General features: G+C 45.6%; 1 protein-coding gene across 1 annotated transcript; it reads left to right on the plus strand.

Annotated features, from left to right (window-relative positions):
- Positions 1–74,209: 74,209 nt before the first annotated feature.
- GALR3 (galanin receptor 3) lies at positions 74,210–220,201 on the plus strand. The gene is made up of 3 exons (XM_078684123.1): positions 74,210–74,650; positions 90,386–90,764; positions 215,780–220,201. The coding sequence occupies exons 2-3, from the start codon at positions 90,418–90,420 to the stop codon at positions 216,606–216,608; spliced, it is 1,176 nt and encodes a 391-aa protein (XP_078540249.1). The 5' UTR covers positions 74,210–74,650; positions 90,386–90,417; the 3' UTR covers positions 216,609–220,201.
- The last annotated feature ends 68,157 nt before the right edge of the window (positions 220,202–288,358 follow it).

Consider the following 288,358-nt stretch of genomic DNA (forward strand, 5'->3'; position numbering starts at 1 on the left):
GTGTGTGGCTGCACGCGTGTACACTGATTGCTGGTATTTGTTTTAATTACCTATGGGGGGCACATGTGTCCTGATTGCATAGTACACACTACTATTGTGTGCCTACTTTCGTCATAGCTGCCAGCAAGCCTTCCTCCTTTCATCTGTGTTGTTCTTATGTGTGCAATTCTTGTGGCGGCATGTAGGGGTTAGGTGGATTGTCTATACATGTGCTGATCTTGTATATGAACTTGTTTGCGTGAAGAGTGAAAAATGTGTTTCTACACACATGCGTGCCCTACTGGCATCAGTATTGTGGTGGTTGTATATGTATGTTGTAGTGGGCTAAGAGCGCGCAAGTGTAGCCATGTGTTTGTTTCTGTTTACACGTGCATAGTCTGTAAGCATTATACCTCTGTGTTGGTTATGTAGAGATCAGAATGAGTGAATGCGCATGCGTGTGAGAGGCACCCTGTCTGCACATATGTATTTATAGTGTGAACACAAGCGTGTATGTGTTGAATCCGAATAAATGGTCAGTGCACATGTGAGAGAAAGAAAGACATTGAAAATATTTGCACCAGTCTGAAGACGATCGCATATTAAATCGCCAGAGTACACTAAGGAATTCATCATTCCATGTCTGCATGTGTCAGTTACAAATTAACCACTGACTAATAGAATACAAGGCACGGGCTCGCTGCGTTTCTGTGGCTTACTATTGCGACTGGTAAAACAAGCATTTGCAATGTAATCAGTCCGATTGCATTGCAAATGCTTAAGTTTAAAACTGAGCGCCGTGCCGCTTCACGGACATCACGCTCGGTTTCTTTATATATTTCTTAACTTCAACACTGAGCGTGGTGTCCTTGAAGCGGGCGCTGCACTCAGTGCTAAAGTTAAGAAATATATAAATAAACTGAGCGTGGTGTCCGTGAAGCGGCGCCGCGCTCAGTTTCAAAGTTAAAGTTAAACAACTGAATGGCAATCCTCAATGAGGTTCAACAAGATCAGCGGAAAGGAAACGAGCCTGGCTACAATCTGAGGTGCCAAAAGAATGACGAGCTATAAAATGCGCAAGGTTTCCTAAACATCGAGCTGTTGCACCGAGATCATACACTTGAAAATACAAGAGCAAAGACAGGAGAGAAGAGCTGATACTTGGAGATGTGAAAAGAAAGGTAGAGAGGAACTGGAGTAGAGGGGATGATGAACAGACAGTGAGAGACAGGGAGACAAAACGACAGAAAAAAAGATACATGTGAGGAGTGATGAGGGAAAGTAGGGTAAAAAGGTAAATGCGTGACAATAGCGAAGACGTGAAATGAGAGAGAACGGGTGTAGCAAAGACCGGAGAGAGAAGCAAAGACAGGAGAGAAGAGCTGATACTTGGAGATGTGAAAAGAAAGGTAGAGAGGAACTGGAGTAGAGGGGATGATGAACAGACAGTGAGAGACAGGGAGACAAAACGACAGAAAAAAAGATACATGTGAGGAGTGATTAGGGAAAGTAGGGTAAAAAAGGTAAATGCGTGACAATAGCGAAGACGTGAAAAAATGAGAGAGAACGGGTGTGTGAACAGGAAGAGCGGCCGGGAAACTGAAAGTACGGCCGGCCAGCCATGATTAATTAGGGGAGGAGAAGCCGCAGAGCGCACGCTGGGCAAAGCCCTTTGATGTGCTGTGCGGCCATTAAAACAAAAATGCAATTAGGAGGGAGGGAGGCTGATGCGCGTGCTTGTTTGGTCACGTGATTCACGTGAACTTAAAGAAAACCGCAGCAAGAAGCCCTTGGTTTGACGAGGATCTTGAGGACATGAATTCTCGCTCCGCTCAATGCGCTTGCGCGCATTGATAGGTCGCGAGACCTAAAAAGAAACTCCCATCTCAGTCCCAGAGGCTGGAGGAATGGAGGCGCAGACGTAGTGCAGTGTTCAGATCATTTTGTAGGTACGTGGATGCTTTAAGTATGCATGCACTCCTGCAAAAATGATGCAGCCCTGCTGCCACATAATTAATGTTTTTTTGTATTTGTTAATCGGGTGCGGTAGCGAGTCTGAGAGTGCACCAACATGGTCGGGGAAGACCAGCAACACAGAGGAAAGCAGTACACGAACAAGAGCAGCATGTGGAGTGGTAAGTGTATACAGGCACATGCGCGAGAGGTGAAAATGAGCACAGGTTGTGTCCACAATGACACAGGTGAGAGTGCAGCAGGGGGCACTAAAGCTCACGGCGAGAGTTGGGGGGGAGGGACTCGGTGAAGAGATAGAGAGGCACTGGGAGGGGAGGGAAGCACATTAGGAAGAGAGCCTGAAAACACCTGCAGTCTTCAACAAAAAGAGAAAGTAGCCTAGACAACTCAAGCAGTGGAAGGACACAAGCACTTGAGCCATGCTCCAGCAGAGGGTCAAACACAAGAAGAGGAAGTGAAACTGGCAATCGCTGACCCAAGAGGCTCAAACAAATGAGCAGCCAATGGGAAGTGATGGGCGTGCTCTAAGCCCACTGTAAGCTAGCAAGGTGGTCTACAGGTGGTGGTGAGTGATACTGAAGTGGTGAGTGATGCTGTGATGGTGCTGAGACACACTTAGGTAGTGGTGCTGCGCTGGTGCTTGGGAGGTGCTGAGTTAGGCTGAGCTGGTGCTGAGATGATGCCGTGCTGGTGGTAAAGTGTTGCTGCAATGCTGTTGAGGTAGTGCTGCACTGGTGATGACCTGGTGCTGTGCTGATGCTGTGGTGGGACTGCACTGGTGAGGAGGTGGTGCACCACTGTGCTGATGCTGAAGTGGTGCTGAGCTGGTTCTGAGGTTGTGCTGAGCTGGTGTCATGTGGTGCCAACAGATGTTGAGGTGGTGCTCTGCTGGTGCTGAGGTGGGCCTAAGATGGTGCTATGCTGTTGATGAGGTGGTGCTTCAGTGGTGCTGTACTATTGTTGATTTGGGGCTGAAGTAGTGCTGTGCGTATGCTGAGGTGGTCTTGAGGTGGTGCTACGTCGATGCTGCACCAGTACTGAGTTGGTGCTGCACTGGTACTGATGTTGAGCAGAAGTGGTGCTGTGCTGGTGCTAAGGTACTGCTGCGATGATGCACTGGTGCTGAAGTGGTGCTGGTTGATGCTGAGGTGGTGCTCAGGTGGTGGTGCCGCTGAGTGATGCTGAGGTGGTGCTCAGGTGATAGTGTGCTGGTAGAGAGGTGGTGCTCAGGTGGCGCTGAGCGTTACTGAGTGACACTGAGGTAGTGCTGAGTGATGCTGAGACCTGCTGAGTTGGTGGTGCTGTGCTTGTGTTGAAGTAGTGCTGCGCTTGTGTTGAAGTGGTGCTGCGCTGTGGCTATGCCAGTGGTGCACTGATACGGAGGGGGTGCTCTGGTATTGCTGAGGAGATGCTGCCTTGGTAATAAGGTAGTGCTGAGTGAAGCTATGGTGGCACTGAGTGATGCTGATGCTGTGGTGGTGCTGCACTGATGCTGAGGGTGCTGCGCTGATGCTGGCAGTGAGGTGGTGCTGTACTGGTGCTGAGGTTTTGCACAGAAGGTGCTGCACTGGTGGGGGTGTACTGATGCAGAGGTGGTGCTAAAATGGTGCTGTGGTAGTTCTCATGGATGCTGAGGAGATGCTGCACTAGTGTGGAGGTGGCGCTGAGTTAAGCTGTAGTGGCACTTAGTGATGCTGAGAAGGTGATGTTGAGGTGGTGCTATGCTGATGTTTAGGGTGCTGCAGTGATGCTGGGATGGTGCTGTAATGGTGCAGAGGTGGTGGTGCTGAGGTGATGCTCAGATGGATCTGCACTGATGCTGTGCTGGTGCTCAGATGGTGCAGCACTGATGCCCTGGTGCTGAGACCGTGCTCTGCTGGTGCTGAGGTGTTGCTGTGATGATGCTGATGTGGTGCTTTGGTGCTCTGGGGGTGCTGAGTAATGCTCAGGTGGTGTTGACTGGTGCTGAAGTGGTGCTGAGTGATGCTGACTGGTGATAAAGTGCTGAGATGGTGCTGTGCTGGTGTGAAGTTGATGCTGAGGTGGGTGCTGCACAGGTGTGCTGTTGCTGAGGTGGTGCTGCACTGATGCTGTGCTGGTGTTGAGTGATGATGAGGTGGTGCTAGTGTGGTGCTGTTCTGGTGCTGAGTTTTGCTGTGGTGGTGTGGAGTGATAGCTGATATGGTGCTGTACTGATGCTCAGTGATGTTGAAGTGGTGCTTAGGTGGAGATGTGCTGAGTGATGCTGAGATGGTGCTCCAACCTCTGAACATGTGTACAGGTCATCTATGAAGTTACTTTGTAAAGAGCTCATAAACCTGTCCCTTTTAACGAGGATGTGCCTCTGAGTCTGAGTGAGGCACATCAGCCCAGATAGCCACCCCAGCACCGACTGTCTGGGACAAAAAAAGAAATTATGTTGCACCCCTTACGCCTCACCTGCGACAAGCACTGCAGTGGACGCCAGATATGGGCAATGATGTCAACATGCACAGTACACTCAAAGCATCTGAATGCACAGCCTGCAGATATTAGACTGGGGACAAGACACATCGGGAATAGACTGAGAGGAAGATTGTGGCACAAGATGTGGAATTGTTGGAGAATGAAGCAGAGAAAGAATATTGAACAAGGGGCCCCTGAAGCACAATGGGTTTTCGCACCCACTTTAAGTGCCATGTTACGTGTTTGGTATTGAAGGGTTTTCAGATTTTTGGACTGCACCTCCTGTAATACAGATAGCACACGGGTCAGAGTCAGAATGGGAGTGGGAATGGATGGGAAGGGTGGGTAACACAATCAGTCAAGGGAAGGTCTCTACTGTTGATGTCTTAGAAGGAAGGCGGCACCAGACTGTCAAAGGGGTGTAAATCTGGTGATAGGTGCACCATGAAAATGGGCTAAAGCTATTTCCACTGTGTGTTTGGTTAGATTATGTGGGGTGGTGCCACCGGGGTCTTCCCCATGTAACATACCTCTGAATATAAATGTTACATGTCCTATTTCAATCAAGGGGAAAATGCTGAGACTAGTACGTATTTGGGACCATATACTAAAAACAGGAAGGGGACACATTTGGCATTTGCATAATTTCTTCGCACCTAGGGTTCTTCCTCGTCACAGAATGTTCTCTGACTCTAGATAGTCCCCCTTGTGTAATACTGATCACAAGGATGCGCATTTTAAGCTTTCTCGATTTCATTGTACATTGTGCCATGCAACAAGGAGCCCACTTTTGCCTCCGCGCCCACGCTACGCTGCCATTATATTCACAGGGGCAGATGAGCTCTCAGGATCCACACTACCAGTGTGCCACCTAGGAAGGTATGCTTAGGCACATATCACTGCAGCACTGTCCACAGCATAGGTTAATGTGCTTATTCCTTTGCTACAGCACCATTTTTAGGTCTCTCCTAGGCACCACATGTGCTGTCACTTCGAGACATGTTGTAATTAGATATGCGTTTGGAGGACCCCCCCATCTTTTTAATTGGTTCCTCTTTCTGTCCTTTGGAAATGATGGCTTTTGTATGGCGAATACGCCTAGGAGTCCCTCCTGTTGGACTTTTGTATCCTCTCTTGAGGACTGTCCCTGTTACACGTGCTCCTACTCATCAGTTTACTTAGATTGCTACAAGAGCACTCTTTTTTTTTTGTTGGCCTGCCTCTGCTCAAGTGTTCCGTTTACTTCACTTGAGCAGCTTCATTTGCCTGCCCACTTAATATACCTGTGCTGTCCACCCCTCCCCCACCCACAACACTGCTTGCCTGCCCCCACCACCCCTCTGACATTTCTTTTTTTTTTTTTATGTTTACGTTAAAATTAGTACATTTTAGCATGGGCAGGGGGGAGATTAAGTGATATGCCCAGATTCATATGATGTTGAGCAGAAGCGGAGGCTCCAACACGGATCACCAGCTCCCTAGATGGCAGCTCTGACTGCTGTGCCACATCCTCTCACTCTGGAGGATCCATGTTGGAGTCTCCCTTTGTTCACCTCAAAGGTGCTGCTGTTACTACAGAGGACTTGTTTTTATGCATTTTGACTGCTTTCTAGGAACAGTTGCCTGCTTTAAGAAAAGAGGCCAACAACATATGTAACCCATCCCAGGCTCAAATGCTATATCTCTTCGCTTGAGGCATGTAGCAAAAATTTGTGCAAGTGCGAAGGCCCACGAGAGACGGTATAGTAATGCATACCTGCCAGGATAGCCCTTCTTCTATATCATTGTGGGTACAATTCACTTCTCAAGTCCTTTACATCTTCGGCCATATTAAAAAAGGAATGTTTCATTGGCAATGAGACTGCACATAAGAAAGAGCTCTCAATCTAAGAGCAGGTTTGACCTTAACACAGGAGAAGCTACTGCTGAGTATCAAGGTAGGTTTTTACAATATTGCATTTTAAAGTATTAAAGAATTTATAAAACACGCATCACTCACTTTTCCTGCTTGGATTCAAGCTTTGCTATTGCTACTGGAGTGGTTCTGTTTTCTAGAAATTGATGGAGAACCTGGCTGTGTTTGCGGCAACCGTCTTCTTAACGGAGTGACCGCTGTAAGATGGTCGTCACATCGTACTATGACTCAAACATGGGCGGCGGAGTGTACTTCTTTCCTTCTGAAGCCGCCAGCTCATCCACGTGTCATGTGATGAAAACACCCTCCTTTCTTGCTGAAACACAAGAGAAAAGACCAGGAGCAGGAAATGACAATGACCATCCACAGTCTCACCATGCCTTGTTATGAAGACAGGGTATCACAAAGAACAAAACACTCATTCATTTGTATGTGATCCAGCGCTCTTTTTGAAAAACTGTCTCAAAAACGCTACCTATCATCTCAATACTCACCATTAATCATAAAACACATATAAAGGCCCATAATACCAATGAGACAATTTTGAGCAACTGAATCAGGTGGTCTGATTAACTAAACTACTCGCATATTATTTCATCATTATATACAACTACAGTTTATCTATTTTCACCATGGTGTAAAACATTTATTATTTATTAATCAGATCACTAAGGCGATTGGATCAACTGATGGAAACGAGCCCATGAATAAACAAGACCAGCTTGTCTTTTCAAATCTAATTTTATTAACTTTATTTTTCATAAAGAAAATAGCATTTACGTTTTAGAATCTTTATTTTATAAGCAATTAAGAAAGCAGCATTTTAATAAGGAAATGAATTAATAAACTGACATTTTCAAAGCAAGCTCAGAAACATGAAATATTAGCAGAATAGCAGTTTCCATTCCCTAAATCTATTTCCCTGTCTATTTCTCACTTCACCTAGAAAGGAAAAATCATTTAAAGTCTGCTGTCCTTACGTGCGCCAAAAGTCCAACAGCATGTCACGTCATTCAGGAATCGGAAAGTACGAGTTTTTTCCCTGCTCTTAGTGTCAGGTTTTATACCTTTCTTTCTAGCTAAACTTTCTACATTTTACATTCTTTTAAGCATATCCGAGCTTTTCATTGGCTGTCCTGTGTCAGTCCATGATAAAATACATTAGGTCTTCTCCGATTCTTGACCAAGTCCAGGCTTCAAATAAGCCCTATTGTCTTTCACTTCCACATCTTTCAGCTTCCTCAAGAAAGTAACTTTTCCTCGAGTTTTGAATATCTACTTCCTAACCTTGGCAGACACTTTAAGTTCCTGTCCTTGAGCCTTTTCTCCATGAGCACGTTCAACTCAACCAAAGAACTGCTTTTTCAATTAACGATGACAGTGCAGTAAAATCTTCACAGCTACGCATGTGCAAAGACTTCACTCTGGACAAGCTTTTGCGTCTGCAGCTCTGTCAGCCATGTTTTCTGAACCACCTTTAGGCCTCACTTTGGAAACTATTATTAAACAAACACAAGACATCAATTAATTAAAGAATTAAAACCCATTCTGTTACCCACCCCCTTTACTTAATTAATCCTGTTAATTATGTTACCTAGCAAAAAACACAATCAGGCAGCATTATAATTACTTTTCCTTTAGGGACTGCACAAACTCCATGAGCTTTCGTCACAGAAAAGACATAACATAAGCACGCAAAATAAGCACATGCCATTAGTTAAACAGCCGCATTTAATACTGACAAAGACAATAGACAAGGTTAGTTTATTATTTTTTCTTTGCGTTTGCAACATAAAGCACATTAGTTTATCCCGCGTGTATTGATGAATGTATTCTTAAACTAAGTTGATTAGTAATTTCACCACAAGCTTATTAATTTAATTACTGTTATGGGAGATTAACTTCACAAGTTTGAACAAAATCTTGTGCTTCACCTTGCTTCATCAACTGCCTCATCTGGTGATTTCTAAATCACCAAATAATACCCAAAATGTTTTAATTTTCAACCTTTGAACATGTTTTGGACTTTCTTAATATTAGTATTTCTAAACTTTAGATTCATCTGTTTTTCTGCATTTCTCATATTGAGTTCTCCGAAACTCTTCTAATTCTATTTCTTTTTCTTTTCTTAGTTTGCAAATTCTTTTCTTTTCCATTACATGTTTTCTTCTTTTGTGTATCATGCAACTAATTTTTAACAAAAGTATCACTACAGCTATGACTATTAAAGGAAAAACTATTTTACCTATAATTGAATTACCAATCTCTTGAAACCAGTGTTTAATTGTTGCAAATCTTTTACTTAAACATTCTGAAAAACTTTCGTCTTCTAAAGGTTCAACTTCATTATGTAATTCAGTAATATTTTTTATATACATTTCTATATTCTGACTTTTGTCAGGTATGTAAGTACAACAATGTTGAACATGCAAAATTCCACAGACTCCACCCTCTTTTGCCAGCAAAATGTCAAGAGCAAGACGATTTTGCATCACCATAGTTCTCATAGCAATAAGCTCTGTATTCACTAATTGAAATCCACTTGCAGTATCTGTTGACAATCTATCAACAATTGTGGACATTTTTCTGATTTTGTTTGCAATTCAGGGTTATTCCTACCATAGGTATTAATGCACCAAATATGTCTCCCATTATTTCTGAAAAGCTTTCCCTTCTAAATCTATTCAGGTGATTGCCAATTTCAAATGAACCCTTTGCATTTCTATCTACATGAAAAAAAATTGGAAAAACTAAACCTACATAACATGTCCCATACCAATGGTCTGGTAGATTGTAATAAGCCTTATTCCCACAAACAAAATACATTCCAGGAAAAATTGGATCTTTGGCTCCTTTAAATCCCCAACCCCCTATAATATGATAAGTGTCTTCACATTGACTTGCACCTACAAAATAATTATCAAACAAAGTATTATCTCTTCTTATACAAAATTTTCCACTAACAGGTTTATCTGTGTGAATTGCAACATTTTCATTTCTACCATTAAGCTTTTCATCTTCCAAAATTTAGACTTAATATGTTTCATCATCTCATTTCGCTTGTAAATTGCCCTTCTCTCTTCCACCATATTTAAGAACGTCTTCTCTTCTGTTCTCAATTTACATGTTAAATTATTTCTAAAAGCGTACTCATAAGTGAGTTCACTAGTGACTAGGAAAAATTCCCTCATCTGTTTAGCATATTTCACTTTATTCAAGCTATCTTCAACTTTTAAATTTGCAAAAATCTCATCAAAATCTGAATAATAATATTCCAAACGTCCAGTTTGATAAAACAAACTAGCTATTACACTACATGTTATACCATAAGTAAGAGGAAGCATATTATACGTAACACCTTCAGACACAGAAGTAGGTAACTTCACACAAATGTAGCAATCTTTTGCGTCCATCACCTTAACATATTCAGATAAAAGTCTTGAAAAGGTATTACTAGAAAAATCTCCCACATATCTATCTTGATGAATCTCTGGTTTATGTACAATAATTTTATCAGTCTTATCAACTTTATCATGAGTAACCACAACTTTACTAGTCATGTTAGTTTTATACATCTCTTTATCTATTCCAAAAGGAAAAATGACAGCTAAAATTAACCAAACTAAAATTATCAAGATTACACATACTGAAGACAATTTACAACATCTTTTGAAAATTGAGCATCTCGAATTAGTATTAGTAGAAGGCATCTTTACTTTCAAACAAGAGCCTTAAAAAAATGAAAAATGAAAAATTACTAAATATACTCCCCTCTTTTTTTTTCCTAACCGCTTTTCTTCGACCTTATGTCATACATCAATGTGTTTTCTAGCTAACACAATTTCTTCGACCTTGTGTCACCTAACACAATTTCTTCAACCTTGTGTCACCTAATGAACAAAATCAATCATTATCACTTGCATCATCTAAATTTCCTTGACTACTATTTACTTCTATTACTGGTGGAATTATAATATAGGTCCACTCAGGTGATTTGTATTTCTGATTTGGCTTTATTACTCTTTTTGCTCTGCTGTTTATCACTTCTATTTTCTTTCCAGCTTGTTTTTTCTTATTTGAGTCTTCTTCCTTTTGACTCGTGATCTCATTCACCTGCTCTTTTGCTTTATTCACTAATTAAAATTTTAGGCCTTCGTTTTCATTTGGCCAATTATCTCCTTTTCTTGTTAATTTCCTTTTCTGTTCTGCTAAATTATACTCCACTCTCCAAGCTCTTTTCCTTGATCTTTTCACTTTTGATTCATCTCCACTATCATCTGTTTCACTTTCTGTGTTATCAGCTGATTCATTAATAATCAGTTTTATTGTATCAGATTCTTCTTTAGATTAAGGTACTTCTTAACTCGGCAGTTTCACTCTGTTAGGAACAACATCCTTATAGCTGGTACTTGGAATTTCTTCTTCTCCTTCTTCCTTAATTACTTCCAACTCTCCAGTTTCAGAATTTTCGTTCCTTCTTCCAGAGCTTCCAATCTGCTTTTCAATACTCTCCTGATCTTGAATCACTTCTTGTTCAGTTTCCTTTTCTGCTTCTTGATCTAGCAGATCTTCATCATTTTCATTTTCTTCAGAATCTTGTATCACAATTTCTTCATTTTCTTCATTCAATGCTTCATTCACATTTGAATTTTCCAGATGTCGACTTTCTTGTCGATCTTCAGGATCTGGATTTCTTTCAGGTTCTTCTTCTGAATCTGAATCAGCTGTTGTTTCACCTTCGTCAGGATTATCAGGTGCTGGCACACGTATGGTGTGGCTAGCATGAATCCATCTCTTCAATCCCCTACACTTTACTGCATTTGTTGTGACTAATATCACCTGTCTTGCCTTCTGCCACCTTGGTACTAGGCAATTTCTTCTTCGATGTACCTTTGTCCTTACCCAGTCTCCTGGTAACAGATCATGAGCTTGTTCTTTCTCTTTTGTAATTACTTCAGTTCCCACCTGATGGAACACAGAAGTCCCCACATCAGATAGATTTTTGCAGTAATCCATAATGACGCTATCATTAATGCTCAACAGTTTATCAACTGGAACAAATGCTTGCCTCATAACCCTGCCCATTAGTATCTCATGTGGACTCAAACCTGTTTTTCTATCTGGAATGCTTCTCAAAGACATCAAAACAAGTGGAAGTGCATCTGTCCACTTCATTCCTGTTGCTAAGCACATCTTTGCTATTCTGTTTTTTATTGTACCATTCACTTGCTCAACAACACCTGATGTTTCTGGACTGTAAGCACAATGTAATTATTGCTTTATATCCAGTGCTTCACAAATCAATTTTAGCAATCTGTTTTCAAAATGTGTGCCACGATCTGTCTCGATCGTCACTGGAAAACCATACCTTGGTATGATTTCTTTCAAAAGAAATTTTGCCACAGTAATTGAATCATTGTGGCATGTTGGGAATGCTTCTACCCATCTCGAAAACAAACAGATTATCACCAAGACATATCTGAGTTTGTTGTGAGGTGGCATGTCAATGAAGTCAAGCTGTATTCTGGTAAATGGACCACCGTCCCGACCTATGGTTCCCATGCTCACAACAGTTTTCCTGTTTGGATTGATCTGTTGACAGATAAGACACCTTTGACAAAAGTCCCCTGCAATTATTCTGAATTTTGGATTGTACCATATTTGTCTGAATAATCTAATCATTGAATCTCTACCAATATGTCCTGGTCCATGGTACATGCGTGCCATGTCAGAAATCATACTATCTGGCATTACTGGTCTGTCATCTATGTAAACCCAAACCTCATCATCTTCTCTCTGTCTGCATCCTGCTTTTAACCATGTGTTTTTCTCCTCATCATTTGCCTCATCTTGCAACTGTTTTACTCCCTGCCAAGTCTCAACTACAGATGTTAGCATAAGTGAGTTCAAAACATGTTCATTTTCTTTTTCCCGATTAATAGACACATTATGTTTTGCACAGAATTTTGCTATTGAGTCAGCATATGAGTTTCCTTTTGTTATGTAATCCTCACCTTTTTTATGTGCTGTGCACTTTACTGCTTCAATTTTTTCTGGTAGCTGAATTCCATCAATCAATCTTTTAATCAATTGAGCATTTCTTATTGGTGATCCCGCAGAAGTTAAATAACCTCTTTGAGACCAGAGCTGGCCATAGTCATGGACTACACCATAACCATATTGACTATCAGTCACTATGGTAATTTTTAACTCTTTTCCCAATTCAAAGGCACGAATCAAAGCACTTAATTCTGCTACTTGAGCTGAACGAATTCCTTTGAGACAGGAAGCTTCAATTACATCTGCAACTGTACATACTGAATATGCTGCACTCAGAACACCTTCATCTGTTCTTAAGCATGAACCATCAACAAATTAAACATAATCTGATTCAGCTAATGGGACATCTTTTATGTCTTGTCTTGGTTTAGTGCAATATTCTAATACATCCAGACATTCATGATCAACCTCATCCCTGATCTCTGTTTCGGTAGTGTCAGGTAATAACGTGGAAGGATTTAAATTGACACATCTCGCAATTGAAACATTGTCCGAGCCAAGGATAACCTTTTCATATTTTGTTAGCCTATTATTTGTCAAATGTTGTGTTCTGCTTCTAGTGAGGAGAATTTCAACTGAATGTGGTACATATATTTTTACAGGAAATCCCATTATTATTCCTTCACTTTGTTCCAAACTTACACTTGTTGCAGCTACTGCTTTTAAGCAACCTGGTAATGCTTTTGCAACAGGGTCAAGAACAGCTGGGAAATATGCTATTGGCTTTCTCAGTCTTCCATGTCTTTGAATCAGAACTGATAATGCACATCCTTCTCTTTCAATGCAATACAGCTCAAATTCTTTTTCATAATCAGGCATTCCTAATGCTGGAGCTTCACACAAACTTTTCTTTAACTGTTCAAAAGCTTCTAATTCAGTTTTTGTTAGGCTAATCGGGTCTTTTATGTCTGCTTTTGTCTGTCTCTGCAGTGGCTTTGCGATTACTGAAAACCCACTAATCCATTGGCGACAATAACCTACCATTCCTAGAAACATTCTAACCTGTCTCTGTGTTTTTGGAAGTTGCATTGCTTGAATCATTTTTATTCTTTTGGTTGTCACTTGTCTGACTCCCTTTGCAATTCTGTGACCAAGATATTTTACTTCTTGTTTGCAAAACTGTAATTTTGCAGGAGATACTTTATGTCCCTCATCTGCCAAATGATTTAAAAGAGTAATGGTATCTGTTACACAATTATCTCTTGTTTTTGCGGCCACAAGGAGGTCATCCATATACTACACTAACGTAGATTTTCCAGGTAAATCTAAATTTTCTAATGATTTGTTTAGGAATTGATTAAAAGTAGATGGACTTTCAGTGTACCCTTGAGGGATTCGACACCATGCTAGAATATGCTCTTTGAACCGGAACGCAAACATTTGTTGGCTTTCTGGATGCAATGGAACATAAAGAATGCATTACACAAATCAATAACCTTATACCATTCTGCATCATGCGGAATCTGATATAAAATTACCGCTGGATTTGTTACAACTGGGCAACATGGAACAACAATTTTATTAACCTTTCTCAGGTCTTGAACAATTCTGAAAGTTCCATTTGGCTTTTTAATTCCCATAATTGGTGAATTACATGGACTCAATTTCTTTTAGAACACCTTGTTTTATGAATTTGTCTATTACAGGTGTAACACCTTCAATCACTTCTGCTTTCATTTTATACTGAGGAATGTTTGGATAATCTGCTCCTTGTTTTACTGATATTTTTACTGGATCTACATTTTTCATCAAACCCATTTCATCTCCAGTGAAACCCCACATTTTTACATTCACTGTGTCTTTTAATTCTTCAGGTAGATTATTCTTATCAAACACAGGAAATAATTTACTTTCTTCTGCCTCAACCATTGACATTGTTAATTTGTAAAGCCCATCTTCTTCTGGAGTTTGAAGCTCTATACCATCCGGTGAGCAATATATTGCACCATTCATTTTACACAAGATATCCCTTCCTAATAGATTTACAGGACTGCTATCACAAACTACAAATCTACACATGTCTTTAAATTGACCTATTTCAACTTCAACTGGTTCAGTTAAATCTATTTTTATTTGTTGATTAGCTACACCTACTACTTGGATTTTATCTCCAGAGAGAGGAAGGTTTTCTATTTCCACTGATCTAACAGTAGAACGGGTAGCACCTGTATCCACTAGGAAAGTAATTTCTACATCATTCACTTTACCATCTACAAATAGACCAGATTGATCTACCTCAAGAGTGGCTCCAAGCACACACTCCTCCTCCTCTCTCAGGCACCATCAGAAGTATTCTTCAGATTCACTCCCTCCATCTTCTTTCAACCAATATTGTTGAGACGCATTCGACACATTCACTCTTGGCGATCTGTTTACCTGTTCACCTCTGCTGAATCCTGTTTCTGCACTGTATCTCTGCACATTTACACAGTTTGGAAATGGCGATTGTGGTAACTGACTTTGCTGAATCACTACCTGTCGCTGTAGCTGTTGCTGCTGATTTATCTCATTCTGCATCTGTGGATTTAATGATGCATTTTTAAAATAAATTATGGGCGGATTCTTACATTCACGCTTCCAGTGTCCAATTTCGCCACAATTAAAACATGGGAGTTTCTGTTTTAGCTCTTCTATATTTCCCATCAATTTTGGTTTATTATAATTATTTTTAAATTTCCCTTGATTCTGATCAACATTTTTATTTCCTAAAGTTGCTATTTGTTGTTCAGCCACTTTTACCTGTGCCCACATAGCCTTTTCTTTTAACTTCTTTTGTTTAGCATCTATTTCATCACTACAGTATTTTGCTTTTCTCAAGATATCATCTACTGTGTGTGATTGCCAACCAACTATTCCAGTTCTTACCATTTCACCAATTTCAGGTCTCAAGCCATATACAAATCTGTATATAAAATGGCTCATGTCTTTTTCACTTAAATGTTCATAACCACTGTATTGTTTAAATACCTGCAGTAATCTTTCATAAAATGAATGTACTGATTCCTTTGGCTCTTGGGTTGTTCTATCTATTTTAACCCAATCTATCTCTTTTTGGGGAATCTTGTTTTTCAAAAACACAATTACCTGTTCGTACTTTCTCATTACCTCTAGTGAAGGAGCACCTGTTACTTTATCTCAAGGGTATTCTTCTCTAGGCCAATTTATAGTAGTTTTACATTCTGTCCAAAGATCTGATGGGACAACTATGTCAAAGAATCCATCAAGATCAATCCACAAAACTTTTGAAACTTTCACAAATCTGTCTACCTGTCGATACCATTCTACAGGTTTTTCTCTTAATCGAGGAAAATCATTTGTAAACAGTAAAATGTCCTGTCTTGTCCATGGGACATGCACATACCCTCCTCCCGGTATTTCTCTCATTGGAAACTCATTTACTACTTTTTCCTTTTCTCTGACAGGAAAAGCTAAACTTGTTCTGTCTTCATCTCTTTTCTTTGCCCATTTCGTTCTCCATTTACTTAATTCACCCCATTTTCTCAAAATCACAATCAAGTCTTTTATATGAGTTATTCTTCCTGTGATATTCATATTTTCAATATCTTTTTCAGAGAAATCCACCCTATACGTTTTCTGCAAATTCTTCTGCTTACTTAAATCTACTTCTAATTCAAAAGCAATATCCTCTAATTGATCATATTTGTTTTTCGTTTTCCATGTTATGCTTTTCAAATAAATAATAATTCATCATCCTGATATGCCTTCAATTTGTCAGTTCCAATCGTTCCAATTATTAATTCCTCTAAATCTGCTTTCAATTTTGGAACATCAAGTAATTTACATTCTGGGGTTTGTGTTAAATCTATTTTACTCAGACTCTTTTCCGGAGTTCCAGAGTCAGATTCTGCACCAGATGGAGTTTTACATGACAAACTTTGATTAAATGTTAAATCAGGCATCATTATTTTCTCTCAATGTATTTCAGACAAGTCTGAATAAAATTTTTCAGTCACTTTCTGTATTTCTGAATTTAATGGAACAGTTAAAGCTGAATGCCTAATTTCTTTTTGATCAAATACTGGAAGAACAGGTCCAATCGTTACAGGTACTGTTACTGCTTCCATGCTTTTAGTTAACTGCTGTATTAATTCATTCTTAGAACGAATATATTCTGAGGTATTTGGTAATTCCTCATACCTTTCTGTTCTTTTTCCATTTCTTGGGGTTTCATTTCTTTGAACTGGGGTTTCAGTATAATTTCTATTTTCTCCTGATATATTTGAATTACGTCTTGTTTCTACTCTTTCAGGTGTTTTTCTATAATTCGAATTTGTTTTAGGAGATGTCTCATCAATTATTTCTCTTGAAGGGGCACTTGGAGAAGTCCATGAACAAACTGGTTGATAAGGTGGCGGTTTTCTAGTATAAATTTCTTCTAATACCGCATCCTCTGAATCACTTTCTTCACTATTTTTCTTTTTCTTTTGGGCTCTCTTTTGTCTAGTTACCTCATCAATTAGTCTCTCTGGGTACAAGCCTTCACACATGTCTGCACTTCTCCATTGACGCATTCTATCCTCATGTGTTTCTCTATCAAGACCTAAACCTGTTCCTCTTAATATTCCTCTACTCTCTCGTTCTAATTCCAACATTTCATCCTCCCATTCAACTAAAGCTTCAAATTGAGTAGGTCTAGGCTTTGGTACAAGTTTCATCATTTTTTCCTCTTAAATTTTTCAAAACTGCTATATTAAATGATCCATCTTCCGGCCATGCTAATACACCATCATTTTCAGTATATTTCATCCAATTCTCAATCCAAAGACAAGTATGATAACCATATTCACCCAACATATAAGCTACAGGTGTTTTGTACTTATGAAGTAATCTTCCACCCCGCGTTAACATTTTCTTGTCAGGTTTAATTTTGTTTTTCAATCTCTGAAAACATGAAAGCTTCTTTTTCTCCTTTATGTAATAGTAATCCATGTTTTTTAAACAATTTCCCTTACTTCGGAAAAGATCTTAACAACTTCCTTATTATTCCGCAACACCAACCAATCCGTGCGCGAAACTTACCAACAAACCAATCAAGTTAAGCTTGTCACTATTTTGCTTAACCAATAGAATTACTGTTTTTCAGGATGAGCCAATCAGCTGTAAGCTTGCCTTAGTCACATGAACCAATCTGTGCCCGAATACTGTGACGTATGTTAGCCAATCACAGCGCGACACTTGTGACGTATGCTACCGCTGCAGCTGCTCTGTCCCTCACTCCACTCCTTAAACTGACACCTCCTTTACAAATTTTTTCACAGCGCTATATTTACAAATCTTTCAATTGAATTCAGTTAATAACTCCACAAAAACAAACCATTTGTCTGTTTCACTAAAATAAAGTGATAGCTTGCCCAAACATTCAAGTATTTTCCTTTCACGTGAAATAGACGACACTATTTTCACAGAATATTTAAATTCGTTGATAAAGTAAGGCTACTTTACCCTTCTAGCAGGTAATAACGAACTCGTTTCCCTCTAAATGCACATACAGAGATATTTTACACCTCCTTAGAGACAATTCAGAGTTTCACTCGATTGTACATTACAAATTCATTTACGCACATTCATACCGAAAAATCCCTAACCATTCATACATAAATCTTTAGTAGGACTTTAACCCACTAATAGAAATCCTCACTCGCCAGTAAGATAGACGACGCTTCCTTACCCTTCACTCAAGCTTAGTTAAATTCTACTACTCTTTTCACAGTGACTTTTAAAACAGGACAGAAGTCCCTATACTCGAAAGCTACGATTTCATAGACATTCCTCACTATGCATTCTACCTTACACACCTAAAATCCCTAAACTTGTGCTGTACGACCACAACACTTGTGATATACGGCGAAACCACTATTTTGAAACAGAACAAATGCACTGTGTAACTTCACCTGTCCCACTTCTCATGCCGGTACAAACCAGGAATTTTCACACTGTTGGAAAAAACCTTTCGATTACATTAACAACTGAAGAAACTGAACATGTTTTAGACATCAATCCTATGTATTACCATGTAACATGCTTGTTACCATAGAAACCATCCTCTGCTACCTAGTAATTTGATCCAGCGCTCTGTTTGAAAAACTGTCTCAAAAACGCTACCTATCATCTCAATACTCACCATTAATCATAAAACACATATAAAGGCCCATAATACCAATGAGACAATTTTGAGCAACTGAATCAGGTGGTCTGATTAACTAAACCACTCACATATTATTTCATCATTATATACAACTGCAGTTTATCTATTTTCACCATGGTTTAAAACATTTATTATTTATTAATCAGATCACTAAGGCGATAGGATCAACTGATGGAAACTAGACCATGAATAAACAAGACCAGCTTGTCTTTTCAAATCTAATTTTATTAACTTTATTTTTCATAAAGAAAAAAGCATTTACGTTGTTGAAAATTAGTACGTTTTGGTGAACATTATCTGCGCCATCTTGCCTCTTCCCCTGATGCCACACTTTTGTTGTGCGCGCCCGCCATTTTTTTTAAGATGCCCCGATCAGAACGAACCCTTTTGCATGCCGCTGGCCCCTGACATAGCCCTTCGCCTTCACTAAGCCTGCACGCTGACCACCCCCTGCTTGCACCTGCCTTGAGTCATAAACCCCTCTTCGGCGCTGCTCTGCCCCAGGCCCTCATCCTGTTCCCAGCGCGACACCTCCCTGCTTCCCTTTCATGATCTCCGGCCCTTAGATGCAAACCCCCTTTTTTCCCCGTGTGCCCGTTTTGTCTTCCCCGTTCCCAGGCCGACACCCAGCTCTGCCGATACCATTCCTTGCCCCTCCCCGTACAATAGAAAGCTTCCCCCATCAAAGGATCCCCGGGTTGATCAAAGCCCCCACTCCATGAGATCCGATCAAACCCCCCACATTCCGTGAATCGGCGGAATACCCAGCTGCGCGATACTCATCACCTGTTGTGACTAGGGTGGGGACTTCTACTGTAGATATGTGTGGGAACGGGCCCAAAAGGGGGATCCCGGGAATGTCTTTCCGTATATCAAAGCTTTGTCATATGTATGTAAACTGTAATAAAAACCACAAACACTGTACATAAGGGGCCAGGCCTCAAACGTAAGTTAGAGCACCTCAGAACGATACCTTCTGTCCGTTTCGTTGTGTTCTCCTCCGGAGAAAATAAAAACCTTGTTTCCTGCTTTCCAGTCTCCAGCGCCTGCCTCTTCATTGATTAAATAACTAGAGGGTCACAGAGGCAATACCGCCGGGCAAATATCGATTGTCCCCGACCCGACTCAGGTTTTTACAATTGGCGTCCCAAGCGTGGGGCCCATCAGCGACTCGTGGATCCAGTGGGAGAGGTCCCGACGACAGAGTGAACGACTGCAACGATCGGGAGAGCTCTTGCCCAATAGACCCTCGTCTGGCAGCCGATCATCCGAACTTCACTAGTTCCGAACAGACCTCTCTCGAGTGATCTACGGTCCTGACTGGGGACCATCAGGAGTGCCGTGAGAAATACGAGAAAAAGAGGACGATCGGGCGCTGGATTCGGAAGACAAGAAACTGTCCACATGGTCCGGGTAAGGTCGTGTAATCACGACAAGTTGCGAAACAATTGCTTGATTGTTTGATTGTTTAAAAATACTAGTATTGCTCTTTATTTATTTGGAGATTCACTGTCTACAAACGGAGAAACAACGGGCTCTCTCTTTGCAAGCAGTGGAGGATAGGTAGGGCAGCAGCCGTGCTTATTTTTTCTCCCCCACTCAATAATTACTTGAAACTGAACTGTTGTTCGCAAAACTATTGTTTCCTGGAGATTCCCTGTCTGCAAACAGGGAAGAGACCACCCTTTTCGCAGATAGTGAAAAGGGTAGGTAACGCAGATCTTTGCGGACCTACTCATTCTCCCCATTGTTATTTATTGGTCTTTTTTGTTATTTTTGATCCATGAGGTATTCACTGCCTGCAAACAACGTTGAATAGAAATATTCTGTCCAGTCTTTGCACCTAGTGATAAGATAGGCAGTGCTGACTTTTTAGTCCCTCGTTACGAGCCGTCATGTCTGTCTTCTCCCCACTGATTAATAGCCTGTTTAGCCCGGACCGTGTATTAGAGGTGGACCATATAGCTCCACTAGAAGGCACCCCTAATAAGGACATGTTCATAAACTATGGATTAGTCACCATAGCCTATAATAAATTGTGGCACAGGTATACCGAAGAGAGTCAAGACAAACAGTGGCCACTGGCAGGATCCTTTGACCTTGATAAAATAGAAACGTTAGAAATAGCCCTTCGAAATAATAAGACAACGCCAATTATGCTCGACAGTCTCGGTATGTGGCGCAGAGAGGCTATGCAACGACAGAGAAAAGACGAGGACAAACCAAGTAGAGAAATATACCGACAGGACAACCCCAGGACATCGCTACCCACAACTTATCCCCCGACACTATGCAAAAGACGACCAGACTTAGGGCCAGACCAATGCGCTTTTTGTAGGTATGTCGGACACTGGAAAGCCCAATGCCCGACTCTACTGAGCGTGAGTAAAGGCAAAGGGCCGACAGGAACGACAGACCGGCAGTACGAGAAAAAGCGCGAGACAAAGAAGAACCCGACTTACATAGACAGACCAGACAGAACCACCACGTTTGATTATGCCCGATGGCACAGATTTCGCCAGGACAATTTCAGCGGCATGCTCAAGTTCTCCTAGGTCGGGCAACGTCAAGACGGGAACCCAGCCTCGTTTCAAATTCACAGACGGAAAGAGATAATTATGACCAATAACTGTTTTATATTCGTCTTGAGTCTTTGTATGTCGTACTTGTACTGTCCCCCGTCTGAGTTTGTGTGTATGTAATGTACAAATCTGCGTCATCCCTCTACACGTGTTTCCGTGTTACTCAACCTCTGTTAGCAGAAACTTAGCATAAAAGCAACCTGGAAAGAAAGAAATGGTAAAACAAAATCCGTAGACCATTAATGAACTTGAACTTTTAATTTAGCACAACAAACAAGGAATAATAACGGTAAACTGTAGAAAATGAAAGTCAAACAGAACATTCGCCCCCCCCCCCCATTCTGGAACCTTCCAAAGTAGGGCAGGGTTACGGCTACGCCCAACCAACGACAACCCATATAAGGCGGGCCCGGCCGCCAACTCTTGGTCAGGAAATCTTAACGTATGGGGGAGCCGGAGGAGAGGCAGGAGCCAGCAGCCGGGGCAGTTGTAGGTAGTCCCGCCACATGTCTCTTCAGCCAGCCGCAACGGGCCTGGATAGACTTAAGTAGTCCCGCCACATGTCCAGAGAAGAACGAGGCACCTCTTCCTTTTCTCTTCCGTAACAGCCGCAGCAGCTCTGGACGGCGGGATGTCCTGCACGTACCTCCACAACAATTTGTCCAAGTTGGGCTGGGAGGGAGAGGCGACGCGGACGAGCCTCTCCCACCTCCACCGATAGGAGGTCTCCCAGCCCCCGGCCCGACGCCGAACACCCCCAGTCAGGCGATGGTGCCAATACTTCCACAGCACCGAACACACCATGGTGGCACCCCAGTACTTGCGCAGCACCGAACGTGCAATGGTGACCATATTTTCGGAACACCGAACCTGCAATGACTGCACTGATACTCGTGCCGCGCCGAATGCGCGCCACAGGTGGCCATACTCCCACAGCACTGAGCACAGGACTTGGGGAACACCGGATGTGGAGAGACCTTCATGCGGGGCGATGAAAAAGAACGGCATGGAGTGCACCGGGAGAAGGAGACGATGCGGACGAGTCTCCCTCGCCCCCCCCAGGTGGGGGGCATCACAGCTGCACCCCAGCTGAACGTCCCGCTTTCACACAACAGGGACCTCTTCCTTTCACTCCGAAGGATCTCTCCCACTCTTGCAAACTCGACGAGAGTGGCCCCTGTAGGGCCTCAAAATGGCGTCTGGGTCCGCTGGAAGGCGGGCCCCGGCCACTAGAGTAACTTTGACCAGCAATATAACTCGAACATTTGCCCCCTGGAGCACGAGCCCCCATCTCCGACAGCATCTCCGCAGCCTTGAAGATCCTACAAAGGTCCCCGGCGGAACCTTCGGCCTTTGCAGGCTTCCGGTAAGGGACGGCTGCCTTGGTCGCCAACGAAACAAACATGACATTGCCACTCCTTCTGTTAGCATGAATTCTAGAACTGCCGAAAAGGACTCTGGTCCAAACTGCCAGTAATGGGAAACATTTCCCCTGATGCTGCTTCCGGACTGAGCCGGCCCCGCCCAAAATGGCGCTGGTATCAATCGGAACTTACGAACACCTCGTGGTGTTCCTTCACACTAATATAAACTTGATGTTCTGAGATTTTATATGATCCTTTGTACACTTGGCTAGAAAAGACAAGGAGAACTCACTCGACGAACAGTATGAAAGGATCCCCGTTACAAATGTTGATTACAAATGTACAATGTATTATATTTTTATAACTGATGTAAACCTCATTTACGACGCACACGTACGGTATGCATATAGGAAATCTGATTACCACTATTATGATTATGCTTCTAAATTATGAAAATAAATGCCCCCGAACCCCCAGCCAATTAATAGACGTTTTAGTCTCTTACAAATGAATGAGTAAAACTTTCCGATGTTTTTTTATTGCTACAAACGACACACCCCACTGTACGCACTTTAGCCATTGCCACGACCGGCCAAATACGACCGCACCCTCATAATCCTCATGCTGAAATGATTTTGCAAAATAAAGTTTTTGAAACTATGGACGGGTATTGCATGCTTTATTTTAAAAATGTGGGATCGGTGGGAAAGTTCTTTTCTGTGCACCCTACTCTGCTCTCTCTTTAAGGTTAAGAGAAGATGGTTGCCCAGCCCTGGAGGACGGATCGGATCGACAACACGACACTCCGCCTTCAAAGTACGCGACTGACTCATGAACTCTCGCGTAGAGGAAGACCTTGACTTCCAAGGATGGGTAAAACGAACAGTGTAAATGAGGGAATGTAAAAGGAGGGTGAAATGAAATAATGTAAATGTGATAAAGTACAACGTTCCAAAGTATCAGGGAACGGAGCTGACCCAAGAACCGAAGAACCTTAGAACGCCACAGCGTTGAAAGAGGTTTTAGGATCCCGATAGTGAGATACATCCTTTGACTAGATACCTCGCACTAAGCACCTCTGGTTTCCTTTTTACGTTCCCCCGCACACGACCTATATGGACACACTACCCCCCTCGACTCCAGAAACCATATCCCCGGGGACCCTGCCCCGAGGAGGAAAGACGAGTAAGAGGTAAGTAAAGAACTTATGAATCCATGTATTTGAATATGCGCGAATGCTGTCTCCCCCACCCCCCTTTTTTTCCTCCCTCTGCAGGTTACATCAGAGATTACAGCCGAGGTGTGGCGAAGATCTGAAGCCTTGCCATGTCTAATACACGAAGCGGACTAGCGCCGCAAGGTGGTGTCTAAGCACGCCTGCAAACTACTCACGTATCGAACAAACCCGGAAAATTAGCACAACCTGATAAAAAGTGATCACCCTTAAACCAGACCGGACGAATGAACCCATGACACGTATGATGCGAAACTATGAGGGAATGTGTGTGTGTGACTGAGGCGTCGACCCAACTGGTCGAAGGACCGAGAATGCGAGAAGTGCGACAAAAGGGTACCTCCTTTCTTCTTTCCTTTTTCTCAAGGCACGTCCCCTCTACCCTGTCTAATGCTCAAACTGCATGATTACAAGATTCTAACGCAGACCCGTGAATGCCCTTTACTGTGTAATGCACTAAATAGCCTTTCTTGAATACACTGCCACCCTCTCTGTTGCACGTGTACTATTTAGCCTGCTGTTGCACTCTCTCTCTCTCTCTCTCTCACTCTCTCTCTCTCTCTCTCTCTCTCTCTCTCCCTCTCTCTCTCTCTCTCTCTCTCTCTCTCTCTCTCTCTCTCTCTCTCTCTCTCTCTCTCTCTCTCTCTCTCTCTCCCTCTATTTTTGCACTCCCACTCTTCCGAGTGATTAGCCCCGAAATTGGCAGAATGCCACCCCTAGCACACCACCTAATTGGCTTCAAATACCGTCAGTATTTGCACAAAAACTTGTCTTTAATACAATCACCCTGAGGCCGCGTCATTACCTCTCCTTTTCCGCTAGAAGTCAATGAACCGAGGTTGGGCCGCAAGGGAAAGGACAGGTAAGACGACAGAGGTTCCCTAATCTGGCCCGAAATAAGGGAACTACATGTCAACGGCTCCTATGGTATAAAACAAGGACCTCAGAATACGCGACCCTCCCCTCCCCGAATTGTCGCAATACCCAAACCGGAAAAATGATCACCCCTGTTACCTCCCCTGTATCAGCCGCCCAAAAACTGGAATTATGAAACTACCCCTCATTTCCGGTTGTGAGAGATGGGTCGATTTATGCCCTCACCACAAGTTTCCTATGTCCCTGGTTGTTCCCCATAAAACCCCTGTCCTTCCTAATTAAGTAATCGGGCTGTAAAAGGTTACGTAGGATCCAGAGTGATGTTTTACAAAGTTAACAGACTAGTCTAAGGTAAAGAAATCATCGAAATGAACCCCGTAGTAGTTGAAAGGCAGGATGCATCGATAGAAGGGAAATGTTTAGCCATGTTCGTCTCTCAGCAAAATACCTGTGTAGTACCATGTTGACGACTCACAGTACCCTTTGTAAATATAAAACTCTAGAGAACGGCATATCTTTGCCAGGTTCGTCTCACGAAGGTGGGTCACTATCAGATGAACTGTCGTGACTGTAATAAATAATTGTAAAGGAAAGTCATAGTAAATCCAACAGGCCCGTCACCGGTCATTCATATGCCAGTTGTGAACACTAATATAACGGGCATTTTTTCATTCTTTGCCTGGAGCTGGGAGAGAAATAGACTTTTTGATTATCTTCATCTGCAAATTCTCTAAAGACTGTCTTTTCCAACTTGTTTAAGGGTACTGCTGTTGGAGGAGAGAAGGACCGGATGTGGGAGCACGAGGCCTGACTGCAGACTAAGGAACACCTGCGACATTAGCCAAGGCGAGACCACGACAGAAAAGAGCTGCCGGACGAGGCACTGTTTTCGACAACATGAGAAGAAAGGGTCGACCTGAGGCCCCTGCTCGATGTCCAGTGTCTGTCGACAAGTCCCCGCTCTCTGAATTCGGTCACACGCCCGCCTATTTGAAGTCTCTCGTTCCCCTAGTTTGTTCCTAATTTGGCCTTGCTCCATCCCCCTTTTCCTCTGACCTACCCTATGGACTGTTTTGTACACTCTTCTTCCATCTGAACTTTCTGACAAACACCTCAAAGGACACAGGGCGAAAAGGACCTTTCCGACCAGAAACGCGAGGAAAGGGTCGTGCCCTGCAACGCAGAACTTAGAACAGAGCTGGACTTGTAGCTCCACCGCCGGTGCTCAACAGCGCCAACGAAAGGCAACAAAGAATGATGAGAACTCGTTAAACTTCGAACATTTGACATCCCCAATCGCCGTTTCTGCTAGACCTCATTTCTCTCCCAGCCGCCATTATATTGATCATGCTCCAATCCGAACCTGATATATATGTAATAACCTGCCAGTATGAAATATGCTTGCTGCTCTCGCTACAGAATCGTTTTTGTATTGCATTCCTATGACTTTCCTGCTGAACAAATTGATCAAAGTTTATCAAATAGGCCCACCTCCTAAAAACTAGAAATGTTAAAATGTATTGCTTACAACTCTTTTCATCTAAGGTTCCTACCGTTTTCTTTCTCATGCCCACCACAATAGAACCGAGTAGAAAATGAACCAGCAAGATGTCTTGAATATGTTAAAGGGAGGACTGTTGAAAATTAGTACGTTTTGGTGAACATTATCTGCGCCATCTTGCCTCTTCCCCTGATGCCACACTTTTGTCGTGCGCGCCCGCCATTTTTTTTAAGATGCCCCGATCAGAACGAACCCTTTTGCATGCCGCTGGCCCCTGACATAGCCCTTCGCCTTCACTAAGCCTGCACGCTGACCACCCCCTGCTTGCACCTGCCTTGAGTCATAAACCCCTCTTCGGCGCTGCTCTGCCCCAGGCCCTCATCCTGTTCCCAGCGCGACACCTCCCTGCTTCCCTTTCATGATCTCCGGCCCTTAGATGCAAACCCCCTTTTTTCCCCGTGTGCCCGTTTTGTCTTCCCCGTTCCCAGGCCGACACCCAGCTCTGCCGATACCATTCCTTGCCCCTCCCCGTACAATAGAAAGCTTCCCCCATCAAAGGATCCCCGGGTTGATCAAAGCCCCCACTCCATGAGATCCGATCAAACCCCCCACATTCCGTGAATCGGCGGAATACCCAGCTGCGCGATACTCATCACCTGTTGTGACTAGGGTGGGGACTTCTACTGTAGATATGTGTGGGAACGGGCCCAAAAGGGGGATCCCGGGAATGTCTTTCCGTATATCAAAGCTTTGTCATATGTATGTAAACTGTAATAAAAACCACAAACACTGTATATAAGGGGCCAGGCCTCAAACGTAAGTTAGAGCACCTCAGAACGATACCTTCTGTCCGTTTCGTTGTGTTCTCCTCCGGAGAAAATAAAAACCTTGTTTCCTGCTTTCCAGTCTCCAGCGCCTGCCTCTTCATTGATTAAATAACTAGAGGGTCACAGAGGCAATACCGCCGGGCAAATATCGATTGTCCCCGACCCGACTCAGGTTTTTACAACGTTTTAGAATCTTTATTTTATAAGCAATTAAGAAAGCAGCATTTTAATAAGGAAATGAATTAATAAACTGAAATTTTCAAAGCAAGCTCAGAAACATGAAATATTAGCAGAATAGCAGTTTCCATTACCTAAATCTATTTCCCTGTCTATTTCTCACTTCACCTAGAAAGGAAAAATCATTTAAAGTCTGCTGTCCTTACGTGCGCCAAAAGTCCAACAGCATGTCACGTCATTCAGGAATCGGAAAGTAAGAGTTTTTTTCCCTGCTCTTAGTGTCAGGTTTTATACCTTTCTTTCTAGCTAAACTTTCTACATTTTACATTCTTTTAAGCAAATCTGAGCTTTTCATTGGCTGTCCTGTGTCAGTCCATGATAAAATACATTAGGTCATCTCCGATTCTTGACCAAGTCTAGGCTTCACATAAGCCTTATTGTCTTTCACTTCCACATCTTTCAGCTTCCTCAAGAAAGTAACTTTTCCTCGAGTTTTGAACATCTACTTCCTAACCTTGGCAGACAAAGTTCCTGTCATTGAGCCTTTTCTCCATGAGCACGTTCAACTCAACCAAAGAACTGCTTTTTCAATTAACGATGACAGTGCAGTAAAATCTTCACAGCTACGCATGTGCAAAGACTTCACTCTGGACAAGCTTTTGCGTCTGCAGCTCTGTCAGCCATGTTTTCTGAACCACCTTTAGGCCTCACTTTGGAAACTATTATTAAACAAACACAATTAATTAAAGAATTAAAACCCATTCTGTTACCCACCCCCTTTACTAATTAACCCTGTTAATTATGTTACCTAGCAAAAAGCACAATCAGGCAGCATTATAATTACTTTTCCTTTAGGAACTGCACAAACTCCATGAGCTTTCGTCACAGAAAAGACATAACATAAGCACACGAAATAAGCACATGCCATTAGTTAAACAGCCGCATTTAATACTGACAAAGACAATAGACAAGGTTAGTTTATTATTTTTTCTTTGCGTTTGCAACATAAAGCACATTAGTTTATCCCGCGTGTATTGATGAATGTATTCTTAAACTAAGTTGTTAGTAATTTCACTACAAGCTTATTAATTTAATTACTGTTATGGGAGATTAACTTCACAAGTTTGAACACAATCTTGTTCTTCACCTTGCTTCATCATATGCTATTTTATAATAATGAATATTGCACTCTTTGCCAATTATTATTAACACCAAACTGGTTTACAGGTCATACACTGAATAGAAATGTGTTACAAACCCTCAGAATTGATTGTTAAAGTGTGTATTCACAAATTATCATAAATTCTTTCCTGACGTCTTTCCAAACGTTATGCCACCTATGTACCGAACTGCATGGGGGTCCCTTACAACATGGTTGCCTTATGTAGACGAGTACATTCACATTCCATTACGTGGTCATTCTTGCCCTGCGTCTGTTTCCACGTTAACGGCATAAACTAATGAAAACTGCTTCCTGCCCCGGGGCTGCCGATAGTTCTCTGAAGTTGAGAAGTTGATGCGTCACTTCCCTGATGGCAATGGAGCAGTAATGTATTCAAAGCTCTCAGAGTGGTAACCTGACAGCATAAAAACTGCTCTGAGTTCAGCCTCCAGGCTGTGGTGCCAACCAGTCCTATTCACATCTGTTTTTATGCTGTCAGTTTACCACTCTGAGAGCTTTGAATACGTTACTGCTGATCCGATGCCATCGGGGAAGTGACGCATCAACCTCAGAGGACTATCGCTTTCCTTTCAACTGGTATAGATTCTTTCATTTATCTTCTCACATATAAGCAACCGTTGCCATATAAATTCCCAATGGGAATTTGGGCCTTCTATAGGAAGAAAAGGGGGGTGGGGGAGGAAGGAAATAGGGTTCTATCCCGATGTGAAGGTCTCCCTCTGCTTTGTCTTTTGTCGATGGGGAATCCAAAGATATTGGAGTAGACGCCTCACTCACTTATTGTGACATGCTTCATCTTAGGCGTCTATCCACACCCGGGTAAGATAGTGCTGCCCTGGCAGGCGCCTATGATGAAGCATGTCACGATAAGTGAGTGACGCAGCCTCTGCAATATCTTTGGATACCCCATTAACAAAAGACAAAGCGGAGGGAGACCTTCACATCCGGATAGAACCCTATTACCCCCCCTTTTTTCCTATAAAAGGCCCAAATTCCCATCAAATTTATATGGCAGCGGTTGCTTATATGTATTGTATTGTAATTGCATTTATATAGCGCTTACTACCCCTGACGAGGCGTCAAAGCGCTTTTTTTTCGGCGGGTAGCACGCTACTCCGGGACCCATAGAGGATTAGTGTTGAATTAGTATAGTGAAACATGCAAGTACATTTTAAGTGGTGGATAGGTTAGTCAGTTATTTGGATTTGGAATGATAGCAGAAGGATAGAGTAGGACAAAGGTTTGTATTTATTTATCGCTCGCTTGTTGACGCATGCTATTCGGGGAGCCTATAAAGGATTAGTGGTGAATTAATATGGTGAAATATGAGGTAATTTCAGTGGTGGATATTAGTCTGTTACTTGGAGTGAGAAGGATAGCGGATGGATAAAAGGGTAAGAAAGATTTGCATTCATATAGCACTTGTTAGCCCTGATGGATGTTGAAGCGCTTTTCTGGCGAGTAGCACGCCACTCCGGAACCCATAAAGGATTAGTGTTGAAAATTAGTATAGTATAAATATGAAGTAATTTGAGTAGTAGATATGTTATTCAGTTATTTGGGCAGTATATTCGTATAGTTGAATATGGAATATGGAATTTGAGAAGTGAACATGTTAGTCTGTTCATTTTGATTGAAAAAGGATAGTGGAGGGATAAAAGAGAGAAGGATTTATTTTTAAGTCTTAGCAGTGGAAGAGGCTTTTGGATGAGTAAAAAGGGGTTTTGGAGGGAAGGAGTCAGAGGGGAGAGTGCTGTGTTGCTTTTGTGGTGTAACATTGTTGTGAGGTAGACTTGGGGAAGCAAAGTTGTGAGGTGTGGCATATTTTTTGCGTATGTTAAAGGCGGAAGGTGTATTAGTCAGGGAGGTGGTGCAGCATGTGAGTCATGTCGTAATGTTCTAAATTGTCCAATCGATGAGAGGCGGTTAGAAGAGAGGTGCTGTATTGCTGTATCTGTGTTAGGTGTGGTGGAAGAGTGAAAGCTTGGGATTGGAGTTTGTTCCTTTGTGTGCTTTGAAAGGTGGGTATATGTATGTATTTTGTGATGGTAAGTATTATGAGGTGCTGCGCTCTGAAGATCTTGTTGTGCTGGTGTGTGTGATATGTTTTGCTTTTGAGGTGTGGTGAAAAGGGGTGCTGATGTATATGTTTCATGCACCTGATTTGGTTGTGTAGTATTGTTTGTGAGAGGACGCGTGATAACAGATCGGAGCGGATGTGAGTCTGGGTCTAACCTCCGCCAGCTACAATCTTTTTAAAAAAACGCTTTTACCTTTATTTTAACATTTTAAGAATTGTGTTGTAAAAATTGATTGCTAATTTGCACACCACTTGTGAGATCACTTCTCTCACCTGCACTTCCTGCCGGGCCCTGCCGCCTGCACCCCGGTCCACCACGGGTTATCCCGATTGTTGTGGAGGGTGCAGGCTGACACAGGCAGCAGGAACTCTTCGGTTGCAGTTGGGGGCGGAGTTCCGCGATTAGGTCGGGCTCGCTGCCTATATCTGCTGAACCACATCTCCACGCACTTGGACGCGTGATAACAGATCGGAGCGGATGTGAGTCTGGGTCTAACCTCCGCCAGCCACAATCTTTTTAAAAAAACGCTTTTACCTTTATTTTAACATTTTAAGAATTGTGTTGTAAAAATTGATTGCTAATTTGCACACCACTTGTGAGATCGCTTCTCTCACCTGCACTTCCTGCCGTGTCCTGCCGCCTGCACCCCGGTCCACCACGGGTTATCCCGGTTGTTGTGGAGGGTGCAGGCTGACACAGGTAGCAGTAAATTTTTGGTTGCAGTTGGGGCGGAGTTCCGCGACTAGGTCGGGCTCGCTGCCTATATCTCCCTATGTGCTACCCGTCTGCGCCCGTCCGCGACCGACCGGGGCCAGGGGCCATGCACTCTGCCCAATCCCCCCGGTATTACTCCCGATCTAAACTGCTGTTACTACGGGCACGCCAGGCCATATCCCCACACACCAGCAATACTCTGAGGGAAAATGGACTTTATGTACCTAAAGTTACGGTTAGACACGCCATCACCCCCCCACCTGACCTTCCTCCACGGACTATAATCCACAGACCTGCTTCTCTCTCACTCTCTCTTGTGTAAAAGATTCTTTCATTTATCGCACAGTAGCAATTAACTGTTTGGAAACATTACCCATATATTATTTAGCTTACATCAGAAGAATACATTATAAATCATAGAATAACTGTTTTTGGATACCGGAGAGGGTAATACAGACCTTTCTAATTGCAATAAAAAAAGGTCCAGGGATACTGCTTGTAGAAAAACAAGCTGCAGTTCTGTGTTGCATTTTGCTTTCTATACCATTTTGTCCCCTCCCCTCTCACATACCCTTTCCTCTCCCTGTCATCAGCTGTACGTTCTGGAATGTTGCCAGACGACAGCTGATGACTGCAGTGGCCAGATGCTCCACCCAGATCTCTTCACTGACCTTCATGCATGTGTTGGATATTGATATAATAAACTATCAGCTTCAACTAACTACGAGTGGATGTGCACCTTTACAGTTTAGCAATGAGGATGGGATACGAACCCACGTGTGCAAAGCACAGTGTTGTACCACATGTGGCCTGTTGATGTTCTAGCTCGTGTTTAGCAGCGTATGTAGAAACAAATTGCTGTAGTTAACGTTGAGTTGGTTTTAATGTCTTGGAGACATTACATAGCTTGCCCAGCAATGTTAAATGCGTGCATTCCACAAAAACAAAAGTCAAAAACACACTCAATTACAGCGCCAATAGCTGTAACTTTCACCTGTGCGAGACCAATTGCATTGCAAATGCTTGTTTTGACCTGGCTTCCGCTGGATACACACAATAAAAGAGTGATGCAGTGCACACAAGGACAATGAGCTTGATCTGCCCCTGATAGTCATATCTTTGGTGCATGCATGCATATTACAGAGCAACGTTTCCAGAGGAGTAGGAACATGCCTCTCCCTGAGACATGTTAAAGTATGATTTAGTTTTTAGGTCTCGCCTGGCGTTAGCAGCGCACATGCGCTGCTCTCGCCATGCGAGGGCTTCTTGGAATCGATACGATTCCAGAAGTCGTGTCGCTGCTCCCCCTACAATTTTGATTGGTGCTCGTCGTTTTGCGTCATGGATGATGCAAAACACAGTGTAATGATTGCACCATAGGCAATCATTACACTGAGGGTTGCCACCCTGTCCACTTTTGGCCCCGCCCACCGGGATTCGATCTTTTACTTGCGGCGGGAGACAGTATCTCTTAATTAGCCACTAACTAAGCACTTCTTTTTCGTATTACCACGTTTGCCTTCAACAATGGCTGACGCACTTTTAATTTCTAGACAAACAGATTTTGCTCCACTTGTGAACATGTCTTTTTTGTCCACTTCTTAAAATGGCAACATCAGCTATAGTGTGAAACCAGTTTGCTCCTTATACTGTATTCGTGTGAATTTTCTGAATTTCACAAGCCAGTGGACTGGCACATTTTTTGTACCAGTCCAAAGTTTCTGGGATATGACTCCGGTTGATTGTGCTGCAAATCACGTAGCTGACTGAGTTAGAGAGCTCCAACTTGAGACCATCGCTTCTCAAGCCTCCTGAGGCCCGAAGTGCCGGAAGTGTACGGGCAACGCGCTGCTTTCATTTTACTTCACTTTCTGGACTTATTTGGATGGGTTTAAAGGAATGGAAGCCAACGCCATCTGGACTTGTGTAAAGAAGTAAGCGTGAGATGGCTGCATTGAGGGAGGTAGGAGGGAGATCCCACTGTTATGGCTGTGACAGGCAGGCATGGAGGGAGCAAAGTTTTAAAGCGCAGTAGAAGTGCAGAGCACTCACAGCTGATGGGCGCTTCACCCATTCCCATTCTGCGCTGTCTGGAGTCACTTACTAACATTGCGCTATGAAGCTATTCTTCTTTGCGTGTTTTCGAGTGGTGTTATTAGCCTAGAATGCACCGATGAGGCTGATTTGCTTAGGGGCCCTAAATCATTTTGCGCACGCCCGTTCTGTAGCATGTGAAGGACACAGCAGTTGTGTGAAGACTTTCTGCGCGCCCGAATAAATGTTCTATTTCCCCTGCTTGTTTAACACCCTCATTAAAATACCTCGGTGAAGTGTGCATTACAACATATTTACATTCAGGGTAAGATTGCTGCTGAGACCATAGGCACTTGTAGGCAGTGTGACTTGCTCAGTAGGCCACCCGGAATAAGTAGGACTGCGTACTTGGAGGGGTCCTTACACAAATTAGCTCTGCACAAAACGTGTCACGTAATTTTTCGCTATTTTGCTGCTTGTGCTTTATGGAATGGGACAAACAGATTTTGCTCCACTTGTGAACATGTCTTTTTTGTCTACTTAAAATGGCAACATCATATTCTGAAACCAGTTTGCTCCTTATACTGTATTCGTGTGAATTTTCAGCATTTCACAAGCCAGTGGACTGGCACGTTTTTTGTACCAGTCCAAAGTTTCTGGGCTATGACTCTGGTTGATTGTGCTGCAAATCACGTAGCTGACTGTGTAAGACTGAGTTTGGGAGCCCCGACTTGAGACCATTGCTTCTCTAGTCTCCTGCCCATGCATCACCCCACTGTTAAGCCAGAAGGCACCTCTCACAGAATGCTAAGCTCCTGGTTAGTGATTGCCAGTTACATTTGCTAAATCACAGGCCGTTCACTATCATGTGGTGCGAAATCATATTAGCTGTACCCTTGACGAATCTATCAGAGGGGAGTAATGTTTACGCTTTGCAGTGAGTAGTGGGTCGTAAGGTCCCTCAACAATAACAATCTTACACCTGGCCCCAAATAAGGCTGGTGTAAGTTTCGGCCTGCAGAAGCCAGAGGCACCTGTCCTATGCAAACAGTGTTGTCTTTCCAGCAGCTCACTTCCTGGCCGACTAGCCTGCTGAGAGCATGCCAAAATGTACCGCGAGAGAGCATGGATTAATTATCTACATAAGACTGACTCATACAAATTGCCTTGATGTAGACTGGCCTGATAAGTTATTCATCGACATGATCATTCTCCCAGCCCAAATAAAACAAGCATTAAAAATGCAATAGGTCTCTCCTTTCATGAAGTTAAAGCCATTTGCTTTGCTATACAATATCATTAGCAAAGCCAATGGCTTTAACTTAATCAAAGGCGAGACCTATTGCATTTTCAATGCTTGTTCTTTTAGCTGGTTAAACAATCTGAATAAACTTGAATGCTGTAAGAAGCAGAGAGGCAGGTTTGATTATTTACAAAAGTTGAATATGTACTGAACGGTTTAGCAGAAAGGAAGTGTAGGTATGTAGCCAGTGCACTACCTTCCCCTGGAGTACTCAGTGAGAAAGCACGAAGCGCTCTTGTTTTTGTGGTCATATACAAAACCTTCCTAAAAAATGCTACTGCAACTCTTGTGAACAAACGCTGTGGAGGCAAACTGGGTGGATTTATGACATATGGGTTTTCATTAACGCCTAAAATGGATACAGTTCACATTAATTTAGTTAAGACTGCTTGAGCCAATATCAAGTTTTTGTTGAACCCACTGGTTTGCTTCGCTGTAACCATTTTTTCTGCCTCTCATCCTCTCTATTCTTCCCTAATTCCTTCCCCACCTTAATTTAGTCTTCTTTTCCTCATTCCTCATTTTTCCCAGACCCATTCTTGCCCGACCATGGGGCTGTCCGGGGTGAAATGATAAATGCTGCAAACGCACACCAACAGTTCAGAGAGGACGTGGCACCAGAGGGGTCCTGTTACTGTGCGAGGGGGGTGGAGGGAAGCCGCTTTTCCAGCTCAGGGAGATGAGCGCGAGGGGGACAACCAGTGAACGCAGGAGCAGCGTTTGGCCATCTACCAGGGCTTGAGAGGAGTGAGTAAGGAGTGCAACAGTGGGTCAGTGATGGGAAGGCCAGAACAGGGGATGGATACTGTAACAAGGAGCCGGAAGAGGGCATGAGCGTGGTAGAGGGGTGGTGTGACCTGCCGGCAAACGCAGTGGAAAGGAAGACCCTGGTCAGGAGAAAAGGGGTTGTCAGTGGCACCCTTGGGAAAACAGCATCTGACGTTTCATCTCGGTCTTTAAATGTGCAGTAAATGTGACCAGATAACAAGACTTACAGACCTGTTTAAAACTGGGATCAGTAAACCACAAGCCTTGTCCCAAGTGCATCAGATTAGAAAGAAAAGGAGTTCCTGAACAGATGTTAAAATAGTTACCATACTATTTATATAGTACTTAGTCCCTACTCTCTGGGAGTGGCAAACACATGCAAGAGGCATGACAAATGAATGGCATGGACAAATGAGGAGAAACAATAGGAGAGCGACAATTGAGCCATCAAATGGGAAGCCTGTGGGCAGGCTGAAGCCCATAAAGTAGATACACCATGTCTTTTTTTTTTATTTCTTGATTGATTATTAATAGTTATAGCTCCCTCCCCAACATAGCCACACAAAGGACTTTGCGCAGTGTCCCAGTACATGTTACATACAATATAAGATGCTATGTTCATGTCCATTAGGTGTGCATTTTACAATGTCAATTAACCTTTCTGTCACCTTCACGGATTTCTATCAGTGATAGCTAACCTGACCATCGGTAGTCCAGGCTCTGTAGGCGGTCATGTTTTGGCCCCCGCAGACGTCTATGTGGGGGGGGGGGCGTGCCAGGGCCGGGTGTGGTCTTCCCGTCTGTCTCAGCCTGCCTAAGATAAGTCATGAAAGGTTCCCATGTATCTTTAGGTCATGTAGCTAGGGGCATCATGTCCCAATATGCTGCCAGCAGCTCCTGTCAGTGTGAAATGTCTGCAATACAGGCCTGCTTTGTCGGAACCGGCTGTCTCCACCAGTGCATCGCCACCCTACATTTAGGTAGCAGTATCTCAGTAAGACACCGACATCCCACAGGGACCTCCTCCACGAAGTCCAGCAGGTAATCAATAGGGTCTGGCAGAAGTACAGTTCCAGTGATATTACTCACCGCATCGCACACAGTCACCCAGAAGGTCTCTACCCTGGGGCAGGACCATGCTAGATGCAAAAAAAGTGGCCTCCGGCCCATGGCAGCGCAAGCATTGCGAGTTTGTTGTTAGTCCGATTCTGTGAAGTTGAGTTGGTGTACAATATGTTCTGTGTAGGTAATTAAAGTGTATCAGTTGCAGTCTGTATTTGGGAGACAGTTTCTCAATTTGGGCACAGCAATACTGCCATTGTCCCTTCGAAATTTCAGAGTGCAGGTCCCCTTCCCATGCCATCTGGGCCCTCGAGGTGGCAATCGCAGTTGCTATCTGTGTCAATATGTACAGCCAGGTTATAAGTTTGCTTGGTGAAGCAGTTGTTTGTATGTATTCTAACACTGCATACACGGGAGGAGGAGTTTGGAATGAGTTGTGAATAGCACTGCAGTGTGCTCTGATTTGATAGTATAACAGTGTGTCCGAATATCTCGAGGGCTCCGTGCCCATGGAGGCAAAGCTGGGCGCAAACTCACCTCTGGGTATAAGTCTGTGATTTTTTTGATTCCGCATGTCTGGACACTCCTTTGTCCTGCAGGGGCGGGAGTAAAGGGTTGTCTAACAATTAAGCAGTAGGCGTGTATAGTACCGGCAGGCCAGCTCTCCTGCGGAGACCGTCTCACGCCCAGCGCACATTCTCCACTCTGCTGATTTTGTCTTTGGGGGCTCTGTAACGTTGGAACATCACTGTTTTCAGTGGCAGCGGCAGTGTTTTATCATGTGCTATCGCTAAGTGTGGCTGGAACGGGATAGGGTGGAGCTGGAAATGCAAAAATTGCGCTTGAGTGCATAGCGCGTATATCTGCATGTCTGGTGCACTTATGCCACCACGTCTGGGCGGCAGTATCTACCTTTCGTAAGATGCTCTTGGCTGCTTGCCAGCCCATGTGAGCGTAACCAGGTTAGACCGTAATTGCTTAAAAAAACTGAGCTGTAAGGGGGATCGGTATGTTTACAAAGAAGTACAATAGTGCCCACACCGCCAGCGCTCGCCCCGCGTTGCACATTATCCACTTACATACCAAAGGAAACTCATGAGACATATTTGTGGGAAAGCAGTGCTGCAGGTTTATTTCGTACAACACAGGTAGCAGTTAAGGTGGGTCATCTTACAGGCGATCCAATGCGGCAGCCCCTCGCTGACCCGCATGCCTAAGGAGCCATCTTGCACGGCGAGACGATGCTCTGACGGTGCAGTAAATTACCATTTCGTTATACGCCCGCCCCCCTGTCAGGGCGGAGCGATGAGGCACACCCCTGGTCGGTTCAGGCCCCCCGACCGCCCGAAGGACTAACGGGGCGCCGACGCTGTTTCCTGGAACCCCCTTCGGCTCCAGGTGCTTGGCTCAGGCACCCTTACTGTGCCAGGCAGAGGTATCTAGACTGTATCCTTCTGCCGCAGAGGTACCCTTACTGTCCATCTGCTTCCAGATCGCCCTGTGACTCCGCCTGCAAAACAAAACATGACCATTAAAAATTCACAACTTTTACCCCGCCGCTCTGCAGCTGGGTCAGGGTTCAGGGTGGGATCAGCGCAGAGCCTAAGGAATCCTGGCGGGAAAGAGAGGCCGAGCATAGTTGCTGCGCCTCTTTATAACATAGGGGACGCCCCCATCTCCCAGGTGACCCCTCCCTATTGGCTGCTTGCGTAGGAGGTAGGCTCAGGGAGGGGTGATGCGCAAAGGGCTCTGCTCGCCCGTCGTGTGGGACTAGGGCGCTGCCCGCCCATGCTCCCTTGCGTGTCGCGCGTTCAACGGCATAGTGCCCACACCGCCAGCGCTCGCCCCGCGTTGCACATTATCCACTTACATACCAAAGGAAACTCATGAGACATATTTGTGGGAAAGCAGTGCTGCAGGTTTATTTCGTACAACACAGGTAGCAGTTAAGGTGGGTCATCTTACAGGCGATCCAATGCGGCAGCCCCTCGCTGACCCGCATGCCTAAGGAGCCATCTTGCACGGCGAGACGATGCTCTGACGGTGCAGTAAATTACCATTTCGTTATACGCCCGCCCCCCCTGTCAGGGCGGAGCGATGAGGCACACCCCCGGTCGGTTCAGGCCCCCCGACCGCCCGAAGGACTAACGGGGCCCCAACGCTGTTTCCTGGAACCCCCTTCGGCTCCAGGTGCTTGGCTCAGGCACCCTTACTGTGCCAGGCAGAGGTATCTAGACTGTATCCTTCTGCCGCAGAGGTACCCTTACTGTCCATCTGCTTCCAGATCGCCCTGTACTCCGCCATAGCTCTGGAGGAGGCCCCCGTCGATGACAGAGCCCCCCACCCACCTAGCTACTTTCGGTCGCTGCTTAGAGCCTCAAATTGCTCTATTACATAATGGATATGGAAAACCAGTGATATTAGCCCCAGGAACCAAAGTGATGGGAGAGTTACCCGTCGTCAGACCGTTATCTTGCTGTACGAGCACAGCATAGCCGTAAATATGACTGTCATATTAGTACCCTTTTCTGAATTTCTGCTTAGTGAGCAACGTATGCTGTTTTCGGCCAGTGACTATTTGCATTACTGTATCTGATGCTGGAGACCTATCACCTTTGCGTGTTTGGGTAGCTCTTAACCTGCACTCCCTTCGCCTGCCCAAATTAATAGGCGTACTGTCAACTCCAGGGGTATACGTATTTACGGTCACCCCGGTTCGAAATTTCACACTCAGAATTCACTTCCTCGCTCTGTTCCAGAAGTCATTTCTTTGCTCGCCTGGAGTCTAGTTACTTAACTCTTTCTCACTCTGTAACATGAAAGGAGGTTACTTCAATTTAACCTATTTGGAAACCCGTGATATTGGTACCAGGAAGCAAAAGTGATGGGAATGTGAAAGTTACCCTGCCGCAGCATCGTTTCTCACTCTGTAACATGAAAGGAGGTTACTTCAAATTAATCTATTTGGAAACCCGTGATATTGGTACCAGGAAGCAACAGTGATGGGAATGTGAAAGTTACCCTGCCGCAGCATCGTTTTCTTGCTGTGTGAGCACAGCATCATTAGTAATTATGACACTGTAGTTACGTCAAATTGTCCAACCAGTTTTCCGTTGTACATATGGTATAATTGCTAAAGGCCTTTCCAAGTTTTGATGTACAGAAAATCACTTTCTGGCTCTTTCCATAGGTCGTTTCCTTGTTTGCCTGGGTCTAAACACTTAACTTTTCCTCACTTTGTGACTTAGGCTGTTGTTTAAAATGTCATATTTGTTCACCTTTCTTACTTTTTCCGCTTACTGAGCAATGCGTTTGCTGTTTTCATCCGGACTTAGTCTACGGGGGATCTGTGCTTAGTACTCTTACGTAACTTGCGCACGTCACTTTTCTCTTGTAACACACTGTCCGCTACTTCGCAGCTGTTGTTTGCCTTTGCTACTTGCACAAGTGCCACCATTGCCCCCCTAACGGTGTTGTCTTGCCGGAGTGTCTATCATATATTGCAGTATTTCACCTCTAATTGTATGCTGTTTCTCTTGTAACCTGCGAAGCGCTCGCACGCCCCCGGGCCAAGTCTGCGATGTATAAAACGCATAAATAAATTAACTGAATCAAGTTGACCTCAAGCAATGAAGGAATGCCCCCTCCGGATGACGTGTTTGCTGCGAGTATATGCTATGGACATGCTACTGGCAGTTGGAGAATACTTGCTCCCATAAGCTTCTTGGCGCATAAAGCGCCTGCCCACGATCACCCGTGAAATCATTCCAGGGATTGTTTACCGGGGCACCTCCCAACTCCCTTTTAAATGAGAGTATCACTCTATGATTTGCCAATTGTTATCAGTCCCTGCCCCATGAATAACTGTTGCATATACTTTGTGGGGGAGCGCATTCCTTACGCAAAATTAATAATAACCTCCCCCATCCCTAGTACACTAGCTATCAGATCAGTAGCACAAAAAGGTTGCATGGTCTGGCTTCTGTTTTATTGCTGTTAACGTTGCCAACCTCCGTGGAACCCCGTGATCGCCTGCTCCGAACCTTGTTAATAATAAAGCCTGGCTACACGGGCTGCAGCATCGTGCTTTAGTCTATGAAACCGCGTGAACTTCTACCCCCAGGCGTCGGCACGCCCCGCAATAAGACCCGTTATATTACAAAAGGACGTGTTTAGCTCCAGCTCCAAATGAAGTTAAATAGGCTGGTAGCGAGCTGTGTAATACATAAGGCGCATGCTCAGCTTGGGCGTTGGCGTTAACTTAAATAACAGAAGTTTGACCTCGAGGCTTGGAGCCTGTCACTATGAGCCTACTTCGAATCTTATTCGGCTCGTATCCCCTCCTAAAAGCCAGAAGCCGGACTTGTCCTTCTATCCCTTCTCGTTTTAATTAACCGTTCGAAATTTGTCCTGAAAGATATTGTTCTGATACAAATTACAGGTATACATCAGAGGAGTTCTAAGCCCACTATTCTCAATGTCATTAAATTAATTATTGAGCACCACCACTCGGCCCTATTAAACCATTGAGTATTCCCGTACCCTACAAAATTCCACACATGTTAGGCCGCCGGTACTGGCTGTAAAAGAGCCGCTCTCGGCGTGCCCATGGCGCTCGGGCAACATTCCATCCAGTCCCCGTTTCGCACGCGCAGACGGGGCCCCAGAACTACAAATCCCAGAATGCACGACACAATGGAGGGGAAACCCCAGTCGGGGCCCCAGATGGAGGAAAAAACCGAATCGAGGGGAAAACCGGCCGAATATGGCGCCAACCCAGCCCATCGCTAAAACTGCCAAATATTAGATTGTTATTTGTGGCAGGCTCCTACCAAAGTGTAAGTGACAATGTAGACTTAAGTGAGACACTCGTACTCGGCAAAGGATCCGGATCTAAACCCATAGAACAAAGCTGCAAAGATTCGGTACCCGAGCGTAACCAAACCAAGACAACGATGGAACACAATCTCAAACGGCCGTGCAATCGCGGCGTTACTATTAAATTTATAATAGCACACAGCCATATCCCACCGCCCGATTAGCCGCCAAGTGCCCCGAAGATAAAAGTGAATATGTCAGCAAAATGGTTACTGGTCATGCAACCTACCTACCGGATTAGAACACCAAATAGTTGCTCGCCAACTTTCTGCCCTACGACATGAAAACCAATACATTCGCCACAACCATACCCGTCATGAACCTCACATGAGGGGCGGTCAAGGTGACGCGGCACCATGTCGCCAGACCTAACCCGTGTTCGATTCCCGTACATAACTGGGAGGATGGGCAAGTCCGCGTTTAAGGAGTGTTCCCGGGTGCACACAATTCCTTTATGCCTATAATAGAAGAAGTTTCTCCTATTGCCACTGGTGTCCCTGTGGGTGACAGAGGCCGCCACCATCTGTACCGCAGACGGTCGACAGCGGTGATGGCAGGTAGCGGTCGGCCGCGTGCTCGGTGCCGTTCCCGAAGAAACAGCCTAATATTACCATCCAGAGGTGGGAGCCCCCGGACCCCAGCTGCGCGTCTCTGTGCCCCATGTGGGCCTCGAGAAGTGGCACTTGCCGAGGCCCCAGCCACCTCTCAATCAAGGCCCCCCCCATTCCTTTCCTTTGCTACCGACACTCCGAGAAATACGAGACCCAGATGTGACGCTTCACTCTTCCCGAGACCCAAATGTCCCGCACTCATGCTCTGGCCGTCGGCATACATACCCTGATTCGGATGGTGAATGCATTTAAACACATCAGGAGTCTAACTGGACGTCTGCAATCGCCAATGCCAGGACGTTCTTGAGACACTCGAGTACATGTAGAGAAGACACACAACACTGTAGCGCGACCTGCTGCGAAAAGCGTGGCTGCAGGAGGGAGAAAAACACATTCATGGCACCTTGTAAACCGCAATGGCGCTCGGGGAGCACTAACGCAGCGGCACACCGAATCTCCGCTCTGTGGGGGGGGGCCTCGAAACGCTGGCCAACGATCCAGAAACCACTCTTCATTCAAGGAGTTCTGAAAATGCAGTACTTTTCCAAACGGCAGGGTTTGAAGAGACAATAGAACAACTCGCTATTTCGATTTACCGCCGACCCGCTTGCGTTTGAAAGATTACCGAATCAGCTGTATGCTACAAGCATGTGCTCCAAGCATGTATAGCTGGAATACATGCAGCTAGTGTGAAGTTGTTGGATAAACAAACCAACAAGAAAAGTATAGTAAAGTACATCGAGAGCCCTTTGTGTTCTGTGCAATTGCATAGCGCTACACCGCTAAGTTGTAGGCCGTCCGAACTCTGAGAATTGTTGCCAGTTTTATGTATGTTTAACGTTATTAATGCAAACAACGGAGGCAGAAAGAACGTGCACAGCGTGTCCGAGAGGATGAATGCAGCAATGGGCGCACCATTAATGCTTGTAAGGGGTGTGTGTGTGTGTTGGCGGGGCATCTGGGAATCTGCAGACTCATTGTCCTGCGGACTTGCCGCGAAGGGTGCCCACAGTTATGTTGAGAATTGTCTTCTGAAGGAGCAATGGCTTGATCTAGCAATGAGCTCCATTATTATCTGGGGAAGCCTTCTCTGAGGAGGCGTCATGTACAGTGTGACTCTGGGCAATAATAGCTCGCTTACTCTCCCCGACGGCCCCCGGCGCCGGGACACCTCTCCGGAGGCAGAGCTCTACACATGCTGGTATTTCCGGCACCTCACATCAGCGTTTCGAGGAGGGACGTCCCGAAAGTGCAGCATCATTGCCGTGAGCAGCGGCACGCAGAAAACACAATCTGTCGCATTTGTGACCCATCCATTAACTTGCATCAATTGCTGCCCAAAAGTACATCTATCCCTTTCAAAACAAGAAGCAACGAAGAATGCCGCCGACCGCATCTGTGTCAAGGTGCGAGCAACCAAATGCCACAAGAGTTCGAACTTCACGAGCGCCAAAGTTGCACGAACAAACGTGGGCCGGCCCGGGGCCACCTGCGGAGAGGGGCAACTCTCCCGGCATGGCATCCGCGCTCGTGTGTGATACACAAGATGGCCCCCCCACTGATGAACTGAGGCTATAGCCTCCTCCTACCATCAGCCCCGGCATGCACTCTGCCGCAGGGAACCCACCATTGCCCCGCAACATACATCCCGGCCCTGATAGTCATCCCATTCAACGGGAGACGGCACCCGATCGCGACTCAGGGCACCCGCTGAAATCGGGCCTAGGGGGGAGAGGGGGACTCCCGAGTCCCATTGCTCGCAATTTGCCAGCAGACGAGACCACGCTCGTCCCAACAATGGAACCCCGTGGCAACAGAACATCCAGCAAATACAACTGCCTTCTGAAGGTTGCCGGAGTTCCTAATTCTCGTATGGGGTCACCGTCGGAGGCCAAGTTTTGACCTTCGACTAGTGTCGGGGGCTGCATGCGAGTCGGGCGTAGCATCCAACGTTTTCTCCATATTTATATCTGCGTGACCGTGCTAATCTGAGCTACATTCCCTTAAGCCGCCATTCTCAAGAAAAGCGTGGCGCGATCAACCCTCTTACAAAGGAGTCCGCTTAGCGGTGGCTCGACGCAATACACGAGCAGAATCGGGCTCCCAGCCCCCCTTGGCTCGAGGAGCCCGCAAGTCTCCCGCTGCTCATCGCGTGGCTGGTCGCACCCCGGGCATTGAGCCGCGGGCCACTAATAAAACATGCGTCCACACCTTCCTAATAATTTAAAGAGCACGTCACGACCCCATAATGCCATGTGCATACAAAATGAACAGAGGTAATTTCCTGGTGAGGAAGCCGCTACCTATCACTGAGAGCGCTATTCATACCTGATATAATTAGCACCAGTATGCCATGTTGAGAACAGAGACCTCCGAGATATTAAATTAAGATAAATCGTGCCACAACGAATGTAAGGCTAATGGCAGAACCGAACCACGCATGGGGCAGGATTTCCAGCAGTGAATGAGAGAGCAGAACACGAAGACTTGGAAGCCTCATCATCAGCGCCCTCGCGTTATTAGCATCACGCGCTAAACAATGGGGTTGGTGAAGGGGGGTTTTGCTCCGCCGCGTCGAGGCACAAAGGCAAACACGCGGCCGGGCCAGTTTTTCACAACGCTGTCCGTTGCTGGGTGGGGGGTTGAAAAGCATACATTGGCCCATACGGGTAGGGTAACCAAGCTCCGGGGCGGCACTGCGGGTGAGCACCCGATCTCCGGGCAGCCCCTTTTACCCTCCACTGCCGCCCCAGCCCCCACTATCCGCCCAGCCCAAGCCCGCCCGCACGTAATGTTCATCCCGGCCACTTCTCCCCCCCCCCCGTGGTATCATACCACAGGGCCCCTGTGCAACCTGGTCATGCCCAGGGACGGGGACAGGGGGAGAGGCAAGAAAGTGGCACATACCTCAGTACGACGACGACCCAGGCGCAGCGCAGAGCCTAAGGAATCCTGGCGGGAAAGAGAAGCCGAGCATAGTTGCTGCGCCTCTTTATAACATAGGGGACGCCCCCATCTCCCAGGTGACCCCTCCCTATTAGCTGCTTGCGTAGGAGGTAGGCTCAGGGAGGGGTGATGCGCAAAGGGCTCTGCTCGCCCGTCGTGTGGGACTAGGGCGAGGCCCGCCCATGCTCCCCTGCGTGTCGCGCGTTCAGCGGCAGAACTTCGACAGTATGGCCTTCTTAGTGATGGCTATGCAGCCTGCCAGTGACAGGGGAAGTTTGATCCACTGTTGAACTCGGGTTTCCAACCAGTCCCTAGCGCAGCTGTAGTTCGCTTTCCATAATTCCTCTGGGTCCCTACTTAGCCATATGCCCAAATATATGACTGTTTCCATTTCCCATTTCAGGGGATGTTCAGTTGCATAGGGTTTTGTGGCGTCTGTCAATGGAAAGAGGATCGACTTGAACCAGTTGATCTGGATGCCCGAGTATCTGCTGTGGCGGATCACCCCGCGTATTAGTGGTTCCAAGATTGCTTTTGGGTCGCCACATATGTGGCCACAATGTTGGGGTACATGGATACAACAAGACCACGGGTGGCGAAGACGATGACCCGATCGTCTCGATGTTGCCTCAGACTGTCTGCCAGCGTCTCCATGGCTATAGCAAATAGGAGTGGGGTTAAAGGGCATCCCTGTCTGGTGTCACGAGTAATGTTTATCGGTTCATAGACACCACCATTTAGCCTAATTCGCACCGTTGGGAGGGTAAAGAAAAAGTCGGATTTTCCAGGTAAAATCGTAGCTTAGCCCCAGCTGGCCAAGCAGCGGAAAGAGGAAGGGCCACTCAAGAGTGTCAAATGCTTTGGTGGTGTCCTGTAAGGCAGTCACCGCCGGTATATCTGGGTGTATATGATGCCTAGTCACTAATATAGTACAGAGATTGTGCGATGTGGCAAGGCCGGTGATGAAGCCCGACTGATCCAGGCGGACAATCAATGATAAAAGGGGCAACCGGCAGTTTGCCTGCACTTTCGCATAAATCTTATTGTCAATATTTATTAAGGATAGGGGTGGTATGAGTCACATATTTAAGCAGGTTTTTCTGGCTTTAGGATGGTCACTCGCCGCTGCCTCTCAACGAGGTTGGAGTTTGTCCCACCATCAGCGACTCATGGTACATTTCTATAAGATGCGGGATGAGTAAGAAGGCATATTCCTATTCATAGAAAGCCGGTGTCAATCCATCGAGTCCGGGCGCCTTGTCTGCCGGCAGACCTGCAATGACATGGGCAATCTCTTCTGGCGTGATCAGAGCATCTAAGTAATCTCTATGCCCTTGGTCCAGCCACAAAAGCTGGTTGCAGTAAAATTAACACCCACTGTGACACCGGTTCATCTTCTGTTCCAGTAGTATACAACTGGGCATAAAAAGAGGACATTACCGCCGGTAGTTTCGACGGAGACAAGGTCAACTGGGAGTCAGCCCCCATTTATTCGGTGACATATGTTGAAGCATGGAGTTTGCCCAGCATTCCAGCTAACATTTTCCCCGGGCGGTCCCCCTCTCCATACCGTCGTGCTCGGGCCTCTTTACTTAGGTAGTGCATTTCCCAGTTGGCCTTCTCTCCGTAGGTTGTATCGCATCGCTCTAATATCAGCTAATATGGTGGAGCCGGGGTTTCTGAAATTATCCTAGTCTAGATCTCGGATTTCCTCCTCCAGCCTGTACAGAGTGCCTCACAGGGACCATAGCACTCTGGATAAGTGTGCAATGCAGACGCCGCGTGTCACCACCTAGAACGCCTCCCACAACATGGAAGGCGACTCAAAGGACCCAGTGTTCTGCGCCAAATAGTCTGTGATTGCTGTGCGGATATCCTCTTTGAAGGATGCGTCAGGCAATGCGTTCGAAGGGAGCCGCAATGTAACAAGGCTCATGGGACTTGGAGTGTTAGCAGCACCAGTGCATGATCAGAGAGCGTGTGTGATTGCTGTAGTCCCTGCAAGCGCATCTCTAGAAATGAGCCAGTGGTCAATGCATGACTTCGAGCAATGTTAAGAGGAGAAGCATGTTCCTTCCCGCACAGTCAGGTGACTGTGTCACCACACATCAGTGAGTAGGTTATCCGATATTCATGCGTAGAGAGCTCCAGCTGCCTGCGGGTTTAATTGCCACACCCCAGAATGGTCTAGTGTTTCCTCCAACACTACTTTAAAGTCTCCGCCCCCACAGAACCACCTGTGGGCCATAGTTTGCCGTCTGTCTCAATACTTTCAGAAAGAAATCTGAGTTGTCTATATTTGGCCCGTATACTGCTATCAATGTCATTGGTTGTTTATATAATGTGCCGGCCACAATTGTATATTTGCCTTCTTGGTCAATTTAAGAGTGTGTGTGATTGCCATTTTACCCCTTACCTGATCAGCAGCAAAACTCCGGCTATAGTTTGAGTACACTGAGGAGTGTGTCTTGCCCAACCAGCGAGCCCGCAGTCTAGTAAGGGTGCCAGCAGTCAGATGTGTCTTCTGCAGCAGGCATATATCGACTTTATGCCATGCCAGGTATGCGTGCATCAAACTGGACTTATAGTAATCATTTAAGCCTCTAATATGCCAGGTCAGACAATTGACACTAGCCATCACAGCAAGGCACAAATATGCTTGTTAATGTTAGTCTGATCGTATGTCCAGGAGCCTTTGACATCAGTGTCTTGTATGCATCTAATAAATGTACAGTAGGAATGGACATTTTGAGGGTAAATCTCACAATCTGTGTGTTGTCCAGATAGTCGACCTTGAGTGACCCCTCATCCCTCCACAACATCTACCAACATTAGAATTAGCATTGTGGACATACACCCACCCACTCCAACCCCCCAGTCAGGTTGAGATAACCTTATCTCCCACTTCCCCAAACCCAAGCACCAGATCATCACAGTGAAATTTTGAATTATTCCATTTGGCCATGGGTTATCCGGTGGACAACCCTGTCACAAGGACCAGGGTGGCCGAGCGAAGGATACAGCCAATAAGAAGTCACTTGCAATATGTTGGTACTGTCCATTTCTTATTGTTCATTGTATCACAAGTGTAGCTGCTTCAATACCCTAGTCTCTTTCCTCCCAGTCTAAGGGCAATCCTTTGGGGTGTAGTGTCTAATGCAATCAGTCGTTATTTCTAGTGCGACCTTCCTCAGACGAGCGGGGGAATTAGACGAGGCACGTCCTTTTCGCTGATTTGCTTGGCTAGTTTCAACACAGCTACTGGGTCTGTAAAGACTTTTGTTTTGCTTTTCCTGCAAGAGTCTGAGCTTGGCAGGATACAGAAGGGCGTACTTCACTCCGAGTAGCTGGAGCGCTGGTTTGGCTGGCAGGAACTCCAGCCTTGCAACTTGCACCGCCAAAGTGAAATCTGGGTAAAAAAAGAAAGGATATTTCCCTGGTGGCGCATCTCCCCTCGCTCCCTTGCGCGACTGAGGATTATCACTCGGTCTCGTTAGTTCAAGAGGCAGGCTTTTATAGGACTCCAGGCAGTGGTCTCGGCCTGAGAGTTCGGTATGCTCTCTCTACAATGAAGATAGCGGATAAATCACTACCAAACAGCTCACGCAGCAGTTCCTCAATGTAGTCTTCCATCTTAGAGATAGCTGTGAATTCCGGAATTCCGGTAATACGGAGATTTTTCCCGCGAGAGTGTGATTCCAAGTCCTCATTTTTAGCCTTTATTACCTCAAGTATTTTGTCCATTCTTAGCAGCTTCTGTTTGTCGTCTGCCCATTGATCCTCGGTGTCCACCCTTTTCCGAGTACACGTCGCTCACACATAAGCGATCCACACGCCTGACATTCCCTTATCCTTTCCATCCGTAGGCCGACATCCCCCCCCCACCTCCACACTCTGTCCTGATGAAGATCCCAAGTGACTACCGAAGGGAACACATCGTGCGTTGAAACATCGACGACAAAATAAGGCACAGATTAACCAAGGTCCTGCATACCAAAAGGAGCATCATTAGCTACCAGGGCCATTGGTCCTATATCTGGCCACTCAATCCTTTCCTTTTCCCTTGTACAAAAATCCCTAAACCACCCTGTATATACTGCACCATTGTTTATCACTAACCACATATGTCACGTGATCACTTTGTATATGTAAATATCTCACCTTTATCTACTGCAGAAGTGAATACTCATGAATTATTTAATTATTATAAACTTAACAGTAGATACATTCATACTGTGCTATAGTCATTATTCTGAACTGAACTTCTGTGTTTAGGCGTGTGTGCAATCCATGCCCAGAATTTTCTTTGAGCTTATTCCGTATGCAACACTTAGTGCGCTAATAAGCAACCTATGAGAACCCGACAGAACCATTTTTTGTTTATGATTATATACCCAGGTTCTGAAGGACAGAGGGTCACCCCGTTTTGCTATTTGTTCACACCTCAGATACAGCATGTCTCGGAGAGACAGCTCAAACTCTGTCTAGCCGAGACCCAAAAACAAAAACTTCTTTATTAAGCTATGATCCCAGACATATGGTAGTGTGCTGACTTAAGCAGGACACCACCCCAGTGATGGCATCCAATTGTAGTGAGTCACAATTCATGGCATTCCTAGTCATTAATGATGAGGTAAGTCAGATTATGGAAAAGTGTAAATTCTATGTTAGCATAAGCGGCAGCCATTTTGTCTGTCGCGTCCATTTAGTTTCTGTTATGTTCATTTTACTCTGCTGTTTGCCTTTTCAACCAGCCTGTGTCCTTAACTTTAGCTGACCTCTCTGACATGGTCAATTTGATGTATATGCTGGGGGGATGCAGCTGCTATTCCACCTGGTCTTAGATGTTATCAATTGATTGCTTATTGCTGCCATAAACATTCCTTACTCTCCCTCATCTCCTGACCCCCTGACCACCTGGTAACCCATCTGCTATTGTTTGCCTGTAGCTATTTCCGTGTTGAAACCTGTTCCCTCCAGTTTTCCTTCCCATGCGATTACACTGCAACAAACTGTATATAAGGGTGATGGTTTTTGTATTCAATGTACTTCCTCCCACAACACTCTAGGGTGTTGTTCGGATGCAGTCCTGCTCATGAGCATTTAATAAACTTGGTTTGTTTTACTTCACTCCAGTGCGATCTCTCTTTTGTTAGTCTTCAGACCCATAGACGAGAGGGTGACCCTGCACCCGTGTGCCCTCATGGGGGTACATTACCACAATGGGGCCCCAACAGAGACGCGGGAAGATCGAATTTATCACTGAGGACGCGCACTGTATTAGAAGACTTTCGTCTTTGCAGCCAACGTAAACTTTCCGGTTTTCTTGACTTGACCCTCCGGCTGGTGGCCGGTCTCGACTGGGGCTTCTTTGGCGAATTTGCAGTGACCATTAGGTTGACCAGAGATCAGCAGTGATGCAGCACTCTTGATGGTTTGGTTTTGGTATTCATTCTTTGCAAAGACTGAAGGCAGGTATTGTGGGGATTTTTCTCCTTCTGAAACTTGTTTGGATAAGTAATATTTTACATATACTTGTAAAAGCATGCTGGCTTTGAGCACACTTCGTAAGTGGTGCTGCTGTTGTAGTACTAGGACTGTTTTGGAACAAAGTCAGCCAGCTCCCCCAGAAGGGACCCCGAATAGAGATATGTATATAAAATATGGTATTTGTCCCATAATGTATGTCATTGTAGAACAAATACACGAAGAAAGAGCCCGATCTACAGTGGTCAGTAAATGGATCATTTGATTTTAAGAAGGTTCAGTATGTGGAGCAGTGTTTGTTCAAAAGGAAGAGTAGAAAGGATATGTTTGATTTTTTGCGTATGTAGGATAAGGAAGTGCGAGAGAGAGAGAGGAAAGCGGACGCTATAGCAAAGAAAGAGCAGCGGAAAACGATATATCAGAAATTTGTTGAATTGAGAGATAGAGAGATGCAGGAAGAAATAGAAAAAAACGATAGGGAACGTCGATTGCAGGTAAATAGACAGTACCCTTTTAGATGTCCTGTTTATCCAATACTTAACCCCTTCGATGCTCATGACGGAACCCAGCTGTCATGAGCCAAGGGTAGCCTGTGCGCATGACGGTTGGGTTCCGTCACGACCACGCACGCGATTGGAATGTCCAGCACCGGGCTGGAATCCTGCCGCAGGCAAGGTGTTAATAAGCCTTATGCTGATTCTATCTTATTAGAGCGACCCCCAACCTCATATAAATCTCCTGATCCGAGTTCCCCTGAGGGAGGTACTGCAGATGAGGAAATATTTCCCTCAAAAGAGGTGGACAAAGATAAGCAACTCATACGACAGACTCGCTCCACTCTGTCTAGCGAAGATAAATTGAACGGCAGTGCTAGAGAAGAAACTCGGCTGAAAACCACAGCGACGGTCCTCACAACTATGGTTCAGGCTTGGGAAGACGCAAAACAGTTAGATTTTGTAGTAAAATTCTGTTGGGATGTCTTATATAATTGGCAATATATCTCTGATGAAGTAGGCCCAAAAGACTTGAATGCAGATTATAAGCAGTTAGGAGATGGGACTTGCCCTTACAAAAACATACCTGATACAATTAGACGAGCAGTAAACTACGGAATGACACATTGAAGCTACAAATGGAAAAAGAATTAGCTAAACAGCAGCATAAAAGTGTAGATATAGAAAAGTCTCAGACAGAGAATGCAGATGACCCAATCAATGCGAATAATCCAAGTAGTAGTACGCTTGCTATGAAACAATGCGTGAAGCCGCACCTCTGTATGTTCCCCTGAAGGGTGCGGGACCAAATATGTTTATGTTTGGCATTTATAAAGCGCGGCTTATACCCGAGGGTTCTGTGATGCAAAGGGATGTTTCATTTATAACTGGGTCTAAACTCCTTGGAGTCGAGCAGATGCTATGGCCCTTAAGACTGCCTTGCCTGAACGCCGGAAAAACGCTTCTGCCTTCTTTAGGAGGTGGAGGGAGCCATCAGCTCTTGCACTATGACCTTAGCGGATATAGATATGCTCTTTGGGCGTATTAAGCCCCCTGATATGTGGAGAACGATACGTAAAATTGATGACGCTACGGCATTTGTTGACACTTAGGAAAAATTAGCAGAAATAGATGTGGATAGGTTGCCTGCCCAAAAGCCCAACAGGGGATATTAGACCTCCCTAAGATATTGAAACTAAATTAAAAAGTCTTATACACCGTAAGAAAATAAATTTGGTTATGTTCACATCCTGTAAACAGAAAAAGGATGAGTCCGTTTATGATTTCTTTTCAAGATGTGAGGAGACATTTCATGATTTTAGTGGCCACTCATTGGCTGACGAGACAGGTAAACACCTGTTTGTCGACAAATTTGTTGCTGATATGTTACCTGAAATATCTAGTCGCCTCAAGGCCAATGAAAGTTATTGGAACACGTCCTCCCCAATTTCCCTTTCGACAATGGCACAATATTATGAACAATAGGAACAAGAAGCGAAAGGAAGGGAGATTAAAAAGTTTAAAGATTTGAAAACAAAAGTTATGATGGCTCAAGTGTATGGTCCACCATTTAGGGGAGGTGTAAGAGGCGGACGTGCAGTGCATACACCCGAAGCTCCTTCGGGCAAATTTGTCTCCTAATCAGTGTGCCTATTGTAAAGAGACTGAGCACTGGCGTTCTGAGTGCCCCAGTTTGCAAGGTCAACAATCCCAGCTGGGAAGGGGAAGTATGAGAGGGCGCCCAGGGAATGGAGGAAGCAGGGGAGGTGCAGGAGCTCGCCCCCGGTTTGAGGCAGTTGAACTGGGACCGAACTACCCTAATACCTTTGACAAACAACACCAGTACCAAATGACTGATTACTCTGCTGATACGCCTACAGATTCTGATTATGCATAGGGATGCCTAGGACAGGGTGTGGGACCGGTTGAGGTGCCAGTAGATCAAATGGGTCCCCATATTGACGCAAATGTCTTGGGATCTACTGGTCAATTTCTAGTTGATACAGGGGCTACCCGTAGTGCCCTGTCTAAAAAATTGGTTCCTAGGATTCCTCTGTCTGGCACATTGATAACATCGATTGGGTTTGACGGAATACCTAGCCCACTTTCACAGCCACTTGAATTCGGACTAGATAAATTCACTGCAACATGTCCATTCTTGCTCTCTCCTAACACTCCTGATAATATTGTAGGTATCGATATGCGAAAATATTTTCCTGCTACAATACGCTGTACCCCAGAAGGTGCAAGTGTTAACTTTAATGGCAACTATTCAATTATTGATAGATCTTGCCTTATCAATGAGGACACCGCTCTGGCGTCCCTACCTTGTACTTTGTGGGCTAGATCGGACACTGATGTGGGCCAAATGGTTATTCCACATGTACGAATTCAAGTGAGGGAGGGTGCCTCGTTGACCCCAAAATAAGGTATCTCGAGAGGGTGAGGAAGCACTAGCAGGTATTGTCCAGGATTTTATTAAAGTGGGTGTAGTGGAAGAGGTACCCTATAATACCTGCAATAGCCCTATCCTTTCTGTTTTGAAAAAGGACACTGATACTAAGATTTACAGACTCATTATTGATTTGCAGGAGGTCAATAAAATAGTGGGGCCCCAATATCCAGTAGTTTCTGACATAACTACCCTCCTCACTATGGTCTCTCCCACTGCCACCACATTCTCAGTAATTGATTTGAAGCACGCGTTCTTTTCAATACCCATTCACCCGGACAGCCATTATCTATTTGTATTCACACTGAAAAGCAGATGCTTCCAGTTCTGTTGAGCTCCACAAGGCTATACAGAAAGTCCTAGTATTTACAGTCAAGCATTAAAGAGACAACTTGATTCCTTTACTGTACCAAAAGGGGTGGCCCTCATTCAGTAGGTCGATGACGTTCTGCTAGCTGCAGATATTCCTGAGCAATGTGAAGAAGGTACTTTGTTACTGTTATCGTTTCTTGCATCACATAATCACAAAGTCTCTAGAAAGAAATTGCAATATTGTAGAAGGCAGGTTACCTACTTTGGTCACCTCCTGTCTAAGGAGGGATATGCGCTCACACCAGATTGCATTCGGACCATTCTAGATACTCCTGTGCCCCGCACTCAAAAGGAAGTCCGTGCATTGATTGGCCTTCTTTTTGTAGGCAGTGGATCCCCAGTTTTTCACACATTGTTACACCTTCGTTATCCCTTTTGACCAAAGACACCCGATGCCCCTCCCATGGACTGCTGAATGCCAGAGCGCCTTCCAACAGTTACGCCAAGCCCTCTGTTCTGCACCAGTATTAGGTACTCCAGACTACACTAAAACTTTCACACATTATGTACGTGAAAGGGAAGGTTGTGCCCTCTCAGTCTTAGCACAGATACACGGTGATAAGCAACGCCCGTGTGCATATTTTTCAGCTGTCCTTGGTCCAGTCACTCGCGCGCTGCCTGGATGTTTCCGAGCGGTGGCAGCAACGGCTGTATCCATACACCAGATTGAAGGAATAGTTTTATCACACAAACTGCTTGTGTTAGTACCCCATTCAGTTGATGCTTTACTAAACCAAACAAAGGCGCAGCATTTGATTAGTGCTCGTCTGACAGGATATGAATTGACACTTTTGGCCCCCCATATCACACTAAAAAGATGCTTGACACTAAATCTGGCCACATTATTGCCATTTCCATTCACTCAGTCTCAATCACAAGAGTCGCATGACTGCATATTTTTCACTGAAGAGCAAACAAAACGTTGCGTCAACCTGCAAGACACTCCCTTCTCTATTACAGACGGGGAGTTATGGGTTGATGGGTCTTGTTTGAAATTGCCCGATGGCACTACATCTGCTGCCTATGCTAGTACGACACTCAAGACAAATGGATACATGGGAGAGCAAAGAATTGCCACAAACAATGCAGGAGGCAGTAATAGTGGTAGTGCCCAAACCCGGGAAGAACCCGACATCACCAGCCTCGTTTCGACTTCTCTATGCTAAATGTCGACCTCAAGCTCATAAGCCATGTCTTAGCAAAGAGATTATTGCCATATCTCCCCCAGCTCATACACGAAGACCAGTCAGGGTTTATACCCCGCAGGAACACCCTTAGGAATATCCGCAGGATTGCGTATATCATGTAGTCCTTAGAACTGAGAAAAAGAAAGCGATCTGGCCTTTTAGGACATTGAGCAAGCCTTCAACTCCGTGAGGTGGGAATATATTTGGCAAGTATTACATAAACTGGGTCTGGGCCCCCGATTAATTGAGTGTGTAAAACTACATTATACAAACCCAATGGCCAGGGTGCGCACTGGGAGATACGTATCGGAAAGCATTAAACTCCATACAGAAACGCAAAAGGGATGCCGGCTCTCCCCGCTGTTATTCGCCGTAGCAATAGATCCACCTGTAGTCCATTTAAGACTAGCATTGAAAGGACCGGGCATAACAATCAGTGAGTTATAACACGTGGTCTCACTCTACGCAGATGACACCCTGGTATATTTGAGCAGGCCGACAATCTCTACACCGGTGTTAATGAGAGAGCTAGAAAAGTTCGTGGAGGCTTCTGGACTCCGAATAAGTAAGTCTAAATCCCAGTTATACCTGGTAGGTGGATTAGGCGGACTTGCACCATCACACAGCTAAAGCTCCCTTGGACAAAAGGCAGTGTCTGATATCTGGGCATACATATCACAAGAGAGTAAGGCCGATTCTATGAATTGAATATGGGACGGATAGTAAGGGGGTTGCAGGGGAGCATCCGGTTTTGGAATATGCTGAAATTGTCCTAGATGGGCAAAGTAGCCTTGATATCAATGGTGGTATTGCCAAGATGCCTCTGTCATGCAGGGGTCTTTTTATGAAATACCATGCAGAATATTCCAGGAACTAGACGCCCTGTTGATACGGTTACACTGGAATGGAAAGTGCTGCAGGGGCGGGACTAGATGTAATTAAGCGGCCGGGGGACTGGAGATACCAGACTTGGAGTTATACTACCTGTCAATGCAACTACAACATGCAATACAATGGTTAGACACAGATCCTGCTTGGCAGAGAACCTTCTTCTCAGGAACCTGAGGGAGGCAACAATTGGGGACCCTGTTCATGAAAGGCAGGGGGATACACAAATCGCTCCTTCCACTAATACGGCTAATGGCAAGGATATGGGAAAGGGTGGTACTAACCGTAATAAAAGAAACACCCTTTGCACCACAATTAGACATTTTGATTATGCCACAATTTGCCAGAGTGTCGCAGACAAAGGCGGTTGAAAAAAAGGAAAGAAGGGGGCTGTTTAATGTCGTCGGATTTATACCCTGAGGGCAGGTTTATAACATACCAGGACGCAACAGAAACATTTATGCTGGGTGAGGGGCAATTCATACAGTATGCAAATCTGGCAGCCACGGTCCAACAGCTATGGTCAACATTCCTGGAGGCTTCAGAACACACACATACACGACCCACATTGATTACAGTGGCAGGTGGGCAGAAATGTGTAACCCACCTCTATAGATCATTGAGGGCAGACAAACAAGGTAAACCAATTAGGGTGGATGAGAGGTGGCAGACGGCTAGCGAGGAGCCACTGCCCCGGAAAACTGGGCACACATACACGGGAAGTCTGTAAAGTATAAATATGTGCCTGGTTTAAACAGATATAATATTATACAAATTATGTGTTTATCCCCTAGGTGGCTGCATGCCATAAACACAACACGAGACCCAAAGTATCCCAAATGCTGATGCCCCGAGGCAGATTTTGTACATATGGTTTGACATTGCCCCACAATAAAAGGGTATTGGACAGAGGTAATAGAGCAACTTAACAAAGTGCTGAGATGGAAAGTTTTATTAGAAATGAGGAGTTGTCTCCTGAGACTGTTACCTAGAGACCCAAAACTTAAAACCAGTAGACGTTTCTTCATAGTGGGACTAACGGTGGCCAAAAGGCGAATAGCAATACACTGGCTAACCCCATGAAGCCCAACTATGGATACATGGGTGGCGGATCTTAAGGAATGGGCAACAGCAGAGGAGGAACACATGCGGAAAAGGAGGAGGGACGAGAAACTACCAGAGGTTTTGCTGGCCTAGGGAATGATGATACAAGAGCTGATAGGACCAGCCCAAAACACACAACAAGACCCCGATGGGGGAGAGGGACAGTAAACGGAGGACGGCCTGAGGGTAAATGAACAAACAAGCAATACTCTGAATAGTATTGAATGAAGGGAATGTAATCTAAGTAGTAATAGAATAATGTTACCTGGAATCGACACCTAATGTACCACATGGAATAACTGATAGCTCAAAGTTGGCTCAGGAGATAGGGGGAGTTAGAGGTTAAGTTCATATTCTCAGAAGTACACGAGGCTTTGCATGGGAAGTCGAAGGGAATGTAATGCAACGTTGATGTAAAGCTGTAATAAGGACAATAACAAATCTATTCTACATGCTTTAAATGTGAAGAGACTAATGACTGTTCAATAAAATGAATAAAGAAAGTTAAAGAATAGAAATGCCTCCAGATGCGTCAATACAGTGGGATGAAATTATGTGGCTGTTTTTGCTCAGTTAGTGATACAGTGAGAAGGAAGACAACCAATCTCCAGTAGCTCTCTGCCTCTTACAGTGCTACGGTGAGACAGAAGAATGGAAATGCCTCCAGGCACTCTTTATACCTTGCAGTGATACAGCAAGCTAAGAGAATGGAAAAGCCTGTGGACGGTTTTTATCCCAAGCAGTGATTCAGCAGCAGGAGAGGAGGATGGAAATGTTTTATCCTGCACAGTGCCACCTTGGTATGGTGCTTGTGTGAGCGCTGTATCCCTTCCAGTGCTACAATGAAATGGAAGAAAAGAAATACCTGGTTGTTCTTTATCCTATGCAGTGATATAGTGAGACATAACCATAGAGACTTCAGTGTATGGTCTTTATCCATTTCCTTGATACTGTGAGGCTGATCAATAGAAATGTCTACAGATGTCTCCCGTGCAGAGATAGGGCAAGGCGGAAGGATAGAAATGCCTAGAGATGCTCTTTGTCACATGCAGCGAAGCAGTGAGATGGCAGAATCGAAATGCCCTTTATCCTGTGCAATAACTGTCATGATGAATACAGGGGTCCCAGGGGAATTTTGTAATTCCACCACAGCCCACTGAAGTGTATTTTTTCAGGGTTAGGGTTTGTTTTCTTTTTTAGGTTGAGCCTAGGCAGAGTGCATCCGCTGTCTGCAAGACCTCCTGTAAGCAGTATAGCAAATGTAATCCCGCCTGCTGTTTGTCTTTGGTCAACTGCTGCACTGCTCTTCTTTTCTAGCTTCTTTATTGGTGGGTTCTCCCTATACATAACTTCATTTTATCACAAGGAACACTGACGAGCTACAGTTTTGTTATGCTGTAAGTGTTCATTTATTATGTTTAAGAACTACTTCTTTTATTTTGTGGTCTGCCACTACGTCGCTTAGCACGGCACCCGGTTTCATGTTTTTAGGTCTCGCCTGAGACAGCGCATGCGCTGTCTCTTCGAGACATTTAGTAAGTGGATTTTAAAAGTGCAACCAGAAGCTTTTGCTGGCCTACAGCTTGCGTTCACGAGCTCGTGCCCGTGCACAGCTGCCATCTGTGTTTTTATTGCTGTCATCAAGCTCCTCTGCCCGCACTACCCCCTCCCTTTTCCCCCTCCCTCCTTTTTCAGCTTCATTTGTGTCTTCTAGCTGTGAATCATGCTCCTCTGCTCGCACTCCCCCTCCCTTCTCCCCCTCCTCCTCCTCATCAGTTTCATTTGTGTCTTCTATCACTGTGAATGCTCCTGCTTCCACCAGGCACACACACCATCAGTCGACAGTGCACGCTTCCACCAGGCAAACATCACCAGCCGTCAGTGCATGCTTCCACAAGGCACACACACCACCAGCCGTCAGTGCACGCTTCCACCAGGCACACACCACTAGCCGTCAGTGCACGATTTCACCAGGCACACACACCACCAGCCGTCCGTGCTCGCTTCCACCAGACACACACACCACCAGCCATCAGTGCACGCTTCCACCAGGCACACACACCACCAGCCGTCAGTGCACACTTCCACCAGGCACACACCACCAGCCGTCAGTGCACGCTTTCACCAGGCACACGCACCGCCAGCTGCAAGTGCACGCTTTCACCAGGCACACACACCACCAGCTGTCTGTGTACGCTTCCACCAGGCACACACACCACCAGCCGTCAGTGCACGCTTCTACCAGGCACACACACCACCAGCTGTCAATGCACGCTTCCACCAGGCACACACACCACCAGCCGTTAGTGCACGCTTCCACCAGGCATACACAACAACAGCTGTCAGTGCACTCTTCCACCAAGCATACCCACCACCAGCCGTCAGTGCGCGCTTCCACCAGGCACACACACCACGAGCCGTCAGTGCACGCTTCCACCAGGCATACACACCACCAGCTGTCAGTGCACTCTTCCACCAGGCATACCCACCACCAGCCGTCAGTGCGCGCTTCCACCAGGCACACACACCACGAGCCGTCAGTGCGCGATTCCACCAGGCACACACGGATGTATGACGTTACAACACATGCTTTTACCACGCATGCTGTTACAATGCAAGTATTACAACGTAAACCTTTACAACGCATAGCGCTTTGGGGTGCTGGATAGTGAATAGTTTAATTTACTATTCCAACTCCAGTCCCCGTGGACACTAAGGAAGGTGTTGGATAGTAAATTAAATCTATTCCCTATCCTAGAGGGCCCCCCAGCGCAATGCATTGTAAATGCGTTGTAATGGTTTCGTTGTAAAGGATGTTTCCTGGCACACACACCACCAGCCGTCAGTGCACGCTTCCACCAGGCACACACATCACCAGCCGTCAGTGCACGGTTCCACCAGGTGTGGATTTGGGGGTCTTTTGGCAGACCACCAAAGGTGTCAGGGTCACCCTATAGTCCACGGGGGTCCGGAATACAAACTGAGACCAACACTGGAGCCAGAGAGAAAGGATATTTATTACAGTCTCATGAGATGGAGAGGGCATCAACAACAGACACCCATTGCTGTCTGAGGAGGCAGTCTGTTAGAATGGTCTCACTTCACGTATTATATACTCTTTATCCTGCCCCAGGCATGTAAGGGAGTTGTATCAGTTAACTTTGATTGCATTCCTAAACAAATAGTCAATCTGGAGAATCAGCAGGTGAGTAGCCTTTGGTTTTTTTTTGCAGGATATTGGCAAAACATTATAATTACATAGTATACATAGGTCACTCTGGTTAATTGGTACTGCAGGGCATGGCATATTTACATGTCAAACAAAAGGGTAATCTGATAAGCACAGGTAACGGTGAGGACCCCGCAGGGTGTAAGCGAAAGGCATGTTTATTACAATTGAGTCCATAAATATTTGTCGTTTGGACTACTGCAGGGCAAAAGGTGAGAGGTATGATTACACAGCAAACAGAGATAAGTCTGATTAGGCCTGTTGAAGGACGCCTGCAGGGCGTAGTGTGCAGGGTGAGGATGATAAACATCTGAGAAATTCCATGTCCGACTGGCTGAGCATGGACTGGTCAGTTAGTGGCAGGCCAAAGCATGAACAGAGTGTCCGTGCAGGAATGCAACAGGTCAAAAGGTGGAGCTCCAGCGTGTTTGTGACACAGAAAGAAAGTCAGTCATGAAGGTTAAAGCACAAAATGGTGGAGTGAATGGCAAGATAGCAGACCCACTTTTCCACGGTCCCTCCTTTTGCCATAGGCGAAGATCAGTGCAAGAGGTACTAGGATAATCATTAGGACCTTCCATCCCCATGTCAGTAGGAGTTGCCATATCCAAGAACTAAGAGACCATGAGCCTGTATCTTGATGGAGGTCGGAGGCTATTTGATGGAGTGTGGAAATAGCCTTGTAGACAGATGATGAATGATCCGGAACATACACGCAACAGCTGGCGCCAATGATGCGACATACTACTCCGCGGTCAGCTAGGATGACATCAAGCACCATGCCGTTCTGAAGAGCGAGGAGGCGTACCGCTTGGAGCTCCGCAGTGTTGTTGGCCAGAATACCAGCTGTGATGTTGACGGTAGCTTCCATGACTTTGGTGAGGTGGCGAATGGCTCCACTGTTTGCCATTGGTCCCCAGAAGGAAAGGATGCCCTTCATGGCATCCAGGAATTGTTGAGAGGTTGTGTCTGTTTGTTCGGCCATGTTGTCGCTGCGGCGCGCGCGATGATGAAGAGGAGGAGCAATGTAGATAGGGGGAAGGAGGAAAGCTATGTAACATGTGCCTCCCCAGTTCTCATGAAGCCAAGTGTATGCCTTTGTTCCGCACACAAAGTAGGTGTTTGGGGAGGCAACCAGGGGCGGTGGAGATGTCGTATTCAGAGTCATTGTCATGGCACAAGAGCTGTCCCCGATGTACTCAGTTCCCAAGCCTCTGATACACATTAGTCCAGAAATGCGAACAACAGCTAGCGGTGGGGTCCGCTTGGCGAGTGTCCTTGCTTTGAAGCTGGAGAAGCGTGATCTACTGGTAGTCGCATACCAGCATTTCCTCCTTCTCGTCCTTAGACATGCTTGTAGAACTGTTCTTTGGGCAAACAGCATTGTCTGTCTTTTTCTGCCAGAACTCATCTTGCAATTGTTGGAGAGTGATGTCGGCAAGGCCGCTGGACCGATGGGCGCCCATGATGAGCGACATCCAGGCAGCACAAGAGGCATGTATTGAGTAAGAGTAAGGTAGGAAGGGTATGTTATTCTCCGTGGAGTGAGGCAGGAGACCATAGACCCAACAGTTCATTTTATTCAATACCTCATTGTGTTGATTCAACATTTGGATGAAGGTGTTGTTCCAAAACTCTTGTCACCTATTTTTGAGATCAAGGGACAAGGAGACATGGGAGTGTTCAGGAGGCGTGGCATCAGTGGGCAATACGGTATCCTTGGCTGGTGTGACTTCCTCTATTATCCAGAGAGGATGGCGAAGATGATAGTGAGGAGGAGAACTGTCGTCAAAACTATTGACCTGTTATTATGGAGTTTGTTGCATAGCGCTATCTTCTTAATGGAAAGTTTCATTGTTTCATTGTTGGTCATAATCAGTCTTCTTTTGGGGCCCTACAGCTGTTGGAGAGTGAAGGTGAGCCCTACGCGTCGCCGGTAGATGGTGGTTGCTTCTCCTGGCTAGGCTTCTCAGTACCCCGCTACCCTGGAACACCAATCCACCCTTCCAGATAATACTGCCGCCCTGCAACTTTTGGCTCACCTCCCCAGCCTGGTCGCTGGTGCCCCAGAGGCCGTACGTGGGCGGAGATTGTATCTTTCTTTAGTTGGCACGGTGTTATCTTTTAACAATTCCAGTTCTGGTTCTGGGAGACCACACACAGGGGGGTCGTACGTCAAAACTTCCTTGTAGGTGGACAAGGTGGGATCGGTTTGAGTGATGCTGGGGACCCTCCGGCAGTGAATGGCATGGATCCAGGATTTCTTGCCTTCCACTCGTAGGGCCGTTCTGGTGGTCAGCAGGACTAGGAGCGGTCCTTTCCACCGGGGTTCCAGCGTCTTTTTGCGGGCAAAGTTCTTCACCAGCACATAATCACCGGGCAGGATGGCGTGTCCCGGCCCAGTAGATCGATCAGGCAATGTTTCCTGGACCTGCTGATGAATGGAAGACAAAGTGCGTGTAAGTACGGACAAATAATCACTCAATAGTTCACAAGGGGAATCACAGTGTGGTAGGCGGGGGGTGCGCCCCAAATGTTCATTGGGCGTCCAAAGTCCATCTCATATGGAGTCAATGAGGTGCGGGAATGCGGGACAGATCTTATTGATAGAAGGGCCAGTGGTAGCGCATCTGGCCATTTTAATACTGTAGTTTCTACTATTTTGGCTAGTTTGGATTTGATCGTGGCATTGTATCTTTCCACTAGGCCTGCTGATTGGGGGTGGAAGACGGCATGCTTTTTTTGTTGAACCCCTAATCCTGAAAGTATATGCTTGACTATTTCTCCAATGAAGTGACTCCCACTGTCACTCCATAGGACCCTGCAAAGGCCGTAGCGGGGAAAGAATTCCTTCAGCAATATCTTGGCGGTGGTTAGGGCAGTGTTGTCTCTGACCGGGTAAGCCTCCAACCATTTGCTGAATGCGCAAACAACCACTAAAACATACTTAAGGTTGTTGCATTGTTCCATTTGGATATAATCCATCTGCAGGACTTCAAACGGTGATTTAGGGATGGCATATCCTGCTCGTGGTACTCGAGTCCCTTTACCTACATTGTAGTGGAGACAAACCAAACACTGTTGGACCAGCCTGGAGGCAGCAGACCGGAGTTGGTTGTTATCCCACACTTCCTGTAATATTTTAGTCATGGTGGCAGCATTGGTGTGTGATGGCAAATGAGTCATGTTCAACAATAGGAGGAGATAAGCATTTGGTAATTTCCAAAGTTTTGCATCTTTGGTTTGCCAACAGTTTTCTTCATCAAGCATTCCCTCCTTCTCCCAATTTTGAAGTTCTTCAGAGGTGGCAGTGGACTGGATGTCCCTGATCATGCCATTTCTCTAATGGGACTTTACTATGTACCTGGGGGGTATGTATTCTTTCCTGTGCAGTAGCCCGGGCTGTCTCATCAGCCAAAGCATTTCCTAACCCTATTTCGTCTGTGACCTTCTTGTGTGCGTTGCATTTAACAATAGCTAATGTTCTGGGTAGTGTCAAGGCTTGGATCAATGCAGTGACTAAGTCACCATGCTGAATGGGCGTACCATGTGATGTTAAGAACCCTCTTTCCTTCCAAAGATACCAAAACTGTGGGCTACCCCGAAGGCGTACTGGCTGTCGGTATAAATGGTGACAGCGAGATCCTTGCTAAGGATACAAGCGCGGGTGAGAGCTATAAGTTCTGCGGCCTGGGCCAATTTCTGAGGTATTCGTGCAGTCTCAACAATGGTGTTGGTAGTGGTGAAGGCATAGGCAGCAGATGTGGTACCGTTTGATAGTTTAATACAAGTCCCGTCCTCCCACAATTGCCCATCCTGTTCTGTGAGAGTGGTGTCTTTTAAGTCTACCGGTCCCTTAGTCTGTTCTTCTGTTCGAAAAAGGCAGTCATGTGGTATGTCTGGGATGTCAGAATCTGGTGTGGGCAGGAGTGTGGCAGGGTTCAGGGTCGCACATCTCTTTAGCGTGATATGGGGTGCTAGCAGCGTACGTTTGTATCCTGTTGGTCGTGCACTAGTGAGGTGTTGTGTCTTTGTCTGATTCAGTAATATGTCGACTGCGTGTGGAACTAATACCGTCAATCTAGATCCCAACACAATCCCTTTACCTTGTCGGATAGAGACGGCCGCTGCTGCAACTGCTCTAAGGCAGGAGGGCAGACCTCTGGCCACAGGGTCTAGGGTGGCTGAAAAGTAAGCACATGTGCGTTGTTTGGTGCCGTGAATTTGGGTCAGGACTGAAAGAGCACATCCTGAGCGCTCATGGGTGTAGAGGCAGAAGGGTTTAGAGTAGTCAGGTGTGCCCAATACTGGTGAAGAGCAAAGAGCATGGCGTAAGTCTTGAAAGGCTTGGTCGTGTTCATGTGTCCAAGGAAGAGGTGTGGGTGTATCTTTCATAAGCAAAGCAAGGAGTGGCTTAACTATGAGGGAAACATTTGGTATTCATTGGCGACAAAAGATAGTGAGTCCAATTAGTGCACGAACATCTCTTTGGGTGGTGGGAGAGGAAAGGTGTAGTATTGTTTGGATGCGGTCAGGTGTGAGAGCACGTCCCACCTTAGACAGCAGATGGCCGAGGTAGGTCACCTGCTGTCTACAATATTGTAGCTTATTCTTTGACACCTTAAGGCCCTGTGATGCCAAAAAGCGTAGTGTAGTAAGAGGCAGTGCGAGCCAGGGCCGGGGTGTCTGCAGCCAACAGAATGTCATCGACATATTGGATGAGAACAGCGCCGGGTGGTAACTGTATCTGGTCGAGCTGTTGTTTAAGGGCCTGGCTGTAGATACTAGGGCTTTCAGTATACCCTTGAGGAGCCCGACAGAATCTGTATGATCTGTTATTTTATGGTGAAACCAAAAAGATAGCGTGAATCAGGATGTATTGGCATGGAGAAGAAGGCATTTTTTAGGTCAATAACTGTAAAGGTGGTAGCAGTTGAGGGGATCATTGTCAATATAGTTGTTATGTCAGAGACCACAGGATATTGTGGGACCACTATTTTGTTAATTGCACGGAGGTCAATGACAAAACTGTATATTTTCTCAGAGGTGGACGTACGTTTCAAAGCTGGAAGGATGGGACTATTGCAAATGTTAGACTGAACTTCCTCAACTACCCCAGCTACAATCATATCCTGTACTATAGTCATGAGAGCCTTTTCGCCGTCTGCAGAAATGTTATACTGAGGGAGGCGGGAAAGAGGTGCATTCTGTTTTACTGTTATGCGGACAGGCTCCATCACAATCTCCCCTACGTTATTGTCCGTGATAGCCCACAGGGTGTCAGGTAACTGGGACAAATCCTGCTGTTCAGAATCATTGAGACAATAAAGGTGGGATTCATAACCAAGGGGGCAATCATTATCAAACAGTATGACTCGGACATTCTGAGGAGAACAGCGAATGGTGGTTCTGAAGTGCTTTGGAGGGTGGGACTCTTCCTCTACTCAATCACCTTCCCCGACCCATTGTATTTTGCTGTAAAAAAGGACAATCTGCGCGCCAGTGGCCTGTTTCCTTACAATACGCACATTGGTCCTGGGACAGTTGGCGTGGGGGTGGGTGTATTCCAGTAGGTGTGGTCATATAATTATACTGTGGACCTCTACCGTTTCCTCCCTCTCTAATGCTTATTTGGGAGAGCATTACTTTTTCTTTGAGTTCTTTTCTTTTATTATCTTTTTCCTCTTCTATCTTATTCTGTAGACGTTCATAATATTGGGCCATAGTCAAGATCTGTGTGGGTGTTGCAGCCGGCGACGTGCTTTTGCTACTCTGTAACTTTGTGGAGATGGGTGGCAACAATCCTTTGACAAAAGTCTGAACTAGTAAGTGTCGACCTGTCTCAGTCGTCGCGTCCTGTCCACTATAGTCAATAAACACCTGGCTGAGGCGGGAGAAGTAGTCAGATGTAGTTTCCTCAGATTTTTGTTTACAAGCAGTGATAGCTGTCCAATCTACCTTCCTAGCTGGAATTGTGGCCTTCAATCTTTTTACTATATTACCTGGCAGCTCCTAAATAGCCTCTGCAGGCCTTTCACCTGGTTTTCTATCCCTATCCATTGTCGTCAAATCTTCCCACTTATCCTTCAACAAGGCCTCATCATCCACTTCACGTATTATATACTCTTTATCCTGCCCCAGGCATGTAAGGGAGTTATATCAGTTAACTTTTATTGCATTCCTAAACAAATAGTCAATCTGGAGAATCAGCAGGTGAGTAGCCTTTTTTTTTTTTTTTTTGCAGGATATTGGCAAAGCATTATAATTACATAGTATACATAGGTCACTCTGGTTAATTGGTACTGCAGGGCATGGCATGATTACATGTCAAACAAAAGGTTAATCTGATAAGCACATGTAACGGTGAGGACCCCGCAGGGTGTAGGCGAAAGGCATGTTTATTACAATTGAGTCCATAAATTTTTGTCTTTGGACTACTGCAGGGCAAAAGGTGAGAGGTATGATTACACAGCAAACAGAGATAAGTCTAATTAGGCCTGTTGAAGGACGCCCTGCAGGGCGTAGTGTGCAGGGTGAGGACGATAAACATCTGAGAAATTCCATGTCCGACTGGCTGAGCATGGGCTGGTCAGTTAGTGGCAGGCCAAAGCATGAACGGAGTGTCAGAGAAGGAATGTAACAGGTCATAAGGTGGCGCTCCAGCCTGTTCTTGACACAGAAAGAAAGTCAGTCATGAAGGTTAAAGCACAAAATGGTGGAGTGAATGGCAAGATAGCAGACCCACTTTTCCACACCGGCACACACACCACCAGCCGTCAGTGCACTCTTTGACCGGGCACACACACCACCAGCCGTCAGTGCACGCTTCCACCAGGCACACACACCACCAGCCGTCAATGCACGTTTCCACCAGGCACACACATTACCAGCCGTCAGTGCACACTTTCACCAGGCACACACACTTCCAGCCGTCACGCACTACCAGCTGTCGGTGCACGCTTTAACCAGGCACACACACCACCAGCTGCCAGTGCACGCTTCCACCAGGCACACACACCACCAGCTGTCAGTGCACGCTTCCACCAGGCACACACACCACCAGCCCTCAGTGCACGCTTCCACCAGGCACACACACCAAAGCCGTCAATGCTCGCTTCCACCGGGCGCACACACCACCAGCCGTCAGTGCACGCTTCCACCAGGCACACACACCACCAGCCGTCACTGCACGCTTCTACCAGGCACACACACCACCAGCTGTCAGTGCACGCTTCCACCAGGCACACACACCACCAGCCGGCAGTGCACGCTTTCAATGGGCACACACACCACCAGCCGTCAGTGCACACTTCCACCAGCCACACACACCACCAGCCGTCACACACTACCAGCCGTCAGTGCATGCTTCCACCAGGCACACACCACCAGCCGTCAGTGCACGCTTTCACCAGGTTTTATATTTTAGCAGGGCGCCCGGTTTAATTCTTTCTTTCCTTCCTCTGCTCCGGAGTTCGTTTGCTGGCATTCTGCATTTGAGTTGTAACAGCAATGATTACCGTCTTGCTTTGCTAGTTTCTTAATAAGCATTGTCTCCCAATTCCCCTATAGAACTGGTGATCAAGTGGCATTTTTTAAGACAACCGCTGTTATAACCTACGTGCTATCTGCATTTTATCGTCAGATATGGGTTAATTTGTGTGATATGCACTTATCTTATAAACCACTTGGCTACGCTCCTGTTCGATACCCTCTTCTCCAGCATTTCTTTAATCAAAGTAATGTTAATTCTAATCATGTGATTTACCACGTTCCATCAGTCATGTATGTCTTCTCTTGTCGTGGCATTCACCTCGACCTTGTTCAAGTTTCTTGTAGATTAGATAGCAGTCCTGCAGACTTCCCACACTCACACATGGAAAAGAGAGCACATAAAGCAGGGGTACAAGCTTAACAGACTCGGCATAAAGACTGCAGCTGAAACGCCCCTCCGCCATATGATACACATAGCTAAGCCGAAGTGGACACTTTCTCACACACAGAACAGGAAGCCGCAGAGCATGCTTTCCTCACCCACAGAACAGGGGCAGCACATAGGTTACTCATCACACAGAACAGGCACAGCAGTGTCTGCAGACATGAAAGCGTCATTCGTGGAGTAATGACAGTGCTGGCAAGCAGCAGGGCAAGCGTCACCCACAAACCAAACAGGAAAAAAAAGCTTTGCACACAGAATCTGAAAGCAAACAGAGCAGTTATGACTGCGCAATGTGTTGCTATGCAGACTAAGTACTCCTTGCTCGCCTGCATTTGGGTTTCTGTGTTTTCAGGCAGGGGGCATGAAAGAATGGCCATGCAGAGAAACACCTGAACTCCACTGCAGTCACACTGTTCATCAAGCTTTGTTATAGGAAAGCTATCACTTGAATAATACTAAGAAGTGCTAAAATAATGAAGTAGCTGAGCTGTAGTAAATAAATGCAGCATGGTAGGTAGGTGCCTCTCAATCGTTTATGCTGCATTTACCACAGGGGCATAGAAGAGCATGAGATTTCATTATTCACTGATAGTGCGGCTTCCTAATAATGGTGTTGCCATGAATGCACTATGCAGACGCCTCCCTTTCCAATGAGTGAGAGGGCACCCTGTTTTACACTGCCCATCAGTACAGGCACAATTTTTATTTTAAAGCAATTTTGGACATTGCAGTGTGTCAAAAAGCATAGAACAAGTATTCTCTGCAAAGTGTCTATAATGGTCCTGATCACCAGTCACCCCTTTCTGTCCACTGCCTCTATGCTCTCTTGCATGCTCTTTTTCTTTCTAATCTTTTTCTCTATTTTCCATCTCTCCCTTTATCGTTCTCTCTAGTCCTCTCCCCAGTTTCTCCTGTCTCTCTCTCTAATGCACTAATGCGTAGAATCACACACATGTATAAACACGTTTGACTCCACAAAAATAGGAAAGGTACCCCGTTAGTAAGAAAGGAACAGGGGCTCAAAGTAAATTCACTAATAGAAAGACTCCCGTTCCTTGGCCCACATTCACTGACTCATATCTTCCATTCCACGTGAATTCTATTAGAGAGGCAAAACCTTTATAACCAGTTAACATGTAGATATTGTATCAAAACACCGACCCCTGTATTATGTAAAAAGTCAGATTTATTACACATTTGTTCGTATATTCAAAATTGTAGCATAGTATATAGAGTACCGAATTGTGCTGAATAAAAAAAAAGAGGATTCTTAAATATATAAGAAAAAAACCTGGAACAATGTTTTGCTATCAAAATACAACCAATACATTTCAATTCGACACGTGTTCTGATAATTCTTTAGCACAGTACTAAAAATTCACAAATAGTTAAACAAGCATTTGCAATGCAATCGGTCTTTCCTTTGGGACCTTATACGTATTTAGCTATGTAGCACATTAGCCTGGGTGCTGAAACATTTACTGTTCTTTAACTTGGAGGGAAAGTAAGCACCAAACTGTGTGACACACCAGGTATGGGAACACATGGAGAGAAATATTGCCTTTCTGAGGGAAATGGTATAGTCCAAAGCTCTGTTTTTAATCTAAAATAAGGCCTTCAGTGATCATAGCACTGAAAATACAAGATTTGAAATAAATATTATTGTCCACGGGTGCTTGTGGAAGACAACTTCTATGGACTGGAATCTAGAGAATGCTTAAGTGATTCTTGTATTTTACTGACCTCTGCTGGTTGTTTTCTATCAAGAAAGTTAAATAGAGGCAGTTGCCAGAAATCAAAGAAAGCCTCTCAGCAGAAAGCAAATCTGGTATTTTACTGACCTCTGTTGGTCGTTTTCTATCAAGACAGTTAAATAGAGGCAGTTGAAAAGAGAATAAAGCCCCTAAGCGTAAGCAGACAAGTCCTACGGCTGATCTCCAGAGCCCACAAAGTACATACACATATAAATATATAATAAATATATACTAAGGCATATACAAGGGGTCTCAAATGCTCGACCTAAAAAATGACAATAAAAAGTCTCAAATATTCAATGTCAAATGTCATCCAAACTATAACTCAAAATTGTCGATGCCGCGTTTCAATGGTTTTATTTATTCTCTCCACCTTCTTCAGGACAATCAATTATAATAAAAACACGGATGTATCTATGTATTCGGGTGGAAAGTTTTTTTCTTCTCTGAACTTTTTCTGGTTTATGGTACCTTATTTATTTCTTTAACTGCTCTTTTCGTATTCCAATCTTCAATATTTTGTTCATGGGGATGAATTAAATGATATTTGGTAGACCTGTCCGTGGTTTATCCGCCCACCTCAGTTATTAATGCTGTGGTGGAAAAGTGTTTATTATTTCTTCATTTGGAATAGAAGTATGCAAGGAGCTTTTATTATTTAGGTCACTGTATCAGAGGTATAACGTTCGATATCCTTCCTCGTGATCTTCAATTTTCACTGAAGGATCCTCTCTCGTGATCCAGGTTTTTCAAATTCGGAAATGTTTCCTTAACCACGCATAGTAGTTTTTAGGGCTCGGGGAGAGGGAACGTTTTTAGAGCTTAGGGGGGTCAGCAACGTTTTTAGGGCTCAGACAGGGTTGGGTAGTTTTTAGGACTGGTGGAGGGGGTTGGTGTTCAGGAGGGAGGGTGTAGTTTTAGGTCTCAGGGCCGGGGGCTCGGGTGCCATTTTAGGGCTCAGAGCAGGGATTGGGATACTTTTTAGGACTGGGGGGGGGGGGGCAGGGAAGTTTATAGTGCTGGGGGGAGGGGGTGGTCTTAGGTCTCAGGGCAGGGGTTTGGGGGCATTTTAGGGCTCAGAGAAAGGGACAGGGATCAGGGTACTTACATTTACCTAAAAAATGTCTTAACCATGCTTATGTCTTTGCCATACATGCCTTATATAATAAATATATACTTAGCATTTACAAGGGGTCTCGAAAGCTCGACTTAAAAAATGACAATAAAAAGTCTCAAATATTCCATGTCAAATTTCATCCAAACTATAACTCAAAATTGTCGATGCGGTGTTTCAGTGGTTTTATTTATTCGCTCTACCTTCTTCCGGACAATCAATTATAATAAAAACACGGATGTATCTATATATTCGGGGGGAAAGTTTTTTTCTTCTCTAAACTTTTTCTGGTTTAATCCTCATTTGGGTACCTTATTTATTTCTTTAACTGCTTTTTTCGTATTCCAATCTCCAATATTTTGTTCATGGGGATGAATTAAATGATATTTGGTAGACCTGTCCGTGGTTTATCCGCCCACCTCAGTTATTAATGCTGTGGTGGAAAAGCTTTTATTATTTCTTTATTTGGAGTAGAAGTATGCAAGGAGCCTTTATTATTTAGGTCACTGTATCAGAGGTATAACGTTCGATATCCTTCCTCGTGATCTTCAATTTTCACAGAAGGATCCTCTCTCGTGATCCAGGTTTTTCAAATACGGAAATTTTTCCTTAAGCACTCATAGTAGTTTTTAGGGCTCGGGGGAAGGAACGTTTTTAGAGCTTAGGGGGTCAGCAACATTTCTAGGGCTCAGAGGGGGTTGGGTAGTTTGTAGGACTGGTGGAGGGGGTTGGTGTTCAGAAGGGAGGGGGTAGTTTTAGGTCTTAGGGCCGGGGGTTTGGCCGTCATTTTAGGGCTCAGGGCAGGGATAGGGGTACTTTTTAGGACTTGGGGGTGGGGGGGGCATGGAAGTTTTTAGTGCTGGGGGGAGGGGTGGTCTTAGGTCTCAGGGCAGGTGTTTGGGGGGCAGCTTAGGGCTCAGAGCAGGGGACAGGGATCAGGGTACTTACATTTACCTGAAAAGTCTTCACCATGCTAATTAATGTCTTTGCCATACATGCCTTTATAATGCATATGTCATTGTAAAGGCATGCATAGTAAAGGCGTATGCGTGGTTCAGACTTGTGTGGTTCAGACCAGGTGGAATCAACATGAGTGGTAATTGCATGCGTGGTTCCATCACACAACCACTGGTTAGCTTGTGCAGCAATGCAGTGAAATGAGAGGATAGAAGTGCCCGGAAACGATCTTTCGCCCGTGCAGTGATACAGTCTGACAGCAGGATAGAAATGTCCAGAGATGCTTTTTATCCAGTGCAGTGATACAGTCTAACAGGAGGATAGAAATGTCCAGAGATGCTTTTTATCCAGTGCAGTGATAGTCTGACAGGAGGATAGAAATGTCCAGAGATGCCCTTTATCCAGTGCAGTGATACAGTCTGACAGGAGGATAGAAATGTCCAGAGATGCTCTTTATCCAGTGCAGTGATACAGTCTGACAGGAGGATAGAAATGTCCAGAGATGCTTTTTATCCAGTGCAGTGATACAGTCTGACAGGAGGATAGAAATGTCCAGGGATGCTCTTTATCCAGTGCAGTGATACAGTCTGACAGGAGGATAGAAATGTCCAGAGATGCTTTTTATCCAGTGCAGTGATACAGTCTGACAGGAGGATAGAAATGTCCAGGGATGCTCTTTATCCAGTGCAGTGATACAGTCTGACAGGAGGATAGAAATGTCCAGAGATGCTTTTTATCCAGTGCAGTGATACAGTCTAACAGGAGGATAGAAATGTCCAGAGATGCTTTGTATCCAGTGCAGTGATACAGTCTGACAGGAGGATAGAAATGTCCAGAGATGCTTTTTATCCAGTGCAGTGATACAGTCTAACAGGAGGATAGAAATGTCCAGAGATGCTTTTTATCCAGTGCAGTGATACAGTCTGACAGGAGGATAGAAATGTGTGAAGATGCTCTTTAGCTTTTCCAGTGATACAATCAGACTGAAGGTTAGAAATGACCGGAGGTGTTGTTTAGTCCGTGCAGTAATGCAGTGAGATGGAAGGGATAGGCACGACCAGGGGGCTCTCTAGCCCGTGCACTGATATAACCAGACAGGCGGATAGAAATGCCCAGAGGGGCTCTTTAACCCATGCAGTAAGATGGATGGATAGAAGTCCCTGGAGATGCTGCTTATTGCGTATAGTGATACAGTGAGAAGGAAAAATAGTGCCTGGAGAAGCTCATTATTCCATGCATCGATGCTGTGAGGTTGGTTAGTAATGTCCAGAGAGACTCTTTATCCCGTGCAGTGAAATAGTAAGACATAAGAATAGAAATACCTCGAGAATCAATGTGTCACTTGCAGTGATTCAGTGAGAGGATGGAAATGCCTGTGGAACTTATTTATCCTGAACAGCGAAATAGATTGGAAATGCCCTGGACTGTTATGTACCTGTACATTGATACAGTGAGATGCAAAGATTGAAATGCCTGTGGAGCTCTTTATGTGTGAGATGAGATTAACTAAAATCACCCTGTGGTATTCAGAAACCTTTGCAGTGATACGTTCTGATGGGGGGGTAGAAATGCCCGGATATGCGTATGCCCATATCTCGTGCAGCAATGCCTTGAGGTGGGGTGGAGGTTTCCCTTTATTATTTGTATTCTTTTCAGCCATACAGTGAGAGAACTGAAATACTCTTTATCCCGTGCAGTGATACAGTGAGAGTTTGAGAGAATGCAAATGCCTGGAGCTGCTCTTTATTTTATGCAGTGATGCAGTGAGCTGGAGAGGCTCTGTCTTCCGTGCAGTGGTCAGTGAGATGCAAGGATAGAGGTGCGTTGATAAATGCTTTGCATCCCGACAAGTGAATGCAGTGAGGCGCAAGAACAGACATGCCTTAAGACGCTTTGCATCCCGTGAGCAGTGATGTTCTGAGGCTGTGTGGTCCGTGCAGTGAGACTCGAGGATGGACATGCTCCGAGAGGCTTTGTATGCTGCGCAGTGAGACGCAAAGGTACCCCTGCCTTGAAATGCTCTGTTTCCCGTGCAGTGAGACGCAAGAACAGACGTTTTTGTATCCCACGTAGTGATACAGTGATTCTGTCCACTCCGTGCAGTGAGACTCAAGGATAGACATGCTTTGAAAGGCTCTGTATCCCATGCAGTGGTGCAGTGAGACGCAAGGATAGACCTGCCTCGAGACGCTGTGTATCCTGTGCAGTGAGACAAAAGAACAGGCATCCCTTGGGATGTTCTGCATCCCGTGCAGTGATGACAGTGACTCCCGAAGTCCCTTGGGATACCCCGCATTCCTCCTCCACAGTCCTCGGCACTGTTAGTTTTCCCGCCCCGGTGTGTTTCGCGCCCTCCGGGACTCTAATGAGGATTACTGGGGTGTCATGTGTGAGCGAGCCAGGGGCTGCAGATGTGATAAACTCCGCGCAGTGTGGGGGCGGGGGGCGAAAATTATCGCACGGAGGGAGTGCGGGAGACCTGGAAAGAGGGAGGGCTAGAAAGGAATGAGAGAGGGAGGCCAGGGGCATGTATATCAGTAACGCAGAGTGTCTGCGCAATTAGAGATGGAGGTTCGGAGGCGGAGGTCTCGCGCCCTCCGAGCGGGAGACGAGAGGGAATGGGGCATTCGCCTGAAGGCATGCACGGAAACGCCTGGCGCGCGGACCTAGCTCGAGAGCAGCGGAGCGCTGAACCGGAGCGCGTGCAACACCTCGCGCTGCCAACGAGGCGGGGAGCTCCCCCGCGTGACGGAGCGCGCGCGCCCCCTGGTCCCCGGAGCGCCTGAGTGCTGCACCTGCTACCGGCCGCTGCTCCCGCCTCGCGCCTCCTGGGGCGCACGGCTCGCGCCGCTCAAGTTCCCGCCTTCACCCACAGGTGCCTCACGGCCCAGTGCCTTGCCTCTTGGCGCCTCGTCTCGTAGGGTCCCTCAGATGGACGATGTCGCCGCTCCCCTTCCCGTGTCCCCAAAACACCTGAAGATCTGGTTCCCGACCAGGTAGGGACAAGGGCGACCCTAGGTCTGGCGCATTCCAAGATAATGTGTGTGCGTCGGTATGTGTTTCTGGATTTGCATAGTGCTTTCATGTGAGCTTATGTGCGAAGGTTGTATGCGGTGTGTGCCAGTGTGTATTGTACATGGACGTAGTGTGTATATATGTGTATGAGATGTGTGCATTAATTTTCATGGTGTGATATTATATATGGAGCATATGTATATGTATGGACTGTCGGTGTGTAGCGTATGCATAACTGTACAGCATGTTACTTTGTGTGTATGTGGGATCAGTGTTTAAGTGTCTGGGCGTAGCTTCCCTTGGTGCAGCAGGTGCAGTAGCACCGGGGCCCACCTAATCCGCATCATTGTATTTTGCAGTTCAGAAGGCAGCCAACCAGCAAAATTGCCGGAAGCAGTGAATCCGCTGTCACATAATCTAGACATAGTAGACAGCTGGCCCAATCTCAACCCGGATGAACCTGGAGGTACAGATTTCCTCCCAGGTGTAATTCCTGTTCAAGGATCGATACTTTTGTGTCTTCCAGTAGTCTAGAGCAAGAGCTCCCTCGAATGCGAACAGACAGTTGGAACCTGTTCGATCATCTTATGATAATAATAGATCCTAGAGGTCTGGAAGCGCAGTATTGGAACGCGATGAACACTTGGCCCTTCAGGCTTTGTCGAACACATTCGAACTACAGATACGGAATAATTTAAAGTAAATGTGGTTACACCTTTTCTTTTTTCAGTCTGGGATTTATTGAAGGTCTTCTTACAGGGAAGCAGTACAGAATTTACAATGCTGCAAGGGCATGGTGAGGAACAAGAGAGAGAACAATGTTTCTGTTTGTCTCCAAAATGTGTTTCTGTGCATAGTCAGTGCCTGGTCAACCATCACAGTCTTTGTGTGTTGTCATTGTGTGCTTTGCTGTGTGGTAAGTGCGCATTGTTGCTTTGCTTGTATTTAGAGTGTGTTTTGTGCGTGCTTCTCACTTTAACCCATATTTTTAGGACTGGAGTTAGCCAAGATCTTTGTTTTTAATACAAATATGCAAATAATATTCACACTTGCAGGGGCTTTCAGTCAGCCCTCTTCATCCATTGGTCAGCTGTAATGTTATTCATATTTTGCTCTGTCCAATACAACAAGGGACACTGAGTCATTCTACTTCAACAATTTGTTTAACTGACTGTGAGTGAGAGCATTCTGCTCTTGCCCAAACCGGACATCCGCATAAATACTCTCCTTCATCCCAGGACGTACTAGTGCAGTGATTGTGTACATATACAACAAAAAGTGTATATTTCGGATGTAGACAATTGTTGTTTTACTTTAGCGTGGCACCAGATGTTCCCTCCAACACTGCTACCAGGATATTTGTGAGGCAAGTCTTCCTACAAAAAAACTTCACGAACCAAATAATCATTGGCAAAGTCAAAGGTTAGCAGCCAACAGAGACATATTGGCTTTTCAATGCTTGTTTGGTGCAGTCAGCACATATTTCTGTGTGAGATCAATATATATTTTTTTGCATGTGTATGCATGTATCTGCAGGTGGTTGGTGTGGTTAGCAGTGAGGGCAGTGTCTGCCTGTGAGCATATGTGTACGTCTATTAGCGCATATGTGTACGTCTCTATGTTCAATCAGTCATTTTCTGTGGTCAATTTGTTTGTGTGGGAGTCGGTTGATCAATTATGTTTTGTGTTTTTCAGTGGTTAATAGGAGCTCTATATGTGGCCACTGTGAGTCGTCAATACCTGTTTCTGCATGATAGTGGTTTATGATCATTTTGTGTTTCTTTTTATGTATAAGAGAGGGAGTCTGGCAGTCTGTATTTCTTTGTGTGCTAGTGTAAGAGCATTTTGTACTTCTGTGTGTGGAGATGAGAGGGAAGTGTGTGTTGCAGTGTGTTGTTCTTGGTAATGAGAATGTGTTTGTGTTTTGTCTGGGTGTGTGTGGGTGTTTTGGGGTGGGTGGGGTTCAAACGAGGTACTTCCAGCCCCGCCCCCTCCTCACACTGTGACATTGCTCTTCAAGTTGGCAGGTATGCTTTGCACCGAGTTCCAGGGATCTGGGAAGGTATTGCTAGATGCGAGGACATCCATTGGGAGTTTTGTTGTATCTTGATGCAGGGGTATTTGCCTACCCGGCAGCATGCCCTACATTTACGCAGCGATGAGATTGCTGCCGAGGAACCAGCGATTCGACAGCAAAACTCCATACCATGGCTCACTTCAAGCTACCAGGCTCGCTGCTGCGCCTGCAGGGGGAATGGGCAGAGCACCATCGTGGCAAGGCCCAATCTAAGAGGTATCCTTTATGTGCTCGGCTGACTCATGCGGATTACGATCCGCAGCACAAAAGCACAGGTCGAAAATCCCTGCAGTGAGAAAAAAATGACATTTCTCGAATGACCTTATTCTGTGCTGATGATTGTCGGCCTTCATTTTTGGGGATCTAGAATTATTTTTGTCTTCAGATTTTGACTAGGAACATGAGAAAGAAAGGAGGAGCAAGACGGGTAGGAAAAAAGTGTTAAAGGGAGAAAGCCGGGATGAATAAGCATTATTAAAGCCAATAGGTCTGGTTTTAACCTGGTAACCTAAGCAAATGAAGACATGCACACATGCTCTTTGCTCGTGTTGTATGTATGAATGCTGATGAGCACATACAATTCAGGGATATCGGCTTTGCCATTTCTGGCAATAAAAGTGGAAAAGGGATGTTTTCTCGATAATATGCATATAGCAGATAAAGAACTGTATGTGACAAACACTGTGATGTTTGGAAGTACTTTTCACATGTAAAATGGTCCCTGACGCTTTCCAGTACAAGCACTTTAGAGAAAGTGTCAGGATACACAAAACCGCCAACAACATGAAGTGAGAAAGAAGTCTGTCTCCAGGTGGCGCCATCGGCCATTCTGTGCATATTTTAAAGAATTGGTAAGAATAGGTCAAACAGACACCGGCACTGTGAAGCCCCACCTAAAAAAGAACCTGCAAGTGTGAGGTAAAGACAGGAAGACTTGGGTGGTGGAAGACAGACGCATGATGCAGAATCAAGGACAGAGCGCCTTGGTATTTAGTAGCCCCAGTATTTGACAGGGCAGTCTGCGGCTCGTAAACTTTTTTTTGCTTCCCCGAATATTTTTCCAATAAATTAAAACAGTGGTTTGCTCAATGTTGGATCAAGACAATTGCCTATAAGGGCTTGGGACATGATCTTGAATATGTCTCAAAGAATGATTTGGGTCTTTGATGACTTGAAATGCAAATCATTATTTACTTTTCCTTAGAAGGAGGGTGAAGTCGTGTGTTTATTAGGTGTGTAGTAACTGCCTTTTTGGGTATTGTCAATTTTTGTGTTGAAAATATGCGTTTTTGTGTGCTGCCATTGTGTAATTCGCAGGTGCTCAGCATATGTGTTTTTGCCTGGTCAACGTGAATTATATGAACATTTTATGATTTTGGGTGTGTGTTTAGTTGTTGATCTTGTTTGGTTAGTGTGTATATTTGAATGGTAATTGTGTGTGACGTCAGGGGGCTGTGAGCATTTTATTACCTTCTTATGTATTTTCATTTGGTACTTGTGTGTGGGGTGATTGTGTTTGTGCGAGTGGTTTGTTGTGACCTTCTGTCTTAGCTCAGTTAATCCTTGCGCCTGCGGTGTGTTCCTGGGTATGTTCATTGTGTGTTTCTGTTTTTTTTCATGTTAATCTTTTTCTGTTTCATTCTGCGTGTTTTTCGGAGTGGTTTATTATGAGCTTCAGCGTGTGTTTCTGTGTCCGTTGTTAATCTGTTTTTGGTCAGTGTGTGCTTCTGTATATGATTTGTTAGTCCTATATGTGTGTGGTGTGTTTATGTGCCTTTATTCTGTGTCTTTTTCTGTCATCAATTATTGTGAGCTACCATGTATACTTAATCTTCTCTGTGTTTGTCTTCCCTATCGTTAGGTGCATGTTTAGTGTGTGAATCTGTAATTTGTAATTTTTTTTAACCTTTGTGGGTGCTTTTAGTCCTTTTGTGTATCTGTGTGCATGTTCATTCTGATTGTGTGTCTGTTGTAAATCTTTCTCATTTTTGTGTTAATTTGTGTTGGTATGAAGGCTTTTTGTGAGCTTCTGAGCATAGTCAGTTCTTTGTTTGCGTATTCTGTGTGTTTCTGTGCGTGTTCAGTGAATATTGTTTTTCTTCAGTGTCTGTAACCATTAGTGGTTTATTTAAAGCTTCTATGTCTGCTTAATCATCTCCATGCATATTCAGTGTGTGTATTTGTCTGTGTCTAATCTGTTTCAGTTATATTTGATGGCTATTTCAGTGAGAGGTGTATTGTGTGGTTCTATGTGCACTTGGTTAGTCCTCTGTGTGTGTGTTGTATATTCCTGTACATGTCTTTTTTATGAGTTTGTATATGTGCTGTTATGTTTGTTATCGATTATTAAGGAGAGAGAGAGGACTGGGTAGCCAATCCAAATCCCCAAAGTATTTATATGTAATCAAAAATAGACTGGCCTAACAAGGTTTAGTATAGGACTCAAACCTGTATGTATAGGGGAACAGAATATGTTCCTTCATGAAGCCCTCACCCACCAACCTAGTTGGTGGCATGCTTCATCAGTCAGTCAAAGCTTTTATTTCGGGTGAGAACCATAAAAAGACAATTTACAATTTCATAGTCTAATTTAAAAAGAGAATTAAAACTATTTAAAAATAAAATCACGTAAAAAACTGTATCATAAAATGTACAAAAAGCTAAAAACAATACAAAACAGTACACCCATCTCATAATAACAGACATAGAATAAAAGATAGGGCCCCATACAGTGAGTACCTTTACCATGATCAGGGAGAAAGCCCTTAGCTATTGGGTAGTGGTTTTAGACTTCCTTTTAGAATTGCACATCTAGTATACCACATGCATATAAGAAACCTTGATGTTGCAAACACGGCCAAGGCCGTGGTGTCCGTTCTTAGGATTCTCAGCACTACCCTAAAGTCTCTAAGACCCCTGGACCTGCAGAACTGAACTATCCATTTGGCCCTCGCACCGCGGTACGAGGGGCAGAAGAGCAGAACGTGCTGATCTGTCTCCTTTGCAGCCCCGCACCCGGGGCAAGTGCTCACTGATTGTATGCTCCCAGTCCACTTATGGGTGAGACCCCTAAGCGGGAGTGAGCCATGCCTAAATTGGATGTACAGCTTCTTGGCCAGCGAGGGCTGGATATAGTCCAAGAATTTCTCGAATCCTGGGAGTGCCTTGAAGTCAAGAAAGTGCTCTGTCAGCCTGCCCATAGAAGGATTTGTAAATACACTGGCGTGGTGATGTTGGTTTAGGGCCAGATTCAAAGATTTTTTAGAAATCTGGGTGCATGCCGCCTCAGGAGACGTCCACAGATCCCCCATTCCAAGTGCTAGAGTAAGATGTTTGATATAACTCAGCCATGGGATCTTTCCCGCTCCACTTACAGACAAAAGATCACGCAAGTCCTCTCTGAAACTCTCTAGTTCTGGAGTTGACCATAGCCTTCTCCAGTATAGGAGTGGACGGTTCGAGATAATATCCTGTATAGGGACTAATCCCAAGTCGAACCTTAGGGGGGTTAGGGGAGTACTACTGGGGAGTCGCAGGATCCATCTGATGAAGCTGTTCTCCGTAAGGGAAAGTGAGGGAGCGCTGGCATGCCCCCAGAGGTCCGCCTCATAGATCGCACCCCACGTGCCTTCACTTTATATATCTCAACCGGCAGACCCACTAATTTCTGGGATGTATTGTTAAAAACTTTTAAAATGCCACCCGAGGATTGTGATAATTTCAGGTTCACCCTGGCTACGTGTGAGGACCAGTCCATCTTATCATTAAGGGTAACCCCCAGATAGTCAAATGTTGACACTCGGTCCTGATTCAGTCCATCCATGTAAGGATGGGGGCAATTTGATTTTTTTTGAAGATTGTACACCATGTACTTGGTTTTGGAGACATTAATTTCCAAATCCCTCGTCCTGCAGAAACCACAAAAAGCCTCCAATGTTCGCTGGATACCCCCGAAAGATTTTGATAATAGGAGGGTATCATCAGCGAACATTAGTGCCGGTATCTTCCGTCCTGCCAGGCAGGGGGAGTCCAAGTCCATAGCCCCTGCCAGATGTGCGATCAACCCATTAAGATATAGGGAAAAGAGCGTAGGGGCTAGAACGCACCCCTGTCTCACGCCTTTGTCAACAGGGAACGGGGCCGTCAGCTCCCCACCTTTTCCAAACATTTTTATTTTTTATTTTTTTATTTTGCGTGTTTGTAGAGCGCTAGAATAGACTCCCAGGGGAGTATCTCCGCGCTTTATGACTGTCGAACCTACAGGAGAACAAGTTACATAACTGCAATCCAATTCTGAGACTGTAAAGTTAGCCCTGGAACAGGAACGTCTTCAGCTTTTTCCTGAAGGCCAGATGATTTTCAAGCTGCCTAAGCTGGAGAGGGAGGCCATTCCAAATCTTCGGTCCCCTTACCGACAGAGCCCTACCCCCTTGCCTTGCCCGCTTGATCCTAGGAATCATAAGAAGCAATTGATCACTGGACCGTAGAGCACGGGAAGGGACATACGGCACAAACTTGTCTGCCAGATAAGAGGGACCCAAACCATGAAGTCCCTTATGTATCGTACAACATATCTTAAAGGTGACTCTCTGACGAATGGAGAGCCAGTGAAGCCTAGCAAGAAGTGGTTTTGATGGTGTTCTGGGAGGAGCATTTACCACCAGCCTAGCTGCAGTGTTCTGCACAACCTGCAACCTGTCCAGATCCTCCTCATTAGCTGACAACAAGAGACCATTACAATAGTCGAGACGACTGATAACCAGCGCCTGGACCAGGGTCTTTCTAATGGTGTCTGGAAGCAGTGGGAAGACTCTGCGCAGTAGTCCTATAGTTCGAAAACAGGACCCCACAATGTTGGTAACATGCTGCTTCAGGCTGAGTTCTTGTTCCAGACAGACCCCTAGGTTCTTGACTATCTGCTTGGGCTCAGGGACTGGGCCAAGATCTAAAGGCCACCAGTCAGGAGCCCAGCAGATTTTAGCCTCCCCAAAGAGCATAACCTCTGTCTTTGAAACGTTGCACTGCAACTTGTTCAAAGACATCCATTGGGAAACTGCTCTCATCCCCTCAGAGAAAGAATGTAATACCTCTGGAGTTAGATGGTCAAAGGGAAAGAGCAGCTGAGTATCGTCAGCATATGACACTGGGCAAAAACCAAAGGCTCTCAGGATATTCGCCAGGGGGGCCACATAGATGTTGAATAATGTAGGGCTCAAACAAGAGCCCTGTGGCACCCCCTTAGTAATCCTGGTCTCCCTGGATCGAAAGTCTCCCATGGTGACACATTGGGTTCGATCCAGAAGAAAGCTCTTTAGCCAAGCCAATGCCATGCCCCCTAGTCCAGTCTCAGTCAGGCGCTCGACCAAAATTTCATGTGAGATGGTATCAAAAGCTGCCGATAGATCCAGCAGCACCAGGACAGCTGATGTTCCTTTGTCCTGGAGCATGCGCAGATCATCGGTAATTGACAGCAATGCTGTTTCCGTGCTGAATTTTGGTCTAAAGCCCGACTGAGATGGATCTAGTGCACCAGTGTGTTCCAGGTGATTAGACAAGTGCTTGTTGACATGCTTTTCTATGAGCTTTCCCAGGAATGGTAAAAGGGAAATGGGTCTCAGATTAGTCATGTCAGCCCACGCAATAGCGGTATTCTTGCGAATGGGTCGCACTTGGGCTCTCTTCCACTCTAAAGGGACACAGCCTGTGTCTAAAGAGAGGTTGACCAAACTTTGGATTTCTGGTGCCAATATGCTCCTCACTGCGATCACCACTCTCGGTGGAAGCTGATCCATAGGGCTCCCACTTTTTATAGTTGTAATGAGTCCCTCCACTTCAGCCACAGTGATGTTAGGAAAATTAGTGAAGGTGGAGGCGAGAACCTTTTTACTCGCTGGGACCACAGTGGGAAAGATCACATGTCCAATGGATGCTATAGAGACATGAATCTTTTCGTAGATGGTTTCGATCTTGTTCGTGAGGAAGCAGGCAGTGTCGTCACAAAGTTGTTGAGATGAAGTGTCAACACTCTCACATGCTGCCGGCTTCAGGAAGGAGTTCAATATCTGGTAGAGAGTCCTCGGCGCATTTCCTGCCGCCTCTAATTGTGAGGTGATATGTTGTTTACGGGCTGTTCGAATAGCTTTATGATATGATTTTAGCGCCGTCTGATACTCCCCTTTATCTGACTCCAAATGAGATGTACGCCAGATTTTCTCTAGTTTCCTAGTCCTACGTTTCATGGACCTTAAGTCCTCTGAAAACCACACCTCCTGATTTTTCGTCGGGCGGGTCTTAAAGGTTTTCATAGGAGCTATATGCTCAATGGCAATGGTTACAGCCTTTTCATAATTTTCTAGTGCCACGTCGATATCGTTCGTTGTGGCATAATCTTGAATAGAGAAGGCATCCCTCAAAGATTCTTTAGTTATCTTGTGCCATTGTCTCCGTTTCATGGGAATCTGAGTGGATCTTTTAGGAATAGGTCCTATCTCAGGAATAGAGAATTCAATCGTAAAATGGTCAGTCCATACATTTACGATAGGGTCAGAGCACTCAATTCCAGGGAACCTGGACAAGATGAGGTCCAGAGTATGTCCAGCCCTATGGGTAGGTCCTGTATTACGGAGCAGGAATCCCAATGAAAAAAGATCATTTAAAAAGTCCTGGATTTCTTTTTCCTCCTTTAACTCTGCATGTATATTAAAATCACCCAATAGTAAGAAGTCTTTATCTCCATTAACATGGGGGGCCAATAATTCCAATAACATATTGGAAAAATTGTTCATGGGTCCAGGAGGCCGATAGATCAGAGCGCCATTCACAAAACATTTTGGCGAGGTACAGATTTTAAAAACCAGCATCTCGATCTTTGCAGAGCAATATTGCTCGAGAATGGAGACCATAATGCTATCCTTGTGCACAATGGCTAGGCCACCTCCCAGATAATTTTATATCCCTCCGGTATTCCCAAAGTAATAGTAGGTGCAGTGTGGGGCTTTAGCCAAGTTTCAGTGAAGAAACATAAGTCAGGTTCTGCCTCTGAGATGAGATCCCAGATCTGCATGTGATGTTTAGGCAGTGATCTGACATTACACAGCAAACATTTATTACGGGAACCTATATTAGTAAGAACCTGGGGGACGGGCACAGCAAATAACTCCGTCCGAGGCGGAGCATCCATGCTCTGAAAGTGACACTTATTACAGGAAAAGGGTCCTACCAGGAATTGACCCTTGTAACACACAGAATCACCGAGCAAAGAAGTGTGTACATGGTGAAGTGCGGCAGCCGAATATGTAATATTATGCATATGAATAACAGTTGTAAGTGCAGGGGCAACCAACCTGAGGCCAAGCCCCTAGCCCCGTCCTGTCACAGACTGGCACAGACTGGCTTCTCTTTGGCGCCTCTTCGGCGCGTCAAAGGCGCTCCCGCTGCGCGTCACCGCTGCGCTACAAACCCGAGTCTATGTAGGTTAGGAGGGTTGGGAGACTAGACCCACACCCTGCAAAAATGGCCGCCCGTCGTGGAACGACCAGGAAGTGCCAGCGCTATTCCTCCCTCCACATCAATCAGCTATGAAAGCTGCGGTGGACCGGGGAGACAGCGCGCCTCCAATGTCAGTGCAAAATACAAAAACTCGCCGTTTTAAAAAACGTACTTAAAGTGCAAATATATAAAATATTAAAACCAGCGTTTTTTTACAAACGAGTCTTGAGCACACCGGTAATACCACAGTGTTACTATTCACAGTATCCAAATTAAAATATTTCAGCACAGAACAGAGCTTCACACAACACGCTCCCACCACAATGACCCTGGCATAATTACCCACGTGCATTCGTCTAAAAAGATCGCACAAGTAGGTCGGGGCACCCAGCTCCAAAAGCAGGGCCCAAAGCTTGTGCCTATTAACTAAGTCGAATGCGGACCTAAGGTCCACAAAAATCAAAAACAAACTACCTGCCCCTAAAACAACAGTCCTCCAGTATATAAGCTGGAGCCTGAACAGTTGGTCGATCGTAGATACTCCTGCCCGAAATCCTGCCTGCAGGGAGCTTAGGATGTGGTTTTCATCCATCCAATTCTGCAACCTGGACATAGGACTCGAGCGAAGATCTTCTGCAATACGTCGATCAAACTGATGGGTCGGTAGTTTGCAGGATCGAGGGGGGAAGCCTTTTTGTAAATAGGGATAATTTCCGCACCCAACCATGTACGGGGAATATCCAAACCCTGCATAATGGCGTTGAACAAGGCACACATGTAAGGCGCCCAGACCCTTTGTTCAGACCGGTAAAGGTCGCCAGGGATTCTGTCCAGACCTGGAGCTTTCCCGGCGGCCAGGCTTTTTAGCGCTGCGTTTACTTCCAGCAATGTGCACGGGTAGTTAACTTGGGTTATACCCCTCGAGGGCTCAGGAGCCAATGGTCTTGTTAATTCCATTACAGCTACTGGCTCAATTGAGGGAGAAAGCGAGTATAAGGGTTTAAAGTGGGCAAGCCACGTGTCCTCACTGAGGCTAGGTGATATAGCTGGCTTCTCTGTCACCAATCCCCCCTGGACCAGATTCCAGAAGGATCTGTAGTCCAGGGTAGCGAGGGCCCTGCTCACCTTATCCCACCTATCCGCCTCCCATTCAGACTTGGCCTCTGTAACTAGAGTTTTATAGTTTAGTCTGGCCTTCCTAATCCGACTGCATGACCCCATTTTAACCTCCTTTACTAGGATAGTTTTCGCCTCCCTGCAGTTTTTGTTGTACCAGTGTTGTTCGTTCTTCCGGGCCACAGGCCTACTCGGCTTGGAGGTGTAAAAGTATCCTACCAGTGCAGAAAGAAGTTCATTATGAATACGCTGGAGGGCCAGAAGGCTCGATGGGTCTAGATTGGACCCTGTCAAGTCACTAGTCGCCAATAGGGCCCCAGCTACATGGTTGTAGATCTCAGCTAACGTGTCCGAGGCTAATGCCACCTTCGCCCAACCAATTCGTCTACCTCCCGCCTTTTGTAGGTAGTTCTCATTTTGGGAGGATTCCGCTGTCATCTGTGTATTGTCTGCCCCTAGATGGATGTTCAGTTCCAACGTTAAGAAGTTGTGGTCACTCTCGACCCGGGGGATTACCCTAAACGTTTTTACTTTTACCCAATATTCTACGTTAACCAGAATATAATCTATTGTGGTGCTTCTGTCTAGTCTATTAAAAGTGTGAGCACCCGGTATATCTGGTAACAATCTACCATTACATGCCCTAAGGGAATTAGATACAACCAAGTTATTGATTGCAAGGGCTAATGGGGATAAGCGCTTAGTTGGATACATATGGCATTCGGGAATTAACCAAGTCTCGTCCTCATCAGTCGTGACCGAGGGGATCCCCCAGAGTGGCTCAAAATGAGAATTAAAATCTGCACCTATCACCTTGTTATAGGAGGGGGGGGGAAGATGAAAGTAGTGCCTCCAGGGCCTCTAGAGTTGATAGTCCTAGTTTGAGTGGGGTCGGGCGTAAATAAATATTAATCACGGCCACCACCGAGGCATCCTTGAGTGTAAGAAGGATACATAGGATGTCCAAGCTATGTGTGTCAACTATCTTGACCGAGCACCCCAAGTGTACTGCTACCCAAGTACATAATCCTCCTGATGGTCTTCCCCTGGGACCCTGCACTGCCGGTGTGTGATAGGACGCGAATCCTACCCTACGTGGGGCGGACAAGAGCCAAGTTTCCTGGAATAGGCATATATCATAGCCATCCATCAGGTCTCCCCACTCCGGGATCGACAATTTTCCCCCCAGGCCTGCGACGTTCCAGGACCCAATCAAAGAAGAGCTGTGGGATCCCTGGTCAGTGGGAGATTCAGGTGTGAGTCGGGGGATAAAGTTAAACCCCCCTGACAAACACCCGGGTCCCGACCACCCCCAATGAACATTCAGGCTCGTTGGTGGGCATGGGGATAAAGAACTGACCTCTATGGGGCACTGGCTTAGATCCCCAGACCCTATTTTGTTACTAGAGCCTCCCTCACTCAACCTCTCCAAGGGGTAGTTGGCCATAATATTGTCGTCCCCTTGTGGTATTAGTCAGTCAACGTAGCTCAGGGCCCTATATCTATTGGCCACTGGCACATTATACTCCAAACCATAACCACCTGAATGAGAAGAGGGTTGCGCCATGGTCTGTGGGTAGAAATACCCCAAGTGGTGAGTGCGAATTTTGCTCGTGTTTTCCAGCCCGCCATTGCCTAGGATGTGTTTGACCACCTCAGTGTCCCTAAAATTAATGATTACACAGCCACCTCCTATGTCCTTGTGTCTAGTACCCAGCCAGCTAACTCTGCATGCAAATAGAATCTCCCCCTGCCCCGGACCTACTATTGGTCTATGTCAATTTAGCCAAAATATGATTTTATTTTTTAGCTCTAAGTAGGATTCGGTGGAACTTGCTTCCAGGGGTGGAACTCCCGTAAGCACCACCACGTAAGGTATAGCCTCAGGCGGAAGCTGAGGGGGGGGGGGAGCAGATTTTCATGAGCTCTCTACCTGCCGTTTCTGTGGGGCTGGGGGCACGGGTTTACCATCCGCACATGGCCGTATCACAGGTGCTGCCAAGGGTGGGGCTGGTGAAGATGTTGATGGAACATTGGCTTTAGGTGCCTTAGATGAACAAAGGGTACCTACAGATCTATTTGGTTGTTTTTCTGCACAACTACATGGGCCATAACATGTGATTGTTTAGTTGTTTGTGTGGAGGTACCGCCCACCAAACCCGTGGCCGCAGAAGTGCCTGGGGTAGATGCTATGCCCTCTCCCATGTCGTGGTTCCCCTGTGGGCTAGCTCGCTGCGACTTCCCTGGGCATTTGTTAGTAACAAGAGAAAGAATTCTATCTAATCTTGATGATAAGGGTTTTACATAGGAACTAATTACTTGTTCTATGTAAGCCTGCAAATCAGTCATCAAGTGTGTGACCCAAAGAGGTGGAGCAGAAGAGGTGCGAGAGAAAGCTGGCTCAGACTGTGCTCTCATGGGGGAATATGTTTTCTTCCTCTTCGTATATTTTCTTGTCGTTTTAGGTTTTTACCTTTTGGGGCTAGACACAGAGACATTGGATTCTGTTGGGTGGGAAGCCAATGGGGAAAGTGGATCAGAGACAATCACCTCCGGTATAATCTGGGCACACAGTAGCTCAAAGAAGGAAGGCATTTGATAAGCAGTCGACTCAAATGGATTGGCAATTGTCCTAGATGCGTCATCTTCCACCCGTGGAAGGACTAATGCAGGGGTTAAAGATAGGCGCCTTTCCCTATCTTCGATCACCGTTGCCACAGCCCCTATGGTTTTCTGGAGCATTAGATCAATTGCTGTTAGGGTCGGAAGTGGTTGAGTCGTGGCAGCTTGTTGCCTGGTTCTAGGACGTGAAAGGGAAGGGTTAGTGTGTTTCCCCATGTTGGGCATGCCCTAAAGTAAAATATCTCAAACACCTATTTACTCCACAAGGGATACAAGGTAAGGTAAGAGGGGGTGTAACCTAAGTAATATCTGGTTAAAATTAAAGCTTGACTGTTTAGGACAGAGCCCAGTATTAACGGGACCCAATAGTACAACAAATAGTGTACAATTACAATAATAACAATTTTAAGACAAAACTTCAAGTAGATGACCAGATGGTCAAATGGCTATAAGTCTTACAGTTTTTAGGATGAAGTGTCAAGGGGGTGGCCCAGCCCTGCCTCGTCCTGCCCCGGATGGCCACAGATTGCCCGCCCTTTGCCCGGTCTTAGCCTGGCGCACTCCTGCGCGCGTCCCGCGAGGCGGGAGATGTTCTGCGCTGTTATAGCGCCTGCAGGCGCAGCAGGAGCGTCACGGGAGGGCCAGTGTGCCGGGGGTGCTGGGGGATGTAGTCCCTCAGGTGTGGTCTGGTCCCGCTGAAGCCGTTTCCCTCACGGCAGAGATTGACTGGTTGCTGGCCGTTCCCCTCACGGCAGGAATGTCACTGAAGGTTGGCCGTTTCCCTCACGGCAGGTAAGGCTGGTGAAAGTGCCTGGAAGTGCCCCCTCGCCCCGCTCGTCGCTCTGCGCTGTTATAGCGCCTGCGGGCGCAGCAGGAGCGTCACGGGAGCGCCGGTGTGCCGGGGCTGCTGGGGGATGTACTCCCTCAGGTGCGGTCTGGTCCCGCTGAAGCCGTTCCCCTCACGGCAGAGATGGACTGGTTGCTGGCCGTTGCCCTCACGGCGGGAATGTCACTGAAGGTTGGCCGTTTCCCTCACGGCAGGTACGGCTGGTGAAAGTGCCGCTGACCAAATCAGAATGAGTAGGTGTTTGCTGGGAAAAGGCTAGTCCACGGCAGACTGGTGATTCAAAAATGCAAAAGCTAAAGGCTCAAAACGTGCTCTGCATGTCCGGTAGTACCGTAGCTGTTCTCCGTAGCATGCTTCATCATCTGGCCCACCTATTGACACCAAATGTGTCCCGGGTGTGCTTCAATGCCTGTGTTACAGCGGAGCTGGTACATTACTGAGAGTGCAGTGGTGGTGGAGTGATACGTGAACAGGTTAAAAAGTATTTAGCTGTCCCAGGGCCCATGAGGGGCTATCTTTAAAAATGTGGGCCTCTGGTAGCGTCTAAATCAAGGCAATGGATGTAGGTGGAGTGGTGATTATGAATTACTGCATCCGGTGGTAGGTCTACAGGTTTCAGCCAGGCCTTTTCTTAAACTGGCTGTCCTCAGGACCCCCCAAAAAACTGTGAAGGTGGACACTACACTAATAGTGAGTGTGTGGTTTAAAATGTGTTGCACGCGCTAAGATGCCATACGTGTGGGAGGGGGGATTCCCTCTCCAAGCATAAGCTAGTGTTTTGTAGCAAATGCCCCTATAGAGAAGTCCGGCAGAGGTATGAACCGGTTTTGGCGGTCATGACCCATTCAAAACCTGTTCGTCTGCGGCGGCTCTCCATAGGTTTTGAATGCCCTCTGTGAATGTTTGCAATAGTAATGTTCACTGAGGAGAAAATCAAGAACCTGCAGAGAAATACCGCTCTCCAGTGTCATCTGTGGAACATTTCTGTCCCAACAGAGGTGATTCTGCTTTTCATAGTCTTTGTTGTTGGTTTTCGGGGAGCATTTTGTTTTGAATCTCTGTGTGCACCAAGTTTTTTTTTTTTCTGTTTTAAGTGTGATTTGTTTGTTTTCATGCATCTGCTATCTGTGTTTAGTGTCTGTTTTTAACCATGTTCTTTTCTTTTGTGCTTATGTTTGTGCTCATTGTTTAGAATAGGGTTCAAGAACAGCCATAAGCATCTTTCTTTCTGAGGTAATTGTGAAGTTAATTAAAGGGCAGAAACCGATATTCTATGGGGTTCAGTATGGTGTTAATGAGATGGAGGCTAGAGATGTCCGCTCCTTGCTGATCAGCATGAGGTTAGTTTGGGGTTAATGAATCGGCAGAGACAGTCTCACATTGGGGGTCAGAGTGGGGTTCATTAACTGGCAGAGGCTGCCCATACCAGAGGTTCAAAGTGGGGTTAATGAAAGGATTTGGTCAACTTCTGTGTTGTGCTAGGGGTCATACAATAGGTTTCTCGCTGTGAATTCAGCAGCGGTGGGGTTTGCAATGTATTTTACTCATCGCTCTCCTTCTTCACAGGCCTAGGAAGACTCCTCCCATCTGATGGCGAGATGGGAGGCGGATGGAACACCACTCAGCCTCATGATGTGCAGCCCGGTGGCATCATTGTTCCAGTCGTCTTCTCACTCATCTTCCTGCTGGGCACAGTGGGAAATGGGCTAGTGCTAGCCGTGCTGTTGCGCAATGGCCAGATGAAGTACAACACCACCAACCTCTTCATCCTGAACCTGGGCGTGGCCGACCTGTGCTTCATCATTTGCTGCGTGCCCTTCCAAGCCACCATCTACACACTTGATGGCTGGCTCTTCGGTGCCTTCCTCTGCAAGGCTGTGCACTTCTTCATCTACCTCACAATGTACGCCAGTAGCTTCACTCTGGCTGCCGTGTCTGTGGACAGGTGAGCGCTATCATAGTTGTTGGAAATTAGCTTTATGGCACTTGAGCTACACCTCACCTGAATATGGCCAACAAAGCTGAAACATGTCTTAGGCTGCTTGTGTTGCCATGTAGTAGAGCAGTGGCCTAGTGGTTTGAGCCGCGCTTCTACTTTTGTGTTGGAGCCAAGACTGATTAGCATATGACTGGTCTGAGTCTGTAATAGCACAAACTAAAAAATAATGGAATGGAATGATAGGGGTTCTCATTTTACAGACAAGCTACCAGATTAGGAAATAGATTGCGCAGAGTAATTCTCAGGGATTGATACACTTTTTTTTCAGTATTTCCATCTATCACGTACAGCCCACAAAATGTTAGAAATAAAATTACAAGCCCCAGAATGCAGTCTGCTGTTGGATGAAAAGTCAGTAGTATCTGTTGACACAGAGACAGTTAGGAATTGTGCCATACATTCCAGCTTACTAATTGAAAATATTTTCTGCTAAATCTGCTTAGCTGGCAAATTAATTTTCAGACATATCTTGTACTATCAGGAAGAACCTTCCAGGTGACTCCAGAAGCATCTTGGTGCTTGGTTTTACTCTTTAGTGCATTCATTTGATATTTTATTTAAACTACTAGAATTTGCCTTGTTTTCTGAGGGACGGATACAACGTAATCCCTAGAAAAACATATTGCTGTCCTGTAGCCAGTAAAAATCATGTGTAGCTGTTGAACTAGAATTTCTGCCAGAATTCTTTGCTGCTCCCAATTACCACCCCCTATTGTTTTCGATTCCCTTTGATTGTCTTTATTCCGCCCGTTGCTGCCACTCATCTGGCCACGGGCATCCTCAGAGCCTTCTACTCAAAAAGTCAAAAGAAGACCTGTTAGTCAACACTACTGCGAAACGAAGGCAGAGATCCCCCTCCCACTGGATTTGCCTCTAACCTGCTGACCAACTCAGACCAGGCACCACTCCTCCTGGGATTGGGCATCTTTGAGCAAGAAACACCACTGTAGTCCTTGTTGTGGGGTATTTGACCCGCTCCGGTCTGGTTCTCTAATTAGAAAAAAGTGTGTTTAATGAGGGTGGACGAAGCGTAATCCCGGTTATTTTTCCAGAATGTATGGCAGCAATTTTAACCACAGCTCTACCTGTTCCTCCTCTCCCCCACTCTCCTTTTTTCTCAGCCCCTTTAAAACAAGTACACAGGAGCGATTCCTCCACTAGGGCGGAGGAGCGTCGCCCCATTGCATTCTCACAGTGTGAGAAAGCCAAAACATAAAATGGTAATAACTAAAAGTTATTACCATTTTATGTTTTCTTTGCGCATTGCAGGTGGGCGGGGCTGCTCTGCTCTTTGAGCAGGGCAGGCGAGGAGTGGTTTGCCTACTCCGAAGGGTGCAAAGACTATTTGCTCGGCCCTCTCGGGCCGCCCAAACCAGACATGCGCACTCTGCCCTTCTCCATGCCTGCATGGAGAACATGGCCACCTCATTAATTTTATTTTTGTTGTTGTTTTTTTTTATTTCCCTGTGATGCCCCCCCCCCCCCCCCCCCCCCCCCCCCCCGGCGAAACCCGCCGCAAATCCCCCCTGTGACCCCTCGCAATGATCAAGGTCGGCCGCTACTGCAAGTATATCCTATATTAATAGGGCCAAATGTTCCCAGGCTCAGAAAGCACACTAGAAAAAAAGGATATGCACATACAGATGCTAGTTGAGGCAGTGGCCTAATAAAATCTTAATTACCACCACAGCTAAATACACAAAGGGTTCCCCCAGCCAGAGACTTATTAAAGCCTGGGCAAGGTGGGTCATTGTCGATGGCCCCCACCTCCCAAGGGCCCCCTGGGAAAGTGTACTTTCTATCTCACTTATGTGTATTTTCGTATCTTAACCTTTAACACATAATTCAATATTGTTAAGCAACATACGGCTTGAATGAGCAAAATATGGGGGAAATAAAGTTCAAAGTTACTCCAAACAGGGGCTTCTTGAAATTTTATTGCCAGAGTCCACCAAAACCTTAAGATGACACTTTCCCCAGCACACTGTATGCCATCCATGTCCTCAGTGGCATAGCTAGACCATGTGTCGCCCGTGGCGGTCCCTGCGTTTGTCGCACGTAGGCGTGGCTTGTAAGAGCGGGAGGTGCTGGCAATTCCTGCGGCAGCCGCAGGTAAGAGCGCTGGGGGGAGGGTTGCAGCAGATAAGAGAGGGGAGGCCTTCCCCCCCAAAAACTTGTGCCGACTCTGGCGGACTCCCCCCACCCCCCGCTGCGCCACTGCTTGTCCTCAGCCTCCACTGAGCTAACCCCCTGCACATCTTTCTTATTTGCCTATCTTAGTTTGTTTCTAATATCACCCCATTCCTGTCTCATTTTTAAGTACCTGATTTTGTCCCTTCCCACCAGTCTGTTTCTTCTATCAGGTATATTTCCCCTCCATTTTTTATACCACTTTCCTCTGTGTCACCTGTCTCCCTCTTTTTAACTCAACTTCCTCTTTCTCAGTCGGGACGTCTTTTTTATCACTTCTATCTCACATTTCCAGGATCCAGCTGCAGTCCTTTTTCTGTCTTTCTTGCATCTTTCTCACCAGCCACCTCTTTATCACTCTCTATCTGTTCTTTCTCTCTATAAGGTGTCTGTTTCTTAACTGTGTCGTTATCACGTCATTCTCTCAGCTGTCTCTTTCTCGCTCAGCTGTGCCCTTCTCAGCCATCTGTGTATAGCCTCTCTCACCAACCTGCCTGGCTCTCTCATTTGTATTTTTCTCACATGCCTGTCTCTGTAGCACATTTTCTCTCTCAGCTCTTTCTTACTGGTCTCTGTCATCTCTCTGTTATTTTATGTGTATGTGAGGAGTGTATAACTCACCCGGGACGCTAATAAAATGGAGCTGTGCTGGCCGTGTCTGGGGTCTAGGTAAAGAGCCATGTCTTCAGTTTCTTGTGGAACTCAAGAAGAGAGATGGAGGCTGTGATGTGTAGGAGGAGGTCAATCCAAGCTTTAAGAGTAAAGTATGAGAATGCTTGACTGCCGGCTCCAGCTTTGCATATGCGGGGAATGTGTACGAGCAGGAGCGGAGGTTTCCGATCTCACATCCATTGACCTCTTCTCAGCTGCCTATTAGTAACCAGTCTCTTTCATAGTATCTCTTGCAGCTGTGTACCCCTTTCTTTCATATGTCTCCATTTCACCTCCGTGTCCCTTTATGTTTGGTTTCCTCCTAGTCTCTCACTCCTAATTCTTTATCTCCCTCTCACACAAACACACCCATATCTCCCTCTATCTCTCACTTGTCTCCTACTACTGCTATATTTGTCTTTTTCTATGTCATCTCATTTTTAGGTCTCAGCGCTAGACGGCGCACATGCGCTGTCTCTAACAGAGAAATGCTGTATCTACACCGTGGGCTTATAGCCCGCCCATAAGCTTCCCATTTCCTGTCACCATTGTCGCTCCATTTTTTGTCCTCCCCACTTGTCATGGACATTCACATGTCTTGATTTTTCCGGTGTTTAGCCCTCCCTGAGTTCACTGCCCAACTACATATAAACATACACAGCGTGCATTGGTTCAGGACTACTTTTGTATTTTTCGGGACGGTGGTCTCAGTTCCAATGCCCTAAGGTGACTAAATTTAGGCTTTTAGTAAAGAAAAGTGGCCTTTATCCCAAACAATTACAGAAACTGGCTAAGGTAATTCTAGAATGAGATTGTCTAGTCTACGACTTTTTTTTAAGTTGACGGTTCCTGAAAGTTATGCAGGAACATACACTCCACATTGGATAATGTTGATGTCTCACAGGCAGAGTCATGCAAAAATGTCTTCTTTGCCATCTAAGAATTCTTAGTTGCGACGTGGCGTGGGGTGGCGACGAGTCCATCAAAAGGCACAGTAACAAAGAAGACTTGTCATGGATAGCTGCCTCCCATACATTTGCCATTCCTTTAAAACAAAACTGACGAGATTCATTTGAATATGTTAAGCTTTCAGTATAAAACCGGCCCCAACATTTCCAAACAGGCCAGCCTCTTTAAAAAGTCACTAGAGTTAGAAGAAAGTCAGCCATATGACTTGGGTTGTTTTTTTCATCATCAGCCGTAACCCAGAGAAATAAATTTACGAGGCGCAGAAAAGGGTGAAAGGAGGGAGAACAAGATAGGAACCAGTGAAAACCTGCACGAGTAAGACAGTCGGGAAGTGTAGGGTCACATGCAGGGACACATTTACCATGTTCGCATCTAAGCCCATGGTTGCCTTCCTAGGTTACTGACTGTGCACATTTCTACTTTTGTTGACCCACTTCTTATTCATCAAAGCGTGCCCGTACCAAAGCAGTACAGGGAGAGTTGGTGCCTGGAGAAATTTCTAGCACAGTTGCACCAAGCAATCCATTGTTTTGGGGTAGAGGAGGTGGCGTAGCGGGCAGACCTGCAGACGTTTGAGCTGAAGAACCACATTCGAGTCTCTGCATTAACTCAATGTCCTGTGATTCTGGGGAAATCACTTAATGTCCCCATGCCTACCAAAAATGAATGTGTCCATGTTTAGTGTAACTGATGCTCATGTAAAGTGTCCCAATACCTGCATGTCAAGTTTGTGCTATATAAAACTGCAAAAGCAATCTAGAAGAAAATTATGCATGGATGTGTGGAATGGGTGCCAGACTGGACTTTAGCCGATTAAGAATGCGAACTGGCTCAGTGTTCTGTTTGTACTCAAGGTTCTCAATCCTAAATTAACAATCTAATTGAGGTTTGAAACTGATTGATCTAAAAAAGAAATGCCACTGCAAGTACTAGTTTGTTTCACAGTTTCCGGGTACCTAAGCAGACGTGATAGGAAAAGTTCCAAATCATTGGGATAAAAAATGAAGTGATGGTGTCTGACATTTAAACCATAATGTAATGCACACGATGATACAATATCTAAATTCAATAAGTAAAACACTTTTAGTTGTGTGCTATTCATAAATTGCTCTGCCTATGCAAGCTAACTGTTAGAACCTCGCCTTGTGCCAGAGGTTTGCCTCCTGTGGTGTGGATACATTGTGGTGCCCCTCATCATCGGGGGTTGGTGTCTAAATGCCCATAGTGTGATTAACCAGCAGGACCAAGATTTATGATTGTTGGCCCAATCTTTTTTGCGGAGTAGCAATTGTAGGAGGGTAGGATAAGTTACTTACCTGTAATCCTAGTTCTCTTCCAGGGGTATACTCATCAAAGTCATAAGCACTGAATAGTCCCGCCCACGTGCGGGACCCCGGAGCAATAGCCAATAATATGCATATATCTACATATATATATAAATACATATAAATACGCATAAAATAACCATATATATATATATATATAGATAATATGCATATACATATGCAGCCCAATATACACCATACTAGGCTCAAAAACTGCCATTATTGTGGGATGATTCTGGTATTCGTCCACAGGGTATGGGATGGGCTTGCTACTCTATTCAGTGCTTATGACTATTGATGAGTATCCCCTGGAAGAGAAGGATACGTTTCTTACCTGTAATCCTAGTTCTCTTCCAAGGGTATACTCATCTAAGTCATAGGCAACCCACCCTCCTCCCACCCTCCTCCCCGGGCGAATACCAGAACTGTCTATTTTATGTGTTACCCATGCGATTATCACACTGTATACGCCGTCCAAAAGAACTGACCTAACTGTCACCTGTGGTGCATGATGGGAGCCTGGAGGCTCACAGAGGTCTTAAAGGCACGGCGCCAGATTTTTCTGTTGTTACTATGCTGCCTATCTAGGCTAAAGCTGCCTCTATGATCCTGCCTGTTTTACCTTTGAAAATAAAGGTTGTGTGTTTCAAAGAAAACCAGGGCAGTGTTTTCTTCTTTGCATTATCATATAATGTAATTTATATGTCTTTATTTAGCAAATGTAAAGATTTTACAGGCAATAATGGCAGTTTTTGAGCCTAGTATGGTGTATATTGGGCTGCATATGTATATGTATATAAATATTATCTATATATATATGGTTATTTTATGCGTATTTATATATATATGTAGATATATGCATATTATTGGCTATTGCTCCGGGGTCCCGCACATGGGCGGGACTATTCAGTGCTTATGACTATTGATGAGTATCCCCTGGAAGAGAACTTGCCGTGTCATACTCATCCCATGTGACAGATATTCTTCCACACATTGTAAGGTCAAGGTTACCATAGAGCCGAAATGAATTCAATGGGCTTGTGGTTCCCTATTGCCTGTGACAGATATTCTTCCACACATTGTAAGGTCAAGGTTACCATAGAGCCGAAATGAATTCAATGGGCTTGTGGTTCCCTATTGCCTTTGTTCCAGACTACGTGAGACTCTCTCGCCTTCTAACAAAAATCAGGATGTGTAATTTAATTCAAACAAATGTCTGGAAGCACCAGCAACTCAAATAGCACTACTGCAGGGAATTCAACCACTCAATAGTCGAAAATTTGCTCTTACCTCCTTTTTAGGTCTCTGCTCTAGATAGCATGCATGTGCTGTCTTGAGCTGAGAAATGCTGTATCTAGATCGTGGGCTTACAGCCCACCCATAGGCTTCCCATATGCTGGATCCATCGTCGCTCCATTTTTCGTCCTCTCCATTTGTCAAGGGGATGCATACGTCATGCCTCATCCGGTGTTTAGCCCTCCCCGAGTTCACAGCCCAACTACATTTAAACATACACAGCAGACATTGTTTCAGGACTACTTTTTTCTTTTGCGGGACAGGGTTCTCACTTCCAACTATGCCCTATAAAATATAACACGCTACCCATGTACACAAGCACTTTAGCGAAATACACATGGTGAGAAAGCGCTATATAAATGTTGCTATGTAATAGACAACCTAGTCTGCAGGTTGGAGCTCTCTGGATGGTTATGATGACCATAAGTGCGTCTTTGTACTCCATTCTGCAGTGTGGTGATGCACAGAGGCATCAGAACAGAATGACTCTGCAACATTATGCTGTGCAACTTTTTTAATTAGCTTTGTATTTCATAGTGTGCACGCTGTAGCTCTCTTTTAACTTTTAACTCGTTCCGCACTATTGGGCATTTCTTACCTTTGTGTGCTCTCGCACTTGTCCCTATTCCACCGTGGCTGTGTGCCGTTTGCGTAGAGAGCTTTTCTTTTACTTTCTGCCCTGCCCTGCTGGTGAGACACTTCCGGGGGCGGAGGGGGAGGTCTAGTTTTGCCACTCTCTCCTTCATTTAATCTCAATGGGACAGCGGATGCGCCGCTGGTGCGGCGAAGGTATGCCTAAGGCAAGCCCGTCTGAGCCCAGACGTCGCCAGACATGCTGCCGGTCCGCTTGGCGAAAAGCAAACCTACTCTCATGGAGACCTACTAGCTATGAGGAAACTGGTCAGCTTATGCGATCATCCCCCATGTAGTTTGCTTGAAGGCCCATTCTGTTGTAGTACTTGTGGGTTCAGTTCTTGGATGATTACATCCTCTCCTTCTTTCTTCTCCCCCCACCCCAGCACATCATTAAACTCCTCAGCCCCCGTTCCTTAGCAAAGCATTATGAGGAGTTTTATGATCTGTTGCAGGACGAGTCACCTGACGTTCTCTTTCTAACGGAGACCTGGCTCTCAGTTGATATGGTGGCTGAGCCAGGTCTGGGAGCTTCAGCATTGTGACTCTCAACAGAGAAACAAGAGGAGGTGGTATTGCAATCCTACTACACCTGTGCCTTCATGACAGAGGTCTTGGTTGACTGTATGTGCACACGTTTGGGATTTCCCTCAATGCCAGTTTCACAGTATCCAGGTTACTGGTCTACTGCCCGCCGGGGCCTTCTAAAGAGTTCCGGGTGGCACTGACTGATGCAGTAAGTTCTCTGGCTCTGATATCTGCCAACTTCAGCATTATTGGTGACTTGAACCTACATTTGGATAATATACATGACTCTGAAATGGGTAATTTTCTAGCAGTGAGGGAAATCAAAAATCCCATCTCAGGGGTTTGCACTAACACCTGATCCTTTAAAGCAGCATGAAAAAATTGGCACAGAATCTGTAATCAAGAGAAACATATTTATTAAATTACAACAAGTGAGGCCATGTCACACAGAAGCCGCAGCACTCTGTATGAGATGGTCTGAGGACTGAAGGCCACAGTATCTCTTATATACCCTCACAGGGGCTAAAAAGGGCAGTACAAGTGCACATAAGAAGAGTTACACACATAGATGGTCATACAGAAAATGCACAGTCGACAAGTAGGAGGAGCTAACAGTTTTGCCAATGCTAGCAAGCACATCCTGACAGTTACAGAATATTAGCAGCTGCAAGCACAACTGAGCATGTGCAAAGTAGAAGGAAGAGGCTAAATATACCGAGCAGAGAACAGCAAGATAGGACTGAGTACATGGTGAGCACATGGCCATCTAAAATGGCTGCCAAATACAAAATGGATTCCATAAAAAGACAAGATAGTCTCTAAATACAGGATGTCTTCTGCTAATGCTTAATCTAATCGCTGCTAAATTACGACAGACGACCCTTTCAGCATTAGCTGAAGACATTCCCATGATCCAGTAAGAACATAGAAAATATTTGTACATTCAATTTCACAATTTATCAATATCCTAATTTATTGCTAGAGGAGCATTTTCCAGTCTAAACATTTCACTAAGGGTATCAGCAGAAATCCAAGAAAAACGGGCATTGGATCATAATAAACATACAGACAGTAGGGGAAAGCAATGGCCACTATTATAAACAGAATTATCATTTTTCTTGGCCTAAGCTAAAGCAAATCCTAAAATCATCTAGTAGACATTTTCAGGGCTCCTATGCATTTCAGTGACTATTCATTTTAAATTTCAGAATAGCTAACAGCTCATATCTAATAAAAACATTTTCCAATTGACTGTTACATTTTCCTTTTATGATGGCTAGAACATCAAGCATATCTGGGACCAGGAGGACCACACAGGGCCATAGGAATTAGGACCAAGAGCTGCAAAGGGCTGCTCTTCAAAAATGGGACAACTAAAGGGATACATTATTGACAAAAAAAGGAAGTCCTTGGGGAAATTGAAGCCGTTGTACAACCAACCAGAGGGGGAGTCTTCTCCCTGTGTCCGTTTGAGCCTCACAGGCAGGCTCTTGTTGTTTCCACGGTGGAGCTGCACAACTCGCAACTCAAGAATCACAGTCCAGTTTCAAGGAAAAAAGTCTCTTCTTTCAGGATAGGGCAGTCACCCAACAGGCAAATGCTCTTAGCGATCCTGTCCAGTGTCTCAAACAGTGCACCACTTCTCTTCACTTCAATCTAACAGGCACCAGAGACACAGCACTTGAACCCTAATCTCAAGTCCTTCCCTAACTCCTGTATTGCTCTGCTGGCGCACTGCTCATTCGTTGGGGCTACACATTTGCATCCAGTGTACCCAGGTATCTCTTGACCAACAAACAAAGGTGCAAACTTGTATTCACTTTAGGACCAGAAATCAGAGGCCTGATTCTAGGATCTCTGAAGCAACCCTTGTTTCAGAAGGGGTCACCTCAAGCAAAACCTCCTTGCCATTCTGGTCGGTCTGTGACTCTCAGCTAGGCATGATCCACGATTTCTCCTTTCTTATTTGTGACCCCGTCTTTCGCTCAAAACAGTGGCAGGGGTACACACTTAATCACAGGGCTTCCGCCTTCACTGAGGTCCTAGTTGCCAGCAATGCTTGTGCTGGTTACCTTTACTTTGGTTTCAAGCTGCACTGGTGCTGACGCTGACTCCCCAGGCTGAATCTGATGTCCGGGCCCCTCTGGTAGTGGTTTATACAGCAGCAAATATCTATTGGTGGACAGAACAAATTGTCTTTAGACAAGGCACAGAAACAGTCTATCAACAGAGTGTTAGAAAATACTTCCTAGTCTTGGGATGCCCCATATATTAGCAAGGCACCCAAGAACCACTTCCATCTATCTATGTGAGAGTAAAGAAAAACACAGGCTGGACCTATTGGCAAGTATACAAAAAACAATTCATTGCAGGGGATTTGCAAGCAGGTGGCCTGCAATCTTCAAAGGAGTGGCCATACACCATGGGACTATAGTGATCTAAAACAAAATACTGTAATTGTCATAGAGTACAAAGACAAAAGGTAGTAGGTAAAACAGCACCTCTAGCCTCTTCAATTGGGTTTCCATGTGAGAGCATACCCTCATCCATCTAAAGGTAGACAACTACATACAAATTCTGTTTGAGTGGATGTTTTCACACATAGTGACATTGTCTAAGGGGGTAAACACATTTTTCTCTCAATGATTACACATGGGTGTTCCTAAATTCCTTATCTAGAACACCTCAAAAAGAGAAATCACATAATACAGATTATCAGGGACATGTAGACTAATTGTGCGTCAGGTGGACTATACAATACAAAAGCTAATAGCAATGTAGAAACAACAGACAAGAACTAGAGGTCTGGTATTTCTATGATTAGGACACATCTGATCCCACCAAAAATTAAAGCAGCAGGGAAAAAGAACTAAAACCAAATTAGAATAGGCATTTGAATTTGTCATACTAAATACTCGTGAAAGTATCTCCTATTGAGGTGGACAACTGATCTTACTATAATCTATCACTACCCTAACAGTCAGACTAGAAAACATCAGAGTAGGCCTGAAGAAATTTTGAAAACCAGTTTGGTCATACAAAAGGGAATTACACATATTATAGAGGAACCTGATACATCACTGTAGTCTGGAAATGTAAACCTCTAAATGGTGAAAGAAAAACGAAAAAGAAAATAGGACTAGAACACAGCTAAAATCCCCAAAAACTAGGCACAATGTGACATCAATCAGGGGAGAAGCAGCAAAAGAAAAATCTATAGGAAGGACAAAAATTGACTTGGGTGATAATCAAGTTTGGGACATAATGCCAAGAGCATGGGTGATACAAAAAGTCAAAAATAGTACACATATTATAACTCTACCGCTGGCCACTACACCATCTACGGTAATCTCAGCTAGTGATCCCATTCCTTCCTTTCTCGGGGAAAATGAAACCTGGTTTCCTTTTAAGACAGAACATCATTTAACTAATACTATATAGAAATTAGGTCACCTTGCATAAGAGTCACAGATCTATAATTGCTTCCTTAGGTCCAATCAAGGAAATATAAATGTGAGGCTGCCTTTTCCTTAAGGGAAAAGAGCAGTAACGACTTAAGGTGGCACACTTTGCTGTATATATTATAACCACATAGGCATTCACTTGGTGAAGTGCTGCCTGTTCTTGCTCACAATATAACAATATCATATATCATAATTTAGTATCAGCAAGTTTTACCACTTAACAAGTGTTAACCACTGTTGCTCAAAGGATATACATAGTCATGTCATCCCTTCACAACACAGCAAAACTTACAAAAGCACCAACATGGATCACAAACATACATAATATAGGACATGTCATGCCAAGCCATCAGATATACTTTGCTGTATACCTAAGCACAGAAAAACACAATAGCATGCAACACCATTTCATGCACTTTCTGCACAATAAACACTCCAATAACATAAAAAAAACATTCGGGCCCATTTTAATTTTGTCAGACTTATACCTAAATAACACCTTCTTTTAATCCATCCTCACCCCTTTTGACAGCAGATCAAGCAGTCAGTGAAGATCAGCTTGTCAAATAGAACTTACTGTGTCGCGTCAGACACACAGGAAAAGCAGGGAAAATCCATAGAAGAAATGCAAAAAACATGAAAATGCACAAATAATTCATTTCAAAGAAGTCATAAAAACACATCATTGTTTCATCATACAGCCAATACTTCACATAACACGCAAAATCTCAAGTGGAACCACCCAGCTTTTGTAAATGTACAAAATCTCTTAAGCAATAACTCTTTCACAGCCTCTGCGTGTCCCTTACACCAACCCCCCAGTTTAGGCCCTGCTGTTTATAAAAAGCCGTGTCAGGAATGCACTCTTCAAATGTCGACGGGAATGGCTCCTTTGCGTGACGCTTTTCCAAGCAATCACTTCACCATTTGTTGTCACATACTCCTAAGCCCCCACCACACTGACCTAAAGGTCAAAGTCTGGCTGGAGCACCAAGCTTTCTTGTAACCTCCCTGTGAAACTGACAAAGACAATAAGTCTCTGCAAGTCCGTGCAATAATCAACCCTATTTAAAAAAAGACATTTTAAATATATTACTTCTTTTAGAGAACTACAATGTATTTATTCTCAGAGCATTAACACATTTACTGTGAATAATTCATGGAACATAACACACCATACCAGCTTCAGAATAAATGTGTGTCACTGTGCCATGCAATGTTACACATTTTATCAACCTTAAATGAATGAATGGCTCAGTAGGCCCGCTGAAGTCAAAACTTTCAACCCTGATATTAAACATAAGCCTCTGTGCTGGGCACATTGACTCACTAAGCTATGAAAAAGCAAACGTGCACATTTGTATTATACTTGAATGTATGCATTCACTGAAGCCTAAGGCACTATAAAACTAGTTTAAATGGCAAGAAAGCCTTTTAAAATGGTCTATTTAACTCAATATCGTTTTTGCAATTTGAGGTACTTAAAAATAAATAACCTATACTTGTGTTACATATTAATCATCCTCAAAATGTTCTTTACAGATTGCAGAAATCGGACTGAGACATATCTCATGTAAATCTTTAAAAAAAAATGACTTCTTACGCCTGCGCCAAGTGAAGGTCCCATACATAAATGTCCTCATTATGCAGTACTGCACAACTTAAATTAAATTATAATGCTAGGAGGTCACAATATGAGTATTAAGCTTTATGAATATCAAAAAACGATTTTAAAAAGCACTTATTTTTTTTTCAAAATATTTTTTTATGTCATAATTAAAAAATTACTCTCCATATTTCGTTTTTGTAATAATCCTATATTTAAAACCAAGCTGCATCCCTATTCTAAATCTGCCCCTTGCTTATGTTTTTAGAGCACCTATTCACAAGCCTAAGTACATAAGCTCAATTTTAAATATACGACAACTTCGCGCCACTTTTGTTTGAAAAGGACAATGATTTTAGCAACAGAGCCAGACATGTGCTGACGAGAAAAATGCTAAAAGAGAAGGAAAACCGAAATTGAAATGTCTGTCTGTGATACAAATAATTAACCTTATTTTTGTAAACCTTGCTTCCAAAATAACACTCTGAGATGCAAAGTTGCACGTTTAACTAAGGAAGAAGTCCTGGCTAAATAAACGAGGCCTGCGAAAATAACAGCTGTGTCCTTGACGGCAGGCCCTACCCAGTGTTAAATTTCCCGGAGGCAGCCTTACTAAAAACAGACATTCCCAGCTTTGAAATGCGTGTTTAAGAATACACATTTTAAGTTCAGAAAAACTCACTCCAGCTAAACTGTTTTGCCTGTAAGCATCTTAATGCAATGTATATTAAGTAAACACGCTATGAGTGTGTTGTCTACAAAAACACACAATTTCATTTTTCTGCTATAGGCCTTTAATATTCCTAGTGAATAAGAATTTTTAGTTTCATCCCTTAAACATTTAACAGTTGTACATATGCGCTATTCCTTACCCTATAACTTTAAAGAGCAACATATAGTTATGTTAGCACATCACATAGGTCACTCCTGAATTTCTATCGAATTTTTCCCTAATATTAATTAATCTAACATTATGTTTAACAGACTGAAAACATCAAAAATAACCACAAAAATACATATGAGCTCAGTTCAGACATAAACAGAAAGGGGTAAAACAGAAAAGACACACAATACAGCGCGCTTTAGCCATGTTTCGTAAATAGCGACGACGCAATGTACAAGCAAAAGTTACATGAATGGGAAAAAACCCCACAAATCAGCTAGACATTTAAACACACCTTTTAAACCATGGGTCAACACTAAAGCCAGAAACAAAAGACAGCCCGCAGACTGCATCCAAACCACCTATGTAAATCCCAGTTGTAAGTCATATTTACAAGGAGAAACCCTATTCTCAACAGTATTCTAAAAACTGAAGTAGAAATACTTTCAATTCACTAATTCAGGCTGGCAGAACACCAAAAACCGCTCTGCATATCTTCATACATAAAATTGCAGAGAACAAAGGATCCTCATGTGTATTATGGGCATATTTAAATTTCCTGGGGAAAAATTTCACCAAGGAAGAAATATGTTTTCATACCTAAAACCTATTTTAAGTTTTCCCTCTAGGGGAAGCCGGCTAATTCAATTCATATCTCACTATGGTACCTCTCATAAAACTACACATTTTACATGTGAGTTTGGAACAGGCATGCAAACAAACATAATGCAAAATATGCATTATCATAATCTAAAATGGCACTTAATTATTGCGCCGCTCATAACCATAAATGGAGAAACATCTCCACATTACCTGCCTACATGTGTTGCAACGCATATATCACATAATCCATATCATAAATATGATCGATCATCCATACATATCCATATCCATATCCATAAGCCACAGCAAGCGTATCCTAAAACTGCCTTGCGAGTCACTGGCTACCATAAGCTCACAGTAATTACCATACAATGGTTCTTACCAAGCACGAGCGTCCAGATTCTATCTGCCAAGTTTTGAATGACCTAACAGTCTTTTCTTTTAAAATATTCACGCCAGAAATGTTCTCAGTCAGGGGTGCCATCATGTGGAGGATCAAAAATCAGGAAGGTCAGAAGTAGACTGGGCTACAGAGACTAAGAACCCCCAGAATTGGTACCTCCTTTAGTAGAATCCTGCCTTGTCTTCCTCAGTAAACTTCTGACTCCTGATAAGTTCACTCCTTCAGATAGTCACCGCTCTGATGAGCCCCAAGTTGGCGCGCCAAATGAGGGAAATCAAAAATCCCATCTCAGGGGTTTGCACTAACACCTGATCCTTTAAAGCAGCATGAAAAAATTGGCACAGAATCTGTAATCAAGAGAAACATATTTATTAAATTACAACAAGTGAGGCCATGTCACACAGAAGCCGCAGCACTCTGTATGAGATGGTCTGAGGACTGAAGGCCACAGTATCTCTTATATACCCTCACAGGGGCTAAAAAGGGCAGTACAAGTGCACATAAGAAGAGTTACACACATAGATGGTCATACAGAAAATGCACAGTCGACAAGTAGGAGGAGCTAACAGTTTTGCCAATGCTAGCAAGCACATCCTGACAGTTACAGAATATTAGCAGCTGCAAGCACAACTGAGCATGTGCAAAGTAGAAGGAAGAGGCTAAATATACCGAGCAGAGAACAGCAAGATAGGACTGAGTACATGGTGAGCACATGGCCATCTAAAATGGCTGCCAAATACAAAATGGATTCCATAAAAAGACAAGATAGTCTCTAAATACAGGATGTCTTCTGCTAATGCTTAATCTAATCGCTGCTAAATTACGACAGCAGGTCTTGCCGCCCTTCAGCGGATTCAACTTGTTCCAGGCCGTACCCATCTTGCAGGCCACTTGCTTGACCCAGTTTTTTCTAATCTTCCTGCTCTCACAGTGAATACCCCCACCCCGATGAGCTGGTCCGATCACTATCTGGTTTCAGTGATACTCTCTGGGGTAGAGCCCTTTCAGAGGGTGGTCCAGAAGTTGATACTTAAACGTCCTTGGCACGAACTGGACATAGATCAATTTCATGCTCTCCTCTCTACGCACACCCTCAGCATGCCGGATGACCCTGATGCAGCCGATAAAGCTCTATTTGACTGGATTCTGCGGCTTCTTGATATACTCATCCCTGTGAAGTGGTCCAAAAGTCGCAAAAGTAAATCCAGCCCATGGTATAATGGTAAGTTTGCTACTATCCGGAAAGCATGCAAAAGGTTTGAACGGGCAGGGAGACAGGATGATGACTCGGCCCTGAATGGGCATTATCAAGCAGCCGTCAAGAACTAAAAGGGCCATCTAGAAGGAAACGGTGGCCTACTTTGCTGATGAAATCAGAAGCAGCAGCAATCCCGCTAAAAGTATTTTTTCAATACTTAAAGATCTCAAAGCGACAGGGTCTCCTACAGGGCCTCAGATTTCGTCTGACCAGCAATGTGAGGATATGGCCACCTTCTTTATTAAGAAGGTGGATAACATCGATAGGACCTTCCCCCCCCTAAATCGATCAGATCAGGTCCTGTTCATAGACCCCTCTCCACCTCCACACTCTGTCTTCCCTTCGATCTCCCATGATTAGATGCGTATGTTATGTAGTAGGGTCAAATCAGGTTCTCCTGCAGATCCTCTTAAGCCTGAGTAATTTCTCAAATCTTTGTCTTCACTCTTTATACCTCTGTGTCAGCTGATCAATCTGTCTCTTTCCATGGCGGCTGTCCCCAGGGCTTGGAAACAAGCCATGGTGGTCCCTCTGTTAAAAAAAACCACATAGGACGCTGCCAAACGGGAGAACTTTCGCCCCATCTCTCTCCTGCTATGGTTGTCCAAGATCACTGGGGCTTACGTTAACTCCATTCTGACAGGACACTTGGAAAACAACAGCACGTTTGACTCCTCTCAGAATGGTTTTCGCCAGGGTCACAGCATGGAGACTGCTCTCCTAGCTGTGACTGTACACCTGAGGGAGCCCTTAGATGCCGGACATACCTTGGCGCTGATACTATTAGATCTCAATGCCACATTCGACATGGTAATCAGATCCTGTTGCAACGGTTGGAGGAGGCTGGCATCGAGGGCCTGGCCCTGGAATGTTTCGCCTCTTTTCTATCAGAGAGAACCTTCCAGGTCGCGGCTCCCCTGTTACATGCTATCAAACAAGGGGTTCCACAGGGCTCAGCATTGAGCCCTATTCTATTTAACTTGTATGTCCAACCTGTAGCAGCAGTGGCCAGGAGTGTAGGACTAACGGTGGTATCATATTGCGATGATACTCAGTTGGTAGTAGCACTCTCAGATGACTTCATGCAGGAGGCTCTTAAGTTCAGGAGCGATCTTGCTGCCGTCGCAGAGTGGATGACTGCCAACTGCCTCCAGCTTAATGCTAGCAAATCCGAGGTTCTGCTAGTAGGGAGAGATCCTGAGATGTGGCGTGAGAGCTGGTGGCTGGCGACCTTGGGTTGCGCACCCGCCTCCAAACAGGCGGTTGAAAACCTGGGCGTATGGGTTGACTCAGCCCTCAGTTTCCAGGTCCAAACCAAAAAAGTTGCTGGGACCTGCTTTGGACTCCTGCGAGGGCTCAAACCACTGTTGTTGTTTTTTATCCCACAGTCCGTCAAGTCACCATCCAGGCTTCCATATGTGTAAGAACAAGACACAAATTCCTAAATCAGGGAAAATAACTACAATGTAAATATAACAATATAGGAAAGTTGAACATATTCGTGGACCTAAATATTACATGTCATGAAAGTATACATGCAACCTCTATTCCATGGTATCAAAATTATTTTTTATTATTTTTTCAAATCAATTATACTGAATATACACATTAAAAAGGGAGTGAAAACATATAATCTTCTGTTCAAATTTACACTGTGATCTGGCAGTAAAGATACAAAAATCAATTCTTATATTGACCCAAAATCAAGTACATTTCGCACAGTGTCAATAGTAGATGTCTTCGAAATGAAATTATTTACAATAGTTCAATTTGTACACAGAGAAAATGATCACTTCATTATATACAATGGACATTCATTTCTGGCATGGCTCTTGGAAATCTGTGTCCTCCAGGCTTCCATCATGTCTAGGCTGCACTATGCCAGTTCTCTCTACCTGGGGGTTGATAAGGCAGAAATCCTTCATCTGCATAGGGTTCAAAACGCAGCTGCTAGAACTCTACTTGGCCTCCCTGGAACTTGCACTACGACCAACGCCATCCGCCGACTACATTGGCTGGTGGTGGCAGGGCGTATTGAGTTCAAGTCCCTCTTCATTGCCTTCAAAATCATAAACTTCTCCTCCCCAGGTATCCTGGTGAACCTGCTTTCACCTTATGCACCTACTCGCCTACTATGAGGCCAGCATCTGGCGGTTGTCCCTCGGGTGAGGAAGATGCATGCAGGAGGATGCTCTTTCCGCACCTTGGCTGCAAAACTGTGGCATTCCTGCACACATCCGTAGCATTGACCACTATCTGGCATTCCGCTAGGCCATTAAAACTCACTGTTTCCCTTTGTTTTAGGCCTTGTCTTCTGATAGTGGCCTCCCACCCTCCGTCTGTTAGTGCTGGGATGCCCCTTTGCTGGGGCACCTGCGCGCTATACAAAACCTGTAACATAACATAACTTTAAGAACTTAAATGAGGGGCTGCAGTTTTTTGGGGGGGTCTAGGGAAAGACCCTCATCCCACTTATTACCTTAGGACAACAACTCACTTCACCACCTCCACTTTCAAGGAGAGGCACCCCCCCTGCTCTGGTGATGACAAACTTCACCTCCCCTACTGTTGCCCACAAGCATCCCTTCTATGAATGTCAACTGGATGCCCTCATTACCTGTGGCGGCTGCTGCCTATGTAAAGTGGTAGGGCGGGGATGGGTAATAAAAAAAGATATATAAAAAACGTACCTGCTGCTCGGCTCCACTTCCGCTGATGCTGCTGGTTGCCTCGTAGCTCCTCAGAAGTGGATGTGCCTCAAAGCCCAGACTCACCAACCAATCCAGACGCTGCTCTCATGCTATGAGTAACTAATAACAATATAGGGCTGGCTCTAATCAGTAAGGCTGAGCCTAATGAAGCAACAACAAAAAGAGAATTGCCAATACTGATATGTCTTTTTGAGAACAATTAAATGCACCAAAGTACAGACGCCAGTTCAATACTTGGGGTGGCTATAGAATAGCTGTTTTATTTCAAAAATTATTCAAGGGTGGCACTAGTTTGAATTTTCTTGTGCTTTTACAGGTTTTTTGCACACATATAAGATTGGGACACCAAAAAACAATATCAAATTAATACACCATGTCAACATTATACAAGCATGTCACATTCATACCACTTTCATTCAAACATTTAAAAAAAGACAAGGGGGGATGAAAAGGGGGAACATTAAATGAAAGGGAGAGATAACAAACAAGGGTCAACTATACAATTCAAATACAGGGTAGGAAAATCACAATTGCAATATATACACCATTAGCATTTCATTTTTAGATTTTCTTGTAGTCACACTAATAATTCACAATTGGTAGGTGTACGTGAACCTACAAGTGCCTATTACTTTAGGCACAAGAGTAGCAAAAGTTGACCCTACAGGGTCTACGCGTTTCGAATCCTAACTAGTTCAAAGGATTCTCGTCAGGACCATTGGGCGCTCTGTAAAGAAGACAGAAAGAAACCGTATCTAAGTGTCTGGTTCAATTTCTTGAGATCACGAGTAAATAACAACAACCTCTCAAGTGCTACAACACCACAAAATCCACAGACAGCTTACCTAACAACTGCACCGCCAGAGGTTATTTAAAGGGGTGGTGGCTCCTACACATAGTAAAGAATAAAAGAGTGAAAGAAAAGGAGTATTAGTGATTGTACTACTTCTTTTGGCCCTGCCTAGATTATGAGCCTCTACTAGTCGAAAAAAGTACCTCAATTGGTGGAAAACGGATCTCCACGGGGGGGGAAAGAGTCGGTGTGTTCAATAAAATGTAGGTCGATTCGGTGACCCTGTGGGATCAAAAATGTGAATTTAGAAAGCGGGCTACAGAGCTGGAGATCAGCCTGATAATCACACATCCTCACCGATCGAACAACTAACTCTTACTGGGCGAAGATCTGAGTAGTCACCCTGGGGGTGAGCCGGCAGGCTCGGCTCGACACGTTGGCGTCTGGGGGCGGATCGGTCCTTCAGCTATCTGAAAGAAGAGGAGGGAGTTCGGCCGTTAAATACCGTCTTTTGGTGTCCGCTAGACTGCCGTGCGGGGCCGGGGTAGGTCTAGTGGAAGCGGCCGGTCTTACCGTCAGAGGACCGGCGCCATGGAGAATTGCTGCATCAGTGGCTGCTGAAGGCTGAGTGCGCATGCGTGTCTCTCAGCGTGCTGGGTAATGTAGTTTCCAAGACACGGACTAGGCCTCGTCACTGTCTGGAGTTGTGGGCGGGGGTTCCTAAGTGGAGGCTGTCAATAGGTCAATGAACCCTCGCAGCAATGAGCTGGGTAATGACTTCAACACAGATTCGTCGAAAGGGGTCTGTACAGTTGTAGAATGAAATCGGCAGGGTGCGCCTGCGTGTCCCTCTGCGTGTAGGGTAGTGTAGTTTCCAGGACGCAGTGTCCGGATATACAATTTATAAAAAAGTGGGTTAATCGGTTTGGGTTGTCACACAATACACGTGAGCCCTTGCGAGGAAGAATGGTATCAGGAAAATTAATATTAAGTGTTGGCCAAAATGGTACATAGGGGGAGTCTTAACCTAAGGAACACCCGGGCGGGGTGTATGACTCAGGCACAGGTGCCAATGCGCGGGTCATCACTAGAGCTTATAAATCTCGGACAATTCGTTTAGGCCTGACACAGCCGTGTCAAATTTGACAATAAGGAGGGCTTCTCTCCTGGAAAGTTTCAAGTCCCAGTCACCTCCGCGGGGATCTTTTTCCACTTTGGATATGACTGTCCATCTCAAGTCATAGATTAGATGTTGACATCTGTTCCAATGGATCACCAATGGCGCTGTTTCCACTTTCTGTTTGATCCTGGATTTGTGTTGTGAAATCCTTTGGCGGATTTCCTGATTAGTCTTGCCAATATAGAGGAGTCCACAGGGGCATTTTATTCCGTAAATTACGTATTTCGATTTGCAATTGCTGAATGTTTCATGCTTCCAAGAGATGCCATTGTGTTGGAAGAGTGTGCCTTCCACAGTCAGGTTACAGCAGAGGCAGGTCCCACATTTGTGGTGTCCTGTTATGGGGGGCAGGCCCATAAGTTGTCTTAGAGTAGGTTGTGACTCTTTTGAAATTGCTGCTCGAACGACTTAGTTGGCAATACATTTTTCTTTTTTTAAGGCAAACAGCGGGCAGTCCTGTAAGCTCTCGTGTAAGTCCTTCACTAGATGCCAGTTCTGGCCAATAATTTTTTTGAGTTTGTTCGCATTAGGGCAGAAAGTGGTCACACATACTTGACGTTTTAATTCAGGTTTCCTTTTACGTTCAAGAAGGCTCTCTCTCGGAGTCCATCTTGCCCTTTTCATTGAATTGCGCACGAGTTTTTTAGGGTATCCTCGTTCACATAGCTTTTTTACAAGGTTACCAGCATGCAGGTTGTAATCATCATTGTAGGAGCAATTCCTACGTACGCGTAAAAATTGGCCGTAGGGCAGGTTTTCTTTTAGGCTCCTGGGATGGTTACTGGAGAATAATAGCGCCTTATTTCTATCAGTAGGTTTGGTAAATAGTGACGTTGCCAATTTCCCTTCTGCAGGGAACACTTCCACATCCAAGAAAGGTATTCTCTTGTCGGATTGGGCCATACTGAACTGTATATCAGTGGTTCTTGCATTCAACCAGTTGTGAAATAATGCCAATTTTTCGCTGCCTCCTGACCAGATCATGAACACGTCATCGATGAACCTGAGCCATGTATCGATGTACTCAGAGAATGGATTATTGTTATATACGAAAGTGTCCTCATATAATGACATGAACAAAACTGCCAATTCTGGAGCGAAAGGACAGCCCATGGCTACTCCTTTAGTTTGAAAAAAGAAATCTTTCCCAAAACAAAAATAGTTCTTTTTGAGGGCAAAAGAGGCCAGATCAAGTAAAAATTGTGTTGGGACTTGGATTGGTCTAGGTCTTGAGTCAAGAAAGTGGGAAAGCACTGCCACTGCTTCATCCTGGGGTATTTGCGTGTACAGGGACGTCACGTCCATTGTAACTAGTAGGTCTTTTCCGGGGGTAAATTTGATTGTTTCCAGTTTTGTAATAAAATCCGTGGTGTCTTGTATGTAGGAGGTCACGTTGACCATGAACTGCTTTAAAAAACAGTCCACGTATTTCGCAATTGGCTCCAATAAAGAATCACAGCCCGCCACAATAGGTCTACCGGGCGGGTTGGTTTGATTTTTATGTACCTTAGGCAGGATGTAGAACAGTGGCACTTTCGGATGTTTATTCTGTAGATAGTCATATTCCTTAGGTCCAAGGAAACCTTGTTCATAACCTTCTTTGATCAGAGAGAAAAGTTGATTTTGTAACTCGACTGTGGGATCTCTTTCAATTTTCCGGTAGCAAGCTTGGTCTTTAAGCTGCCTCATGACCTCTGCTGTATACTCGGCGGTGTCCCAGACGTCAATAGATCCTGCTTTGTCGGATTGTTTTATTGTCACGGTAGGATCATCTCGTAAGGAGTTTAGGGCATTCATTTCATCCTTTGAAGTATTGAATTTAACAAATTTGTTTTGTTTTTCTATTGCAGAGATGGCGGATAATACCGTTTTTTCAAATAAGATAATTTCCTTGGGAATCTTATTGCCAGGAGGGCAGAAGGTCGATTTTTTTCGTAGTCCAGTTATTTCAGGTGTCATAATTGTGGGACTTGTCAGCGAAAAACAGAGTCAACCTCAATTTGCGACAGAATTCTATAAATTCCGTTTTCATCCTCACAAAGTCTGTGCGCCTTGATGGTACAAATGAAAGTCCTTTCGCCAGAACGTTATTTTCTGCCTCATTTAGGGTTCTTTGGGATAAATTGAAGATGGGAGAGACCGCTAGTTCTTGTAATGCTGACGGCGGGTCGTCATTTCCCAAGGTTGTGTGTATCGTGTTTTGCTATGAGAGCAGCGCCATGATTGGTCTGAGCAGACTCATTTGCCTCTCAGAGAGTGCCTGTGAGTCTGTGCTGTTTCTCCAACTCGGCTGTGTAACATTGCTGGGTTAGAAAAGCATAAGTGCGCATGTCTGTTTGGCCAGCCTAAGACGGCCGGTCAAACAGACATGCGCACAGACATGCGCACTTACAAGTGCACACTACTCCTCCTCCCTGTCATGCCAGGCACCCCGCTATACTTATTGCGCCACTCGGGACTGTTATAAATAAAATGATTATAACTTTGTGTTATTATCATTTTATATATCCTCTGCTGGCTCTGGGCAGTGGGGCGACACTTCTCCGCCATTACATAGGAACCGCCCCTGCTCATTACTCTCAACCGGATAGACTTCACCAGCTACTCTTTATACTTGTCCCCATCACAGTCAGCTGCAGCCATCCCTCCTGCAGAACACCTGTGCATTGACACAGAAGTAGGACTACAGGGATGAACAGCCTGACATCCCTTCTGCATGTACTACATAAGCTGCTCTAGCTTTGATGACTGCTGAAACGCGTTCTAATACCGCCCCCATCTTGGAGATTGCTTTCAAGAATGCTGCAGATAACTATTTACTATTGTTGTCATACAATGCCTAAAGCTGGACAAAATCTTCAACAATTGATATATTATTTTTCTGTTACTACGTATTTCATTGATAATGGTAACCCTAGGAGGAAATACAGTATGAGAGAAGTCTTAATTTGCAAAATGCACGCAAAAGTACTCATTCCATAGACTGGATTTCTGTGTGGACTTCCATAGAAAATATGTTTGTATTTAATCTCATGCGACCTATACCACTGACAATAGCTCGGAGCTCCGCCATTGCCGAAACCCATGCTCTTTGTGCCAATGCTTGTTTATTTTTCTATATCATCTCATCCTTCATGAAAGCGAAACACAGAGGCACTTTTTACTGGTGCTTTCTTCAACAGCAACCACATTCTGCAGGCGGGCCCTATCATTTTTGCCACCCGCTGGTTGCGGGACTGGGTGCAGGTTTGAGTTAGGCCCCTGGGTTGATGTCAGGGGGCATAAAGTAAGATTACACTGCTAAAGAAGCACAACTTGCTTTAGTTCAATGCATACTTTTAAACTACCAGTTGGGTTCTGTAGAACATTACAGAAAACGTGGTACGTAAAAATGTGGTAATGGTGAAGAGGCCAACAGAGATAAAACCAGACCTCAATAATTCAATAATTTTGAGGGATAAACAAACACATTTTGTCCTTTTCTAATAAATGTGGTCATAGCTAAAGCAATACAGATGCAAACGTGCATTACTAGAGGCTCATTATTTAACTGCCTTGGGTGTATTACTGTACACTTAATTATAATTAAGTTTAAGTAATTGATTACAGGTTTTACTATAGCGTAAATAAAACTCGCCCTGCAGAGGAGATTTTCATTCAGAAGAAGACCATGTACCCCTTTTCAAAATGTCCAATTCTAAATAATAGAAACACTGCACACATTTCATATTACAAAGTTAGGACCAAACAAGCATTGGCAAATTAAATAAGCCTGATTTGTAACAGGAACATATTTTTCTGTCTGTGGTATGTTTAGGCACTCAATAAGTCATAACTGTACTGTCACTCAACTTGCACTCATACATGCATTCATCCACCCACTGACTCATTCTGCATTCACCTACTTATCCATCCACATTAAAACAGACACATAAGATCAACCACCATATGGATGATAAAAGAATAAAACAGAAAAACTAAAAACATGCCGCCCGTAAACGTGGCAGGCATATGCTTGCAATAAAAAATTAGTGATCCTAGACCAATCAATCAGAAGATTATTAAATACAAGGTGATGATTATTGACCCCACAATATGTTAGCTCACAAACGTATAAGTGCAGCACAACAATTTTTATTGTTACAATGTATTTATTTGAAAAATTAGGACTAAGGTTAAACAAACCTTAGAGGGTCATAAAACGGTAAGGAGAGATGAATTCAAAGAACGAGTAGAAAGGTGTGCTCGAACATTAGAAGGAGTCCAGAGGACTCTGAGTTTGTCAAACAGAAGATGAGAAGCATAGATCTACACAACTGTACAGAAACTGATATTAGATATACAGCTCAATGCAACCTGGCCATATTAAAAACAATCATTTGTTAAATTATATTTATAGAATGCGAAATAAATTGTTCTAAGCAGGGACAAGGGTAGTGGATAGGATGGTCCAGGTGCGCGAAGGGGATAGCGTCAACGTTTCAATCCGACTTATCGGCAGGAGTGGGAAATTAATGCCTCAGCCATGCGGATCTTCCTCAGGACAGGGGAAGGGGTGAAGTGACCCTTATCAAAATAATTGTAACCATTTACACCCAGGTCCGTGGTCTATTTTGGGTTACTGTGTTCTTACTGCGCACTACTTGTATTAAACAACTTTAAGGGTAAGTTTACACGTGCTCCTCAGGTAAACTCCCTGCTCTGGAGTTCAAACATGTATAAATAAAAGGGTGCATCCACACTGTCAGTATGGGTGTCTCCTGGGGCACAGAAAAGCGCGATAATTCTGCTACTAATTCAATCAGTAGAAACAGGCGGTTAAAGCTTCAAAGTATTTTACTCATACTTCATTAAATGTTCAAATTACGTTTTTTCAGTTCCAAAGTTCCACATCTGTATTCATGGTCAAATGCAAATTAAATACATGTCATTCCATAGTTTGACCGCATAAATTCAAATATTCCAATGCATTTCGGCATAATTATGCCTTCATCAGGGAAATCTACAAGAGAAAAAAATACATTCTAATATTCCACTTCTAGGATTCAAGCTATAACATGTACATGTTCCTATTAACTGCATGCGTGCGGGCGGAATTCCGCCCGCACGCTGGGTTTTTCGTAATCGCACTTTACGTGACGAGCTGGGCTCGTCATGAGCGTGCGAGGAGGCTACGCCATGACGAGCCCAGCTCGTCATGAGCGTCGAAGGGGTTAATGGTTCATTAATGCTATCAGTCTTAATATTGCAGTATTCTCAAAATAAGGTCACTAATTAGTGATGAAAAACTTAGGGAAAGGTCGACTAAATAAATAGTTTAAATAAATTAAGCCAACATAATCAGTGTTAAAGCTGGTGAGATTCTAACTCATAGTGAAAACATGTGGTCAATAGCCCATAACGATGGTTAAATAATACGGCTTCTCTAACGTGGGGTGCGATATATGTAATGGTTTACTCGCGTTTAAAGTGTTGGTCTGCTACGCGATGCTAGGCTGCCATTACCCTTTCCCGCATGGGGAAATGTTCAATTCCCAACCCGCCTGGTGGGGTACCCTGCGCACTACATTAGCATGAAATTAGGATTCTGGTCTACTACGCGGTTTAAAACTACCGTTAGCCGTGGTGGTTCATAAGCGCTTACCGCATGGGCGAATTATAATATATAACACGTCTGGCGGGATGCCGTGCGTGTTCTCCTCAGTGAAATCGAATGCTCCGGCGAGGAAACCCTCGTCGCTGCAAGTTGGCGTGTGACGTACACAAGGGGAGGTGACTAAAGATATGGAAGCTATTTTGGGTTACCCCATTGGCTATAATGGTTGCAATAAAAAATTAAACATAGCAGTGGTTAGTCATTCGCAATGGTATAGTACATGGTGTACCATTGCTTTAAGTTCCAGCAGGGATGTATGTTTAGAAGCAAAGTGTTGACCTTCTTGTTGTGGTATACAAAAGTATACACTCTGCACAAAGAGTATAGAGTATCACAGTTATACTGATCCAAGGTGGCCAAAATAATGCTTCTAAATATGATGGCCATCTTGGGACTGTAAAACATTATACACTATGAACTATACTATTCCAGGATGACTCCTCAGCTTTTAGATAGTGACCGCATAGGGCACAGGACACTGCAAATGAGATGAGCAGTGAGTGAGTGTCCTGGTTGACCCGTCAGGGAAGTGGCAGGACACTCCCGGAAATAAATGATTAGGGACCTATAAAGGAAAACATTGAAAACCAAATGTAAGAAAGTTGATTATTATTTGTGGTGTGTGACTGCCCATCTCAATGAACAGTAACAATGCTTCTGCTATATCGATCTACCACTATATTGTAAGCTACATCTATATTTACTATTTATATATACTTTCACACCTCACAAGTTAAGTGAGTGGAGCTAATAATACTAAATAGATGCTTACCATACAATATAATTGTAGGCTGATGTAGTGGATGCAATGTTATTGTAGGTTGATATTAGCGACTTCAATATAGTGTCCTACAACCCTGTTGATTTGCATGAAAGACCTCTTGAAACCCCCCCCCCTCTACATCTTTGAAAAACAGAGGGTTATTATTCCAGTTTTATAAAATATGCACTTACTAACCTGGTGTTTGATATTGGTGCACCACAGTAAAATGTTTTTCTGTATCTTCTGCTGAAGGTTCCTCCAAGAGAGCCTTTCCTACAATTGCTACAAGTACCAGGACCAATGAAGCCTGAGGATGCTTGTCTGTAGAAAAAGCTTATAAGATAATAATGTATTACTTATACTGTCTGTCCTAATAATATCTTTCTGACGGTTTGACCTTTATGGGCACCCTCTGTGGCGATAGCAGAAGTTTTCTCCCCGCCTCTCCTCTGTTCCATCTTCAGTCTGCTCGTCCGCTCCTCTGTTTCTTTCTTTCCTCTGACCTTCGTTGCCCTAGAAATACCTCAAAATGCTCATTATAGGTACCCTTTGAGGGGGCGACTTGTAATAGGTACATGTTTCAACATAGTTAGGTTTTGCTTGATTAAAGCACAGCTGACGCCAGACCTAATGTGATCAACAACACAATTTATTTCAGAAGTACTGCTGAGAGAAGGGCTTAGGCTCTGCCCACATGTTGGTTTTCTGGAGTACAGTACTTTATTGGGCATACGTTGTGTGTTTTCATCGAAAAAGAGTGCATGTATTGCCAGTGGTAAAAACTATAAGGATTATTGGCTCACTGGGAAACGTTGTGTTAGATTCCATGGTTTTGATCCATTTATTATGAAAGTTATGACAAAGGCAATAGGCCTAATTTATTATGAAAGGTAAGTTAAAAGGCCATAGGTTATTATGGGTTGATTGGAATTATGCTGTGCTAAAGCCTGTAGGCTGGTATTTTGTTACATGGGATTTTTACAGCTTACCATAGTAGACAAGGGTTTTGTTGTAGATGGCCCATACAAACAAACCATGGGGAATAGAAGATTTGCACAACTATAATCCTTGTTAGGCCCTCTTAGAAGGAACAGTGTTCTGCTTTGCCAACTATAATGTTGTAGCCCTTGTAATTTCTTGACAGTATGCCTGATGGTTTCCGTGTAGGAAAGCTTATGCTAAGTAGAGGAGGCCTGAGTTGGTTATGGTAACAAGCCAATGATAATGGCTATCGAGTGATTGGTTCACTTACAAACATTACATCCAGTGCCATAAGTCTGATCTTTTTATTATGAAACGTTATGACAAAGGCAGTAAGCCTGTCTTAATTATTGGGAAAAGCCAGTAGGCCTTTAACTGTGCGTGTTTTCACACTGGATTACAGGCTGTAGACAGGTATTCTGTTGCATGAAATATCACAGTGTACTGTAGTAGGCAAGGGTGATGGTGTTGGTCACCCCATCTGTAAACCCCAGTTAATAAATGATATACTGCACGACAACCCTTGTTTTGCCCTTCTGCTAGGGGTTGAATAATTTTTTGCCAACTGTAATATTGTACATGTTTGTAATTTTATAACTGTATGCATGATAGTTGCCAGTTTATGGGCATTGACTAGACTTATGTTGGTTTTGGTATCAAGCCAATTATAAAGGCTATAGATTTGATTGGTTTATTGCGCAAGGTTATGCCAGATACCACAGGTATAGTCTTTTAGTTATTAACATTTACAACAGAAGCAACATGTCTCGTGTATTTAATATGTAACACACTTTAACACCAATAGGGTGTTTTGGGTGGATTTTTGCTGCACCATGTTAAAGCCTGTAGTCATGTGTTATATGAAATCTTACAGATTACCTGTATATGAAAGGATTCTGGTGTTGATTACACACTTTGAAACTCCAGAGGGTAGGCAGTTTGTACTGTAACCATTGTGGCTAGAATCTCTCCGGAAGGCTTGACAGCCTTAATTGTCTGCCATGATCTTGTAATAAAAATTCTTAAAAATACATAACTGGGTACATAGCCTTCATATAAAGAATAGAGCCAATGGGTGAAGACCTCTGCTTCCATCCAAGATAGTTAGCTGCGTGGGGTAATGTCAGTCCACGTCAGCCATTGGCTCTACTGCCCTTTAAGTGATGGCCTTTGTTTGATCAAATGTCCACATCCGCTCGAAAAGGAGTGAGCTTCAGTGCCAGGGCTGGTGGGCTTTCCACCTTCTCCTTTCATGTGTCTCTTTTGATTCATTTCCTTATTGTGTTTTTATTTTTAGAGCATACTGTAGCTACCCGAATAGAGTCAACAGGCCACTTGTTTGCTATTCATTCCATCTGCTGTGTGCTGTATCCCACGAGACCACTGGCTTTAAACCAAGCGAACATTATGGAATGGTATTCTAATAGAGTATCAGTATGCTGTATCCCAGGAGGCCCACTGCCTCTAAACCAGGCGACCATCAGAAGCATTGCAAATTGAAATCTAGACCTGTGAAGATTGCCAGTGCTTGTTTTTATAATGTATTTATATTGCCTTTTAGGTATAGAAATAGGTGTACAGTTAAACTTGGGCTCTGTGGCCTGCCCCACCCTGAAAAGAGCACTGATACACATTTCAGTCTCTTATATATAATAGAAGCAAAACAATCTCTCTGCTATCTCCGCCCTAACTTAACAACTTCTACTTACTCAGTCCAATAGCTTGAATCAGCACTGTATCCTGCAGACCACTTCTTCTAAATGCCATTTTAGTGTATATCAAGCATTTATCCTGTCTCATTCAGGTTTTCTTCCCTCCATCAACTGAACAAAGAGCAGTACGGCCTGTGCCTTGTCCCTCATCACTATTCCCGGCTGCCACAATGCTGCCTTCAATTTCCTACAATTTGTTTTTTTTTCCAGTTCACATTCAGTTCTCTTGTTATTTTGGGAGCTACATCAGGTTAAAGGTGTAGTCTGTGTTCATTGAACTTTCGGGTTTATGTGCTTTCGGCTGCTGATAGTTTTTTCTATTGTGGGCACTCGCAACTCTGAATGTTGAGGTGGACGCTCAATAACGCTACATAAGACAAGACAGCAGCCTTCTTCCATCTCCCCTGAGCCAAACCACATAATAATAAAAAAAGAGGCCAAATGAATGGTCTTTTTTCATAGTCTGGGGAGCAGTTCAGAGACAAAATGGAGGTTAATCTAAAAATGATTGCACTCTTTCTGGTTGTCCCTCCTGAATTTTTTTGGTTTCAACCATCAGGTGAAGCTTTAATATTAGCTTAATTAATACACCTAGATTAACCCTTTATCCAAGGGAACCTGGGTACAGTAATACAACAAAAACGTTGGTTTCCCATGATTCATTTAGTAATGTATAACACATTGATCTGCCCTGGATACCATTTCGGATATCAGTCAAGTCATCACTGCAACACGACTAAAGCAGTTGTCCGCCAACAATTGCAAAAATAGCACTAGAAAACGTGAATGAAAGAAAAATCTCAACAACTATATGTATTATTTCTTAAAAGCATGTAAGTATAATATCAAATGTATACAGGTACTTATGAGGTGACGCAGTGCAAAGTACAAAGGCGAGTGACAAGAATTATATGCAATACAACTGATAAAGGATCCGTCAATTCCAAGAATTAGAACATAAAATAGTCTGTTTCATACAAGGATTTTATGACGTTTCCAGCAAATCCACTCCTGTAATGCAGGAGTCTAAATCGGCGATAGGAATGGCACCTGTTACTGTACATCCTACGAGAAGAGACAAACAGTTATGACATCTAATCACAGTCCTATTGTAATGCCACGCTCATTTAAGAAGGAAGGCGGCCTTACTTACATGGCTCAATAATGGACTCATCTTTAAAAAGCTAATTGGGGTACAGCCTCGTATTTCAGTGGTAGATGTATGGTTAAATTGATCAAAGTGCCAAAATAGCGTATGGGTCACTGAACGTACACGAGAAATTGACGAGTGTGCGCTCAAGAAATACCTTCATGCAAGCTGAAAAAATCTTTAACCAGCCCACATGAATGTTTTGTAAATATTTCAAAACCTAATAGAGCAAAATCTCTCTCCACTGTAATAAAGGAACACGGTAAATGTCCAGTAACTCCAGACACAAAGCAGCATCCCGCTTACACCTCTACTTTTGATGAACGCGGCACAGCACCTGCAGCCTCCTTGACCCGCATAAAGAAATGTCTGAAGAGATGCAATGGTGATGAGCATGCTAGAAAGGTGAGTAAGTGCCGGGAATGAGTCCGAGCTCGAGTGGAAACCTCAGTTTTTCATGGCCTATTTGATAGAGTCCCTAAGTGTGCAAAAGAAACCGGCGTATATGTACCGCCTTTGCAAATTCTGGATAGGTTCCTGAACACAAATCAAGATAAGCATTTGCAATGCAATTGGTCTCGCATTACTGAATGTTTGATCTATTGGCATTGTAAATAATCATGCAGCGGCAATAGCTCAAACTTTAAGTAATGCGAGAGCTATTGCATTGCAATTGCTTGTTTTAAACGGGCAGTAGCGTGAGACATCACACAATGACCCAATGGTAATTACCAGTTGAAGGCAAATCGCATATAGAACATTAGGTAGGATGCAATGCAATTATTTACATTGGTTCAGAAGGTTCTTGGCTGCTTTCGGCACATGATTGAATACCACAATTCAGTCTCTTTAGTGAGAAGTAATACCTTATATCCTAGCTAAATAGCTGTTTTAACAGAATGTTCCTGACTTTAAAAAAAGGGATGCCTAAAATGTTGGCAGGGAGACAGCCTCCTGAATCTAGGCTGTATGAATGCCGCGTTATTGTTTAACTGAAAGAAAAGAGCTCAATCAACTATAATCAACTCCTAGCTAATGCTGCCAGCTAAGCAAGCTGGGGAAGAAGGGATGCAACTACTGAAAATGTATAAAAAATAAAGCATACCCTAAAGCTTGCCATCTGTACACTACATAAGGACACAGAACTGAAATGCGGTTGCTTTATGTAACGAGAAACATTTTATTGCAGTGATACACAGTAACAAATGCAAAAACAACAGTTGATGGACAGAATGCAGAACAGTGTCATACATTCACCCCAGTACAGAGATCTGGGCCTAAATCCATCGTTTTTTTGCACTCCACACCACCCCAGTTCAGACATAGCCATATGCAAATCAGCCTTGATCCTGTGCCTCATGGGAACAGTCCAGCCCGAACTGCCAAGCCATGTCTTTCCTGGACCGGAATCAAGCATCCTAGGACCGGTTTCTGGCTATCAGCCGTCTTCAGCCAAGATAGCTTGACTCCAGTGGTGTGGAGAGCATGGGACTCACTTCAGAGCATACCCATCCAACTCGGGGTGACAAATGCAAAAATAACAGTTGATGGACTGAATGCAGAACAATGTCATACATTCACCCCAGTACAGAGATCTGGGCTTAAATCCATCCTTTTTTTGCACTCCACCCCACCCCAGTTCAGACATGGCCATATGCAAATCAGCATCCTAGGACTGGTTTCTGGCTATCAGCCGTCTTCAGCCAAGATAGCTTGACTCCAGTGGTGTGGAGAGCATGGGACTCACGTCTGAGCATACCCATCCAACTCGGGGTGACAAATGCAAAAACAACAGTTGACGGACAGAATGCAGAACAATGTCATACATTCACCCCAGTACAGAGATCTGGGCCTAAATCCATCGTTTTTTTGCACTCCACACCACCCCAGTTCAGACATGGCCATATGCAAATCAGCCTGACCCTGTGCCTCATGGGAACAGTCCAGCCCGAACTGCCAAGCCATGTCTTTCCTGGACCGGAATCAAGCATCCTAGGACCGGTTTCTGGCTATCAGCCGTCTTCAGCCAATATAGCTTGACTCCAGTGGTGTGGAGAGCATGGGACTCACGTTTGAGCATACCCATCCAACTCGGGGTGACAAATGCAAAAACAACAGTTGATGGACAGAATGCAGAACAATGTCATACATTCACCCCAGTACAGAAATCTGGGCCTAAATCCATCGGTTTTTTTTGCACTCCGCACCACCCCAGTTCAGACATGACCATATGCAAATCAGCCTTGACCCTGTGCCTCATGGGAACAGTCCAGCCCGAACTGCCAAGCCATGTCTTTCCTGGACCCGAATCAAGCATCCTAGGACCGGTTTCTCGCTATCAGCCGTCTTCAGCCAAGGTAGCTTGACTCCAGTGGTGTGGAGAGCATGGGACTCACGTCTGAGCATACCCATCCAAATCGGGGTGACAAATGCAAAAACAAAAGTTGATGGACAGAATGCAGAACAATGTCATACATTCACCCCAGGACCGAGATCTGGGCCTAAATCCATCGTTTTTTTGCACTCCACACCACCCCAGTTCAGACATGGCCATATGCAAATCAGCCTTGACCCTGTGCCTCATGGGAACAGTCCAGCCCGAACTGCCAAGCCATGTCTTTCCTGGACCGGAATCAAGCATCCTAGGACCGGTTTCTGGCTATCAGCCGTCTTCAGCCAAAATAGCTTGACTCCAGTGGTGTGGAGAGCATGGGACGCACGTCTGAGCATACCCATCCAACTCGGGGTGACAAATGCAAAAACAACAGTTGATGGACAGAATGCAGAACAATGTCATACATTCACCCCAGTACAGAGATCTGGGCCTAAATCCATCGTTTTTTTGCACTCCACACCACCCCAGTTCAGACATGGCCATATGCAAATCAGCCTTGACCCTGTGCCTCATGGGAACAGTCAAGCCCGAACTGCCAAGCCATGTCTTTCCTGGACCGGAATCAAGCATCATAGGACCGGTTTCTGGCTATCAGCCGTCTTCAGCCAAGATAGCTTGCCTCCAGTGGTGTGGAGAGCATGGGACTCACGTCTGAGCATACCCATCCAACTCGGGGTGACAAATGCAAAAACAACAGTTGATGGACAGAATGCAGAACAATGTCATACATTCACCCCAGTACAGAAATCTGGGCCTAAATCCATCGTTTTTTTTGCACTCCACACCACAGCAGTTCAGACATGGCCATATGCAAATCAGCCTTGACCCTGTGCCTCATGGGAACAGTCAAGCCCGAACTGCCAAGCCATGTCTTTCCTGGACCGGAATCAAGCATCATAGGACCGGTTTCTGGCTATCAGCCGTCTTCAGCCAAGATAGCTTGACTCCAGTGGTGTGGAGAGCATGGGACTCACGTCTGAGCATACCCATCCAACTCGGGGTGACAAATGCAAAAACAACAGTTGATGGACAGAATGCAGAACAATGTCATACATTCACCCCAGTACAGAAATCTGGGCCTAAATCCATCGGGTTTTTTTGCACTCCGCACCACTCCAGTTCAGACATGACCATATGCAAATCAGCCTTGACCCTGTGCCTCATGGGAACAGTCCAGCCCGAACTGCCAAGCCATGTCTTTCCTGGACCCGAATCAAGCATCCTAGGACCGGTTTCTCGCTATCAGCCGTCTTTAGCCAAGGTAGCTTGACTCCAGTGGTGTGGAGAGCATGGGACTCACGTCTGAGCATACCCATCCAACTCGGGGTGACAAATGCAAAAACAACAGTTGATGGACAGAATGCAGAACAATGTCATACATTCACCTCAGTACAGAGATCTGGGCCTAAATCCATCGTTTTTTTGCACTCCACACCACCCCAGTTCAGACATGGCCATATGCAAATCAGCCTTGACCCTGTGCCTCATGGGAACAGTCAAGCCCGAACTGCCAAGCCATGTCTTTCCTGGACCGGAATCAAGCATCATAGGACCGGTTTCTGGCTATCAGCCGTCTTCAGCCAAGATAGCTTGACTCCAGTGGTGTGGAGAGCATGGGACTCACGTCTGAACATATCCATCCAACTCGGGGTGACGAATGCAAAAACAACAGTTGATGGACAGAATGCAGAACAATGTCATACATTCACCCCAGGACAGAGATCTGGGCCTAAATCCATCGTTTTTTTTTGCACTCCACACCACCCCAGTTCAGACATGGCCATATGCAAATCAGCCTTGACCCTGTGCCTCATGGGAACAGTCCAGCCCGAACTGCCAAGCCATGTCTTTTCTGGACCGGAATCAAGCATCCTAGGACCGGTTTCTGGCTATCAGCCGTCTTCAGCCAAGGTAGATTGACTCCAGTGGTGTGGAGAGCATGGGACTCACGTCTGAGCATACCCATCCAACTCGGGGTGATACACAGTAAACACACACACGCCGATCGCAGCCGAGCACCTTTCTTTAGACGTGCCAGGCCTAAAGAAAGGGGCAAAGTCGATATTAAAGGTGAAGCCCCGTATAGGGCGCTTGTAAACCAAAAGCTGAACAAATTGTAAGAAAAAAAAACATGCAGCAGTGTTCAGGCCGCAAACAACAAACTAAAGGCACTGCCACCACTGTATCACGAGGCATGCCGTGCTAGGAAAAAAAAGAATAAAGCGTTGGGGGAGAGTGTGTCAATCCTTTTAACCAGATATTGCTTGGGGGCTCTAATTAAAGCCTATTGAGTAACAACACATTTAACGGGGTGCCTTGATGGTAGGTTACAAAATAAAACGAGGTAGTACAAAAGGAGGGACTACTAAGCCTACTGACCAATGAGAAGCCACAGTTTACAACGGACAATTAAACAAGCCAATGAAAAATATGGGCGGAGAGTGGAGGGAGCTTCAAGTCCATACCTGAATACAGCATACCTTGCAGAGCAGCACATGCACTGCCCAGGCTCGACCAAAAAATTTACTGAGTGTCGGAAGGGGAAACGAAGATCTGTATCATCTATATAGCATTGATGTGTAGACTATTCTCACTTTTGCACACAATAAATTAACAGCCAAGCCAGTATCCTATGGGCATATATTATGACAGTTACCGTTCTGTTTTAATATCAATAGCTTATATTCTCGCTGTTATACGCAGTTAACATCAAAATCCCTAACGGCAGTCATGTTGTATTTAATAGATATTCAGACTGTGAGATGGGATGCACTCCACTTTTCGTTTTTCTTTTTAACTTTTGATTGTCACACCTACTCATGGCAATATTTTAGGGTGCTGGCTCGCATCGTGCTCTGTCCTCAAAGCACGTAAATGAAGTTCACAAATAAAGCTGGTTGGTCGTCACTGCCCAGACTTGAGCTGCTACTGCTGTGCGAGCATTACATTTAAAAAATTGAACATCCAGAAACCAAAGTTTTATACCATTTCATCCGTTTTATTCCTTTTTTGATCCATCTTAATTCCAAAATTATTTCAATGCTTTTAAATCCCATTGTTTTGTAAAAGCATTGGAATGATTTTGGAATTATAAAGGATCAAAAAGGAATAAAACGGATGAAATGGTATAAAACTTTGGTTTCTAGATGTTGAATTTTTAAAATGTAAGACTCGCACAGCAGTAGCGGATCGAGTCTGGGCGATGACGACCCACCAGCTTTATTTGTATTTAATAGATACCCATCGAGTGAATGGAAAAATGTAATCATTTACAATGACATAAATCCTGTGTGATACATCACACAAGGACACTCGATGGGTGACCGTACATCCAATTAAGAAAATCTTAATACCTGGGTTCAGATATAGCAAAAACAGAAGTGTACGTATCGTAGTACCATTATGTACAGCATGAAGTGCAATGTGTGGATGTACAACACCCTTTGGATAATAATTCAAAATCTATCTGATTAAATACTCGCAGTATTACTTGAATCAGTCATATGAATATAAATAAATTGTCTGTCTCAAGAGTGAGGAAGGTGTACCGTACATGCAGTAGGCAGTTGTATTTAATATTACCTCATGTTGGATAAAACGCCCCAAGGCCGCTAATCTTTGAGGACTCAACAACCCATCAACCTCCTCATGGTTATCAGAACAAGAGCTGAACATAACTTTTGGAGGCAAACCTGAACCAACTGGGGCCCCACAATCCACTTGAGAACAAGGAGCCATTCCTAAGACCCTGGGACATTCGCAACTATAGCGTCAAAACTTCAGCACTATCTGGGATTGCCGAGGGCTTTATGAAATCCTGATTTTGAAACGCAGACTCTTTTCTGTCATAATTCTTGTAATTGATTGATCCTCCATGTATCACTCACACTGCGCAGAATTCTTTTCACTCACCTCTATCTACACTGTGCCCTGTGTTATTAGCACCTGCACATATTTGATGTTATGCCTACATGCTATTTCGAAATAATACATATACGTGTTTACATTTGTCTCCCAATCATATCTTCCGGTTCTGTTTTTGCGTTTGTGGGTTGACAACTTACTGGACCGTGTTGCAGTGATGATTGATTAATATATGGAATGAAATTTCCAGGTATCCACATTAGTTCACTATACTATTTGTACTAAATGAATCCTAGGGAACCCTTGTTTGTATTTTATTAATAGTGTTTGGGGCAGTGTCTGCAGTGACCTCGGAATGAATAGACAACTGGCACGCAGTAAGACTGTATTTAATTGACACGTTTAGAATAACTTTTCACACTTTGTACTAACTTTTCACACTTTATACTAACTTTTGACTAAACTCTGATGAACCAACAAAAAGAGAGGGGCTCGGTATAACCCAAGGGGAAATAGAGCACCAATATACTGTCAAGGTTTTATTCCCGTTGGGAGGACAAATAATCACAAAGTTCATGCATTCACCTCACTCAATCAAAATCACTTCCTCACTTATGACCAGTCCACTTAATACTTGGCAAACACTTAACAAGGAAAACACTGAAATTATGTTAAAAAGTATACATTTATTTCTAAATAAAAACATATGAATCCATATACAATATCATTAAAAACACAATTCACAATAAAACCACCTAATGTGGAAAATGGAGAAATGTAAACAAGACAACAGGCTTTGTCTTAATGTATGGTTAATTCAGACCATTTGTTGACAACACTGGGGAGGCTTTCCCTTCCTATACCCAATTAATAGTTGACAACTTCGAATTTAACCCTTCTTTAATGCGTCAACGCGTTTCGGAAGCCTTAGATGATTATGACCTCCTTCTTCAGGACAGTATCAATGTCTTTCTCCACATCCAAAGTGTCACCGGTGCAATAGCATCTTGGTGAGCAGGTTTTGAATTGAACGTATCTTTCTTGCGGTGAGACGTTTATATGTTCCTTGCCTTCACCCGCAGCTGTATTAAAGAGGCTTGAATCGGCCTAGAACACGATGTTATTCGAGTTCTTGTCAAAGGTCAGTTCCAAAGTTACCCGTTCGATCCTCAACGGTCTGGTTTATCTATCCCACTCTGTTTTTCTCGAGTGTTTCTTTTATAATTGCGGCTGTTGCCCTATTTTCTTATTTAAAAACGGCTCTACTATTATGCTCGTCTTCATTAGCCCTTGTATTCCACGCTCGTGGCTTGTTTAATTAGCCGGCAAATTTTCCTGGGGTGTTATAAACGCGTCCTTCCGATCGCGGTGATTTTTCGCAATTATTCTTACTGCCTCTTCTGTAATTCTCTGCTGAGGAATGCTGTCATTCTGAGCGCTCAGTTGAAGTAAGATTATAGTCTTTCTATTTTTGTGAAATGTACCGGTTTTTGAGCTTTAAAATTCTGGTCACCCCAATCTCTAGTCAACAAATAAACACATCTCTCTCGTATATTAGAAATTCCTTTTGAACGCAGCTGGCATTCACTGCAGAACTGTCAATGCATTTCCATCCCCATATATTTCATTAGTACTGTTCTTGTTGTCCACTGTCCTTGGAGACTTCAGGCTGGCTTTTCATGGTTTTCTACACTGTTGTTCTAGCACAAACGTAAAGGCAGACATTTAAGTTGCATGTTTTTGCCAGCATACAAAAAGGCAAGGGATAACAATGAGCGTTTTACCAATAACCTTTATCGCCCACCTTGGTTTGCGCATCCTAGGTGACCATTTTCTTGATTTTCATGTAATTGTTGAACCATCACCTTATTTATCGAAAAAATAAATATTTAAACGTGAGTTTCCCGTTTAAAGACCTTTTTGTTATACTCTGATTACACCATTTTTCTTTTTTCAAGAATTGAAGAAATGCAGTTTAACATTTTCAGAAAAGAATAAAGGAATGCCGACAATTTAAACCCCAGATCTATTAAAGTCTAATCACTCGTTTCACAAAAGTTTTACTGTAAGTGGTTCTCGCTTCATGAAAAACAAGCATTGGCATAGCCAATAGGTCTCGCTTGTGGGACCTTATAAGCACATCTTCCACCTCATTATTTTGCAGCCTAGGCACATGTTCCAATGCCGCCCAGCGAGTGGTGCTGTTTCCTCACATGAGGTAAAGAAGGAAGAGAAATGCACGGCCGTGAAAGTGGCTCTCAGGGGCGCATTCCTTTGAAGTGTCGGGTCTGATGCAATTATGCGAAGCAGGCTGGTTAGGAAGCAAATGGCAAGGGAGGGAGGCTGAGGCTTTGATGTGGGGAGTCACAAGTGAAGTGAATAATTAGGGGAGGAGAACTGGCAGGCTGATCGGCAGAAGGCTCAGGCAAGCTCGTGCACGAAGGAGCTTGCTGTCACGTGATTCACGTGAACTTAAAGAAAACCGCAGCGCAAGAAGCCCTTGGTTTCACGAGGATTTTCAGGACATGAATTCTCGCTCCGCTCGATGCGCTTGCGCGCATCGATAGGTCGCGAGACCTAAAAAACTAACATTTGAGTTGTTTGACAGGAATGGGTAAAATCGCAATTTTTTGTTGTGGAATACGCGTAACGCTCTCAGGAAGTATGAGAATTATTCAAAATACGATTTGCCTACCATCTACGTGAAAACTGTGTTAGGGTAATTGCTTGCGTGTGAAAGTCAGGTGGTAGACAGGTTGGAATAGATAGAAAAGTCTTCTCTTCTGTGGCCTGGGTCGAACTGGCCTATAGGGCAATATGGTAGTGACCGACGGGCTGGGCTGGCAGATAAGTGCATGGGTCGGTTATTAGGTCGAGCCTGGGCAGCACATGCGCTGCTCTGCGAGGCATGCTCTATTGAGGTATGGACTTGAAGTGCCGCCCACTCTCCGCCCATAATTTTCTTTGGCTTGTGTCATTGTCCTTTGTAAACTGTGGCTTTTCATTGGTCAAAAAGCTTAGTAATCCCTCCTTAGTACTACCTTGTCTCATTTTGTAACCTCTCATAAGGACTGGCCCTCTTACTTGTGTTGTTACTCGGTAGGCTTTAATTACAGCCTCCGAGCACTATTTCTTTAAATGCTTTTCACCTTCCTGCTTTTGCAAGCAATACACTCTCTCTATAGCACGTCACACAACATTTTTTTGATTTGTGGTGCAGAACATTGCCGCATGGTCCCCCTCCCCCTATTTATTAACTTTTTTTGATTTGTTTAGAAGTGCCTCATGCCAAGCTTTCATGTTAAAGGAGGCATCACCCCTTTCCTTAGATGAGCCGCATCTAAAGAAAGGTCTGGGGCAGCTATTAAAGTGAAACTGCGAATGGGGCACTTTTTACAAAAAGAAAAGCATTTTGACAAACAAATGCTCTTTTATTTGTAAAAGCGCCCCATACCACGCTTTCACTGTAATGGCAGCCGCAGACCTTTCTTTAGATGCCACTCGTCTAAAGAAAGGCACAAGGCCTCCATTAATTTGAAAGCACGGCCCTTTGACAAAAAAAGTCATTGCAATGCAATAGATCTTGCATTTGAGAGAGTTTAAGCTATTGTTATTTACAATGCCAATAGCTCAAACTCTCATAAATGCGCGACCTATTGCATTACAAATGCATGTTTAGCAGGTTGTGGGTCTGTTTTATGGCTAAGTGTGACAGTCACACAGCCACTTACCTGCCAAAGCCTTGCCAAGGGTCGCCGCCAACGCCACCGCCAAGAGTCAGCAGGGCAACAACCCACGCTGCCACCAGCCAAGAGTCAGCCGCATCAAGCACCGCTGACGACGCGCCCGCACCAGGAGGTGCTTAAAGCCGGCGCAGAGCCCCGCTTCGCGGGACGAGCCGGGCGAAGCCCGGGCCAAGGGCGGGCCCGTTTAAGACCGGCCAAGGACGGGACGGGCCACCCATCTAACATCTAGACTAAGAAATTGGATGTGATTTAGTAATTACCACTATACGTCATTAAACATCTAGGATATAGTGAGGATGTCTACCTCTCCAGATGCTGGCCAAAGTAGCAGGAAATCAACGGGAGGCTCATTATTGGGAACTTTAGACCATTTCCTTATCAGGGTATCAACTGCACTTGCTAAGGATATAGAACTTTCTGAGTAAAGACTATCCTTGGACATACCCTTTGACAAAAGATCTTCCCTGGGCCCCCTGGCAGGAGCCAGATCACCGATACATATACCAACTGACTTACAGGGTACGCTTCCTCCGTCTGGAGTGGAGGCAACTAATTTGTCGCCTCAGCTAGTAACCATCTTAAATATAAGTGATACCGCTCCAACAGATGGAGTTCCTGCCAGTGATGCAGGTAGAGCCCAATCTCCTAATATTAAAACTCGTTCGGCTGGCCAAGTAAAAGCAGGTCTGGTCCAGCAGAAGGGGGGGGGGGGGGGGGGGTGCAAGTAAAAAGGAAGCGCCCTGGGCCTCAAACACTTTCGGGGGAAAAAAAAGCAAAGTCCGGTAAAAATATTGCTCCTGCTGATGATCCAGTATTGACGCCATCATCTTGCCCCACACAACATGGATTGTTGGATAAAAACGGGCAGGGATGTCACCCGGATAATATGGGGGAGGAACCACACCTGGACTTGGGCCCTTCTTTTTGGAGAAAATTGGAGGGCACTCTTAAGAAGATATGTCATCCATTACATGAGCGATTGGACTCTATCAAAAATAGATTGGTGTGTCTTGAACTTTCGCTGGTATCATCTCAGAAACAGGCAGGTTCAAGGCATAGTGCCCATATTGGTCGGGCAAAAACCCCTGTAGCCCAGGGTTCCACTTGCCCTAGTAGTGGTGCCGGGATAGGGCAGGGCGGTAGGCCTATCTTAGCTGCTGATAAGGTGCACATTGCTAATCCCCAATCGCCTGCACTGACCGGGATTGGAAATACATCACAGCCAAATGGGGTGCCCCAAATTACTTTGGCCTCGACAGTTGCACTCCCGTCTCATAATCAAGCAGGGGTTGGAGTGACACTATTGAGCAAAGGCAGTATTCAGGGGGACAGCACTAAGACGGATGCCAGAAAGCAAAATCTCACCGTTTTACCCAGGGCTCACAGTGAGGCTCCCTTACCCTACATTGACCTCCCTCCCCAATCAGCCCCTTTTGTGGTAGTTTTGTCAGGGGTTCCACCAGTAGCTCAGGGGAAACGATAATCCTTCCTAGACCTCAAGCATAAGTGTATTTTCTGGCTTAATAAATACCGTCCATTGCCAGCAAATATGCAAGCTGATATCCTGGGTGCTAGGAGAGTTAACTGGATAGGTAGGGGTTGTAAGACGGTGGCAGGGGACTGTCTCATCATTAATTTTAGAGACCAGGTATGTGTTAATTACATTTGTAACTGGCCTCATAATGATCAGTCTAATGGGATACAAGCTCTACCCTTAGCCTATTTCTATGGACCCCCAATTCCGGTTTCCTTTGAGAGGGATATGTTTTCACAGGGGGTTGTACCAAACTTCTGCCCATTGGGGAACATAAGGTTGTTCAATAGATTCCAGCCCTTGGTGAGGCTGGGGGATTGCGACTGACAGTTTGAACCCCAAAGGCCTATCCCGGGTAGTAGAGCTGGGGGCACAAGGGAAGGGGTAGAGATTTGGAGAGGGCAAGTGACCCCCCAGAACAGTGGGAAAGAAGGGAAGGATGAGGGTGGCCAAAGTTTCATGTGCGATGGTAATACCGAGGTCTCTAAGCTAGATCGGCCACTGGGAAGCCAGATTCATGTACATCAAGGCCCAGGGGATCTCTCTCTATGGTACGAACTCACCGCAGCACCTGATGGACCATTATGTCAGACATCTTTTATCTCATGGAACGTGGCGGGACTGGGGTCAAAACTTAACTCGCAGGCTTGGGTACAATTCATTGATTGGTTTGACATTTGTTTGTTTCAAGAGGTTTGGGCGGTTGAACCAATGTTTAGAGTAGGCTATTTGAATTTTTTTGTTCCTGCTGTCAAAAAATGTCAGGGGCGACCTATGGGGGGGATTAGTGATATGGGTTAGGCAGTCCCTAAAATGTCACACCAAGCTCCTCCCTGTTGTAAGCAATGATATTCTCGGGGTTAGGTTTAGTTTCCCTGCTAATTTAGAAATTGATATTCACAATGTATATGCTAGGGGGCTCCAAGGTGGCAAGAAATCTGATGTTGTAGCAGAGTTGGATATACTACTGCAGGCTACCCCTCCTAACACATTGCCATTGATTGCAGGGGACTTTAACATCACTTTTGAACCCCTTGGCTTGGATGATACACATCTAACAGAGGATGAGGATGCTAGGTGGGGAGTTCCTCAATACAGTACTAAACCCATAAGAAAATGGACCGAGGCCGCAATCCAGTTAAAGGGCCTCTGCATGGGAAACCAGCTGAGGGCTGCCAACGGGCGCACATTGTCTGATAAAATGGGAAAGGAAACTTTCGACAATGGTGCCAGGGCAAGCAACATTGACTATTTACTTGTCCCCCTTCGGATGTGGTCCACCCTTCTGGACATGGAGGTGGTGACTCGTATTGAGAGTGACCGTAATCCCCTGACTGCAATGTTCAACCTGGGCGTACATAAAGGGGTTGAGGACTATGGGGGCTTAACTCTTCCAGATTTAGCTTTGGCAAATGACGAGCGCCACCTTAAGTGGCGTCAAGTCGTAGACCATCAGGAAATTATTGGTAATATTGAAGGAGATTTGGAAGGGGCACTAGAGGCTATGGAGAAAGTCACCTTGAATGGGTCTCCCCTCAATCTTTTGTTAGAGGCACATAATAGGTTCTTCACTAAATTAAAAACATACTTTTGTAAACCGAGTTCAGGAAACAGAAGAGTTCAAATTAAAAAAGTGGAGAGCTGGTATGACGGCTCCTGCCGCCAAGCTAGGGGAGAATTGGGCCAAGCCTTAAAGACCAAAGATATGGGCATAATAAGGTTGGCCCGTACGATTTATAGGCTTAAGCAACATATAGCTAAAAGGGAATGGGAAGAGTGCATGTGGCAGGATCTTAAAGTGGCGTGTAATGCAAAGAATCCTAAACTTTTCTGGGATATTTTTAAATGGGACAGGGAAGGGCACCGTGAGAGCCCCCAAAACAACGTCGACCGAAATTTATGGGTTGACTATTTTAAGCCCCAATTTGCTAGCAGGGCGATTGGTATCAGTGTGGGAGCATTTGATTACACTTTTTATAAAGAGGCTGTCTTTACTCTGGGAGAAGTGGACAGGGCATTTGACCTAGTCACCGAGGGACGTGCTACCGGCATGGATTGTGTCCCCGCAGATCTATTCTTAAACAATAGAGGGCGATGGCGGTTTGATATTTTATATGTGGCAAACGCCATAGCCCAAGGGATGGAAGTCCCTAAATCATGGAAAGGGGCAGAAATTGTGCCAGTGTACAAAAAAGGGGACAAGTCATTAGCAGGAAATTACAGGCCAATAAGTCTGACTGACTGTATACAAAAGATCATGGGGCAGCTGGTTCTAGGTAGAATCCAGACCTGGATGGATAATGATATCTTGAGTCACCTCCAGGCCAGTTTTCGCCCAAAAACAAGTACCATAGACCAGGTTTTCCGCTTTATTATGTTATATTGGCGCACCGTAGTCCTGGAAAAAGGTACCCTGTATGCTGTCTTTGTCGACTTAAGGGCGGCTTTTGACTTGGTCCCACGCAACATATTGTGGAAAGTCCTTGCGGGGTTGGGGATGGCACCTGAACTGCTGAGTTTGATAGTCCGCTTACATGAGGGTACGTTCGCTCGGGTTCGGTGGGGTTGCCAGAGAGAGGTTATGGAGCCATTCCTGGTGGAGTAGGGAGTGAGGCAAGGTTGCGTCATGGCGCCAACCTTGTTCTCGCTCTTTGTGAACGGGGTTGCGGGCTTCCTCTCCCTGGTCCCGACCGATGCCCCTGCGATGTCTGGTGAGCGGGTCCCGATCCTCATGTTTGCGGATGACACCCTCATCATTTCAAAAACACCTAGTGGGCTCCAGCTCGCACTGAAACGATTTGAAGACTTTTGCCTGGATAGGGGTTTAGAAATAAATACTGCAAAAACTAAGTTTATGGTCCTTACTGGCCGTAAAACTCATGGGTCTGCCAGACCTTTCAGAGGGTCGATATATATGAATGGTTCCCCGCTGGAGAGGGTAGATGCCTTCACATACCTGGGGGTTACCCTCCAGAAAGATCTGGGATGGTCTAGCCAATTAGATATTGTAGTGCTAAAACACCGCCAGCAGGCAGGCATTCTTTTAAAAATAAATTCCTCTTCGATAACAAAGCCCATCAGCCCATTGTTGGAAGTATACGGGATGAAGGTGTTAAGTTCGGCACTTTATGGTGCTGAACTTTGGGGATTCGAGGATTTAAGAAAGCTGACGCTGGCAGAAAATGAATTTCTGCGGAAAGCTACTAGCGTTCCCATAAGTACCCCGTTAATACCACTAATGTGGGATCTTGGAAAAAAGGCGGTGCAAGATCTTGCCTTTTTACGGCCATTATTGTACTGGCGCCGTTTATGGTCCACTGAAGAACTACGGCACTATGCCCAGGGGCTGAGGGAGATGATGATTATGGATTCATGCCAGAAAATTCATTGGCTGAAGGCCATTCGGTCTTTACTTTTCAAATTGGGAATGAGGGAACTCTGGGATGACCCGGAAAACGCCATATTCCCCTCCAAAAAAATTGTAAAAGAAAAGTATTGGGAGATGGTGATCACAGAAGCGAGGACAAAGGGACTCTCCTCGCACTTAACAGACCGGTTCATGGGAATTAAAGCTCGACCGAAGCTGGAACTATATTGGGACACTATTGGGAAACAGCAGGACTGTAAGCTCTATTTCCAACTGAGAGAAGGTTCCCTTCCAGTAAGGTCTTTTACAGCTAAATGGGCAGGTGAAAATGGTAATGACAGATGTCCTAAGTGTGGGGAGGAACAAGAGTCACTAAGTCACTTCCTCTTCTTCTGTCCTTTGTATACGGCCCCTAGATCGATGTGGGTTAAGCCTATATGTAAATTGTTTGGTATTCATAGACATCAAGAGGCTCTAAGAATCCTATGTACTGACCCGACGCCCCTAATTGATGTTGCTGCGGCTAAATTTTTGAAATGGGCTTGGGTAATTCGTATAAAACAAATAGCGGCAGGCATGTGAATATTAAGCTGTTTATACTTGTACATTTTTGGGGGCTGTTTTTATGAGCTTTTTGTGCAATACTCCTCTGGACCAAATGTATATTGATGAGTTTGTTTTTAGGATCTATGAAATAATGTAAGAAGATATTCGGCAATAGTCTAACGTAGTTTAATATTTTTTTTAATATTTATTGTATAAGTTTTAAAGGATTTTTTATCTAAAATTGTGTATTTTATGTATACTTTTATGACTTAATTGTCGAATAAAGTTTAAGAATTGAGACAGTTTTTGATGATGATTTCCCTGACATTATCACAAGCATTGTCTGTAGTAAACATAAATGCTAGCAGTTTGCCATACCTTGCAAAGTACCCATAGAGCCTATCTTTACAAGTTCAAACTGGCTTGATTTCCAAACGGGGCCACTTTTTTTTTCTCTTCAGCTATCTGATTCACTAATGAGGGCCAATTTTAATTTGGTGCCCCGGCCTATTGTTTGTCCCAGTCTGACCCTGACTGTGGCTTACATCAATTATACAGATATGAGGAGACTTTTTCGGATTCCTGCAGGGGAACACTACTTGAAAAACTATAAATGCCTGAGGAGAACAATTGTGCTAATACGTGTAAACTCAAACTATGAGAATTGCGCAGTATTACACTGAAATCATAACAATTTCGCCCTGCCTAGTTCGGAATAAGATACAACTTCTCACAGAATATTATTTATTTTGGGTCTCCTTACTTGCACCCTGGTCAAACCCATATACTTGTGTAATGTAGATTTGTTATTTGACATAATAAAGAGAGTAGTCTTTTTTCATTACTGCATTACTAAGTTTTTTTCTGAGAAAGGTAAAACATGAACAACAAAGGAATTCTGGTCAATTATAATGCGGCGCAGCAGGAGCACGAACTTGACAAAAAAGTGCTTTGAACATCTCAACAAACGATAAGCTCAAATTGTATTTTTTTTTATATATATATCTGTCCATTTTTAGTATTGAGAATGCCAACCAAGCTTTTGCTTTATTCACTTGCTGATTATGCCTTTTCATGATATAGATACTTGCCCACTGGCTATCTTTAATCACCACCTACCTACTCTTTTGGAAGATACAAAATATAGAACCGTTCATCCAATCATATGATTACAATCCGAGATCCTCATACCACACTAATGTGCAAAGTGGTGAGGGTGGAGGAAGAGTTCACCACCCTGCTGGATGCCTGCACTTTGATATAACCTGCATACTACCGAAGATCGCCCATACCTCCGCTACTTATTGCCCAAGCAAAAGGTAATTCTGCCAGCTCGAATGCTTCCCATGTGCTGAAAAGTCAATTTCAGGCCTTTTTCCCATTAATTTGAGGGCACACTTGCTGGCGACCTAAGGTTGCTACCTTACTTTGCCTTATGAAAGTGGAACCCTGTCGATGACCTTCTATCAAGTATTTTGGCCGCAGCTAAGTCAATATGTCGTCTGGGTATCGAGTATAGCCAGTAGATTATTCGGGCTATTTAAAGTTTAACACAGTGCACACATAACCATCCCCTGTTCTTCACACTTTGCATGGGATGTGTTCCGAAAAGGCTGTGTTTAATCACCAAAGAAATCCTCGACATGGAAAACAAGAACAGAAGTGAATAAACTCCCGCCATACGTTTCAGGCACTGCTTAAGACACAGATTTGTTCCTAAACCTTGTTTTTCAGCTTCCAGGTGCAATATGTGTGTATGTGTGCACTAGCTGATAAAAGGCACAAGGTTTTCAAGCAGTGGCTTTCAAAGTACTATTCTGGTAGCCCGATTTGGCTGCATTTTAACAATTTGGCAATGTTCGTGAAAATGCATGACATGCAATCAAGCAGGACATTTGCAGCATGCCCTGATAGAAATGGTAGGAGGGTTGTCGTTGTATTTGATAGCACTTCGGATCCATTGCGACACGTCAAAGAGCACTTGTGTAATGGAATTTTCTACTTTGTGGAAGTTCTATGGCTGGACAAATGTGGGTACACCATGTGACCTACATGCAGAGTAAATAGAATTATGCGGCAATAGGGGACAAATTGTGCTGCAGCATTGACTAAACTACGCGTCAAGACCAGGCAAATTATGTAGCAGAATGCGCCACATTTTGTGATAGCATTTATTATTTTGTCATTTGTAGGTCTTGCCTGCTGATAGCGGAGGCATTTTGTGCGACGGTATTGTTTACAATAAAAGGCTTAGAGCCTGCCCATTGTTTACCATTCATTGGCTTCATTGTCTCTCTTCTTTGTGCCTCCTAATTGGCCAGCATGTGCCGGTGCCACTTCCCTTACTTTTTTAGCAGCAAGGACTAAGCAGTATCCGTCCACTACTCATGTTGTGATATAGGTACTATTTCTGCTCTCTCACTCCCCCGTGTCCGTATTTCGCACCCACCCACCCTCTCTACGAACTGCTTCTGTAACTCCCACCACCCTTTCTCTGTCCCTAGCCCCCCACCACCCATTTGTCGTCATAATCTTTGCTTGCTCATTCCCTCACCCTCTTCCTTGTCCTTGCTTGCCCATCCTGCAGGAGAATAAGCACTTTGGCGCACCACCAGTGCAGGCTGCATCATAATGCTTTCTTTCTAATTTTGCTTTAAGCCATTTCTGTACAACATGGCTAAAAGACATAGCTCTCGACATAGGCAGGACCTACTGGCTTTACCAGTGCTTGTTTCTGCCACCACCATTACAGTCACTAATCTCAGATTAAAAATACCTGTAACTGGTTTGTTTTGAGATTCTGGAAAGGCCAGGGTGCAGTATTCAAATAGGAATTTGTATAAAATACTCTATTTTTAACTAGGCAGTTATTTTTATCTGTGGTTTATTTATCATATAAGAGAAGTGAAGTGAAGTCATCGTTGATCCGTGTTGAGGGCAACCGGTCGCACACTTCTAAAAACAGTCGTATAACACTCTGCATATTTGCTGCTAACGAACTATCGAACTGTTGAACAACGTCTGACACTAGAGGTGCTTAACGAACTCAGGGGTTAGTGCGATACGCACTATGTTATGTTTCCCTTGCAGGATACCGGATCATAGCGTAGTGCACTGCATTGATTGTTTTCTGCACTGTACTGAATTGCCCTGTGATGCATTGCCTTATTCCTTCTGTGCACAGGGCATGCTGGTGGTGATACGCATTGCATTGTTTTCCTATCGCACTGTATGTAATTGCAGCGTGAGACATTGCTGTATTCCTTCTTTGAAAAGGGCATGCTGGTAGAGAACTGAGTTGCATTATCTTGTGTTGACTCAGTACATGATCTTGACGCTTTGCATTGCATTGTTTCACTGTGGTACTGTACAGGAACCCATCGTTGAGTAGTGCAGTATTCCTTGTATTTTGCAATGTCTGTGAATCTAGTGATCAGACATACCTAACTTGCTGAGAACGGTTAAAAGTCAGTGTAACTGTTGGTTAGAAGCTGTGGTTGGGGATTAGGACCGCCCAACCCACCGTAAACAATATTAGTGTATATATGTGGGAGTTGTATCGTGTGGTCATTTCGTATATCTTTTTATATAAAGTATACTCGTTTTATACAAACTCCTGTGGAGTCCATTTGTGGTGACATCATGGGGATTGCTGTGGGCGTGGTTGCACATCCTGAACACTCGTGCCTTGGAGATAAGCCTGGCTGCTCGTGTCAAGCTACTGTAGTGTAGTTCCTATATTCCCAATAGGCTCTGCGCATTGAATAATATAGACAGCAGTGTAGACGTAGGACTGAGGTCATCTAGGTCTCTACTAACTATATTGACTTAAGGTTTGCCATCTAGCTCAGAGGTCACTAGAAACTTTCTCGAATAAACGAGGAGGAGTTTAACCTCCCTGGATAGACAAGAAGGGATTAGCTTCTGACAACCATAAAACATGACAACTTTGCTCCCTCAGAATAAGAGTGTATCTCTAGAGTCGTGTGAAAACAATAGACAGCTATTTCACTCAGTCAAGTGTGCATACTTAGTTTCACCAGAGTGCAGAGAAAAGAGAGATGGCGTTTTCAATAAAAGGTGTAATTTATTGAGCAGTCTTCTTTCTCATGCAAGAGAAATGAATTGCCACAGTTGCAATACTCATAGTAAAGTAAAGTGCGTACAGTAAAAGGAGGATTATAAAATAATACTGTAAAAGCATTGATATGGTTTCTTAGCCATATGATACTTTGAAATAGATAAAATACATACATATATACATTGACTAATGTACTCAACTGGTGCTTCTAAATACGCCTACCCCGGTGTACCTGACCTAAGCCTAATACGTGGGAAGAAGTAAGTAAGTAGCAGTTTAAGTTAAGTTGGGTTTGTCAAGAATCTGACTCAAGAATTCACTTTAAGGGTTTAGTCCGCTCCGTACCTGGGTAATAGAAAGCAGGAGGTCTGGTATCTCTCTCTCAGGACTCGATATCCCAGTAACCCGCGAAGGTATCTGGAAACACCGGAGCTGGATTCCTCGGCAGGAGAAAACACAGCGTCTCTCTCAGTGCGTAAAAAGGGAGGGGCAGCGTCCGTGGGCTCTCGCATCAGCTGGGCTCTCGGGCAAGTAGAGAGCTGCTCTGCTCCAAAACCACCACCGTGTGTTTGCTTAAGGCAACGTTGGTATATTTATACCTGAAAGGTGCCGGGTTTGACGTAAGGTTGGACATAAGACGTCAATAAAGATGTCACTAAGAACTGGCCGTTCTTATAGTGCTCACAGGAGTTCTAGGACGAAATCAAAACAAAAGCAATGTGGATTTCCCAGGTTGCTGGAGGTTGGTTTGTTTAGAGAACTCGTTGTGCTTTCTAGGAGTCCGGGGAAGTAGCCTTGCTTAATGTGACTGCATGGGCTACGACTAAATATGGATATGGTTCTTATGCCTTTATAAGGATATTATGTATTATAACCATACAAGGGCATCAATTAGGAATATTGAATTAGGGTCCTAGATAGAAACACAATACCCACTCCACGATCTAATGTCCATCATTACTAAAACTAAGCAATAGTAAACATATAAAGGTGCATGTGTTTTCCAACCCACCCCAAAATACATTTTTTGCATTTGAAATGGTATATGGTAAATACACGAAAATGATTATTGGTACTGTACGCTTTTCAAGCAGTGTTATCATTCAGTAAAAAGAATTGCATATATTTATCAGCTGAATGAATTGCGAAATTTACACATGAAATGGCTCTTAATACAGAAAAGAAGGTCGAGACCATTCCATCACATAATAATACAAATGCTTGTACATGTGTTAGAGGCTGAGTTAATATATTGTCTCTAGAGTTCCAAAAATAGAAGCTCTGTTCTTTAAGAATAGTTCTACTTTAAGCAGAGTACATGTGTCAGAAAAAAAGGTAAATATTTTGGAAGTGAAAAAAAATAATAATTTTGCTTTCAGGGGAAAAAATAGTTCCAAATATTTTCAGTAGCTTTTGTTTATCAAAGCTGAAGGCTGAATTCAGAGTTCAGGGAACGCTGTGTGCTTGTTGCTTAAATAAGTTATTCTTTCTGTTCGGGGGAGAACATCGTTTCCGACAGACTCTCAAAAAATTGGTCTATGGCTTCAGGTGAAAGTTCGACCAAGTTTGAAAATGCCGCAACAGTGCAGTCGTGAGAATGATTGCTATCATCGATGTCAGGATCAGCAATGCTCACAGAAGGTCGTACCTGGGTGATGCTGCTCTCATCTCGTACTTCACTACCACCTAATCGTAGTGGCGAAGTTTCAACGAATGCCGTCATCAGAATGGGTAGCCGCTGGGGACAACACGATGCATGAGCCGTTACAGGACTTAGCAAAGTATCTGTATCCAATGGTACTGCTGATGGTAGTGTAAGACAGACGTCCAACACACATTCTTCTCCGCATAGCATACATCGAAGCACAGGTAAGATGCAATTCTGCTAGATGGGTCTGAATGAAAGAAACCAGGTCATATTCAGATCTCTTAGCCGGGCTATTCCAAGGAATTTAGTTATGCGGTCCCGATAGCGTATAGCTAGGATCGTTTCTTCCATCGTTGCTGGAGTCTTGTCTGCGACTTGGCTTGCCATATCGGAGCAGAAGTATCAAAAATAAAATTCCTGCTAGGAGTCCCAAAAGAAGTGGTAGGCCGCCAAAGACAGAATGGACAAAATTAGGAAAAATGCCCAGAACTGTTTTGAAGGGTGTTAACAGTCCCGAAAAAATTGTCTTAAATACATGTGGGATACCACTGGTATCTGACATATTTAGGATTTGGCTTAGCATTTCTGCGAAATGCACGGGGCAATTTGTAGATAAAAGGTTATGTATCTCTGCCGTTGTCCTTGCAACTTGAAGATCATACGTTTCTTTTGATGACGTTAAGGGCACAGTTGTCTGTAAAAGAACAGACTTCATTCTGCTTAAAGTATCAATTTGAATAGAAGAGATATTCAAAGAAGGCCAAATTGTTACCTCCGTATCTGGAGTGCTGTTTGGATACAATACTTGCATACAGCAAGTGACCATGGAACTAACGCTCACGAGATAGGCTTTTCCTGGCACCATGCCACAACAGCTGTGGTCCACTATTAGAATATAGCTCCCGTTAGAAAGCCGTCTAAAAAATGGCTCTATCTGTGTTGTAGGAGTGCCATGCAGGTGACATGAAAGGTTATTTGAAGACCCATCACAGGCTCCATGCAGGTTAATGCCTTCACAAAGAAGTGTACAGCTCAGTGATCTTTTACAATTGTTACCACTAAGAAATACATTATTTTTCTTTTCACTGTAACGTGTGTGTATAAGGTAATTTCCATGATGACTTGATGTACCCTTTACCCAACCTTTCATACTGGCCCGCTGGTGTATATACTCTTGGCAGTATTTAAATTGGAAAGTTGTTATCGGAATTGTAATTATTCCGTGTATTATCCATTCAATGACAGGTCTTTCTGACATTGTCAATGGTAATCTCTCAAGTTTTTCAATGCTCAGAATCGTATAGTCTGCTCCTTTTTGTTCCAAACTGATTTGTTTATCAGTAAGGTTAAAGATAGAGAATAATGACGTTGTGTTGATTAAACGCCATGATACGTAGCCTGAACGCAGATTTTGCAACGTCCAGCCAAGCTGTACAATAGAACGTAATTGGGACTGACCGTGTTGTAACATTAGTAAGTCCTGCTCTATTATATCAATAGCAGATGATACAATACTGTCCAGTGAATATATTCTGGAGGACAGAGTCATTAACCCATTGTCCACGACAGAAAGTGATTTTTCCAAATTAATACGATCAATTTATTTTTTCTGCTGTTTCAATTTGCATTACTTTCCAAGCCTCGTTGTACGCAGCGTATATACCGGCGCCTATGAAACGTTTTAGATGCTGTTTGAGTGGTCCCATTATGAAATCACGCAAGTCAGCACCGTCTTTAAGTAAAGTCAAGTGTTGCTTAATTTCTGCCAGTGTGGATTTTTGTAGCCATTCAAGGCATAGCTTCCCTACACTGTATGTTGTTACTATCCCTGGATGTTGTCTCTGGGAGTATCTAGGGTCTGGCCTGGTCATTTTGAACCCCTGCATTTTGTTCAGGAATCTATCTTGACAGTTATTTGTGTCTGTGGCCCAGATCAACCATTTTTTCCAATCAGGATGTATTCTGTTTTGGTTTAAAATATGGGATACGTCTATCTCAACATCTGTAGTGCTATTACTGTCAGGTGTTGGCTTTGGAATAGACGGTTTGTTTAAGTCTTTAATCTTAGCTAGGCCAAGACAGGATGTCTGTTGAATGGTGTCATTCAAGAATATTATTTGTTCTGGGAACATGCAGGCTCTAAAGAACGCTTCTAAACCTTGAACCTGCCAATCTTTGGTACCCCAGATGCAGTCCTGTCAAGTGTCACGCACCAGGTGTGACACTCACACATTTCAGTGCGGTGTTCCGCAACACCGCACTGAAATGCATTGTCACGCATTTTGCCGACTTTGTCAGCTCGCGCCACCGGCGGCACGTATGCACGGCTCCTGCTGCTCTCCGAGTCCGAGAGCGTGCTGCAGCGTGTGCCAGCACTGAGCTGCTGCTCTAGGTCATTATTTCAATTCATGCATTCTTATCGCTGCTCTCGGCTCGTGGGCTGAGTGAGAGCGGGCTACAAAGTAACATATAAACAATCTGTGCTGGCGCCAGGCTGGCGCTGTAATTTCCTGCCCGCCGCACCGCGGTTTAAATTTGACACGTCACACCCGAGGAAGGAGTGTAGCACACTACTGTGAGGCAGAATGGCGGGCAACTCAAATCGAGTACGGAGTAGGAGTTGGTCATGGCTGGCGTGCTGCACTGTCTCGTGCGCAGCTGAACGCCGGCCACATATAAAACTGCGTTGGCCCAGAGGCGACCCCGGTGGGGACTGTCCGTGACCCCCCATGACTCGCTTACTCGCTGCCGGCGCCCGCCGCACCGCAACAAGAGGCATTAATGATCGCGGGCGGCGCAAACTAAACTGAGGCCAAGTCGGGGTACGATTCACAGCAGCCACTGGGTCGGAGAAGTCTGATGCAGTCCTGTCCCCTGCAGAGTGCTGCAGCTGAGCTGTGCGGCCGCAGCGGGGGTTCCCTGTGCGTCCCGCGGCCTCCGGACGACCGGGAAACTTCTTTAGACTCAACCACTCCAAGTAAGTTATAGTTATTTTACTAACTACATCAATGCCGCATCTGAAAAATAAATTATTTCACTAAATGGCGTCATCTGCAGGGCTGCTCACTTTCATCATCCTTCCCAGTGAGCATCCTGCCGGTTTAAATCTGCAGTCTGTCAGCGACGGATCATTGTAATTATAACGGTAAATGCAGGCGGGCCCGGCCGCAGGGCTTAATCTCTGTCTGACTTTCTCTGATCTGATAGAGGACACCAGTAAAACATGTTTAAGAAAAAACAATGAAATCTTTTAAACTAAACACGTTACTATAGGGTGCTTTTGTTTACTTACCAAATTTTGACCTGGAAGCGGTATATTGTTAAAAACAAACACAATTCACGCATTAATAGTGTGGACACGCACAAATATGTGTGCAGTTCTCTGCATTGTTTTGCTTAATGAGTGAAAGAAGATTATTATGGACACCGAAAGCACATCTTGAGATGTCAGACTCTTGGGGGTGGTTCTGGTTTCACTTAACCGCAACATTAGAAACTATATAAAGTGAAACACTGAAAGGAAACCCGAAGTTTTGTAAGAATGTGCATTCATGTTTTGCCTTGCCCCGAACGCTACTTCAAAGAATAACTGCTACATTTAAGTAATTAAAGTGCTGATTCTATTATGGAAGGCGCTTCGTCCAACATTTGGTTTAGGTTCATAATAACGGAACCAAACTGCAAACATTTCCGTTCCAACATGGTATCTATGTTTGTGTGCATTGCCACTTGAGCTCAACTGTCTTACCCGGAATTACGTTGACAGTTGACTTATGTTTATTTTTTTTTCTTCCTGTCATGGTATTGTGAAGTGTGTGTTTTAAAACCCTGCCCCTCAGTCCACAACCATGGGTATTCTCCTCTCGTTCCAGACGTAGGTGCTAGTTAAATTTTGCAAGTACTTTTTGCTTTTGGAATTTTACGGCTGTAGATTACTATTTGGACAAATAAAAACAACCCTCTCCTGATGCTTGCCCGATGCGGAGTGTCAGTGACTACTGTCCAATCAGGTTACAAGGCCATTTTCTTTATTTCTGGTGCTTTACAGCAATTTTAAGATCCCCTTAGTGTTTATCTTTACTCAAATAGGTGTAATTTCTGATAATTATATGTTTCTCTGGTCTTCATTGCCTGATTTTGCTCCCGAGAAAGTGTCACTCATAGTCGTTGAAATGTCACTCATAATTACACTTACATTATGAAAATGTCACACATGGTAATCTGAAACCTTGGCAGCTATGCAGATGGTTTTTGTTTCAATGTTGTTTTTCCAGAAATCAAAACCAAATGTAATAATTTTTTCATGAAATGTTTCGGAATAGATCAATTTAGTATTTGTCAGCATTGTTTTCATTCCTGTTTTATTTAACATTTTGAAATAAAACGTTTCTGCATCACTTGTGTTAAACCCTGAGAAGTTTGGGAATTTCTCGTAAAATGTTTTTGAACTGCTTTTTGGTGGAGTTGCACAATGTTCCCATTGATTATAATTTAAAACATTTCTAGGTTGAGCAGATTTATGCAAATAGTGATGTGCAAAGTGATTATAACAATACATTTCCTCATAATTTGATGAACCCTGTAAGTAATCATGTTCTGTAAATTTTGCTGACATTACTAAATCTGACATTATATCATTAATGCTTTCAAAGTCCCAATCATCAGAGAATGTACTCGATTTTACAAAGTCACTTAATGAAACCTTGAACTGATGTGGATATCTCAAGAGCTCACCGGGCCATAGATTTCGTAATCCGTTTTGTCCCATGCTACCCCACAGGTTATTGGATTGGCTGTGACATTCACTGATGATAGTTCTCTTTTCTCGATGTGAGATGACTTGTGTGGCTTTAGGACCAAGTTGATGTTCTGACTTGCTGTGTCCATTGTACTGTATTTTCCCTCAATGAATTTTCCCAAACAAAGTACCATGATGAGCCAAAGCAGGAGGAAAAGTACACCTAACACAATCCAAAATTCAATCCATGGAGAAATCAGATAGGTTTCTTTGAGTTGATAAAACAGTTCAGTTACTTTGTCTTTAAAAGTTTTTGTTGCTGGCGTTTCCTCAGGTTCGCTTGCATCTTCAGAAAAGTTATCGAAATTGATGAAGTAGCCAGATGCAGTTCTGTCAATTGTTGGAATCGCTTCCGGATTTTCATTTGCTTTTGGAATTTTCTTTGTTTCATTAGCATAGTCTGATGCTACATCATTGTAGACTGGTGTTTCTTGACGAACTGTTGCAATTTGGGTTTCAAGAGGCACAAGTTCCATGGCATTGTTGCATAGTCCTTTTTTATTCACTGCAGGTTTATCAAATGTGATTAGTCTCTCAGTTTGAACCTCTTGGATTGTAGCAAATGTTGGTACTCTGCTATTTCTTGGAAGTCCACTGGGCCTACTACTTATTATTGGCCACATGATTGTGGTTTTACCAGGTCGATGGATACAACTCGGTTCTCCTTTTTACCAGCAAGCGGCGGTAGTACAACTGATCTTGTTCCGCTGACAGCTAAGACAGGTACTGCTTTTCTGTAAGAAGGCCCAAATTCCTTCTTCACCGCGATCTTCTCTCTGACCAGATCCCCAATCTTTGGAATCCAGACAGGCCTTGCTGGGACAGGTGGTTTATCTTCAGTGGCTGTTGGCTGCTGTTTTAACGTTACGTTGCTCAGGCCTTTTCTTGTTTCATTTAATTCCTGTAAAATAGCCAAACGATCTTTGATATCAAAGCATTTTTCTTCTACCACTGAAGTCTGACTATCTAAGTCCTGAATATGCATTCTAGTACCGAACAATAGTTCGTACGGACTGAAACCTTTTAGAGAATTTCTTGGCAGATTATTAAGACTACGTTGGACACTTGTTAAATGTTTGACCCACCCATCACCCGAACCTAATACCCTCGCCGTTATAGATTGCTTTATGTCCCGGTTTTTTCTTTCCACAATCCCATTTCCCTCAGGATGGAAGGGACAAGAGTACCGCAATTCAATGCCCATGCCGGTCATGGCCTCCTTATAAGCTCGAGAGCTAAAAAGCAGGACCCTGGACAGAATGTAGCATGGCAATTGCGTATGTGCCGATAAAGACTCGCAAATCTTTTATAACAGTTCTGGCGTCAGCCGAGCGCTGGTGTCTACATTTTAAGTGAATCCAGTCTTAAATATAAATGGGACGCATTTCTCCTACTGGATTTCTGAGTATAGATAGCCTTATGCGTTCTAAACGAAGAGCCATGGCAATACTCCGGCCGGTTCGCCACTGCGATCTCTGTTGCAGTTTGGACAGCTTATTGCAAATTTGTGATGTTGCAGGCTCATTCCCGGCCACCAGTATTCTGATTGTAATTCTTTCAGAGATTCCTTGATCTCTTGGTGCCTTAGACCCAATCCCATGTGTGCGTCTGCTATTAAAAAGAGTCTCCTGTTCGTCTTTGGAATTACTCTATCCCCCACTCCAGGGTTTCGAGCAAAAGGAACGGAGTTTGCATCAATTATGTGTGTATAATTGAGTGGATAGTTCACGGGTAGTGCTGCACAGTCGCCTTTGGAAGACGTTTTTACCGGCAGCAAGGTTTCTATGTATTTTTCTGAACGCTTTTTTGTGGCTACGGAAGCCTGTTTAGTTGATTCCGCTGTGGCTGTGTCAGCCAATGAATTCCCTGCAACGTGAACGCCATCACGTTGATGACTCAGTGTATGTATCACGTGAGTCTTTTATAGTTCTTTCTGTAAAAGAAGTACTTGTTCCCAATGCGTTTTATGCTTGATTGTGGCACCTGTGTCATCTTTGTAATCGTTTTGAATCCAGTTCTGCAAGTCATTATTGTAAGATTTGACGCAGTAATGCGAATCGCACACTATTAGTGTGGGGAATTCGCGATTGGCATTTTCAAGCGCCATCTTTAAAGATCTGATTTCAGCTCGCTGAGCCGAACAGTTTCTCAATGATTCAGTTTTGGTGATTTTTGGTCTGAATTTACCACAGTGCCAGCGACCTTTAACAATCGCGCACGCAGCGTTGTAGGATTTTTTCTCTACATCATAATGTTGTGCAAATCTGTCCATGTAGATTACACATGTGTACTGTTGGAGAGGCAGAATTTCAATTGGCAGAGGATATTCTTCTTCATATGTTAGATCTTTTAGTTTTTTCATTTTCGGGTCAAAATAGTATTTCACGTCTTCTGCAGCAAGAGAATTTTCCCATTCGATCCATTTTGGATCTAATGCCAGAGCAGTCAAATTGCGTGGGCTTGTTAATGCCTCAAAGGCTGATTCTGCTGTTAAAACAGTTATCCTTTTGCCTTGGGCTTGAGCTCTTTCTTTTGCTACAGCAGTTTGAACCGCATTTACAATGTTTTCCATAAGACTGAATGTTTTTTCAGCTTGTGTGTACAAATGAGATTTGTAAGCTATTGGTACCGTTTCTCCCTCATTAGAGGTCAGGTACGTGAATCCGCATCTTCCTGGGATGACTCGGATTACAAGGTTGCGTATGTTTTCGCGTGTTTGCAATTTTGTTTCAGCTAACATGTCTGTTTGCAATGATCTCAAAATTTCTGTATGTTTTTGAGTCCAATTGATTGGTTTGAAATCAGGTTTTATTAGTTCATAGAGAGGTTTAACCCTCTCTGCATAATTTAGAATGTAAGTTGTTCCGAAATTCAGGAAACCTAGTATTGATTGTAAGTTCTTCAGCGTTTTTGGTGCTTGGAGTACAGCGCACTTCTCTAAGAAGTTGTCTGCTAGGCTTTTGCCTTCACTTGATAATTCATATCCTAAAAACAGGACTGTTAGAGGGGCAATTCGTGACTTTTTAAAGTTGAATTTGTAACCCTCTGCTGCGAACCCAAGTATTATGGTGTTCACTCTTTTCAAGTGAGTATCCAGGTCATCATCTGTGAGATAGATGTCATCGACATAAGATAATGCCTCACCGTCATATATTTGTAGTAACTCTGTTACCCTTGCTGAGAATAATCCTGGGCTATTCTTGAATCCCTGTGGGAGTCGACAGAATTTGTTTCTGTGACCCCTTTATTGAGAAAGCGGTCAAATACCTGCTTTCGGGTGCAATGTTTTGACAAAAGAATCCATTAGAGATGTCTAATGTCGTTTTGTATTTTTTGCGCACGATGTTATTCATTAGTGCTGCACTGTGTGAATTTTGTTCTGCAAATGTCTTGCAACATGAGTTAAGGTGTCTGTAGTCCAAAACTAGACGATATGAATCGTCTGGCTTGGAGACAGGAAGCAAAGGATTGTTCATTTGTGAGGTGCATGTTTCAATCACCCCCTGGTATTCAAGTTGATCTAAGATCTCCCTGACTTTCTTTTTAGCTTCTTGCTTAATTGGGTACTGCCTTTGTGCAGTGGGTTGACATTTTAACTGGATTTTGTGAGGAGGAGAGTCCTCATCCCATCCTATATGATTTTTATATAATGCAGGAGCTTGGGCTACTGCCCATTTTCTTGCATATGTATATATTCTATGAATTGGAATATGATTTGAGAAGGCAGGCATAATCATTTCTTCGCCATGAGGGCACTCCCTGACAAACTCTGGTGGCCAGTCTTTCTCAGCTAAAAGGATGTCATAGCCTTTGGAAAGGTTATCCCAAAATAGACCTCTTACTTTCCTAGTCTTATCTCCCTCTATACGTAATGTTATTTCGTATATTTTATGAGGTTTGCTAACTCTGGTATCTGCAGTTTCCACCTGAATGTATTCATTCGTGTCCACTGTCTCCAGAAGATTCATCAGGATCTTGCGAGCTATGGTCACTTCTGCTGCGCTGTCTAGCATTGTCTGAGCCCACTCTCCGTTTTTCAGCTGTGTCCTCAGTATCCTCGGCATGTTTAAATACTGGCTACCTTCTTTCTTGGAAATTGTAATTTTTTACTTTGATGAGCAGGTTCCTTGTCTTTGGACTTGACGTGCTCTTCCCTGTGTGCTGACCGTCCTCTTCTTTCCGATTTCTTCGAGGAAGTCTGAAAAGATCGAGAGGGACCTGTATCAATATCTTGATATCTATCAGGTTTCTTCAAATTATCCCTATTTCTAAGGTTGTATCTTTTCTCAGTGGGCTCCCTCTGGGGAGACTTGTTTCCTCAGTCAAGAGATCTTTCTCTTTGTTGAGGAGACCTTCCTCTGGACTGGAATCTTTTCCCTTTGGGAGTGGATTGTTTATTTCCGTCCCAGCTCTTTTTTGGAGTGTTTAGATTATTTTTAATAAATATCTTTTCAGGATTTTCAGTTAGTTGGGGTTTTACTGGTTTCCCACCCAAACTATCTCTTCCTAGTTCTTCATAGGATTTTTCTATGATTCTGGCAAGTTCAAATGGCTGTTCTGCTATATCTGTTTCTTTCAATTTCTGGAGGTAAGTTATATCCTCCGTTGCCAATTGAACTAACTCTCTATATGCTTTTGTTAATTCTTTTATTTTAACTAAGAGTTCTTTGTTTGACATTTTATTAATGTCAGGATGTGGTCTGTAGCTGGCTAGAACCGGCCACGTTGCTCCTGGTCTACCTAGTGGACCGAGCCTGGTGATGTGATTATTATGTTTTAGGGCGCCTTTAAACCAGAGCAGGTGCTCTTGGTAATTTAATGGGATTTCAACCTCCTCGAAAGGAGTGTATTCTTCCGGAGGTTCCTCTATTTTGTAATAGTGGAAGTCGTGTGTTACAGCGTTTGCTGCTGGAAAGTTTATCCATGAATAGAATACCTCTGTCTGCCGATATTCATGGGCTCTACCACGAATATGACTGTACCACCTCTTGGTGTTAGTTCATTTTCTATAAGTTTAAGAGTTATAGTTTTTCTTATGTTGACCGGAATGAGTATAGCATCCGGGTCATTTTGTTGGAGACTTGTGTCATCCGCTAGGAGTTGAGCTGCTATTCTAGCTGCCTCCCTTTCGTCTTCACTTTCCCCCATTTTACTGACAGAAAGCTTTTTGTTGCAGATCAAGTTTCAAGGAAACAAAGATTAGGTGCACAATATTTTGGAACACTGTATCCTTCAACGTTGACTAAACCAAAAACTATACATAGGAATCTCTTCTTACTCAGTTCCGGCGGATTTTAACCTTTTACCCACTCCAGACGTCTTTTGGAGTATTTACGGGAAAAAGGGGTCTGTGTGAAAAAGCACGACTGAGTTACTCTAACGTCTTGCGTTAGATTTATCGCCTTACCAAACATTGAGCGCCATGTAGTGTAGTTCCTAAATTCCCAATAGGCTCTGCGCATTGGAATAATATAGACAGCAGTGTAGACGTAGGACTGAGGTCATCTAGGTCTCTACTGACTATATTAGACTTAAGGTTTGCCAGCTAGCTCAGAGGTCACTAGAAACTTTCTCGAATAAACGAGGAGGAGTTTAACCTTCCTGGATAGACAAGAAGGGATTAGCTTCTGACAACCATAAAACATGACAACTTTGCTCCCTCAGAATAACAGTGTATCTCTAGAGTCGTGTGAAAACAATAGACAGCTATTTCACTCAGTCAAGTGTGCATACTTAGTTTCGCCAGAGTGCAGAAAAAAGAGAAACGGGCGTTTTCAATAAAAGGTGTAATTTATTGAGCAGTCTTCTTTCTCATGCAAGAGAAATGAATTGCCACAATTGCAATACTCATAGTAAAGTAAAGTGTGTACAGTAAAAGGAGGATTATAAAATAATACTGTCAAAGCATTGATATGGTTTCTTAGCCATATGATACTTTGAAATAGATAAAATATATACATACATATATACATTGACTAACGTACTCAACAGGTGCTTCTAAATACGCCTACCCCGGTGTACCTGACCTAAGCCTAATACGTGGGAAGGAGTAAGTAAGTAGCAGTTTAAGTTAAATTGGGTTTGCCAAGAATCTGACGTAAGAAATAAGGGTTTAGTCAGCTCCGTACCTGGGTAATAGAAAGCAGGAGGTCTGGTATCTCTCTCTCAGGACTCGATATCCCAGTAACCCGCGAAGGTATCTGGAAACACCGGAGCTGGATTTCTCGGCAGGAGAAAAGACAGGGTCTCTCTCAGTGCGTCAAAAGGGAGGGGCAGCGTCCGTGGGCTCTCGCATCAGCTGGGCTCTCGGGCAAGTAGATAGCTGCTCTGCTTCAAAACCACCACCGTGTGTTTGCTTAAGGCAACGTTGGTATATTTATACCTGAAAGGTGCCGGGTTTGATGTAAGGTTGGACATAAGACGTCAATAAAGATGTCCTTAAGAACTGGCCGTTCTGACAGTGCTCACAGGAGTTCTAGGACGAAATCAAAACAAAAGCAATGGGGATTTCCCAGGTTGCTGGAGGTTTGGTTTGTTTAGAGAACTCGTTGTGCTTTCTAGGAGTCCGGGGAAGTAGCCTTGCTTAATGTGACTGCATGGGCTACGACTAAATATGGATATGGTTCTTATGCCTTTATAAGGATATTATGTATTATAACCATACAAGGGCATAAATTAGGAATATTGAATTAGGGTCCTAGATAGAAACACAATACTACTAAGGGGGTGAGCAGGGTTGTCTCGGACGGGGTCCTTTCTTGGCCTAACGTGGGAGCGGGGAGGTCCAGGTCGCACACTTGACAACAACGGTGCGCGCGGGAATTCCGGCTTCTAACAGTTTGCGGCAGAGCGGCGGGATACGATCCTAACGTTATTAAAACATGTATGTGCAAAACCACTCACAGTAATTGATCGCACATTGACTGTAGACCACGATCCAACCACATATTGTATTTGTTTATTGGTTTGGTCTTTAAAGTGACCCTGTTATCAACACATCATGTCTCAGGAGTGGGAGTCTGATAGCCAGTGGGGCTATCGTTGTAGAATGTGAGTTTGATATTGAGGCTTTGTTTTCTTATAAGGTTGAACAATTGAGGAGGTTCTGCAGAGCCTTGGGATGTCCCATGAGGGGTAGCACCAAGAAGGAGGAGCTACAGATGGTAATGGACGGAGCATCTGAACCAATCCAACACTCACACCCAGTCAAAAGATCTGGGTTTAATCCATCACCGTTCTTTAGCCCACTCTGCCACCCCAGTTCAGACATGGCTATATGCAAATCAATCTGACCCTGTGCCTCAAGCTTCCGAGGACCGGTTTATGGCATTCCAGCCGTCTTCAGCCCGGCTTGCTTGAATTCAGTGTCTGAACCGAGGTGGCAGAGTGGGCTAAAGAACGGTGATGGATTAAACCCAGATCTTTTGACTGGGTGTGAGTGTTTGATTGGTTCAGATGCATCTCCACTCTGAGGGATATGCCCTGGGGAACAAGAAGCTGAACTGGGGGACTGATTGGCAGCAGGAAGGCAGGCCCTCCATGGAGGTATTCTGCGAGAAGCAGAAGCAGTGCCCTTCTCTTAGGGGTTTGCAGCAGCCGGCCATAAACCAGGCAGCAGCTGCTCCGTCAGGATCACACTTGATTTACTGGGAAAACGATATCCTGTATAGTGAGCCAAGGGTGGCTGAACCTGGGTCAACCCGTGCGTTGGTGGTTCCCCAGCGCTTCAGAGCCTTCCTATTGGGGTTGGCTCATGATGTACCCTTGACGGGACATTTGGGGCAGGACAAGACCTTTGAGCGGCTTGTCACCCACTTTTACTGGCCTCAGATGCGCAAGAGTAGTAATACTCATTACAGGACCTGTCAGACTTGCCAGGCGAGTGGTAAGAGTGGAAGGAAGCGAAAAGCTCCCCTCCAGCCTTTTGCGGTGGTCAGCACACCCTTTGAGCCGGTGGGCATTGACATTGTGGGGCCTCTGGATCCCAACACAGCCATGGGCAACAGGTTTATCCTGTTCTTGGTGGACCATGCCACACGGTATCCGGAGGCCATCCCCCTCCGGGCGGTGACGGCCTCGGTGGTGAGTCGTGCCCTGATGGGGATTTTTCCCCGGGTGGTGTTTCCCAGAGAGATGGTGTCCGACAGGGGCACTAATTTCATGTCACGGTATATGAAATCTCTGTGGAAGAAGTACGGTGTAACCTACGAGTAGCACCCCTGAGTAATGGTCTAGTTGAGGGGTGCGCACAGGAAATCCGGCTTATAACAGCTACACTAACCACCACCTTGCCCTAAATAACACGCACCCTACCACCCACCTTCACCCTAACCTCCACAAACAAAACTACCACCCTAACCACCTTACCACCACCTTACCGCCATCACTGCCCTCGCCATCACTCACCACCGCCCTCACCAAAACACTAACCACCACCACCCTCTCACTCAACATGGCTCTTAGTTGCTGTAGAACAGGGGGCCCTGATACTGGGGGAGAGGCCCCCCTAGGGGAGTGGCTCAAGTGATTCTGGGGAATGGGGGGGTAGGCTCTTGCCAAAAGTATGCTGATGACAGTGCTTTGTTTTCAACTGAAAAAATGAGTGGCCGTAAACTGCTTTGTAATGGGCCATCACTAACATCTTTTGTCATTTATATCCTGGCTGAGAGAAGGTGTCAAAGGGAAGGGACTTGAATAGTCTTCAAAACCCCCACCTCGGTTTCTAATAATCACATTGTGTCTACTTTTACACATCAGTAAAGCCTGCTTAATGAGAATATTATGTTTGGCAATCATCTATTTGATTGCATTTTTAAAATGGTAACCGAACTTAACTTCATTTTTTTAAATAAGTCTAGACATATTTAAACATTTCCAGTTTAATAGAATAATTATGAACATTTTTGTGGTAGAAGTACTTAATTTTTTAACAATCATTTTCAACTCATAACTTGTTTTATGGAAAATTGTGGCCTAATGTTTGCATTTGTTTACTCACATGTAACTCATTCTCATCTGAATCTATCCTAACCACCCTACCCTAATCACCACCACCACCTTTCACTCAACATGGATCTAAATTCAAATTTAAGCTCTTCGATTTTTTAACAACCATTTTGAACGCATTACTTGATTGTTGTTTTCATGGAAAGTTGTGGGCTACGTTTGTGTTGGGTTTTTTCTCCAGTACCTTGTTCCAACCTAAAACTGTGCATCTAGGTATCTAGTAAAGCTAAGTCATATCAAAGATTAAGAAACATTTACAAGTCATCTATAGCGGTCTGTCTATCAGCCTATTCTATGAAAATCAATATGTAATGTTGAGAAGGAACTCTATGGCAGAATGTTGCCGTCAACCATAGAGTGAGTGCTTGCTGGGCAGATTCACATTTGCATAAACTTCATATTTGAGTGCCCTGTACATGTTAATTGCTGTTCAGTGGGAATCAAAAATGGAAAATGTAGTGTTTATTGCACTACGTAGCATGCTTTTAATAGAGCAGCCTAAACACAATCAATCATGCTACGAAGACTGGTTGTGTGGGCTTACCTTCCTCTTCTTGTGTTGTCCCTTCCTAGAAGCATTGGCATATTACTTGTGTCATTCCGCTGCTTAGTTTTCAGGCACTTTGTTGGGGTTAAGCACTCTATGAAAGTGCATGTGTTTTCCAACTGTCTAAATGATGCACTTTTCATCGCCCCTCTGTTTCACTCCATGTTGCTCTTGTCCGTGTGCTTCTCCCCCACCCCCTTCAGTTGTCTATTTTCACTTGTGTGCTTCCCCCTCGCCTTTGCTTTCTCACCCATGTGCTTCTCCCCATTCCACATTGCGCTCTCTCTCTCCTGTATACTACTTCCCCTGCGCTCCACATTGCTCTCTTTTGCCCGTGTTGTGTACTACTCTGATCAACCCCTGCTGTTTCCGAATACTCCCTCGCATTTCTTCAGACCCCAACCTCTGTGATACTTCCTCCCTACCCATACCCTCCATGTTGCTTTCACCCCCGCTCTACTGGTTGCCCTTCTTGTTGCCTCCCCATCAACTTAAAAAAATTGCTTTTGAAATACCTTTTTTTAAATTTACCAATCACTCTTGGATCAGTAAATAAAACAAAAAAAGGCAGACCTGCATTTGTAGGCACTTGCGTGTTTGGTGCACGCACCTAAAAAATAACAAGGCCACAGCGACTGTGGCATAGCACCTTTTTTTCGTTTCCATCGCTAAAAACCATTGGCAAAGCCAATAGTTCCCAAAGCTGAGACATTTTGTCTTTGCTAATGCTTGTTTTATTAGTCATGCCAATGCATGTTTATTCCACCGACACTCTTTAGAATACTGTGACTATTTCAAGAGGACAGTCGGAGCTCAGCAGAATGAACCTTTTTAAAGTGTTATCTCTTTAATTGTAGTGTCTGATGTTGAAATGCATTTACAATAGCTATGCAATATATAGTACTGTTCTCTAAGGTTGTTACTGGTGGAAGGAGGGGCTTCCAGAGGCCTTGTGGTGTGAACAAAGATTAATACTCGAACCGTAGATCCATTTTAAAAACTAATTGGGATGTGCAGAATAGAAGAGGTCAACCTTAATTAGCAAAATGTGAGCACACAAAACCTTGTTTGTGAAGGCTGCAACATTGTATATGTTTTGAACAAATAGGTTTACTCTGGTAGAAAGGACAGTGTAAATAAAGTGCTTTTCATGGGTTTCTAATTCAGTAAACTTCATGTGTGGACGCTGTCGAGCGATGGCTTAGGGGGCACTATTCATTACACACAATTCTCTACTCAGCGCCCTTGAGGGGCTCTCTGCTGGCTGTTACGAGGGTGGTATTCCTGATTTGGAGACAGGCACTGCGACGAATGGGTTGGTGGAATACCTTGACTAGGGACACCCCCCTCTGGAACAATGGGCGACTACCTCAATTGGCGACTTTGCCGGGGTTTCGTGGGTTGGACAATATAGGCATCTTAGCACTTGGGGATGTTATGAGGGGCCTGACGCTCAAATCCTTCCAAGATCTTCAGGCCGAGTTTCATATGCCACGGTCCCAGTTTTTTCGCTACCTTCAATTTCGATATGCCCTATCCCCCAGCCTAGAGGGCTTGGAGTCCCTGCCGGAATTCAGTCCACTAGAAGCAAAGGTTTTCATGGGAGACTTACCAGACCAGAACATTTCCGGTATATGGTTATACATTGCTCCTCTACACTGCAGAAGCTCGGGGGGGACTGGGAGGAGGACGTGGGTTCATTGGAGTAGGATGACTGGACGGAGGCCCTGGCTGCACCGCGGGGTGCGGCTATAGCTATGCGACTCCACCTTGTCCAGTTCAAGTGCCTTGACAGGATCTACTATACACGGGTCCGCTTGTGGAGGGCGGGGTTGATTGCCTCCCCCGAGTGTCTTCGCTGCGGGCGGGAGGAGGGCACATTCATTCACACGGTATGGCATTGTCTGTCCTTGGATCGTTTTTGGAGGGGGGTGTTTGACTGTCTATCGGAAGTCCTGGAGTGGAGGCTCTCATGCACACCACAATTGACCTTGCTGCACTTCATGGAGGGGATAGGCGGTAATATTTACAAGAGACACCTCATGCTGTTGGGTTTCACACTGGCGAAGAGGGACATCGCCAGGGCATGGAAGGCACCTAGGGCCCCATCTTTAGCCGCATGGAAGAATGGGCTGGACTTCTGTATTTGGTTGGAACAGCCTATCTTTGTTGCCAGGGGATGCCCACTCAAGCACTACAAAATCTGGAGATGCTGGGCGAACTATCGAGGTCTGATGCTAGAAACGCCACCTGCGGAGGAAACTCATTCATTGTGATGGGTTATGGCTATGATGTGGGGGGTGGGGGTGCAAAGGAGGGGGAACCCAGGGAGTTCCATTCGCCTGGCTTTGCACATATGTGGGGGCAGGGCTGAGCAGACCTTTTGCGATCGGGGGAGAGGGGGTGGGGGTAGTTGGGAATTCAATTTATTTGTTGCATAAATTTGTTCGGGCAGCATTGGAAAAAGTCAAAGTCATCATATCTGTGTGGGTTGACTGTGCAGATGTCTCTGGGATGCAGAGCTCTGCAATATATTTGCAACTTGACAAATAAAATCTGTTTTAAAAAAAACTTCATTTTTGGTGAATATGAGTTTTAAAAAGAGATCTGCTGAAAATGTATAGTTTTCTTTCTTAATCAAGCTGTGCATTTTCATGCAGCTTTGAGGTCTCTTTTGAATACATTTGGTTAAAGTAGCATAACAGGTGTATAATGCTGCCACGAAATCTGGCACATTATTTGCTTTTAATCGAATAATTGACACTCAGTTAGATGCTCCTTTTCCACACAATTGAGTTAACGCAGTTATTTAGTTTGTCCTCGATTGCTGCATAATTCCAATGGCCCTGATTTTCTGAAACGTCCCAAAGAAGGCTGTGGTGTACGCCAGTCTCACACTGAGACACATAGGTGTGCATCAGGACTCCCATCAAATGAACAATTTTGCCCGCATTACGATAGGCTGTGGGTAGCCTATCTCTCCCTGCCAGGGCTTTACCTGCAGCAAGACAGCTTGGCTTTATCCATTGCTCCCTAAAGCTTGGCAAGAAAGAAACATGGCGGTCAAATGCCATTTGATAAGCTCAGGAGATTTTCCCAGCGGTCTGTGAGACTTGATAAATTGAGCTGCCTGCTGGAGCAAGACCAGGCCCCCTCTTGTTGTTGGCTGAAATTACTGACAGGTAGGCCTGGAAAGACATCTCATTCTCTACCTTAGTCTTGGAAGATAATGCGGATGTAATCGAGCCCGGGAGCTCAGAGATGAACTCTGTCATTTTGAAATGAGACAAGCCGTCTGCAAGGTGATTCTTCACATCAGTAATGTGCTGCACGGTGAAAACAACACTGAATTTAGTACAGGGGAGGATTAGACCCCTCGCTGTCCACAAGATAAATGCACATGGGACCCTTTGATGAAAATCGGACCACAACACAACCCCCCACACTGTCACAAGGATAACAACGACCTTGTTTTCTACCAAGATGCGAAATGGCTCTAATCCAGGGAAATTTCTGGTTCAGCCTGATGCAAGCAAGGGTTCAATGCAACAACCATACAGGCGACTGCTCCAGCGAATACACCATGATGAATGGACTTTTGAACCACTGCATATATTTCAGGATAATTCAATGGGTCTGACACAGACTTGGCATAAGAATAGCTCCTGGAACCGGAATCCAGCTGGGTCGCTCTTTATTCCAACACTGCTCATCACCACAGGTGCTTCTCCTTTAGGGTCGTACCACCAACGTTCTTGCAAGGGAATTATTTAAGTATTACCCTCCCAATGAGCAACCCAGCTATCAGGACTACCATGGGGTTTCTAGGAATGATCCCCCCATTATAGTTTCACAATGTATTTGATTTAGCGACATTATTGGCCATCAAGAGAATAGCTGTTTTCGAATTAAACAGGGTTAAAGTGCTGGATGTCAAGATGGGAGACATGGTTTTGTGTGGAAACCTGTACATGTGGCTAAAGGAGGGAGCAAGTTTGGTCTTCCTGTTAAGGTGGTGAATGTGAAAGTAGGTAGTGTGAAAGTTCAAGGTGGTCAGTGGTGGAATGGAAAGAAAGCAGTGAGAGTGAATGAATATGAGAAGGAAGTGGACAGGAAGGAGGTGGCCTGGAAAGAGGGAAATTCCTGTGGCCCATTAATCTGGTCTACGGCGTGGTGGTAGAGTGAGGAATGTACCATTGCGTTTTAGAGAGTGATTGTTTTGTCACTACACTGTCCAATGAATTGAACCCTTACCAACTGATCTGTAAAATTTTCAAACAGACAATCAGACGCTAATCTCCTCAAAGCTGTGATGTATGTGTCAATGTGTTCTGCAGAATTCTGGACCCTCTTAAAGAATGTATGCCTAACCACCACAATGCTGGGTTGAATATCAAATCTATTTTGAAGTTTCGCACATACCAAAATCGCACCTGCACTCCCCACGTATCAGGAACTAACATGGACACATACATTCCCCATGCATTCCTGCGCCACAGTGTCAAAGTGCGCAAAGACCAGAAATCACTATAATTATTTAATAATACCAGGCAAAAAGTTCAGGGGTGAACCTGCCAGAAGGGCCAAGTCCAACACTTGATTGTTGTGTTCATGGAAAGTTGTGGGCTACGTTTGTGTTTTTTTTTTTGTTCTCCAGTACCTTGTTCCAACTTAAAACTGTGCATCTAGGTATCTAGTAAAGCTAAGTCATATCAAAGATTAAGAAACATTTACAAGTTATCCATAGCGGTCTGTCTATCTGTCAGCCTATTCTGTGAAAATCAATATGTAACGTTGAGAAGGAACTCTATGGCAGAATGTTGCCGTCAACCATTGAGCGAGTGCTTGCTGGGCAGATTCACATTTGCATAAACTTCATATTTGAGTGCCTTGTACATTTTAATTGCTGTTCAGTGGGAATCAGAAAACGGAAAATGTAGTGTTTATTGCACTACGTAGCATGCTTTTAATAGAGCAGCCTAAAAAACACAATCAATCCTGCTACGAAGACTGGTTGTGTGGGCTTACCTTCCTCTTCATGTGTTTGTCCCTCCCCCGAGTGTCTTCGCTGCGGGCGGGAGGAGGGCACATTCATTCACACGGTATGGCATTGTCTGTCCTTGGATCGTTTTTGGAGGGGGGTGTTTGACTGTCTATCGGAAGTCCTGGGGTGGAGGCTCTCATGCACACCACAATTGGCCTTGCTGCACTTCATGGAGGGGATAAGCGGTAATATTTACAAGAGACACCTCATGCTGTTGGGTTTCACACTGGCGAAGAAGGACATCGCCAGGGCATGGAAGGCACCTAGGGTCCCGTCTTTAGCCGCATGGAAGAATGGGCTGGACTTCTGTATGGGGTTGGAACAGCCTATCTTTGTTGCCAGGGGATCTCCACTCAAGCACTACAAAATCTGGAGATCCTGGGTGAACTATCGAGGTCTGATGCTAGAACCGCCACCTGCGGAGGAAACTCATTCATTGTGATGGGTTATGGCTATGATGTGGGGGGTGGGGGTGCAAAGGAGGGGGAACCCAGGGAGTTCCATTCGCCTGGCTTTGCACATATGTGGGGGGCAGGGCTGAGCAGACCTTTTGCGATCGGGGGAGAGGGGGTGGGGGTAGTTGGGGATTCAATTTATTTGTTGCATAAATTTGTTCGGGCAGCATTGGAAAAAGTCAAAGTCATCATATCTGTGTGGGTTGATTGTGCAGATGTCTCTGGGATGCAGAGCTCTGCAATATATTTGCAACTTGATAAATAAAATCTGTTTAAAAAAAAAAACTTCATTTTTGGTGAATATGAGTTTTAAAAAGAGATCTGCTGAAAAGGTATAGTTTTCTTTCTTAATCAAGCTGTGCATTTTCATGCAGCTTTGAGGTCTCTTTTGAATAAATTTGGTTAAAGTAGCATAACAGGTGTATAATGCTGCCACGAAATCTGGCACATTATTTGCTTTTAATCGAATAATTGACTCTCAGTTAGATGCTCCTTTTCCACACAATTGAGTTAACGCAGTTATTTAGTTTGTCCTCGATTGCTGCATAATTCCAATGGCCCTGATTTTCTGAAACGTGCCAAAGAAGGCTGTGGTGTACGCCAGTCTCACACTGAGACACTTAGGTGTGCATCAGGACTCCCATCAAATGAACAATTTTGCCCGCATTACGATAGGCTGTGGGTAGCCTATCTCTCCCTGCCAGGGCTTTACCTGCAGCAAGACAGCTTGGCTTTATCCATTGCTCCCTAAAGCTTGGCAAGAAAGAAACATGGCGGTCAAATGCCATTTGATAAGCTCAGGAGATTTTCCCAGCGGTCTGTGAGACTTGATAAATTGAGCTGCCTGCTGGAGCAAGACCAGGCCCCCTCTTGTTGTTGGCTGAAATTACTGACAGGTAGGCCTGGAAAGACATCTCATTCTCTACCTTAGTCTTGGAAGATAATGCGGATGTAATCGAGCCCGGGAGCTCAGAGATGAACTCTGTCATTTTGAAATGAGACAAGCCGTCTGCAAGGTGATTCTTCACATCAGTAATGTGCTGCACGGGGAAAACAACACTGAATTTAGTACAGGAGAGGATTAGATCCCTCGCTGTCCACAAGATAAATGCACATGGGACCCTTTGATGATTATCGGACCACAACACAACCCCCCACGCTGTCACAAGGATAACAAAGACCTTGTTTTCTACCAAGATGCGAAATGGCTCTAATCCAGGGAAATTTCTGGTTCAGCCTGATGCAAGCAAGAGTTCCGTGCAACAACCATACAGGCGACTGCTCCAGCGTACACACCATGATGAATTGACTTTTGAACCACTGCATATATTTCAGGATAATTCAATGTGTCTGACACAGACTTGGCATAAGAATAGCTCCTGGAACCGGAATCCAGCTGGGTCGCTCTTTATTCCAACACTGCTCATCACCACAGGTACTTCTCCTTTAAGGGTCTTACCACCAAAGTTCTTGCAAGGGAATTATTTAAGTATTACCCTCCCAGTGAGCAACCCAGCTATCAGGACTACCATGGGGTTTCTAGGAATGATCCCCCCATTATAGTTTCACAATGTATTTGATTTAGCGACATTATTGGCCATCAAGAGAATAGCTGTTTTCGAATTAAACAGGGTTAAAGTGCTGGATGTCAAGATGGGAGACATGGTTTTGTGTGGAAACCTGTACATGTGGCTAAAGGAGGGAGCAAGTTTGGTCTTCCTGTTAAGGTGGTGAATGTGAAAGTAGGTAGTGTGAAAGTTCAAGGTGGTCAGTGGTGGAATGGAAAGAAAGCAGTGAGAGTGAATGAATATGAGAAGGAAGTGGACAGGAAGGAGGTGGCCTGGAAAGAGGGAAATTCCTGTGGCCCATTAATCTGGTCTACGGCGTGGTGGTAGAGTGAGGAATGTACCATTGCGTTTTAGAGAGTGATTGTTTTGTCACTACACTGTCCAATGAATTGAACCCTTACCAACTGATCTGTAAAATTTTCAAACAGACAATCAGACGCTAATCTCCTCAAAGCTGTGATGTATGTGTCAATGTGTTCTGCAGAATTCTGGACCCTCTTAAAGAATGTATGCCTAACCACCACAATGCTGGGTTGAATATCAAATCTATTTTGAAGTTTCGCACATACCAAAATCGCACCTGCACTCCCCACGTATCAGGAACTAACATGGACACATACATTCCCCATGCATTCCTGCGCCACAGTGTCAAAGTGCGCAAAGACCAGAAATCACTATAATTATTTAATAATACCAGGCAAAAAGTTCAGGGGTGAACCTGCCAGAAGGGCCAAGTCCAACACTTGATTGTTGTGTTCATGGAAAGTTGTGGGCTACGTTTGTGTTTTTTTGTTTGTTCTCCAGTACCTTGTTCCAACTTAAAACTGTGCATCTAGGTATCTAGTAAAGCTAAGTCATATCAAAGATTAAGAAACATTTACAAGTTATCCATAGCGGTCTGTCTATCTGTCAGCCTATTCTGTGAAAATCAATATGTAACGTTGAGAAGGAACTCTATGGCAGAATGTTGCCGTCAACCATTGAGCGAGTGCTTGCTGGGCAGATTCACATTTGCATAAACTTCATATTTGAGTGCCTTGTACATTTTAATTGCTGTTCAGTGGGAATCAGAAAACGGAAAATGTAGTGTTTATTGCACTACGTAGCATGCTTTTAATAGAGCAGCCTAAAAAACACAATCAATCCTGCTACGAAGACTGGTTGTGTGGGCTTACCTTCCTCTTCATGTGTTTGTCCCTCCCCCGAGTGTCTTCGCTGCGGGCGGGAGGAGGGCACATTCATTCACACGGTATGGCATTGTCTGTCCTTGGATCGTTTTTGGAGGGGGGTGTTTGACTGTCTATCGGAAGTCCTGGGGTGGAGGCTCTCATGCACACCACAATTGGCCTTGCTGCACTTCATGGAGGGGATAAGCGGTAATATTTACAAGAGACACCTCATGCTGTTGGGTTTCACACTGGCGAAGAAGGACATCGCCAGGGCATGGAAGGCACCTAGGGTCCCGTCTTTAGCCGCATGGAAGAATGGGCTGGACTTCTGTATGGGGTTGGAACAGCCTATCTTTGTTGCCAGGGGATCTCCACTCAAGCACTACAAAATCTGGAGATCCTGGGTGAACTATCGAGGTCTGATGCTAGAACCGCCACCTGCGGAGGAAACTCATTCATTGTGATGGGTTATGGCTATGATGTGGGGGGTGGGGGTGCAAAGGAGGGGGAACCCAGGGAGTTCCATTCGCCTGGCTTTGCACATATGTGGGGGGCAGGGCTGAGCAGACCTTTTGCGATCGGGGGAGAGGGGGTGGGGGTAGTTGGGGATTCAATTTATTTGTTGCATAAATTTGTTCGGGCAGCATTGGAAAAAGTCAAAGTCATCATATCTGTGTGGGTTGATTGTGCAGATGTCTCTGGGATGCAGAGCTCTGCAATATATTTGCAACTTGATAAATAAAATCTGTTTAAAAAAAAAAACTTCATTTTTGGTGAATATGAGTTTTAAAAAGAGATCTGCTGAAAAGGTATAGTTTTCTTTCTTAATCAAGCTGTGCATTTTCATGCAGCTTTGAGGTCTCTTTTGAATAAATTTGGTTAAAGTAGCATAACAGGTGTATAATGCTGCCACGAAATCTGGCACATTATTTGCTTTTAATCGAATAATTGACTCTCAGTTAGATGCTCCTTTTCCACACAATTGAGTTAACGCAGTTATTTAGTTTGTCCTCGATTGCTGCATAATTCCAATGGCCCTGATTTTCTGAAACGTGCCAAAGAAGGCTGTGGTGTACGCCAGTCTCACACTGAGACACTTAGGTGTGCATCAGGACTCCCATCAAATGAACAATTTTGCCCGCATTACGATAGGCTGTGGGTAGCCTATCTCTCCCTGCCAGGGCTTTACCTGCAGCAAGACAGCTTGGCTTTATCCATTGCTCCCTAAAGCTTGGCAAGAAAGAAACATGGCGGTCAAATGCCATTTGATAAGCTCAGGAGATTTTCCCAGCGGTCTGTGAGACTTGATAAATTGAGCTGCCTGCTGGAGCAAGACCAGGCCCCCTCTTGTTGTTGGCTGAAATTACTGACAGGTAGGCCTGGAAAGACATCTCATTCTCTACCTTAGTCTTGGAAGATAATGCGGATGTAATCGAGCCCGGGAGCTCAGAGATGAACTCTGTCATTTTGAAATGAGACAAGCCGTCTGCAAGGTGATTCTTCACATCAGTAATGTGCTGCACGGGGAAAACAACACTGAATTTAGTATAGGAGAGGATTAGATCCCTCGCTGTCCACAAGATAAATGCACATGGGACCCTTTGATGATTATCGGACCACAACACAACCCCCCACGCTGTCACAAGGATAACAAAGACCTTGTTTTCTACCAAGATGCGAAATGGCTCTAATCCAGGGAAATTTCTGGTTCAGCCTGATGCAAGCAAGAGTTCCGTGCAACAACCATACAGGCGACTGCTCCAGCGTACACACCATGATGAATTGACTTTTGAACCACTGCATATATTTCAGGATAATTCAATGTGTCTGACACAGACTTGGCATAAGAATAGCTCCTGGAACCGGAATCCAGCTGGGTCGCTCTTTATTCCAACACTGCTCATCACCACAGGTACTTCTCCTTTAAGGGTCTTACCACCAAAGTTCTTGCAAGGGAATTATTTAAGTATTACCCTCCCAGTGAGCAACCCAGCTATCAGGACTACCATGGGGTTTCTAGGAATGATCCCCCCATTATAGTTTCACAATGTATTTGATTTAGCGACATTATTGGCCATCAAGAGAATAGCTGTTTTCGAATTAAACAGGGTTAAAGTGCTGGATGTCAAGATGGGAGACATGGTTTTGTGTGGAAACCTGTACATGTGGCTAAAGGAGGGAGCAAGTTTGGTCTTCCTGTTAAGGTGGTGAATGTGAAAGTAGGTAGTGTGAAAGTTCAAGGTGGTCAGTGGTGGAATGGAAAGAAAGCAGTGAGAGTGAATGAATATGAGAAGGAAGTGGACAGGAAGGAGGTGGCCTGGAAAGAGGGAAATTCCTGTGGCCCATTAATCTGGTCTACGGCGTGGTGGTAGAGTGAGGAATGTACCATTGCGTTTTAGAGAGTGATTGTTTTGTCACTACACTGTCCAATGAATTGAACCCTTACCAACTGATCTGTAAAATTTTCAAACAGACAATCAGACGCTAATCTCCTCAAAGCTGTGATGTATGTGTCAATGTGTTCTGCAGAATTCTGGACCCTCTTAAAGAATGTATGCCTAACCACCACAATGCTGGGTTGAATATCAAATCTATTTTGAAGTTTCGCACATACCAAAATCGCACCTGCACTCCCCACGTATCAGGAACTAACATGGACACATACATTCCCCATGCATTCCTGCGCCACAGTGTCAAAGTGCGCAAAGACCAGAAATCACTATAATTATTTAATAATACCAGGCAAAAAGTTCAGGGGTGAACCTGCCAGAAGGGCCAAGTCCAACACTTGATTGTTGTGTTCATGGAAAGTTGTGGGCTACGTTTGTGTTTTTTTGTTTGTTCTCCAGTACCTTGTTCCAACTTAAAACTGTGCATCTAGGTATCTAGTAAAGCTAAGTCATATCAAAGATTAAGAAACATTTACAAGTTATCCATAGCGGTCTGTCTATCTGTCAGCCTATTCTGTGAAAATCAATATGTAACGTTGAGAAGGAACTCTATGGCAGAATGTTGCCGTCAACCATTGAGCGAGTGCTTGCTGGGCAGATTCACATTTGCATAAACTTCATATTTGAGTGCCTTGTACATTTTAATTGCTGTTCAGTGGGAATCAGAAAACGGAAAATGTAGTGTTTATTGCACTACGTAGCATGCTTTTAATAGAGCAGCCTAAAAAACACAATCAATCCTGCTACGAAGACTGGTTGTGTGGGCTTACCTTCCTCTTCATGTGTTTGTCCCTCCCCCGAGTGTCTTCGCTGCGGGCGGGAGGAGGGCACATTCATTCACACGGTATGGCATTGTCTGTCCTTGGATCGTTTTTGGAGGGGGGTGTTTGACTGTCTATCGGAAGTCCTGGGGTGGAGGCTCTCATGCACACCACAATTGGCCTTGCTGCACTTCATGGAGGGGATAAGCGGTAATATTTACAAGAGACACCTCATGCTGTTGGGTTTCACACTGGCGAAGAAGGACATCGCCAGGGCATGGAAGGCACCTAGGGTCCCGTCTTTAGCCGCATGGAAGAATGGGCTGGACTTCTGTATGGGGTTGGAACAGCCTATCTTTGTTGCCAGGGGATCTCCACTCAAGCACTACAAAATCTGGAGATCCTGGGTGAACTATCGAGGTCTGATGCTAGAACCGCCACCTGCGGAGGAAACTCATTCATTGTGATGGGTTATGGCTATGATGTGGGGGGTGGGGGTGCAAAGGAGGGGGAACCCAGGGAGTTCCATTCGCCTGGCTTTGCACATATGTGGGGGGCAGGGCTGAGCAGACCTTTTGCGATCGGGGGAGAGGGGGTGGGGGTAGTTGGGGATTCAATTTATTTGTTGCATAAATTTGTTCGGGCAGCATTGGAAAAAGTCAAAGTCATCATATCTGTGTGGGTTGATTGTGCAGATGTCTCTGGGATGCAGAGCTCTGCAATATATTTGCAACTTGATAAATAAAATCTGTTTAAAAAAAAAAACTTCATTTTTGGTGAATATGAGTTTTAAAAAGAGATCTGCTGAAAAGGTATAGTTTTCTTTCTTAATCAAGCTGTGCATTTTCATGCAGCTTTGAGGTCTCTTTTGAATAAATTTGGTTAAAGTAGCATAACAGGTGTATAATGCTGCCACGAAATCTGGCACATTATTTGCTTTTAATCGAATAATTGACTCTCAGTTAGATGCTCCTTTTCCACACAATTGAGTTAACGCAGTTATTTAGTTTGTCCTCGATTGCTGCATAATTCCAATGGCCCTGATTTTCTGAAACGTGCCAAAGAAGGCTGTGGTGTACGCCAGTCTCACACTGAGACACTTAGGTGTGCATCAGGACTCCCATCAAATGAACAATTTTGCCCGCATTACGATAGGCTGTGGGTAGCCTATCTCTCCCTGCCAGGGCTTTACCTGCAGCAAGACAGCTTGGCTTTATCCATTGCTCCCTAAAGCTTGGCAAGAAAGAAACATGGCGGTCAAATGCCATTTGATAAGCTCAGGAGATTTTCCCAGCGGTCTGTGAGACTTGATAAATTGAGCTGCCTGCTGGAGCAAGACCAGGCCCCCTCTTGTTGTTGGCTGAAATTACTGACAGGTAGGCCTGGAAAGACATCTCATTCTCTACCTTAGTCTTGGAAGATAATGCGGATGTAATCGAGCCCGGGAGCTCAGAGATGAACTCTGTCATTTTGAAATGAGACAAGCCGTCTGCAAGGTGATTCTTCACATCAGTAATGTGCTGCACGGGGAAAACAACACTGAATTTAGTACAGGAGAGGATTAGATCCCTCGCTGTCCACAAGATAAATGCACATGGGACCCTTTGATGATTATCGGACCACAACACAACCCCCCACGCTGTCACAAGGATAACAAAGACCTTGTTTTCTACCAAGATGCAAAATGGCTCTAATCCAGGGAAATTTCTGGTTCAGCCTGATGCAAGCAAGAGTTCCGTGCAACAACCATACAGGCGACTGCTCCAGCGTACACACCATGATGAATTGACTTTTGAACCACTGCATATATTTCAGGATAATTCAATGTGTCTGACACAGACTTGGCATAAGAATAGCTCCTGGAACCGGAATCCAGCTGGGTCGCTCTTTATTCCAACACTGCTCATCACCACAGGTACTTCTCCTTTAAGGGTCTTACCACCAAAGTTCTTGCAAGGGAATTATTTAAGTATTACCCTCCCAGTGAGCAACCCAGCTATCAGGACTCCCATGGGGTTCCTAGGAATGATCCCCCCATTATAGTTTCACAATGTATTTGATTTAGCGACATTATTGGCCATCAAGAGAATAGCTGTTTTCGAATTAAACAGGGTTAAAGTGCTGGATGTCAAGATGGGAGACATGGTTTTGTGTGGAAACCTGTACATGTGGCTAAAGGAGGGAGCAAGTTTGGTCTTCCTGTTAAGGTGGTGAATGTGAAAGTAGGTAGTGTGAAAGTTCAAGGTGGTCAGTGGTGGAATGGAAAGAAAGCGGTGAGAGTGAATGAATATGAGAAGGAAGTGGACAGGAAGGAGGTGGCCTGGAAAGAGGGAAATTCCTGTGACCCTTTAATCTGGTCTAAGGTGTGGTGGTAGAGTGAGGAATGTACCATTGCGTTTTAGAGAGTGATCGTTTTGTCACTACAATGTCCAATGAATTGAACCCTTCCCAACTGATCTGTAAAATTTTCGAACGGACTATCAGACGCTAATCTCCTCAAAGCTGTGATGTATGTGTCAACGTCTTCTGCAGAATTCTGGACCCTCTTAAAAAAAGTATGCCTGACCACCACAATGCTGGGTTGAATATCAAATCTATTTTGAAGTTTCCTGATTGTCTCCTGAAATATATCTACCTCCTCTTTACCCTTTTCAATACTCAAATCAGGGAGATGTTACAAAATGGCTCTACCTTCAAACCCTAGAGAATGTAATAGCAAATATTTCTTACATTCTGGGTGAAAATGTAATGCACCTCGTGCACCTAGATATGTGTCAAAGGCACCATACGATTGTTTCCATGCCACGGGTGGTTCATGGGGTGTTTGTAGGAAAGGAGGTAGATGCGTCACAGCTTGCATTTTGACCTAATATTATCTATAGTTTAATAATAACTGATACCAAACTGTAATAAAAAAATAAAAACAAAAAAATGTTATAATAATAATTGGACACCACAGGAGTACTACCAACCATTTTAAAAGAAAAAATGTCCTGGGAATAAATTCCAATGGCAAAAAAACAATCTATGTAATGCTGTGCACATTAGGGTGGAAAATGTGCTTACATTTTATGCCTATCACTAAACAAACCAGTAGACAAATCCCAGACGATAGCTAAGATTGTCAACCAAAAACATCCAGCATCAAAGAGAACAACCTTAGAAGTGAATATTTGTGCAGGTCAGCGAATGCTCCAGCACTGATGAATGTAGAATTGAGGAGACAATGCCTGTTCCCGGTGCCTCCTCAACGATCCACGCTAGCTGCGCGGAGATCACAACAGCAACCTCGCTAATACTTCCGATGATTGCCAATGTAGAGCGGAACCAAGAATTGAACTGCTAGAGTGATAACTCAGAGCGCATTACCTTTACTAAAATGTCTGCTGTAATGTAGTCAATGGACAGTGCCCAGTGACCACACTGGTCAGGCACTAGGACCAGCCCGAGGTAAGGCCGAGGGCGGGAGGAAAGGGAGGAGCTGGGGGAAGAAAGGGCAGTTCACTGCTGACCACCATGCCTGTAGGTCATGAATAAAGAAGCTCCTTACTGAAGCAATTGTCCGCGTGGTTACTGAGTCACCAACGACTCTACAACTGGCAACGAAGGTGAACGCAGCCTGCGCGTGTGCATAGCCACATCAGCGACAGTGCACTGCAGTGAAGCGCCCACCGAGTGCCCACCTCGGCGGCGACGGCGGACTAGAAGCGCCCACCGAATGCCCACCTCGGCGGTGACGGCGGACTAGAAGCGCCCACCGAGTGCCCACCTCGGCGGCGACGGCGGACTAGAAGTGCCCACCGAGTGCCCACCTCGGCGGCGACGGCGGACTAGAAGCGCCCACCGAGTGCCCACCTCGGCGGCAGAAGAGACCCTGGAGAGCGCCTACCGAGTGCCCACCTCGGCGGCAGAAGAGACCCTGGAGAGCGCCTACCGAGTGCCCACCTCGGCGGCAGAAGAGACCCTGGAGAACGCCTACCGAGTGCCCACCTCGGCGGCGGAAGCGTGGCAAGACCATCACCCACCGAGTGCCCACCTCGGCGGTGAAAAGGAAAGAAGACTGCCTGTTACCTGTGGCGTCCCCAGCGGCGGATCCCCGGTCCCGGTGAGTGAAGACGCCGACCCAGCCAGCAAAAACGAGACTCCCGGCTGCAAATTGAATGAGATCGGCGGAAATCCCGCCGAAAACGAGATTCCCGGCGGCCATCTTTAAGTCAGGCAGTCTCGACCAATCCCCTGCGAGGGATTTCCGGCTGCCATTTTAAGGTCAGGCAAAGGCCCTAAAGTAACGAACAAGCACTGGCAAGTGCAGCGGAAAAAAAAACAAGCACTGGTGAGTGCACCGAAGAAAATAAACAAGCACTGGCGAGTGCAACGCAGACAATAAACAAGCACTGGCGAGTGCAACAAAGAAAACAAACAAGCACTGGCGAGTGCAACGGGAAAAAAAACAAGCACTGGCGAGTGCAACGCAGACAATAAACAAGCACTGGCGAGTGCAACAAAGAAAACAAACAAGCACTGGCGAGTGCAACGAAGAAAAAAACAAGCACTGGCGAGTGCGACGCAGATACCAAACAAGCACGGGTGAGTGCAACGAGACCGGACAAGAGAGCGTACACGGACTGAAATAAACGTCAGGCGCTACGAGCAAACAATGGCCGACATTGCCCCTGAGAGCACGTCGAGAGCATCTCTCCTGCGGCGCCCCGAACCCCTCATTATCGAATCTGGCAGGAGCATGAGCCTGCGGTGGCAAGAATGGATTGAAGACTTTGACGACTTCATAAAAGCATCCAAGATAACTGACGAGGAAGGACAACTACTTTTCCTCAGGAACCTGATTGGCAGGGACGGAGGCCGGGTCCTGAAAGAACTGCCAAAAGAATCGCTGGAGTCTTACACAAAAGCACGGGAAGCCCTGGACGGTAAATTCCTACACAAAAAGAACGTCGACTATGAGCGGTACACCCTCAACAGAGCTGTGCAAGAGAGAGGTGAACGAATGGAGGAGTTTGTGACTCGTCTGAACCGCCTAGCGAAACACTGCGAGTTTGACAAGTTTTCAAAGGAAGACGCTCTGCGACTAAGAGTCATAGAAGGCTGCCTCTCCGAACCATTGAGACGTAAGCTACTGAAGAAAAGCTACACACTAGCACAAATCGTGGACATGACGAGAGTAGAGGAGCAAGCTGACGATTACGCAAAAAGCATGGAAAGCGGGAAAAGCGAGAGACCGGAACAAGCCTTCAGGATGCAATCTCGGCACGAACATAGGCGGTCTCCGCCACGTGATCGCTCGTTCAGGTTTAAGAAACACCACCACCAGTCCCACAAAGGGCACAAAGACACGAGATACACGAAAGGACGCTCGGACAAGCACACCAAATGTTCCCGATGCGGCTACGACTATCCACATGCAGATGCATGCCCAGCGCTGGGTGAGCAATGCCGGAAATGTGGGAGAGACAACCATTTTGAAAGTATGTGCGGGGCAGTGCCGAAGAGTGATCACAAGGGAAGCCACCGACGATACCCAGACAGTCGCCATCATGTCAGGGCTGTCGAAGCCAAACGTGACTCATCTTCTGGGTCGTCACAATCAAGCGACCGCTCCTGCAGGACATGTCAGTCTCGGCGATCATCCTCAAGAGGATCTCAATCTCCACCACCCGTTCCCCGAAAAGAATACCTCAATCGGGTGGCAGACCTTGACCAACTAAAGGAATACCCGTGCCTGGATATTAACATTGGCTCTCACCCCACGCAGTTTGTGCTCGATAGTGGGGCAACGCTAAACTATCTACCAGCCGCTGAATATCACCGGATGAATCCTCCTCCCGAACTAATGGAGGCCCATGTGCAGGTGTACACGTGGATGGCTGAAGAGCCACTGACATGCCTGGGAAAGTTCGAAACTGACCTTTCATATGAAGGTCAGACAATACCAGCGTACATCCATGTCATTGAAGGGCCCGAAGCCGACTGCCTCCTGAGCCTGGCAACTGCTGAACGGCTGAAACTGGTAGATATCCTATTCCGAGTCACTGACAAACCAGCACTCATCCGAAAATTCCCAAAGCTGTTCCAAGGCCTAGGAAAACTAAAGAACTGTCAAATAAAACTACATATAGATGACCAAGTCACGCCGGTGGCGCAACACCACCGAAAAATCCCATTTCATCTACAAGAAGCCGTGGAGACGGAACTCAGAGACCTGCTAGAAGCAGACATCATCGAGAGAACGGAAGGGCCGACCCCGTGGGTCTCCCCGGTCGTGGTAGTCCCAAAGAAAGGAGAAACGGGCCGAGTTCGTCTGTGTGTAGACATGAGAGCGCCCAATACGGCCATTGAAAGAGAAAGACATCCTGGACCACACATCAGTGACATGATCACGTCCCTCAACGGAGCAAAGATATTTTCAAAACTGGACCTCAACAAAGGATACCATCAACTAGAGTTGCATGAAAGATCTAGATACATCACAACATTCTCGACACATCTTGGCCTATTCAGATACAAGAGACTAAGTTTCGGAGTGTCATCAGCGGCAGAGATATTCCAAGAGGCCATCAGGAGAACAATACACCACATCCCACAGGTTCTGAACTACAGTGATGACATCCTCGTATACGGAGCAACGACAGCTGAACACAACAAAGCGCTGAATCAGGTCTGTCAGGCACTGATGGACGCGAACCTCACACTTAACGAAGCTAAATGTGAACTGCACAAACCAACACTAAAGTTCTTTGGACACCTATTCTCTGGAAATGGATTGAAACCTGACCCAGAAAAGGTAGCAGCGTTAAACGACACACCGAGCCCGAAGGACGTGGGCGATATACGCTCGTTCCTAGGTATGGCCAGCTACTGCTCCAGATATATTCCCGACTACGCTACATTAAGCTACCCGCTGAGAAAGCTCACTAAACAAGGGCAATCCTTCCAGTGGTCCACCCAGTGTGAAGGAGCATTTCGTGAAATTAAGAGAACTGTTGAATCAGCAAAGAACTTAGCATACTTCAACCCCACAATGAAGACGGAGATAACGGTAGACGCCAGTCCGGTAGGACTAGGAGCCATCCTAGCACAGTATGACAGGGAAGAAGACCAAAGGCACATAGTAGCGTATGCGAGCAGAAGCCTGACGGACACAGAGAGAGCCTACTCGCAACCAGAAAAAGAAAGCATGGCGGTTGTCTGGGCGTGTGAACACTTCCACATCTTCATCTTTGGGAAGCACTTCACACTCATAACAGATCATCAGGCCCTAATCACAATCTTTGGAAACCCGAAAGCAAAAATGCCACCAAGAAAAGAGCGGTGGGGCCTAAGACTGCAAGAGTACACATACACCATCATCCACAAGCCAGGCAAAGATGCAAACCCGGCCGACTACATGTCACGACACCCCATCAAAGACAACAAACCAGAACAATCAATAGCGGACGAATACATTCACTTCGTAGTGAATCAAGCGAGGCCCCCGGCTGTACCTCTGGATGCCATCTGCGACGCAACACAAACGGATGCCACCCTGCAAGAAGTGAAAAACATGATCCAAACCAACGGCTGGAGACGCCAGTCAAGCAATGGACAAAACGACACGGACATGGCGGCATTCAAACATGTCCATGAAGACCTGTCGATCGCCGCCAATGGACTCATTCTACGAGACAAGAGAATAGTAATACCACGACAACTCAGACAAGGATTCATTAACTTAGCGCATGAAGGACATCGGGGTGTGGTAGCTACAAAAAGAGCACTCCGCGAAAGGGTCTGGTTCCCAACCCTAGATCAGATGGTGGAGGCTACATTGAAGGACTGCCCGCAATGTCAACTCGTAAGTCGTCCGGACCCCCCTGCACCGCTACAAATGTCCCCACTACCGGAGGGCGTCTGGCAACACATTGCCATTGATTTCTTCGGGCCAATCAAATCGGGCCAATATGTCCTAGTTATCATGGACGAATACTCCAGATTCCCCATCGCCCAACTGTGCGCCTCCACGAAAGCATCAAGTACCATACCCATCCTAGATGAGGTCTTCGCCGCATGGGGAATCCCCCTAGTGGTGAAGTCGGACAATGGACCACCGTTTAATAGCCACGACTTTGCTGAGTTCGCACACCACCTCAACTTCACACACCGCAAGATCACGCCACTATGGCCACAGGCCAATGGAATGATTGAACGCTTCATGGCCACAATCAAGAGGACCCTCCAGCAAGCAGAAATCATCGGAAGGCGCCTACAGACAGCACTTAACGAGGTGCTGCGGGCATATAGAAACACGCCCCACTCTACCACGGGCAAATGTCCCGCTACCGTCATGCTAGGACGCCCAGTGCGCACCAGAATACCAATGATGAACCTGACTGCGCCAGAACTGGATACTGACTCTGATCACGAAGAGATCGCGGCAAGAGACAAAGAAAAGAAGGAAAAGATGAAAGACTATGCGGATGAACGACGTCACGCGCCCCCCCGCAAATAAAAGAAGGAGACTGGGTGCTGGCGAGACAAGAGCAGCACCGGAAGACAGACTGTCGATACAACGAGGTTCCCCTCAAAGTGATCCAACAAAAGGGAACCATGATCACAGCGGAGGCCGAAGGGAAGAGACTCACCAGAAATGTGACATACTTCAAAAAGTGCGGACCCAATGTCACCGAGTTACTGGCCGATCCCAAACTGGAGCCAGAAGACCTCGAGACACTGACAACCAACAGCTCATTGCCCAGGGGGATCACTGACGAGAATGAGAGTGACAACTCTGACTCCCAAGCACGCCCCAGACGTGTGATTAAGAAACCATCGCGTCTGATTGAAGAACCTTAAAGAAACGAACTTGTGACTTGACCAGGGACAATGTCATTGTGTCATCATCCACCGGGGGGGGGAGATGTAATGTAGTCAATGGACAGTGCCCAGTGACCACACTGGTCAGGCACTAGGACCAGCCCGAGGGAAGGCCGAGGGCGGGAGGAAAGGGAGGAGCTGGGGGAAGAAAGGGCAGTTCACTGCTGACCACCATGCCTGTAGGTCATGAATAAAGAAGCTCCTTACTGAAGCAATTGTCCGCGTGGTTACGGAGTCACCAACGACTCTACATCTGCCACGCTGGGGTGTGTGCTGACATGACCTAGACTGCTCACTTTACATCGCAAGGTCAGACGGCAGTCACAGACGTCGGAGGATCACCCGAACAATGTGTGTCAATAACTTTGCATTCCACCGCACCCGTCACAGACACACTTCTTTGATTTGTTTTCTTTTGCTTTCTTCGTAATATCCTTCCTTCTGCTCACACGACAGCCAACTGTGTATACGAAAAACAATACAGTGTCTGAGTGCCGCGTATCCAAGAATACTCCACTCTGGACCGAAAAGTGTGACCTGCAACCCGATGGAGTTCCGCTTCCTCAAACAGGACACGTGAGTCCATGTCAGCAGTTCGCCAATGCTCGTCTCCACAAAGAAGTCTGTCGCAATCAGGAGGACAGACACCAAAGTAAGGTTTTTTTGTATATCATTTATTCCATGGTCTCGACAGTGAACTGCTGGCAGCACACAGCAAACTCAAACCGTCGCCAAATTGAATCATCAGTCCACACCTGGAATGTTGACTTTGCTATGTCAAGCTTCCTTGAGCAGGCCATCACGAGAAACATTACATGCAGGACACTACAAAAATGTCCCAGCAACAGGAAGGGCTTTATTTTCCTCAATGTGTTCAGGTGGTAGTTGGCTACCCTAGTGGTATAAAATAGATCTCAATTCTCTAAAAAATAACAAAATATAAATCATTTTTGAGAGCGAAACAATACACATCCTACAGAACCTATCCACATTATTATATGGGGTGGGCAAATAATTCCGCTCTACCGGCAGAGTTCGCAGAGTTTTGCCCACTCTGCGCGGATCGCCGCAAAACTCCTCGAAGTGACGCCAACAGATGCTATACAGTTGCAAACATTTTATCAAAGTCAATTGTATTCTGGTAATGACGAAATACTAAATAAGTAACAGTTTTACCAAGATAATAATAATCAAGTCCCAGATTAATGGACAGAGAGAGAGAGGATTTTGTCTGTAACATGAAAAAAACTGAAATGTGCAAATGAAATTCAGAACGGGGAAAAAAGTGCTTCCTTCGTTGATATGAAAATATTTTGCATTTTTAGTGCAGAGGCTCTTCTCAAAGCCGCAGTCATATGAAGAGGGAACTAAGAGTTTAACCATTTTACTTTTCATCCTAAAATCTGTTGCCTTGAATCTTACAGCACCATGCAGTGGCTGACAGGAGCCGATACAAGTAAAACACTGACTTTAGGTGAGCTGACCCAAAGCCCATTCTGTGTTCACACCCAGCATATTAAGTCGGCAAAGGCTTCACCAGACCTAAAAACGGGCCACTTTAACAGAATGCAGGCATTCACAACTCATTAAGCGAAGAATTAGTAAATTGTGGGCAGTTTCCTCTGCAATTAGTTCCAATAAGATTAAAAGCGCCAAGAAGTCTGACTTTGATGTGCTAACACATGCAAAAATTGGCATTCAGAAATAGTTTGTTTGCTTCATCACACAAAAGGCCTACCTATTGGACTTTGCAATGCTTGTTTTAGATTACAATTCCAAGAAAAGTTACAAAAGAAGATTTCCCACAATGCATTCGAACACTCCAAAATTTTAGCCGTAAAAAATGTCAATATTTTAGCTTTTTCCTGCTTTCAAGCTTTTGTGGAGGAAGATGCTCTGCTTAGAACAGCTGAGAGCATTCACATGTCACCTTAAAGGGTTTCTCAAAAGAGTATCTTTTAAATGCAAGTCTGGAGAGAAAAAAATCCTCTGAGGACAGCAGCTCTGAAAACCAGAATTAAAGAGGTGATGTTAGCTGGCTCTATCGCTCGCAGCAACACTTAACCAAGCTTTACATCAATTTAAAAAGAAAGCAATTGACTTAATAACAAGGTACACAAGTAAATATGTAGCAATGCACGTATAATTACTGTCTCCACTCATGCAGATAGGTCTCCCCACAGCGTGTGCACTGGAGACTTTTCTGCGCTAAGTGTGGTAAATAGCCTTCAGTATCTTGGGAAGTAAAATGTTCAGGCCTGTGCTATCTATGTAGGTTTTCATTTTCATTCACGGTGAATAATTTCAACTATACTTAAACCGAACGCAGGGGATGAGCTCAAGTGTAAATTGCTTTCAGATGATTGAAAATCAAACCTCAGCACGTTGTTCTTCGCCAATGATCTTTAGGTAGGTCCAAAGAATCATGGACATAGAAAAAGGAGATTGCTCCAGCAGCCAAGTCCTTGTATAAGGTGAATTTTGCCGCTGCTCCAGAGGGAACAAGTATTGGCAAAGCCGACAGGCAGTACTTAATTTGAGCCGGTGGGGCACACAGGGAAGGCACTGTTTTTTTGGCTGGACTTATTCTTCCTCATCAGACATTTCCCGTCTTTCTCTTCCTCTTTTTTTCTGTTTGTTTTTTGACTCTCTTGCACTCGGAAGAACAGTCATTAAGTGAGAAAGCAGCGACCTGTAGGAGTGAGATAAAGGGGAAGGGAGTGACTGGCAGTGCATTTAAGAGGTCTGAGGTGTATTCAGAACTATGCAACCTTCGTCTTTTTTGGCACGCTGTCATTTAATAGTGCCAGCTGTGGGCTTCTGAACAGCACTTTGTGCACATGCACTCATTTTCCAAATTAAGCACTGCATAGGTCTTACCTTTATAATGGGAGTTTCGAGCTGTTGGCTTTGACAATGTCTCTAAAGCATTGCTTACATTTTTTTTTAAAGAAAACACATTTCAAAATTCTAGTGGAAAAGCAAATGCATATTTTTTTTTGAGTTTTATATAGCGCGAACTACACCAGAGACATCGGGTATCAGAGTGCTTTACATGAGCACCAGTTTCGTTACAGATGGACACATTCATTTTTGTTAGGTACGGGGAGATTACGTGATTAGCCCAGAACCAGAGGATGTTGAGTTTCATTGCTGAGACTCGAACCCGGTTCCCTAGCTTCAAGGTCGACCACTCTAAGCTGTAATGCTACATCCTCTCCCCATCATCTCTTACTATAGCTCAAAAACGTTTCACTGAGGAACCTGAACAGAATATTTCAAAGAATAAAGGAGTGTCTGAACGTAAACGGAAACCTTCCCCAAAGCCTAAATTACTTTCCAAAGGATTCAACCGTTTGCTCCTGTCCACTAACCCAGGGAGCAAATGTAATGGCCCCCAGGAGACCAGCTGAGTGAGTGCAATAGATGACCCATGTTCCACTGCAATGAAAGCTTTTGTGTGTCAAAGCTTTTGCTTTTATGCAATATGTGGAAGACAGAAGAAGAAACAAAAACTATTAAAGTCTGGTTTTCAACCATATCTCAGCAAAATTATCCCTGTTGATTGTCTTTTACAGGCAAGCTGGGAAGTGTAGGTAGCGACACAGCGCAGGGGGTATTTGAAGGGTGAAGCAGCACAAGAGAGACAGAGTGTAGCAGACACATGCACACTTGTGGGGTGCTAAATGAAAAAGAAAAAAGTAATTTGTTAAGCCAATCTTTTGTTTCATTTACGTGCAGGTGTCCTGCTTTGAAGTAGGACATGGATACAGGTATCCAGGACAGGTTTGGCCTATTCCTGATGAGGTCTTGGGTCACCACATTCATTTTTAGGTCGAGGACCGTAGGCTGCGCTTGCGCAGTCTCAGGGAGAGATTTAATGTTTTGGAGTATGGGGGTTTGAACCCGCCTCTCTCCTCCATTGGCTGGCTTCCTAAACGGGGAGGGGCGTCACTCCATTCAAGCCCCGTCTCTTTCGGATTCGGGGCGTGTTTTTTGCATTCTTTCGCCCTGTGACGTCATCCGTCACTCAGAACGCAAAAAACACGTCCCCGTTTCCGAAAATTTCGGACGTTTACGTTCTATGGAGCTCTACGTAACATTACAAATGCTTCAAGGCACAAAAGGAATAGGTGTAATGTCCCATCTGATGACAGTGATACAACGTGAACCGGCACGTGCCAGTTGCTGGTGTTCTGCGATCATTGTCCATGATAGGCTGAAAGTCCGTTTAGAAAGTGAGTCCCATGCTCAGACCGATTTCGGGATAGTGCGAGACACGGAGGCTCACTGCTCGGAAACTGCCGACAGGCGAGCTCACTGCCAATGCCGACTGACTGCTACATGATCTGACTGCTGTGAGAGTTTTAATCTTGAAGACTTTTCATGAAATTGTGTCTTACTGACTCCCCAATGTGCTGCTGCTTTTTCCAACACTCAGCGGTTCTGTAGCATCACAGGAGGCACCTATTTGCAATAACAATGGAAGCAAAATCTTAAACCAGAGTGTGTGGGTTAAATGAGCCGTTAATTCCACAGCTTCACATGTTTATGAACAAAATACAGAATCTTAGCTAGCTAGCTAACTGAAGTGTCATACAAATCTAAAAATAATCCACCTCCGAAGCCAATAGGTTTTAATACTTGCACTTGAGTGTTGACTAAAGCACGTAAAAGCACCTGCTGCAGTGCAAACAAGCACTGTAAAAAAAAATGTAAAGTGCTATGACACGGACTATGCTTGCGGAGTCATAGCACTTTAAAAAAAGAAAAAATTTACTTTCAACCTCGTTACTCAACAGCTCCACTTCTGTGCAACATTGGTAAAAAAATAGACATATCTATTAGATCTGTCATAGGCGAGACCTATTGGCTTTGCCAATTTTTTATTTTTTTTTTGCAAACATATACTTCGTAATTTGCCCAAAATCACAGGCTGTTGAGCCAACGCAGAGACTCAAATCTGCTATCTCAGTTCCAAAGTCACAGCTCTGGTCGAAACACCACAGCCTCTCTCTTACTGTTCGTACATCTGGTTCTCTTGAGCATGATCCCCTTGAGGTCTAATTTATCAATCGCCTCTGCTCTGGAAGGCCTTTGTAGACTGACATCCATGCTACCTTTCTCCTGTTGTTCGTTTAAGTCTTATTGCCTGGGTTCATCTTGCTCCTTTGCTTCCTCCATCTTCTACCGCCTGTAAAAGTATATCAGATTTTATCAAGCACCAAGGAGTTTTGTGATGTCACAGAGGACACTGTCACAGTTGACCTAAGTCTGCTCTTGCTTCATTTACATGGTACATTAATGCATTTGATGAAAAACAGAAAGGGGCTTTCTAATAACAAAAGATCATGCACATTAACAACATTTTGGTTTGAGTAGTAAAGTGTTTATAATAAGTAAACGTTCAGAAGATGCTATATTCATGATGGCAGCACAGTTGTGATGCCATAGTTGTATTACTGCATTTAACACTTGCAAGGGTATACAAAGTCTCATATGTAGTCTTCTTAAGTTTGTGAAAAGGCAGCATAAAGCCTGATAGCTCTGTTAGTGAATGCAGATGGCTTAACAAAAGTAGTACTTACAGACTCCATGCCCGTGTTCGGGAGAAAGCAGGGATGTACATCATCCCTGCTGTAAAGTGCCGGTACTGCCCCAGGAAATGTACATTTAATGGAGCAGTACCAGCTCTTCACAGCAGGGATGCTGTACATCATCACTGCTGTGAAGTGCCGGTATTGCCCCAAGAAATGTACAACATCCCTACTGTGAAGTGCCGGTGCTGCCCCATTAAATGTACAGCATCCTTGCTGTGAAGTGCCGGAACTGCCCCATTAAATGTACAGCTCCTTGCTGTGAAGTGCCGGTACTGTCCTATTACATGTACAGCATACCCGCTGTGAAGTGCCGGTACTGCCCCATTACATGTACAGCATACCCGCTGTGAAGTGCCGGTACTGCCCCATTAAATGTACAACATCCCTGCTGTAAAGTGCCGGTACTGCCCCAGGAAATGTACATCATCCCTGCTGTGAAGTGCTGGTACTGCCCCATTACATGTACAGCACCGCTCTTCAGCTCTCCTTCCAGAAGTAATCTTAATTTCAGGGGTTTTAGGTCTAATACTTGTACCCCTTTTTAGGTCGAGGGTGGCTCTGTGTGTGTGTGGGTGGCTCTATGTGAATGACTCTGTGTGGGTGGCTCTGTGTTGGTGGCTCTGTGTGTGTGTGTGGGTGGCTTTGTGTGGGTGGCTCTGTGTGTGTGTGTGTGGGGCGCTCTGTAATTTCAGGGGTTTTAGGTCTAATACTTGTACCCCTTTTTAGGTCGAGGGTGGCTCTGTGTGTGTGTGTGGGTGGCTCTATGGGAATGACTTTGTGTGGGTGGCTCTGTGTGTGTGTGTGTGTGGCTTTGTGTGGGTGGCTCTGTGTGTGTGTGGGGCGCTCTGTGTGTGTGGGGGGCGCTCTGTGTGTGTGTGGGGCGCTCTGTGTGTGTGTGTGTGTGTGGCTCGCTGTGTGTGTGGCTCGCTGTGTGTGTGTGTGTGTGGCTTGCTGTGTGTGTGTGTGGCTCGCTGTGTGTGTGTGTGTGGCTCGCTGTGTGTGTGTGGGGGGGGGCTCTGTGTGTGTGGGGGGGGCTCTGAGTGTGTGGGGGCTCTGTGTGTGTGGGGGGGCTCTGTGTGTGTGGCTCTGTATATGTGTGTGGGTGGCTTTGTGTGGGTGTAAATGCAATAGGTCATGCATTTGCGAGCGATTAGCCTATTGGCAATGTAAATGACAATTCCATTTATTTAAGATGTAAAAAAAAAAAAATGTCATGCGCAATGCCAATAGCTCTACCTTTAATAATGCCGAGACCATTGCATTGTAAATGCTTGTTAAATTTCCCATTGAGGAACCTGGCTCTGGGATAGAAAAGACAAGGAGGGTCAAATTGATGGCCCATTATCAGTAGAATTTGAATGCCCTGAAGAAGTCCACTGTTGTGGACAAAATACGTTGGCTGAGGCTGTAACAATTGAAATGTGAAAGCACAAGAGTATTTTGGAATAGAAAAATAAAAGAAGAAACAGAAAATTGCACAGTTGAATTGGACTTGGTTGTTTCTGATGTTGTTTTATTTTGAGTGCATGGCTATATTTATATAGTTTGTTAAATGTGGTCAGTGGAAGGATGCAACTTAGCCAATCAAAATGATCATAAAGAGGCAATGCCATGGGGAATGGCAAACACAAGACCAGGAAAATTAAAGCAAAGTAAGCAAATGAGAGTGACAAGTCAACCAATGGAATGCAATGGGCAGGCTCTAAGCCTACTGTAAGCTTACCAAAGATCTTTAGCAACCATACTGCTTTCACTGTGTGTTAGGCAGGACCTTACAAGGACAGCTAGGATTATGCAAGGGCAGCATGAGTTTTTAAACCCCTCACCCTTCCCTCAGATGCAATAAACTCTAAAGGGAAATGACGCCTCCTTGCTATGCTGCCAATTACGGTAACAACACAACTACTAACCATCACACTCCTACAAGTGTGATATTTCGGACTATTTCAGGCCCCCAAAGCGATAAAAATGGGATTTGCTGCAGGTAATAGTGATTTTTTTCAATGTATATTGAATCAATAATTAACTTTTGTTGTGGTCATCTCTAAATTACCCAGATGGCGCCACCTTGTGACAGACTATCATAAGTGCATGTGTTAACAATTAGGTGCGGTGCTGAGCACCGGGAACCACCGGCTCATTTAACACTGGCCTTATATGGTTCTGTGGTTGAATTCATTTAGCCTGAATATGTTGTGTGAAGTGCAAAGAGGAAACACTTGTAAAGTTCTAGTGACTGATCCTGCTTGCAAGATTTTCACGGGGATGTTGGGACTCCGTCTGAGCTGTAGCTGGTGAGAGGAAAAGGGGAAAAGGCAGTATCATGAAGGCCTTCTTTTTGCCTAATCTCCAATACAAAAAGTGACAAATTAAACCTCGTTAAAATGCTAGTCCCAAAACATACTGGATAACAACTCTGTGGACTGTTGTGTTGACATGACATCTTGCACGTAACAAACTGTCAAGCTAGACCTAAAAACAGCCCCGTTCTGGAACAGTCTCAAAGAGGTTGATCCTGTGAGGCCACATAGCAAATCTACTGGATTCTGCATGCACAGACTGTTTATAAGGACAGCTGTTTCTGGGGGGCAAAAGATGGCGCCTGGACTGTGTTAACTTCTAAAGGGCATGCATCACGCACCCTCTGGCCAAGGGGAATGGAGGCCACTGTCTAAAAGTATTGAGTGGATGCAAGCCACTCGCGTCCCCCCGACGTGTCATGGAGACAAGTCTGTGTTCTTTGCCTGCTAATAGATATCCTGGCCATAATGGGAAGCTTTTTGAATGGCCCTCTCCCTCTCTCTGAACGCTTCCTCTTTGTATTGCAATCCCTCCTTGCTCTGGTAATAGCCTGCCTGAGCCCATTACCTGGTAACAGCCCGCGGTCCTCTCGTGGAGGCCACTGAATGGGCTGTGGGTTTAATCACGGATCGCTTCTTCAGTGCTTCCCGTCCACCCCCACCCTAGCCCCTTGCCTCGATAAAGCTGACTATTTCTGGCAATATTTATGAAGATGATAGAAGCTGTGGCCAGAGTTCGCCACAGGTCTATTTTATCCCTTTCTCTAGACTCCTACCCTCTCTCTCTCCCCCCAGCTGCTCTATGCTCCGGTAAGGTCACCCCAATGCAATTTTACAGGTGCGCTCGTCATGCAGACGAATTAATGGCTGCGTGCTAATGAACAGCTCTAATGTCCCACACCCCCTATTCTTTCTCCCCCTTTCCTCTGCCCATTACTGCGTACTCCGTGTGGAGAGGCATTTAATGGCTGCAGGTTTATGAGTCTCTCTATTCACCGCATCCCCCTTTGTCCCCCCCCCTTGCCCTAGTAATGCCTCCCAGTGACCATGACAGGTGCTCTTGCCGGAATGATTAAAGCGGCGGCTGGTTTAACCAATGCACTTTCCGGATGGTTAAGTTAACGAGCCTTGAGAAGATACATCTCCTGGCCTGAAAGCGTCTATTAAATAAAGAGATTTATGCACATAACATGCAGCTATAAAGGATTATAATGGGGTGAGCAGTGGAGGGCAGAGACAGACCTAGCACCCCAGTGCTCCACGTGGGAGGATTGCACACACTAGCTTAGATTTATTGTGTTCATATTGCACCAAGTTGTAGCCTTATGGTCACTCTCGTGTACCATGCAAACAGTTGAGTAACAGCCTTGGCAAATACAATAGATCTGGATTGAATTTGCTAACACAAGCAGTGTTTGCATATTAGAGTGAGACAGCGGGAGAGAACAGAGAGGGCCATAGTTCTAAAGTCCTGCCACATGCTGTTAAATGCAAAAACTTGCTTGGAGGTGGAAGGATACACACAAAAAGCCAATAGCATCAAGTGAGAGATAATACTTACTGGATTGAGCCAAGAGAGACTGACAAAGAGGCAAACTAATAACTGGGGACGCGCTGCCACCAGACACCTCACCGCTGCCAGAGGGGACTCCAAGTCCCAGGGTGCTGCTTTGCCCAGAGGGAGGAGCCTCCGAGCCTGCCATCACCGCCACACTCCATAGCGCCCTGTAACACCACAGCATGGGACGCACTGCCACCAGATACCACACCGCTGCCAGTGGGGACTCCAAGTCCCAGGGTGCTGTTTTGCCCAGAGGGAGGAGCCAGCCGTCACCGCTGTGCTTAATAGCGCCTTTAACACCGCAGCGCGGGCCGCACCCGAGCAAAGCCTGTCCTTGCCAGGAAGAGGCAGGGCAGGGCCAACCCTCCAACATCTGCCACAGAACACGACCGACTTGAACGAACTCAAGGTACTGGTTGTTTTGTGCTTTGGATGTTACAGGCATCAGTAAAGGGGGCTCAACACCCAGAGCAACAACGTGTATACTGGTCAAAGTGCAGTAGTTACGCAAGTATGAACTAAGTCCTATTTGGACTGCGGTGGGTACTGTCATCCCTGAAGAGTCTATTTAATGAACATTGGTGGTCCATCCCCGTAGTGATTAACCGCATGCTGTCATTAGTCTTGTGTAATAGTTTAAATATTTTTCACTCTTGAACAATTGATTGTAATTATTGTAGCAGCACGGGCAAAAGGAAGGCAGTGGAAGTACCAGGAGGTGGAGTTACTGGGAAGATTAAGAAGCCAAAGAAATCGGCCCCACGTTTTAAGCATGTACCAAACAAATGTGTCATGAATCGCAATCATTAGTGATTGTGAGGTGATATCAACAACTCCCCCGGGTATTGGAAGTGGGACCCACATTGTTAATCAAATAGACAGGCCACTATCCCCCGAGCCAGCCAAAATTAGCAGCCGTGGGGAAGGAACCCACCAACCTGCCAAATGACCTGGGAACTGATAATCAGGAAGTTGCCCATACTATATGCTCTGAATTGTCCAACCCAATATTGGCTTTTGCTGCTTGGAACATAGCGGGTCTCCAAACTAAGATAGCGTCAGCCGAATGGTCATTGTTTATAGAGGCTCAAGACATATGGCCTTTTCAGGAGACATGGTCTTGGAGTCCCATTTTTCGTCCAGGGTATCTAAACTTTACCAAACCTGCACTTGCTGGTCACAAAGGGAGGCCCTCTGGTGGGCTTACCCTATGGGTACGGCAACCATCTGGTTTTAGGGTTGAAGAGTTATAAACGGACAGCCCTGATATTTTGGCCATTATCTTACGGTTTAAACATGGTCCAAACACAATACTGATTAATATATATGCCAGAGGGATGGTGGGCGGGAAGCTCTCTAGCACAGTCTCCCTACTGGAAGCCTTCATAGAGAAACATAGGGGCAAACACAGCCTGGTCATAGCAGGGGATTTTAATTGCACATTCGAACCTCTTGACCACGAAGATGGAAGCCTAAGTAGCGGAGAGGATTCTCAATGGGACATTCCATCCCTCTCTCTGACCCCAATAAAAAAATGGACAGAGGCAGCACTCCAACTAAAGAGTCTGTGCATGGAAAGGGGCATTAGGGCTGTAAACGGGAGGACAACATCAGATTGTATGGGCCAGCACACTTTCAATAATGGCATAAGAAGCAGCAGAGTTGATTATTTCTCAATTAACCTGGAGCTGTGGTCTTGCCTCGTAGATATGATCATACAAGAAAGAAGTGAGAGTGACCACAACCCACTATTGCTAACCCTACAGATGCAGGGGTTAAACCCACAGTCAGTTAATTGAGAGGGTGACTGGAGACGTAATTCCACCAACTTGCGTAGGGTGAAGTGGGCGATCCTAATTGAAAAAGAGAACATCCTAGAGCAAATGAAGGCAGAGGTAGAGAATATCTTATTAGCTATCTCCGACATAGATGCCCAGGAAAATAAAAATGGTGCTATTATACAGGCTCATGAATAACGGTTCAACAAGCTTAAACGCTTTTTTACGAGGACTAAAAAAACTGGTAGCAGAGACAACTTAAAGTCGCCAAACTGGTACAACAAGGAGTGTAGAATAGCTTATAAGAATCTGTCCCATGCTATAAGAACCAAATCAATGGAGGAAATTAAATTGGCTCGGAAATTGTACAAAGAAACTCAAAACATAGCCAAAAAGGAGTCAGATGAAAAGCAATGGACTGGTCTTCTGCTTGTGAGCAATGATAAAAGCATGCAGAAATTCTGGAAGACAGTAAAATGGGACAGTCGGGAACCCAGTCAAGCACTAGATAATTATGTCGCACCGGACCAGTGGGTTTCGTCTTTTGAGGCCCAATTTGCTGCTACACCTTATAGCTTAAACCATCAACCTATATTAGAATCTGATACCTTTGTGACCTTTGGGATTGGAGAAGTTGAAATCGCCCTGGATGCGATTCCAAAGGGTAGAGCTCCTGGCCAGGGTTGCATCCCGGCTGAACTATTTAGGCATGATAGAGCTAACTGGCTCAAGTATATCCATATACCAGTAAATGCAATAGCCATTGGGGCTCCCTTCCCAGATTCATGGCGAGGTGCAGAAATCATACCAATTTACATAAAAAGAGGGATCGTACATGCCCACGCAACTACAGGCCTATACGCCTAATAGACTTGATTAAAAAAAAATCATGGCTAGGCTTTTACTGAGTCGAACTTAAACATGGATTTGCGAACCCGATATTCTATCAACTCTCCAGGCTGGTTTCTGTTTGCATGTCAGCACTATCGACCAGGTTTTTAGATTTTTGCTGGCACACTGTAATTATTGCTTGGGGTACCTTGTATGCAGCATTCATAGATCTTAAATCTGCGTTCGACTTGGTCCCCCGTAGTAAGCTATGGGATGCCTTGAAGGAATCAGGGATGCCACCAGAACTCCTTGCTTTAATTGTCAAATTGCACGAGTCCAACTATGCACAGGTCCACTGGGGCTCTCAGGGAATGATCACAGATAGGTACCCGGTAACAAAAGGTGTCCGCCAAGGTTGCATCCTTGCCCCCACCCTTTTCACATGTTTTATTAATAGGGTAGTTAACTATTTTTCTACATATCTCACAGATGCACCCACACTTGCTCGCACCAAGGTACCCCTTTTAATGTTTGCCGATGATACCCTTATTTTATCTAAAACACAGAAAGAGCTCTAGACAGATTTAAGGTCTTCTGTAGTGAACATGAGCTTGTAGTTAATGTAGATAAAACAAAATTTATGGTTTTACATAACGTAAAGTGGTGAAAGGGAGTTTATACATGGACAATGCTCAGCTGGAACAAACCAATATCTTTACGTACCTGGGGGTAACCCTGGAAAAGAAGCTAAGCTAGAAACCCCAGATCAATATATTGGCCCTAAGGCATGCCCAACTTGCAGGTGTCTTTTTAAAAGAGCACCGCCTCTCGCAACCAAAGCCGGTTGGCCCCGCACTAACGATATATAATGCTGAAGTTAGGGCCTCGATTCCATATGGCGCCTAACTTTGGGGTTTCGAAAATGTATCACCCTTAACAATAGCCCAGAATACGTTTGAGAGTTTTAACTGGACTCACACAATCAACTCCCCTAAAACCCCTATATTTAGATTTGGGTTGCTGTGAAATAGAGGCGATAGCTCGGTTTAGGCCCATAGCATATTGGAGAAGGCTCTAGACCACTCCGGAGCTGTTACCCTACGCGAATGCATTAACCCCTTCCATGCTCATGACGGAACGGTTCCGTCATGAGCTACGGTTGAGCTGTGCTCATGACGGAACCGTTCCGTCATGACCACGCCCGTTTCTATTACCGCCCAGCACCGGAGGGGGAAACGCGGTCGCGCTGAGGAGGTTAAACCATGTAAGAGAAGCCGACACATCTTGTAAAAATACGTGGCTACACAAAATTAAGGGTACATTGGTGGACATGGGGTTCAGCCACTTGTGGGAGGATCCAGAAGGCAGCACATTTCCATCAAAAAAGCCTTTAAGGAAGTCTATAGGAATATGGCTAAAATAAAGTGTATGTCATCCTTCCAGAATACTTCCCTCTTGGGTAAATTCATGGAGCACAAGCATAACACTCAGTTCGAGGCCTACTGGAACCAAACCATGTGACAGGAAATTGTACCATCAGTTTAGGGTTGCACGCTTCTGATAAAACCATTCACTGCAAAATGGCAAAACACAACGGATATCATATGTCCATCATGTCAAATGATTGTTGTGTCAATCCCTCATATCCTGTTCACATGTCCTGCGTACAAATGCCCTAGAGACAAATGGCTTAAGCCGATCTGCCAAAACCTGGGCACCAGATCCAGCACACATGCACTTCGTATTCTCAAGTCCAACATGCATGAACACATAGTAATACATACAGCCAAGTTCCTGAGCTGTTCGTGGGGGTTACAATATAACAATTTGAAGAAACAAGGTACAATGAGTGGCAATCCCATATAACAGAAATGTTTATGCATACAACTTATACCATATAATGGTTATCTGTTGATGTGTAATAGGAATGTGTTCCAGTTCGCTCAATCATGGAAATGAGAATATGGAAATGTGTATCACCCAGGTCATTCACAATATATCACTGTGGAAAAGGCTGTGACACACAACCATAATTTAACATTTTAAATCTACCCTTTGTTACTGATTTTTAATATTTTAACATTTTATTAACTTTTTTTTTTAAAGAACTTTTAGCACTTTGTAAATATATAATATGCATCTGTGTAGGTTTGTACTGTACTGTTATGTCTTTAATGATTGAAACAATCTAAATAAAGACCGATTTGATAGAGGCTGGTTGAAAAAAAGCCAATTGTTAAATGGGGTGGACCAGTGTTCTCTCAATGTATATGGTTAGCAATAGGTCTGTTTGACAACTTTGATGCCAAAACCCAGACCTAAAAAGATAGTGGATATGGGGATGATTATATCCTGTATGTGAAGGTTTTCGGGCAGATCCCTAGTGGGGCACCAAATAGTGATTTGTAATAAGTTTGATGGGAGCTGTACCAAACTTCTAGAGGTTGTTGGTGATGGGGAGTGAGTAGATCGCATATACTGAATTGATTGCACTCAGTAGGAGTCAGAATCTGGACAGCCTCCATTAATAGTCACCAAGTCAGGAGTTTGGTTCTGAGTTGTAAATGAATTGTCTGAACAGTTCTATTTTTGGCTGTTTACAGAATATTAGGAAATGTGGTTGCATAGTCATGGCTGTAGGCTGTATGGCAGTTTTGGACCAGGCGCACTCAAGGATCAAAGCAAAACCAAAGGAAATGATGGACGGAGCGTTGACAATACAAGCACTCACCCCCAGTCAACTGATCTGGGTTTAATCCATAACCATTCTTTAGCCCACTCTGCCACCCCGGTTCAGACATGGCAATATGCAAATCAGTCTGACCCTGTGCCTCATGGGAACAGTCCAGCCCGAACTGCCAAGCCATGCCTTCCCTGGACCGTAAACAAACTTCCCAGGACCGGTTTCTGGCATCGCAGCCGTCTTCAGCCGGGCTTGCTTGAATCCAGTGGCAAAGTGAGCAAGGGACTCACGTCTGAGCATACCCTGCCAACTTATGGCGAACAAAGCAAAACCAAAGGAAATGATGGACGGAGCGTTGACAATACAAGCACTCACCCCGGTGAACGGTGATGGATTAAACCCAGATCAGTTGACTGGGGGTGAGTGCTTGTATTGTCAACGCTCCGTCCATCACCACCTTTGGTTTTGCTTTGCACTCAAGGATCAGCCCATGTGCTTCAGTGTTTTAAGCGTTGGTGGTCATTGCACTGGATAAACAGAAGTTCCTGACTGGAGCGCACTGTGTGGCCCGTTTCTCATGAGCAGACCATTTGCCACAAAACTGTCCTCCTTCCATCCTTTTGGTAGAGTGTACGTCTCTTATTAATTGTTCTTGAAAATAGAGCGTAGGATAAAAGGCGCTATAAAAGCAATGTATTACTCCCAGCTTTTGTTCCCAGAATGCTTCGCGGTGCATGATGCATAATAGTTTGAATCTGACCCGAGTCTTTACTGGAACATTTTGAGTCGGACATGGAGTATTGCTTCCACCTTCTGATAATAGATCTTGCTGTGTGATTGTGTCCGTTTATGCCTCGTTGCAGTCATTGATCTGCACTAAGACTTGTTGCACTTAATGCACTGTAGTATTGGTAAAAACTTGCAGAAGAATGATAGCTGGAAGTCGGTAGCTTTGTTAGGCAGAAAATAAGTCTGAATCCAAAATTCGTTTTTGGTTCCTCGCATTTTGGCCAGAGCTGCCATTGTTTCCAGGCCCGGAGGGGCTAGCAAAATGGGTCTAATTTATTTCTTAGTACAAGAGTAAAGTGTGATGGAGGGAGATTACTTAAGCGCATTTTTTAAGGAAAGGTTGTGTCTACTTTTTTATCACTTCAAGTCATCCTAGCAACAAGGTTGGGGCGACATGAAGCCCACGGAGTCACGTGCCCCTAATAGACTCACACAAAGACCGCCCTGCATCAGCCACACTCCAGCGCTAAAAGCGAGCTCCCTCCATGAACAGAAGCGCCCGAGACCAGTGCAGCAGCGGGGAAACTGCCGGACTGAATGCAGCACTGGTTTGCTTTTCACTTGGGAATCAAAGACACCCGGGCCTCACAACAGGACAAAGACCGGCAAAATCTGAGCCTGTAACAGCAGAGCGGCACGGGTGTGAAGGTCCTGGCAGGGGCGGCCTTATGCATGTGCAAGCTGTGCACCTGCACAGGGCCACCAAACCCCAGGGGCCACCACGCCAATATATATCCTTAATATAATAATCCTCTGAGGATGGATACATATTTGCGTGGCAGCCCCTGGCAGGAATTTGGCGGGCTCCGGCTCTGTTCCACTTCCAAACACCCTGACCCCCCCCTCTTCAGTGGCCTCCGTGCTCCGCCCTGCCCGGACCCCCTCTTCTGGGACCCCCTACCTATGCTTCCTGCCCAGGGCCGCCATGAGCCTAGAGCTGCCCCTGGTCCCGGGCAGCTGTAACCCCGGGGCTGGAGCGCGGGTGAGTGCACCCCTGGCCGGGCACTGATCTCTGCGAGTGCGGAGGTGCGAGAACTAAAGGGGCCTAGTCGCGGCTGGTGGCTGAGAGGCTCAGCCGGCGTCTTGTCAGAGGCCTCAGCTGGAGAGATGCTGCGAGGCCGGGGGGAGGCCATTGCAACGTTTAACGCCCTCTGGCAGAGAGATTGATAGGAATACACTGTGTACTGGGCCTTACTTAGAGGCCCCATGATTGGGCCTGCCGTGCTGCAGCAGCGATAAGACAACACACACACTACGGTGTGAGCTAAAAGACCCAGTGCGGTCCTTGACCTTGCTCATTTTTTATATAGCATCTGGCTATGCCTCGGCCAGAGGAGGTACATGGGGCTGTTCTGGGGCACACCAGCACCACAAATGCAGTCCCTGGTGAACATTACATTCCTCCCCAACTTGGTTATTACTAACATAGTCTCTTGGGGAGCTTGATTCCGACACAGTGTCGCTGACCGGTGGTTATCCAGGGCCTGCCTGTAGGTATAAGCCGTTCCACTCCGTCTCTTGTTCTTCACTTTCAGGAGTTGGCTGGGTTGGAAAATCCACTCTTCGAAACCATGATCCTTTCCGCAGGAGCGGCTTCTCCATTAGGGCGGAGGAGCATCACCCCACTGCTTTCTCGCAATGCGAGAAGCAGAAACATAAAATGGTATTTTAAATACTATTTTTTGTTTTTGCTTCTCACGCTGCCAGAAAGCTGAATTGTTGGGGGTGGGCAGGTTGAGGACGAATGGCTTGCCCACTGCTGTGGGCCCTGACTGTTTGATCAGCCCTCTGTAACCGACCAAACCAGTCATGCGCACTCTATATTTTCTCTATGTAAGCTTACATAGAGAAAATGCTTCTCAACAGGCGCCTGACTAAGCGCCGTCCGCACCAATCACAACACTGCCATTGCAGCGTTATGATTGGCTGAGGGGAGGGAGGATACAATAAGAAATATTCCCCCACGACCTCTACAGTTCTGGCGGTAACAACTCTAACACTTTAACTGTTATACTTTAACACATAGTGGCAACATCAATTTTTTTTGGTTTATAGTTTTATTATTTTTTTAGTTATATTTTATAGTACAAAATTATCACTTATCAATTTATCATTTCAACTTGTACATTTTCAGAAGCTCATTTCATAAAACACATAGTACTGCATTAAAGACAATAAAAAACATAACCATTCCATGCAGAGAAAACAATGTAAAAATAGACCATTCTTACAATTGCATACACCAAACTCTCATCATACATACTACATTCACTCCTTATTCTGCGTCTGAGGGATCGCAGATTGAAGTGCGAGTTTATACGCAAGGTCGACGCGTTTCGGTGGTATAAAACCACCTTCCTCAGGACCTTTCTTGCAGAATACTCAAATATTCAAAAAGATACTTTATAACCCCTGCATGGTCGGGTATCTGTAACGATAAATGACATACATTTGCATCTTGTATAATCATTAATTTCTTCAATTTAATTATACTTTAACATCGATTCAATAAGTTGAGTTGCCCTATGTCCACAAAGAAACCTGCTTATTTGCACATTTTATTATTTTATTATTTTACGTCTTGTAAGGCCGGACCTGAACCAACAGGACCGCATCATTGCTACCACTCTCATCATGGACCGAAAACATTTTATCGACTAGAAAAGCAAATATTTAGCTGAGTGAGAGAGGTTTTTGTAATTTTATACATAAACCTACCAACTTGATCATTCTCAAAGATGGCTTCTGAGATGTGAAGTGTACATGTCCACATTTCTATCTATGGAAACTAACACCTAGAGATAAATGCTAGTGGAGTTTTGCAAAGCAGTTAAAAATGTCTTAACATATAATATACCTTAGATTTTTTGGTAGACTGGAACCCTGCTTCGTTCACAAATTCAAACCTTCTCAGATTTAACTTTTGGGAGTTCCTATGTCGGATCAGAAACAACTTATATCACTCATCTGTTGAGCTAAAGACATTTAAAAAGATCTATATTCACGTACATTCTGAGTGCTTACCAAATATGTCAGTTAGCTATTCTTCGGGCGATTACTGATACGAGGGTTTTGTGTGGATATGTTATCTTCCTTCAATAAAATAAGGGTTTATCTGAAAAAACCAATAGTGAGACCCAGTCTGAGCGACATATGTTGCTATTTATTGTTTTGATATTTTTCGTACACTAACGATATTTTTACTGACCTTCCTTGGGTTCTTTAAAACCCTCCAAGAAAGGGACTTCTGCCGTCGGATAGTTTGATAGAAATAAATCACATCCGCCTCCCGTAATATTTTGTTTCGGAGTGGTTTATCGTGAGCTGAAACAAACGATATTAGATTTATGTCAACATGAGGATTCGGCTTTTCAGTTATATGACGGACTGCTCTCTTCGATTGGCCTGACTAGTTACGCGATTACGAACCAACCCAAGCTTTACTTACTTTATCATCTTCACAATAGATTTTGTACGTCTCCCGTCAGTATACCTTCGTAACGCCCTGTTAGCCTGAAGTACTACAGATCTCGTCCGGTTGAGGGGAGGGAGGATGCCTGCTTCCTGTTCTCCTGAAGCAGCAGGAAAACGTTGATTCCGACCAGCAGCGAGACGGCGCGGGACTCGATGAGGTAAGTTTTCATTTTTAAATTGATCCCGCCCCCATGTGACCCTCCCCCTCGAGTCATGCGAGCCGCTACTCATTCTTAGTGATTGTCTTTTGCCCTTTCGGGCGGTGGTCATAGTGCCATTGCAGCAGATGTCCTAAACTTTCAACCAGACCACCTGTCCCTTATTATCTCAGCTGGATCGTAGGAAGGCGATATCCACCCTGGAGAGGCAGGAATGGTGTCACGCTTAAGCCCATTAAGCATCAAGGACCATGGTGATCGCTGGGTGGTGCAGTGAGTCGTTCCACAATGTTCTCTGAGGAATTTGTGCATTGCCATTTCAGGATTGGTGCCTTCTGCAACGGCGATCCTCATTGTTTTATTCAGGGTCCGCATGAAACGCTCAACTTCACCAGTAGCTTGGGCCATTAAGGGGTATTAAGGGGTATGCGGCCAGCGTCTCATGGCCTCATCTGCAGCCGTCTCTAGCCCAGTGAACCACACCTTTTCCCTCATTCAGGACTTCATTCGCATGGTCCCTTGTTGACCTCCATGGGCTAGTTTTGTTACTTTTTCTTGCAGACTTTCGGGGATGAAGATTCAAGCTCCTAGTGGTATGAGACCTTCATGTGTGGCACTCAGTTCATCATGCACTCTCCACAGTTTTATCAGGCATTCTTTCGCAGGGCCATACCAGCTCTTGGCATCTCTCAGGAAGTCCTGTCATGAGGCTTGTTGGAGAGTATCCATGACTTTTCACAGCCTTGAGTCGACTTTGTTGCTTTACTGATTTCTTGGACGCTAAGTGCCTGCAGCATGCACCATGCCGACGTATTCTTTCGTGGCATCTAAATTGCAGTCACTGTCATCAGTCGGAGTGGGAGGATGGCGGGAGAGAAAGTCAGCTGGGTTCTGTAGCCCCTGGTCGATAAGTTACCTCCATGTGATAGTGCTGCAGCTGGATGGCCCAGTGTTCTTATCGGGGGGTGCAGTGCTGTACCCCAAAATGATGGAATCAGTGACTGATGACCTGTTACAACTCAAAAAGGCCTGCTACTGAGGTAGAGATTAAAATTGCCACCTGCCCACTTGATAGCCAATGCTTCTCTTTTGATTTGAGAGTAATGGGTCTCCATGGGTGCTAAGGCTTTGCTTGCAAAAGCTAGCGGCGGCCACTTCCCAGGTTCTACTTCTTGGGTAAGCACGGCTCCTGGGCCTACTAGGCTGTCATCAACCAGCAGTTTAGTCCTGTCTCTTCAGGTTGTAGTATGCCATCGTCGTTCTGCTGAGCAAGACTTCTTTCAATTTTTGGAAGGCCTCCTCTTCCTTTTGGCCCCATTACCCAGGGGCATCCGCTTTTGTCAGGGCACGTAGAGGCTCAGCAATGGTCGCCAGGCTCGGGACGAACCGGCCTCAGTAGGGGCCTTGCCCATGAAACTTCTTACTTCGCAGACTGTCGTCGGTGGAGGGTCTTGGGTGGCATGTGACTTGCAAGGTTAGACTTGTAATCCTCGGTTGAAAATGTATCCAAAAAACTCACTAGAATTTTCAAAGAAGGAGCACTTCTTCCTGTGGAAGGTGATGCCCTGTTCAAACAGCAGTCGCAGAGTGGATCAGAATATTGTCACTTACATTCATGAAACCTTGCAGGCCCGAAAATCTCTCTGATGGCATTTTGGAAAACTTCGGCTGCTGAGGATATCCTGAAGTTTAATTGCTTATATCTGCGCAATCCTAGATGCGTTGAGAAGGTGGTTATATATCAGCTTTCTTCTGCCAGTGGGAATTGGTGATATCCTGCATTGAGGTCCAGCTTAGAGAACCAACTAGACCCATTAAAGTTAGCAATGTCATCGTCCATTGTCAGTGTAACATGCCATTCATGCTTGATTGAAAAGTCGTCTGTCAATGCAGAGTCTTATCTTGCTAGTTTGCTTTGGCTTTCCAGCAGTAACCATCAGGAACACCCATGGGGTCGGGCACTTTTTCAATTGCTCATAAGCTTTCAAGTTTGTTGAATTCTTGATCTACCAGCGGCCTCAGGTGAAAAGGCACATGTTTGTGGCAGAGGGCTACACGTTTCACATGTTTATCGATGTATAGCTTGATCAGTCGGGCTTTCAAGCATCTGAGCACTTGGAATAGATCTGGAAATTGGTTTATGAGTTCATCTATATGCAATGCTTCCATTCCTCTCTAAGGAAACTAGGCTGAGGTCTCCTGCAGTGTGGTTGCCAATGAGAGTATTTGCTTCTTTCTCAACGACATGGATGATTGCCATGACTTCACGATCTTCAGATCTTATCTGAACTGTCATTTTCCCTTTTAACGGAAGTGGGGATGGGCTTCCATATGTGAATATTCTGGTGTTTGTTGATATGAGGGGTACTTTTGGTTGAAGGTGCTGATACAGTTGAATACCCATCATGTTCACTGATGCACCAATATCAATGAGAGCCTTGACTTTGGACCTTGCAATGCCAATTATACAGGTGGGTTGAGGACGTTGGTCGTGTTTGAGGTAATTCACGAACAAGATAAGGAATGGCTCTTGTTCGTCATCTGGTGAGGAGTCTTCCAGCTGGTGTTGATGGCATGGTAGTAGTTTCACAGTGCTAAGAGGTTCAGAGTAGTTCCTGGACAGTTGCCTGATAGACTTGATAGGTTTGAATTTTTCTACCCTGTGTGGCTCTTCCATTTGAGCTCCCTCTGCAGACAGTGGCAAAGTGGTTTAGCTTGCAGCATTTGGAGAATATGCAACCTTGTGCTGGGTATTCATCCAGGGGGTGTGCTCTACGGCCACAGTGTCCGCAGTTTGGCTCTGATGGAGAGGGTGTAGAGTCTTGGCCTTACTTGTCTTGCTACCATTGTGCATGGAGTCGGCTCATTCTACCTTAATGGTGGGGGTGCGCTCCATTTGTTGTGTGATTGTATTGTCAATTTCAGCAGCTCTTGCCGTAGGCAGTTCTTGAGATCTAGCCAGAATCAGGATGTCTTCTAGGCTGATATTGGGTTACCTTAGGATAAGCCCCTGTAGCGTCTTGTTCCTACAGCCCTGGATGAGCTGAGCCCTTACTTCTTTGGGCTGATCGTCCGCCCTACATGTGCTGACCAGTACACGCAGTCATGCATAGAAGGTGTACAATGATTTGCCCTCTCTTTGGCAGAGCTTAAAGAGCTCAAATTCTGAGTTCAACTGAGGGTCAAACTGTGCATTGAGTGCTTTGACTGCAGCGTCATAGCCGGTCACTGCTCTTGTATTCGGGGGATGCTCAAGCAACTTCTAAATCTCTTTGCCTGCATAATGGAGTAGGAGGGATTGTTTCATAGCTCCATCTGACTCGCAGGTTGCTATGAAGTAGTTCTGTATTCTCCCTATCCACGTTCGTCAGAGTGGGGAAGCTGTGGCGGGACTAACTAACTTGCTTAAAGGCTGTAATGCACTGATTATTGCATGTTACGGGACCATCTGGTCTGGAGACGCCATGGCATACGTGCTGCGTTATATATGTCTTCACCTCATCTGCCATTGTGTCATCGTCTGGCACGTGCTACCTGTGACTGTAGGCTGATGAGTGGCACTGGTATATTGTTTTCTGGTCTTACTGAGACTGTGTACTGCTTCAAACTCACTCGTGTCAGTGTTGGATCGTGGTAAAGTTGCTTTGTTTTACAATTGCTTTTCTCATGTATCAATGGCAGCTGCATGCAAAGATAGCAGTTTCAGTGGCGTCACTAGGTGGGTGCGGGGGGTGTGGACCGCACCGGGTGACACCCTCACATGGGGTGACACCTTCTGATTACACGCTGTGTATGTAACACAGCTCTGCAGCCTCGCCTCTGCTCTGTGTCTATTTAAACTTATCCTCAGCGGCGCGCGCACAAATTCAAAGCACATTATTTCATGTGTTTATTTCAGTCACTTTGAGAAAAGCCGAGAACTGTGAGGGAGAAACCATGGGGGGGGGGGTGGAGAAGGCGACGAGGAAAGGGTTAAAAGAGCAGCAGGCGGGGAAGGGGGTGCAGGCGGAGGGGGAGGGATGGTGCAGGCAGAGAGGGAGATGGTGCAGGCAGAGGGTGAGATGGTGCAGGCAGAGGGTGAGATGGTTCAGGCGGAGGGGAGATGGTGCAGGCAGATGGAGAGATGGCGCAGGCAGAGGGGAGATAGTGCAGGCAGAGGGGAGATAGTGCAGGCAGAGGGTGAGATGGTGCAGGCAGAGAGAGAGATGGTGCAGCGGAGGGGAGATGGTGCAGACAGAGGGAGAGATGGTGCAGGCGGAGGGGAGATGGTGCAGGCAGAGGGGGAGATGGTGCAGGCAGGGAGGGAGATGGTGCAGGCAGAGAGGGAGATGGTGAAGGCAGAGGGTGAGATGGTGCAGGCAGAGGGTGAGATGGTGCAGGCACAGGGTGAGATGGTGCAGACAGAGGGTGAGATGGTGCAGGCTGAGGGGGAGATGGTGTAGGCGGAGGGGAGATGGTGCAGGCAGAGAGAGAGATGGTGCAGGCGGTAGGGAGATGGTGTGGACAAAGGCTGAGGGGGAGATGGTGTAGGCGGAGGGGAGATGGTGCAGGCAGAGGGAGAGATGGTGCAGGCGGAGGGGAGATGGTGTAGGCAGAGGGAGAGATGGCGCAGGCAGAGGGAGAGATGGCGCAGGCAGAGGGAGAGATGGCGCAGGCAGAGGGAGAGATGGCGCAGGCAGAGGGAGAGATGGCGCAGGCAGAGGGAGAGATGGCGCAGGCAGAGGGGAGATGGTGCAGGCAGAGGAGAGATGGTGCAGGCTGAGGGTGAGATGGTGCAGGCAGAAGGTGAGATGGTGCAGGCAAAGGGAGAGATGGTGCAGGCAGAGGGGAGATAGTGTGGACAAAGGGAGAGATGGTTCAGGCAGAGGGTGAGATGGTGCAGGCAGAGGGAGAGATGGTGCAGGCAGGGGGTGAGATGGTGCAGGCGGAGGGGAGATGGCGCAGAGGGAGAGATGTTGCAGGCGGAGGGGAGATGGTGCAGGCAGAGGGAGAGATGGTGCAGGCAGAGGGAGAGATGGTGCAGGCAGAGGGAGAGATGGTGCAGGCAGAGGGAGAGATGGTGCAGGCAGAGGGAGAGATGGTGCAGGCAGAGGGAGAGATGGTGCAGGCAGAGGGAGAGATGGTGCAGGCAGAGGGAGAGATGGTGCGGGCAGAGGGAGAGATGGTGCAGGCGGAGGTGAGATGGTGCAGGCAGAGGGGAGATGGTGCAGGCAGAGGGAGAGAAGGTGCAGGCAGAGGGGAGATGGTGGAGGCAGAGGGGGAGATTGTGCAGGCAGAGGGAGAGATTGTGCAGGCAGAGGGAGAGATTGTGCAGGCAGAGGGAGAGATGGTGCAGGCGGAGGGAGAGATGGTGCAGGCGGAGGGAGAGATGGTGCAGGCGGAGGGAGAGATGGTGCAGGCGGAGGGGAGATGGTGCAGGCGGAGGGGTGATGGTGCAGGCGGAGGGGAGATGGTGCAGGCAGAGGGAGAGATGGCGCAGGCAGAGGGAGAGATGGCGCAGGCAGAGGGAGAGATGGCGCAGGCAGAGGGAGAGATGGCGCAGGCAGAGGGAGAGATGGCGCAGGCAGAGGGAGAGATGGCGCAGGCAGAGGGAGAGATGGCGCAGGCAGAGGGAGAGATGGCGCAGGCAGAGGAGAGATGGTGCAGGCTGAGGGTGAGATGGGGCAGGCAGAAGGTGAGATGGTGCAGGCAAAGGGAGAGATGGTGCAGGCAGAGGAGAGATAGTGTGGACAAAGGGAGAGATGGTTCAGGCAGAGGGTGAGATGGTGCAGGCAGAGGGAGAGATGGTGCAGGCAGGGGGTGAGATGGTGCAGGCGGAGGGGAGATGGCGCAGAGGGAGAGATGTTGCAGGCGGAGGGGAGATAGTGCAGGCAGAGGGAGAGATGGTGCAGGCAGAGGGAGAGATGGTGCAGGCAGAGGGAGAGATGGTGCAGGCAGAGGGAGAGATGGTGCAGGCAGAGGGAGAGATGGTGCAGGCAGAGGGAGAGATGGTGCAGGCAGAGGGAGAGATGGTGCAGGCAGAGGGAGAGATGATGCAGGCAGAGGGAGAGATGGTGCAGGCAGAGGGAGAGATGGTGCAGGCGGAGGGGAGATGGTGCAGGCAGAGGGGAGATGGTGCAGGCAGAGGGAGAGAAGGTGCAGGCAGAGGGGAGATGGTGGAGGCAGAGGGAGAGATTGTGCAGGCAGAGGGAGAGATTGTGCAGGCAGAGGGAGAGATTGTGCAGGCAGAGGGAGAGATGGTGCAGGCGGAGGGAGAGATGGTGCAGGCGGAGGGAGAGATGGTGCAGGCGGAGGGAGAGATGGTGCAGGTGGAGGGGAGATGGTGCAGGCGGAGGGAGAGATGGTGCAGGCGGAGGGGTGATGGTGCAGGCGGAGGGAGAGATGGTGCAGGCGGAGGGAGAGATGGTGCAGGCAGAGGGAGAGATGGTGCAGGCAGAGGGAGAGATGGTGCAGGCAGAGGGAGAGATGGTGCAGGCAGAGGGAGAGATGGTGCAGGCAGAGGGAGAGATGGTGCAGGCAGAGGGAGAGATGGTGCAGGCAGAGGGAGAGATGGTGCAGGCAGAGGGAGAGATGGTGCAGGCGGAGGGGAGATGGTGCAGGCAGAGGGGAGATGGTGCAGGCAGAGGGAGAGAAGGTGCAGGCAGAGGGGAGATGGTGCAGGCAGAGGGAGAGATTGTGCAGGCAGAGGGAGAGATTGTGCAGGCAGAGGGAGAGATTGTGCAGGCAGAGGGGAGATGGTGTGGACACAGGGAGAGATGGTGCAACCAGAGGGGAGATGGTGCAGGCAGAGGGGAGATGGTGCAGGCAGAGGGGAGATGGTGCAGGCAGAGGGGAGATGGTGCAGACAGAGGGGAGATGGTGCAGGCAGAGGGAGAGATGGTGCAGGCAGAGGGGAGATGGTGCAGGCAGAGGGGAGATGGTGCAGGCAGAGGGGAGATGGTGCAGGCAGAGGGAGAGATTGTGCAGGCAGAGGGAGAGATGGTGCAGGCAGAGGGGAGATGGTGTGGACACAGGGAGAGATGGTGCAACCAGAGGGGAGATGGTGCAGGCAGAGGGGAGATGGTGCAGGCAGAGGGGAGATGGTGCAGACAGAGGGTGAGATGGTGTAGGCTGAGGGAAAGATGGTGCAGGCAGGGGGTGAAATGGTGCAGGCAGAGGGGACATGGTGCAGGCAGAGGGTGAGTTGGTCCATCCGGTAAGTTGTGAGGGGGTTGACACCTCGAGTTACACGCACCGGGTGACACCAACCCTAGTGACGCCACTGAGCAGTTTGACAGTGCAGAGTGTCTTCGCATGCAGAGGTGAAAAGGCTGCTGAGCGCTCCTTGCTTAGTGTGCTGGGTCGGCAGCACAGAGGCAAAACTGAGGGACTGGAGCCTCCCTGTGCCCCATGTGATGTGGGCGTAGTAATGAGAGGGGCTAGTGTGTGAGGGCCTGCACAGCCTGTGGCAGTATCATGGCAGCGCTGAGCAGCAAAGTCGGCCCGGGTAGCCGTTCTCACTTCAGTAGCTAGGCGTATAGGCAAAATCTGCAGCCGGCCTTGGCATCAGCTGGGCAGCATCATTGACATGCAGCTTGTCAACAGAAATAGACGGATCATGGCAGGGTCGGAGTTACTGCACGGCTGAATCGGCAGCCGGTGGCTGGTGGGAGCCGGCGTCATTGTGCTTGAGTCGCCACTGTTAGGGTAGCAGTGGACATTGTAGCAGGTGGGGTTGGAGCCCACCCTCATTGCCAGTGTACTGGGCCGTGCCTAGAGGAACCGCGCTTGGGCCTGTCGCGGTGCAGCAGCAATAAGACCACACGCACACAATACTCTGGTGTGAGCTAAAAGACCCTGTGTGGTCCTTGCCTATTTATTATCTAGCCTCTGGCCACACGTGGCCAGAGGATGTACATGGTGCTTTTCCGGGCATACCAGCACATTGGGGCGGTGCCTGGTGAACGTTACACACTATAGCAGCCGGACATGCACTGGGCTACACAATAGAATATGGACCACCTGCAGCGGCGAGCAGTTAAAGTTTCTGAATCCAAAATGGTTTTATTTTTCCTGTCTCCTGGTTAAAAGTGTTTCCACTGCCATGCATGAGATAGATAGATATATATTTATATATTCTCTCAAAATGTTACAATGATGAGCTCCATGAGAAGAGGGTGATCCAGGCCTTTGGTAATAGGTCATCTAGATACAGATTCACTCCACAATAAATCCTGATCTGCTGCGCAGTCGAGGTGAAGCGCACAGCAGGCGGCCCCAAACAAGTGAAGGTATGTCCCTGGTTTGTTGAAAGAGCTGGTTTAAACGTGAGACTGCACAATACTGATTAATGTTGCTGACTCTGTGAACAAAGTGACACCAGGTCAGTCTTTTAAAAACCAGGGCAGTCTGAGTAAATCTGGGATGTCTGGTCAACACATGAGGAGGTAATGGAGGCTTTCGATGTAGGTAATCCCAAGGGGCCAATATCATGCGGGAGTGTGGCCGCTGCCCGCAGGAAGAAAATGTAGGATTACAAGAGACAACTGAGATTACACAGAGGGGGAGAAGGATGGTACAGCATGAGGACTCTTGGCTAAGTGACCAGCAGTTGCCCTAGAGAAAGGTGGTGCACATTGAAGGGGCTGGTGGAAGGAGCCTTGCATGATTGTGTGAACTCCAAGCATCTCAAGGCATAAGAGAGACCACGAACTACAAGGGATACATGGGCACACTGAGGAACATACTCAATGTTTCCCACATTAGAATGAGGGTAAATTGCCAGAGTACAATATTTTAGTTTATCTAGTTCTTGGCGGCCAGTGATAAGTGTGAAGACCTTGGTTATTTGAATCCATTAAGTGACAGCTGATGGGCAGTCCCAAAACATATGCTTAATGTCTGCCTCAGCAACATGACAGCTAGAGCAAGTGGAGTTTGCATTAGCATAGATTTTTCCAGGGCGTGGGATAGTTGCATATTCCCAATGTTGGACAGTGAATTGAATATATTGAAATCTTACATTGTGTGATATCTTATGGGGATGAGGAAGTGTTCTGTCCCATTCTTTCTCTGTATCTGTGAGTGTCCACCTAAACTCCAGATGATTAATCTGGCAGCTTGCTAGCCACATCCAGGACCAGAAACTGAGCACCTGGGACCCAATAAGTAAAGGAATCTGAACTGTAGGGAAGTAGGCGCATTGTGCACAAAAACCTGATGCTGGTTTGGGGACTATATAATTAGGAACACGCACAGCCCCATGGTGTTACTAGGCCTACTGTGAAAAACAGCGCCATTCAAGATCTCAAAGAACTGATGACACATGGTCGAAGGAGAGAAAAGAGGTGCCAGGAGAGTGAGCACACTGAGCAGTAGTGGGCTACAGCACAAGGGCGAACAAAGCAAAACCATTGGGGATGATGAACGGATTGTTGAACATTGCAAACACTCACCCTCAGTCAACTGATCTGGGTTTAATCAATCATCATGCTTTAGCTCACTCCGCCACCCAAGTTCAGACATGGCCACATGCAAATCAGTCTAACCCTGTGCCTCATGGGAACAGTCCAGCCCGACCTGCCAAGTCATGTCTTCACTGGACCGGAAACAAGCTTCAGAGGACCGGTTTCGGGCTCACAGCCCTCATCAGCCAGGCTATCTTGAATCCAGTGGCAAGGTGAGCAAGATACCCACATCTGGGCATACCCTGCCAACTAAGGGCGAACAAAGCAAAACCAAAGGGGATGATGGACGGATGGCTTTGCTCTAAAGAATGATGATGGATTAAACCCAGTTCAGTTGACTGGGGGTAAGTGCTTGCAATGTTCATACTCCGTCCATCATCCCCTTTGGTTTTGCTTCAGAAAAAAAAAACTGCCACAGAGGATGACCCAAGTGGAATCTGACCTTGTAGAATTCACATCTGAATTAACTGAACTGAAGACAGAAGTGGCAGAGATACTTGAGAAGGATAGATTGTACCAAGCAGAGGACGCTGAAGGACATTCTCGGCAGAACACAATACGAATTGTGGAGCTAGCCGTTAACCCCCGCACTTGGCCTACTCCAAACAGTGCACATAATACATATAATACTCCTGCATAATACAATTGCACCAGACATGTGTTGTGTTTTTCATGGGTATTCTTGGTCGCAGATTTAATAACATGTATGATCGTTCACATTGGCTGATGATAAATCATGACTACAGGGCCATGAATCGTTTTTGACAGTGTCATAAATTATTCTGACAGAATCATAAATGGGTGACCTGTTATAATCATATCTGCCATAAATCAATCACAGCCTGTAATTTCCTTGCCATAGTTTGACACCTTTAACTTGTTGAGGCATCAGTCATACACACCGCTTTTTTGGGGTAATAAAGTTTTTGGTCGACTTTTTCCTCTGATCCTGTGTTGGGGTGGGGGGGGGGGGTTGGGTAGCCTCTCACATCTGTTAGGCTCAACTCACTACCATGTGTGTGTCCATTTTGTGCTGTGCCATCCTGCCCGTTTGGGCTGCAAGTGCCCTTCTCAGCTTACTCCCCCCGTCAGCCTACTCACCCTGCTGTAAGGCATTCCCAGGTAATTGGCCTTCCTCTGGCACACCACCCTACCAGTATGCCTCCTTTACCAACAAATGTTTCCCTTTTTTTGCCCTCCAACAACTGCAACACTGCTGCAGTTCCAGATGTTGGTGGGTGGATTTCGATATGTCTGTGTGCTGACCTTGCTCCTCGAAGTGACCAGCTACAGGTGCAGCGCTGCTTTTTAACCCTTGTCTCCCTTGCCAAGGTGCGGCAATGCCTCCCCCCCTATAGGAGGGGTTTGAAAAATACTTGGTCCCTGATTTCCCCAGAGTTTTTGCACCAAGCTTGGCTCGCTTTCCGATCCTGTAGGGAGGAAGAGTGGGACACCATCCCACTTTTTGTTTGCTGAGCTTCGGCAGCCAAAACTGGATTTTCAGGTTCCCATTAGACGTTATCGGGTCGGCCCCTCGAGCCTTTGTCGAACCCTCACATTTGGCCCAATCCAAATAGTGCACATAATATATATATTACTCAAGCATAATAAACTTAGACCAGGTTTGTGTTGTGTTAATTCTTCGCTGCAGTTTTATTAACGTATATGATAGTTTTTTATATCATTGCATTCTTAAATCACATTGGCCTATCATAAATCATGATGACAGGGAAATCATCCATTTTTGACGGTGTCATAAATCATTCTGACAGGAGCATAAACGGGTGAAAGATCATAAATCAGATCGGACATAAATCCATCACGTCCTGTCGTTTCTTTGCCATGGTTTGACACCTTTTACTTGTTGAGGCCATCAATCATAATGCCGCTTTTTTAGGGTAATAAAGTTTTGTGTTGGCTTTTTCTCTGATCGCAAGGGGATAGCCTCTCACTGCTGTTAAGCTCAACTCACTACCTTGCCTGTCCATTAGGTGCCCTACCATCGGGCGGGTCTGGGCTGCAAGTGCTGTGCTCTGCTTACTCCCCCTGTCGACCTACCTACCATGCCTTAAGTCATCCTCTGGTAAGTGGCCTTCGTCCGGCACACATCCCTGCCGGTGTGCCTTTTTTACCAGCAAATGTTCCCCTTTTTCCGCCACGCCGCCTGTGGGGCTGATGTCTCCAGACAGCTCCGCCTTTTCATTTTGGGGTTTGCTCCTGACACTTTTAGGTGCAGGCTGCCATTGCCATGGCTGCCCTAGGTTTAATCAGAACACTTTGAATACTTCTTCTGACAGGTGCACCCCATCTGCAGCAGACAATTCTGGGCGTCTTGGTTCATCAAGCCATGCCTGACACTCTCAAAGCCATTTGCCTTGCAGTACTTGCTGACTGCAATGTTTAATTTCCTTCAGGAGTTTTTCACCGCCCCATTTGATAGGGCCCCATGCCACGTTAGCCTGGGATGATTTCTTACCACATGATGGTGGTGCTGTCAAAGGACCTCGTCGCCTCTGTCAGCCCTAGCCAGATGTCGTGGAAGAGGTCTTTCTTCCCAAACTGAGTGGAGCAATTGCTGCCTAGGTATATTATCAGGACATCCAGGTACCTGACGGCCATTGCATGAAGTTTGGCCAAGGTTGACGATCGTTGCTCCCATCTCATCTCTGGGGTACCCCACCTCCTAATGTTTGTGGCTTTTGCCCTGCTCACTTGTCTGCTGCCGCTGCAGGTCCACCATGTCTGCACTCGAAGAATGAATGAGTGCCCGCTCACCCAAACTGTTCTGGGTTGGGCCCCTGCCAAGGCAACAAGAATATTGTCAATTCACTTTGCATCACAGCCCCTTATCTGTTTACGCCAGTTGAGGCCACACGTATGTTTTATAGGCATTGGAGCACCTTGATCTCAGACACTGGCATCCTGTGTTGTGCTGCCATTGTCGCCACCCCTATCTTGAATGAGTGGATCCCAAAGGAGGCAAATGTGAGGCCTGCCAGCCCCAGGGATTTGTGCATGACTACAAATAAAAGGAATTTGCTCAGTAGGTCCCCGTTCCTGTGCTTGAAAAGAGGGCCCTCTCCTGTGGGTTACGCTCCCATGTAGGTGTACAGACAGCACACTGGCAGTGCCTGGAGTCTTCTATGCAGTGTAGTTGTACCCAGGACCCCTTGCCTTGTTGGTCTGTTTTTGACTTTCACAGCAACAACTCCACCCTTGACGCACCTGGTTTGACCTCTGCCGCTTGCAGGCATGCTGTGCCTACATCTTTTTCCCGGTGCCACTAGCTCGCTCACCCTGATTGACCCCAAAAATGCTGCAGAGAAGTCTGCCTTAAACAGAGAGACCTTGAAAGGGCCAAATGCCACCCCTTCTAGTGCATCATTATCTGGGGCAGCTTTCTAAAGTGTATGGGTCACCTCGTGTTCTGTTTCATCCCTTCTAGCCTTTTATGGCTGTCCTGATATAGTGCGAGGCTGTGGGGTCCTTTCCTGTGCTTAGATTTGAGAAGTGGGCCCCAGCCGCTAAATGGGCCCGTGTCCATGATTTTGCTGTCTCTGTCGATATGCCCATTCAATGAAGCACTCCACAGCCCTAGCTGTGGCTTCGGGGTCCCACAATGTTGGAGTCGCCCCACCTGCATTGCCATACTTGCATATATTTTATAACATCTTACTACCCTGGGCATGAGTGCATGCTCAGTCAGACTTGGCCAGTCAGTTCCTCCAGCTCCCACAAATCTTCCGGGAAAGCAGTCATTTGCTGCTGGTGCTAGACTCCTAAACTTGCTCATCTGGAAAAAAAGAGAGCCCATCTGCCAGTGAGTTCTTCACCCCTGGGACATGCCTTGCCCTTATGACGAGGTTTCCCTCTAGCTGTATTTTCACTATGCACCTCTTTAGCCTTAATATGTTTGGGCACCTTGCTGTCCAGTTATTAATTACCTGCACCACCCCCTATGACTTTCATGTCCCCAGATTACCTTTCCACATTGTCAGGGCCACCACGATGGGGAACAGTTCGAGGTAGGTGATGTTCTTGGTGATGCCCAACTCTTGCCATCTTCTAGGCCATAACCCTGTGCACTGCTTCTTTCCTAATATTGCACCAAACCCCTGGCTGCCTGCTATGTCTGTGTAGAGGGCTACCTGTCTGCCCTACACCCATCCTACTCTCCAAAAACAGAGGACAGGTGAAGGGATGTCCTGCTTTAAATGAAGAGGTGCGTTTTCAATGGCTTCATGACATTTTACAAGTTTTTGTTCTCAGCTGAAAAAGCAAGGAGTTCCAAAGCTCGCAAGCCAAGAAGGAAAATTAACGACCCCCATTTCTTGCTCTCTATTCTGGGAACGGCAAGAAGGAAGAGATTGTTTGATCTTAGCTCTATGCGAGCACTGTGTGTGGTAATGAATCGCTGAAGGGGATGTGGGCCAGGTGAATGTTTTATCCTATAGGCAATGAATAAGACTGACTTCTATTCTTTTATTTGTAGGAAGACAAAGAAGATGGGCTAAAGTCGACCCTGCTGATTGCATTCTGGGCATGCCCAGCAGAGCCTGAGCTGCGGCATTCCGGGTGACTTGCAACTTTCTATTAACATATGAGGGGATTCCTAGATAGAGTTGCCATAGTCGAGGTCGGAAAGTACCAAGCCGTGGACCATCATCCTGAGGCCTTCCATATATATCCAATCGCAGTAACCTATAGGAAAGGTGAAAGGGCTGCCTTGCTTGCACTGCATATGCCAGTAGTGTCCTTATGTGGGTACGGTCTGGGTTTCAGCAACAGGTGGACGAAGAGGGCAGATATGTTGGCCTCCATAGCTGCCTAGTTGGGAGAACCGTCCATATAATAGACCTAAACCCCCATAGTGTAAAGCATGTGCAGCGCCTAAAGCAAACATCAAGTTTACTGGCTAAACACCACCAAGATGCATGCATAGTGGGGGATATTTTAATGGGGCAATGAATAGAGTTAATTTTCACCCACCCATTCCGACTGTCTAAAAATATATTGAAATGGGTTAGGGCATGGAATAGCATTGATGTGTGGAGAGCATACAGAGAGCCTCGAATACTCATTGTATTCATCGCTACGCTCCTTATATACATGTTATGGACATGATCTCTGCAAGATACCACCAAAGTGGACCAGTACAGGGAATAGCGTACTAGGCAAAAATGTGCTCAAATCAGAACCCTATGGTCACGTCCTTATGCCGTTGGGTAGTAGCTAAAATCCCCATTTGGCAATTACAAACCTCAATGCTGGAAGGCTTGGTGTTCGGCAGTACACTTGAGAAGCAAAGCACACATTCTCTTTCAGCTGAATGAAGGCTTCGTAGATTGTCCACTCATTTTATGAGAGACGTTTAAAGTGTACATGAGGGGCATAGTCAATCAAGAATATTACATGGATGAAGAAAACTTTAAAAGATCCCTTTAAACAGACTGGAGAAAGCCCTGTTAACTCTAGAGGGAAGATGGACAACATCTTGTAGTAAGACACACAGAGGGTGACCAAATTGACTGTATGCTAGCTGGGTTGGCTAGTTTTGAGGCTCCTCACCCAGAATTCATGCCTACATGAAACCTCGAATGGCAACCAGTGAGCATACAATCTGAGGTTAATAGGAGTATCCCGGAATTCAACAAGCACTTGTACACATCCTTGCAGAGAGTAAATATTGCACTGGGTCACTGAAGCAAAATTACAGAGACTGGCACCTGATAAAATAGTTGAATTAGAAACACTGATAACTCTAGAAGATGTCACATTGACATTGTCGTAGATGGCTCTGGGTAAAACACCAGGGAATGATGGGCTAACCTGTAGTTCTAAAAAGGGTACCTTCTCCAGCCCTTAATGAATATGTACTATGCGGCTTTCGACAGAGGTGTTCTGGGGAGGCCACACTAGTGGTGATGCCAAATCTAGGCTGGGACCCACTGGACACTGGCGCGTAAGGGCTATTATTACTTCTTAAAGTAGAATACTGGGAAATGTACTGAGATTGTAAAATACTGGGAAACGTACTGACATATAGTATAGTGACAGCCCTAGGGTCTATCACAACCGGAGTGGTTTCATCCTGGGTATGAGCACTGTCCCTATTATCCTGCTCTTCCTTCTTATAATTGGAAGTATTTACCAGCAGGTTACATGAGCAGTAGTGGCCTCCATTGATATGGAAAAGGCATCTGACACCTTATACTGGGTATACTTTGAAGCAGTATTCTAAAACGTGGGGTTTGGTAACATGATGATATGGGTTTGACTGCTTTATACCACTCCTTCGGCACAACTCCGACAGGTACTGCTGACCATTGTCACCACGCCTGTTCACACTAGCAATGGAGTCCATGGCATGCAACACAAGAAGACTAGGTGAGCACGGAGGCATGCTGGACTGCAGCTATAAGTATTATTTTTGTATAAATGAATGACATGCTCCTGTACTTGAAAGATGTTGTTGAAGGTCTTCCACCACTGCTTAAAGACTAGACAGACTTGGCTTCGCTTCAGGGCTATTCAGCCAATTGAGCTACATGAAGCATATTCCCACTTACTGATTCGGGTGATAATACTGTATGTAAGCACTGAGGTTACACAGAGACTAGCTCTAGTGGAACAACGTTTATGTACTTGGAGGTAGGAGTGTATCAGATGATATTATTCTTGGGGAACTTGGAGCATGTAGTTGACACTCTCATATCATTCATGATCATAGCAATTTCCCTATTTTAGTCAAATATATACCACATGAGAGCAGTGACGGCTGCATCCAATCGAGACCAGTAGGGTGGCACAGGAGGCCAGGGGGGATAATACTAAAATAATACAAGTCACCAACCTTCCGCTCCCGCAGCTAGCCACCTTGATTCTCCACCTCCGGAAGTGGATGGACCTGAAGGCACAGGCTCCCCCACCCAATCGAGATGCTGCTCTCTAGCATGAGCGAAGCGTCTGACTTGGTTTGCCGCTCAGACGGTACCTGGGAGTCAGTGGGGTTTCTCCATCCCAGCTGTGGAGAAACATAAGGGTGCATGTCTGTTTGGCAGGCTGGACAAACTGATATTGTCACTATATAAGCCACAGCCCGGCTCCGATAAACCTGAAAGGTAAAGAGAGAGTCTCTTTATACACCCTCCCACTTCTCATCAGTTTTGTTCTCCAAACTCTCCGTATACACTTTTCCTAATTGCTCCAACGTCATCACTGCGGTGTCCCTAAAGTATGGAATATACCACTTTCAGTCCTATCCCCCCCAAACTCCATCTGCCTTCTTTTATTGTGCCACCTCATAAAACTGTAGATGCCTACATCCAGCTTGGCTGTCAGGCCTACGATGTGAACACCATCCCACAACACAACCCCCCCCCCAAGCAGTTTTGAGCCATGAATTGGCAAAACATGCCACAGAGCTGCACAATGTGCTGTTATAACCCCATGGGTCTTGACCAGTTGAAACTGCAAGACACCAGTTGAGCCTGCAAGACATCACTACCCCTGAGGTACATTGTTGGAGACATTCGAACTTGTGGACTTGCAAAGTCTATTCTAATCAGGGAAGTCTTAGGGTAGATGAACAACTGCAGTCAGTGCAACACATTGTCTTTGACTAATGCTACTCGTTTAGTCCTTTAATTAGGGTGCAGTGGACTGGTATGTCATATGCTGTGGTAAGGTCTGAGAACTGATTATGGCCTAGCAGCCTTTTTCTAACGTTAAGAAGAGGTCGTCTCTTGATGGCTAATGATATTTACATTTCTATAATAAGTCTGATTCTCGATTGGCCCACGTAGGGTGGATTATGTTGACCCATATATATTCAAGAAGTTCTCTAGTGAAGTCCCGGTCAAGGAATTTATTGAAACGGGGCATATCAGACTTTACGTTCTTCTGTTGATTTCTTCACTGGTGGTGGGACTGCCCCGTGCTGCAGGTATTCGAACATTATGGCCTGTATAGGTTGACACAGTGAGTTGACAAATGCGGTGATCAGAAGGTCACAAATTTGAACTCATATGGGAATAGTGAATCTGTTATTTACAGCACTATATAAAACTGTATTATTATTATTAGCCCCTTGGGAAGCGATGCTGATGAGAACCTCAAAAATAGTGGTGATGCCCATGAAGCAGTCTAGGGATCAGCCAGTAGGTTTAATGCTTCGATTGTGTTTGATACCCTCCTTACCCGCTCAGTTTTCAAGGGTTTGTAGAAGGAAAAAGAAACGGCTGGTAAAAGTTGTGCCATTGGATGTTCAGGGATTTTTTTCAAGATAAATTATGTTTTCCCAAATTTTAGTTTCAAAGAATAACGGGAGAATTTCAGTGCTGTGCAGTTGCACATGGTGTGTGCATTGAAGCTTCTGGGTTGGGTAGCTCGCCAAAGGAGGGTAACTGTTTAGTTAAATATGACTTCTAATTTGAACAGTTTAGATTGTCCTAACGACACCAGACCAGACCGCTGTTGAGAACGTTTAACCCCTTGGGTGCTCATGACGAGCTGAGCTCGTCATGACCACACCCGTTTTCGTTGCTGTCCAGTACAGCAGAGGATTGACTCCAGCAGCCATGTGGTTAAAAGGTTCTGTCCCACACATTCACTGTATCTAGTCCCGTATACTGTGCAGCCCTCTGCCACAATTCACTCGATCGTTCTTAATTCAAGGTACATCAGTTGTCAACATTACAAAGCAGGGCAGGCAGTACAATAAGGACTCGTCTACGGCTCACTGAAACGAGAGACTGACTTTCCGTCAGCAGTACTCCATTAAAACCTAAAGACCATTTGAAGATGAGGGTACATGGACTTTCCAATATGTGAGAGTGTTGTATGTTATTGTTTGTAATGACGCGCGTGGCCACATGAGCGTCATCTACAAACAATACCCTGTTATGTTGTGTTTTGAAAGTGTGGGTATCGCGTGTTGTTTCTCGCGTGCTGTGTGAATGTAAACTGAGAGTCCCGCGTGGGTGTTGTGATTTGAACGGGGAGCGGGGAAGTTATGTGTGGGAAAATGACCGTTTCACGGCATTCAGTTACTGGCCGTGCTTGTGAAGACTTGCTGAATAAAGGTCACGTCTTTACCTTATCATCTGGATTCTGTTATCTTTCTTTCCTGGATGCATTACCTTCCTTATAACAGAGAGCCCATTAACGTTTATTTAAATATGTTGTCAGTGGATTAGCCTGCTTCATTGAATACGACATCATGAAATCTATGGGGGCCCTGAGGTTAAAGTCATCCTGCTTCAAAGACCTTCAGGGAGTGTGCAGCCAGCAAGTACACGACAGCTCTGCATCACAAGACAAGAGCATTTAGTCACCTTTGTATCCTAATAACGCAGGGAGGGTGCATACTTCAGCGACCTGGATCTCTGGCAAGTACACTGTGAAGAGATGTTGCTTGAACTACAGTTTTCAGGTCTTTTCTTTGTCTTCACCCATTTTACACCAACTTAATCTCTTATGATGTAGGTAATGTATGATTACCTACTGCAGGACTTCTGGTCGCCAAAGAACAGGAAGTCTGCACTCATCCATAGTAGGCCTTGTGGCTAACTGTGTAGAATGTCAGAGCATCGGTTTCTGCCACACATCCAGCTATGCATTGTGTTCCTTGCTCTCCTTGGGACTTCTAATGTTGATAGTGTATCTTTTTTGATAGTTTGCCATGCAAATGGATAATTCTCTAATTGTATATTTTGTCTTATGCCTTTTTCTTGGACAGGTACCTGGCTATCCGTTACCCACTGAAGTCCCGGGACCTGCGCACCTCCAGGAATGCCTTGGCTGCCATTGTGGTCATATGGGCCCTCTCCATCCTCTTCTCTGGGCCCTACCTCAGCTATTACCAGATCATCCATTACCATGGGGTGCCCATCTGCATTCCAGCCTGGGAGGATGAGCGTCGCAAGATCATGGACGTCTGCACCTTCGTCTTTGGCTACCTAATCCCAGTGGTTATCCTTAGCCTTGCCTACGTACGGACCATAAAGTTCCTATGGACATCAGTGGACCCTATTGAGACGATCTCTGAGTCCAAGAAGGCTAAACGCAAAGTGACCAAGATGATAATCATTGTGGCTGTGCTATTCTGCATTTGCTGGTTGCCCCACCACCTTGTCATCCTTTGCTTCTGGTTTGGACAGTTCCCATTCAACCGGGCCACTTATGCCTTCCGCTTGGTTTCTCACTGCATGTCCTATGCCAACTCCTGCCTCAACCCGATTGTTTACGCTCTCATCTCCAAGCACTTCCGCAAGAGGTTCCGACAGGTGTTTACTTGCCCAATCAAGAAGAAGAAGAGGCGGAGAGGGGGAGCAGGCAACAAGGTTCATGTGCTCAATGTGACCAACCCTACAGCAGCAGGGTTCTATGGCCCTGGAAACAACAATACAGAGGTCACGCAGGTGCAAGAGGAGGGTGGAGGCAGGGCCTTCTTGGTGCCGAGGACCGATTCTGGGGCAGATGGGGGAGAGAGTGCCATATTAGGGGATGGGCTGAGCCGTAAGAGTCTAACACCATATAGGGAGATTCCAGTGGCCCAGGACCAGTGACTTGTTATGGGGCATGAAGGATTTGAGTAGCAGTTGTTAGGATGAGTGGAAGTAGGGAGCTGGAGTCAAAGCAGTGACCCTATTTCCACTAAATCTCCATACTCCTTGGCCGAGTTTCAGTTTTTATGATCATAGCTGTTCGCCAAGAGAAATTTGGAAGACAACATTTTTTACTGGAATGTCCCTTATTATGGAGAGGACATCATTAGTTGCACATAGGAGGTCTTCTTTGGCTAATCCAAAGATATTGCTTGGAAATTACCAATGGGGGCGTCTTGCCCAGAAGAGTTCTTAAGTAAAATGGTTAAGGAATCATTCATCTGTAAGCATTGCTTATTCCGATGAGATGATAGGTAGGTCAAAAGCAGTGAAGAATTGGCTCCTGCTTCTTCCCCTTGGTTCTCTCTTCTGTCTACGACCTCCCCGCTGTTTATGCCTTAGGGTACATCCACTGCTTTTGGAATATCACTGAAAAGATGGAAACATTGTACCAGATTCTAGGGATTGTGCAACAAAAACTTTGAAAGAGTCTGAAATGTTGGGTAAGGGAACTGAGTGTGTCTTATTTGTGGAATTGCAAACACTGAATGTGCTGACCAGTTTGGAGCCACAGGTTTTGGAATGCAAACAATCGCAGACAGGGCAACTTTAGAGCCTTTGGGCAATTATCCAATCAGTGCATTGCGCTGTCTACACACCAGAGAAGGCTACTGTTGTAATAACCTCTATTCACTCATTTGCCCAGGCTATTGGAAATGCTCAAAGCACACCTGTCTGAGGCTGGCCATGAAAATCATGGAAAGCTGCCGACTGCAACTGATGGAGTTCCAGGAAACTCAACCAGAAAATATATATATGGAAAGTTAGAGCCTCCTACTCAAAGAATTTTGCAAGCCCAATTAGGGAAATCTTGAAGGCCCCTGAACATGGTGTTGAAAGTGTTTCTTCAAGTGAGAAAGTGTGGCGTTTCTGGGGTATACCTGTTAATGAAGGGCCATAGATCTGACAAAGCAAAATGTCTGGAGACTTCTATCCTCCAGTTTGAGTTCTTATAGAAGAAAATCCTTCAATATAGAGGCGTACAACCAAGGAATTCCAGCATAATTACCCACAAAATTGTTAAATTCCTGGAAAATAACAGGTCACCCAGCTAAGTTCTGGAGTATAAAGACCCCCTCCACCGCCCCCCCCTCCCTCCACTCCTACCCCCCACCCCCCGGTTGGAAATCACTCCAAGAAGCACTGGAATAATAATTTCTTTGAACTGAGGAATCCATTTGCTACCCCAATGAACCCTGAGGTTATTGATTTAATAAAGTCTTAACCAGAAAAAAACTGTTTCCGGTCCTATTACAGAGTGCCCACAAAAAACACGATAGTGAAGTCCTGCTTTTATGACATGTACTTAGGGCCAGAGGTACCAAGCCTTTTAACAGTTTCAAACGTTCCAATTGGGCGTTTGCAACGGGTACCATGTTTTTTCCTATGTAACAATCCCATGATTGCAGTCAGAAAATGATTTCCGACTCCTAAAATGGTATTCCAATTGGACACTGATTTGGTATCTGGAAGGGGCGTGTTGTAAGCGTCCCCTCTAAATAAAAAATCTGCATCTAATTTATTCAGTGTTTTTCAACCGATATATGTTAACAAAACATTTATATTTTACTTATACTTCAAAGAAGATGGTAGCCCATTTGCAAAAAGGAAGGCATTCCCTTGGGACACTTTCCGCTTTGTGAATGTGGAAAAAGTTTGAGCAGGTAGTGGTTTAAGAATAACGGGCTGCATTTCAAAATAAGAAAAAAAAAAGTTTGCATGATTTAAAGAAATCTCAGACATGGTGGTCTGCTGGCCCAAGCGTAGTGGGCAGAAGAACAATGGATTTAACCCAGATCTTTTGACTGGGGGAGAATGTTTGCATTGTCAGCATTCCATCCATCATTTGTTTGCTGCGGCCCCAGCAGGTCACCATTCCTGTAACAGACCCCAAACATAGTATGTCGCAACTTGCAACCTATCTCATTAATATTCATGAGGATTGCAAACCACCCATTACGATTTGGATTGTTAAGAATTGACCTACATAGGTAGGTTCTTTAAAACGTTTACTGGTCATAAAAAATATTGGTTGCAATTTGTGACCATTGTTTTGCAATCAGATAGTCACACATCTTGGTCTTGATCTTAGGACATTCTGGTGCAGGCGACACCAAACCCAGTAAGTTAAGGGATTTTAGTCCTGATTTCTCAATCTTCAACCCTAGATTTTAGCCCCGGATTCACTAACTACTTAAGCAAAATGGATTATGGGCATTGCAGGCCTACTTTTTCCACAATAAATTCCAGTTCATTCTAAGGCTGCAGTTCTATTACCGTCCTTACTCCCTGTGCACCCTGGGGACTGCAGTCCGACTTTCACCTGCCTAGTCCTGCAGACCGAATTGTTCTACCCTCCATGCTGATTCTATGTGAAACCAACTTGCTGCTGCCCTAGTTTTCCTGCCTTTGATCCCAGTGTATTTGTGAGGGGTTGTGCCCTGGATTCACCAATCTTAATCCTATTGTATTGGGGGCTTTATGGAGCTTCCTTCAGCAAATGAAAATGTTAACCCTGTGTTCACTAAGTCCTCAATCAAAGCGTGCTCTTGGGACTGTAGTTCTTCTTTCATCACTCTCAATCCTAGTACAGTCTTGAGGAGGGAGGTGCAGAGTTTAACTTCTCCACCCTCAACGCTAGTGCATTTTTGGGCTCTAATCTTAGTTCCCCACCCTTGGCCTAAGTGCATTCCGGAGGAGAAAGTTCTAGTTTCACAACTCTCACTCCAAGTCCTTCACCCGCCTCAGGCCTACTGGAGTCGGAGAGGACATAGTTCTATTTACACAGTCTCTCATTGGAATGCATTCTGGGTGGTGTGATCTTACTTTCCACTTTCAATCCCAGGTGAAGTCTAGAGGCAGCAGTCCTATTTACACCATCACTGAGCCTGGTGCTTTTTGGGGGTGTGGTTTGACTTTCGCATTCCTCAATCCCAATGGCTTCTAGGAGCCTAAATCCTGTATTCCAAGGGGATCTAGAGTCCTGATTTAATCCCCCTCACAAAAAGTTCACATAGGTGTCTGTAGTCCTGAAGTTACCACCCTCGTTCCCTCAACGTTCTGGGGGATTTGGTTTTACTTTTTACTCTCTTAATCCTGTTGCATCCTGGAGGACTATCTTCATCCTCAACGCTAGTGCATTCTGGGAGTTGTAGTCCTAGTTTCAGCTGTCTCAATCCCAGTGCATTCTGGAAGTTGTGGTCCTACTTTCCCCACCCTTAATCCATGTGAATTCCTACAACTGTAGTTTCAACACCCTTACATTCGCGGAGCGTTCTAGGAGGAGGGCTGTAGTTCCCAAATCAGGGTGCTCCTAAAAAGTATCCCTTGAGGTTGTAGGCCTTCCCAGTCCCTCTCCCTGACTCTCACCCATGGTTCAGTCTAGAAAGACAATGAGTCATGTTTGTATTGGAAAAACATCTATTTTTAGAAAGACAAATGTTTGTAAAATGTATTCTTGAGCCTAAATGCATCCTATTTAAATAAAGACTGAAGATTTATGTATTTGCTGGATATTTATTTTTTGTAGGCACTTTTCTGAGCATGCTCTGATTTCAATGCAGTGAACATTTTACCTTCACACGTAGAACTGAGTCCCACACCTTGTTTTAATCGGTGCTGCAATAGCTGGTGAAGTGTAATCAAACCTTATTCCGTTTCTTGTAGTGGTGGAAGGGAAGGTGATGGGACTCCCTGGGGTGGCTCACGTCTGGATCTCGGGTCGTGCTCCCTTTGGTTGAGCAGTGTCTGATGAGACCCACTGGATGTATACCCATAGATCCAGGCTCTGGGTTTTGTGATGGTGCAGCGGCTGGTGGGGTGAGTTTGAGAGGTATATCCTGCATTCAGATCTGGGTTCCGTTGCATTTCTTGCAGTGGGGCAGCGGCTGGTGGGGCGAGTGTGAGAGGTGTATCTTCAGATCACTGGTTATGTTGCTTGTGGTGGTGCAGCGGCCGGTGACATCATTCTGAGGGCCTGCACTGCATTAAAATCCCAGGTCCTGTTTATTTTAGTGGTACAGTAGCTGCTGAAGGTAGTCTCAGGTGTTCATCCTACATTCAGACCCTACGTCCTGTTGCTTTTGGTGGTGCAGTGACTGGTGGTGGAGCTTGGACTGCTGAGTCTAATCCCAAGTGTTTGTTCCTTTTAGACCTTGTTTTCCTAGGTGATGTTATGTGTTGGTGAGATGAATTTTAAGTGCCTATTCTGTATAGATCCCAGACCCTGATTGCGGTAGAAGTGCATGGAGTGGTGGAAGGTGGCTGAGGAATGTATCTTCTAGACCTGTGGTTCTCAAACTTTCAGAAACTCGACTCTCTTTTTGAAACAACAAACTTTGGCGACCCACCTAACTTTAATGGACAGGAGGTAGGCGATTCATTTAATGCACTTAAAGCATCATGTGGTATTGCATTGTCATTTGCAGACAGTACATTTTCCATTGAAATGGCCACAACATTTATTTGCACAAATAAACAGTTTTTGCTGATAAAACCATATAGCACACAAATGACATTGTGTGGAAATCGGGTTTCTGTGACTATTTATCATTTGTGCATCACCGAATAAAGTGTCTTGAATGTTTTGGTCCTTTTAAAATCTCCAACATACTTCAGAATTACAAACAAATGTGTTTCATATTTGCTTTCCTATCTGCTGAATGCATATCATTTATTTACAGGTATTTACATGTTGTTGCATGTTACAAAGGGACAACATTCTACAGCCTTTCCTTCACACTACCTGTACCCTAGCACATAATTCACTTTAAAAATAAAAGTAAAGAAATCCCCATGTTAAATTAATAAGGCAGCCTACATTTCACCGCTGTCTTTAAAGCCCTGGCAAATGTGACAAGATAAACACAGAATTTAAAGGCACCATTCATTACTGCTTGGACTTTCAGAACCCAACACAAATTGGCTGGTGACCCTCCAGTTGGTCACGACCCACAGTTTGGTAAACCCTGCTGTAAACTCTATTTCCTGTGGAGGTGAGTGAATCATGCAAATGTCAGCCAATAGACTCCGAACTTGTGTCTTGTGGTAGTGCAGATTTCTGGTGCAGGCCCATCAGCATGCAATGAGAGGGGGGTCATTATTTCCCAAGTCTTACTCTTTTTGAGAGCCCAATACTGATGCTGCTACATAATCGCTGAAACAGCGAATCTCACAAGATGGTGCCAGATGCTGATCTGCCATGTTTCTTTCCCTACACTACACTTTTAACTATGAAACAGATTATCCTCCAAAGGAAAAGGCCTGTTTCAAATTGATGGAGTGGGCCCCACAGGAACTTCTGACATTCCTCTGCTGGAGAGGTTATGCTCAAGTGTCTGTTCCCTAAAGATCCCATTACTTTTATTCATGAACGGTGATGGGATTAGTAAAATAAATCCCTTGGGTATGTTCTTTCTAGATCCCTGGCCCTGCTGTTTGGATTGTGCAGAGGCTGGGAAGGCATGATCAGTGGGGTTGATTACCATAGGCACAAGTCCTCCTTTTTACGGTGGTGTTGTCGCCTCTGCGGTCAGTCAAAAGGGAGGGTTCCTTTTTTTTCATTTTAGGTCTTGTTTCATTGGTGGTTCTAAGGCTGCTAAGGTGAAGTGTTAAGGGTGAATCTCTATGAAGATTCGATGCCCGTTATCCTGTAGAGGTTTACCATTTCCCGGCACGAAATCTGTGCCCCCATGCAGACAGACGGACATGCTCCTCCGTATCTGCTATGTTCTTTTGGACATTGACCCATGCCTTGAGCGTATCCTGGAACATGACTCTAAGGGGAGTGAAAGTTGTCCAATAATGTACACAATCCTTTCTTCATCAAAGAGCGTATTGTCATCTTTGCACGCATCCCCATGCTATAGGAATAGCTCAAAGCACTAATAATCTAACGCTGGCTTCCATTCACTGCACCTTGCACTTATCATTCAAAAAGGGAGGTATGAGTGATGTAGGTACAGAGAATGATGGTTGTAGCAGCAGTTTATCACCTAACCCCTCAATCTCAGGGAGTAATTCCACCATAACTATCGGTGTTAGAGCTTTACTGGCATAAGACACTATTCATTCTGTCTTTCGTATCCTCCTCTATTAACAGTGCTCCTGCAGCGTGAAAGTGCACTCGACCTTTATACACACGTTAGGAAATGGTGCTTACCTGATCTTTTTAAAAATGAGTCCAGCCTGCCATTACGGGTCTGCGTGTGCGCATTGAGCTTCTGCTCAGGCTAGCCTTTCTAAATCACTACTCACCCTGAGAGGACCTTTCACTACCACTGGAGCTCCACAAGGATACGGTTTAAGGGGTGAAGCAAGTGGTAGGTGAAATGCTTGCAGGTACACACGTATGTTCCCTGCCCAGGTAGTGAGGAATACCCATGTGTATTTCCATTACCAATGAGGTTTGCTCTTTCCATAGGCTAACATGGGCAAATGGTTGAAATTCCTTCAGGCTGCAATCGTGGATTGCAGCTGAGAAGCCTCATCATGTTCCTGTCATTGGATTCACAATGGCAAGCCCTTTCCTGTGGTATAGGTGGTTTTGTCATTCTGAACTTAGAAATGATATTCCTAGAAAATGAATGCAAAATACACAATGTGCCTAGACCACTCTTTTTTAAACAACAACAATTGTTCCAGGTCCAGAACATTTTTTATTGAATTCTGACCAGGTATTTATATTTTATACCTTTTACTTTTGAAAATTTCTTTATGGACAGTGATTAGCAAAAAGCAGGACAAACTGTACACATATTTATAATACTATACATAACAATGTATACAACAAGTATATCACAATATATCTACACAAAATGAAATCAGCAACATCATCACAACAAAACACATAATAAATTACTGGATACTTGATATTCAATCAATGAAAGACCAAATCAGAGAAAGGAAAGGAAGGGATAAAGGAGGAAAGGAGGAATACATCAAATTAATGAAACTATTTTATGATGTCTAAGCTGACTAGTATTATTAAATGCCTAGTATAGAACAGTTGATCCTCCAATTGTATATCCAAATGTGCTGACGCGTTTCGAAACCAGGAAACCAGTACCTGGAATCTCATCAGGGACTTTCTTTCTTTTGTTGAATTTAGGCAGTGGACTGTGGGAAGACTGTCTTATTATAATCGTAATTATTCTTTCTTTCTCAAGCGGTCACAAGCAGTCTGGTACTGTGGTAGTGTGCGGCAGGAAGAGCTTTTTGTTCGTATTTGCCAGATTTCTATGTAGTTTTTCCCATTACCTAGTGTGTTTCCTTGACGCGTTCGATTGCGCTGTCGCAGGCTACATGTTAAGGAGATCTGGAAGAGAGGCTGATCTCTTTGATGAGATCGACCGGGACGTCTGCGACCGTTTGGAGAGACTCGAATAATAGGACGGGAGCGCGTGTGGCATAGAGGCATCGTATAATTCACTGCTTACAATCAGCCTCTCTTCCAGAATAGTGGCTGACCGTAGCTGACTACCTGTTGCTGTGTGGCACCCTGAAGTGTGCTCTCCAAGGCCTTTTCGGCTTGCCCCCTGTTTTTTTCAAAGGTCTCAGGGACATCAAAGACCTCCTATGAGGGACCCACACTGTCTACTTGTGACACCTGGAGAGTGATTCGCTCTTAAGTGCCAACATATTCTGATGTCCACCATAAGCGTGGAAGGGTATACTCAGATGTGAGTCCCTTGCTCATTGCACCATCAGGATTCAAGCAAGCCGGGCCGACGACGCCTGAAATGGCAGAAGCCGGTCCCCGGAAGCTTGTTTCCTTCCCAGTACAAGAATTGGCTTGGCAGTTTGGTTTGCCCTGTTCCCATCATGCACTGGGACAGGAACAGACTAATTTGCATATAGCCAAGTTCTGAGCTGGGATGGTGCAGTGAGCTAAAAAACGGTGATGGATCAAGCCCTGATCTTTGGACTGGGTAAGAGTGGTCTGCTTAATTCAGGCACTCTGTTCATCACCACCCCCTTTTCTGAATCTGGATCCCAACAGGAAGCATGTGTGAGCGTGGAACTAAGAATTGCGCTTAGAGACCAGATTGCCTTTTCTGGAGCCCCAGAAGTCTTTCCTACATGTAAGGCTTGTGGCCCCTGCATCGTGGGTACCTAGACACGCATAAGTGTCTTGTTGGTGGTGATAAAGTGTGGCCTGCTTCGTCGATCGTGCTGCATCTCTTGTGTGACACGCCGAGTGCATATTCATTGCGCGTGGTGTCAGATTCACAGGTTGCGATCCTCGGAGGTGGCAGTTTAACTGTAGTTGTGCCTCATTCTACCTCGTGTGGCATTGCTAAACTTGCACCTCTGTGTATGACCGGAACTGCCTGATACGACCAGTATCAATGTGCACCAGGCGTTGTGCCTTATTTCCAGGGAGGTACAGACTTTGCGACTCTTCGTTGTGTGTGACTCGGATTGTCTGGTGTGACCCATATCAACGTGCACCGGACGTTGTGCCTCATTTCCAGGGAGGTTAGGAATTTGCAACTCTTCATTGTGTGCAACTGGAATGGGTTGGTGCAACCCTTATCAACGCTCACCAGACGCTGTTCCTGGATTGCCTGGGCGTGACTCTGATCGAGGTGTAACTGACGATGTGCCTCCTAGTTCTGAGTGGCTGCCCTGCTTCATTCCCCATTCATCGATTGTTCCCTTTTTGGCCCTCAGTGCAGCGGACCAAACGCCCTTTCCTCACCTGGCCCCCGACGACATCATGTTGCTAGGTAGTATTGCCCAGCTTGGTTTTGAGAGGGATTGACTGTGCGGAAGGAATGCTTCCACAAGTGATCGGAAACAGGTCAAGAGACTGCGACACCCCCACACTGTGCTTCCCAGAGCTCTGTTGGTGCCAGAAGGCCCTCGTGGAACCCTTTTTAAGAGACCGACTATTGACCTCAGCCTGCTTCTGCTACACATCCTGTGGATAAACTTACGGAGTGGCTGCCAAACTCCCATTTGATGGCTCCCTCCTAATCACTCCTGCTACCTACCCCCACCTACTTCCCTGAGACTCTGACTAAGTGTGACTTGGTCCACGTACGACCTAGTATCGGGGGAAGGCCTGGCTATCTTCAATATGTGGGCGAAGGATAGTTGGGGTGAGCTGGATGGTGGAGGGAGTCTTAGGCCAAGTGTGTTGAATACAAACGTTATTTACATGCATCATGCGGGAAGACTCTTTTGTGACGCTTAGTGTATTGTGAGTGAGTGCTGTGCCAATGCTTTACACATTGCCTCTGTAAAAAGCCAGAATGCTCAATGCCAAGCTACCCAAGAGTTAACACAGGTTATACAGTGAGTGTAATCACCCACCACTTGCGGAAGTGATAGATTTTGGCTGGCTGGGGCCCAGCATTAGCCAACCAGAAAGTGCCTAACCCCTATTTCATGGCTGCCTCCTTATTAAATCTGCTTTTTACCCCCACCTACTTCCTTGGTACTCTGACTAAGTGTGACTTTGCACATGTACTGCCTAGTATCCGTGGGGAGGCCTGGTTATCTATCTTCTACCTGTTAATTGAGTGTGTTGAATATGAATTTTATTTACATACATCATGTGGGAAGACTCTTTTGTGATGCTCAGTGTATTGTGAGTGAGTGCTGGGCCAATTCTTTACACATTTCCTCTATGATAAGCCGGACTTCCCAATGCCAAGCTACCCATGTTGTATAGCTCCTACTAATCCCTAGGACCTGCGTATTGTTTGGACAACCTAAACGAGGGGCTTGGTACCAAGACTGATTCCTAGTCACCCCCTTAGCATATGTTTGCCTATAACCAGCTAGCTCACAGCGCTACCTTAAGCCCCTCTAACCTACCAGGGAGCGTAAGGTTTCTGGCAACCACTGAACATGACAACCTTGACCCCTCAGGGATCGTGGAAACAGTTCAAAACTTTTTGCACAGTCACTCGTGCTCACTTATTCTCAAAGACATATACAGAGAATGCACAGTGGGACGTTTTCAATAAGTTTATTGAACCAACTTTATTCTTGCATAAAATACGTGTGCTGCAAGGATTAGTAGACAGAAGCAGATAAACGTGATTACAAGCACCAAAAACATAAATAGTAGATCTAGTTCTAACATGATGCTAATACAATGTACATATGCAGGCATATAAAACAAGGCAGTAATCAAGCGTACTCCTACGATGCGAACCCTACAGTAGAGGCAAGAATCTCCCCAAGGGACTACCCAACCCCATTACCTGATAGAATAGAGTGAAGGACCCGTCTTGGTCACAAATTGGACACACCTCACAAGATGTCAGACCATTACATGGTGATTACTCCGCCATGCAAGGACCTCGGTGTCAGCAGAAGTGCCTCCTCTGCTAATATATCAGGATGCTCATCTTTTATAATAGAAAGCAGCCTTGCGATGTGCGTAAAGATTAGTGATGTTATGGATATGTAGATAGCCCTGTCGCCCTGTGGATGAAGAATGTGATGACATTGTACGTAGTGCGAAACGAGACCTTGTACATGATGTTAAGGGCGTTGTGATAATGTTGTGCAAAGCTAGTTGTAAAAACAAGTTTCGTTTCAGAGAAACAATCCAACATTGTTGAGCATGCAAATATGTGCAAACGGTTCAAGTTGGAAATATTATTTGTGAGGACAGTGTAAGAAATAAGCTGCTTCGCTACATGGGCCTTACTCGAGAATAGAACACCCACTCCTCATACTAAGGGTCGATGTCGAAAAAGTTATCTAAAAAGCCATCAGATAATTTGAAATTTTTTAAAAACTACTCTTAAAAGTATCTAAATGCCGGCTTCCCAATAAAAGATTGATTAAAATGTCTTAAAAGTCATTACATCCTTAGAGATCACAAGCACTCAAAAAGCCATGGTGCCTAGAAAAAGAAAAAGCTGTTTTGGTACATTTAGTTTTAAAAAGAGGCCAAATTGTTCCCACACGGAAAAGGCCAATAGTTTACGTGTTTTGAGTGGTAGACACAACATTGCTGTTATTCACATCCGCAGACGTTCCCAAAGGCGAACCACGTAGCATGTTTTAGAAGCAAAGGTGATTCCATCAACTTCCCACAGCAGTCACTGAGGGAGGCGTCGTATCCCACAAGTTTTCCGCAGATCATTTCACATAACTAGGAGCTGAAGTATCCCAGGGTGGCTCTAAGAATGCATTCTTCATCAATGGAATACGCTGATGACAGCAATATGCATGGTCCTTTAAGGGGTCCATCAGTACTTCAGGGTCCAGTGGTGCAATCAATTCTGATCTGAGACACATATCCAGGACGCATTTGTGGCTACAGGTTATACGCAGTCAAGCCAGACCGGCCTGAAGACACAAACCAGTGCTCGCTTGAAGCCTAGGTGTGCTGAAGCAGTGTATCATGCGCTCATTGCAACGCAGCACTAGCAGTGCTGTCTCCATTCTGAGCAGGATATGTTATTTGTGGGGACAATGTAAGAAATGAGCTGCTTCGCTACATGGGTCTAACTCGGGAATATAACACCCAAGGATGAGCACAGGTTATATAGTGAGTGTAATCACCCATCCCTGATAAGAGTGGTAGGTTCTGCCTGGCTAGGGCCTGCCTCAGCCAAACAGAAAGGGCCAGTTCGAGCATTTGGTGGCAGCGATGGGATAGGACTTGCATTTGCACAGCATCGCACGGTAGCTAATTGCGCACCACGACTTCACGTAGGCAAAGTGTTCCTTTGTTTCCTAAGGTGTCTCTAAAGGGGACAGAGGGGTAGCTGGGGAGTGGTGATTATTTTGTGTTCCTCATAGATCTCTGTTTCTACTTCCACGAGTTTGCTAACATGTCTGTGGGTCTACCCAAGGTATGGTTTAGCTGGCTAAGTTGGAAACCTATATGGTGGCCCAGCTCAAAGAGGTGTGCCAGGCAAAGCGGGTGGCTTGCAAAGGAAGAGCCATGACAGCGGTGTTGCAAGAAGCCTTGAGGGACTGGGCAGAGGCTCACCCTTAGAGGGAGGTGAATAGTGGAGGAGAATCTGAGTGTGGGGAAGAGACCAGGCGCTGCTCCTCCGCAATGGCAGAGGAGCGTCGCCCCACTGGCGGAGCTAGCAGCTAAAAAATAAAACAATATTTGGTTATGGTTTTCTTTTTAAGCAGCTGGCTCAGCCAGCGTGTACAGGGAGGGGCGGGGTTGGGGCATGAGAGGGGGTAGTAGGACGAGTTCTATGTGCAGTCTCTAAGTGCTCATGTGTGTTTGGGCGGCCGTCTCAGGCCGACCAAAAAAACACATGCGCACTTGGGTTTCTCCAGCTTGGCTGCATTGAACAGCAACGCTGGAGAAACCCCACCGACTCCCAGGTCTGAGAGAGTGTCTTTCTAGCCTTCTCAGACCAATCCCCATGCTGCTTTGTAGTACGTAAATTGGACAGGGAGTCTGATGCAGCCCCAGTGCCTGCTGGGACACGAAAAGGAAGCACCTGGTGGGAGGCGGCCGTCAACTTAAGGAAAATTTTATGGTTTTTTTTCTTCTCTCCCACTGCAACCCCCTGCATGCACCTTCTCCTTGCTCCCCGACCTTTCGTGTGTGAGAGCCGCCACTGGAAGAGTCAGCGCAGGTCTAGAGGGGCCCTCATGGACAACCTTTTAAGGGGGAGGACCCTCTTCTCCCAGACCTGGGGGGACTATTCTAGAACCAGCAGCAGTTTATCCTCAAGGAGCCTGTCCTCCAAGAAGCTGGAGGACAAAAGGGAAGCAAGTAAGTTCATGTTAGAGCTAACCATGACTGCCAAGGAGCAGGCCCTAGCCCTTGCTAAATTGGAAAAGGAGCAACTCAGGTCCAAATTGGACAAAGAGCAAGCTCTGGCTGAAAAGAGACTAGCATGGAAGAGAATAAGATGTCCCATAATCTTAGCTTCTGAGAGTTGGACCAACACTATTTATGGTGGCAGCACCCCTGCAGTGTCTAGAAGTGAGAGTAGAGGTCGAATCCCAAAGGATATGGTATAGGATTACCAGGTGGAGGATGACATCAACAAATGGTTAGAAGCCTATGAGGTGTCTCTGAAGGTACACCAGGTCCCAGGGGAGAGCTGAGGAGCTAATTTATGGTGGAACATGCCCCTCACGGGGAGGGACACCCTCTTTACAATGTATATTGGGAACCTGACTAATTACCCTACCATGAAGACAGAGTTGGTAAATAAGTTTGGACTGACTCCAGAAAAATACCGCCTCAGGTTCAGGGCCTGCTGCAAGCTGACCACACAAAACTGGGTAGACTTCTTGGACTACATGGGCAAAGCACTGAAGGGATTGGGTGTTGGGCGGTAAGGTCAATGATTATATGGGATTGTACAACTTGGTCTTGAGGGAGCACCTCCTCGAGACCTATTTCACTGACCTGTACCAACACCTGTTAAACAGCAAGCAGGTGGATTGCCGTAAGCTTGCTGAGGAATCTGACCTCTGGGCCAGCACGAGAGTCCCCAAAAAGGTAACCGGGGTGGACTCCCATAAGGGGGGGGGGCAGGATCCCTACCAAAAGGAGGGGGGGAGTGACAAGAAGGGGAAAGTGTTTTGTCTGCCCTCAAAAATATTCCCCTGAAAAAGGGTGTGGCTAGAACTCCCAATCCGGTCCCCCGAAGAAAATGTACCCGCACAAGAATCCGCTGCCAAAGACCCCAAGTGCTACGAGTGTTATGGGTATGGACACTGTAAAGGGGATCCTAAGTGTGCAAAGCGAGTGCTCCTGCCTGTTGCAGGAAAGGCTCCGGGGTGGCAAGCGTAGTAATGGAGGAGGAGATGGTCCCAGGGAATGGGGGAGGAGTTTACTGGTGTCAACCTAATGTCCCTGGGTGACAGTGAGATGGTTCCCAGGATTCATGTGGCTGATAATACAGCAAAGTATAGACAAAGGGTTACCATCAATGAGCAGGGGATTGAGGCTCGTCAGGATATAGGGGCCAGCATGACTATGGTAAGGAGTCAGCTAGTCTCCCCAGAGCATGTAATTCCCCAAGCCACCCCCCAGGTGGTGATGGCTGACAACTGAGGGTCGTTTTCCGGTGGCTCAGGTGCCACATGGATGGGGGGGGGTGCTTTCAGGCCTGTGGAAGGTCACCTTGAGTCATGCCATGCCATGCCAGTGGCTTGTCTGTTGGGTAATGACCTGGCGCACTCTATCTGGAAGGAAATGGATTTCCGGGCTCATGTGGAGATGTTCGGTTTTTCCGAATGGATCTGTGCTACCACACCTTCCATGGCTACCTGAGAAGAGAGTCAGAAGGGGCTGGAGTCTGGAGCAATGGCCCAGCCCATTGCTAAGAAGGGGAGAGGACGAGGACGTGGAAATCCTTCTCAGAATTTACCTCTGGTGAGATGGATGGGGAACTGGCCGCGGCCACCCCTAAGTCCACTGAAGAGGACATTACTCCTCCTGGTGCCCTGCTTGAGCTTGCCGGTGTGCCAAGTGGAAGGAGGCCCTGCCTGGGAGGAGTTCTGTAGGGAACAGAGCAAGTGGCCCACCCAGACTCAGGGTGTCCTCAGATGCATTCTGCAGGACCTCTGTGACCTGCCAGACCATTGGCAAGGCGGGTCAGAAACTCAAAGCTCCCTTTAATACCTAGCCTATCATTGACACCCCCTGTGAGAGGGTGGACATTGATATAGTAGGGCCTATGGATCCACAGACGGGCACAGATTCACTCTGGTTCTGGTGGGTCATGTCACTTTGTACCCAGAGGCGATCCCTCTGAGGACCGCATCGGTGGAGGCGAAGGCCCTGATGTGGATTTTTACCCGAGGGGTATTCACCCAGGGGGTGGTTTCTGACAGGGGCACAAACTTCATGTCTACATACATGCAGGCTACTTGGAAGGAGTGTTAATTGATGTATAAGTTCACCACCCCTTACCACCCCCAAACGAATTAACCCTGGGCGGCCAATTCCGTGCCGCTCGCGGAATTTGCAAACGTTTGGCAATTCCGCGTGGAAGCAGCGGAATGGAATTCGTGGGCATGGTGCGTGTGTGAGTAAAGGTATTGCACAAAACGGTAGCATCTTCTTGGATAAATGCTGGGCAGGATTCATTCTGGCACAATGCTACTGTCACAAAAATTAAACCTCAACAGGAAGCACTTACAGATATAAAGCAGGCGCCTGAGTTAAAGCTTAAATTCGGTAACGCATTAATCAGCCCAAAAAAATTGTGAGCTCGGTCGAGGCTGAGCAGGTGTGCTTTCTCCCCATATCTACCGTCAAAATTTAGCTGTGATGGTTGATGGAGGTCTTTGCATCCATGACTTTCTCGAGCGCAATCCCCGTGTAGTTCCTGTGACCAGGAGGTTCTCTCTCCTCATCTGCTGCTCTGATCGGTGTCTGACCTTTTATAAACAAGAGTCATGATTGTGAACTCGCATAGAAGCCCCGCCCCACACACATTAGAGGTATGCAACGTCTTCCCGCCCTTTACCCACTATGATGGACAGCTCACTCAAGGGACCCCAGCGCCTTTCGGCGCGGTGGCAAAGTTACAGACACACATGGTCACTGGAGACAACTCTTCCGGCCTTTATGCAGCTGTAGTGTAGGAAAAGCACTATACACATTTACGCAACGAGGTAACACTTACTGATTAGCCAGTAGAAAGTACTCCAGTCGTGTAGAGGTATTGCACAAAAAGGTGGCATCTTCTTGGATAAATATGCAGGGCAGGATTCTCCTGGCCCGAGTTAAAGCTCAAATTCGGTAACGTATTAATCAGCCCAAAAAATTCCTGAGCTCGGTCAAGGCTGGGCAGGTGCGCTTTCTCCCCATATCTACCGTCAAAAATTAGCTGTGATGCTTGATGGAGGTCTTTGCATCCATGACTTTCTCGAGCGCAATCCCTATGTAGTTCCTGTGGCCAGGAGGTTCTCTCTCCTCATCTGTTGCTCTGATCGGTCTCTGACCTTTTATAAACAAGAGGCATGTGAACTTGCATAGAAGCCCCGCCCCACACACACTAGCAGCAAAGTTACAGCTGTAGTGTAACTGGCATTCCGCAAGCTCGCTGAGATTTCTTACCGTTTCGCAGAACTTTGCGTAGCGCGACTACACAAATTCCGCTCACCCCTAAAACTAATGGTCTTGTGGAGAGATTCAAGAAGACCGTGAAAGGCATGATCAGAGGCCTACCAAAGGCCCTGAGGAAAAAGTGGGACATCCTATAACCATGCCTGTTGTTTTCCTACTGGGAGGTCTCTCAGAAGGGAGACCTCCCGGTAGGCAAACAGGCGAACATCTATTCAGGCAACTGGTCAGGGGACCTCCCAGTTTGGTCAAGGAGGGCTGGAAGCAGTCTCCCAAAAGAACTCCCAGGGATGTAGTAACCTACATGCTGGCCTTCTGGAGCCAAATAGCCAGTTTGTGGAAACAAGTCTGCGACAACTTAGAAGGTAGCCAAGGGGTCATGAAGAAGTGATACAACAGGAATGCCACTCCTGTGGCGTTGACCCTTAGAAAAAAAGTCCGGTTGGTTTAGGCTGGAGAGCCTGGTGCTCTCCAGGACCTATGGACTGGGCCTTAAGAGGAGACTAAGAGGAAGGGGGAGACCACCTACCTGGTTTCTCAAGACCTCTGGGTGCTGCACATTAATCGACTCAAGCCACACTTTGAGAGGTCTGAGGTCACCATGCTAATTGTGACAGTTAAGGAGCAGGAAGAGTAGAGTAAGCCTCCCCCCAACCTCCTGGACTCTAAGGAGCTGGATGGGTCAGTGAAAGGAGTAATCCTGTCCCCACCATAACTTATGACCAGCAGAAGGACTATCACTGGGTGTTGTTGGGGCAGTTTCCCTCTCTGTTGTCTCATCCTGGGGACTACCCACCTGTGCACCCATGATGTGGAGACAGGCGGCAACCTCCCTGTCAAGAGCAAATGTTACTAGTTGTCGGATAAGGCAAAGTTTGGCGTCAAAGCGGAGGTTTCTAAGATGCTCGATTTGGGGGTCATAGAGCTGGTTGTTCTCGTTCCAAAAGCCGCTCCGGCAGTCACCAAACCTGAACTAAGGTTCTGTGTGGACTATAGAGGGCTGCACTTGGTGATTCGGACGGATGCACATCCATTTCTGCAGGTAGATGAGTTGATTGACAGGTTGGGCGCTGCCCCATTTTTATGTACCTTCGATCTCACCTCCGGGTACTGGCAGCCCGCCCTCACCGTCGGAGCAGAGGAGAAAACTGCCTTCGCTACTCCGGAAGGACATTACCAATTCTGAATCATGCCCTTTGGGCTCAAGAATGCCCCTGTCACCTTCCAGAGGGTGGTAAACCAGGTCCTTGCTGAAATGGAGAACTTCTCAGCTGTGTATCTAGATTACATTTTTGCCATCTTCAGTAACAGTTGGGAGGATCATCTCTTTCACCTCCAGGAAGTACTTCAGGCCCTTCAGCTAGCAGGCCTGACTATCAAGGCCACTAAGTGCGATATAGGGCAAGGATCTGTGATATACTTGGGGCACTGGATGGGCCAGGGTATGGGGCAACCCCTTCCGGACAAGGTGGAAGCCATCCTGGTATGGCTGCCCCCCAAAACCCAAGCGGGTGTCAGAGACTTCTTGGGCCTTGTCAGGTACTACTGGAGGTTCATCAGTATGGTTCCATTGTGACCCCCTTGACGGAGCTGACTTCAAAGTGCAGCCCAATAATGTAAAATGGACCGATGTCTGCTAAACTGTATTTGACTCCCTCAAACAGGCCATGTGCACAGCTTCTGTGCTCTGTGCCCCTAACTTCTCTCGGGAATTAATCATTCAGACAGATGCCTCTGAACACGGTATCGGGTCAGTACTGTCTCAGCTGAAGGAGTAGGGCCTAGACTAGCCGGTAGCCTTCATCGCCCGGAGGTTACTTCACACGGAACAAAGGTGGACTGCGATTGTAAGGGAAACTTTTGCAGTGGTCTTGGCCTAGAAGAAGTTTAGGCCTTATTTGTTTGGCACTCATTTATTTGTTCAAATGAACCACAGACCCCTCGGGTGGCTAAAGCAGATAAGGGGCGAGAATCCAAAGTTGTTGAAGTGGTCTATCTCCTTACAGGCTATGGACTTTAGGGTGGAGCACTGATCATGGGTCGACCACTCCATCGCAGATGGTCTATGTAGGTTCTTCTGCCTTAGTGAGGAGGACTACCTGGAAGCTATGTAGAGCGCCCCCTACTTTGGCTGGGGGGGGAAGCATGTTAGACCTGATATTCTTCAGGAAGCGTTTCCCATTGTTTTTGCTTTTCCTTCCTGGGTTTGGCTAATTCTCTTTTAGTGGCCTTAGGGCATTTTCCCATTGTAAATGCAGCGTGAAATTGCGTGCGCCCTTCTTATTCATGTTAGGAAGTGGTGCTTACCTGATGTTTTTAAACATGTGTCCTGCCTGCGCACATCCACCTATAATGTTTCTAATCAAGTGTGTGCGCAATTGCGCTTCTGCTCAGGCTGGCCTTGCTAACTCACTAGCCATCCTGAGAGGACCTTTCACTACCACTAGAGCACCCCGAAGGTACATTTTTGAAGGGATGAAAGGAGTGGTATGTGAAAGGCTGGGCAGGTACGTGTGTTCCCAGCCCAGGTAGCGAGGAATACCCATGTGTGTTTCCACTACCACTGAGGTTTGCCCATCCCAAAGGCTAACATGGGACCATTACTTCGAGCTGCAATAGTAGGTTGCAGTAGAGCAGCCTCATCATGTTTCCTATCATTGGATTCACAATGACAACCCCTTCCCTGTGGTAAAGGTGATTGTGTTATTACTAGCTTAAAAAAGCTACTCCTAGAAAGTGGGCATTTCTCTTCTCTGAAACTCTTTGTATGCCTTTTAGCTTGACTCCAGTCCACACTGGACGCTGGGGGAGCACATCTGGGCATTTCCCAGAGAAAGCTGTAAAACATTTGGTATGCATCTGGAACAACAGAGCTCTGCCATTTGAGGGCCTGGATGGATAGATTGAAGGAAGAGGTTTTGACACTTGGTCCCAGATCATGGCCCCTCTAAAGATTAAGATCTGCATTTAGTGGCGTCATGGCAGACAGGACTTAAATTTAAGGGAGACATCTGTGGTTCAAAGGGAGATCCTCTGAACCACCCCCACTTCAAAGGCACACTACAGTATAACTACTGGTGCCATACTTCCAGCAGGGCTGAGATAAACTTATGGGGATGTAAGACCAGAGAACCTGGAACTACGTGGTGCACACTGCCAGCGGAATTTGTTTTGCACTAGGAGGATTACTGCCATTGAAAGGGACCGTGCGCCCTTCCTGAATAGTGGCTGGCCTCAGCTGACTACCTGCTGGTGTGTGGCACCCTGTAGTGTGCTATCCAAGGGCTTGTTCGCTTGCCCCCTCTCCTTTTGGAGGTCTCGGGGACATCAAAGATCTCCTACAAGGTACTCATAGCATCTACTTGTGACACCTGGAGAGTGGTGCCCTTCTAAGTGCCCACATCATCTGCTGGATCCCAACTGGTAGCGTTGTGTAAGCATTGAACTAATTTGCCTGGAGACCGAATTGCCTTTTGTGAAGTCCCAGAAGTCTTGCCTGCATCTAAGGCATGTGGCCACTGCATCGTAGGGACCTTGACATGCATATGTCTCTTGTTGGAGGTGAGCGGATTCACTGGTTGCGGGAAACAGCGGGCCCGCTTCATTGATCGTGCTGCATCTCGCTCATACGACACGCGACTGCATGCTCATTACGTGCAGTCAAATTCACAGGTTGCGACCCTCAGAGGTGGGGCGTAACCATAGTAGTGCCTTGTTCTACCTTGTGTGGCATTGCTAAACTTGCGCCTGTGTGTGTGACTATAACTGCCTGGTGTGACCAGTATCAGCGGGCACCAGGCATTGTGCCTCTTTTCTGGGTAGATACAGACTTTGCAACTCTTTGTTGTCTGTGACCGGGGTTGTCTGGTGCAGCCCATATGAGTGCACACCGGACGTTGTGCATCATTTCCAGGGAGGCTATAATGGTCTAGTGTGACCCTGTATCAACGAGCACCAGACGTTGTGCTAGGATTGCCTGGGGGTGACTCTGATTGAGATGTACCTGTCAGGGTGCCTCCTACTTCCAAGAGGCTCCCCTGAACCATTCCCCATTCATTGATTGTTGCCTTTTTGGCCCTCAGTGCAATGGACCAACTAACCTCTCCTCACCCGGCCCCCATGTTGCCAGTTGCTATTGTCCGGCTTAGGCTTTGGTAGTGAGAGTTTTTGACTTGGTTGAAAGAACGCTACTGAGAGCGATCAGAAGCCGGTCAATAGACTGTGTGACACGCCTGTGCTTTGCAGAACTGTGCTTGTGCCATAATGCCCTTGTGGGATACCCTTTTTGAGTGACGGACTACTGCCCTCAGCCTGCTTCTGCTCCACATCCTGTGGGTGTACTTCCGGAGTGGCTGGCAAACCCCCATTTGATGACGGTCTCCTAAATAATCCTGCTACCTACCCCCACCTACGTCCCTGGGACCCTGACTGAGTGAGACTTCGTCCATGTGTGGCCTAGTATACGGGGAGACCTGGTTATCTTCAATCTGGGGGCGTAGAATAGTCGAGGTGAGGTGGAGGGAGGCTTTGGCCACGTCGTCCGCAGTGTGCTATCAATTGACCTGCTTGGTATCCGTTGCGCCACATTACGGTGCTGTGTGCGAGAGCATTCTGTATAGACCTGCCTAATATTTGGTGCACCGCTTATCAGGTGTGTGTGTGTGTGTGTGTGTGTGTGTGTGTCTGTGTCTGTGTCTGTGTCTGTGTCTGTGTCTGTCTGTCTGTCTGTCTGTCTGTCTGTCTCCCACCAGTATTTCACGATACTGGCAGGTGGTATTGCCTTACACATTGATTTCTTGCCAAGAGAACACTACATTTGACATTGGTTTTTACCTGTGTGGCCTCAGCCTGTGGTGCTGCTAAAAAGTGTTATAGCCCTTTGTAAGTACATATTTCTGATATTGTTGTGACCTGGGGTGAAGCCTATAACTGTGCTGTGTTATACGAATTGCGAGGGTGGGCCTGGGGTTGACAACGTGTTGCACTGCATAAGGGTGCCGGGGGGAGGGGGCGTTTAGAATAGGATCCTTCCCAAGTGTTCATATTTTGAATGACATTTCAACATGTTGGTCTAGTACTGCTAGTAATATTTCCAAGTGTGATTTATGCCCCAAAATACATGATGTTCATGTTGTTTTTATTGAGTGTGTTGAATACAAATGTTATTTACATGCATCACGTGTGAAGTCTCTTTTGTGACACTCAGTGTATTTATTGTGAGTGAGTGCTGTGCCAATGCCTTACACATTGCCTCTGTGATAATCTAAACAGCTCAATGCCAAGGGTAAGCGCAGGTTATACAGTGAGTGTAATCATCCACCCCTGATGGGACTGTTAGGTTCTGTCTGGTTGGGGGCCCCACCTCAGCCAGCCAGAAAGTGCCAGTTCCAAAAGCCATGTCCCCATTTGGATAGCCAAAACCTTATGAAGTCCCATCTATATGACTTCCCCCAAGACAAGAATAAATGCAAAAAATTCAATTGAAAGGTTCATAACTTCTCATTTGCTTCCGTTTGGTGTGAGACTGCATTATTGGAACCTTGCCCTATCCTTTGCTGATCCTCTGAAACAGAAGCACAGCCTTTTGTGCCATTCCTTTGCTGATGCTCTGAAACAGAAGTGCAGCCTCACGTGCCATTTCTGGTCAACATGGATAGAAACGGTGCTCATTCACGGTCACTTAAAATGCTAGCCAGTCGAATTCACCATTGAAATTCAGCTATGGGAATCAATGTGCCCTCACATTTGATCGCCTTGTTGGATGCATACTTATGCACTATAGACCCATTTCTTCTTGTCGCATAGGATACGGAACCATAACCAGAAGGGACACTCACATGCGGGATCCAAGCACTTTGACTATTAAGTATTATCACTTAATCTCTCAGTGCCTAACAAAATATGAATGTGTCCTTGTGTAACTTTATTGGTGCTCATGTAAAGCGCTCTGATACCTTCGGGTCAAGTTTGCACTATATAAAACTCTGGGGGGAAAAGGAGAAAAAAAAGCACAGCTGATTTCAGACATTTTTCACTACTCACATACAGTGCTGTGCAGCCCAACTGGGTGAGTATACTGTTGATATTCCTTGGTCTGTGGTACAATGCTTCAAGCTTCCTAAACACCACTGGAAGCCTTTCCACAAAGTACACTAGTTGGATTAGGGTCTGCACCTTCATTTAAGTTTCAAAGTTTAGGATTTCTGAAAAATATGGTATGACAAAGACAAGATTGTGATACTGTTAATGTTCATGCCACCATATCATTAAACACCTTGTAGCCATAGTAGAGACTTGGAGCCTCATGTAAAAAGGGTTTTAGTGTTTGCTCACCCTCTGATTTGGTAAATCAGAAGGTTTGCAAATGTTAACCCTTTTTCAAATGTACTAAGCCCATTTAATGATTCAGAAAAGGTTTTCCGAATCATTAATTGGGTTTAGGATACCATACAGACTCAGTATTTGGAAAGGGCATGTTCAAGGCATCCCTTCCAAATCACTATTACTTACGGTATGTATTCATGTTTTGCACTTAAAATCTGATTGCAAAACATATAGTATTTTACCAACTAAACCATTAGCAGCAGTAAAGGTTCCGCAACAGACCCATTACCCCTTGTAAATGTAGGCAAAAACATTTTTTTAAGAGTAGGCAGGCTTTAGGTAAAAAAAAAAATCACAAACATGGTGTTCTGCTGTCTCCAGCAGGACCCCATCCCTGTGATGGCAGCAATTCCGAGTGGGTCACAAATTGAGCCTTACCTCATTAATATTTATGAGGTAGCTCAAATTGCGACCCATTATGATTCACTATTTTGTGAACCGGCCTATTGGTACATGGGTGTCAGAACACCTTTCAAAAGGCCATTGGCAAGCAGGAGCTACGAGGCCTAACTGTGGGGGGTTGTGACCTTTTACTCCTCATGTCATGGGGCCTGACCTACTATGAGTCCTGGGTAACAGGGGCAAGCATTACACTTTCTGCACTTGACTTTCAGTGGTAGCGCAAGTCGAGCAGTCAAAAGCTCTTTGAGGGAAGTAGATTCTACGTATGCAAGGGCGCATAGCTCAAAATACCCAAATTGACCCCAATAAGATGCTTGTCCAGTCCAATACTGATCTTTAGTGTAAAAAGCAGTATTTAGGATGCACGCTAAATACAGTACACTAAATAATCCACATAAGTAGACTCTCAAGACTAGCACATGTGTGCTTGTCAGGGCAGTGACCCCCTTCCCCATTTCCCCGGTCCTTACATTCACTCCTCTCATCCAAGCTACACTTGGTGGATTTTAGGAGGTGACCCCAGGTAAGGGTGACCAGAATTTGACATTTTTAAACTGGGACATTAGGATGTTGCACAACATAAAAGTAGGACAAGTTTACATTGAACAATAGGTACAGACTTAATTGACAGCGCTGACCGACAGATGAAAAACAGACAATAAGGTACTAACTGGAATTAAATGCAAATTTTACGCATAACCTCATTTGACCCTGTTTGAAAAGTGGAATGTGCTAAATCCGCTGAAATGTGTCATGATAGATAGTGAAAAACAATAAATCTGGAAGAGGTGGTCTCCTTAATTATATCGACTGCACCTACCACCATTAAAGGACTGCACTGGCACATCCCACAAACCTAGGAGACAGACTATGAGTTAGAATGACACACAGGATCAGCTCTTTAGAGATTGTGCTTGATGCTCCTTTTCAGAAAGCTTTGCCGAGTGAAAAGAAGGTATTACAGAGATGTCACGCTGCCCCAGGAACAGCTCGTTCAGCTTAGTTTTTCTTTTATTCTGGAAGTTGTAGTTTTGCATTTACAAAGTTAAAAGCAGAACTGAAAGTGCCAGAAAGCAAAAGAACGCAAGATAGAGGCAGGGGTGCTGGAGGGAGGCACAGGGATCTATAATATGACGATGTGCCTTGCCTACCATATAATCCTACTTTAACATTAAAGCAAACAGGCCCCTTTTTTTTAAATGTGACCTAGAATTAAAGCTGTGCTAGCTTCTCTTACATTTGAAACAAAAATAGTGCAAATAAGTGTTAACCACTCTCCTTCTTTGCATTTTGCTGTGCTACTTAACTGAGACAGTGAACCACAGCAGGGCAGTCTTTTAAAAACACGCAAAATTATTAATTTTTGACCTAGCATTAATAACTGGAGCGGGCCAGGGGAAATGTGTACCCACACTCTGTTTTAAAACTAGTGGGCACGCTCACTCGACCCTCTCCCCAAAACCGGGACATGTATTCGTTTTATATAAAACTATCAGGACACCGGGATAGTTAATAAACAAGCATTGGCATAGCCAATAGGTCTCGCATTAGGAGCCCTGTAACTGTTTTGACATGCAGTATATTATCCTGGGTGCTACAACATCTAATGTAACTGCTTATCTTTTGTCTTCGCATCTGTCAAGTCTCCTTGACCCATAGCTGTACTCAGAGCATCTATAAGGGATGTTTGGAGATTCTTCACACAACCGTTCCAGGCTGCGAATGGAGGATATAAAATGCAGTGCCACAGAAATAGGTCAATCTTTGGTGGAGGGAGGGGGTGAGGGAGCATGCACCTCCTTTTGGGGCTTATCAACCAGTGGTCTAAGGCTGCAAGCAAACGCAGAACAAAGACAGAGTGCACACAGGCAGTGCCACTGAAAAAACTTGGCCCCATACAAACCCCGCAGATACTGGGGAAAAGCAGATGAACGGACACAGGCGCGGTTAATTTGTAAAATAAAAAGTGCCGGGGCTCTCCTCAGGAGGCAGCGCTAACAGGAGAAATAAGCTTCTGCAAACTGCCTCCTGACGAGAGCCCTGGCACTTATCATTCTGGAGAGGACTGGGCCTAATAGCTAGAGCTGCTGATTTCGGAGCTGGGAAACCGGGTTCGAGTCTTGGCGTGGCTCAAAATTCTGTGATTATGGGGGAAATTGCCTGCCTTCCAAATGAGTGGGTACTTAATTGGTGCTATAAGAACCGGTGCTGAGGATTAGGTGCAGGTGCTGAGCACCTGAAAGCCCCTGCTCAAATTAAGCACTGAGAGAAACTAAACTCAGTGCAAAACAAAACAGCAGCGGAAAGGCACAGCAGGTACAGGGCAAAAAACAAGGTGCAGGACACTTTCTGTTCACACAGCAGTGCATGTAGACTGAGGGACGGAGGACGAAAGAGGTGCCAGGCACAGTGTGCAATGCATGTGTAGAGACATGGTGGGAGGAAATATGGGTGCCAGCGAACAGTGTGTTTGACAAGAGGGGCATGGGGAAGGAGAGCCTACTGAGTGGGTGTACGCAAAAGGTCAAAGGGAGAAGAACTGAGAGGTGCCAATCTCTGTGCGCAGAGTGACACCGGGGAGGAAGGTAATATGGATGTATGACGTTACAACGCATACTTTTACAACGCCTACCTTTACATCGCAAGTTTTACAACGCATACCATTACAACGCATAGTGCTTTTGGGCGCTGGATAGTGAATAGTTTAATTTACTATTCCAACTCCAGTCCCCGTGGATAGTAGGGAAGGTGTTGGATAGTACATTCAATTCAATTCAATTCAATAGAGACTTTATTTCAGATATATTTCAATCCATAAAAGTACATTAAACCTATTCCCTATCCTAGAGCGCCCCCCAAGCGCAATGCGTTGTAATGGTTTGCGTTGTAAAAGTTGCGTCGTAAAGGCACTGCGTGGTAAAAGTTGCGTTGTAAAGGATGTATACCAGGTAATATGGGTGGCAGGCAGTGTGTGCATAGTTGGACACAGGAGACCATCATGCTTTACTTGGTCTTGTATAGCTGGACATGTGATGTATTAAGAGCAGTGTCCCTTTTCATGTGCGCCTCTTACCCATGTTTACCAGCTGATCTAGGGCTCCTAGTCTATCTTTGTGGCTTTCAGCCTGCCCCATGCGGTGAGATTGCAAAATAGCAACCGACCTTGTTGATTGTTCCCGGTAGAAAAGAAATTCCAAGTTTTCACCTGTTGAACATACCAGCAGTATAAAGAGGAACTGCAGACGAAGATTTTGTCACATGCATCTAACATTTCTGCTGACATCCAATGGAAGAATTGTTTGAAAAATGAAAAAAGTCAGAAAAAGTCCCAAACATTCGTTTTTATGCTTCACGTCACAGAAAAAAAAGTGTGGCTTAGTGGAAACATACCTCCAAAGCTAGTGTTTAGGGACAGTGAACATTGTCCAAGTGCACCTCTGGCTATCTTCTGCATTATGGTATCTAATATCTATAGGGAAATATACTCGAAAACCTGGATGCAATCAAAAGGTCTTGGCTAGTACCACATGTAATAATTGCTGCGAACAAAAACATTCCAGGCCAGTTAAAAATAAATGAGTCCACCAGAGAAATAAAATAGTACGAGAAGTACGTTTCTGTAAAGAAATTTTTGTTTTAATCCCTCAGTTTTTTGTGTGTATATTTTGCTTTCATTAGACACTCTTGGTGATGATGTAAGTCTCTGTGGCCTCTGAAACATGAGTCTGAAACATGAGTCCACAGTCAAATGAGACCCGACATTCAACATGCTTTATATTAAGAAATAGCAAGCGCGCTGAGCACAGACAACTGTTTTGTGCTGCAAACAGCAGGTTTTTTTTTGAAGATGCAACTAGCTGTAAAGTAATCGGATTTTGGCCCAAGGCATCACAGTTGGCTGGATCTCAACATGCTTCCAAGGGCACGCAGCTCTACAGAGCAAAGCCTTTAAATAAAGAGTCTTGGAAACTGGTAGTGGCTGGTTCACGCGCCACTCTCACTTGTTTTGACAGAAATCTGTGTAGTTTGAGTCAAGAGGCAGGGGCGGCCTTAAGCATGTGCAAGCTGTGCACCTGACAGGGCCACCAAACCCCAGGGGCCACCACGCCAATATATATCCTTAATATACTAATCCTCTGAGGATGGATACATATCTGCGTGGCGGCCCCTGGCAGGGATTTGGCAGCCTCCGGCTCTGTTCCACTTCCAAACACCCTGACCCTCCCCCCCCCCCTTCACTGGCCTCCTGCTCCGCCCCACCCGCACCCCCTCTTCCGGGGCCCCCTACCTACGCTCTCTGCCCAGGGCCGCCATGAGCCTAGAGCCGCCCCTGCAAGAGGACAAGTTGGGACCAGATAGTGCTGTGACGTACACTGCTTCACTTCAGGTCAGTGTGCTCCTCGGCTTGGGAAATAATAGTGTGAAGTTTTGCAGGTTTCTCTTCTGTCTGTACGTTCTTTGTAAATAAAATAAATGTATCTTCCCCGCCTCTGGCGCCGAAGTAAATCAATAAGCACACGCTGGCTGACCAAGGGTGAAACAAAAAGGTTCAGTGCTAATGAAACAAACGGTCACATGAACACGGACAGGGCGGAGCGAGTGGGCGCGCAGCTGCGAAAGTGAAAGCAGCTGCAGCGTCCACACGCTTAATGGCCCGTGAAAGACAGATGGCGGCTGCGCGCATGCACGCTCGCCTACTATAGCCATGCTCATCGAAGTTCAGCTTTGACCTTGAAAGTTTTCATCTCTGGGTGGTAAATGCCGAGCTCGAACAAGTCTTACAGGGACCTTCGGCCCTGCTTTCTTCGTACCCAACCACAGACTTCAGAGGAGTCCGGCAGCCAGGGTGCTTCTCCTCCCCGTGCTCCACAAGGAGCAGCTCACACCGCCCGTCCCGTGGTCAGTGGGGTCTGCACTTAGAGACGATTGCAGAGGGCAACAGCTTCTGGGCACAGCGGCTAGAGGACTTCTTCCTGAGGGCCTCTGCTGATCGCTGAGGACTCCTCCGACCAAGTGATGGCCCCAACAGTTTTATTTGCCCCCTCCTGCCATATGGAGGCGCCACAGACCACAGTCTCAGTTGCATGAGTGATGTCCCCAACAGTCGTAGTGTTAATGGGTAACAGCTCCAGCAGTCCCAGTGGCTTGCTTCTGGGTGTCATGTCATGGACAATGGCCTCAATGAGATCTGCGACTCCGTGTGACGGCCCACACCTTCACCGCAGCCCCAGCGAGGGCTGTTGACTCCCACAAGAGAGCGGACTGCTCTCTTGCAATACCAGAACGAACTGAACCAGGCACTTCACACTTCGCTCCCCGGGACCCATTTGTCGGGATCCCCACCTGCTCTCTCTAGGCACTCTTCTCCTCCTCACAGGGTCTTGACCAGTAGAAGGATGGTGCTGCAGTCACAGGGCAAGTGTTCTTTGCCCGAGTGATTGCCCCTCCCCCAGGTGGGTTACTGGCAGACCTTGTTTCCCAGTTCCGGTTATAGCAGTAAGGTGTTTTTACGATCTTCCCTCTGCTGATGAGATGGTTCTGTTGAACACAATATGGGGCTCATGCGCCCACATTTATAGGCCAACACCTGACGTGATTTAGTGCAGGCCTTTGAAATTTGTGTTGAAGGTTGTCAACTCCTTTGATTTGCTCTCTCCTTTGTATTGCCCTTTATCAAAGGGACAGTCTGCCACAGCAGGAATGGCTCCAATTCTGAGTGACCCACACACAAGCCAAGTGAGTAACCAGAGATCACACCTGGCTGTCCGCTTCCACTTAAATATGCAGCATAAATGTTCAAACGACCGCAGAACAGACAGCTATACACGTAAAACGTTGATGGACTGGGGCCATTGAGGGAATAATAATATGGGATGCTTACTTCATCAAACTGGAGGTCAGACTTGACAATAGGCTGCACTGAATGCAATGAGAATGTCAAGAGACTGGGTGTGGCCCTCCCCTTGGGCCCCCAATGGGGCTGAGAGTGTGCAGGGTGGAGGTGTCCATCGGACCAAGCCCAGATCGGCAAGCACAAGCTTACAAAACCACTCAGTGGACTAAGGTTAAGGTAATGGATCCAACCAGTTGTCAGGGGGTATAAATAGCAGATCACACAGGGGCCTTAATGTCTGTTAGTGTTCCAAGAAGATAGAGAACCCTAACAAGGCAGAGGTACAGAGTCTCAATTTTTTCCTTATGGTTTTGAATGTTTATTGGTGTATTAGTTGCTCTTTCTTTGCACCCTGCTCCCCACAGGATGCTGCCAACCATAATGGATCGGAAATGTGTATGTGCCCTTATGTTGTAACCCCATGCTGTACCATGGGGCACGGGATATGAAGCTCATCCTCATTATGTTACTGGGGTGTGGGATGAGGATGGGATGACTGTCGGAAATGTAACACTGTGGAGTGGAAACGTGCCAGTAAATAAAGAGCAATTTAAAAAAAAAGGTTCGAAGGACTAAACCTTCCTCTCTCTCAAAGATTTTCGGGTAGTGCCAACTTTATCACTCCTACCATCTTCTTGACAATGAGCTTAGGCCCCATGGACCAGTAACTCTTGCTGAATCGAAGAGCCCTTTGATGTGCACAGAGGATGCTTTGCTTCTTTCCCTTCAGTGTGTGTGTCAAACATCAGCCCTCAGGAATGTCAGCAATATATACCTCCTCTCCAGCCCCTGGGCTTCCAAAATTAAACTTGCAGGCCTCCATGTTATCTAAAACCCATAGGCACTCACATGCAGGTATCATGTGCTGTCTGGCACTACATGCAATTCATGCAGGCCAAGGGTGAGTTCAGTACACAGCAACTGAACTTTACACAAGTGGGCCAGTAGCCCCACTCCAGTAATACAGGTAAAAAACCTGTTCAGATTATTGATTCTACTGAACACTAAACTGGTATCCTGCCACCACTGTGCACGTGTCATGTAACTCCAGGTAAGGCAAGTAACCCTTTACCTTTACGAGAGTGGCGCTTGGTGTGCCCCTCCTTGTTCAAGCAGATCACATTACGGGGAGAAAGGCCTAGGTCATGGTGTACATGCATGATCTGTGTTTGCTCATGACCAAAAATCCGCACCAAGGATCAGGGCCGTACTGGGGATCAAAACCAGCCCTAACGAAAATACTCACACCTGCCCTGCTCCCTTCAGCACCTCATGCAATCACTCTATCCCTCCGTCCATTCTCCCTCCCCTTCTATCTTCTTTCTTCTCCTCTCCAGAATACTATATCTCTTCCGTCCACATCCCTCCCTCTCTTTCTCTCGGTCTCAAAGCCTTCGAGTCCCTGCCACAATTAACCTCCGGGAGCTGGAAAAAGTCACAAACACCAAGAGCGGCAAAAGAGCTCCAGCCCACCAGTGAAATGCCAGGTGGAATAAAGGGCCTGTCTGGCCCTGCCAAGGATCCAGATATCAACACAGCTGGGGCCCTTGGGCAGGGGTGCACAACCAGCACCATGCAGGGGGATGTATGACATTACAACGCATGCTTTTACCACGCATGCCTTTACATCGCAGTTTTTACAACGCATGCTGTTACAACGCATAGTGCTAACGGGGTGCTGGATAGTGAATAGTTTAATTTACTATTCCAACTCCAGTCCCCGTGGATAGTAGGGAAGGTGTTGGATAGTAAATTAAATCTATTCCCTATCCTAGAGCGCCCCCCAGCGCAATGCGTTGTAATGACATGCGTTGTAATAGTTGCGTCGTAAAGGCACTGCGTGGTAAAAGTTGCGTTGTAAAGGATGTCTCCCATGCAGGAGGGTGTCTCATCCCAACACAATGCATGTGGTAAAAGTCAGTGTGCAAATTGCGACCACTTTTACTGAATGCGTTTTTCATACATGAGGCCCCTGATTCCATGAGGGAACATCTGATCGGTACCACCATTAGACCAGGCGTTCCCTCTAGCAGCAGTTGGCCCAGCACCATCTTCATTTTTCATACATGCTGTTGTTTCTCTTCCCTGGGTGCTGGTACACAGGGGAGTAATACACACCACTGCAGCCCCTCCAGCGCATGGAGAGCCCCCAACCCTTCTGGGGCTCTCAAACCCCACAGAGCGCCCCATTCTGCCCAAAGCCAATGAATATCTGTGAGATATGGGAGACTCCGAAGGGGCCCCTCTCGCATTCTGCAAGGGGACCCATAATTTTACGTTACAGAGGCAGTACCATTGACACAGTACCTTTATGGGCCCTGCATCACTGCAATTATTGCACCCCCTGAAAGAGCCAGTTCAGCCTCTGACGTTTATTGTTATAGTTTAATAAAGACTTTTAAATAGTTAAAAATCCATTAACAATGAATAAATAAAATTGTCACAGATCATATAAATATTAAATTACATGAATGATTAAAAACACAAATCCAATCTCAGTCTGTCAGCGTTGGGAGAGCCTCGCTAAACCAATTACAGATTAATCCACCTAATCTTAGAGTAATTAAATATTCTATTCAAGTATGCCATACAAGTTTACGCCAGCCTTTGATAAATAAACTAATACAACAGGAACAATGGTTTTTTTAATCCGGAGTGTCAGTGTACAGATAACACCCTCAAGTGAAATTCTTGACAAATGACCTACTCCGGTTTAAAAAGAAAGGAAGCACTTGATATTCGTTTAAAAATATTAAACACTGCTGAATTTTCCTAGGAATTTCGTTTGTTTATATTAGAATTATTCTTTTGGTCAGCAATTACAGTCATTACTAAAACTTCGATTTTAAGCTACTTCTGTGTATCTATGTTTCTTCATACTCGCCTTTTCCCAGGTCATAATTTCATCTCTACTCAGACATAAAGCTTACGGCTCAAAATTAAAATTTCTATTAACCAGATAACATTTGTCAGTGACCAAGATTATAAAGCGCTGGTCATAACGTTCCCGGGTAAAATTCTGCGCCACACTCCGATCGTTGCAGAATATGCTTTACCCAGCACTCCCATAATACCTAGCTTTAACCTCATTCCCTTGAAATTAATAGATTTTTCATTCCCTCCCTCCCCTGCTACGCCCCCTCCACCGCACCCCCACGCTCTCCCTTCTCTGATACACTCGTGCGATAGACCGTCCACTCCATATAATAACCTGGGAATTGGTGATTAATCTCTGCTGGTGGTTGCACGTGGTGGGCACCAGCAGTTATTTTTGGGGATGGGGGTTTATTTTTCATCATCAGACCCTGAGTAAAACACAAATTAATAAAAGAAAGGGAAGAAAAAGAGTGACATATGTAGAGGGCAGCAATGAAAAAGAACCTGCTTGAGAGAGATAAGAGACAGGAGGGGGAAGAAAGAGCTCTGATGTGATCAAAACCAGCCAGCTGAGGCATCTACAAACTCTGGTGGTATTAGACGATCCCCTCCGGGACATCTTAAGGATTTCGGGGGGCCCTGGGACAGACCTATTTTGGTCTGATTTGATTAAATGTCATCTCTTTCATGCCCTCTTTGGCAAGGTCACTGACATACACGCTGGTTCAAATTTTAAATGTATTTACATCTAATATTCAGGGATAGTGACCTGTGTTTTCAATATTTGAACACATCAGCATCTCACTAATATGATTTTTTGTGCTCATTTCTCATATGTGAGGTCCTGTTTTGATCTTAAAGATAATGTTTTTATGGATGTTATATGGTGTTGAAAAACAAACTTTTCTCTGCCAAATGTCTGTAAAAGACACCAATACCTCACCCACGTTAAAAAATAAATAAAAGGAAAACGGTATTTAAAACACTCTGTTAAGAGTTAATCAAGGTCATTAGGGCAAGGACAGATCTGGCTTTATCAGGGGGCCCCCTGAAAGGCTGGAGCCCAGTGCCCGGGCCCACTGTGCCCATGCCTTAAAACTAGGGTGACCAGATCTTGGGAACCAAAAACCGGGACATTTTGTAAAAATAAAAGGACTACAATTTTGCAGAATGACCGTTCTCATCAGCATAGGAACACAGAAGAGGCACTAAGAAAATAAATAAAATGTAATTTCTAAAACCAGCATCATGCGTGTATATTAAGTTGCTTACTTAAAACAGGTGCTAACTAGCACAGCTTTAGAACACGTAAAAAGCGCTTCTCACTGTTTTCATTCACCCCCTCTAAAAATCAGGACTTGAGACAAAATTGCTGAAATCTGCCGGGACAGCTGTTGAAAATCCGGGACTGCCCCCAGCAAATCCGGGACACCTAGGTTACTCTACTTAAAAAGTCTCTGGGACCCTAAGAACAAGCATTTGCAATGCAGTAGGTCTCTCATTAAAGCAAGTTTGAGCTATTAGCATTGTAAGCGACAATGCCTTTTATTTATGTTTTGGTTTTTATAACCTAAATAAAAGGCATTGTCATTTACAATGCCAATAGCTTAAACTCTCGTAAATGCGAGACCTATTGCATTGCAAATGCTTGTTGTTTAGTGGTCTTAGGTTAGGGTCTGATCAGGAGTTTGGCAGATGGGATACTCCATCACAAACGTGATGGATATCACATCCTCCATACCATATTACAAGTTCTATAGGATATAATGGAATTGTAATTTGGCAGGCAAGAAATACGTCACGTTTCTGATGCAGTATCCCATCCGCCAAGCTTGTAATCAGAGCCTTAGTCTTTCATCCTCAAAAGAATCTCTGCCGTGCTTTTCCCAGTTTGCGGTGGAATTAGAGGGAATCAGATGAGACAACTAAGTTTGGGGGCTAAGAAGGAGTGGGTTAGAGGCTATGGGTGGGGATTTGGGCAATTGATGCAAGTACACAAAGAAAAGTAGGTCAGATGCCTTTTGTGCATCAGCACATCAAAGCCCATTGGCTTTGGCATTTCTTGCAGACCACGAGTCTTGCCCTGTTTTCTGAGTGACTGAAGGCCGCACTGTATATTCCATTCAGGTTTGGTCCCGTGCCATTCTGTTAATTAGTCGAAGTAAGGAATGCCGAATATGTGGCAAGAAAGAAAACAGGGGCACACTCCTGTCACAACATTGTCTAGTTATTCCAAGACTGAAAAATTGACTACTTGCCATGTTTTGTTACGCAGTTATACAAAAACAAAAGAGGAGTACCATCTAAGGCTGAAAAGACGGACTGAGTGAGATGACTACAAAAGGAAGAGAGTCCTTCTTTTGTTTAAAAACCCCTCACTCACCAACCTAGTTGGTGACATGCTTCATCATCGGGGTCCACCCTGACAGCCGAATGCCATCAGGGTGTGCTGCGACACCTGAATTACAGTGGAGGGGGTATTTTGTGTGTGAAGTGAACAAAAAAATGTTAAAAATTGTCCTGGTATCCTTGTGTGAAAAATAATTTTATTTGCAAGTTACTGGACAATATTAAAATCAAGTGTGTGGATACAGAGAGGTATAATATGACCGTGTGTATCACTATGTGTGGGTCAGGTCTACATGTTTCAACCCGTTGTAGGGAAGTACCGGGTTTTCATCAGGACCAAAAGAAGGAAGGTGGGTGGTCAGGACACACTAACGACCTGCCAGTCCTAAATTCCTTTAGACTGTTGACAAAAAATCTGTCACAGTCGGATACTCACACTCAACTGGGGGTGAGAAAAGCAAAAAGACCTGCGGAGGAAAAAAAGAAAGGGTCACGAATATGCATGTTACAAGCCTGTAACGTCGTGCCGTGCTGATTCTCACGTGTCTGCTTGCTTACTGTGCATCCCATTCAGAACTCATAATTGTTGTTCTTGGGTTAGGGAGGATGGTGGTACGACTTGCTCATCTCTGCTCCACCCCCAAAACAGTGCCACGTGGGGCGGACCGCCCCCCTTGCTATGCCACTGCTGGGAAAAGCAAGAGAAACTCAAAGGTAAAGGTAGGCAGAAGAGAGGAGAGAGGCTGATATAAGGAAATAGAGGTGAGCTAGAGACAGTTTACTTTCCCAAGGGCCCCTTTGAAGGTGTGGGCCCTGGGCAATTGCCCACTTTGTCAATTTGTAAAACGTCTCTGCAAGCAGCCACGAAGTAAGGAGTGGGAGATAATAGGATAGAGAGATACTAGGCTGAGAAGAATGCCACGAAAACAGGAGCCTTCCACCACCCCCTCTCAGTGTCTGCACTCAGGTGTCAATCATCGGGCCCTCTGTAATCAAAGCGTCACCTGCCAAGGGGTCCCAAGACTGAAGGAGTAGGGAGATAACACGCCTGGTCGCTTGCATAGTAGCCGAGAACCCTGCACATTCTTGTCTAAACGATGGCTCAGACTTGCATATGTGTTTCCTTGGGAATTTTGGAAGGATAGAACACATGCCTTACTTGTTTTGATCTAGGAATTCAATGCTGTAACTACAAGGGAAGGAGCGTTTGAGTAACAATGAATGTGTTGGGTCTGTATCGTTATGGAGGAGGGGGCGGGGGCTGTATGACTCAAGGATGTAACCCAGTATTTCAAAGTGTAAACGAATGAATGGATAAGCAAGAAACTGTGTTAATGAGTAAGTGAAGGAAGTCTGTAGGTGATGTCTGAAGAGGAAAACAAGCTGGGATACTTGTGGGAGGGAGCACAAAGGAGCATTTCAGCAACAAGTATTGGCAATGCCAGTAGGTCTGACTTGTGATTGAAAGTGCCTATTCCTTGGTTGATGGGTTTAAGCACTTGATACGTCATCATACACGCACTCTGTCACTTAGCTTTGTATTAATGCTTCCATTCATCCATCCACTGACTCATTCTTGCATTCACTCACTGACAACCACAATAGAAAACACAAAGTCAACAACATATACAAGATTAATTAAAGGAATACAGGTAGCAACAAGCCAATAGGTCTTGTCTATGTGAGATCCATTGGCTTTGCCATTTCTTTTTAGTTATGTTGTATGGTATGGTATGACCTGTCACTGTATTGTATGGTATGGGATAGTATGACTTGCTATTGTATAGTATGCTATGGTCCGTCGTATAAATTGGTATAGTATGGCCTGTCATTGTACAGTCTATATATGATACAGTATGACCTGTCAGATAGTATGGTATGACAAATGTAAAGTGGCCAAGTCCCCTAGGTAACTTGAACTATAACGTGCACTACTATATTTGATATACAAACAATATTAACCCAAATATTCAAACTTAATGCATTCTTTCAAGTATATGTTGTTTCAAGTAATGAAAGATACTCCACTATTACAGATAGTGGATTCTTTCCTTGCCAGACAAAATTGTTTGATTCGAGGCGACCTTGCGTTCATATGGAAGACAGGTGAGCAGTCGGGATGGTTTGGATACTCTCTAGTGAACTTCTCACGATTATCGTGATTGAGGAAGTATAATGGGGTGTATATATCAATGCAGCATCGAGATCAACATAATTTGGCAAGACTCGGTTTGGTTACAGTACGGTAAGACTTACACGTGTTTTTAGGTCTCGCCTAGGCAGCGCGCATGCGCTGCTCTAGGAGATGGCCTTTCGAAATTGGTCAGCTGTTTTCAAGCACTCGTGCTTGTGCTGGCATCCACCTTGCGGGAGCGAGCAGCGGCGCGCGCACTAATTGGAAACAGATGGCTCTCGCACCGCCGCTGCTCTACCCCGCAAGATGGATGCCAGCACCAGCACGAGTGCTTCTATTTATAATTAGGGACCCGAGCGCGCTTGTTTACATTTGCTCGCGGTCGCCTTGCCGGCTCGACATCCTGGCACTTTCACTTTCGTTCGCGCCGCGCTTGTTCATACAAGTTCCTCACTCTTATCCACTGAGGTCCCATGATGTTAGACCCTCGCCTCCCATTCAGCCACGCACCCTCCTCCTGTCATGAATATGCTTTCTCCATCTCTGCCCTCACCTCGCCTTCAGAGCTCCTTCTGAAGCGCTCCTTACTCCGAGGTTGCATTTTTCTGGTGTTGCCTTGTTTCATATTGTGCTTGTCTTGCACTTGCTTTCCCTTTTCAAACAGGGTCTGCCTCCCCCCTCTCACCACCCGTGAGTCTGCTTTCCCCCACCACCTGTGAGTCTGCTTCACCCCTACCACCTGTGAGTCTGCTTCACCCCTACCACCCATGAGTATGCTCCCCCCCACCACCCATGAGTCTGCTCCCCCCCACCACCCGTGAGTCTGCCTTCTCCCGTGAGGCTGCCTCGACTCACCCCATGAATCTGCCCCTGCGAATCCGCTCCACCCCTTATACCGCCTGTGAGCCTACCTTTCCTTCCATTAATGCCCCCTTGAGTTTGCTTTTACCGCCCTCTCCAGCGACTAACCATCCCAGGGGCTGACAAAATGCCACCCTTTAGACTGCTTTCTGCCTAAGGAACTCATCCCTTGTCCCAACTCCGTTCCCCACTGCCGTTCCCCAAGACTGCATCCGTGTTAGATACAAGACTCGTGTTTTCATGCTGTTTAACTTCATCCTGATGTTAATTGAAGCATGCAATGCCTTTTTTTTTATTGTGGTCTCTCGTAATTTAGAGCCGATTAGGTAACTATTTTGGCAAACCCAGTTTCAACCCGGGTGTGCGGACAAAAGCAATTTACATACGTACATTCTCAATGCCCGTGTAACTAAGTAAGTAACTCTCTCACACTCTCACTAACTAACTCATACCTTCATTATTTACTTTATTCTGTTATTGTGCAAAATACAACCATAAAAGTACAATTAATAATCACATTTAAAATATATGGGAAAACGATCATAACACAGGAAAATAAGCTTATTACATTTCATTAATAAATAGATTTCCGAAATATAAAAACATTTTTAAAAAACACAGAGACAGATGCAACAGTTAATATGTTATCTAATCTTTGAATAGCTAAAAAAGCAGGACGACACTGATTCACTTCCATTAACTTCAATATGGGAACAATCCATATTTTCCTAGGAACTGTGTCAAATTTACAGAAAAACAAGATATGGATGTCTGATTGATCAGACAAATCATCACATGGGCATTTGCTAAGTTGCTTTGACCAATTGCTCCTATCAGGAAAACTAAAAAGTCTAAATACAAGGTTTAACCTAAAACGTGTAAATAAAAACTTTTCAAAGTCGTTCATGTGTAGCTTAACGTATGGTTGCAAGTTATTCGAGGTCATTATTAATTGGTGCGCAACCACAGTCTTTTATGTCATTTCAACGTTGGTTCTGCGCTCACCCAAATACCTCATTCAACTATTCCTAAGGTCTTTTCTAGTTACATGGCACAGCAATACAGGATCATCATAATAATCATGGTGGCCTATATTTATAAGAAACATCTTTACATAGCTTAACCATCCCATCTTGCCGCCATTGTCAAGACTCATCACGTCCCTCAATAACTAACTCACTCACTCTCACTAACTAACTAACTCTCACTCTAAGTAAATAACTATCTCACTCTCAAAAACTAAACAAACTCTCTCACTCACAATAACGAACTAAGTCTCTCACTAACTAACTCACTCTCTCACTCTCACCGACTAACTGACTCCCTCACTAACTAACTAATTAACTCAGTCGCTAACTGACTAACTCTCTCACTTACAAACTAACTAACTCTCTCACTCTTTCTCACTAACTTACTCAGTCGCTAACTGACTAATAAACTTTCACTAACTAACAAACTAACTCTCTCACTCTCTATCACTAAATAACTAACTCTCTCACTAACTCTCACTCTCTTTCAATAACTAACTCTCTCACTATCGCTAACTAACTACCTAACCTTCACCCTCCTATTATTTATGCACCCCCCAAAACAAACAAGCAAATATTCACACAGGTACATACAACTTACCAGCATTTAAACAGCTTAAACCCTTACCCAAACTCGAAATATATAGCTAAGCACTTATAAGATCCCAAAGGCGAGACCTATTGGCTATGCCATTGCTTGTTTGAATGTATGGTGACAGTAACGCTGATTGTTTACGTATAGCGTTTTAGCAAGAGAATGTGGTACAGTGAGTGAGAAGGGTAACAGATGCTGGTCATGTTCTATGTCAGTATTGGAGTGGTGCAACAGCACACTGAGACGTACTTAGATGACCCTGGAGGTCTTTCCGGTTGATTAAAGGTTTGCGGCTTCTAAGTTTCACGAGATAGCTGCAATTTGACATTCATGAGCAACAACAGAATAGGATAACGTGTTGCACCACTGTGTCACTAGGGTCCCTGTTGGTCTGTTCAGAACAATTGGTCATAACATCCAGCAGAATGTAAGTATGTCTATTTTACTTGTCACATAGTGGTATCACTTGGGTGTCTTTTGGCATACGGTCATAAAGTGCATACAATTGAGACTTATAAGTAATTTATATCAAGATTGCAAGATAACAACAATCTTTTTCGTTTGCACATCAACGGATTAATTTTCCTTTTAACCAACAGGTTTGCCCCTGAAGAAGGGACAACTCGTCACGAAATTCATAGGGTGTTGTTTTTCTAAACTTGTTTTGTTAATACTTTATTTCAATCATGTATGTAAATTTGATTTGGGATTGTACAACATGTGAATTATTGTGATGATAAAAATATTGAACAATTCAAGTAAATATTCTTGAAAGAATGCATTAAGTTTGAATATTTGGTTTAATATTTTTTGTATATCAAATATAGTAGTGCACGTTATAGCCCAAGTTACCTAGAGGACTTGGCCGCTTTACATTTGTCATACCATATGCTAGGCAGGCATATTCACAGCGTAGCGCACTGATCGGTCTAAATCTATCTCAACAAAGGATTATCGTAATTAACAGAGTGCACAATCCATAGCATTGCTTTTAGATAGTATGGTATGTCATAACCTATCATTGTATTACATAGCATGCTGTGGTATGTTATCATACAATATGGGATGTCATTCTGTAGTATGGTAGAAATGGCTATCATTGTATGGTATGGGAAGGTATTTATTTGGGACCGACAAACAGAGCAAATAGCTCACCCCTCAATTTTTGGCCAAGAGCGGCACCCATATCTTAGGGGGGCCGCCCACAGCGTCAATTAGCGTCATTCAGACGCTACTTAATAGCAAGCTAGAGCGTGCACGCCGCTGGTGCGCCAAAGGCAAGCCCGCCTGCACTCATCCGCGCTCCGAACGCACTCAGCGCCAGCCATGCTGGCACCAGTCAACAGGAAAGACTTTGCTACATGCATGAGGAATTAATGCTCATTGGTAAGCAATCCACTATAAGGCTGGAACCTATCACTACTGAGAACCGTAATGGCAAAACATATTTAAATAATAGACTAACCTGAGGTCTGCTGACTGCTACATACCTCCCTAAACAAGCGGAGGAAATCAATATACTGCCTGATACTGGGAAGTTGGATGTATTATTCATTACAGAAACTTGGTCTACAGAGGATTCTCTCTGACCTCGATAAGGCATGCCCAGATGGGTTTAAAGGGTTCCACAAGCCACGAGTGGGGAAAAAAGGTGAGGGCTTAGGTATCCTCCACAGAGACAGGTGGGACTTTAATATTTTTCCCATAGACGAAGTAGAGGGGATAAAATTGCTAGGATTTTAGTTAAAGGCTCAACAGATAAACATGACAACAGGGATTCTTTGCTACAGACCACCCACTACTGTGAGCTCATCCCTTCCCTTTTTCCTAGATAATATCTCCAATTTGTAGATCACACACAATAACTTCTTTCTGTTGGGAGATTTTAATTTCTGGGCGGAAGAAGGCATATTGGCAGCTTATAAGGAGCTGCGTATACCTGTGATCCAGCAGCAGGTCCATGGCCACACCTTGGACCTTATTTTCTCCCCAGAAACCCTGATCTCAGTGGAGGAAATTACCCCTCTCTGCTGGACCGATCATTCACTGATTACCTTTCATCTACATTTGGCTAAGAGTCGTTCCCCTACTAAATCAGTAGTTCATCCAGCGAAAGGGAAAGGCAGAGCATGGAACAAGCTCCCTAAAGCCAAAGTTAACCCTTTCATCAACAATATATATTTCTCTCCAGCAGACTCTGCGGAGGTGAATTATAATAGATTTGAAAGGGAAATCATAAAAACCTTGGATGAAACTATACCCCCTACTTTGCTAAAGAATCGGAAAAAAGTCTCCGCTCCTTAGTATGATCTCACGCTGAGAAATGCTAAATTAAAATGTAGGCAATTGGAGAGGAAATGGAGGCATCACTACCTCGCGGTAGATAAGTCTAACTTAAAGAATGCGCTAATTGAATATAAAAACAAGTTAAGGAAAGTGAGAGCTAACTACTATTACGAGCAGATCACCACAGCTCCCAACAAAATGAGGAAAACATTTGAAATTCTTAAAGAATTTACTGATCCATCTCACTTTAAGGGAGAGATCGACCTTCACAGACATTATGTGACAATCTGTCAGAATACTTCGACAGCAAAATCAAAACAATTCTGGAAGGGATTGACAAACCTACCACAGTCAAACACCCTATCGCACACTCCCTCAGCCCAGCTCAACCTGGATTACCTACCTTTTCAGATCTCTCCCCACCAGACCCTTCCCCTGTGACACTTACTATGTTGGATCCCATCTCTAGCAAGGTCTTTAAAAATCCTGTACAGGGCTATAAAATCAGGATCGCCAATGGATTCTATGCCACCAAAGCAATGGCTAATATGGGAAGAAGAGCTTGCAGGCCCTCTCTGTCAAATTTGCAATCACTCTCTTGAAACTGAGGAGGTACCTGACTGCTGGAAGAAAGCCATTGCTAAAAAGAGCCCTAGCTGACCCCTCCGACCTAGCCAATTTTAGACCGATCTCCCTTCTCCCGTTTCCAGTAAAAATTCTAGAACGCAACATAAGTGCATTAGTGTTGCACTATCTAGAGAATGCTGCATGGCTTGAGGAAGAGCAATTTGACTTCCGTCCCAGCCACGGAATGGAGACTGCCCTGATATGCACCACTGATGAACTGCAGAGGACTATTGACAATGGACAACAGGTGGTACTTGTCCTCTTAGATTTATCGTTGGCATTTGACACGGTGGACCACCACACCTTTCGGGCTAAACTTATGGCAGTGGGTGTGGGGGCCAATGTTAAACTGGCTAGAATCCTACCTGTCAGGATGCTGCCTGGCCATATCTCTCCCTCCCTTTCTGTCCAATTCAGAAAGACAACAAACGGTGTTCCTCAGGGCTCCTGCCTGAGCCCTATTTTGTTTATCATCCATATCAACCCCTCATCTCACTTATAAAGACTCACAACATCAAGCTAATTAACTACACACATGACACTAAATTAATTCTGTCACTGAATAACAATCAAGAGGATACCACTGGTAACTTCCAAGAGTGCATTTTTGACATTTTTGATTGGATGAATACAAATTCACTTAAAATGAAAGGAAATAAAACTGAACTCCTTTGTTGCCCTTCCAATAAAATTCTGGTATCTTTATCTCCTAACTTCTTGCTGCTACCTACGGAAAACCCATTGGGCAACCCTGTAGCTGAACAAAATCTAGGTGTGATAATTGACCAAGGTCTGTCCCTGGAAAATCAAGTGAATGGACTTACCAGAACCTGTTTTTCACTAATCCGGGCCCTAAGGAAACCGTATCCTCTGCTTGACCTACCAGCTAGAACACTGATTTCCAGAGGAGTAATATTAAGTAGGTTGGACTATTGCAATGCCCAGCCACTAACTACCTGTTAAAAAAGCTAGAACACATCCAGACAATCACTCCTAACCTGATACTGAAAAAGCCTTGATATTCATCTGCCACAGAGGCTCTGTAGGAGCTCCACTGGTTGCCTATCAAACAGAGAATAATCTTTAAATCTCTCTGTATTGTGTATAAGGCACTACAGAAAAAGGACCAATACCCCTCCAAAACAAATTAAAAAAAGACACTCCTGGCAGAAACCTCCAATTCACTACAGGCAATAAAGTCCAAGAACTGAGATTTTAATAAAGCCAGACAAGGAGGGCGTACCTTTACTGTCAGCGCAGCCCCCATATGGAACAAACTACCAGCTCCCTTACAATCTCATTCTGATTTACTAAAATTCAGGAAAGCACTGAAAACCTGGTTATTTCCTCACTAGCGACTCGCTTCTCAGGCTTTCAATTTGCTGTCTCCTTACATAGTGGTTCTAGCGCCAGGATACCATATTTGGTCACAGTGCGCTTTATAAATAACTTTTACAATACAGTACATTACATTACGGCATGTCATTGTATAGTATGGTATGGTATCGTATCGTATGGCCTGTCATTGTATATTATGGTATATTATTGAATAGTATGGCATGATATGGCTTGTCATTATATAGTATGGTATGGTATATTATTGTATAGAGGTATGGAATGGCTTGCCATTGTATGGTATGGCATGGTATATTGTATAGTATCGTATGGCGTGTTATTGTACTGCAAGATATGTTATATTCTTGAATAGTATGGTATGGTTGTAGTGTTGTGGTGTGCCCTGTGGGTATGCTATGGTATCGCCTGTCTTTGTATAGAATAGTAAAAGTTCCTCTAAGGACCTTTATCAGCAGGCCTTTATCAGCATGTCTTGGTGGCAGGTAGGCTTCAAAGTTTGAGACATCATGTAGCCGGGACTTTTCTCGGTGGAGGACAATCGTTTACTCCCCTTCTATCCCATTCCATCTTGAGCCTCACCGACTTGCACTTTGTCAGCTGTATCTGCACTCTCTCTAAGATGGTGAAGACTAAGGACCCAAAACCGCCCACCAGGTAAAATCGATAGGTACACTAAGGTAGTTGAGCACCCTCCAGATGTAGATGCAACATCTCCCTTGCTGGATAATGCAACCCTCTCGATGGCAATCCGAACGTCTAGAACAGCCCTGGAATCCAGGATTGGTTAAGTCGCTCTGAAGTGTTGCTTTTGAGGCAAGATCTCTGGAACGTTGCAGACCATGTGACGGCGGCAGAGAACAGGGTGCCTGAGCTGAAAGACACCACACACTCTCTGGGGATGGATCAAAGTAAGGTGAAGGCAATCACTAAAGACTTACTATGGAGGGGTTGATGACGCAGAGACCCAGGCATGGTGCACCAACCTGAGAGTGGTGGTATTCCCTGAAGGAGCTGGAGGGTCTAATGTGGCTCCTGGGGCAGTGGTTCTGCTGCACCTTCATGGGTGATAACTTTACCACTTGTTTCATTATGGAACGAGCACACAGAGTGCTTGCTAACCAGCCACAGGCTAGTGCTCCTCCACGTAGGATAATTGCGCGCTTTCTGAATTTTCAGGACCGGAACCTGATCCTTAGGGAGTCAAGGCACATGGTGAGCTCAAAAACAGCTCCTCCAACATCATGGTATTTCCTGACTATTCCCTTGAGGAACAGAAACAGAGAAGGACATTCAACACAGTTAAAGCCAAGCTCCAGTCCATGCAGCTGCAATACATGTTGCTTTTACTTGCCAAGCTAAAGGTGCTGTTCAAGGACAAGGACAACTTTTTCCTCACACCGGAGGAGGTCTGGAGCTGGATTGAGGAATGGCCTCTGCTCCGGTCATCGCAGGGTCTGCCGCATTAATTGGTTGGACACAGAGGACTGGGGGCCAAACCCAAACCCTGGTTCTCGATATGCAAGAGAAGGACCTGAGCTGGAGGCAAACCTTTAAAGGGGGCTGCTTTTAATCAATTTGCAGGTGCGAGAATGTCAGACTCGGAGGCAGGGGTGCTCCAGTGTGGGAGCCAGCCTTCGCTAACTGATGAGGATGATGGCACTTTCTCGGCAGACAAAGGAGGATGAACTTGGTTGAGGCTTATACAGAGCTATATCCAATCTGAACCCATCCACAATGAACCTGGTGATCCTATGAACTCCTGATTTATTTTTATGGCATCTGATGGGGCCTCAGGAGACACTTTATTCTGCCCCGGCACCCCACCCTCCCCCTGGAACTGTTCTGTTTAGGGTGCGGATGTGGCCTGTGAGAGAAGACTTCTCCCCTCTCCCCCCCCCATTTCAGTGTGAGCAGTGTGTGTGTGTGGTGTGTCTGGGGCGTATCTGGTGCCCTCGGACAGAGACTGTGGAAAGCACGTTTGGTTTGAGTGGTTTCTGCCTGTCGTTCTCCGCTTCAAGATGCTTGTTTGGATGTAGGAGTGAGTGGTGTGACTTTCATTTTATTTGAAATGTTGTGTTAATTGTTGGGATTGGGCGGGTGGGGTGGGGTGGGTTCCAGACCTCTCAGGCCCTGCCTGTGAAGTATTTGTCTTCCTGATATGAAGGTTCATAATTGCGGGGGTGTGGGGTGGTGGGGTCTCAGTGGGTGTTGTTTATGTGTGGTTGTTGGTTGATGTTTGAAGAGCGGAACTAGAAGCAGATGTGGTGTAGCGGCCACATATGCTGCTGGGATAAGGTAGATATTACACCATTTAGTTATGGCGCAGGCTGATATGTCGGAGACCTCCAGACATTCCATTATGTCTTGAAATGAGGCCTGGTCACAACTTTTATTAGACACTTAAAACCTGATGTAGTCTTCCTTCTGGAGACCAACTTGTCAGGGACCTAGTGCCATTTCATAGGTCAAGGTGCATAGCATACACTGGCCCATGCGGGGTTTTCCTCGGGCCCTCAAGGGTGGCGATTTTAATTATGGGAAGACATCCCTCTTCCAGGGTCTGAAGACTTGGATAGATGTAAATGTAAAAATGTAAATGTAAATGTGTGTATACTTGTAAAGCGAACTATCACCTGAAAGGTATCTTGGCGCTGTATACCGCTGTGGAACCCTTCCTGGCTTTCCCTGTGAGATGCCCCCTTACTGGGCACCTCCAAGGTGAGGCCAGGCACCCTAGCGCTTTCGGGGCCGTTGTGGAGATTAAGCAAGCTATTGCCCAGAGTTGCAGAGTGGGACCCATGATTAGAGTAGGCACCTAGGCGAGAATTATCGAGTCCGTGGACATTGAGCCCAAGACCCTGCCGCTCTAATCGGTGAGCCACACTTCTCCACCCAATGAGATGTACACTGCAGGGTCATTGGGGAGGACAAATGTCACGCTTATTAGTGTTTGTGCCACCAAACATGCAAGAACCCACCCTAGACAAAGTAACAGCCATATTGTTAGAAACAGACTCTTCCCTCCACATTTTGGGGGGTGACTTCAATGATGTTATGGCCCCTGAGGTGGAACGCTCAGGCACGCCCAGGGAGATGCCACTAACCCGTTTTGTGAATACGCTTGGGCCTTCAGATCTTCGGTGCTGCTATTGCCCAGGAGATAGAGAGTACTCATATTTCTTCGTGTCTCACAGGGTGTTGTCTAGACTAGACTATATTTTTGCCCCAGTGGTTGAGATTGATGAGATAAAAAAAAGTAGACTACCTACCTAGGGATCTGTTGGACCATTCACCGCTTTGGATTTCCCTGGGCAGGAGGCCTTTCCATCCGGGCATGGGATGGAAGTTAAACACCTGGTGTTGGACCCGGTCCTTTGGGCAGGTTCACCCCGAGCTTTTGTTGAGGGAAATCTATGTGGGTTCAGAGTGGCGAAAAACTGGAAGGTGTCCCTGCCGTGCAGGCCCGTGTCCGTGTTTTTGTCGCCCAAAGCAGTGAAGCCCATCAGTGGAGTGATTGGTCTAGCCTGCGTTTTGGCTGGAAGGGGGTTGTGTTGGACCCGGTCCTTTGGGCAGGTTCACCCCGAGACTTTTTGCTTTTTCCTAGCCTGTTTCTGGAACCTGGATTGGTGATTTTAGGCCTCTGCGCACTTTTTCACTGTGGTACAGTGTAAAGTGCGTGTGCTCTCTGTGTATGTGTGGTGAGTGACCTGCCCTCCCATAGGAATGAATGGGGAATATGTATGCCCATGGTAGATTCCTGATGCGTGGGGAGAGCAGGGTCGAGTTTGATATGTGTGAACTCGTGAGAAGGAATGCTGCATAATGGTATATGCGGCATGGCTGTTTCTAGTCTAGAAGCGCCACTTTTAGAAGTTGGCATATTTGTGTAGTGAGTCTGCTGGCCCGTGATTGGCTGGTGAGCCTGGCCCAGGAGTGCCTGGGCCTGCTGGTGGATTGACTGTCTGGTTTGAGTAGGACAGGGTCTGCAGGGCCCCGGAGGAGGGGGGTCTGAGTCAGCCGTAGATGAAAGGCCCCATCTGCTGTCAGGGATGGGGGGAAATAGCATCTGGTGGTGCCGGGCTGTGCCTGCCTGACCACCATGCTGGCTCTCCCTCCTGATGGCCCTCTGTCACCTCTGACCTGAGGCTGACAGGAGAGGGAAACCAGAAACACCCAGGGCTCAGGGCCCGCTTACACAAAGACTTCAAAAGACTTCAAAGGCTTTTCTGTGTATAAGAAGGGGCTGTGTCCCCTTCCAAAATGTTCTTGTTCTTGCTCTTGTGGCTGACTTGAATCTACCAGGGGTGGGCGCTGCCCAGCCCCTGGATGCCTGGATTCCTGGACTCCTGGGAGACCCCTCTGCCCTGCCTGGGCTGATGGGGGGACTTGGCTTTGCCCCCTGGGAAGCTCTGGGACCGTTGCAGCATGGAGAAGCTGCATTTTCCTGTGAAGAGCGCTGGAGTGGTATTTCTAGCGCCTGGAGGCGCTGTGCTTCCCCCTGAGCGCCTGGGAGCGCTCTGCCTGCTGTTCTAGCGCTGGGAGCGCTGTGGATGGTGCTCTAGCGCTAAAGAGCGCTTTATTTTGGTTCTAGCGCTGTATTTGGATTCTGAGCGCTGATAGCGCTTTATTTGTACTTTTGGGCGCGTGGTTTTGCCCTTTAGCGCATGGAGCGCTTTAAACCTCCTTCGGCGCCGGGGAGCGCTCTAGCTGTGTTCTAAGCGCTTTGGCGCGCTTTGTTTCCCCCCAGCGCTTGAGAGCGCTGTTTAATTGTTGACCGTAAGAGAAATCAGCCCCCGCCTGCCTGCCTAAGGAGCGACCCGGAAGCGGTTGGCCGGCCGGCCAATCCCAGCGTGGCCGGCCGGAAGTGCCCGCCCCCGCAGCCCGGGGAAGAAGACAGGAGAAGGCGCGAGAGATGGCGGCCGGTGCCGCCGGTGCGGGGCTCCCATTGCTGTGGGAGAGCCCCGCAGGCACCAACCAGCCGTGCAGAGAGAGCGGAGGGGGCGCGGGGCACATTGTCGGTGCCCGCCCCCGCCGCCGGTGAAGCCGAGGAGAGAGGACGCCGGCGGAGGAAGGAGGAGGCAGCCTGGAGCTGCTGACCCCCCCCCAGCGGAGAATCCCCGTGACGCCTGCTGCCCCTGCAGAGGAGCCCCGCCGAAGACGGCCCGGTGAGTGAGAGGGCTGGGGGCTCCGTGATGCTGCTGGCGGTGCCGGTGGGGGGCACAAGGTCCAGAGCGGTCCCGAATGGCAGTGGACCGCCCCCACATAGAGATGGTGGTACGGGAAGGGCGGCCCCGGTTGGCAGCGGGTCGCCCCAACGTAGGATGGAGCCCCAGAAAGGCTATGGGGCAATGCGTGCTTTGAGCCCGCGAGGCTCTAACGTCCAGGGGGCATTGGGTTGCAAGCCCAGCGAGGCTCCAACGTCCAGGGGGCATTGGGTTGCAAGCCCAGCGGCCGCATCGTAGGGGCATAATTAACTTTGGTGCATCTAGGGCGGCCCCGGTTGGCAGCGGGTCGCCCCAACGTGACGCAGAGCCTGTGTGGCTCCAACATGAGGGGGGCATTGCCTGCAGAGCCTGTGTGGCTCCCGCATGTGGGGCATGTGATGCCCAGAGCCCGTGTGGCTCCAACGTTGGGCACGTGTACTGCCAGAGCCTGTGTGGCTCCAACGACCCCTTAACTGTGTTAAGAGCCTGCTAGGTTCAGGGGGGGTATTTTGTTGAGGAGCCCGAGGGCTCCAGAGAGAGTACTTGAGCCGAGCCTGTGTGGCTCCCCCCGCTGTGGCGCAATTCGCCAGAGGGGCTACTGAAGGCCCTGCCACAGTTTGTCAGGATTCTTCAGCTGCCCAGCAATTAGTGGGCAGCTGCACCGTTTAGGCGCAAGATGGAGAGTGAGTCCCTGAGAGGGATAGAGATGGCACAGAGGTGCCCAGCCAGTCACAGCTGCGCAGCACTTAGTGCCAGCTGCAGCGTTTAGGCCCTTGTGAGTGTTCCCAGGTGCCCAGCAAGTAGTGGGCACCTGCATCGTTTAGGCCCCTGACATTGAGACTCAGGGCGTTCTAGCCCCAACAAGGCCAGTTGGCCTAGGGACTGCCACAGGTGGTGGCTTATGTGAGGTTGTGCGCAATTGTATGGTTATGGCACCTCTGAATGTATTTCCTTGCATGTGTTATTCCTGCACCTCTGAATGTTTTAGACATCATGTGACTTTTGCGCTACTGTAGTATTCTGGTACCTCTGAATGTATTTGTATTGCATCATGTGCTTTATTCTTAACACCGCTGAATGTGTAGGTTTATGCATTATGTGTTTTTCTTTACTACTCCTCTGAATTTATTTTATACATCATGGGTAATGTGTTCTTTCTTAGACCCCTAAATGCTGTGTGATACTTAGGTGGTTGTTCTTTTTAGTACAGGTGGTCCTAGTGAGGTCCTGGTCCTCTGCGTGACAGTCTCCTAAGGGGTTAGGGTTGCGTAGGTGGTACTTACCTGTCCCCAGTAGTTACTGGATGTGATCTATAACTGTTACTTTGTGTTACAGTGATTTTATATACTTTTATTCTAATTTCTGACAAGTATTTCTATATCTGCAAAGTGGTGATTCTGACAGTGGCCCATGTGGCCCTGCCTTGTAAATAATCCCTTGTGAATATTGCCGTGCCAGTTGGCACAATGTACCTGTGGGATTTCTATCTGATATGTTTTGACAATACAAAAGTTATTTTAATATAACCTTGTGTGGAGTCTCTTTTGTGGTGTGCCTAGTATGTTGTTGCTGTTGTGCGCTGGCGCAAATGCTTTACACATCGCCTCCGAGTTTAGCCTAGACTGCTCGTGCCAAGCTACCTAGAGGGTGAGCAGGGGTTATCTTGGCGTGTGACTTCCTTGCCCTGACTAGAATGGTGGTTTCTGCCTGGCTTTGGCATCAGCCTTAGCCCACCAGAAATAGCCGGTTCTAACACCTGGGAACTGCGGGATGAGGCAGTCTCACGAGAACTGCGTGTAGATACTGAGCTCTACTTTATGGAAAATAAGGAATTCGAGGACTCTATAGTTCTCTGCGAGGCTTACAAAATGATACTCTGAGAATGGGCACAGAACATAATTTCACATAAGAACAGGAGGGAGAATAGAGAAATTGAGGCTATTGAACATCAACTGGTGCACTCAGAGGGCACTCTTGGAGCGTTGTCTGACCCCAGATCCTTAGGAAGATTGTGGCCCTCTGCACTGAAACCGTGCTCTGGCATGAGGCGGGGAATCAAATTCTGGCCACCTAACACCTTCTCTATGAAATGTGAGACAAAGCAGTAAAGCTCCTGGCATGGCTTAGTAGGCGGGAGTCTGAGGCCTGATGTGTGCGGTGCATTATAAATAGCGATGGCATATCCTGCACAACTGATAGGACTATAGCAGAGGAATTCTTTAGGTACTAGCAGTCCCTCTACAGCTAAGGTCTTCAAACTTTTGTATGCTGAGACCCCCTGTCAACATTTTGAGCTGTAAGGACCCCCTCCTGACAAGAATTTCTAAACCTGTAGGCAGGGCTACTGGAATTATGAGGCAGGTGAGGACCAAACTACCCGACAGGCTTGACTAAATTGTGTGGGAAGAAAATGTAAATGATGTTATGTGATGCCGTATATTCTGGGATAGCATTGCTTCATTATTTTGAAATTAATTTTTTACACACAGTAACACTGAGGAAAGATTTCACCCCATCAGTACTTGTTTATAACCAACATTCAGCAATTAACATCAGAAATATTTCTTGTCTACTTTTGTGAAGGGCCTTCCACTCCGCAGGAATACGTGATGCCACATTAGAAGCTTACCTGGCCCTGGCAGGGAGAAGCAAGGGTCCCTTAAAACCCTGGTGGTTTTGTGTAGAGTTAAGCAGTTTACCCATGCCGCTTTCCTCTCACCCCTCCCTTCCATCCATCCCTCTCTCCTCTCCCAGCCCCGGATCCCTCTCTCACTTTGCAGGCCATTTTCTTTCAGCCCTTGTTACAACTTCTGAACTCTCCCCATTCAACCTCGCACTTCACCTTTAATCACCTCTTGCCATTCTGTCTTTTCACTGCCCTCATCTCTAACAGACTCTAGTATTTATCTCATGTCCTCTTTGGCCCGTCACCTCCCGTGCCCCTCAGCACTTCTCATTCACCTCGTCTCTCCCTTCACATTTTTGTCTATTTGTATCTTACACCTCTCCAGTCCCCCCATTCATCTTTCACATCTCCCCTTTGTTCTAACAGAAGCCCTCACCTTTGGCTCACACTCACTTCTTGCATTTCCACACTTCTCTTCGGCAATTCACATTTCTCCTCTTCCCTGACCTCTTCAATCAAATTCTCTCACTCCCTTGCTGTCCTCTCATCTCCCCTCAACGAGTATATGGGTGGGACCCGTATAATCCTCTCTGCCTGTGCCACTCTGCTTATTGTTCCCAAATTCAGGAAGGCACAAATTGTCTGTCTTGCTGTTTTGGTGCAGGCCTCACAGTTATGGAATGTGCTCCCTCCTTTGCTTCCCTCCAGCAAGAAACTATTATCCTTTAGGAAGATATAAAAACCTTTCTCTATGCTCTGTAGGTTACCCCATTTGACTAGTTCTCCTTCTTCTTCTGTGTGTTTCTCATTTGCCTTCAGGCAGCAGATGGTTATTAGCCCCAGGACATCTTTTGGTAACAGTAGCTCACTACAAATGTAAATAATAATAATAATAGGCAGAAGATGGGGAGGCACTAGACCAGAACTTCAGGGGAGGCGGGGGCTAACACTCCCAGCCAGGGCTGGCCCTAACACTGGTTGCACACGGTGCAACAGTCTTTTTTGGTGCCCCACCTCATTGCCTTCTTCTCCATGAATTCCCTCACAACCACTCACCAAAAATGCACCTTATCACTTTATAGCACCTTTCTGACAAACATTTCATTTTTTTATAGCGCTACTCATAGTTTACTCACACTCATTTCTGTGATCTGCATGGAACATATTCTTTGTAGCAAGCACATTAACCCTCTGCACTGTGTGGGTGACAAGAGTGCCCATGTGAGTGCATGGTGAGCGATGCAACAGTGTGAGAGTAGGGTGAAAGGAGTGACTGCAGGGTGATTCAGGTGGCCGTATGAATTTGGGTGCGGATGCAGGTTCAGAATGGGACGAGTGAATGTATGATTACTGATGGGCTTGTTTGAGTGAGTTGCATATTGAGCAGCGAGGGGGACAGATGAGTGAAGTGTCACATGAGTGCAGGGTGAGTAGTGTGCTTGTGTGACTGCAGGGTTAGGTACAGGGTGAACAGCGCAAGTGCATTGCGAGTGCAGAGTGATCACTGTGAGCGCAGGGTGAGCAGGTGAATGGTGTGAGTGCATGGTGATCAGTGTGAGTGCATTGTGATCGCTGTGAGTGCAGGGTGAGCGTGAAAGTGAAGGGCGAAAATGAGGAGTGAGTTGTCTGAATGCAGGGTGCATTCCCAGACATTTGAAGTTACTCAGCATGTTATTGACGACAGCGTAGGGTTTCAGATATAAGTTAAACTATTGATATTAGGGCATCAATCAAGGATCGAGGGTGGAGGAAATAAATAATGTGCTGATCCTGCAACAAACTTCCAGTCCTATGGTTAGGGTTGCCAGCAGATTATTTTGATGACCCAGTTGGTACAAAAAAAAGCTGTCCCCTAAAGTTGTATTTTAAGCACTTATCTGTGCGTAGTTCGAACTGCAAATATAAATAGAAAGCAAATTTAATTGTGTTCTAGGGCTGCCTCAATGATCTATGACTGATAATTAAAGAGAACAAAGACAGAAACAGCACATAATGAATGAATACATACTTTTTTATTTATAAGTCTATTTAGTGTTCAGAGGAGGTCTTTGCAGGCTCTTTAAACAACATACAGCAGGCATTTATCTTTTGGCAACCCTACTATATATTCCTTTTGATGAAATGCATTCTCACACTACAGCAGTAAGAATGTAGGTAATAGGCAGAGTGGGGACCCAGGAGGTACTGGAATCAGGAAAAAACACTAAGGGGCAAATTTATACTAACGGGCGCATCCCTGCATATCAGCAGGGATGCGCCAGTTATTGTGCGCCGCGGCTCCGCCACCATGGGGCAAAAATGGCACAGATGCGTGACGCATCTGTGCCGTAAAGGCGGCGCATTGCTGGAGTTGTGTCGCAAGCGCGACGCAGCTCCAGCAATGCTCTGGGGGACCCTATCTGTACAATGCTGCGTCAATCCTTACGCCTGCTTCAAGCAGGCGCAGGGTTTTGACGCAGCATGGGCCGAAAGTTCCCCCCCCCGCCCAGGAACGCATACTTCTGGCGCAGGGCTTTACAACGCGACACATCTCCCAAACCCTTGGGCTCAACAGTCTACCGGCTGAATTCTTTAAGAGAAATGTCAGGATCCTAGGACCTCACCTCCTCAAAATGTTTCATGAGGCCTGAAATGTGGAAACATTGCCACCTGACCTACAGTGTGCCACAATTGTGGTTATTCACAAAAAAGGGAAGCCAGCGAATAGCTATAGCTCATATTGCCCAATTTTGCTGCTAAATTGGAGACCAAGGTTTGGTCACATTATTGGCCACTAGGCAGATTAGTGTTCTATCCCCCTGGTCCATAGGGACCAATCAAGCTTTATGACAAGGACGTCTACGAGATATAACCTCTGCAGGCTTCATAATTGGCTCGCGGTGGTTCCCCCTGGAGGGAACCTCATGTTTTGCTTTCGTTAGACGTCGAGAAGGCCTTTGATGCCATTCATTGGCCATTCCTGTCCCAGATCCTAGAGAAATTTGGTTTTGTCCCCAAATTCCTGGCCTGGATACCATTGCTATACCAGCCCCGTGTGGCAGCAGTGCGGGTCAACGAAGTCCTCTCCTCGGAGTTTCCCATTAGAAGGCGACTGACAGGCCTGATCTCTGTCCTCTATTCTGTTCGCCCTTACCTGTCTGGTCTGTGGTCATCCGACATCAAGTGTTTTCCGAGATACTAAGACTACCATGGAGGAGGAAAAGATTTTGCTCTATTCAGATGATATCGTTTTGTTCTTCACCCAGCCAGCTGAGACAATCCCAGTGGTTTTCCAGGGCTTCGAATGCTATGGCACCCACTAGGGGTACACCATAAATTGGGATAAATCAATGTTGGGCGCCGGGCATTTAGATTTGTCCACTGTTCCGGGGAGGCTGCAGATGGATAGGGAAGGGTTTGAATATCTTGGGCTATATATGACCACTAACCAATAGCGATCCCTGGATCGGAGCCTGAGGAGGGTTCTGGTTGGCTGGAGGGCGATCCCATTGACATTATTAGACATAGCAGCCATTTAAAAAAATGATTAGCCAACCAAAATTCTTATATGTCTTCCAAAACATGTATTATAAGATCCCCGATGAGCTTTTTGTTAGGATTTATGGAAATCAGAAATTATTATGGAACAATTGGCACCCCAAGATTGCACTGGAGAAATTGCAGTGCAACTAATACAATCGTGGTATTGCCCTCCCTGATATCAGTGCTAACATACTTTACCTGGGGGCGGCCAAGGCTGTCACGCGCCGCCTCCAGTTGGTACAAAATGCTGCAGCGCGCCTGCTTAGCGGATGCAGTAAAACCGACCATGTATCGAGCCACCTTCGCAAGCTTCATTGGCTGAAGGTGGAAAACCGTGTGAAGTTTAAGGCACTTACCTATATGCACAAGATCAGGTAGAAGGTGGCCCCAAGCTATCTGCAGACTTTGGTGAAATCGTATTCTCCTACCCGCTCCCTCCGATCCTCTTCCCAAATTCTCTTCTCTGTGCCGAGGGTCAAACTCTCAAGAATGGGAGGCCGTTCTTTCGCCTATTTGGGGCCTAAGTTATGGAACTCTCTCCCTCTGATCATTCGGCCGTAAGACAATCACTTTTGTTTCCGCAAAGCCGTTAAGACCTGGCTCTTTCACCAATAATTGCATCCGCCTCTACCTGACTTCATTAGCTGCACAATCTTAGCGCCGGGAAACCCTTAGGGGTAGCTGTCACGCTCTACAAACTCAAATAATAAATAAATAAAATTACTACTGGGCAGCCTAGCTAATTTTTGTCAATGACTGGGAGTTTACAACCCATGACGATCCCGCATATGCCTTAGAGAGGACTCAATTCCAAACAAGTTCCTATTTGCATTATCTTCATGGGAGAAAGAGTGCTGGACAGTTGCTGTCAGGAACTCAGGTGGCGATTGAGGCATGGATCAAGGCCACCATATATATTTGGTGGTTGAATAGAGTCACCCGGAGACTCTGCTGTGAGTTGGGGTGAGATTTAGGGAAATTGGGAAACTGAAGGTGTTTGGAGCTAGGGACCTCATAGGAATATCTAAGATCTCCTTGAGTATGGGGTCCTTCTACCCTTCCATTCCCTTCAGCTGGATTATCAAGTACAACCTAGCCAATATTTCAAATATGTACAGATCCATCATGCTTGGTGTACTGAGGACCTGGAATCTCTTGACCTGCTCGAATATGCCTCCTTAGATGGAATGCTACTCATGAGGGGGGATTGAGGAAGATGCAGTTTCCTTCATATATAAAACGCTCAATAACAATATGTCTGACGCTCTGAAAAAGTTGAGGGAAAAGTGGGAGCCTGAGGGGGGGACTTTATACGAATTGTGAGGCTGTCTTGATGCATCCCAGGGCCACCCTTGACAGTCTCCATTAGACTACACAAGCTGCATTGGCTCCCTGTAAAAAGCGCATAATGTTCAAGGGCCTCTGTATAGTACACAAGTCCTTTTGTCAAGCTAGTCCAAGTGGAATCAGGGAAGTATACTCCGGGGAGAAATCTTTGCTCAGCTCATCTCAATCTGGTCACTCTACCCAGAGTCACGAAGAAGAAGGGAGAGGCAGAGCTTTCTCGGTCTCAGCAGCCAGACCGTGGAACTCACTTCCTCACTCTCTGACCTTGATTAAAGTGCATTCGCCTTTTAGAAAAGCCCTAAAGTCTTGGTTGTTCACCTTATAGGGAAACGTTTAGCAAGCTTTGTAAAATCTTGTAAGCGGCTTCTGGGCAGAATTGGACTGCAGTGATTTTAGCGCCTTTACACATTCAGGCATTTGCTGCGTTTTTTACATCTTGCTCATATCAACTCAAAATCTAGATTGAGGCTTATACAGCTCAAAATTCTCCACTGGGTCTACTATGATCACGCTCACCTACATAAGATGGGGAGAGTGGAGTTTGCTGGCTGTCTGCGGTGTGGGGGGGGACAGAGGGGCCTTACTCCACACACTCTGGGGTTATCCTAGCATACAACCATATTGGCAAACAAAACTGAGTGAATTAGGCTGTTTTTTGGGGGCAAACTTCCCAATTGAGGCCAAGTACGTTCTCCTTGGAATACCAACAGATGTGGATGTCCCACACGCCAGACTTCTATTCTGCAGCTTGGGCCTGGTGTTGGTGAAGAGAGATGTGGCCAAGCACTGGGGTGCCCATGAGATCCTGACTCTCCATGAGTGTAGGGCAGGGATGGGTTTATATATGGTGGCAGAGAAGGTCACTTACAAAAACAAAGGGTGCTAGCGTAAATTCTCTAATATCTGGGGTTGCTGGATAAAATATTATGACTTGACTTGATGGAGGATGGAAATGCGACCTCACCTGCCCAGCTCTAATGTCCAGGCTGTGTTGCTATTTGCTTGATTTTTTTTTATTTAAAGAGTTTTACATAGCGCTGGCAAGATCTGGGGGAATCGGAGCGCTTTACAGACATTGTCATAGCAGCAGCAAAGGTAGAGTAAAAATGATTGCTTGTAGAGAGTTGGATCAGAACATTTCCTAGCAAAACAAATAATACACAGTACGAAGAAGAGATTCTCGTTGAGCTCTACGTGTTGCAGCCTGAAGTATTAAGGTGATGAGACGGTATTTTAATTGTCTCTTGAAGCTCATGAAGGAAGGTTCTTTTCAGATATGTACTGGAAGGGAGTTCCAGATTTTGGGAGCATTGCCAGAGAAAGAGCGTGCTAGGGCTTTTTGTTTATTTTTTGGATGGGATAAGAAGTAGAGTGTTGGTGCTTCTTAGATTTCTCGACTGGCCTGCTTATTGAGTTTGGAAGCAAGGTAGGCTGGCTTACTGGAATTTGCGGGAGAGACAGGCAGTTTTGAAGCAGCGACGGGCTTTGTTCGGATGCCACTTGAGATTATTCAGAGAGGGGGAGATGTGTTAGACTCTCTTGACTCCAGTAATTATCTTTTCGGCTGAATTTACAGTGCCTCTAAAGGGAGCCAAGTGTGACTTTGCTGTGCCAGTGAGGATGGCATTTCTGTAGTCCAGTCTTGAGAGAACCATCTCTTGGGTGTCTACTTTTAGATCATTTGGAGGGAGGAAGGGTTTGATTTTGTGTAGGAGTTTTAGATTGTAGAATGCACTCTTTGCAGTATTCTTTGTGTGGGTTCATGCTTAGTTTTGGGTCTTGTGTGATACCTAGCAACTTGACGGAGCCAGCCACGGTCAGTTTGCAATTAAAAGCGTCAATTGTGTTTACCCATTCTTGGATCTGTGTGGTCTGACCATTATTGGATAGGGGAAGGATTTCTGTTTTGTATTGATTGAGTTTCAGGTTATTGTGTGATTACCAGTTTCTGTGAGCGTGAAATTTAATCCTGGTAATTCCTCTATCGAGGAGATTTCTAACTAGAGCTGAGTGTCATCTGCATAGAGATGGTATGGGATGTTAGCTTGTTTGAGCATGATGGTGAGGGGTTGGGACCCTGTTGATATTGAAGAGTGTAGGACAGAAGACTGAGCCCTGGGGGACACCCTTGGTTATGGCAGAAATATCGTAGGTCAAGTTGTTTATTTTTATTTGTTGGAAGCGGTTATGAAAGTATGAAGTGAACTATTTCAGAACCACACAATCTACTACGATTAATTTTTGGAGGGAATTTCGAAGCAGCTTGTGTTTGACCATGTCAAAAACTGTTGATAAGTCAAGGAGGATGTGCAGGCATCATATATCCATATATACGCACCGCCTGGACTATTCTTTCTACAACTACACTAGTATAGACAGACCATCTCTAGTCTACTGGGACTTAGTCAGCGCCAACTCTCCACAGACACCGTCTGCCCCTATCCCGCATATCATTGCCACAATACTTTAAATGGGTAACTGACAACCACATGAGCCGGTGTTCTAAAGGCGCATCCATGGGTCCCCCCTTATACGAACACCCTCAGTCCCATGACAAAGCAAATGGTGTTTCCCGATATGATACTCAGGGACAGTATACAGCCACATCTTCATTAACCTTATCATTTACATAGAGACAGTCGTTAGATTGGACTGGGGAACCAACAGCCCCTGTCATGATCTACTCCTTCGGTTCTCCGCCTTCTGCATGGGGCAAAACCCAACATGGCGCCCGCATACTGGGATAGCGTTCTAGCCTGCGACTCTTACAGCTTCCGGTAGTTCCGGAAGTACAACACCCAATTGCCGGCTCCAGTCGGGTATAACAGCTCAAGCCTCCATATGTGCTGAGCGACCCGGTCTGGTAGAGCACAAGGGTAGGGATACGGAAGGTCCACCACGCCTTAACTGTAAGCACTTGTGAGCATGCACAGCCCCTTTGCTACTCCCCAGGCATGAAGGGTGACTGGGTAGTTTGTAATCCTTGAGACCGCCACACATTTCGGCTACCAGACCCATTGAGCTAACAGCGCTGGTAACAGGTTGACCTGCTGTGTCTGTGACATTTACATTTGCATGCCTGGTTCTTTCATATGTACTCTTGCTGCCACTTAATGGAGAGGGAGCGTTCCTCTGTGTGTGGTCTTGTTGTACAGTACAACGTGGGGGGCCTTGTTCATACAAGGGCAAGCCTCACCCAGGGTGTGCGGGCAGCTCTCCTATTACTAATCCCGGTTGGTTTAGGGAACGCAACCTGCCTAACTGAGGCAGCTGGCTCTTTGTGTTCAACATTCCACCCGCTGCGCATTGACTGATGGAGGTTTTACTTGTACTCACATGCCCCCGCCTAACCAGGCCTGGGGTAGGCCTCCGGCACTACTAGAGGATACCTTGGTGAAGGCGATGCCAATTGAGTACCAACTTGAAGCTCTTGTTTCACAGTCTTGTCTTTACCTTTGTCTTTATCTACCAGGACACTATACTACTGTGTCTGCCTCTACCAGCACATGATGTTGTTTACCCATGACTCGAACAGGGTGAGTTTACCGGAGAATGCTTACTGGTGCTAATCGACGATTACATGTGTTGCATTTTTTTGCTGCCTTTTAATGTGTTTTAAACAATACACTGATCACAGATGATGCATGCTACAGCCTACCTGTGTTCTGCACATGTGCTTTACGCTACATGTGTTTAAGGATGCACGTCACATATAGATACCAGTCAGATATGATATCTAATTACTGTCATATTGTGTTTTCTTTTGCAGGTTGGGGTATAGATCTGCCAGTACCACTTTTTAGGGTGCTGTACGGGTGGTCATATAGGTACTTCACTGAGGTCCTGACCATCACCAAAAAGTGTAGGTAGATCCATTTCTGGTCCTGAGGAATTGCAATTAATAGATAAAAGGCAAGAAACATGTTGACCTATTACAACAGCACATATTCCCGCATACCTTAGAGTGGGAGTGTGCATTGTTTTTGTTTAAACCAGGGTAGTGACCACAATTCATTAAAATTGTTCTGAGTGAATCACTAACCGCTGTTTTAAATTCACAGTCACAGACAGTATCACCGCCTACACTCTTATCATACACTATGGCCCTCACACGCACTGCACCCAACGGCTGAAGGAATAAAAGATCTCTGCAAAGTAGGCCCGTTACAGGCACCTGATCGGATATCGCAGCGCCGACCCGAGTAGGAGCAGACCCAATGATGAAGCAAGACACCTGCTTGTTGGGTGTGTGAGGGTCTCTTTTCCGAAAAGGAGGAATCCCTTCTCTTGCCCTTGTAAATATCCACATACTAGGGTTCACTTGTGAGATCATTTATCTCCGCCTGCATCACTAATTAGGAACTGCATACCCTTGTTGTTTATACTAGCATGTATCCATATCAGGAGCTTTGTGTAAGTCAGCTACTGTATTTAGGATCGCTGTTTCCATGCTACAGCCTTTCCGAAAGTCCGATTAGATTGGGTCAAGAAGATCGTTGGTGTCAATGTGCTGGTTTAGTTGAGAGAGAATGCATTTCTCAAAACGTTTTGCCAGGAAAGGCAGGTTGGAGATGGGACTGAAGTTGTTGAGGTCAGCTGTGTCAGCACCTGGTTTTTTAGGTTGAGCCTAGACGCAAGCAATGCGAAGCATTGCTTAGTCTGCGAAGACATCTATTGTCACCCGTTTCTGGGAATGTGGACACGAGAGGGTGCACGAGCGCAGATTTTACCTCGTGGGCGCGCACGGCGCCGTGCCCCTCTCGTGCCTCACATTCCCATGCGCAAACACACTAACAGCCAGCCCCCACCCCCCTGCGCACACACACAGGCGCGCGCACACATACACACGCTGCCGCCCCCCCGCTCCCCTGCACACACAGACACGCAGACACACAGACTCACAGAGGTCTATTGGGTGAGAGGTCGCAGCCCTGCCCTTGCGTTCATTAAAACTTAACTAAGATGTGGTTCTTCCCTGGTCTCACCTGTGACCGCGGGTCCCCGTCTCAGCTGCTCCCCTCCCCGGCCGCCTGTCTCAGCGCGTCTCCTCCCGGCCCTTGTCCGGTCCTGGGTTCTTATCCAGCTCCAGCTCCTGCATCGCCTGACTGTCGGGCATATCCAGACTCAAATTTCATTGGCCCGCTCCAACTCCACAGACCAAACCAATCGCACGTTTTCTAGGACCGCCCCACGCGCCACAGATCATCCAATTACCTCGTAGAACCACAGTCGACGTTGGTGTGCACCTTGCCCAGTATGTTTGCGTTTCACGCCTCGGTTTTAATTTGTTGTGGTTCGGACTCGTAGGCTGTACACAGGTGGTTAAAATGGAGTGCAGATAAGGGGGTGGAGGGGTCTTGGTGGAACCTTCTGCTGAAGTCATTCAAAAATCCATCGCCAGGCAAAGGTCTTTTGTTGCAGCTGTTTCTAAATTTCGGAAGAGGCGACTGACTCTAAGATGGCTGCCACGTTCGACACTTCTCATACCATGGCAGGAAAGCCAGGCAATGAGGCCGTGAATACCACGACTGTTTCGGGAAGGTTCCGCGTATTCGGAGTGCCAAAGTTCAGCGTTAATTTTATGGTTAATACATTTGGTAATGCCATTAAACACTTTTATTTTTAATACTATTGATAACACTTGTAATTCCACCGGGACACCATGACACTGGCCTGTGAAGAGCCTATCGAAGGCAGCGTACGTGCCCCAGAGAGCCAATCAGCTCTCTAACCATCAGACAGGGCGTAGACATAGAAGAACGGCTGTGATTCCCCATGCCCCGACCTAGGGCAGCAGTGGAGGCTGAAGATGGTGAGTGCGGCGGGGCACAGAGTCACAGCCGCCAGCAGTGCCCCACCGGGGGCCCGGAGTGTGGGCGGCCGCAGGCTCCGGAGCGCCCCCTCCCCCCAGGCACAGGAGCTCGTGGAGAGGGGCCCCTCTGACTGACAGACCTCTCTCATGGGCCCTGTGGCACCCATAGAGCAGCAGACCCCCCTCTTTATTTTATTTTTTATTTAATGCGATTTTCTATAGCGCAAACATTACCCGAATGTGTCAGAGCGCTTTACAAAAGAACCAGTAGCGTTACATAAGGACTTTGGATTGCATGAGTTACATAAGAGATACAAACAGAAAAAATTGCAAATGTAAAAGGTGAAAAGTCACTCAAAGAACAGACAGCTGTGACCCCCAAAGTTTCCAAGGCAGCCTTGAGTCAGGGCTGTCACCACTCCCAGAGAAGAATATGGGCCCCTTGTTCACCTTCCAAGATTCTGCCAATATTCCAACTCCCTTCACATTATTACTTACTACATTTTCGGACGGGACACCATTTATTTCAAGTGGATGCAGTTTCTGGTGTTCTGATCATCTTGCTCATTCCCCCCGTCCATCCATCCATTCGTCCATGCATCCATCCATTCACTTATCCATTCATCATCCATCCACTCACTGATAGATCCATTCATCCATTCAACATTCCATCCACTGACGGATCCATCTATCCCCTCACTGATCCATCCATCCACTCACTGATCCCCACTGACGGATCCATCTATCCCCTCACTAATCCATCCATCCATTCATTCATCCATCCACTCACGGATCCATCCATCCACTCACGGATCCATCCATCCACTCATGGATCCATCCATCCACTCACTGATCCATCCATCCACTCACTGATCCATCCATCCACTCACTGATCCATCCATCCACTCACTGATCCATCCACTCACGGATCCATCCATCCACTCACGGATCCATCCATCCACTCACGGATCCATCCATCCACTCACTGATCCATCCACTCACTGATCCATCCATCCACTCACAGATCCATCCATCCATACATACATCCACTCACGGATCCATCCTTCCACTCACGGATCCCTCCACTGAACGCCACAGCACCACTAAACGCAACAGCACCACTGAATGCCACAGAACCACTGAATGCCACAGCACCACTGAATGCAACAGCATCACTCAACGCCTCAGCACCACGCCACAGCACCACTCCATGCAACAACATCACTCCATGGCATCACTCCACGCCACGGCATCACTCCACGCCACGGCATCACTCCACGCCACAGCATCACTCCATGCCACAGCATCACTCCACGCCACAGCACCACTCAACGCCCCAGCACCACTCAACGCCTCAGTACCACTCAACGCCCCAGCACCACTCAACGCCCCAGTACCACAGCATCACTCAGCACCGCAGCATCACTCTGCACCACAGCATCACTCAGCACCACAGCATAACTCAATGCTACAGCATCACTCAGCACCACTCAATGCCACAGCACCACTCAACGCCACAGCATCACTTGGCACCACTTAACACCACAGCATCACTCAGCACCACTAAACGCCACAGCATCGCTCAGCACCACTGAACGCCAAAGCATCACTCTGTGCAACAATTCAATTCAACAACTGGTTCAAATATGTTCTCTCAATGTTTCAAGCTTTATTACAAATGTCACCAAAAAAATGTCAATATTTCACTTCTGTTGTTGGATTTTCGTCACAATTAACATAATCTTCCCAAAAGTTATTTACAAAAGTTTAAGCTATTGCCATTATAAATTACAATAACTTTTATTTAAGTATTAATTATTTAAAAAAATAAAAGCCATTGTTATTTGTAATATCAATACATCTAAGTCATGTAAATACAATATCACATTTGCGAAAGTTAAAACTATTGGCATTGTAAATGACAAAGCTATTAATTTCGCTATTTTCAAAACCAACACAGAAATAAAATATTTGTCATTTACAATACCAATAGCTCAAACTTTCCTAATGCGAGACCTATTGCATTGCAAATGCTTGTTTAAGAATGCAATGATCGAGATGGCAGACGGAGAGAAGCTTCAGGCCAGGGATCAACATTGAGTGGAAATCCCTAGGTTGCTAATGCTATCCACCTCTCTGTCATCAATTTGTGAATTAAATATAGTAAAATAATAAGGTCTGTCATGATGCTGATGCAACTGAGGATGATAATTGCTGAGATTTTAACAAAAAGATAACCAAGATGAATGGGACTCTGATGAATGGGACTCTGGAAGCCAGTTGAGTGACCCCCCAATGCTCTGGATCTGCATTTGTGGGAAGCGCCGGCTTCCAGAGTATTGGACCGGCTGGTAATTGCTGCCCCCATTGGAAATTGCTCCTCAGTGAGAATTGAGCCACCTGATGCCGCATAGCTGTGTCGGGACCGACACAGGCTGGGCAACGCCTGCTTCCGGAGTGCTGGACTGGCTATTGAGAGATCACAACGCTCTTGTAGCTCAATAACTAAGGAGAGTCGACTCCTTCCCTGACGGTACCATAAGCTGCAGATGGGAGCGTAAAGGTGGTGCGCACTTGATCACCCCATACAACAACCATAGAGTAGCCAATGCTGTGCACTGAGGGTCTGAGAGTGTGAGCCTGATTGGCTTATACTGAGGGTCTGAGACTGGAAGCCCCTTCGGCAGCACAGGAGCGCGTCTTCAGTGCTACACAAACTCATACCCTGGCCCTCCTCCTCTAAGACACTTTCCTATCCGAGAAGAGTGAGGAAGTAGAATTGCTTTCATTGTATTATTTGCATTTCAACATGAGAGAAGCAGCGCAGCATCAGCGGGAGAGGCGAGAGACCTATAGAAGGAGCAAGCGGGTGAGTCGGGGATTTTGCCCTAGTCGGAGCCCAACACTGGGACATACTCCGTACCATCCCCCCCCCCCAGCAAATTTGGGTCACTTCCCTCCCCCAGACAAACGATGAATGGCCCAAGGGGTCTCCTATGTGAGTTCATTACCACATGCTGCACTGAACATCCAGAGTGGGTTCCTATAATTATGATCACTACCGCTTGTTGACGCAGGGTCTGACTCTCAGTTTCCCTGAAACCCCAGATGCACAGTGTCTCTTGCGGTCTCTAAGGTCCCATTTTGTGATTCCCCACGCTTTACACCCACCATGATGCTTGCTGCCATAAGGCAAATTTTTCATAGAAATAGAAGAGGTTCTTCACTCACTTTAAAATCCCCATTCCCTGAGTGATGAGAAGAAGAACAAAAAAGATAAAGGACTTAAACTACAGAAGTGGTGGTCATTTTGAATTGGTCTGCTGTTCACCTACTGAACTTAAGGAGAGGCGGCCATTTTGGATTGGTCAGTTACTCATTCTGTCTCACCCTACTACTCTTATAACTCGGCACCCATAAATCCATATTCAATTAGGATAATCACCTCTTCCACCTTCCTATGGAGAAACTCAAGAAACGAAGGAACTCAAGCTTAGCAGAAATTGAGAAGTTAGCTCTTCCTTATCCCCTTCGTGCGGTCAGCAATCATACTAGAACCATGTGATTCCCCTGTCATTCTAACTGAAACCATGGTGGTGCTACAGCAACGATCACCTTAACCGACCTTACTTCAGCCACTGCACCGGACCTCTAGGACAGACAGGCACACACTAGGATCCCTATCCAAAAGTAATTTACCTACAAACTAACAACATAAATATGAGTGCTTATACAGCTCCCCCCACCTTCACTCCACCCATTAATTTGAAACGTCATGGCCCAAACTCCTTAACCTACCCCCCAGATCTCTCAGCACCCACCACCAAAAACTTCAAACAGAGCCTGACCATGCTTCACTCCGAAACCCTCATAGCTGACATCTATTACAACACTACCAAAGGTTAAAATAAAAACGGTTCTCATCTTCCACACACCCAACCTGCAAAATGGTGCACACCCTTACTATAGGGTGTGCATAACCGATTCCTCCAAAATCCCATACGGTCACAAACTAATGATAGATAACTCACCTAATTTCAAACATTGCTACCATATCCATTTACAGAAATGGGAATATTTTGATCGCAGCTAATGACAACAACCTTTGACTCCATATTCCCCACTCTACGCAGTGCCGTCCACCTCATGCCCAACTGTCCATCCCAACACCATCTCAAGTTACTATGCGGGTTGAAAAGCACAAGAGACCCACTAATCACCCTACATCTAGCCCCTCCACAACCCACATCACCTCAGCAAACTCCCCTACAAAGCTGGCCTCCACCATCTCTCCCGAACAGTGTCTTCTTAACACATGGGCATGCTAGGCAGTTGCCCGGGGGCCCCACTAGCATATGGGCCCCATGCTAATCTATGCACAGACCAGAATTTAACCAGGGGACGTGGGAGGTGGAAAGACGAGTGGTAGATGTACACTTTTAAGTGTGCATGTCAGTTTGGCTGGCCGTCTTAGGCTGGCCAGACTGACGTGCACTTACGTTCCTATAACCCGGCTGTGCATACAGCTGGGTTTGAGAAACAGCACAGACTCCTCGTGCCTGAGCAAGCATTGATCCTGCCTGCTGAGAGTAGTACAGGGATTGGATGGGGAGTCTCTGATGCTGCCTCACGGCCTGCTGGGACCAAGAAGTGGACACACAGAAGCGAGAGGCCGCCGGCAGCACCAGGTAAATTTTTTGTATTACCCCCCCCCCCCGCCCCTACCCCCCACCCCCCCCCCCTGCCCCCCACTCCCGTAGGAGGCTTGCTTAGTATTTGGCGATCACTTATGTAAGTGTAGCGCCCTGCATTAATCCAGAAAACCCTTATGGTGATTTTATTGATCTTAGACAACCTTAGAAAGCTCTCTAAGTGATAGTTGTGGCGAGCAGCCTTCAGGCTTAAGCCAGAAGGAGTGTAAAGCAGCTTGTTTTACCAGTACTTAATCTAATATATGAGTAAAGTGAAAAAGAACCACACAGTGTAGTTATAAAAAATTGGTATATATTATTAACACTCACTTACACATTGCAGTATGTCCTGCCCGGAGATCTAAACACAATACAAACAATACTTTGTCAATAGAATATATAAGCAGCACAAATACACAGTGGTCTCCAGGGGAAGGCCAAACCATATACTAAAATAGTAGAATGCGAACCACGACTTAAGTCAAGAATGGACCCAGAAGACGTAAAAGAGTCGGGGACGCAAGGAACCATCCAAGGTGAGTATCTAGGAACCCGACGGAGGCTGTGTGCAGAGTGGGAACATGACTGCATGCTCAATAGAAGTCAATTGGTAAGTCGCTGTTGCAATTTTAAAGAAGGACCCTTTTCAGCAGACGCTGAAGAAACCACACGGAAGATGGATGGTTGGAGAGTCACCCCTCCCGTGGATACCCCAGGAACCAAGATACCTACACCAGGGAAGCTGGGTACATAGGTGCGAAGTGACCGCCGTAGACCGCAATGGAAGACTTCAGAAAAGATGCAGCTGGCGAAAAAGGTGAAAGTGTCTGGTGGAACCCAAAGGTGGATTAAAGATGAGAGGTACCTGCAAGCAGAGGGGACAGAGTCTATGCCACTCAGGAGTGACCAGGTGGCACAGAAGAAGAAGAATGCCCACCGATGTCAGGGATGCAGGAGAGTTGACGGTGCCCTTAAAGTTGCAGTTGCACAGACTAGGCGATGCAGAGGAAGACCAGGAGCCAATACTGAGCTGTTGCATGTCTTATGTCGAGAGCCAAGTGGTCAGTGACTGGTAAGGGCACCAACAAGCCTTGGCAGTGGCAAACTATGCAGTCATCGAGAAAAGTGCAGTGTCAGGACCAGCAAGATCCAAGTGACTCACCACAAGCAGGTAAGTCAGAGCAGGCTCTGAGTTAGCAGGGGAGCCCACTGGAGCCAAAGAAGACCCTCAAAAGGACCCACAGGCCAAAGGCACAGGAGTTGCATGAGGACTTTGAGAGGCTCACCAAAGAATGAAGACCCACGGTGCAAAGGATGCGGTGCAGGCAAAGATCTTGGCTGCAGGAGAAGCTTCGGCATCGACCGAGGAGCCACGGGAAGACGAGTCCTCATCGGGACTGACGCCCAAATCCCCATTGTTGGGATCCCATGTGTACGGTCCATGATACCTACACATAAATTTTTATTTATTTTGTTCAAAATAAACTCCGGCTGATCCGCCGTCTTGAGCGCCACCCTCTCGTTTAGAAACGACCGATACGGTGTAAGTATCCTGCCTCACCTATTGCGTCCGGACCCCCGAAGAAACCGCCTAGTCATTTCTCTTCTTGGCTTTTTTTACAATCAGGCATGTTTTGTTCATTATAAAATGTCCTGATGATGATCCCATGTATCTTTTCGAGCAATAGGGATCGAAACGTCGACACCCATGAGTGGTTTCATATTTGTAACATTGAGCAATAAGATTGTTTATGTTCCACTCCAGGCGATACTGTGATTGATCTTTTACCTAAAAACAGTACCCTGTCTTTGCTCTCGCTCTTTGCCTGATAGACACCCCTTTCACCCTTATACTATCTTTCTGTTTCCTTCTTTTCATGTACGACACAGGCTTGTGTCTTGTGATTACGAATGTATTACTGAATTGAACATTGCTTCTTTATAAAATAAAATCCTTTCCCGGCTGGGTTTGGAAATTTTATAACACGTATAGTTTTCCATTGTGTTTCTATACAGCATTTGTGTGTTGATTTCGAAATAAGCTAAGAACCGTTTTGTTCACTATAACGTTGTTATACCCATGGTACTTAGCTATCTGTTGGGTCTCCCTTGTTACTTAAAAAGGAGCTTCATGGTGCGCGAAAATCTCTAGAGGAGAGAGTCAACAAGCCTTGGCAATGGCAAGTTGACACGGTGCACAGGGGTTCTGTTACAGCGGTTCCGACGTGAGATACTGGCCTCAAACTCGGTGTGAAGACAGGGCATGTCTTGAGGGAGTTGCAGAACTACCACCTGTGTTGCTGAGCCTTTCGAAGTCAGTGTGAGCCCAGGATCAGCAGACCGGTCAACTTCATTGCGGTGAAGGGAGATTCCTTCCGGTGTCTTGGATGTCCACAGGCCTTGTATGGAGCACAGGCACAGACGTTGCAGAAGACTTGTAGGATGACGAGACCGGGAGCAGCAGGAGTCTTTCCAGTTGCAGTCTCGGTTCCCAAAGCAAAGTCCAGGGTGCCCAGACGGTTGAAGTAGAAGTATTATTTGATCTGAATCTTGTCCCACGATGAATGTAGAGACTCACCCACAGGTAAGCCCTTAAATACCCTAAGGAAAGGGTTGGGACGATTCAGGGGTCCCTCCCAGAGAAGGGACTGGGCAGTGGGGAGGATACTCCCATATCATTTGCCAGTTTCGTGTGAGAGCGGGAGCCAACTGCTCCCTGAACTGGTTTTAACTGTAGTAGGCAAGGAGGGCAACAAATGTCCCCTTCAAAAAAGTCTAGTGGCGCTTGCAAGCGCCCCCAATACACTAAGTCCTTTCTGGGAGGTGGTCACACCTCCCTGTGACAGGAAAACTATTGTCCTGCCTTCCCCTGCTCTAGTTTGACTCAGCAGCAGGAGGGTAGAATCGTGTCTCTGGTTGGCGACAGCAATAGTTTGCTGTTTGTATCAAGGAGACTGTTAAGGAGAGCACTTTAGGCCTCCCAGAGGAGCTTTACAGTGCATGGAATCATACCTCCCACACCGTGTATGATTCCAACATGTTTGACACCAAACGGGGCAAGTTTTGTTACATCCAGTTTAGAGATAGCCATTGGGTAATGACGCATGGCCACTCTACCTTAATGGCTGATGCACCTACAATCTGAGAGAATGGACTCCAAAGGTTCTAGGGGTGCCCTGCTCATGCAGGGGTACCCTCACACTTAGAACCGAGCACCCTGCCTTCAGGATTGAAAGGTGTGCCTTAGGGGTGACTTATAGTTTTTAAGTGCAGTGATGTCAAAGTGGTGCTAGCACCAGCTTACACAGGCTTCAATGGCAGGCCTGTAGTCACAATTTAGTAGAGAAGTGCGGCTCAATGGTTAGAGCGGCAGACCCTGATGCTGTAGTCTGGCCGGGACCAGGGTTCAATTCCTACCTCGGCGGGTCTCGGGCTCAATTTCCTCGGACCTGATAATTCTCGCTTCGGTGCCTATTCTAATCATGAGTCCCACTCTGCACCTCTGGGCAATAGCTTGCTTAATCTCTACAAGGGCCCCAACAACGCTGAGGATGCCTGACTTCACCTTGGGGGTGCCCAGGAGTGGGCTCCTCACAGGGAAAGGCCAGGAAGGGTTCCTCGGCGGTATTCGTACAAGCGCCGAGATGCCTACGGGTAGTCGTGCGCTATACAAGTGCGTAATAATTTCATTTCATTTCAATTTGAATGGTCTCTCATGGGTAGAGTAATGCATGCTTCAGCCCATGGGAGACCCCTGGTGTACCTATGCCCCGGGTGCCTTAGTACCATATACTAGGGACTTACCAGGGTACACCAGTAGCCAATCTGGAGTGTATCTAAGTACTCACCATGTCCAATTTAGGGAAGAAGCACAGAGATGGGGGTCCTGTTTAGCAGGATCCTAGTCAGACTAGTCAGTAAAACATAATGACACCAGCAAATAGTGGGAGTAACCATGAAAGCAGATCCTACTTTCCTACACCCCCGTGCAAGCTCCCCCGCTATCTCCCCCTGTACTTCCCACACCCCCACATCCCTGCGTCCCCTCCACCCACCCTACCACTCTAAATCAGTGTCGACCACCACTGAATTTAACGCTAATTTTACATTCATCCTCCTCAACCTTCAAATCTCCCTCTAAGTCAAGTAGAAGGAGAAAAATTATGACTTGTAGCGGAAAGTTGGCGTCTGCATTTGCGAGAGAAATGTTTGTCGTTTTTATTATTGCTTGCAATGTTATGGCAGCAGAATATTGTAACAGATTGGCTGGAGGTAATTAACATCTGGGGACAACTATTGCTGACAATGTGCATTTCAATTATCGGAAGCAGAGCCTCCAATTTGCGTTCCAAGAATTCTATTTGTGTGGTGAAGGGTTAGAGGAAGTGTAAGAAAGTGAAGTGAGGAAAAAGAAACTGTAGACTTCTTATGTGTTAGTGAAATTCGTAACTAACCCTTTGAGCAGAAATTAAAAGTAATGTTTGTCTCAGCACAATGGGGCAGCAACCTTTGAATTAGCTTTCGCTCATGTGTAATGAAAATGACATCCTGAAGACCACTGACCTCAATCCAGTTGAAAAGGAATTCTCTGCAAAGAAATTTTGCAAATGTTTTTGTCGAACACTTGCTCAATAATAAATAATTCACAGTAATTTCATACTGTGTGCCTGTGCCATCTCCGTCAGTATGATTTACCAACTAAGCAGCATTTTTATGTTGAATTTTTTGTTTTTCAAGTTTAAGGCTCATGTTATATTGTCCATATGTTTGTATTAATTAATCTTTGCTGTACAGCATTTTTTTTAATGTAAAAACACTGATTTTGTTGGAGGTACCAAAAAGTATAAGATTATTTTAGCGATAATTTACATTTTTATTCCTGTGAGTGGTTGTGTTGGCAGGGCAGAGTACACTGCTTTGCCCGGGGTCCTATAATGCTGTTAAAACGGCCCTGCTTCCAAATACGTGACATTCCCTCAATCTCACACTATGGACCCCCAATCAAGCATAACACAGAAATCAGATGTGTTCTCAGCAACAACTCCAACCAGAAACACACCAACCCAGTGACAACGCTAACTCAAACTAACCCCCTTCCCTCCTTCTCACTACCATCACATGCGGTGTACAGTCCCAGAGGCATCCTGAATATAGTATTCCCAAAATGGCCTCTAGCCTCATCTGGCTTGACAAAGGTAAAAATACTACGGTGCCCTCAAAATACCCAATCCAATACGAACCCAATCAGAGAAGTAACTAGTGACAACTCGACCTCCTCTATCACTGACATGTACTCCGCTTATCCAGAATACCATGCACCCCACATGATGGATCACATCTCAACACCCCCTGTCTCTCGCCTCTTGGAACCCTATGTCCATGATCGACTTAAACGTACGACTAAGTCACCTGGAAAATTATTGCGATAATATAATGCAGGGCATCGAAAATATCTTTAAGATCCTCAAAACTCTCCCAGATTTGGCCCAACCCCATATCTCCCCTCCATCATCCGTCACCCCATAGGTCACCAGCCCAACCTGGCTGGGGTTCAACTATTACATTCTAACTTTGTACTGCTGATACTGTTCAGCTGCTCTTCCGCTCTGGTTATTTTACCGCTGTGA

This window comes from Lissotriton helveticus, chromosome 1_1 (genome assembly GCF_964261635.1).
Source record: "Lissotriton helveticus chromosome 1_1, aLisHel1.1, whole genome shotgun sequence".
Lineage (NCBI taxonomy): Eukaryota > Metazoa > Chordata > Amphibia > Caudata > Salamandridae > Lissotriton > Lissotriton helveticus.

Bases quoted from the DNA above. Each gene is read 5' to 3' on its own strand.
- GALR3 (XM_078684123.1), top strand. From the start codon at position 90,418: ATGGGAGGCGGATGGAACACCACTCAGCCTCATGATGTGCAGCCCGGT. The intron at 90,765-215,779 runs GTGAGCGCTATC...TTTCTTGGACAG, and splicing joins GCTGCCGTGTCTGTGGACAG to GTACCTGGCTATCCGTTACC.